The sequence below is a fragment of the Diabrotica undecimpunctata genome, chromosome 8 (assembly GCF_040954645.1).
Source record: "Diabrotica undecimpunctata isolate CICGRU chromosome 8, icDiaUnde3, whole genome shotgun sequence".
Taxonomy (NCBI): Eukaryota; Metazoa; Arthropoda; class Insecta; order Coleoptera; family Chrysomelidae; genus Diabrotica; species Diabrotica undecimpunctata.
The window spans coordinates 65,255,795-65,486,781 of NC_092810.1; the positions used below are offsets into that span (position 1 = coordinate 65,255,795).

At 33.0% G+C, this 230,987-nt stretch overlaps 2 protein-coding genes and 1 long non-coding RNA gene across 5 annotated transcripts in view; 2 read left to right on the forward strand and 1 right to left on the reverse strand.

The window, feature by feature from the left end:
• Window positions 1-28,969: 28,969 nt before the first annotated feature.
• On the forward strand, window positions 28,970-155,704 carry LOC140447645 (sulfhydryl oxidase 2-like). The gene is made up of 4 exons (XM_072540409.1): window positions 28,970-29,061; window positions 29,265-29,310; window positions 29,399-31,375; window positions 155,563-155,704. The coding sequence occupies exons 3-4, from the start codon at window positions 29,602-29,604 to the stop codon at window positions 155,622-155,624; spliced, it is 1,836 nt and encodes a 611-aa protein (XP_072396510.1). The 5' UTR covers window positions 28,970-29,061; window positions 29,265-29,310; window positions 29,399-29,601; the 3' UTR covers window positions 155,625-155,704.
• On the forward strand, window positions 128,662-130,815 carry LOC140448431 (uncharacterized). The gene is made up of 3 exons (XR_011951711.1): window positions 128,662-128,785; window positions 129,054-129,353; window positions 129,407-130,815. It is a non-coding gene; the product is annotated as an uncharacterized lncRNA (long non-coding RNA).
• Window positions 155,705-199,058: 43,354 nt separating the features above from the next.
• The window catches only part of LOC140447649 (pleckstrin homology-like domain family B member 1), a 63,543-nt gene continuing 31,614 nt past the window's right edge, over window positions 199,059-230,987 (reverse strand). For 2 of the 3 annotated variants that reach the window (XM_072540423.1, XM_072540425.1), the window contains exons 2-4: window positions 204,381-204,564; window positions 201,440-201,627; window positions 199,059-199,617 (exon numbers count right to left, since the gene is read on the reverse strand). In XM_072540423.1, the coding sequence (XP_072396524.1) occupies window positions 199,429-199,617; window positions 201,440-201,627; window positions 204,381-204,564 (561 nt within the window). In that variant the 3' untranslated portion in view covers window positions 199,059-199,428. Of the gene's footprint in view, window positions 199,618-201,439; window positions 201,628-204,380; window positions 204,565-210,475; window positions 210,606-230,987 lie in introns of those variants that run through there. The other variant, XM_072540424.1, reaches the window with a different exon arrangement.

Here is a 230,987-nt window from a genome sequence, read left to right on the forward strand (position 1 = left end):
TATATTCATAATTTCACATATGTACACCCTTTTTGTACATATTGTGGTCTATTCGAGTCGGATATAAATCATAATATCATAATCTCTCTCTCACTCTCTATCTCTCTGTCTCACATCTTGATTCTACATAGTTTGGTACACTTTTGAGTCATATGTAAATCCTCATTCTCTCTGTTTTATCTCATGCTATATTGAACATATTTTGATCCAATTAGGTTCAGATAAATCTTATCTCTGCTGTAAATCTCATTAGATTTGGTCCTTCAAAATTATGTATTTCTATATATGTGTATATGTTCTTTGATATATATGTATATACGTATGTATTAATAAATCGATATATTGATAGATCGTTGTTTAATAATTCTTATCTGTGTAAATTCCAATTTTATGATTCTATTGTTAAAGGACGTTAGGAAGTCAGGTAGAATGACCCATTGATAGATACCTGTGACGTAGTAAAAATTCCAGCCCTTTTGTCAACCAAAGATACTCATTATAATCCCAACTAATTGTATTGTTCTCTGACACGTTTCGCCATAGGTACATATCTAGGTAAATAATTTGGGATTTTGTCCTATTGTTCTGAATAATAAATTTTTACAAGAATTAATACCTAGCATAATAATCGCTTTATTCAAATCGCTTGATGACACAAACTAAATTTTTACAATAATATCTGCTCTTAGAAAGTATTTGCATATTAATTGCTTTATTAAATCAATTAAAATTATCTCAGTGTTAGTTTAAATTCAATTCACGATACCAAATATAATTTTCACACAAAAAAACAAGAAACTGATAATCTCATTACACTCTTATATACATATTTTTTCTCTTCTCTTTGTACCCTTTCCAAGGTTCTCTAGGTTTTATTCTCTTTATCATTCATTTCTGTCTGGTACACTCTTATTATACTATATATAACTATAATATACTCCAATTCAAAATGGCAGAAATTGCAGAATATTTTTATGCAATGCACGTTTCACAAAGAAATATCGCCAGAATTGCGAACGTTGTTAGTTCAAATGAACAATGCCTCTCTAATTGTAGAATTAGGGAATATATTACTCAGCTTAGGGCGGCTTATAAATCGTATTTGGATGCTTTGGAAAACCTGGCTGACGATGAAACTATTCTCGAAAGTGAGGAAGTAGATATTACTTATGATAAATATATGGATGCTTTATGTTTCTTAGAAGAAAAACTGGAAGCTAAACAGGTTTTTAAATTTGATACAAAATTTAAGGCGAATACTTCCAGTAAACACATTGTTAAAAGTACTGATTTGAATATAAATGGCCAAAAAGAAGTTAAAAATACATTTTACTCTGACTCCCTCCCCAATCAGTTCAAAGAGATGAAAGAAATAACTATAAGTACTTCGTTTAGTTCTGCAATTGTTCAAGCTCAGACGCAAGAGCTTCAAAAGCCGACTTATAAAAACATTTCTAATAACATTAGTACTCAAGATGTAATAGGCCAGCCTCTCTTAAAAAATGTGTTACCAGCCCAAACAGTCACTTTTCAAACTACTCCAGAACAAAATATGATTACTGAAACTGTAATATCTGCATCTCCCGTGCTTCTTAACATTTCTCCCCCACAAATATTACAAGAATCCAATACCTTGGTTTCAAGTCAAGTTTTACATACACAAAATATTTTAATCTCTGCTCCTATTCTAAAAACTGTCAATTTGTCTCCATTGGTTATTGAAAACTTAACTCAAGTACCGCCTTCTTGCGGTGTGCAAGCGGAATTGGCAAATATACCTCCCCAAACTCGTATACAAATTCAAGATATCTCTCAACATGAAACTTTAAATGCTCTAAATATACGACAGGTTAATAAACTCTCTATTCAAGCTCAGAATATATTCACTCCCACTTTATTACATTTCAATAAAATTCCTACACAAAAATCTATTGATTTATTATTAATTGCAACACCTTGTGAAGGTGCTGTACATGTCAATTTTTTGAAAATTATCCCTTCTCGGAATAAATCCATTGTTCCTCCACTAACACACGAAAATCAAATACTCCTCTCACAGCCTCGTATTGACACGGATGTCATCAAATTTCTCTCAATACAAACTGTTCTTACTCATACCACCTCACAATCTAATTCATTAGATTCAGTAGAACCTGCCTTTTCTTCTGTTACCGTGGCCCTACCATTCGTAGAGGGCCAAGTAACAACAGCTCCTGCAGTGCCCAACCATATTCTGTTACTGGAGGCCCAGTGTGCATTGCCGCCTCCTGATATGGTGAACGTTAATGTAACGTGCCCTACTCCGTTGTTTACTGTCCCTCAGGTTCAAACTTTTGTTAACCAAACCACACACTCAGTAGCCTCTCATACTATAAAAAATTATCCAAATATCGACAATATCGTGACCAGCGCCAATAACTTGGAAAGGTTACACATACTTTATTCTCAACTACGCTCGCTTCTGAACATTCACGGTTTCCAACTGTATAAAATATATTCAAATTCTCGTGCCGTTTCAAATGAGCATAATATGATCTTCACTTCAGAAGTCAATCTTGACTTAGTTAGTAGCTTCTTTAAGGTCCTAGGTATTAACAGGTCACCTTATCAAAACGATTTCTCTTTTAAGTTGCCTATTTGTGAAGAGGCACCTCCCTTAACAAAAAGAAAATTATGTACCTATGTTTCTCGAATGTATAACTCCTTAGGAAAACTCTTATCTTTTAGAGTACACTCTAAATCTTTCTTACAACGTATCTGGTCATTGCCCTTAGACTGGTACAGTGATATACTGGATGACCTATTGATCCCGGATTGGAAATCATTGGATACATTCCAATCAATATCTAAAATTCCATTTCCCAGATGCTTGACGCTTCCACTGCTTGTATCGGATATGCTACTACGACAAAGTAGGATTAAGTGGAACATCGCTACTGATCTTTTAAAGATAGTTGATGTGGTAGTAATCAAAGATAAAGAGACTTCCCCACTCCTCTGGCCTCTGACAAAGGTAATCGAAGTGCTCCCAGGCAAATACTCTCTTGTTCGAACTGTTAGGGTATCCACACCTAATGGCGAATATCTTAGGTCAATAAAGAAAGTAGCTAGGTTACCCTTTAACCAATAGTGGTACTTTCTGCCAAACATGTATATAGTTTCTATAGACTTTAGTTTCTCTAGATTTTAAAAAATAGTTTTTAGTTATCTTAGTTCATTACAACAGTACCCCTAATGTATACTGGTTTACCCTCGTTCTCGAAGTAACTATTTGATACCCTATCCCAGTGGCGTAACTCTTCTCGCCCGCCCCCAGTATGTTCAATTTTTTCACATGCGAAAAATCATGTCATTTTTTCGCTGTATTACTAGCTACCATTCTACCACAATTTTACAATTATTTCCCGTTCTCCAACCCTTCCTACTCACATTTTAACCCCACTACATTAGAAATACAGACAGTTGTAAGATAGCAAAGAAAGTCTCACTCTCTTGCCTGTTGTCTCTCGATGATAACGGACACTCTCTCTGGACTGCTGACTGTTGCTAGAAACAGTCTTCCTCTCTTTCGTCTGCTGAGTCCTACTAGGCAGACGTATAATCTCTCTATCGCTACCTATCGCTTGGTACAGACTTACCAAGCTATTTCTCCACTCTAATTATCTCTCTCGCTTATAGTTACGCGAAAAATACCGCAAGTACTATTTTAAATCGTGTACAGACGCAAATGTGCTCTACATCGTGATCTAAGTGTTAATACGCGAAACACGTGTTCAGAAACCGGTAACCGGACAGTTTCCCCGTATGAAGAACAACCGCGACTGAAAACCTCTAAATACCGCGAGTGTGTGTATATGCAGCAGAAGAATTGGTAAGACTTTATATAAACTTAATTCGCTAAAATCTGTATAACCTTTTACCACACATCCTAATTTATTTGAACCAGCCCTATGTAATACAGTCCTCATTAACTGAAATTATATTCATAATTTCACATATGTACACCCTTTTTGTACAGTATGCATCTATGAACTTTTATCACCATGAGGTGAAAAGCCTTCTTTGCAAAATATTTTATTTGTGATACTCTTTCATTCTATTAATCATTTCTTATTCTTAAACTCATTACTTTCCGAGATATTTTTAGTTTTCTTCAAATTTCGAGAATACCTTCAATTTTTGTAGAAATAACTTAGTCTTGTGTAATAATATAACAAAATTATTTTTATTCAATAAATAACTAATACAAAATAAAAACCATAACAATATGCAATGAGTGTAACAATAATTAATGTGATATTAAGGTAATAAGTCTAAAGTAAATGTTCAAAATGACAAAAATGTTCATTTTTCAGTCATTATAAAAAGCTTCTCTTATTATATTATTCATATCATCTGGCGTTGTTGGAGGATTCTGGTAGACAAGATTTTTTATACAGCTATATATTTCATACACATGAAAAAATCAATTTTTGGCAATTCCGGTGATCGCGGTGGCCAAACAGTTGGTCCTCCTTTGCATATCTACCGCGCAGGAAAGTTATTATTTAAATGATTGTAAATAATAACAGTGTCATGAACTGGAGCACCATCGTGAAACACAACATTCTTTGTCGAATATTTAGTAAAACATTTTGCAGTAGTAATAACAAATAATTATTTAGGAAATCCAGATATACACCATATATATATATATATATATATATATATATATATATATATATATATATATATATATATATATATAATAGATATAATCCATTCACACAGCCGTCAAAAAATGTGGACCAATCACATAGTCCACCTAGATTTATAGACCACCTAGTTTGACTATAAGTGTTAATAAAGTAGGGGTCGGTTGATGTATGGCAATGAAGATTACGCCGATTTTATTTCTATTTTTGTAAAATATAGCCTCATCTCGAAAAAGCACAATCGAAAAAAAATTGGTCGCTATGCACATTCACAAAAAACTAATATGCGATGATAATCATCGACCTTCCAATTCTTGACGTAACTGTATGCGGTAGTGATGCATTTTATGTTTATGGAGAATCTTTGCTGCCGAAGTTTGACTAATGTCATGTTGACGTGAAATTTCACGAGTGCTGATGTGAGCATAGATAAATAATATAGTAGTGAGGATCCTCAGTAGTAGCTAACAGTACATCATATTCCTTTTCTTTACTTTTCACAGTTTTGGTTCTCTCATTTTTTTCATATGCAACTGACCCAGTACGAATAAAACGATTCATTAATTTTTCAAAAGCACTTATGTTTGGCTTCCTCTGTTAAGGATATCGCTGTTGATACATTCTGAATTCCATTAGACAATTTCTCGAACTTTCTCCTAATACTTAGATTATATCTGTTAATTATTCTACATAAAAATTAATAGCAGTTGCAACCATCGAACGAGTTATCAGAAACGGTGGTGCCAATGAGTAATAATATAACTACCTCCGAAAGTTGGCAGTTAATGCAGATCAATAACACTCACAACTTTCTTTGGGGGCCAATTATTAGGCCTCGTCTAGCTCAGTCTCTCAGGTATGAGAACGTCTTATCTTAAAAGTAGATCTGAAAAATGAGTTTGACTGGGACAAATTAACCAAGATTTTAACTAATAATATTTATTGTACAAAAAAAAATAAAATTGAAATTTTAATATTAAATTAAAAAACAAAGCAAATTTTGACTACAGCTTTACAAAAATTTTAAAATGATACTTATGACAAATATTGTTGTCTTCAAGTAGTTGGACAGTATTATACTATGTAGCTATTGCGGTTGCTAGCTCCAGATACTGGTTCAAATTATACTTCATGGGAGTTTTCATAGCACGGCCACCTACTACAGTATATTAGTTCCTATGGTTGACCATTTGGTTTTTGCGGAGGTCCCTCCCGAGCAAATGGACAGGAAAAATATAAATGAGGCCAAAACACTAAAATAATAAACCTTGTGTTAGCACCATCATAACTTCTTAAATATTTCCTTGCTATATGAAGATTACAAATAATTACAATATTAAATAGCAAATAGCAGATTGGCATGTATAAAATGATAAATTATACTAAAGATACTGCACATTGTTTGAAAAGAAGCACATGCGTTGGAGGTAAGATTTGTATAAAAAGTCAAATATGAAATCATAAAAAGGCAGTTATAAAAAAAATTTTATCAACTAGAAATGTACTCACCACATAAAAGATTTAACCGTGTCTTTTTTATAGATGAACGACCACTTTTCTTTCTTCAGAATTAAAGTGACATGGCAGAAGTCAAAGAGTAGCCAACTGATAAATAGACTTTTTTACTGAAGTAGGTATAAAAATTTTATGTTTCACGACATAGAATATAATGGGGTCTGAATAAAGAAATTAGAATATTAAGTGAAAATTAAAATTATATATAGATACACATTACAGAATTAATATTCTGTTTTTCTTTTTAAATATGTCAACTTCTTCATTAGCATTAGTTTATATCTCATATTAAATGAAAAAGTCCTTTCGGGGGTAGCACTAGAAACAGGTATGGTAGCCAATATTTGCAACAGTGTGCAAATATATGGATATAGTTTCTGGTCGCACTTATCTAAGCATTCCAAAACTGCTTTTGGAGTAAGGGAGGTGAGAGTAATAGCCTCTTTCCACGCTTTAAGTTCTGCTTTGACGACATATGTACTTTTTTCGGACAGAACTGCCAAATACATATAAAATGCCTCTTCAACTTTACAACCAGCTGCTAAATCTGACTTCCGACTGCCTTCCGACGACATGTGGCATAAGCAGTATACTACCATTCTTTTCAAGCAACATATTTGCTTCTTTATAGAGATGGAGGTACTTTTCGTCAACTATATGCCTCAAAAGTTGCAAAACAATAATAACATCATTAACGTGGCTGTTTTAATGTCTGTGTTAATTGCATGCAGTTGCTTTGATAGCGACAATGTATAGCTCATAACTTTTTGAATAATCACTAGAACAAAATTCGAAGATCGAAGTGTGTTAAGCATTTAAACGGCGTGTTGCGATGTTTCTTTATTGTGGCTACATTGGAGTTCTTCAAAAGCATGCACAGTCGCTGAATAAATAATCTTTGAATCTTATAACGGTTCATGCTTGTGAACCCACTGTTTTTCGCACACCGCAAGAAGGCTTTTTTGATGATTAGCTGGTAACAGATCCCGAATTTTTCTTTCAGAACAGCAGTGCGTTAAATCGAATGTCTAAAATAGAAACCAACAAACCGCACTATCCCAACGCAATTTCGTACACATCTGCACAGATAAAGAGCAAGATGATATTCTTGACGAATATACGCTTAGACACCGTGCACATACACACTCACAGCTGCAGCCCCATCGTAACCTTGACCAACCACATGAGAATATTCAAGTCTATGCTTTTCAGCGTTGTAACAGTTGTAAAAGCACAACTTGCTCCATACGCGCAATGTCAGTCATCTCGTCAGCCAGAATAAAAAAAAAAAAAAAAATTAAGCATCCTTTACTTCACCGATGATCTTATGTTTAATAATTTTACTACAAGTGTCAATTATTTTATTTTGGATTTGTGAGCTCGTGTAAAGGACATTCTTCTAAGAAGTGACCAAATGCTCAGCAAGATCTTTATCCTCAGATTGGGCTGCGTACCGCAATAATGGTCGAAAATTACCATTATTCTGAAGTGGTTGTTCAGACAAACGTGTAATGTGGATCCGTCCCGAATCAGTTTTACCTCTTAAAGGGATATCCTTGTTTGCCGCAAAAAATTATTTCTTTTACGAAAGCGATTAGTTTCTTTTGGTTTTTCTGTTGCTGTCTCTTTCTTTCAAAAGACAACTGTTCCTCGACTGAAAAAGCATGGGAAGACATTGCTTCTAGGGAGTTACTGCGAGTTCTGAATTTCGTTTGTGATATCCTGATTTTGCATGAGTTTCAAAAATTTCTAGTGCATTTTTTTACTTACAAAAAGGGTCAATTGTAAGCTGGCCAAACTGCTGATTGCTCCATTCACCATCATTAAGCGAGCTCTCATTACGACGCAAATTCTACATAGGCTAGTAAATGACTGTTTATAACCGTTACGACGGATTTGCTTGAAAAGTTGGATATAGGTTCCTCTTACCCTATACTTCACTTTTGGACCTGAGCCCAGGGTTGCTTTTACTTGGGGGGTGAAAGCCACCCCTTTTTGTGGGTGAAAAAAATATTCAAATTATGTACTGAAATGGATAAATTGACTAATTCTAATCAACTTTTGTTCTATAGAGTTTGTTTAACCAAGACAATACTTTTTGAGTTATTTGCGACTGAAAAGGTTCATTTTTCAAAATAAAACCGACGTTTTCAGAGGGTTTTTCACAAATAACTCAAATAGTATTTTATCGAAAAAATTTTTTTAGCAAACATCTAGCTTATATAAAATTTAAAAAAATGCTGTACTTATAAAGTCTGTAGACCAAGTAGAAGCAGAGTTGTAGCTCACGAAAAGAAGGTTTGTATTTGTCAATTTCCAAATCGAATATTTCAACGTAAAATAACCAAAAAAAGAAGGACGTTCGGAGAAAACTCATCAAAACTTTTTGAAATTCTTTAAAAAAAGCTTTTTTTTTGTTTTTTTAAGTTTCATCATCAAAACTAAGCGAGTTATGCTCAAAATAAAGTTGGTTCTTTTTTTTTGTTAAAAACATCATCAAAATCAACCTCTAATTAGCCCCCAAATGAAATTAATCGTTAACGTTTTACAATTTACTTCAATTTCTGTATTGTTTATATAATCTGTAAATTTAACCGGTTCAAAGGGCTTATTTAAAAAAAATTGGTTTTACAGTAAAATTTTTTTTTTAATTTACAGATACACATAATGTGCTATTAAGGCACAGACACACTTTCATCCAGCATTACAAACTAATATCTATTGAAATAAAGTAAATTCATAACATTTTGATTAAAACATTATTGTATTTATAGTTTCAATTAAAAAATACTTAAACTATTCGAATTTCTTTGCAGGGGTGATTTTTATAACGGTAGAAATTATTTGGTAAAAAATTAAAAGAGTAAAAATCTGAATGGTTTTTTTCTAATAGCTATCGTTTTCACCCCTATAAAATAAAAAGTAATCAACAGCACAAGCCAAGTTTAAAAGTGGAAGGTAAGTATAACCTAAATGCAAATTTTCATGCAAATCAGTGGAGACAAGGTATTCAATGACATTGCTTTTATTATAACTAATCTAGGGGTTGAGATTAAGGGGATAAACTGTGATATAATATTAAATTACGTTGTTTAATGTCAATTGACATTTACTTACTTCACATTAAGGATGATTTGAATCAACTACCCACTTTAATTTTACAGATATACGATTTTTTCTAATAAGGGTAGTTTTTTCCCTAAGAAATAAAAAGCAACCAATGGCACAAGTCCAAAAATAAAGTGGAGGGTGAATAAAACCTAAATTCAAATTTTCATGCAATTCGGTGGTGACACGGAAAATTACAGGGTATTTTACGTTCACGTTAATTTACTGGCATAATATATGCTCTACGTGTATATTCAGAATATGGCAACCAGGGGAATCTTTTCATCCATTCCGTTTGAAATAACAAATTTCGTTTTATAGAAATGGGAAACTGATCATCTTTAGGTGAAATCCAAAGCTGTCTTAAAATTTGGGCATGAATGAAACAGATAAACGTCTGTCTCAAAAATCTCGTATAAGACTGTATAGAACACTAATAGTGCCCGGTCTCAAATATGGATCAGAGGCATGAACCCTAATCAAACCAAACGGATTTTTTCTATGATTTTTGCAAAAAAAAAAAACACTACGCAAAATATTCTGAGTTGGTTTGAACCTCCAATTCCCCTGGCTACGCCCGTGATGTATGATATTTTGTCTAACTATTTGTTTAGATATCAAGTTACTCATCGTTACATTTTTGAACATTATCTACGATATTCAATATGATTGTTTGTATGCCTTTTCTTTATGATGACGTCCGGCTATTCTTAGCTTTACAGAAAGGTGCAATTATTTGGCAACGCTGTTAGAGTTGCACATGGCAAATGAAATATGTAAACAAATACAATACCAGTGGCAGAGAAAATGTCTTGCTATTTTTTAATGAATATGAATGAGAATAATTTTAAAAGACATTTTTGTTTTAATTTTAAAGTGTTATTCGTTTCTTTGTCTTTTGCTGTTGGAAATGAACTGTATTAATTTTCATACATTTGATTGTCGGGTTAAATAAACGATCTTGCAACTGGAAATATTTTTCGAATCAAATTAGTGTTATCACTAGAATCAAGTTATCGGAAATAATTACACGATTTGAATGAAAAAGTCTGAGTTTATTTTTATGTTTTGATAAAATAGTCAGTGAAAGTATTAATCTAATTTAATAATATTAGTTCTGATATTTTCCATTATTTATTTTGAGATTGCATTCCACCAGTCTTTACAGTAAACTCTTTATAAACTCTATACAATGTACATCATTTCGTAAACTACCTGTATATAAACTGCCATTATGGAATAATAAATGGAATACAAAATTTAGTGAATGATAAAATGCCATCTAAACAACACTATTGTGTTTTTATTTAGATACGGAGCTACAAAAAAAATATCAGCGGGAAATTAATATTAAAATCCATAAGGAATCTACGTTCCTGTATTTGGCTGTATACCATATATTAAAAAATTTATTAAAATCCTTTGTAAAAGGTATATATTTATAAAGGTTCTAAATATATACCTTTTACAAAGGATTTTAATAAATTTTTTAAATTAATATTACTTATATGGCAGTCGCCGTTGTATGTTGTGATAATTGCATCTCTTACGCCGTTTTTTGACACATAAATTAAATTTTAATATAAATTTACATCATATTGCAAAGAATCCATTTTTTTGCAAACGGTTTTTTTATATTAAATGTACTTACCCCATGGTCTACAGCTCATAGTAGGTTCGAACCGTATCAACTATCTGCTCCAAACAGGTCAATTTTGAGCTGTTGTTGAACATTTTCTGACACCAAGCAATCTTCTTTGACGCTGACAATTAAACGGATATGAAGTCTTCCTCGATGTCTTCTGCCTTCAGAGGTTTCCCGGTAAATTTATTAAACAATCTTTCACGGTTGCCTGCTTATCTTAGCCTGGCTGCCTTGATCTCCGCTACCAGATTAGGTTTTCCATACATCATGGCCACTTCATTCTTACTTCTAATACGGCATACACCAAGCTAATGAATCAATCGAAAATCTTTCTCAAAACCTATCTCTCTCATCCACGCAGTTGATCTAAACTCTTCCTTTTAAGAGTAAAAGTTTCTGCCTTATATTATGGTCTATTTATTTTTAATTTTTATGTGATACTCAGCAGCTGACAATTTAATATTTTATTTTATTGGTCCTAGGAAACACCAGGAAATTCCAGCAATGCAATGCTTACCTTTATTTCTTCTTCAATTGGGCTGTTGTCACATACCCGAGTACTCAACATGGTGATATAAATTTTCGTTACTTTCAGGTAAGTCAGGTACGTTATACTCGTTACTTTCGGTAATTTTAGTGTTCAGTTAGAGTACAATATTCGTGACATTAGTGATTAGTATTTAAAAGGTAATGGTAATAGTTTTTGGTACTTATATTAAATAAAATATATAAAAATAGTTTAAACTTCGTTAACTGACAGTTTATTACATAATAAAAACTACTTTATTTCCACAAAACAAAAATACAAAATGAAATATAATCGAAAAAACGAAAAATTAAAATTGTTTATTTTTATAAATCGTTATTACAATGCAAAAATACTCGCTTTTCTAGATTTTTTGATTTTAATCTGTTTCTTCGTTCGGTAACTATTTGACCGGATTTAGAAAATATGTGATCGCATGGAACAGAAGTGGCACATACGCATAAATACTTTTTGAATAATTTAAATAAGTACGGATATACTCTTTGTACATACACTCGCACCACTAAACGAGAAGATCCTTCCTTCAAGGTTTGGCTCTTCAGAAAACATTTTGATTTGGGCGATAGCGACTGCTGTTGGACTTGCCACATGGACTTATTTGCTGGATACCACTCCAGTAAATGAGCGTCTCGGAGTGTAATGTTCCTCGTCACGACGGGTTTGCTTGAAAATTTTTATTTAGGTTCTTCTTTCCCTTTACTTCACTTTTGAATTTGAGCCCCTTGCTTTTACTTGGAAGATGAAAGCCACCCCTTCTCGAGGGTGAAAAAACATACTTCCAAAATAAAATCTGAAATGGATAAATTGACTAATTCTAAGCATCTTTTGTCAATATTTTTTGAGTTATTTGCGAGTGAAAATTTCATTTTTCAAATAAAAACCACGCTTTCAGACTGGCTTCACAAATAGGTAACTTAAAAAGTAAATATTTATATAAAAAAAAATTTTTAGCAAAAATGTACCTTAAAAAAAACAAAAAAAAATCGTGTAATTATGAAGTACCCAATAGAAGCAGAGTTGTGGTTCCTGAAAAGTAGGTTCTTATTTGACAAATTCCAAATCGAATATTTCAAAGTCAAATAACCAAAAAATGTTTCGTGGAAACCTCATCAGAACTTTTTGAAAGTGTTTATAAAAAGCTTTATTTTTGTTTTTTTTTTAAGTCTCTTTATCAAAACTAAGCGAGATACGCTCAAAATAAAGTTGGTTCCTTTTTTTTTTTAAACATCGTTAATGTCAATTCCTAATTAGGACCCCAACTAAAGTTTATCGTTACTCTTTTACAATTACTTTATTTATGTATTATTTATATGATCTATAAGTTTGAACGGTTCAAAGTGCTTATTTTTGAAATAACTTAACAAGTATTTGTGATACGAAAAATCTTAAAGAATAAAAAAATATAGGTTTTGCTTTTCTGAACATTTGTTTTTGTTTTTCTGTAAACAAATATTAACATATGGCTGTTCAAACTTTGCATATACTCGTGATTAGTGACTCGTTCAAGCCCTTTCAACTACAACCCTTTCAAAAATAAGAGTTAAAAAAATTAATTTAAATGACGTCATTGCTCTTAAAAAAACCTACAAAATAGTTTTTTAATTACTTCATAGCCTAAAACTAACCGAGTTTTAGATACGAGTAAAAAACCAATCAAATTTTTTGCAAGATATCAGATCAGAACGCGTATACTAGATAGAGTATTTTAAGATACACATAATGTGCTTTTATGGCACATACATACTTTCACTCATTCTAAAAAACTAGTAAGGGTTGTTTTTTAAATTGAAATTTGTTGTATTTATAGTTTCAATGAAAACAAAAATACTACAACTATTTGAATTTCTTCGCAAGAGGTGGTTTCTATAAGGGTAGAAATAATGTGGTAAAAAATTGTAAAAAATTAAAACAAGTAAATAATCCAAATTTAATATCACTGTATAATTAAATAAATCCAGATTTCTTGAATTAACAATTATATGATTTTTTTCTAACATTGTTTTAATTATAACTAATCTAGGGAATGAGATTTAGGGGTTAAATTGTGATAACATTTTATATTATGTTATTTAATGTTAATTAACATTCATTCACCTTATTAAAAGATGATTTGAATGAATTACTCGCTTTAAAATACAATTATACGACTTTTTTTTTTCTAATAGTAGTAGTTTTCACCCCTAAAAAAAAGCAAGCAAAGATAGAATTCCAAAAGTAAAGTGGGGGGTAATTAGAATCTATATTAAAATTTCCATGCAATTCGGTAGTGACACGGGAAATTATAGTGTATCGCCGTATTTCACGTTCATTTACTGTTTACTATTTTATGGCAATATTTTAGAACTTTATTTGAAATGCCAAGCTTACTAGTGTTAAAAGGTGATAAAAAGATGAAAAATCTAATAAAAACTTCCAAAAACATTTGAAAATCGGGATTTTCCCATAAGATGAGGTTGCATATATTTCTCTACAGCTGGAAAATACATCATCTCATGCTTTTCAAGAACATTATTTGAAACGTGCCATTTAATAAAGCGTAACGGCAAAAAATTTAGCAAAATCTAGCAAAAACACCCAAAAACAAAACAAACAAACAAAACCGGGGTTTTCGCATATTTTAAGAAATCTTTAGTATATCTGAATATGGGAAATACAACTTCTCATGTTATTTTATAAAAGTTTTGAAAATATGCTGTTTAATGATGTAAAAAAGTATTGTATTTGCTTCTTTGAGGTCTAAAAATATTATTTTTCGTATATTTTTTAAATATAAATTGTAGAAGCATTTATTCAGGTTGTTTCGATCTAAAAAAATATGATTAACCCCGGAAAATCCATTAAAAACCTTGAAAAAACATGAGTTTTTGGGTGTTTAAAGGAGTTTCGCTCAATTTTTGAATATCCTAAGGTAGTTTTTCTAGTTGTTGAAGTGGCACAGCTTATGGAAAAATCTGGAAAGTTAAATATATTTTTTGATGAAATACACAAAAAAAAAAGTTATAGGAACGCCTTTACAAAAAAAAATTAGATTATATATACTCAACCTAAGAGTCTGAAAAAATGGACAATTTTTGTAAAAGTCTTATCTATGCATGTAAACTTTTTGAAATCCTTAAATTGATTAAAACCCACCTGAAAAAAATAATAAAAACGAAAAGTGACGTTTTTGGTGGTAGGTGAAGGGGTGGGACGGAGGGTTACAATTCTTACAATGCTTCTTAATTTTGAATCACATAGAACGTAAAAAAATGGAATTCTGTGAGTGAGGACATGAACTGTGAATGTTTGCCTATCTTAACGGCGGGTACCCTTTGCTCGGCCGATTGAAATTTGAATTTCGTAATGTTGATATCTAGGACGTACACTTCCCGTCATATAAAACTGGTACACTTTTTTTTCCCAATGTAAACCTGTGTTCAGACTGGACACAATGGTCCGTGAATCAATTCGTTGTTGCCATCACAGATAACGGAATTGCACAAAATCTAAATATATAAAAAATAACGTTCAAAAATGTATAAATTTTTTAGATTTTTAGCATTAACAACAAAAAAACGTATCTAATAAATTTAATAACCAGAGATAGGGTTGAGCTAATATCCAAAATGTTTAAAGGATTTTTAAACCTAGGGTATTGGCACAGGGAACATTGGAATGCATATACTGTAATTTTATACTTCAATTACCTACCGAACACGAATTGTATTTTTTGTCAATAAGTTTAGTAACAGTCAAACTACCAAAATTAAATTATTATTTATTACAAGAACAATAAACGTGGAAAACTAACATTATACTTTATCCTACGTATTATAAACTATAAAATATCCGGGACGAAAAAACGCTTTTCAAAACGTGACAGTTATAATCCAATATCTCACTGTAATGTTTTATTATAATAATTTAAAGTTATGTCTAGATTGATTATTTATCATTATTTTTGAATTAAAATATTTTCATAAATTATAATAAAACATAAATCAATGTGTGGATACTTAATTAGGATTATGGAAAATTACAATAGTAATAGGAGAATTTTTTAGGATGCATGTTTAAATAAATGTGACTGACTGATAGAGAATGTTTTAGTTTTTAGTATACTCAAAACTGACGATCTGTCGCACAGCCCTACTTTTAGCTGGTTTCATATAATACACAACTTAAAAAACACGGTTTTTGGTTATAAGAGTTGTACCAGTTTTTTATGACGCGAACGTCTTCAGTGTCGTCGGTGTAGTGGAGATTGTTGACTCCGTTAATTTGGATTCTCATCTCTAGGTTCAGAACTCGTGAAGAGTTGAGTGAAAATTTCCTCAAAGTATATATTAAAAGGGTCTGCGAGGGCACAGGGGCCTGCCTTACTCCTTGTATGATCTTTATCTGGTCGACCAACTTGCCTTCGACTCTGACTTAAGCACGAAGCACTCTGGTTCCAGTACAAATTCATACTCTCTGTAGGGCGGCCATCATCTTCTTGTATTGACAACGGTCAAACGCTTTGGCGTTGAATAAAGCTGAGTATATTGCCTCACTTATTCTTAATCATTTTGATCCTTAATTGGAAGCACTTCTTTCCTGCTATAACACTCCTATAAAAAGGCCTAACGTTTCCACTCTATCCATCTTCTGCCTAATTTTCTAAAAGTAATTTCTTATACAGTAGAAGCTCTTTATTAGCGGCGTATAGGTTCCGAAAATATGCCGCGAATACAGAAACCGTGATTATGGAATGTTAATTTATACGGGGTTATAGGGAATACGTTATAGGTGACGAAATAAAAAAAGCAAATATATAAAAAAATCAGTTTAATTAAAATTTTGACTATATATTGATTAATTACATATCATCTTCAGATTTAGGCAATCGTTTAAAGAATTTTACTAATTTTTTCTTTTTGAATAATTCTTAAAATTAAGACTTTGTTACATAGATTGATCATTTTCATAAAGAAATCACAAAACTCATTTCCCATTCTTAAACCTTCAGTAAGATCTTTCAAATTAATGTTACATATTCAGTGTTTGTTGAAGCTTCTTCTTCAATGGGTTGTGAATTTAACATTTCCTCCAAGTCGGTTTCAGTTAAGGCTTCGTCTTGCGATTTAAGCAACTCTCGAACGTCACTTAATTATATCTATTCGAATTCATCTCGTCCTATTCCACTCGCAATTTCGACAATGTTTGCAGTTAAAGTTTGAATTTGCACAGATCCTTTCTTATTTCCTGCATTTATATCAGGCCCCAGGTTTTTGCAGTATAATTTTAATGTGTACGGCTTCAGCTTCACTTTACTATAAAAAATTTTTTCCAACATTTCATAACATTCATATCAGGATCACATTCCATATTGTAGCGTGATTAAATAAAACGAGCGGTTCGAATTTATATACATATATTTATTTATAACTTTACAGTTCGGTAGTATCTTAACAACTCCACTCACTCCTAACAACGTTACATATATATAATAAAGTTACTTTTCGAGAACATTCTGGCGTTGTCCCACCTCTAATTGTCTCCCGTCCGAAAGACGGGCGCTATTGACATGCCGATTCTTACGTTTTCTAGATTCGTCCTTCTAAGAATTATGACGTATCGGAGATGGGCTATTTCGTTACAATATTATTTAGTATCATTTTGAAGGTTAGTTCATTGTGCATTGTCCAAAACCAGAACTACTTTAAAGTCTAAATTCTTTGATTTCAAATAAGTTTCAACTTCAAAAACAAAATAATTCTGGAACCAGTCACAAAAAATAGGGCATGTAATCCAAACATTCTTATTAGCATGCCAAAACACTGACAAGTCGTCCTTGTTTTGGTTTTTTTAACGCACGAAGGTTTAAAGATCTATACAGCATCAGTGACTTAATAATGCAATCTCCAGATGCATTAGAATAAAGCAGCAGTGTAACTCTATCCTTTACTGCCTTAAATCCAGACGTCTCGCTTTTAGTAATAAATGTTTTATTTGGCATTCTCTTCCAAAGCAGTGCAGTTTCGTCTGCATTAAATACTTAATCAGGTGTATATCCTCCACCAGCTACCAGCTACCAGCGACCAGCTACCAATTTTTGTTTAATGTTGCGCAATGATTGTCGCACCTTAAATTTATTGAACCAACCTTCGGATGCTTGCAATCCTCCATCTGTACATTCACCATCACCGTTACTACCAGCTTCTTTTAAATATGCGTAAGTACGCTTTGCTGCGTTTTCTGACCATTGGACCACTCAGAGGCACCATTTATTTGGTTGAGGTCTTCGATCTATAATCTTCGGATTTTTTTATCGATCGTACAGTTGATTCGTTGACATTAAATGAACGTGATATGGATGCAAACGTCTCTCCAAGGCGTAGACGATCAAGCATTTCCATTTTCACTTTAAGCGGTAACACTTCCGCTTACCGAGTACCGAAAATTCATAAAACGAATATACCACTTAGACCCATTTGTAGTACCATGAATTCTCCTTATAGTGAACTATCAAAATTTTTATTAAATATTCTAAAACAAATTGCAAATAAAAATGACACATTTATAAAAAATACACAACATTTTTTAAACAAATTATCAAATATTGAATTTAATCCAAATAATACTTTAGTAAGTTTTGACATAAATAGTTTATTTACGAATGTGCCATTAGATAAGACTTTAAATATAGTCAAGATAAAATTAGAGAGTGATGATACATTGGCAACTAGAACAAGACTAAATAATATATCAGCTATAATGGAGTTAATTACATTATGTACTGATAATACATATTTTCAACTAAATAATGAATTCTACAAACAAAGTTTTGGTCTAGCAATGGGCTCTAGTTTTTCTCCATATTAGCCGATATATTTATGGAAGATTTTGAAACAAATATTATTTCTAAACAAAATTTAAAACCCTCAGTATGGTGGAGATACGTAGATGATGTATTCTCAATATGGCCTCATGGATCAGAGTTGTTGGACACATTCCTAAACGATATAAACGATAAAGAAGAGACAATATCATTTACCATGGAAAAGGAATATAATAACACATTACCTTTTCTGGATGTTTTAATCTCCAAGAACGATACTGGATACGAAACTCAGGTGTATAGAAAACCAACACACACCAACAGATATTTAAATTTCAAATCAAATCACAACATAAATATTAAAAAGGGAATCATTAAATCCTTATACGATAGAGCTAAAATTACTTGTTCTAACGAAAATTCGTTCTTGGAGGAAAAACATTTGTTAACATCTGTTTTATTAAAAAATGATTATCCTTTATCGTTTATAAATAAGGAATTTTCAACAATCGATCGAATAGAACAAAACAACTTAGAACGAGATCCTACAGCATATACAAGAAATAATACGAGGAAAATAACAATACCATACATAAAAGGATTATCGGAAAAGCTTAAAAGGATAGGAAATAAATTCAACATTTCAACAACATTCAAAACAACAAACACGTTGAGATCTATTTTGTCCAAAACCAAACCTAACAATAAACAAGAAAGGACAAGGAATTGCATTTATAAAATACCTTGTGAATGCGATCAGTTTTATTTAGGTGAAACATCAAGTCCATTAAATGTTAGAATAAGTGAACATCAATCCTATATTAAAAATAGAGTTTGATAGATCTCAAATATGTAAACACGCATGGGATAATGAACATAGGGTTCAATGGAATGATCCAAATATAGTCTCCTAAAAGAAACGGATGGTAAAAAGAGAAAAATCAAAGAAGCGGCTCTAATTATGCTAAATAAGACCAATTGTGTCGCGAATTCCTCGGCAGAATGTAGTAGGATCTGATTACCCATATTGAAAGAGGAAGTTATTAAAAGGAAAATACCAGTATTGGTAAATCACTAACATATAGAGAATGCATCATTTATGTTTTTTAAATAATAAACATATAAAATCGGAATTTGATGTTTATTGAAGGTAAACTAAATGCAAGATCAAATACTTACCATGTCGGGATAGTATTATGAGGTTTTTTCCTGGTTTTTCCCTCATAATTTACTATGGAATCACTAACAGGAGAATTTTACTGTCATCATGGCATGTATTTGTCTTTTTAAAGACGAATTACATGTTATGATCTTTTCTGACGGATATTCTCAAGTTAAAGTTAATTTCATGTAATCGAATGAACTATCTTATAAGTAAAGTCGTCCCAGGAACGCAACTCAACAATATTGACAATATCATTTTAAAGTCGTCTACTTTAAAATGTATAATGTATGTCTGAATTGTCAATATAGATGAGTCAGATAAAATTAAATTATTAGAAGAATTTTTCACTAAGTAAGAAAAAAACAAAATTTGTTTAATTTACTAATGTTTGTATTTTGAGAACGATTTCCGAAGTGGAAATTGAAACGTCAATAAACGTATGTTAACCTTTAATTGTGGCTTATTCCCTATTAAATAGATTTCACACATATTTTTGCATATATTTTTGTTAATATGACGACTAAATTTTTTTTATTTTTTATTCTGATATATCACTTTAAAATAGTAAAAATAAGTCCGAAAAATAATACAACAAATAGAAACCACTTTATTACTAATGAGTTTATTATAATTCAATACAATTCATATTACTGACAACGAGAAAGTATAACCAGATATGCAATTTTAAAAGTATGCTGATTTATTTAATGTAAAAATTAAAATATGTAATCTATATTTCTTAGAAACGTCAATCGCCGTTCAACATCATACTCTTGGATGATTGTAACTATCCGCTTTTTTATTTGTTTGTATTTCAAACGTTGCGGCATTTTTTGTCCACTTTCATATTTCAAATATGTGTGTTGTAAAGTAACTTCTACAAATAGTCCATCAAGAAATTTCCACATTTTGGGATGAGCACATTGAAATAGAGATTGAAGAGAATAGTGAAAGCCTTCTAAGTTTTTGGTAGTCTTAGCCAAACCATCTGCTGCATTTTGATGATGATTCCACAAGTTTGGAGGAAATGCTGGATCTCGCCTACGGTCATTTCTCAATTCACAACCTCTTATACAAGTATTTTCAAAGTACTGCAAAAACTCTTCAATTTTGTCATCAAATTCAGGAAAAATTCCTGCAACTTATAAATATGCATCAGTTGTTTCTTCTATAGGGAGTAGTGATATTGAAGTTAGCATCTTAACGCAAACTGCAAAATGGGTGCAAAATTAAATTCACGTTTTAAACTAATTTCCCCCAACTTTGGGATCACTAATTGATTTAAATGGAAAAAAGATCCTTTTGTTTAAATTCCACGAAATACGGCTGGCAAAATATCGATTAATGGCTTTTCAAAATCAAGTAGGCAAAAATCGGGATTTAAATTTGGTAGTCGGGTTTTTAACATATGTACCTACGTAATAATCTTCGATAATTTTCTTCAGTTTTATCTGGTAGCAACGCAAACATACAGGGAAATGCTATGCCATCAAGTTAAACGTGGATAGTATAAAAAATCGGAAAAATCGGAAAGAAATAAAGTAGTTGGAAAAATATTTCAGGTACAACTTTCAAAGTTCCATCGGCTAACCAATTTTTATGCGGCTGTAACACGTATAACAACTGTTCATGCCCAAATATTAATATTCTATTAGGATCACGAGATTCACTGTCATGTAATAGCAAGTTGTTGTATTTTTCAGGAAGTAGAAAATTCATGTTATTGCTAGTAGCAGGTACAACCTCTGTTCTCGCTGTTTGGCACGCTGAAGTGTTCTTAAAATTGAAGTCTTTTTTGCTAGTAGTAATTTAACGCTTTCTTTGCTTGAAGAAGTTTTGTACTACAGACAATTTTGGATGTTGCTTCGGAATTTTTCATAATTGCTTTCATTTCATTTACCATCTTTCTTGCATCTGCTGCGAAAGGTTCTACAATATGTGAATGTCCGTTATATTTGATGATATCGTCACCTTTTATATGCACAATTACTTTGCACTTGTAATTGTGACTGTTCCGACACTTACCATGCACAATTCCATATCCGGTTACTCGATTTTGAACAAACTCAAAATTTTGGTACATAAGGGTCCATTTTTTACAATTATTATTCATAAAACTCTAGATTTATGTTATCATGTTCGAAGACATGCCTCTTATCAGCTATAACAAATCACAAGGCTTATTATAATAATACGTAATTACACACTTTTCTTTACAAAATGTTCACTTAGAAAGTTGATAATTTTTAAATAGGGTTATAGTCTTAAACCTTTTATATATATAAATTTAAGGAACATTAAAAGAGACAAATTTAAATTGTATTTCCTTTTACAGGTATATTATATTTACTTTAAGACACAATTTTTAAAATATATTTCTCCACGCAATAATTAAATGTGTTAAAAATGTTTATATTGATGCTGGTTCGTGAAATTGGTAAACATAATTTCACAATTTTGACAAAAATAAACAGAATATGTAATGGATTCGACCGTTACTTGATGGAAGTTTATTTTATCAAGCAATAAAACACTCAAAACTTTTGTTTTCAACACTTCCACAAATTTTTATTATAATTAATTATCGTTAGTTATAATAAAAATTTGTGGAAGTGTTGAAAACAAAAGTTTTCAGTATTTTATTGCTTGATAGTATATATCTATACAGTGATGAGTGTCTTACCACCCGGCAAAATAGCGGAAAGGATAGAAGACAGATAAAGTTGTGAGATAGTACGAGATAAGGCTAGTTATTAGACGTGTCTATTTGACTTCAGTCATAATTATACGGATGACCTCGAAAATATTTTATTTTAATAATTTCTGATGTTAGAATAAATGATTAAATATATTAAGATATATTATAGTAAAAAACATTAATTAGTAGCGATTTTAAATTACAAATCTTTAAGTTTATTTAATAATAAAAATAACTTAACTGAAATATTTGACTAAACTAAATAGGTATGTTCAGTCCGAAAACTATTATTGTTGTATGTGGAGTTGGCGTAATAGTTAGAGACGTTGTCTATTGATAAGAAGAATGGGGTTCAATTCACACCAAGGGTAAAATTTTTGTTTTACTCAATCAAAAATAATAGAAAATATGATACATATTAGGTAACAAGTTTTCGAAAAACTCATTATTTACAATTTATTCTTATTCCAATTTTATAAAATAGAAATACAAAATATTTCAAATTCAATTCCAGTTTTACAGTCTTCAGTTGTGAATGGAAAATAATCCATTGAAGACTGTTTAATGTCAAATCCATCACTAAATTCTCAGTGTTAATATCAATTCCTCTGTACAGGTAATGATTTTCAAAACAATTGACGACATTGGAATGGATGCGCGCGAACAGCTACCTGCTTTATAGCTAACCAAATCATCAAGCCTTCAAGTTATCAAATAATAACACATCGAGAAGTGTTTTTTACGGTAAACAGAAACTTTTTATTGAAAAAACAATTCGTGAAAAGGATTTTAACGGTCGAGGAAAAAGTGCAAATTGTTGTCTGGCATGTGAATGGATTATCAGACAACATGATTAGACAACAATTTGTACATATGTTTCCAAATAGGCCGGCTCCAGCACGATCAACGATTCAGTCTATTATACGTAATTTTTTTACTTATGGATCCGTGTTCGAGCCAAGAGGAGTTCGCAGACGAAGGGAGGTAAATCCAGATTTGGAACTAAGGGATACTTTGATTTGTGCAAGTATTGAGCAAAATCCTACCCAATCAACACCTCGTCTCGGAGAACAATGTGGAATTCCAAGATTTAGAGTAGGTGAAATTTTGTAAAGACATCGATACCGTCCCTATAACCTTCATAAATCCAACGAACAATTCCCTGGGGATCAATATAGACGTTTAGAATTTTGTCAAACTGCAATGGAAATGTCACATCAAGATGAACATTTTTTAGAGAACGTTTTGTTCACCGATGAATGTACGTTTTGATTGCATGGCCGTCACAATTCAATCAATGCTAGGTACTGATCTCGAGGAAATCCTCGTCAGATTTATGTCGCTTGTACCCAGCGTCTTCGAAAAGTAAATGTTTGTGGAGACATAATAGGGAATCATGTCATTGGTCCATTTTTTATAGACGGTATGTTGACTGGGCAGAAATACTTGGAACTTCTGCAAGATGAAATTGTCCCAGCCCTTTGTAATTTACCAATACCTTTCGATTCCATATGGTTTCAACACGATGGTTGTCCTGCACATAATTCTCGCATCGTCAGTGAATATCTCAGTGCGACTTTTCCTAATCGATTGATTAGTGGCCACGGATATTTTTTTTATTTTTGTAGAATTTTTACTTATTTAAACATTCTTTAAAAGTTTTTACTTTATTTTCGAAAGTACGACGATACTGTTTTGTCAATAAGATTTTTTATTTTAACTTTAGTTTTTGTTTAGTTTTGTTTAGTGATTCAAAGCAAAATGATCTTTGCATAATTTCAAATTATTAAAGAAAAGCACATGTGGGTTTTGAACTCTAATCGTCTGCGATGTCTGTATCACAATGTCGAATTCTTACCACTAACCTACGAAGGATTTATAATTATTCCGCGACAAGAGTGTATGAAACTCTTCAAATCATAGTAGAAATTATTCTTGGTTAATAATTTAAAACTTTAGATTAAATAATCACTATTAATTAAATTATTTTATTCACATTTTTGCTTTATTGTGATCAATCAGTTTTTACTTTATGCGAAATTAAAAAATGGAAATACGTCACACATTCGACGTTACTCATAATAATTATGACCGAGGTGATTTAGCTCGAATCTAACGTCTAAAGGTGTGAGACTATCGATAGTGGTAATGTAATGTAATATAAATTATAGGTTTTTCCGATTATTTCTCACCTCTACGAGTTTCATCTCTTTTTATTTCACAAGGTAACTGTGTTTTCTATCTCTTACGTTAAAAAGCCGGGTGGTAAGACACTCATCACTGTATATATTGTTATGGTAAGGAAAATTTAATTTTAAATTTTGATATTTGATCAGTAGTTATTCTTTCTGATCTAAAATTCTGATTGGTATTCTCCAATCATTTTGTTATAATATTTTATTATTCTTTTCCTAATAATTTTTGCAAGTATTGTATAGACTACCTCTAATAGTGCTATACCTCTATAGTTTTCGCACTCAGTTTTATCTCCTTTTTATATATAGGACAAATAAGAGCGCTATTCCATTGTTTCGGCATTTCTTCCTTTTGCCAAATTACTAGTGTCAAGTGAAATATCCTTTCCTTCAATCTTTCGCCACCTTCCTTAAAAATCTCAGCTGAGATACCTTTCTCCTGCACTTTTGTTATACTGTTACTAATAATTTTCCATCGCTACAGACCCTGTAGGCCTTTGGCTTTTTGGTGGTCTTATTATTCCATTGCTTCTTTTTTTTTAGTATTATCTTACATTCCTTTCTATTTGCTGATTTCTCTTTCCAACTTTTTACTCCTACTTTTCTTAAGTCGGTTGTTATTACTTCCTCTTCAGTCAAAATGTCTTTTTCTTTATTTTTCTGGACCCCCTAAAAACACCATTTACGATTATATGCCATAGTAATATATTCAACAGTAATGTAGTAGCCTCAAATTATGGATATTAAATTTGGGTATAAAGAAGAGGAATTTCAGGATTCACGCTACATTTCTTCAGGAGCAAGTATGCTCACCTTGCAAACCGGCGCTCAGGTATTTAGAAGAACACAACGGCGAGCTTTGAGAAGTGGATTCATAGATATAGAATCGGATATATTTGGATAAAAATAAATTCATTGAAACGTAGCAATGGAAATAAACAAAATTTGTTATAAAAAGTAAGGGGAAAATAAAGGGGGCTACCTTGTTCTTTTTCAAGAGATAAGGAAAACTCGAAACATGACGTATGAGAAGATTGGTTGAAGAAAGATAAAAAAAATAGCAAATAAATTTGATCTCATTTAAAACCAATATGTATGCATATATAGTCAAAAAAAAACGAATACAATTACCTTATACGTCGCTCTACATTCTTGTTAGAATCATTCTATTATTTTCCAAAAGAAAGGGAGATTATGTGAGAGTAATTAATAAATAATTGCTACTAATTAACAACTTTTATTTCTAATATGATAGAAAGTTCAGCCAAGTAAAAGTTAATACAGAAATCTCAACATATTAACAAAATAGTCACAAACCAAACATGTAAATAGCAAAATCAAAAATGTACATTAAAACAAAACAGGTTTTAAACAAATATTTTTAGAATTATGTGGAATAATTGTACAAAATCATTTTTAACACTTCCACTGAACACTGACAAGTTTTTTTTATTATTATTGTATTAGGGCCACAACTATATCAGCTACCTCTATAATTTATAGATATATTATAATATATAGATTATATTTATATAATATGATAGAAAGTTCAGCCAAGTAAAAGTTAACACAGAAATCTCAACATATTAACAAAATAGTCACAAACCAAACATGTAAATAGCAAAATCAAAAATGTACATTAAAACAAAACAGGTTTTAAACAAATATTTTTAGAATTATGTGGAATAATTGTACAAAATCATTTTTAACACTTCCACTGAACACTGACAAGTTTTTTTTATTATTATTGTATTAGGGCCACAACTATATCAGCTACCTCTATAATTCATTGTAGCATTGAATCATATAAAAATTCAGCATACCGTGAGTAACTTGCTTCAGCAGAAAAATGGAATAATAAATGAGATGGATTACGGTTTGAAGTTATTGTCGTTTTCTATGCTTACCACCAACTTATGCGAAATATACTGATTTTCCTGCTTACAACCAACTTATGCAAAATAGACTGCTTTTCTCTGCTTACCACCAACTTAATACAAAATAGACTGCAGCTGATCTTTATAAACAAAAAAATTCTATTCTATTCTATTATATTTGTCCAATCTATTAAAGTCAATAAAAAAGATAATATTGAGAATCCAAAACTAAATCTCACTTTTGTATTTTATTGCACACTAATAATTCACCAGTATTATCTTTTGTTGCGGGTTTCGCTCGGGTAGCGGCTGGAGTTCCTGTCACGGGGCCATCTGTCACCAGCGACCGGCCGCTCACCACCTTTCTGAAAGCTATCTCAACGAAAAGTCCTTTGTTCGCCAATTTCCCTAAACCGATAACCGATCTCAGTGTCATTAAGGTGTTCTTCTAATGCGTAGTACGAAGCAAAGCCCTACATTTCTTCAAATTTTATTAACAACTCTGCTGATGTTTTTAAATTATCTGTAGTCAGAACAGAGAAAAACCGGATTAAAAACAGAAAGTAAATAGTTCTCTCTTTCGAAAACAACTATCTTCAAAAGTAAACAAAACCTCGTGGTAGTTAAAATTACTATTTTAACAGCAAAAATATAAAAACTATATCAATTTTTGTGACCTACTTTGTGAAAAAGAAAATGCTACAAAATCAAGAAAAAGCAAATAAGCTAGAAATATGGGAGAAAAAAAATTTTGAGACGGATTTACGGCGAAATTAAGGATGAACAAAAATAAGGATATTAAAAATATATATTGAAAATCCGCAATAACACATAAACTTGGAAAGCAAAGAGTTAGATAACCTGAGTAAATAGTAAGAATACTACATAGAGAATTAAAAAAATAAATGTAAGTTGGTAACAATTTTTTAACTTTCAGGTTTTAACTTCACTTTAATTTTTTCTTTTAAGTTTGGTTTGGAATTTTAGCATAAATAGACTTAACGCCTGAACAACGCTTACAAATTGTACAAAGTTTATTTGAAAATTGTGGTTCTGTTCGAAATGCTTATCGCGCACTACGTCCATTTTATGGTCAACATAATGGTCCATCAGAGCAAGTAATTCGATTAACCATGGACCGGTTTTGCACCACGTTTACTCTAAATGATAATATGCATTCACAGACACGTAGTATAGTGCGTACAGAAGAAGTTGTTGTTGCTGTAGAGCGTAGAATACAGGAAGACCCGAATAAGTCTATCTGCCATCGTGCACATCAATTTGATACTTGTCCATCCTCTTTATGGAAGATTTTACATTGCTTTGCGTGCTTACAAAATCTAACTCATTCAAGAATTGAAATTACATCATCACTCAATAACGCATACATTCGTAAATTCGGTGAGTGTGTCCAATACGAGTTTATTCCGATTTTCATAACCGAATTTTGTTTAGCGATGAAGCTCACTTTTGGTTAAATGGCTACGTCAACAAATAAAACTGCTCTATTTTGAGTTAAGATAATCCTCAAATGTATCTTGAGAAACCATTACATCCAGAAAAACTGACTGTTTGGTATGCTTTATGGTCTGGAGGAATCATTGAACCGTACTTCTTTAAAAACGATGCTGGCCAGAATGTTACAGTCAATGATGACCAATATACAGCCATGATTACTACCTTTTTCATTCCCCAATTGAAGAACCATGAAGTGCAGGAGCTGTCGTTTCAATAACACGGCGCAAAATGTCACACAGCTCGTGCCACAATTGATTTATTGAAGAAAACGTTTGGTAACCGCATAGTTTCAAGATTCGGACCGTGAATTGGACTCCAAGATCGTGCGATTTTACACTGCTAGACTATTTTATGTAGAGATATGTGAAGGTGCTAGTCTATGACGATAAGCATAAAACGATTGACTACTTAGAGGACAACATTCGCCGCATTATTGCGGATATATAGCGACAAATATTGGAAAAAGTGATCAAAAATTGGACCCCCAGATTAGACTACGTTAGAGCTAGCAATGAAGATCATATGTCAGAAATCATATTTAAATTATAATGCCAAAAGATTATCTTTCCAAAAAAGTCAATTTTATGTCAATTTATTAAAAGCATCTTTGTTTTATTCCATTTCAAAGTTTTTTTACCTCAAAAAAAACACCCTTTATTTTGCTGATAAAGGGACATTTTTTGATTTTAGGTTCTCCCTCATAGCATTGTTTTACATCGTTTTCCCATTGTTTTATAATTTTTCTCAAATTTCTTTTACTTATCATTTTCCCGCCATGTATTTTGATTTGGTCTCATTTATTTTTATTCAATACTTTTTGACTTTTTATCGAAATTTTGAAATACTTTCTTTAGTTTTTCTCCCGATAGAAGAGAAGTCTTAATACACAACAAAATGACGGGAATAAAATTAAAAGGAACTATTATAGATATCCACAATAACCAAATGCCTATAACAGTTGCAGATTTCCGACAGTGTTTAAAAATCAATCACATAATAGCAAAATATGTTTACAACTAAACTTTGCAGGACTAAGTCTTCATGAAGTGTGACAAAAATATAATAGAATTTATGATCACACTTTTCTGCAATACAATAAATAAACGAAACATTGGAATGAAGTTAACTTTTCAAATTCATTCCAGGATTTTGCCGAAATGATGCGGCAACATTGCGCACTAAAGAAAACATTTCAAACCAATTCATTATTTCATTTAACTTTAATTCAGTAGTGTATGTGGTTGTGTTGTGTTGTGCTTGTTCTGTTTACATTCTGTGTACATAGGTCAAAAATCAACAGGTGCGAAACCGCTTAAAATTGCGCTCATGAAACATTTATTAATTCTTGTGTATATTCTGTAAATAATTTAATGCAATGTTATATTTTTCATTGATGCATTTCAGTTTTAATTTATGCGAATCATAACTACTCAAACAAATACAAATAATATTAAAATAAATAGAGCACAGCACGCATCTAAAATGGTTTTATATTTATTTCAGTGTACAAATTTATTTCCAAGTTTGCCCCTGACTTTCGCTTATGCATGTAAGTAATGACATTCCTGGCTTTTTAGTGCACTAATTCAGAGAAAATTTTAATTTCATGTACCTAATTTTTCATACCTCTTTCAAAGGTCAAATCCAAGAAGGTGTCAAGGTGAACTTCATTTGAAGACAATTATAGAAAACCAACTCTGATAAGTTGTAACTACAATCCACAAGAATATCATAATACATGGAACTCGAAGAATAGCTTAGTCACTGGAATTTTTCAAGCTTAATTCTAAATGGTTAATTATACAGTCAGTTGTAGTTTATACTCTTGAAGTGCAACACCATGAAACTACTTAAATCTACTTTAGATTTATTATTGTTATTGATTTTAATTCATTCTACTTCTTGTGCAGTGCTAAGAAACAGAACCAACAATGAACCTGGTTTATATACATCTGAAGATGATTTATTTATTTTAACAATTGATAATTTCAATACTTCTATTTATAACAGCGATAAAGCTTGGATGGTTGAATTTTATAGTAATTGGTGTGGCTTCTGTAGAAGAGCAGTTCCAAGAGTAAAAGCTTTTGGAACTGATGTTAAAGGATGGAATGACTTAGTTGTAGTAGCAGTATTGGATTGTGCCAATGAAAGAAATGCTCCTGTTTGTGAATATTTCGGAATAACAAGATATCCAACATTCAGATATATTCATGAACATTATATGGAAGGGCCTGAAAACACAGGATTACCAGTGGTAGCTGACTCTCATACCAATTTTTCAGAGCACAGAAAAAATTTAGTTGATATTTTAATTAAAGAACAAAGTGAAGGTAGAGGTAAAATGTTACCAAATTTACAGCCATTTAAAAGTTCGGATATATCAAATATATTTAGTACAAACGGAGGCAATCCAGAGTTAGCATTTTTGATTGTGCAGGAACCAGGTGATGATGCAGGCCCTTCTATTATAATGGATTTTCATAGTGTAAAGGAAGTAGTTATTAGATACACTTATAATAATGAAACTAACGTCACAACTGAAGAACTACCTGCATTGTATTTAATTTATAAAAGTGGTGATTTACAGCATTTGAATATATCTTCACTAAATCGAGAAGGAATTAAATTTAAACTGCGTGAAATTTTATTGTCAAGGAATATTGAAGTTCCACCGGAAGTCTTGAGAAATATTACTATTACAGATGAGGTTACAGAAACTGTAAATGTAACCAAAGAATATTTGGACTTTGAGAAAAGAATAAGAGCAGCTGGTGACACAGTTTTCCAACTAGATCTGGAAAATGCTCTTAGATACTCATTAAAAAGAGAAGTTGGAGGAAATCAAAAAATCTCGGGAGAGAAATTAGACGCTTTAAGAAAGTATATTAATGTTTTGGTAAAATATTTTCCATTTGGGGAGAAAGGAAAACACTTACTACGACACATTCAAGACTATGTCAATTCATCACCAGAAATAGATGGTCACCATATAGCTGAGCATATAAAACAAGCTGATCAACAAGGTCAAAATGTTTTTTCTGGACCTGAACAATGGTTAGGCTGTAGGGGTAGTTCACCAACCCTCCGTGGATATCCATGTGGGCTTTGGAAACTATTTCATTTCTTGGTAACAAACGCAGCATTAGATCCAAGCAATAATCAAGATACAAAACCCACTGTAGTGTTAGAAGCAATGCATGGATATATAAAGAACTATTTTGGTTGTGTAGACTGTAGTGAGCATTTTCAAGATATGGCTAAGAAAAGAAAAATTTTTGAAGTACAATCATGGGAAGAATCTATTCTTTGGTTATGGAGAGCACACAATGAAGTTAATAAGCGATTGTCTGGAGATGCTACTGAGGACCCTCGTAACAAAAAAATACAATTTCCCTCAATTCAAAGATGTCTAAAATGTTATAAACCTGACGGTACATGGCAAGAGGTTGAGGTATTATCGTACCTGAAAGAAATGTACCGTGCTGATAAAATCAACTATATGTATTCAGATCCCCGGATAATACATCAAAAGGTTGTGAACAATAAAACAACAGCTGTCGCCGCTGCTGCTGCAATCTCGACATCCCACGGCAATAGGATAATTAATACAAGTATGTATAAAATATTATAATATATAGGCTATAAAAGATATTAAGATAAAGAATGTACTGAGAACATTTGCATGTTTGATCTTTTAACTGTGCTTTATTGCTTTTTATGTCTGGTTATTTTTAAAATTTTAGATATTGTTTAATAAGTAACTATTTTTAGAAAAGATGTAACTTATAGTTTTTATTGTAAATTTTGACATAATAATAATATTATCTATTAGACCAGTCAATACTAGTGATATTCTCTATTAGACCAATACAAAAAGACTCGCATCTGAAGATTCATAAATTTTTTAATGGAAATATTTTTAAATAAACAATCAAAATGCCAAACTCATCATTGTGCTCATAACTTGTCTATTTAGAGATTTAACGTCAACAGGCAACTTGTTCAGAAAAAAGAGATACACAAAAAGAGATACATGCTTTATTAAAATCAGATGATAAACAAAAAAGTTATTGCAAAATTAACAACATAATCGCTGTTTTTGATTATTTTTTTTTATCAATTATTAAATTTTTTTTTTAAATGTACCTAAACTTAAGGGTTTTATCGTGTTTGAATTGTGTGCAAAAGATGGGCCAGATCGGTTGAATGGCTTTTGCGAAATTTAATATGTTTATAAGATTTTCTGAAAAATGAGCTACTTTCTAAGGCCGGTTCAGATAATTTGACTGAATGTATCTCAATAATACAGTGCTTATTTTCTTTATTAAAACGTATATTAGTAAACTTTATAGTTTAAAGTTTAAAATAATTATATTTATGTACACAAAATGATTTAATAGTAAAATTTAGTTCAAATCAAATGGCAAAAAAATATTCGGAAATCTGATTAAAAAATAGAACTTTTAGAAAAAAAGCGTTCTTACGACCTTTAGGAGCCTACATAGTCCCTTTCTTTAACAAAATCTTTGTTACGTTAATTAACAACATTAAGGGATAAAATTAACCAATCTTTTATAAGAAAAGTCAAAGTTTCTAACAAAACCGTTAGCAAACAAAATTATTGAAAATTGTTTAAACAGGAGTGTTGTAAACAAAGGGGACTTTTCGTTTCGACTAAAGTAAAAGGAGTGGGGCTAGCCGAAAGAAGTCCCAGCTGCGCCATTTAAAAATCCAACACAGTTTCAAGATAGACTGTTCGGAAAATATGACATATCTCGGGTTTGACTGGATTCAATTTGCACTTTATTTTTTTAAACTGGGGTACAACGTTAAAATAATAACATTTATCGTATTTTCTTTGCAATCCAAAACAAAGCAACTAATAACTACGGGATGTACAAACTTTTCTTGAGTCACTTTTCATTGATATTTTTTTATTTATTTATTTAAAATATAATTATATTAAAAAAATTTGCATAAAGAGTATTAAATTGTTATTTATAAATAATTTTCCTAATACTCTTATTAAATTTGAACAAATCAGTTTTTTAATATTAAAAAAATATTTTTAAAACAACAAATCGTATGTATAATTTTTATAAGAAACTCACATATGTAGGCACACAACTGAAAACTACCACAAACAACGAGAGTAAATAGTATTGTTTCAAAAAGGTGACGGAGATTGAGTATCTAGGAGTAACCCTAACAAGTAAAGGGGAAGAAAGCCAAGCAATTCCGAAGCGGATTTCGTGAGGAAAGAAGACGGTCACGGACACAAACTACTAAGCGCAAATAACATCTCAAGAGAGGCAAAATTAAGACTATACCGAACAGTGATCCAATTTACGGTTCTGTACTAAAGCTAAACATGGGTTATGAACAAAAATCAAGAAAATATGCTGAATATCTGGGAACGCAGTGTTTTAAGAAATATCATCTTCTTCTTCTAATGGCGCTACAACCATTTGTGAGTCTTGGCCTGCTTAACAATGTTCTTCCATTCTGCCCTGTCGGATACTTTCCTTCGCCACTGACTGATGTTCATGGTTTTAAGATCCCTCTCTACGTCGTCTATCCATCTTTTACGAGGCATTCCTCTTGTTCTATTTCCTTGGGGCTTCCATCTCTGGACTACTTTTACAGCTCGGTTATCTGGCATTCTTTCCAGGTGACCAAGCCAGTTTAGTCTTTGTGACTTTACAAATCTGACAATATCTGCGCTCTGCATTAGTTCATCCAGCTCGTGGTTCATTTTAATTCTCCACGAACCATCGCTGTATTGAGTTGGTCCAAATATCTTCCTTAGTATTTTGCGCTCAAATATTCTCAGTTGATTTTCATCAGTGGTTGAGAGGGTCCACGTTTCACATCCATATGTGACCACTGGTATAATTGCTGTTTTGTAGATTCTAAGCTTAGACTCACGATTCAGTAACTTACTTTTCATTAAGTCTTTGTATGCACAAAAGCACTTATTACTGCTAAGAATCCGTGCTTGCATTTCTTGACTGATGTTGTTGTTGTCATTTATTATTGAGCCTGGGTAGAGAAAAGTGGAGGCAAGTGGTTTTAAGAAATATATTCGGGGGAATAAAAGATTATGAAGACGTATGGAGGGGACGAACAAATTCAGAGATCGGAAATCTGAACGGGAAACACGAAAATAATCGGATCGTTAGGACAGAGACTTAGATGGTTAGGGACCTTGAGAGAATGGCAGATGGAAGGTGGACAAAGGACTCGCTCCTCAGAGGGGGAGGAAAGAAGAGAAGAGGATGACCACGAAAAAGTGGCTAAAAGCGTGTAAGGAAGACCTACAAATAACCGGAATAATACATTGGAGAACTGTGGCGGTGGACACAATAAAATGGAAGAAAAATTTCAACTATATATATATATATATATGTTCGGATAAGTTTCCGCGGTCAGATGAATGAAAATTACTGAGTTCTCGGGAAGAACCGCGTTGAGAATTTAAAACTCGACGTTTCGGCACCCATTTTGGAGCCATTATCAAGAGGGATACGGTTCGGTTCGAGTTCGGGGTCTCAATCTGCCTACTCCCCTCACTCGAGACGTACCAGTATCGTGTTCTATATTGCAAGAACTGTCTCTCGGCACTGAGGTCTCAATCTGCCTACTCCCCAGTGTCGAGTGACAACCGGTCTTACCCTGTGTGGCTGCTTTTATACTCGCTGTATGCGCGGGAACGGTATGCGCTGACGTGGTCTGAACTGACGTGGCCTGAGCGGTGTGGGCGGGAGGTCGCTGAAGAAGGGGTCGCCATGTTGCCGGCAATCGTTTCGCGTCATCGCGCGTGTTCAAGCTGTGAGGCCGTTTTTCGATTTCGATAGCTTCACGAATGATTCTCGCTTTTAATGAGCGGATGGGAGCGATGGTTTTTGCTTTTTCGAAATCTATTTTGTGGCCTGTCTGAATATGATGTTGGGCTAGGGCTGAAGTGGTATCGGAATGTTTGACTGATAGAGAATGTTCGTAAATACGGTTATGGATTCGTCGGTTTGTCTGTCCTACGTATGTACGTGGGCAACTGGAACAAGCTATCTCGTAGACACCAATGAAGACCATGGTGTCTACGAGATAGCTTGTTCCAGTTGCCCACGTACATACGTAGGACAGACAAACCGACGAATCCATAACCGTATTTACGAACATTCTCTATCAGTCAAACATTCCGATACCACTTCAGCCCTAGCCCAACATCATATTCAGACAGGCCACAAAATAGATTTCGAAAAAGCAAAAACCATCGCTCCCATCCGCTCATTAAAAGCGAGAATCATTCGTGAAGCTATCGAAATCGAAAAACGGCCTCACAGCTTGAACACGCGCGATGACGCGAAACGATTGCCGGCAACATGGCGACCCCTTCTTCAGCGACCTCCCGCCCACACCGCTCAGGCCACGTCAGTTCAGACCACGTCAGCGCATACCGTTCCCGCGCATACAGCGAGTATAAAAGCAGCCACACAGGGTAAGACCGGTTGTCACTCGACACTGGGGAGTAGGCAGATTGAGACCTCAGTGCCGAGAGACAGTTCTTGCAATATAGAACACGATACTGGTACGTCTCGAGTGAGGGGAGTAGGCAGATTGAGACCCCGAACTCGAACCGAACCGTATCCCTCTTGATAATGGCTCCAAAATGGGTGCCGAAACGTCGAGTTTTAAATTCTCAACGCGGTTCTTCCCGAGAACTCAGTAATTTTCATATATATATATATATATATATATATATATATATATATATATATATATATATATATATATATATATATATATATATATATATAGAAAAAATATAGTAATATAGAAGAAATTATAACTTCAAATATCTTATATGTGGTTCCGATATCAACTCTGCCTGGCACGAAATTAACAATACAAAAACAGTGGGTTGCTGTAAAATTAAGTATTAAAAACTCTTCGGGATCTTATAAAATGGAGTTTTAGGTTGGTTTAATTTGAAGATTGCTAAACTTAAAATATTAATTTTTCACTGACTTATCAAACCTTGAAAATAGCTAAAATAGGTTTTTGCTCTTTTTAAGACCATAAATTGTTTATAACTCAAAAAAGATCCATTTAAGTAAAAAGTTGCCAACAACATTTTTTGTTCAAAATGAGTCAATTAACCTAAAAAACTTTAATTTTAGAATATGTTTAAAAAAATGCTTAAACTATTTTGACCATTATTTTTTCTTAGCAACATCCACTTTTCTTATAAGAGAACTATTTCAAGTAAGATAATGAATTTACACTTAAAGAACTTATAATATTATATAAATATACGATTTATTGTTCTAAAAATTTGTTTTTAATACTAAAAAACTTATTGTTCAAATTGAATAAGAGTATTAGGAAAAATTGTTTGTCAATTTATTACTGTTTGTACACAATATTTATTTTTTATAATATTATAAATTAAATTAATACATAAAAAAATAAAAAACGTCTTAAGAAAAGGTTTGTACATCCCGTAGTTATTAGCTACTTTGTTGTGGATAATTTTGCAATTAAAATACGATTAATTTTATTATTTTACCGTTGTACCGCAGTTTAAAAAAGAAAGAGCAAATTTAGTACAGTAGAACTCGAAATTGTCATTTTTTTCCGAACACTCTGTCTTGAAACTGTCTTTGATTTTTTGAAGAGCGCGGCTGGCCTTTTATTCGACTAGCACTACTCCTTTTACTCTAGTCGGAAAGAAAAGTACTCTTTGTTTTTTAAAACACTACTGTTTAAAAAAGTTTTGTTAAAAACTTTTACTTTTCTCATAAAAGATTGTTTAATTTCAGCCCTTAATGTAGTAACAGTAATAACGTAACAGTTTTTTTTAAATGGGGCTATCTTGGTTCCTAAAAGTCGTAGGAACTCTTTTTTTTACTAAAAGTTGTGTTTTTTAACCAGCTTTTCGAATATTTTTTGCCATTTAATGGCAAAAAATAGAAATGGAAATTGATAGAACTAAATTCTACGGGGTTACTGTAAATTTAAGCTTAAAAAAGCTTAAAAAGTGCTATTTCTTAAAAATCGTTTTGTGTAAATAAATGTAATTCTTTTTAAACTTTTTTTCATAGGGTTTACCATTAATATACGTTTTAGCAAAGAAAATAAGCCATGGAGTATTGAGATATATTCAGTAAAATTATCTGGACCGGCCTTAAGCTCACTTTTCCAAAAATCTTACAAACAAATAAATTTTGCAAAAACTATTCAACTGATCTAGCACGTCTTTTGCACAAAATTCAAACAGGATAAGATCCTCAAGTTCAGGTACCTTTAAACAAATTTTAATAAATAATAAAAAAGTTATTAACGATATTCAAAAACAGCAATTTTGCTGTTCATTTTGCAATAACTTTTTTTTATTAACTGATATTTAATTTAATTAAATTTTTCATTTTGTGTATCTTTTTTTTTCCAAAACGTTGTCTGTTGACTTCAAATTTCTAAATATAGAAGTTTTTAAGTTACTAGCAAAATCATGCGTTTGACGTTTTGTTTGTTTATTTAAGTTAGTAAGAATAAAAAAATTTTAATAAAATCCTTTATAAAAAGGTATATAAAAACCCAGTCGGGCTATGTTAAATAGACAAAACGTTTTCGGAATAAATATTCCATCATCAGTGTCAGGTTAATACATGAATGTAGCCACTAAATATGGGGGTAAAAACCCTTTAAAAATTACTAATTGAAATTTAGTTTACATTATTTCTTGTATAAAATTAAGATGGTAAAGTTACCGTTGGATTGGTAACATGGCGACATATGACTCTACATTAAGTTGCAAGTCCTGAGACTTGATGTAGAACTTGATGATGAACTTAATGTAGAGTCATATGTCGCCATGTTACCAATCCAACGGTAACTTTACCATCTTAATTTTATACAAGAAATAATGTAAACTAAATTTCAATTAGTAATTTTTAAAGGGTTTTTACCCCCATATTTAGTGGCTACATCCATGTATTAACCTGACACTGATGATGGAATATTTATTCCGAAAACGTTTTGTCTATTTAACATAGCCCGACTGCGTTTTTATATACCTTTTTATAAAGGATTTTATTAAAAATTTTTTAATATATGGTATACAGCCAACTACAGGAACTTAGTTTCCTTGTGGATTTTAGTAAGAATAGTTACACTAAGAAATTAATGATTCCCTAAATGAGAGTCTTTTTGTAATATCTTATACTACACATTTCAACTGACAAACCCGTCTATTGAGTTGTGTCGATTAAAGTCTTAACTTAATTGGCCTATATTGCGTTGTTTTTAGAATTAAGTCTGTTAAAGTCATATTTAACATTTTCATACACTGAGCGTTGATACGTTATATAAATTATTCATAACTTTTTTAACTATTATTAAATTTTTGCGTTCAGTTTCTCCTTTAGGAAATACATTCGATTGCGCATTTTTTCAACAAAAAATTTTTATATAGGATATATTATTTTTTAACAGTAGCGGATACCAAGTTTCTTACTTTAAATACAAAATTCTGTATATCATTCAATTTTTGGATTCTTCAGAACATTCTAAACATATTTAAGTACAATATCACACACACCTATCTTCAATTGTTTTAAAATATTAAAGAAATATTAAATATTTTTAAGAAAAGGATCGATGGAATGACCAGCACGATCCCCTGATCTGTAGTTATTAGATTTATTCATATAGAGCTATTTTAAAATTATTGTATACAAAAAAATACACATACATATCACCAAACATATTTTTATTGAAAAAAAAAATCGTAACAAAAATACGACTCGACATGTTAAAACGTTTTTTTAACACGTCTTTATTTTATTTGACAAGGAATTTATTCCATTGGGTTGATATATATAGCACAACAGGCTTTTAGGCCTATGGTTTAGAGTTTTTAACTATATATTACTCCTTATTTCTCCATATTACTCCGTCGGTGGCCGCGGTTCCTTAGTCCTGTTTTTTAAGTTTTAAGTCCTTACAAGTTTTAAGTCACTTCTCGTGGTTTCAACTCTTTTTGGTCTATTAATCTAGCTAGTTTCAAGTTTCCTGTACATCTGTTTTCTTTTTGGCTGTTTTTTTTTTCATGATCCAGATTTCACCGTAAAGAGCCTTGGCTTGGATTACCGTTCGGTATAGTCTCCGTTTTCCCCCCTGGAGCTGTTTTTTTGTTTTCAATAATTTGCGCAGTGCTCCAACGGTTCTTCATCCTCCCGAAATTCTCTTTTTAGACAAAGAATTTGGCATAAAGAAGCGTGCTTTTCTGGCTCATTTTTTATACAAAGACGGGCACTTTCGTTATGTCAAAGTGGTTTTAGTTAAATTGACTAAAACTTTGGAAATGTAGCTTTGGTCATGCTGATCAAAAGTTCTGATTGCACAAGACTTAGAAATCAATTGTTTCTGAGTTAGAGGTTCAAAGTTAGAGGTTAGTTAGTTAGAGGTACACAATACATGTATTTATATAATATACAGGCTTTTAGTAAATAAGTGCAATAAACTTCACAGTGACAGTGATTCTGCATGAAAAAATGACAGTTTGCTATATGTATGTCCGCAAGTCCTTCGTTTTCCGAGATACGGGGTGTTAAAATTTTTCTTACATAGTGAAGATTTATTTATTGCTCTTAGAGATTGGTTAAGATATGCAAATAAAATTTAGTGGTTTTAAAGAGGTAGGTATTGCTCGTTATTTGCTATACGATTAAAAATTGTATATTCATCATTTGGCGCTCATACAGTTAATGGTATCAATTTATTTAAAGAAAAAAAATGGTACACCACTAAGATACTTAAAATAAAAACCATGTTTGAATTCTTGGTTTAATTTGTGACAAAAAATCTTTATTTTTTTAATATAAGGCGCCGTTTTTATGCAAAAAAACATAAAACATCTTAAAGCATATTTTTCATTTCTTTAATACATTCTCAAGAAATCTCTAATACAATAACATTAAACCAGAACAATAACAGAAAGTACCACTAATGAAGTTTTTAAAAGACGCAAAGCTACAACATTTTTTCAAAATAACCCCCTGAAACGTGGCACAAGATTTAACTCTTAACCTCATCGGTTGTCGTATTCGCGCAAATATTCCCGGTGTATTTCTTATTAACTTATGTCAAAATGGTTTTAGGTATAAATTGTAATAATTGTAATAAGTTGTAAATAGGTTGAAACTTTGCAAAGACATAGCTTTGGTCATGTTGATCAAAAATTCTCAGTGCCCCAACTTTCAAAAATTAATTTTTCTGAGATATAGAGCTTTAAAGTGCCTGTTTTTAGTTCATTTTCAAAATCATGATATTATAAACGTGCCATCGTGCCAATATGGTATCGGAATGACACCGAAATTCAGATCCCATATTCGTATTTATTTGGATTCCAATACTATATATGGAATGTGTGGTACGGTACGTTTTCAAATTTATGATTTTGAAAAATGAACTAAAAACAGACACTTAAAAGCCCTATAACTCAAAAATAATTAATTTCTGAGCGTTGGCGCAACGGGAATTTTTAATCAGCTTGAGCAAAGCTACCTCTCTGCAAAGCTTTAACCAATTTAACTGAAACGACTTTTACATAAGAAAAGTGCCGGAGTCCTTTAGTAAATAGTGGATCTGAATTTTTTAAAACCTTCTTAAGCCTTAAATATATATATATATATATATATATATATATATATATATATATCTAGCCTGCTTCTTAGGGTTCTGGCGAGTACATCTTAGTTAACATGTGAAAAAGTGACACCACTGTAGTTGATATGATAGGAAATATAATTGATTCCTTGACCTAAATTTTTATCAAGAGATGGCATATCATCGTTATAAGTGCTTCTACTCCAATTTTATAATTTTTTAAAACCATTAATGGCTTGTCTTATTTCTTCTATGATCAGTGCTGCCAATTTTATTTGGTCACCGCCTTACAATATCACCTCTCAGTTTTCCTTTTTATTTTCGTTTGGTTCTTTGTTAAGCAACTCTTTGAAATGCTCTTACTATCTACCTAGTAATCCTCTAGATAATTTTCCTATCATCTAATGATGACCCCCTTAGCTTTTATAGTATTTTTGAATTATTAGGTGGTGTTACTCCTCCTTTTCGCCCATTGGTAAAAATTACTTATATTTTTGTTGATATGATATTCATTGGATCTTTTTATCCACATACTTTCTTTTTATTCCTACACATTTTTTTGCCTTTCTCCTCCTAAGTTTTATTTTTATTTTAATTTATTTTTATTTTATATGCTTGGATTGATCAGACACTTTTGTTTTTATGTTCTAGTTTTGCTTACAATTGGCTCTAAACACTTATTTTCTCTCTATTTTGTTTACATGGCTTTTGTGCTGAGTCTTTTATAGTTTCTTGAATTCCCTTCTTTTAATTTTGAAATCAATAAGAAGTGATCAGAATCAATAACTTTCCACGAACTTGCTCTATACCACAATGGCAACTTTATTTTGGTGCAGTCTTCAGACAACAGTCTTTTTTGCGTTCGTCTAATTTAGGCTATTGATTATGTACTTTAGAAATGAACTACAACGTTAAAGGGATTTTATTTTTTCATATGGTCAATGGACCTCCAAATATGAAAAAACCACTGAGTGCTACCATTTAAAGGAATGCGTTTTTGAGAAAAGGGTGTATTAGTCCCTATGCACTAGGATGCGTGTAGGTAAATTCTATGTACTGATCGTACATATAAATCTAGAGAAAAGTTATTCAAAATTAGATTTCGTATCATAATGTCACCTTTTAAAGTCAAAAATATATGTTTTTGACAAAAATGCATTTAAAAAACAAAGTTTTTCCTTATTTTTCGCAATCATTGTTCTATAACTTTTTTCTATGTAATTTTAGATATAGGCAATGTACATTTAGTGGAACTAAAAATAAATTACCTTTAAAATGGTCGTTTTTATGTCCCAGGACCAATTTTAAGCAAGATCCGGCTCTTCAAAGTTTTCTACTTTTAATGTTTTTGCTAACATTTGCGACTTTTTTTAAAATCTCTCATTATAACTTTTTTCAAAATCTCTCATTATAACTTTTTTCTTGTACATTTGGGTATATGCATTACTAATAGTCTATTGTAAAATATTCTAGAAACAGTAACCAAGATATGGTTCGTTAAAGTGTGATGCTTAAAACGATTTGTAGATACCTAAATGTACAAGGAGAGAAGTTATAATTAGAAATTAAAAAAATATATCCGTACATATATCCATTCTGGCACTATTAAAAAATATATGAAAAGAAAAGAAAATGGCAGGGAACTCTGGAACCTCTGGGAGGTAGGGCAGATCATAACAATACATAAAAAAGGGAGACAAACAAATTTGTGAAAATTATAGAGGAATAACGTTACTAAATACAACATATAAAATATTGACATCAATAATAAAAAGCAGGTTATCAAAGATCACAAACACGACAGTGGGACAGTACCAATGTGGATTCACAGAAGGAAGATCTACAATAGATGCAATACATACAATAAAACAAACAATGGAAAAACCAAACGAATATAAATTAGAATTGGAAATGTTATTCATAGACTTCAAACAGGCATTTGATTCAATTAAAAGGAAAGGGTTAATGATAGCACTTAGAAAATTAAAAATCCCACATAAACTCAGAAAATTAATAGAAATGACAATCAGAACTACAAAAATAAGGATAAAGTCACAAAAAAGAGAGACAGAGGAATTCAGTATAAATAAAGGGATGAAACAAGGAGGTGCCTTATCAACAACGCTATTTAATCTAGCATTAGAATATGTACTACGAAATATAAATAAAGGAAATCTCAGAACAAGACGTGGTCAAATAATTGCATATTCAGACGATATTTCTATTATTGCAAAGAACAAGAAAATAACGAACGAAATTCTAGAAGAAATAAGAGAGAAAGGGGAGATAATGGGACTAAGATTAAATCAAGAAAAGACAAAAATATTAAGATTAGGGAAAAAGCCAATGAAAGAAAAATCAAAATAGGAAGTTCTGAGTTTGAAGAAGTAGAATACTTCAAATACCTAGGAGATACAATAAGCAAAACTGGAGAAAGGAAGTCCGACATAAAAGAAAGAATATTAGCAGCGAATAAAGCTTATTTTGCAGACAAAAGATTACTTAAAAGCAAAAAACTGTCTAAGAAAACTAAGATGGACATTTATAACACCATAATTAGGCCAATATTATTATATTCAGGAGAAACAATGACGATGGTTAAAAAAGATGAAGAAGAATTAAAAATCATATTTTCAGCGACCTTAACATGTACCACATTTAACAACTTTTCTATGCTTGTGTGGTTTTTTCGTATTGTTCTTTTTAGATGAACTGATGATGCTTTCTGATTAAGAAAGCGAAACGTCTTCAATAAATAGATGAAGTAACCATCAACTTTGTCATTTTTCTCCACCTTTTGACCGAAAAAACCCACCACTCTTCTGAGTGATCCTTAATTTATATTTAATTGACGGTCGTACTCCTTTTAATCGTAATCTTTCAAATCGCATTATTTCTCACAAAAATTATTGCAGAATTAAAAAACCATCTTGTGCTTTGGCAGAGCATGTAATCGATAAAGACCATATTATGGATTTTGATAACATTAAAATTTTATGTAGTGAAAGTAATAAATTCAATAAATTCAAAAGGACTTTTTTTGGAAATGGTGTGTATTAGCAAAAGTGATAATAGTTTAAACAAAAGATCAGAAATTCAAAACCTAAGCAAAATTTATAATTATATTATTTCTTTATAATTTATATATAAAACTTGAAAAATATCACATTTTTATTTAATTTTCCATATATCTGTTACATTTTTTCAGACATCTATCAATGGTGAATAAAACTTCTTCTTTTTTGTTACTAAACAAAAAAGAATTTTTAAACAAAATTTTATTTTTGACAATATAATTGTCAAAGGTAAACATTTTAAGTTGGTATTTATGACATTGAGGCTTATTTGTAATTGGTTGCTACTTTAAACTATTTATAAATTCAATTATTTTTTTGTTAAGAAAATGTTTTCAAAATTATTAAAATTTCAGGGAAGAATTTATTAGATAAGGGCATTTTAGTATTAATTCTTTTTGACATGTATTTGCAGCAATTTTTATTAACGAAAATTATTTTATTTGGTGAGTTAACAAAACATGTTTTTCTTTATAGTTCAACTTTGTAAGATATTTTGTCTTTTTTAGCAGCTCTTGATTAGAATTGTAAACACAATTGAAAGGTCGAGATATTAAATAGTTAACCAATAGCCCCCTTTTATTGACTCCAACCCATCAAAAACATTTATATATTTTTTCCAAACGAGTCACAAGTACTTCTTTTTTCTTACTCTTATATATATATACATATCGGTAAAAGTTAGTAAAAATTGTTGCAAGCATCATATTATTTTGGCAAACCATATCTTGGTTAACGTTAGTCCCAGAATATTTTAAAGTAGACTATCTTAAAATACAAAAAATAAACCTTCTTTTTTATTAAGTAATGCATATACCTATATACACAAGAAAAAAATTATAATGAGAAATCAAAAAAAAGTTATAGAACAATGTTTGCGAAAAAATAGGGAAAATGGCCCAAAAATGGTGTGAGTGGCGAACTTTGGACAATCGCTTCTCATATACTATGAATCCTAAAGACTTCTACCAAACGTTATTTTGAATAGAAGAAATAGATAGAAGTTTTTTTTCTGTAAAGCAATGCCTATACCTATACCACCGTGAAAAAAAGTTACGTTTGAAAAAAGAAAAATCGCGTTTTTCGTGTTCTTTGGCTTAAAAAGTATATTTTTGTCAAAAAAAGAAATCAGTTTTGACTTTAAAAGGTGACATTTTAATAGGAAATTTAATTTTGAACAACTTTTCTGTAAAAGTATATGTATGAAACGTACATATAATTCACCCAAATGCACCCTAGTGCAAAAGAGACTAATTCACCCCTTTCTCAAAAACGTAGCCCTTTAAATGATAGCACTCCGCGATTTTTCCATATTTGCGGGTCCATTGACCATATGAAATAATACAACCCCTTTAACGTTGTAGTTCCTTTTATCCCTCATTTTTGAACATAATCAATAGCCTAATTTTGTTATAGCTTTATATTAATCTCTTTTCTGAAAATATTTAAATGATACAAGAGCACTTCGGAGATGAATGTATAAATAAAACACCTAAAAAGAATGATTCATTCAGTTTAAAAATAGCAGCAGACCTGTTGACAGTGACCCGCATTTTGATCGACCTTCCAGTACCGGAAAATATCTAACTTACGAGACTTAGATTGAAGCAGATCCACGTTTGACTGTGTGCGAATTAGAAAAGTGATCTTGAAATTTCAGAAACTTTTATGTTCCGAGAATTCTATTCAAGAATTTGAGAGTGAGTCGTGGGTGGGCCAAATTTAACAGTTTTTACTATAAAAGCTTTCATTCGAGCATGTATATTGATTATTTTTTAGATTATGAAGATCTTCACGACGTTACGCGTTTTTTCGTCACGATAATGCGCCAGCACATTCATTGATCTTTGTGTAACAGTTTGTAACAAAACACAATTCCGACACTCGCTATATAATAACAGCACCTAGCGACTTTTATGTCTATAAAATATAATAACTGTGTTTAAGTCGAATGGGAATTACTTCAAAAAATGCCACGACTTGTACATGTGAAATGTACGACAAACAATAAAACTTAGGAGAGTAAAACTGGAGTTATGAACGAACTTCATATACTTTTTAGATATATCTTGTATGTCTTCGAAATTGTAAATTTATTTTCTTGACATTAAATATAATTTTTTTTTCTATTCTCTCTAGTATCTGTTGTTTTGTAACTCAGTCGAGTTAGACTCGGTTAAATAAGATTTTTAAAATGCTACTGTGTACACACAAAATTCCCGTTTTAAGTGGTTTCTTTATTGAGTGCCCCCTTTTAATTCATGGAAAGCTGGGAATACATATAAGACTATTCCATTTTAACTCTCAGGAAAAAAAATAATTCTGGTAACAGTTTGCTCATTATTCATTCATTATGTCTTTGGTGCTATCGTGAATCTTTTCCATTTCTTCCTGTCCTTGCACTGAACCTTGCAGTCTTTAACATTCATTGTTCTTGTATCATCTTCTATATCATCCATCTTCTTCTAGGCCTTCCTCTACACCTGACCCATAGTGGTGTCTAGTTAGTTATCTTGCTCACCATATCTGAGTGTGGTCGTCTCTGTATATGTCCTATCTATTCTAAGGGAATACATACTTACATAAATGGAGAAAAGCCCTTACTCCGGAGTGTGACTGTGGTGCGCAACGACAGACCGTCCGTCACATTGTTGAAGAATGCCCCCGAAGGCGGTTCCCTGGAGTTTTTGACGAGTTTTGAATGCGACCGAAAATGTTTTAGACTATATTAATGCATTAGATGTTCGTTTGTAATACTCCATGTAATGTTTTATATTGCTTTTTAAATATGTGTTCTTACTGTATGCCATACGATAAATAAATAAATCTAAGGGAAGAGATTTTATGTATCCAACTATATTTTCTTACTTTAATTATTCTTCCTCAATTTCGGCGTTTGTTTTCAGTAGGATATCTTCCTCTTTCTTGTTAATCGTCGTTGTTTCCATCCCATATGTAACAGCAGGTCTTATTAAGGTTTTATATAGGTTCATTTTTGTTTTCATACTTAGTCTTGCCTTTCAGCAGATTTCTATTCATTCCGTATGTTTTTTTTGGCTTTCAGATTTTTTTCTGTTCTCTCGTTTCCGGTTTTCCTTATTTTTACTCCCAAGTTACTAAAGGTGGATTAAGTTTCAAATTTATGGTTTTGTGTTATTAGATATTTCTGAGATGTCGTATCGTTCTTTCCTATCGTCATGTATTTTGTTTTGTGCTAGTTTATCTCTAGCCCTATTCTATAGGCTTCCTTATCTAATTTTTTAATTGCTCTTATAAGTTTCATCTTCGTCTTTGCTATAATGACTAGACCACCTGCTTATGTTATTACTTGAAGTTGATCTGTAATAATATTTTTGTTTACGAAGTTTGTCCTCCTTATTATTGTTTCTAGTACCAGATTGTTTCACTCCTTTGTTTACTTTAATTCCCTTAGAAGTTGTTTACTTGAAACTTATCTTTGATGTGGTATTCTTTAGACTCACTGTTAGCATGTTTAACTAATCTAGGATTCCAAGTTGCTCTAGTTCTTTCATCATTTTCGTCCGATTAATTGTATCAAGAGCGGTTTTGAAATCTATGAATATGATGTGCATTTCTGTCGTATTTTGAAATTATTTCCTCTACTATATGTATGGAATTAATCGTCGATCTCCTAGGTCTAAACCTATCCTAATATTTGTTCAGCGCATAATTTAAGTCTTATGTTTAGTATATTTAGTGTTTTGTATTCTTCCGTGTTTTGTTCTGACGGGTTGTTGATCCATGTTATTTTGGCGGAGTGTTCTTTTTGTTTCGTGGTCTTGATCGTACCTGTCTTTATTTCTTTTTATTGTTTTTTCTTTCCTGTTACTTAAGTTGTTACTTCATTTATTTTGTATTTCAATTCTTGCCATCTTTCGTTTATGTTTGTGGATTGACTCATAAGGTTGGATATATTTTTATTCATCTATTGTTGAATTTTTTTTTCTTATTTCAATCTCTTCTAATGCTTCTAGGTTCCACTTATTAGAGGTTGTTTTAGCTTGGTGTCTTTTTTCCCATGTGACTGCACTCATTTTTATTATTACCAGAAAGTGTTCCGTTTCCGCATTTACCCCTCTGTAAGATCTCGTGTCCAGTGTCTTTTGTACTAACTCTTTGGTTGCTAGGACGTGGTCGATTTGATTTTGACTGCCAGATGGGTGTCTCTAGATTGCCTTATATTTTCTTGAATGCTCAAATTTTATCGATAATAAAATCATATTTAGTGTTGCTTCGAGTTGACACATTCTTGGCCTTTTTATTTTGTTTTGTAGAGTCTCTTTTCTAATTTCGACTAGGTCTTTTAAGTATCGTTCTTTCCCCAGTTACGCGTTTGCGTCTCCCAGTATCAATAGCATGATGGTATCCCTTTTTTGGTATTTCGTCGCATGTTAGGTTTTCATAGAATTCATTTTTTTCTGTTGATTCGGGTGTTTCAGTTGTAGCTTATATGTTTATTAATGTTATATAGTGTTTTTCCATTTTTAGCCTCAGTGTGACGATTTGCTCATTATAAAAAGTATGTTTTACTCTTAAAATAGCAAGAAATCTATAATGTAACTGTCAATACCATTGCCATAATTTGCTTTTACACTATCATGTAAAAAGTTTTCCGTAATATATTATTTCTAGCTGACACATCGAACTTTGTACCGCCCTTAGAATTAATAAATATTCTTTTAAATTATTAGCTGAGTTATATTTACTATTTTATATCAGATCAAATAAATAATAAGTTCAATAAAAGTTCAAAAAGGAGTTAATTTACTTGGCAATTAAGTAACGATTTGTTAAATGATTTGCACTCGTGTCGATTATTTTCATTGACGGATCTTGTGATATACTATATATTTCGTTATATTGCCAGGTGCGAGAATGAACAAAGTGGATGGTGTGCCTATACGTCAGCATTTTCATGGTTCATGACCTACGTTCAATGGACCATGAGAGAACCAATAGTTATTTTCTAGAGTCAGTCCATACATATTCAAGGATTGGCCTTGTAATTTGTTTATTGTCATGGCAAATGTAAGAGGAATCAGATATTAAATTCAAATGGCATATAGGTTGGTATCATCGGAATTCTCGGAATGAGAACTTCCTCACCCTTAAATGTTCCTTTGAATATCGTCGCGTGTATTATATTGCCTATAAGTTTTCACATCACCAAACCCGTCCCGTTACACAGTTTTAGTTGGTTCAGATTTCTAATTATGATGACTGAGCCAATCTTTAGTTGTAAATTGTGCGGTGGTATATCCTTTTTTTTTGGTGTAAAATATCTTCTGACATGTCATCTTTGTACTTGTTCCACAGTTCACGTCGAGCACATTCACGTATAAACAATTGGTTGAGCCATTGTTATGTCCGAATAATTATCGTTTTCAAGCAAATTGAACTGTTCAAATGCTGCCCTAACTTATGGACATAGTTCACCTTTGACAGTTCGAAGTAATTGAAATGATATCGACCCACGAACATTCACTTACCACTTAAAGTGGTTTAAAAAAATACTTCAGCAAAAAATACAAGTAACATTCGCCACTTATCGGATGAATAATGTAAAAGTAATAAAGAGCATTATAGTGCATATCACATTCAGATGACAGTGTACGGATATAGGATAACAGCGTTGCCAATTCTACTGCCATTGCAAATTTTGCTACCGTTGTAAAATAAGCAGGGCCAAACTCAGGGTAGACTAAGATATGTTTAGCTAAGTTAAAATTTTTAAATCTCGAAAGTAGAAATCCCAAGATGTCTAATGACGAAACCAAAATTCAGATTTTTGCTTTAATCTGTGCCTTCTATAAATTTGCAAGGCAAAACAGACGATGCTAAAGATGTAATAGAAATATGGAGCATCTAAAAGTTGTATCCCACAACAGTCCTCCTCATCTAAGCAAAAATCTTTGGACGAATTGGTTTCTTGTACTTATAAAGAGTATACGGAAATAATAGAAAGGACAGTTAAGGTTTGATTTCACGTATATTCCCTCTGTATATTCGCTTATACGTATTTCATCGTAGCAGGAATCATCAGAGCGACTAGTAAAGAAGCCCTAAACGTGAAAACAAATCTTTTCTGTTAAAAGAAGCAACAATAAAATGGCGTCGATTTGGATCTGATAATAAATCTCGAAAGTAGAATTCCAAAGATTTCTAATGACGAAACCAAAATTCAGATTTTTCTTTAATCTGTGCCTTCTATAAATTTGCAAGGCAAAACAGACGATCAAAAAGATGATTCCTGCTAGGACAAAATACGTATAAGCGAATATACAGAGGCACTATACGTGAAATCAAATCTTAACTGTTTGTTCTTTTAAAATTTTTAATAGAATATTCGTGAATGAAATAAATGGTCATAATTCCTAAAATGCTTTTATACATAATAAAGATAATTTGTTGGTTAACCACAGCTATTAAAATATATGAACTACATTAATAATTTTAAGTACATACTTACCTTTAGTGAACATTTATTAATAAGCATTTAAAGTAAGTGGTTCAAGGAAATACTCCAGAAATTTCAAATTTTCAATTATATTTATTTTCATAATTTAGTTAATATTCCGAGTTATTGTTTAATGAAATTGTAATAGGTTTAATGCCATCTTGTATGTTTTCTACTGTTTAAAAATTATTCATTATATGGTTGCGGTAGTTTTCCCAATGTCCATTGTTCTGTACGTTTTCATAAATCAATGTTTTAACGGCGTTTTGTTTGAAACTTCAATTTCTAGAAGACACGTACCTACCGTTTTACTTCACTCCCCATCAGTTCTATTGGGTTCAGTTCTCAGTGATAAGGCGCAAGCCTTGAGATGTAGTATTGGTCGTCACTGTGATTCCTGTATTTTTCAACAATACAATCAATTTGTCATAAATATTTTTAAATGAATAAGCAGTTTCCAGAAGTTCTTTTTTTTGGTAATCCTCTTCAAAATAAAAATTATTTTCATAAATCCACTCATTAATTTGAGACGTTTCAAACAATATTGTTTGGGAAAATTTAGTTTCCTAGATTGCTAAGATGTATTGTCCATGCCAATCATATTCTTTTTATTTTTTGGGAGATTCGATATTAGCATATCTTCAAATCATTGCTTAAATCATCTCTTTATGGTAATCTTCAGCACCTTTCTTGACAAGAAAAGTCATGTCAGCACCTTTAACAAATCGATATTTGTTTCCTGCATGGACTAAAAACAAATATTGTTCCTTTTACGCTCTGAGTTTTTAAACCTGCGGTAAGTCCATTTACGAAAGCTTGTCGTCTATTTTTTATTGTTGTATTTTGCCATACTTGTCCATTGGTAGTTCCAGTATTAACCCACGATTCGTCCATATAAATGATATTGGCTCCTTGATTCCTCAGCTTTTTATTTCTCTGAGAAAGTGACGCCTCCAAGTGACTATTGCCTGTTTTTCTATCAATATTGAATTTCTACTCTGCTTGCCACATATAAAACACATGTCGTGTAATAATCTTCACAATGAACTCTTAGAAAAATTCGGAAGGTTCTCCGCTTCGTTAATTTTTTCTAGTACTACGTAAAGGGTTGGAGGAATGTTGTTCATAAAAAAACTGTGCACTATTTGTCTTATTCTAGAGCGAGTTACTTCATCGTATTTATTATCACGGCTATTCGAATAACCAGTTTTTTATGGAAGTTACGAATGGCCCATTTTTCATTCATAGCAGAAATTTCCCAGTACAATTTTTGCTACGCTTTTATCATTGTTACTGTTTGAAAAATAGAAACATTTCACACTATTTTTTGCATTCGCTATTTAAGAAATTACCGTTTTTGAATTTTATTACACCTACGGCCCTTTTGACATTGACGTCAGACAAACGTCTGACATCAACTGAATATCTTTTTACTGACTCCCTATCTTTTTATCGATCTAAATTCATAATTGCAGACATTAAAGAATAATTTTGAATTTATAATTACATTTTCTTAATTGTAAACTATTTTTTAATGTCTGTAATTGTAAATTCAGGTACAGAAAGTTTTTTGTCATTAAAAGGATATTAAGATCAAAAAGGGACTATACAAATAATTATTTTATTGCTAAGAATTGCAGACAATTTTGAAGAGAAGGTATAAAACCGAAAAGACCAGATTCCCAAAATATAAGTTTCTATTTTTAAAATACCAACAGAATAATTATATAATTAAAAAAAAATCACAAAAGTGCAATATTTTTACAGTTACATTCATAAATATTTCCCAAATTATAATTCTTTTATAGGAGCCGGCCCATAACGTACGAATAAAAACTTTGACAATATTGTAGTTATTTCTGAAATATAGAAAGCACAGACTTATCTCTGTAACGCTTTCTGTAATTTCAGTATAGTAAAAAGTACATCCTGATGATCTGGAACCGCTTCGCCTTCCTTCCTATATTGAAATTTCTCGATATTGATAGTTGCTGCAGTATTACCCACTCCTAAAAAAATACCATTAAGAACCAGTTTAATTTTTTTTCGTAATTAATATTTTATTTTTTCATAATAATGTTTACGATATTTTAATGGTTATTCTGTTATTCAGGGTTGAGCCTAATCCAAAAAATAATCCAAATTATACAGATTTAATAACAGTTTTAATAACTTGGTATACACTAAAATTTATGACTTAAGGTTTATTAAATATGTAGGACTTAAGTATGTAGTATAATATTAGTAATAATAAAGCCCACTTTTAATGTTTTATTGTAAATTTATAATTTAAAAATTTGTTCCTGTTTGTTGAAACCACGGATAATCAATTTTATTAGGTGTTTTACGGGCGTAGGAAATTTCGACACTAATCAGGTAGCGACTAAAATTTAATTGCAATTTTCAACACCAGCCACAAAGGCTCGTTTTTATCTTTATCTTTGTTTCAATAAATAAAGTACCATAATTAATAATTAATTAATTAGTCTATTTATTTTAATGAAAATAATATATAATTTATTTCTTTAGAACGGTAATAATATCTGAATATAACACAACTAGTAATTTTTGTACATTTTACAGTTAATATAAAAGTATACCATGATTTATTTGCTATTAAAGGAATGATACGATATACCTTTTATAAAATCTAACCTACGTATTTGTTGGGATAGTTGTTTATCCACCATTGTCTCCAAAAATTTCAATTTAGCCTTAACGGTAGTATCTTTAATTTTTGCTGATATTTGTAAACTATTTATTTTGACCAAGTGTCCACTTGAAATTTCCAAAAGACGGAGTCTGATTAGACCACATCTGTGGTAGAAATAGAGCGCTACCGATTATGTAATTTTACAGTAAATAATCTGCATATATATATATATATATATATATATATATATATATATATATATATATAGGTCTAAATTAAGTTCTTTTATTATTTGAAGAGGGTTAACGTTATATTAAAAGTCTGCGATATATGCGAGAAGTCTTTATTATATAGAATACACTGTAATGATGTTATTTACATTTACAATACACAAGATTACGGATAATTGTCTGCGACCTGCGAATTAAAATATCGAACACCCCCGTCGTTAATTGGTTCCGTCTTTCGTCTTTTTCGGCGTGCACGATAATTTAAGTCTACTCAGTTCGAGCGACAAAAATCGAATCCCCTGGCTCAGGAGGAATGTGTGTTCTCGTCTACATATCTCCTGTCCCCTTCACCCCTGAATCCCGTCTCCCTTATAGCAACTTAAGCATATTGTTTAAGTGGTTCCTTGCAGTGGCGTAACTAATGAATAAAACTATGCTAAATACTTATAGTAAGAAATATTCCTACATTCGGCCATCCTGCTAGGAATCCGACTTGGATTCTAACTGGTTCTCTACCCATGCCTTCATATATTCAGCGCACGTTGATGTGCTCAGGGGGCCTTCATGATATCCTGACTTTTTCACGTCATATCTATCATTGGGCTTAACATCTACTACCACATATGGTCCAAGATATTTCTTCCTCAGTTTGAGTCCACCACCAAACTGTGTTCTCTTAATTGCCACTAGGTCCCCTTTTCTATACATTCCCGGCTTTTTCCTTCGTAAGTCATACCTGCGCTTATTGTCCTCCTGGACTTTGATTAACTGACGTCTACTCTCGTTTCTTAACATGTCTCTACCTTCATCATATTGTTTGATCATTTCCTGCTCTATTATTTCTTTCATCCTTAGATCCTCTTTATTCTTCATCTTTGTCCCAAAAAGTACTTCGAATGGCGTAGCATCAATGCTTCTTTGATAAGTGGAATTAAAAAACTGTTGCAACTTATAAATATGCTTATACCACTTCTTCGGTTCCTCTATACTCAATTTGGTTAATACTGGGATTAACGTTCTATTGACACGTTCTACTTGCCCATTGCCACTTGGTACACCTGTCGTAATCTTAATGTGCTTAATTTCTTCACTTTGGCAATACTCTTCGAACTCGTTCGCTGTAAATGCGGTACCTCTATCGGATATTATTCGGAGGGGATTTCCGAAATCCTTCTGTTGCCTCTTCATACATTCTATGACTTCTTTTGCCGTCGTTGATTTTGTAGGATAAAACCATGCAAATTTAGAAAAATCGTCGATGATCACCAAAATGTGATTATAGTTCTTGTTGGTTGTAGCTAACGGTCCTAAATGATCAACATGAAATGTTTGTAAAGGTCCATCGATTTTTACTATCGGATGTAACCAACCCTCTTTTTTACCTTCTTTTCTACTTCGAAGTATACACTTTGAATTAACTCCTGTGTTTTTCTTACAGCAAAATGTCCTACGTCGTGTAACAGTTTAATTACTTCTGTTTGTATTCGTTTCGGAATGACTAACAATTCCTTACCTTCGTCATATTTAAATAGAATATTGTTTCTAATCAAAAAGTCCTCGTAAGCTTCCGTAGCAAGTATTTTCTTTATTGCTTGAATGTGGTTAATAAATCTTTGAAACACTGCAGGACTATTACACAATCCGAACGGACACCTTAAAAATTCGTATTGTCCGTCTGGGGTGACGAATCCCGTGTATTTAATGCTATCTTCCTCTATTGGTACATGGAAGAATCCATTCTTGAGGTCTATTGTGCTAAAATATTCTGCTCCTTGTAACCGATCCAATACGTCTTCTATTAAAGGTAATGGAAACCTATCTTTTATTATATTTCGATTAAGTTTTCGGTAATCACCACAAACTCTGATCTGTCCGTCTTTCTTTTTGACGAGTACAATTGGACTTGCAAAATCGGATGTACTAGGTCGAATTATTTTTTTCTCTATCCATTCCTCAATTTGCTTACCTACTTCTTGCTTTTCTGGTATTGATAACCTTCTTGGGTTTTGATGTATCGGTTCTTCGCTACTTAGAATTATTTTCATTTTTATATGTGTAGTCTTGGTCTGTCGCGGTTCATAATTTTCCACTAATTCTTTTATCTCCATCTTAGTATTTGGGTCTTTTATATGTTCCAGTTGTAGATTATCATCATGTGTCGCATCGTCAACTGCAATCCTCATTATCATATTATCTACTTCTTTTTTGCATACAATAATTCCATCATCGGTTATGTTAACCTCTGCTTGTTTTAGTATATTGTTTCCAAGAATAACTTCGACGTCTAATGCTCCTTTTGGGATTACATGAAATAAAATATGGAAATCTTCGCCTTGAATTTCCACTATTATGTTAAAAGAACCTAAAGTCTTAACTTTAATACCTCCTAATCCATTTAACTCTACTATATTCTTCATAAGAATGACGTCATCAAAGTGCTTTTCAAAAATATCTTGTCTCATTGCACTTATGTCACTTCTTGTATCAAACAATGCACGTAACGATATTTTTCCAAATTTTAAGGTCACTGAGTTTTTGTATACTACGTCAATGACATTTACCTGACCAGAAGTCGAAGGTCTATCTTCTTTAGCATTGCATCAAGAAGAAACGTGTCCAAATTGATTGCATTTGAAGCATGTCGTTCCCTTGGCTTTATCAGGACAATCTCTCGATCTGTGCCCTCGATTTCTACAATTATAACATTGTTCTTCTTTCTTAATTCTGTTTTCCGACATTCTTCTGTCATCTCCCCTAGCTTCGTTGTTTCTATAATCTCGTCGTACTTCATTGTTTGTCCACTTTTTTCTATGCGTTTCAGTTATAGAGGATTTGTGTTCCGTCTGTTTTTTAATGAGTTCATACAATTTAATTTTTTCCTTGAAGTCTCTGAAGTTGTTTGCGTCATAAAGTATAACTTTGTTAACAGGGTCGTCTTGAATGCCTTCTATTGTATATTGTATTATGACCTCGTCTTCTATGTTACCTCTGCTACCAATTTCCCTCATCGTCAGTACATACTCCTGTACACTTTCATCATGTTTCTTCTTTCTACGCATCAGCATTTTATGTATTTCAGCACTACTTATTTTATTTTCGAATTCCGAAATAAGTCTTTTCTTCAATAGTTTCCAGCTATTAATTCCTTTTTCTGACTGAATATACAGTTTCGCAATTCCTTTTAGGGATCGTTTTGCAAAAATTAGCATTTGCAAATCATTCCATCCCATTAATCCAGAAATTTCTTCGAAGTCAGTAATCCATTTTCTCACCGGGTAATCGTCTTTTCCGTCGAAGGGTCTTATGCTGTCTTCTACGTCTTTAAAAGTCAAAGCAAAAGAATCGTTTACTTTACCAGCCGTCATTTTACCTGATTTTGTTTTTTTCTTCGTCTTTAAAGCCATCGTTTGCCTACTTTCAGTTTCGTCCTCGTATTCATTATCGTCTTCATTGTCGAAATCGTCTTTATCGTCATAAACGTCTTTATCTTCGTCATAAGCTTCTTTATCGTCGTCCGCGTCGTTGTCGTCATCGTCATCTTCGTCATTCTTGTCATCTACATTTAATTCATTTAAAAACGAACAAATACGTTCAATTACGTCGTCATTTGCACCCGAATAATCCAGATCCAATACGTTACAGACTGCAACTAAGTCTGGCATATCTAATTTCTGTTTTATGTCGTCTATCTTATCAGCATATTCGCTGGCATTTTTATCCCACGCAAAGCCTGAAAAATTTCGCAAGTTCCTTCTTGTTTGTCGCGGCACCCCTTCATCACCATATGCTATAATATGCAACGCCTTAACAGCTTTATATGTCGAATTTTTAATATTATAACTAATTTTTTGAAAATCGGTAAGAGTCGTTTGTTTAGACTGCATTTTAAAAATTGATATCAAAGTTATTTAAAAAAAAATAAAAAATTTAAAAATTTATAGATTATTTTTCTAGGTGTAGTCTAAATTAGTATTACTGTGAACGAGGTTGTGGTCGCTTTTAATTCGCAAATCTTATCTCTTTATATTACAACAATATAATAAGTACAATAATATCTCAGAATAAAGCAAAATATCCTACTAAAAGATTTTAATTTTAACATTCAATTTAAAATATTATTATAGTCAAGCATCAGCTATCATTATTAAAATATAAGTCCTCACATCAACAGAGTAAAGTTAAATCAACAAATAATTACAAATACTTTTGTTTGTTTTAAAAGTTCTTTCCTAATGTTCACAGTTCATGATAAAAAAAAATAATCTTCACACGATCTATTAAAGGAACAAAGTCACCTGATCATTTGTCATCATCCAGTGGGTCCAAACATCCATAAACCATAACTTAATCTTATCGTCGTCTGCAAACAGCCACTTGTAGTCTGCTTCGTCGTCAATCGTCTCTTCACTTCAGCCTCTTATTTACACTTGGCATATTATGTTAAAAAAGTCACTTCGTCGTTGATTCGATTTTCACAAACTGCGTCTTTTATAATCTTGCTTCCATAATTAGCGGCACAAATAAACGTTACTGTCTCTTTCGAAATAATCCCGGTTGAGCTCCCAAAATGTAGGTCTAAATTAAGTTCTTTTATTATTTGAAGAGGGTTAGCGTTATATTAAAAGTCTCCGATATATGCGAGAAGTCTTTATTAAATAGAATACACTGTAATGATGTTATTTACACTTACAGTACATAAGATTACGGATAATTGTCTGCGACCTGCGAATTAAAATATCGAACACCCCCGTCGTTAATTGGTTCCGTCTTTCGTCTTTTTTGGCGTGCACGATAATTTAAGTCTACTCAGTTCGAGCGACAAAAATCGAATCCCCTGGCTCAGGAGTCAGGAGGAATGTGTGTTCTCGTCTACATATCTCCTGTCCCCTTCACTGAGCACCTGAGCACTATCCACACCAATGCTTAAACCCACAGGTTGGCTACGATATGTTGACGATACATTCGTCATTTGGTCACAGTATATTGCTAAAGAATTCTTTATAAAGCAATATACTGTGATTTGCCCCACGACAGGTATACTTTGGTATATTTTCAAGTCTATTTAAATGGTATACATCCTAGAATCCAGTTCACGATGGAGTTGGGAACTGATTCATCCTTACCGTTTCTCGACGTTGTCATAAAGAGTTAATAAACCAAAAACATAAACCAAAACGAGTTTAATTTTAATTCTTGTATTACTATTAATCTTAGTGAATCTATATAGGCATTAAAACTTTGAGTTTGAGTGAAATACAACCTTAAGATTTACCATAATTGCATACAGAAGTGTGAACTAGTAGAACAATCAAGTTACACTCCACTTGTCAATTATCTCCGTTGTTTTATTATTGTTTTTTTCAATTATAAAACAACTCATATATGTTTAAAGTTATTGTGAATATACGAAAATTAAAAAAATAGTTGTTTATTAGAAAATTTTAAATATTTTATTATGAACTATGATTATTAAACTATGAAATAAAATATTTTATTACAAAATTTGAATGGGTGATAAAATTTTAAAATAAATATAATATTTTTTAAATATTAGACAATGCCACACACCCATAAAATGCAAAACGTGATATATCCGACCAGAAGAATTAGATCTACTCGGGTGCTGTTTAATTTATATTAATTTAACAGAATTTAATAAAACTAAAACTAAGCAAATAATGAAATAGATATACAGTACAATAAAAAATATATATTTTACAACGCCGAATTGCAATATTTATCCGAAGCACGAACTAATGAACGTGTGTATTGCGTGATATGTATCAAATAAATGATAAAATTCAGATGGAATCTTTTGATTGTTTGTCGATTTTTACCATATAGACCAGAAAACAATAAACAATATTAGATATGCAGACGATACAGTGATCCAAAGGATAATTGATAACGTTGTAGAAGCATGTAACAAATACAGCCTAAAAGTAAATTGCAAGAAGACAAAAATAATGATCATTAGTAATAACACCAACATAAACGCCCAAATTACAATAGGCGATACACCGTTAGAAAGAGTGGAAAAAATATGCTATTTGGGCTGCAATATAAAGGATACTTGGGATTACAGTTACGAAATAAAAACTCGTATTAAAAAAGCCAGAAGCTCTTTCAACAGCATTAGGAAGATTCTCTGCAACTTATCTTTAATTATCAATATACGCATAAGAATTCTTAGATGATACGTTTTTAGTGTCCTCTATGGAGTAGAAAGCTGGAGCCTTACAGAAGATGCCATAAAACGATTAGAGGCATTTGAAATGTGGTGCTACCGACGTATGTTAAGGGTTTCATATATACATCACACAAGTAACATAACTATTCTCCAAAGGCTAAGAAAAGACAAAAAAATTATTAACACCATAAAAAACAGAAAATTGGCTTATTTCGGCCACATCATGCGTAATGATAAATACCGACTTCTACAGTTGATTCTACAAGGAAAGATTGAGGGTAAGAGAGGCCCTTGACATATATCCTGGCTAGCCAATCTTAAAAAGTGGACTGGTCTAACGTCAACTGATCTATTTCGAGCTGCTGTGAATAGAATAAGATGGGCCAATATGGTCGCCAATATCTCTAGAAGATAGGCACATTTAGAAGAAGAAGACCAGAAAAATTAGCAAATAAAAAGCATTTTTCGGGAGACTCTCTAAAAAAGGTATCTAACCAATGCTATTGATAAATTTGGTGATAACAATATGTAATAGAGAAAATATGCACAAGCTTTAACACTATTTTTTACTTATAAACAATATATAAACAATGTAAGATCGCTTGATTTAATATTAAATACTAAACGTGATACTAAAGACCGATAGCTAATTATATGGAAAAATGACACAATTTTACTGAAAAATCATAGAAAAAATTAAACAAGGATGCAAAATTATTTTTATTAATTTGTTGCTTAATTATTGCAAAAATAGCTTCAAAATTCGATCTTTAATTAAATTATTTTTTTTTTAAATTCACATTCAGCATGTATTCAGCTATGAAAATTTCAAGAAGTTTCACAGTTATTGCAAATTTGAAATTGTTTATCCTAGAAAGCTTTTTATCTACAATGATGGAAATTAATTTTTTTATTCGAAATGTTGACATGTTTATACGAATTTAAAAAAAATACAATGTCCTACGACCCTTAGAACCTGAGTCAACCTTTTTTTTTTTATTTATCGATTTTACTATTTCAAAAACTGAATTCATAAATTTAAATTTATGTTTTTTTTTAATTTGAGTTACCTAGTTCTTTTCATTACAATTTGTTAATGTTACTCACAAGTCCCAATGTGCCCAAGAATTTCTAAATTGTAATATTTATTATAATAGGGTTATCTGTCTTAAATGTTATAAATGATAATTATTTCCACTCATTACCACATATTTTTCATTTTTCTTCTATATTTCTTATCCATACTCACTGTCTTTCTTCTTCGTCTTCTTCATGTGCCGTCTCCATCACTGAAGGTTATCCGTTATGGTGGCAAACATTCCTCTGTATTCAGCTGTACTCATAAGTCCTTCAAAAGACATTTTGAATAGTTGTTTTTCTATATTTAGTATATTTCCTCTCTAATCTATTAAATTAAAGTAGTGATAGATCAACAAAAAAAAAATAAAGTAAACAAACATATAGATATACCTGGGAACAGTAATAAATAACAGAGGAAGCATCGAGGACGATCAGAACAACAGATTAGAGATTACAGAAAAACTATCATCATGATCATCATCAGAGGCTCGACAACCCCTCCTGGCTTGTTCTAGGATTTTCCCCCATTCTGTTCTGTTCCTTGCTTTGTTTTTCCAGCTGATAATCTTAAGTGTTTTCAGATCTTGTTCCACTTGTTCCATGTATCTAAGTTTGGGTCTTCCCTTTGACCTCTCTGCTGGTGTTTGCCTTATTATATGTTTTGGTGTTTCAATCTCCAACATCCGTTCAACATGGCTCATCCAGCGCAGACGTCCGATCTTTATGGATGTTATGACCTCTGGTTCATTGTATGCTGTGTATAGTTCAAAATTATATTTTCTGCACCATATGTCAATTTCTTTCACACCCTTATATATGTGTCTAAGGATTTTTCGTTCAAACGTACCTAATAGGTTCTCATCGCTTTTCGACAGTGTCCATGTCTCTGATCCATATACAAGGACCGGTTTTTTCAGGGTATTCTATATTTTTCATTTTGTTTTTCTTGTGATGTTGTTAGATCTTAGATGTTTAATTAGATCATGATATGTTTTATTACGATACGTATTCTTCTCTTATCTTCTTCACTGACATTTTTATTTGCGGTAAGTAGTGAATCTAGATATGTAAAATTTTTCACGCTTTCGATGTTATAGTCTCCTATTGTCAGATTCTGTAGGATTCTTTGGCCTGTCGATTTGCTGGCTTTCATGTATTTGGTTTTTATTTCGTTAATGTTTAGGCCACTGTTTTGTGCCGCTCTTTCTATCGCATTAAATGCTTCTATCATCTCTCTTTCGCTTCTAGCTATGATATCAACATCATCTGCAAATGCCAATATGTGTACACTTTTTGTTATTATTATTCCCCTTGTGTTGACTTTTGACTCTATGTGATGTTGAATAGAATACAGGATAGGCATCTCTCTGTCGTAGACCCATTCTCACATGGATTGTATCTGTTAGTGCGTTTTGAATTCGAATTTTGCTTTGTACTTTAAGTGTTTCTTTTACTATATCAATGAGTTGAGTTGGAATATTAAACTCTTTCAGTGTACGGATCAGATATTCTCGATGGATGCTATCATAGGCACTCTCAAAATCAATGAAAAGATGATATGTGTCTATATTAAATTCAGAAAAACTATGCCAGACTCCCAACAAATAAATAACAAATAAATATTAAAGAAAATGAAGATGACAATATATGAAACAATATTTAGGCCAACGTTGACATATCGAGAAAAAACTGGATCTTAAACAGAAGACACCAAAGTAAGATACAAGCAGCAAATATGAAATACTTCAGAATAACGATAAGGGTAAGAAGGACAGACAGACTCAAAAATGAAGAAATAAGAATTTAAAATTAAACCGTTAGTTGACACAATAGAGGAGAAAAAATTAGCATGGTTCGGTCATCTAACACGAATGGGCAATAGCAAACAAGTGAAAAGACTGTGAAAAGCTAAACCAATAGGGAAAAACAGAAGAGGCAGGTCAATAATGTAATGGAACAGCGACATAGCAGAGCTATTACAAAATAAGGGCAAATCTTGGCAAGAAGCAACACGATTAGCGAAAAACAGAAAAGAATGGAAAAAATTCACAAAAGTTAGAATCTCCTCGCTAGAAGACGAACGATTATGTGCTTATGTATGTAATGGTAATTAATTTTTGAACAACATTTTTATTTCGTTTATTTATTTTTTAAATAAAATACGCTTTTCATGATGTTTAACCAAGTATTTTTATATCAAATTAAACCTAATTTTTTTAATATGATAATATGAGGTTGTCTGAGAAAAAAAAGTAAAATAGAATTAACACATAACGACACAACGGTTTAGCAAGTGATAATATGCATATTATTAACACTATCTATTGACGCCTGCTTTAAATACAACTGACACTAGCTGTGTCAAACCAGTGGTTTTGTGAGCTAGCTCTCTTAAACTTTTTCTCAGGCAACCTTATATCATCATATTTAAAAAAATTGCTTGAATTTAATATAAAAAACATGCTTATACGTCATGAGCAGCGTATTTTATTTAAAAAATAAATGAAGGACATTTTTGTTCAAAAATTAATTACCATTAGTTGAATTAAAACTATTTGCGGCTACTTTTGGATTGGTAACCTTTTATCAATGTATTCTCTTGTTCTTAAATACATGTGAAAATGTGAGTTTTATTAACTACGTTATGAACGTAGCGATCTTGCAGTGGGATCTTAGACTATAATAATTTAATTTTATCGGACACATTAATATTGACAATTCAGACCTTGCAGTGGGATCTCGTACTATAAGAGGAATTTATTATTATTTATTTATTAATTTAAAATTAATTTGATACAAATTTATTAAGGTTTTGTATTTTAAAAACGATTTCCGAAGTGGAAATCGAAACGTCACAATAAAGTTATTCAGACCTTGCAGTGGGATCTCGTACTATAAGAGGAATTTATTATTATTTATTTATTAATTTAAAATTAATTTGTTACTAATTTATTGTTTTGTATTTTAAAAGCGATTTCCGAAGTGGAAATCGAAACGTCACAATAAAGTTATTTTAAAGTAAAATTGTGGCTTACTCCTAATAAAAATAGTAAATTGTAATCGATTTTCCTCTTAGGATAATCCTTAGGATAATTCCTTTCCTATAGGACAAAATACAATACTAAAGTTAAATAAAATATTAATAATTCATAAGTACTAACTAAATAACACATTTTTCGAGTATTTTACCTTAACATAAAGAAACTACTCAATCACCTAGGTAGATCTCAGCCATCCTAGTAAGCTGCTTTAAACTGCAGTGAAATATATCGCAGTAAGCACTTACGGAATTATAATAGTTGCACATGAGAAATAGAGGAGAATTTAACATAAGATTAGTTCTAGCTTGTGTATTTCTGAACGTAATCGAATTTCTCACTGGATAAGATGGAACGTTAAAATTTATTTGTCGAAGAATATCAAGAATATCATAATGAGATTATGTAGTAGCTTGTACAGGAATTTTAGGGAGGCCTTAATTCGTCTAGATTCTAATGATACTACGTCCAAATCGCTATACAACTCACTATTGCTGATGCCCCTCTTGGGATATATGCCGTTAATTTTGAAAAACAAAAATGTTAAAAATTTACGCTGCACCTGCTCTATAATTTGGATATGTACATCATAAAAAGGTGACCAAATGACAGAGGCATATTCCAGTTTACAGCGTACAAAAGTGTAATAAAATAATTTAATTGCCTTAGTATTAGTGAGATTTCGACTATTTCTAATTATGAATCCATAAGATTTAAGTGCTTCTTTAACCTTTAAATTAACATGTTCAACAAAGGTGAGTTTATAATCAAATGTAACTCCAAGGTCTTTAATTTTATTCAAACGTTCAAGTTCATTGCCGTCGATAATATAAGGATGGTATATATTAGACTGTTTCCTAGAATAACTAACTACTTTGCACTTATTGGCATTAAGATTCAAATGATTTGCATTACACCATTCATGTACACGATTCAGTTCACTCTGCAAAAAAATGACAATCATTAAGGTCGCTTATCAATGAATAAATCTTTAAATCACAGATCGTTAATAAATAACAGGAACAATAATGGACCTAGATTAGAACCTTGTGGAACCCCTGAAGAAGCTAGGTACTTTTCCGATTTGTAACCATTATAAGCAACAAACTGCGTTCTATTTGACAAGTAAGACCTCATAAAAGTCACGGCATCCTCAGAAAGACCAAAGAGACACAATTTAGAAAGTAATACGCCGTGGTGAATTCTGTCGAACGCCTTCATAAAGTCAGTATATATGACGTCAACTTGACTTCTATTATCTAGGGCCGCTGAGATATATTGTGCGACCATTAATAAGTTTGTCACAGTGGACCGTGACATTGAGAAAGCTGATTACGAGTGCGTGAGTAAGACGATTATACAAAACTATTTCAAAAACTTTCGATAGATTGCAGATAATGGAAATTGGTCTGTAGTTTTCTATCTGACCCTTTTCACCAGTTTTGAATATTGGGCACACTTTTGACTCCTTCCAGAGACTCGGATATTCCTTGTTAAGAAGACATAAATTAAAAATTTTTAATAGTGGCACAGTTAAGGCACCTATGCAACCCTTAACCAAAAAGGATGGAATATTATCAGGTCCGCACGTCATTTTGTTTTCAATTTCTTACTAGCCAAAATTATCTCAGACTCTAAAATAGGATAAAAATTTAAGTAATCTGCGTTAACTGAGAAAGAGTTAGCCTTGAAATTAATATCTGATGACAGAAAAACACTCTTGAAAAATTCTGCAAACACATTCACAATATTTTGTGGGTAGGAGGTAGTAATGTCATTATAATTCATCACACCAGGAATTCTTGAACTATTATTTTTCGAATTTACGTACGACCAAAACTTCTTGGGGTTGATGGATAAAGCAATTTGGATATTCTCGACATATACATTGTAGGCCAAACTGATTTTTGATTTGACAAGGTGTCTTAACCGTTGAAACTCAAGCAAATCACACTGATTTTTGAATCGTTTAAACTTTTTTCTAAACTTTGCTTTTAATTTGATGTGAATGATATCAGCATCAAACCAGGGTGGGTATTTATGGCTAAAGTTTTTGTAAACTGGAATATACTTATTAAACACAGAAAAAATCTTATCATAAAAGTTATTTAAAGTTTCATTAACGTCATTAGAAGTATCCAGACAGTTCCAATCCGTTTCATACAGTTCTCGATATAAAGCAGGAAAATTTGCTTTTTTAAAGTTGTAAGTTAATTGCTCCAAACCATACCTAAATTTAGGCTCTTTTACAAATATATCCGTAAATGTTATTAGAAGAGCTGGGTGATGAGAGTCTTCATAGACCAAAGGTGAGTCATCATGCTTCACTTCACAACTGAAATGCGATAAGACCAAATCTAGCAGTCTACCTAAATGATTAACAACATTGTTAAATTGTCTAAGGCCAGTAGAGCCCGCAAAACTTAAAACTACAGAAGTTTTGAAATAAGACATATCATTATCTATAAACCTTGAAACATTGAAATCGCCTAGTACTATGCAGTCATTATTTAAGTAATCAAATTGCCCTATCAATCGAGAAAATATTCAAAGTCTACCAAACTTAACCTATCAGGTAAATAAACAACAACTATATAAAAATATTTGTAACCAATCCGGCACTTGACAATAATAAGATCAATTAGTGGAAATTGTGCGTCGAGAGCCGTAATGTCCAATATTTCAGATGTTATGAAATCTTTTAACACGAGTACTACACCACCACCCTTCACCTTGTCCACCTCATGGAATTTTCGGTCTTTTCTGTATACGACATATTTATTCGGAAAGAGTTCCATACTCGAAACATCACTGCGTAACCACGTTTCACTTAATGCTATGATGTCGAATTCACAATCACTAACGTTAGCATTAAACAATGAAATTTTGCTATTAAGGCCGCGTATATTTTGGTAATAACATGTAATTTCAACGTGTTGGGATTTACTTGATCTGGAATTGCTGGACACATTTAGTTTAAAGAGCTCTCAGTTTTACTGACTATGGTAGGTCTACCCTTTACATACTTAATGATCAGATTTTGTTCTCCATTGTCTGTTCGACGTTTCAGTTCTCTCCGGAGTTCATTTAAGTATTGTCTCTGTCGAGGTGTTTTATCATCAGAAATTGAAATAGCAGAGAAAGTAGATGTGGCTAATTTATTCTTGATACGCAAAATAGACTTAGCCTGCGCGGGTGTTGAAAAGGTCACTTTCATTAGACGGGCCTTATTTGATAGTTTACCAATTCTGTGTACATGTCTTGCAGAAATCGGATTTGCATTACCACCTTGTATTGTAGTTAGAATATCATTTACTTTATTATTATCTTCCATAGCAGAATTAGTTTCTGGGACGTTATACAAAATGATATTGTGCGATCGATTAATACGGTCCATGGCTTCTTCAATTATCTCTTCCTGGTGTTCGGATTGTATTGTAGGATTAATATTAGCTATTTTCCTTTCCAGCTCCTGCATTTTAGTTTCCACAAGATTCGTTAAAAATTGCTTTAATTGAACAAACTTGTCCTCTCCGTTGCTACAAGTATTACATAGTACTTTGATATTTTTACTACGCATTCGTGTAATCCGACTGACATTCTCGCCCTGTAAGCCAATGCATGAAGTATGCAAAGAATTCATACATCCCGAACATTTTATAATTTGAGTGTTTATGGTAGATTGCTTACAGTTTATACACACAGGCATAATTAATTATTTTTCGTCCAATTTACGATTTAAACTAAATTAATTAAATAGCAATTATACTTTGTAGGTAGATAATCGATATTCGACAAATGATAAATTAAACCAATTTTTTTGCCTGTGTGCTGATATGAACGGCAATATAACCAATTATTGCATATATCGGGATTCACAAAGGATGACCAATAAAAATAGGTACTCACGGTTGTGGATCTTGTGATAATAAACACTTTGTGAAAATTTCACTAAAAACTGACTTGTATAACTCAATTAAATTAATGTTTAATGTGAGGCACAAATTTTTTTCAACTTTTATGTATAAATACTTATGATATACTATATTATGATATACGATATTTTATAATATCTTGGTGTGGTGTTATACTGTTAAATTTTTCTTAATCTAGCTCAATTTTTGCCCCAAGAACAACTTTTTTCCTTCTATATATCTTTTCCTCCTCCAGTTTTTTTCCGCATAATTAGCTTCTATTATCACTTTGTCTATTTGAGTAATTGTCTGCCTATCTGGTGATATCCAGGTATCTTTATGAATTTATTTTTTATTAAAGTAAGTACTCAAAATTCGTGTATTATGTTTGAAAGCAAATTCTATTACTCTTCTTTCATTTAGGTTACTGTCATTGTGTTGATTCTTTCTGCCTGTTATTTATGATTTCCGATAGCTCTTGGCTGATTCTTTTTAAGCAGGATTTGATTTTTGGGAATAGGTGGAAGTCGCAGAGTGCTAAATCTGGCGAATGTTGCGGTCATTTCATTACTTTGACATGGTTTTTTCCAAATAGTCGTTGATAGATTGTTTGATGTGAGCTGGCACATTATCGTTATGGAGGATCCTTAACTTATCTTTCCACATTTTGGGTCCCTTTTTGCGAATTTGTTCTGTCTTCAGAAAACCTCTTAATAGTAATATTGATTAACATTCTATATGAACTACAAACTATATTCTATCTACTGAAGAACAATCAGCATCTCCTTTAATTTGGAATTGCCTTTTTGACTCCTTTGACTTTGCCGGTTGGTTTCAAGGTCATATTGAAAAAAAATATGTTTTGTCACAGGTTATGACCCTTTTCTTTCCAGGTTAAGTCACCTTTTAAAGTCACAGCCTGCTCAAAGCGCTCGTAATCTTCAACATCCTCCCACCCTTCCTCAAACGCTTATATCCTTCAAAAATTATCCTCCAAAAACTCGAAATAGGCAGGTTTCACCGTAAACTATCTGCAAGGTTTCATAGCTTTCCGACTTGAAATTCCTGAGTTTTAACAAAAATTTTAAATTCAAACATTTTTGGCAGAGTCATTTTTTTAACTTCGTTATTTAACGATTACAATAGGACGGCTTATTGCATCTGCTTGAAATTTTTACTCAGATTTACTTTATTTATATAATAAAAATCAGATCTTAAATGCCCGACCTCATATTTCTAACAATATTATAATCCCTTTCGTATTCCAATTTATCTTTATTTCAATATCTATTACAAGCAACTAAGAAGCTTATGTTGTTAACCTACAGTTTTACTAACGTATTTACCTTGCGCTCAATATATTAACTGATATACGTATATTCTTATTTTTATGTTAACAGTCGCCATATCTAATTCTACTTCTAGTTCAGCCTTATTATCTCCAGCGCCATGTCTAGTTCCAAAACTGATTACTATATATATATATATATATATATATATACAGTCAAAATCGTTTACAACAACACCGGCTATAACGTACAATCGGATATAACAAACAGAATAGTAGGTCCCATAAAATGACATACAAAAAACGCATTTATATTGCTTATAATGAACAAATCGGTTAGAGCAAACGTATTTCTTGGAACACTAGCATTTAAAATATTGGTTACAGCGTACAATTTCAAGTATGTATTTCTCACAGGTTTTACCGATATTTAGTACCACGAAATGAGAAGTAAGGATTTATTAATTTATGGTTAAAGTACACCCGGGCAGGCATCTACACTTGATTACTTGTCCTTTAGACATTTAGACCTCCCAAGACGGGTCCATTGTATTACAAAATTTTGTTTATATTACACCATTTGGCCCAAGCCAAGAGTTTCTGAATTTGAATTCAGTTGTGTCTAGCCTTCATAGAAAACATGTCACGGAAACAATTTACTATTGAGGAACAGTTTGGAATAATTTGTAGAGTCGATTCCGGTGATTTCGCGAGTTCGATTGCCCGGGAATTTAAAACGTCACGCTCAACAATTGCTGGAATGACGAAACGGCGAGAGAAAATTATTATGCAATTTAATAAGTGTGAAAAAGGAAAACGCGTTCGGTTATCAAATCACAGTGACATTGAAAGTGCTTTGCTTGATTGGTTCAAACAACAACGCGCAAACAATGTACCCGTGAGTGGGCCGATGCGTCAGGTAAAGGCTGACGCTTTCGCTGTGATTTTGAAGAAGGATTTTAAGTGTAATACTTCCTGGGTTAACGTTCCCAAGCTCGCCACAATATTGTCCAGGGAAAAATTTCAGGTGAGTCAGCAGTTGTTGACAGATCAATTACAAATGACTGGGTTGAAAATGTGTGGCCTACATTCAGGTCCGGCTATAGCGATTATGAAATTTTTAATGCTGACCATATGGGGTTATTTTTTAGACTGACACCTGATCACACGTTTAAGTTTAAAGGGGAGAAATGTTCCGGTGGTAAACTCTCAAAAGAGTGAGTTACATTTCTTGTTGCAGCTAACATGTCCGGTTCCATAAAAAGGAAGCTTTTGGTGATAGGAAAAAGTAAAATGTCGCGCTGTTTTAAAAACGTGAAAAATCTCCCGATTGATTACGATTTCAATAAAAAAGCCTGGATGACGTCGGCTATTTTTGAAAAGATTTTAATAAAATGGGAAATTGAACTTTTACAACAAAAGAAACGCATAATTTTAATTGTCGACCCATCGGTTTAACTGTCCGTCCCACCCACCAGTTGACAGGTTAAAACAAATTAAACTCGTTTTTCTGCCTCCAAATTGTAAGTCCGTACTGCAGAGCATGGACCAAGGAGTTATAAGAAGTCTTAAAGCATGTTTTCGGAAAGAATTGTTGTACAAAATCATCGAAAAGAGAGAGAATAACGACGATACGAAAGTCAGTATTTTTAACGCTATACTAATGATATCAAAGGCATGAGAATCTGTGCGGAAGGAAACGCTCATCAACTGTTTTCGTTTTTCCGGCCTAACTAACGACTTACAATCATCAGGATTCGCATACAACGATATTGCACAAACGCATTTGCAGGATGCCGTTTCCCTTCTCAGTTCTGACTGCCCTGCAGATGACTATGTACGAGTGGATGACGAAATAAGTACGAGCGAAGAACTGTCAGATATTGACATCGCGTATTGACAACTAGTGACAAACAAAGTACTGATGAGGCTGATGAAGAATTGGAAGATTTCGGCAAAATCCCTACTGTTGCTGAAGCGTATGCTGCTTGTTCCACCATAAGAGCATTTATTCAGATTGCTGAAACTTGCCAGAGTGTGAAAGAATCATTATCGATTGTTTTCACATCAATTGAAAAAATGTTTTTTTCAGAAGTTCAAAGAAGGCGACTTTTTTTCATTAAATATTCAGGTAAAATGTTGTATTTACATATTTTGTAATACATAAATGTATCTATTTTTCTTTGTCTTCTTAAAAATAAATAGTATATGTATGCACTTTTATAATACAAAGATTTTGAGAAGCCGTTATTTTATGAGTATACTTTATTGACATACTTATTTCAATACATATTATACATATTTTATATGTATGTGCATATTTAGATTTACGTAAGTAAAATAAACACATATGTTAAATGTTATGTATAATATGTTATTATAACATTATAAGTATAGATAAAGTAACACATTTTTGCGTCATAAACCTAGGTACAACGAACTAACTGTTCCTACCAGTGTAATATCGTTTATAGCAACCTGTTCATTATAACCGATAGAACCGCTTACAGAGAACACTGGCTACAACGTACAAAAACCACCAGTCCCCTGAAGTTCGTTCTAAACGATTTTGACTGTATATATATATATATATATATATATATATATATATATATATATATATATATATAAGAATAAGAAAAAAGAAGTACTTGTGACTCGTTTGGAACAAATATATAACTGTTTAGGATGGGTTGGAGTCAATAAAAGGGCTATTGGTTAACTATTTTTTTAATCTCGAGCTTTCAACTGTGTTTATTATCAAGAGCTAAAAAAGACAAAATATCTTACAAGGTTGAACTAAAAAGAAAAAACAATTTTTGTTAACTTACCAAATAAAAATTAGTTTAGTAAGTAAAAATTACTGCTAATACATCTTCAAAATAATTAATATAAAAATGATTTAATCCAATAAATGTTTCTCTGAAATTTTTTTATAATTTTGAAAACATTTTTTTAATACAAAAATAATTGAATTTATAAATAAGTTAAAATAGCAACCAATTACAAATAATCCTCAATGTCATAAATGCCAACATAAAATTTTTATTTTTGACAATAATTATATTGCCAAAAGTAAAATTTCGTTTAAACATTCTTTTTTGTTTAGTAACAAAAAAGAATAAGATTTATTCACCGTTGACAGATGTCTGAAAAAATGTAACAGATATATGGAGAATTAAATATGACATTTTACAAGTTTTATATATAAATCATAAAGAAAGAATATAATTATAAATTTTGCTTAGATTTTGAATTTCTGATCTTTTGTTTAAATTATTATCACTTTTGCTAATACAAACCATTTCCAAAAAAGTCCTTTTAAATTTATTACTTTCACTACATAAAATTTTAATGTTATCAAAATCCATAATATGGTCTTTATCGATTACATGCTCTGCCAAAGCACAAGATGGTTTTTTAATTCTGCAATCACTTTTGTGAGAAATAATGCGATTTGAAAGATTTCTTCCGGTCTCACCAACATATTCAGCCTCACACTGAGTACAACTAATGCTGTATACTAAATTCGTTTTTTCAAATTTGTCTATAGGATATTTAGTTTTAGAATATAAAGATGAAATAGTTTTGATGTTCTTTGTTGCTATTTTTATATTGTCAATAACCTTTAGTGTTTATATTAATTTAGGTGTTAATGATGGTATAAAAGGTAGTGAATGATAATAGATGTTCTGGTTGTTAGATACAATGTTTTGAGATTGAGCAAAAAATGGTGTTAAGTTATTTATATTACCAATATTAGAAAAAAGCATCCTATGTAGCATATCTGAAGGATAAGAGTTTTCAATTAGAATATGTTTTAATAATTGAAGATCTTCTTGTAGATAATCTGGATGAGAAAGTTTTAAAACACGTTCTTTTAATCCTGTTATAAGGTTCATTTTCATCTTATTTGGATGGTGAGAGTAATAGCTTATAAATCTATTACTACATATGGCTACATATGGGTTTTCTGAACCATCTGGTTTTCAACATATTGTCTGTATTTCTTACAATTCTCATGTCAAGGAATGGTAGAGAATTATCTACCTCTTCCTCAACTGTAAATTGTATATGTTGATTATGACTGTTGAAAATGTTAACTGTTTCATGAATTCTGTGTTTAGGAAGTGCCAAAACTAAATCATCTACATATCTTTTAATAAAAGGAATAAAAAAAGTGCAATTACTGATACAATCACTGATAACATCATCCATGACATAGCTACTTAGAATGGGTGAAAGACTAGATCCCATAGTCATAGTTACATTTTTTCAGACATCTGTCAACGGTGAATAAATCTTATTCTTTTTTGTTACTAAACAAAAAATAATGTTGAAACGAAATTTTACTTTTGGCAATATAATTGTCAAAAATAAAAATTTTATGTTGGCATTTATGACATTGAGGCTTATTTGTAATTGGTTGCTATTTTAACTTATTTATAAATTCAATTATTTTTGTATAAAAAAAATGTTTTCAAAATTATAAAAAATTTTCAGAGTAACATTTATTGGATTAAAACATTTTTATATTAATTATTTTGAAGATGTATTAGCAGTAATTTTTACTTACTAAACTAATTTTTATTTGGTAAGTTAACAAAAATTGTTTTTTCTTTTTAGTTTAACCTTGTAAGATATTTTGTCTTTTTTAGCTCTTGATAATAATTGTAAACACAGTTGAAAGCTCGAGATTAAAAAAATAGTTAACCAATAGCCCTTTTATTGACTCCAACCCATCCAAAACAGTTATATATATATATATATATATATATATATATATATATATATATATATATATATATATATAAATATATATATATATATATATAAATATATATATATATACATATATATATATATACATATATATATATATATATATATATATATATATATATATATATATATATATATATATATATATATATTAATATTTAATGCTGACGCAAGCCTGTTAGGCCCATAGCTTGACAATTGTTCTCGTTTCTTTATGGTCCTTAGTTTTCTTCTCCAATTTCTAATACCTTTCTCTTTAAGATCCTTTTCTGCTTCATCTAACCAATTTTTTCTTAAACGATCCACTCTTCTTTTGTCAGCCATCTTATGTCGCTTTCTATCCTCTTTTTTTCTGTATTGGAATATTTCTAAATATATCTTTTATTTGATTATAAAAATGCTATTCTTTCATTCTCTCTCCGTCCACTTGAGAAGAATATTTTTACATATTTTTATACAATTACCTTGCGTGCATAAATACCTGCCAAATAGGATTCAACACTAAATGATGTTGACCGTAAAATCTGCAATTAATTTTACCTACGATACTAAATTCTTTGTTCTGGAGGTAATTCTTGCACTTTTTAGAGTATTTAAAAAATAATAAGTCATGTCTTTATATTCAAATTTTGATAATTGATATTTATATTAAGTAGGAAGTCGCAGTGTTATCTTTTTGTCATTTCCTATTTGGAGAATGTCGTATTGTCAGGTCTTCTTCTATTGACACAGTTTACAACATGATTTAATTTAAATATTGTTTTCATACACGTACATTTTTTTTTGTTCTCATCTTTGCGTAATATTTTACTATTATATCGGATTAAAATATTACGATACTTTCTGATTCCAATCAATTTCTGTGCTCCCAGAGGTTTTATTCTAGTCTATTTAAAAGTCTCTAATCCCTTTATTTATACGTTTCTCCAAGATTATAAATATAATATAATCAATATAATATAATTAATAATATACATATAGTCTGTTACGAAATTTGTATCAGTTTGGATTAATGACTATTTATTTTGGTCGTTTAATTTTATATGTTTAACCAATATTATGTTACCTTATAATTTTTTTCCGGAATTTTTACTATAAAGTAAAATTTTAACGAGAAGTTATAGAGGCGCAAACATAGACTCAGATCATTGCCTAGTAATCTCAACATTGAGGGCTAGAATTTCAAACATCAGTAATGAAAATAAAATAAAAAGAAAAAAATAAAATGTACAAAAGCTGAGAGATGCGATAATTGCAGAATGGTACTCGGAAAACATCACCAACAGGGTAAGGAATTAAAATGTAAATGAAGAAGGCCAGATAGATATAGACTCCTACTGGACCAGAATAAAGGAAGACATTAAAGCAGCAGCGAAAGATGAAATAGGAACAGAAATTTGTTCCTATAAAAATCATTGGTTTACCGATCAATGCAAGAATGCAACAAAAGAAAAAATGAAGCCTACAGAAAGATGCTTACCCGACGAACTAGAACAACTGTAGAGAATGAAGAGGATACACAAAAGAAAACCACTTAAATGAAACGACTTAAATAAGGAACTTAAATATATAAAAAATCTCAACAAAGAGAAAGAATTCAGAATATTCTATAAGAAAGTTAACATCAACAGAAAATAATTATTCAAGGCAACCACAAGACAATGCACAAGTCAGAATAGGCGACATAAAAACAACAAGGAAAGATGTATTGGATAGATGGGTGGAATATTCTAACCAGGCGCTTAATATAGAGGAAGAAGAAGAAAACCTGAAAGACGAAAGATATGAGGTAAGGGAAACAGACGATAGGGAAGAGGAACCACCAAAGATTCTTGAAGTTAAAGATGCAGTAAAAAATTAGCTAGAAACAAATCATCCGAAATAGATAATGTCCCAGTTGAACTATATAAAGAAGGTGGCTACGATACCATAATGGCATTACAGCAGCTTATAAAAGAAATATGGACACAGAAATCCCTCCCCAATGATTGGAATATTGATATACTTTGCACGATACACAAAAAAGGATATATCTTTGAATGCTATAATTACAGATGAATTGCGCTTCTAAATCAGCGTACAAAATACGGATAGTAGGAAAATACCAGGCTGGTTTCAGAGCTGGTAAATTGAAAATTCATCAGATTGCAATCCTGAAACAAATTTTAGAAACAACACTGGAATATGGCATTGATGCTCATCACATATTTATAGACTACAAAGAAAGAGCTAGGAATATCAAATCAGTTGGTAAATTTAACAAAACTAACTTTTGTTGAAAAAGTTGAATGTAGAGTACGAATTCACTGGGAACTGTCTAAACCTTTTAAAACAAATAACTATGCTGATGATATCAATATTGTTGGGAAAACGGAAAACGCTGTACGAAGGACGTACGTAGCATTAAAAGAATCAGCTACAAAAATGGGTTTAATAATAAACACCAACAAAACGAAGTACATGAAAATAAACACGCTACCACAAATACTACAACCACTTGTTTTATAAACACTACTGAAGTATTTAGTAATAGCTCTATTGCTATTTTTCTGTACCAGTTAACAGTTTTACGCCTTCTTCTTCTTCTGGTTCCTATCCGTTTCGGATGTTGAAAATCATATTGGCAATCATGACCTTGGTCGCTGCGGCTCGAAACAGCTCCGTTGAGGTTTTCTTAAACCATGTTCTTAAATTCCGCAGCCATGATATTCTCCTTCAACCGGGTCCTCGCTTACTTTTGACTTTACCTTGCAAGATAGACTGCAGCAGGGAGTAACGGTGCTGATTTCTCATAACGTGTCCCAGATATTGCAATTTTATGCGTTTGATCGTAAACACAATCTCTGGTTCCTTCTTCATTTTTTCTAGAACTTCCTTGTTCGTGATCCTTGCTGTCCATGATATTCTCAGCATTCTTCTATAAAGCTACATCTCAAATGCTTCAAGTTTTTTAATAGTGGTGTCTGTAAGCGTCCATGCCTCCGCCCCGTACAACAACACAGAGAAAACATAGTATCTCAAATGTCCCATTTTTGTATCTAGGGATATGTTGTGACTTTTGAAGATGGCGCTCATTTTGTTAAAGACCGTTCTTGCCTTTCCTATGCGGCACTTTATTTCCTGTACATTGCTCCACTGTTCGTTTATAATAGTTCCCAGGTAGCAATACTGTTTTACTCGCTCTATCTGCGTCCCATTAATGTATAGATGAGCCCCATTTATATTCTCCTTGCTGATAATCATTTGTTTTGTTTTGTGGGTATTAATGTTTAGTCCGTACTGTTGACTGTACTCGTTTATTCTGTCTAACCTCTGAAGTCCCTCTAAACTATCTGCTATCACCATGGTGTCGTCGGCATATCTAACATTGTTTACTCTTTCACCATTTAGAAGGATGCCTTCGTCTATTCCGTAAAGAGCCTCGTTAAAAAATTTCTCTGAGTACATATTAAATATCAACGGCGATAGGATACATCCCTGTCTAACTCCACGTATTATTTTTATGTGATCTGTTTCTTCTTCGTTAATTTTCATGTATGCGGTCTGATTCCAGTGTAGTTCTGAAATTATCCTGAGGTCTTTGTCATCTAGGTCTGCTTATTTTAAAATGTTTATCATCTTTTGATGTTGAACTTTGTCAAATGCCTTTTCATAGTCGATCAAGCACGCGTATACGTCACAGTTTTTTTTTTTTTTTTTTTTTTTTTTTTTTTTTTTTTTTTTTTTTTTTTTTTTTTTTTTTTTTTTTTTTTTTGCTTAGACTTATCGTCATACAGCCAGACACAAAAGGACTAAGACAGTCATCATTATAATTATTTACCTAAATGCCCTATCAAAATAAAAGACTATTACATCTACTAACTAAATAATTTTTAGAGAATTATAATGATAATTTGCTGTCTTTTAAAAATTGAATTAAGGAGTTGTAAATATCTACAGAGCCAAGTGATAATAAATATAGTATATTAACGTCCCTGCATCTTTGAATCAGTACCTGTACTCCGAAAAGTGCCTCTCTGGTACCCACTGCGTTAATGAAGCCGAACTGTCTGTCCGATATTTCTTCCTCGCACTTCTTATAAATTCTTCCATGGATGAATCTAAGAAACAGTTTCAACATGTGGCTCATTAGGCTGATTGTTCGATATTCTTCGCACTTTTTAGCCCCCTGTTATTTAGGTATCGCTATGAATTCTGATTCTAGCCATTTATCAGGTATGATTCCTGTATTGTATATTTTATTGAAGACAGCCGTGATCCAATTTATTCCTTCTTCCTCCAAGAGTTTTAAAAATTCAGCTTCGATATTATCAGGCCCTACAGCTTTCCTGCTTTTCATCCGTTTTATTGCTTCTTCTACCTCGGGTTTAAGTATGTCCGGGCCCGTCATCTTCTCTGAAAATGGATGCCTATAATCATTTCTTTGATCTTGAAAAAGTGTCTCCAAATATATTCTTCATTTGTCTTTTATCTCTTGGGTGTCAATGATTAATTTTCCATTGGTGTCTATGAGTTTCATTTGTGATCGCTTTTAAAAAGTAGCTGTTATTTCTTTTACCTTTTTGTGTACATTAAAATTGTCATGCTTGGCTTGTAGTCTTTCTATTTCTTTACATTTCTCTACAGCTTCTTTTTCTTTAGCTTCTCTTATTTTTCTTCTGATGTAAGCCTGCATTTTTTTATATTCATCTTTATTTCCTTTCATTAACCTTCTGCGTTCCATTAAGTGAAGGATTTCTGGAGTCATCCAAGATTTCTTCTTTGTTTCTTTGTTTGGTTTTAGCAGATCTTGTTTAGTTTTCTTAATTATTTCTTCGAATTGATTGATTTCTCGTTGGATGTTATTTTCTTCTTTTAGTTGTTTAACTTGGTTGTTAATATATTCCCCCCTTGCTTTTTAACTTCCGGATGTTGCAGGGCTGTCATGTCGTAGTTAGGTCTAGACTTTTTCTTTATTGTCTTCAGTCTCACATCCATGACTCCCACTAAAGGTATGTGGTCAGATTGAATGTCCGCTCTTGGATATGTTTTGACAGATTTAAAACTGTTTCTGAATCTTCTATTTACCAATATATAATCTATCTGGTTTCTAATTACGTTATGGGGTTTATCTGCTGGTTCCTTCCATGTATACAATATCCTCGGTGGTAGTTTATAAAATGTGTTTAGAACCACTAGCTTGTTATCTTCTGCGAATATTTCTAGTCTGTCACCTCTTTCGTTTCTTTGTCCTAACATAAAAGGTCCGATTAGAGACGTTTTCCGTTCGGCCCCAAGTTTTGCATTGAAATCCCCCATTATAATGCTGACTTCGTGTTTAGGTATTCGTTCTAATATATCCTCTATGCTTTGGTAGAGAGTCTCTACTTCCTCGTCGTCTTTATCTACAGTGGGAGCGTATATTTGTATTATGTTTACATTCACTGGATTGGCTCTTATTTGCAGTAGTATTACTCTGTTGGACACTGGGACAAAATTTAAAATACATCTACTAATTTTTCTCGTTATTATCACACCAACTCCATGTTCTAGTTTTCCATCTAGTGACCCTGAGTAGAATATTCTGTGATCTTTTTTGTCAATGCTTCCTGTTCCGGGCCATCTCATCTTGCTTATTCCCATTATGTCAATGGTCATTCTTTCCATTTCCTGAATGGCATTGTCTATTTTTCCACTCCTTGCCATAGTTTTCACATTCCATGTGCAAATTTTTAAATATTGTGTTAGTTAGTCAGTTTTACGTAGTGGACTGGAATATGTTGTCATAACATCTGATAAATCAACTCCAGCTTTGCCTGTATTGTAAGCTAAAACCATTTTTGGTTTTACTAAAGATGTTCTTTGTTTTCTTTGTACATTTTCAGTTTCAATCGAATGGCAAGTAGACAACATTAATACATCACGTTTATTCCTTCAATTTAGAAAAGTTCTCTCTCTGCTATTTTGCATAACTGCTACTTCACCTACTTTTAGGTTTTTTGTTAGCTACTTCTTTTGGTATCTATTAATTTTCTGTTTAATCTGATTGTTGCTATAAGATGTGTATTTCTGTCTAGCAGTTTGTTTGTTAACTCTATACTGGTATACCAGTTAACCGTACAAACAGTTCTAATCGCATGTAATATTGCTGTTGCATAACTTCATAATAATGCCTAAAGGGGTAATTTTTTCTTGTTCTAAGGTTTTACCAGCGTATATTGGTAAATTATATAACCATTTTTACAACACAATTTAAAAATTTTAATTCCATACTTATGTCGTTTTTGCTTGTTGTACTGTTTTATCAGTAGCCTGCCTCTAAAAGGAACCATTGAATAGTCCACGCACACAATTTCTCCAGGTACGTAAACAGATGGATAGTTTTTTAAAATTAAGTTTACTAAATTATTTATTTTGTGTAAACTGTCTCTGTGGACCATGTCACCAACGTTATGGTCCTACAGCGCATGACAAAAGAAAAAGAAGTGCTTAATTTAATTAAACAACGCAAGCTTGAGTACCTCGGCCACGTGATGCGGAACGAAGAAAAATATCGAATTCTTCAACTTGTTATGCAGGGTAAAGTATTTGGCAGAAGAGGACCGGGACGCCGTCGTATCTCGTGGTTGAAAAATCTCCGACAATGGTTTGGGATGACCTCAGCGGAGCTGTTTCGCAGAGCAGTCAACAAAACCATGATAGCCTTGATGATCGCCAACATCCGGACCGGATAAGGCACTCAAGAAGAAGAAGAAACTGTCTCTATCTAAATATTCCTCATTATTTGAAATGAGAACCATCCAAGCTATCAAACTAAAAAGCTTTTTTATTTCAACAGTATCTGTGGGATTCCAATTGTGTAGCCTAGAAGATGAAGGGGTGTCGGTGTTAACCAGTGTTTGCGTATCGTATAAGTTTGTCTGATTTGCTATCATTTCAAATATTGAGTCAGTAACGATAGCGAAAAAGAACTCCTCTGGTTTACCCATTGCTAACATACCAGCAACATCACTGTTAACACCAGCTTCAATTGAAAAAGTTGTTAACTGTACTTGATCGCCTTTTGGTTCTGTCCAATCATCATCTATTCTCATTGATATTCCAATATCACATGTTGCTATTTTCTGATGATTCTCATTATCTTGTGTGTTTAGTGCTAAAAATAATAAAGTGTTAAACATGTTCAGCGCATTAATCTTGGAGTACAAATATTATAACAATGGGTACAAAAATATATAATACTTAGTAAATTAACTTACGTTCTTCGAAAGTTTTCAGTTCGTTTCGAGAGTTATCATAGATTTCATCGGAATTAGGTTCATAATTACCATCAATAATTGAATCATCACATATTATTTAGTATTTGTTTAAGTTCATAATCTGATAAACCTGGTATATTTCGTGAACTTATTGTGTAACAGTAAATACTGAACTATTTGAGCGATTTAACATGTATCGACAAGTACTCCAGCTACACTAAATCTCTGCGTGGCGTGCTAAAACAAAACTTCCTACTACTTAAGTTGGACTAATACTAAACTCTCCCTATTACTTAAGTTGGACCGGCGGCGTGACGTGAAGTGACTTTCAAACTCTTTCTACGCCGCGTCAGGCCCATCGGACTGGCAGTCAAATATTGTCATTTTTTCGTTATTAATTATTTTTGAAAAAAATTACAACAATGACGTTAAATATTTAACAGTAATAATTGTCAAAGTTCAGTTGGCGTGTAGACCTAGTTTAACAATATAGCTTGGCAGTTAACTTGTTAATTACATAAAATCTCAGGCCGCTCCTTAACCCGAGATATGAAAAACACCGTGATATGCAGGTCCTGTAGTAAAGTACTAAATTATTGGAGTTCCCCCGCATTTGTACACAAAAACAAATAAACAACGTGCATGTAAGTTAAATAATAATCATATCTAAAGCTCCAAAAAATTGTTCTCTAATTGTTCCACTATTGGTCATTTCTCCAAATCAGGTGAGAAACTAAACAAGCACCTAAATATCTTACTGTAACATAGGATAGATCAACTTTTGACATTAACAGGAATGGATTTTAACACACAGGGTCAAAGTTTAACGTTAAAATTTTACTCTAGAGTATTAACCAACTATAACAAAACTAATTATTTTATTTTTTTAACTGATTCCACACAAATGATTTTTTCCTCCTAGATTCATATTTAATGATAAAAATAACTTTATTCATTTATTCAAAGGCAAAGAGTATGATGCTGTGTTACCAATGAGCACAAAATATATGGAGAGCATATTGATTTAGAATTACAACACATAAATGCACCTTGTTATCTTTGTTAATTAAAATTTAGTCCAAGAGGTCATTTGAGCTTTAATAAAATGCTATAAATTTATCCAAGTTAGTAGGTTTCCGCTCTTGTGTATATACTTTTTAGGCATCCAGGTTGTTTTTCACTGCCATTTAAACATTTTCTACTTCAATCTGCAGTTTTAATTTTGTGCTGCTTTTTTCAGTACAGCTTTTGCACGAAGCACTTTACTAACTTTAAGGATTTTTATTCTCTCCATTTTTCTTATTAGCTCCGTAGAATACAAAAGTTGTAAAGCGTCTATATTCAAATGATAAAATAAAATAAAATTTGTTCATGTGTCTTGGCACACTTATCTATTATTTTTTCAATACACCATCTTCAAGTCTACCTAGATGTGTTTTTTTAACTTACCAAATGGTTATTTTCATTCATTTAATAAAATATTCTTTGAAATGTATTGATATTGAGAAGGTTATTGGTTATTGGTGGAAGGTTACATTGATTTGATCGAGAAGGTTAATTTCTCATGTAAGAATATTTTACCGGATGAGAGCAGAGCGAGAGTGTGTTTGTATTAGATTCTTAAGAATTTTATGCTGTGATATTCATTCAAAGTAAGGTCAACTCTGTTCTTATCTGTGCTACAAGCGTTTATAAAATGCAGCAAATCCTATTGTATGAAATAAATTAAATTTTTACTTAAAGTGAAAGCTAAACCTCATAAAAAATTAACCCAGTTATAGGTTGTTTTCCATTAAATTTCTAATAACAAATCTTACCATGAAATAAACATTCACTTTTGGTGTTCGATACAGAAATAAATTAGTGTTTAATTTTTGGTTTTAATTGGTTGCAATTTATAGACTTGGTAAGAATAATGAACAAAATGCAAGCAGCTTAGTACGTCCGTTTAACGTTTATCACTTTTCGACTGCTATTAAAACCTTGAAAATAATTGTAATTTACTATAAGTGTGTCATACTCAGCAGTTTAAAAAGAAGGCCTAGGAGTGCAATAAAACAGTATATAATATATATATATATATATATATATATATATATATATATATATATATATATATATATATATATATATATATAAATATGTAAGAAAGTTATCACGAGATCCTCCGAATTTGAATTCTTTAACGAATCAAACTAGAAGTCAATACTGAAAACGATACAGAATGAAATATTAAAAGAAAATTAATAGAATATCTTAACTCCATACGCATAACATGAATATATGCTACACAGTAAAACTCGTTTTAAAACAAGGTTTTATCTAACTACCTACTATAATTTTAGTGCCAAACTAGTGTAGGATTTTAAGTGCCAAAACACCAGATTTGCTAGGTTTATCCACCATGTGACCTAAATGACCAATGAGAAGGTCACTTGGTCGATAAACCCAACCCATTAGACGGAGATGCAGGGACTGCGTTGCGTCAGTTTTCTCTGTCGGTTTTTTTCTCTGTCGGAACGCGTTTGTATTGCAGCCGTCAGTATATCTTGTATTATATGTTTATATTTAAAACAATTGGTTTCTTGTAAATTAGTTTAATTGATATAAATTGAATTAAAATAAAATCAGATACGCGGACGACCCGGTGGTATTTGCTGACAGTTATGGAGCCCTCCAGGAGTTAATGAATACGCCAGAAATACGTCAGAAATCTAGACTTTCACTGAAATTAAGAAACCAAAATGTATGATGATCTCTAAGAAGAAAGAGCAAATTGGAAGAATCAGTGTGAATGGTCAACCGATAGAAAGAGTAAAAACATACACCTACCTTGGTACGAACATCAATGAAAATTGGGACCATTTCCTAGAAATCAAATGTAGGAGAGAGAAAGCAAGATCTGCATTTCAAAAAATGGCTAAGCTATTCAAATGCCATGATTTACCTTCTTCTTCTTCTAATGGCGCTACAACCCTTTGTGAGTCTTGGCCTGCTTAACAATGTTCTTCCATTCTGCCCTTTCGGATACTTTCCTTCGCCACTGCCTGATGTGCCATGATTTACCAGTGCCCATAAAAATCAGGTCACTACGATGTTATATCTTTCCTATACTGTTGTACGCGTACAGACGCTACTTGCAAGAAAATTGAGTTCAAGAAAATTGAATTCCTACCAACAAGAAAAAGAGTTGTCCACAATAAAAACAGCCAAAATCGAATACCTTGGTCACATCATGAGGAACAGCGAAAGATATGGGTTTCTGCAATGCTACAAGGAAAAGTAGAAGGAAAACGAGGACCAGAAAGGTGAAGAATTTCCTGGCTGAAAAATCTACGTACGTGATTGAATACAACAACCACAAATATGTTTAGAGCAGCAGTGTGCAAAATACAGATTGCCTTGGTGGTCTCCAACACCCGAAATGGATAGTTACAAGAAGAATAAATTAGCGGAAATGAGTAAAAATGGGCATCAAATATGTTGGTTCAGTGTTGGCCGAACAAAAAAGGAGCCATTCAAGACTATTAACTCCATTATAAGGGGCTTTGTTAATCTGTACAATTCTCTATTCCGCTAATATTTCCGCTTCTGCAAGGGCATTAACTATATTTCTTTCTATTAAAAAATTATTTAAACCAGCCATTGAAAACAAAGTTCAATGTAAAAATAATATGTTAATGTAAATTGTATTGTATTTTTGAATGTAAAACAACGATTAAAACCATCAGCGAAATCTTATCTGACGTACATGGGCCCAGTGACAACTGAAATGACAACAATTACTTTTCCAATTCCAATAGTTCAGACCCATTCGAGTCGCCGGCGCGACTCGAATGGGTCTCGAATATACGAAATAATTCGTACACGCACTATTCGAAAATACAAAAATTTGGATTTCGCCCGAATTTTTTCTAATGTCGTATGCGAAGTGAATGAATTCGAAATGTGTGTGAATGAATTCGAAAATATTACCCCAGATTTCGCGCGATTTTTTTCTAATTTCGTATGCGAAATGAATGAATTCGTTATGTGTGCGAATTGCAATACCATCAAGTAATAGATTGCAATATAAGTGATTTATATCATATATTTTTTGCATGCGACAAGTATGTGATACAAAGAAATATATTCAATATTCAGCTATTGCAATAAAACGTGGATCCCCGTATATTCTTATGAACTTACTAGCTCTGAACAAACTGTAAATTTTTAGTATTCTAGGTTTTGTTAAGTCTTATAAATTGCAACTTTTTCTTAGGTCTAGCTTTAAGTTACCTTTGTCTTTTTCCCAGGTAATAATACTCCTTATCTAGTGGTCTACTTAGTACGTATTTAGTCACCCTGAACGACTCCTAGGCGTGAAAAGTTTTTTCCCTTCCCTATCCTTGGAGAAAAAGGAGAAAAAAAATTACATATTTAATTACCAGAACAACCAGTCACCGCACTATATTTTAAAGCAGAACTATCAAAACCTACAAATTTAAGCGTTTTACTATATTTCATTGATGTTTTAGTGACACTCGTGAACCAAATTTATAGTTCAGGCATATTACCCAAAGAGTGGTTAACATCTATTTTTATTTGTCTCCCTAAAAAGAAAAACTTAAAGTCATCCATAACCGAATATATCACAAACTGGACATAGACGTTAATGATACATAATTTTATTTTCGCAAAGGCCTAGGAACACGTGAAGCTCTTTTTTCACTTAATATATTAATACAAAGATGCCTGGACGTCAATCAAGATATATACGCATGTTTTATTGACTATAATAAAGCATTCGATAAAGTACGACATAAAAAATTAATGAATGTCCTGAAATCAAAGAAGATTGACTACAACGACCTCAGGATCATATCAAATTTATACTATAAACAGCGAGCAAAAGTAGGTGTTAACGAACAACTGTCAGAAGAAATTGAAATTAGATGTGGAGTGAGACAGGGATGCGTATTGTCGCCAATTCTTTTTAATGCCTACTCCGAAGAGGGCCTGAAAAAAGCTCTTGAGGGGAAAACAACTGGAATAAAGGTAAATGGAGTTCCCATTAACAACATTAGATATGCGGACGAGACTGTGATCTTAGCCGAAAACATTGAAGATCTTCAGAGACTGGTGACCAGAATAGCAGAGTATGGAAAAGAGTATGGTCTAACAATGAATGTCAAGAAGACGAAATTTATGAGAATATCGAAAACTCAAAGAAATAACGAGAATCTTCTAATAAACGAAACCAACGTCGAACAAGTGGTCAAATATGCATACCTGGGAACAATGATTAACTCCACAAATGATTACAATCAGGAGACCAAAATAAGAATAGAAAAGGCTAGAGCAAATTTCAACAAAATGAGAAGAGTGCTATGTACCAGGGATTTAAAACTGGAACTAAGAGTTAGGTTGGCGAGGTGCTATTTTTCGACTTTATTTTATGGAATGGAATCTTGGACCTTGAATGCGACATCAATGAAAAAACTGGAATCATTCGAGCTGTGGGTGTACAGAAGAATTCTGAAAATATCATAGACAGAACACATCACAAACAAAGAGGTTCTGGGAAGGATGAACAAAGAAATGGAAATTTAAGTACAATAAAAACAAGAAAATTAGAATATCTCGGACATATTACACGTGGAGAGAAATACACCTTGCTCCAACTAATTATGCAGGGAAAGATCCAAGGAAAGAGAAGCATAGGGAGGCGTAGAATGTCATGGCTGCGCAACCTGAGAGAGTGGTACGGATGTACATCAAATGAACTTTTCAGAGCAGCCGTCACAAAAGTCCGAATAGCTATGATGATTGCCGACCTCCGCCGCGAAGATGGCACTTGATGAAGAGGACTATATTTCAATAGCCGTTTTAAAGTATTTTTAAACTGTTGGTTGTATATACCATATCTGAGCTGTCATTATAATTGAGGGAGTTTTTTGTTCCGAATGTACCGAAACAATTTTAAGGTTTGTATTTTGAAATCGGCTTCCGACCTGGAATTCGAAATTTTAATAAAATTATTTAAAATATCACAATTTTTAATATATGTTTTCTTTTATGTAATTAAAATTCCTAAAAAGCTTTAAAACATATGTTTGATACATTCAAGGTCATTGGCATTTTTTATAAGACGCGTTTAATTTATGTAAGAATTTGATATTGACGCAGAACAGGTGCTATTTGTTATGGTTTTTTGTGATTATGCGTCTAGTAATCATTTATTATGTGTAATTTGTGTCTATTAGTTGTGAAATTTTTGGGTTAAAGGAAATCTGGTTTGGTTTGGATAGAAATTATTCTAATAGAAGATTTTAATAGAAATAATAAAAGAAGTTACCTAATGTTCTTCGGATACATTTTATTAAACATTTAATATAATTATACAGTTAAAAGTAATTAATTTATACTATTTATTCTTAAGCTTTTCGATTGAATACCTTTTCTCCATTCTTATCAATGTTAGTCGTAGCCTGTTACATGTATCGTAGTATCATGATCTCATGAGTTGATACTCATGAGCTACTTCATCAACTATCATGAGATACTCTATTTACCTTTGACCTTTTACTATACGAGTATAGTAAGCTTTTCGAGAACATTCCTTACACATGTGTACCCAAAATAGCTTATTATTCGTTATTTAACATTCTTAGTCTTTTGCTGATGTTTAGTTGTCTTTGAACTCATCTAGGAGCCTTTTATATTTTTTTCTTTTAAGTCCAAAATTCAACACTAAATAAAAAAATGCGAAAAACCTTTGAATTTTTAAATGGCTTTCCCAATTATTCATTTTCCGTATATATTGGAAAAATTGGGACTTCGTATACAGCCTTGTCCCACGCCCTTGGAAGTCTTCTGCATTCATATATTGTAACGTAATATATTCTGCCTACCATAGGGTAAGAATATAAAGGGTAGAAGATTGTTGATAGAAATTACTGGGGGCGAAGATAGGGCAAGCAAAACAAATCGAAACTTATGCGGACGGCACTCAGGGCTTGTTAGGAGAGCTGGGGTCGTAGATAAGTAAATGACAAAGGGTTTGGATTGGGGCAACTACAAAAATATAAAACAAAAGGTCATGAATCTCTTGGGACAAATAAAACAAAACACAGAAAGTAAACAGGAAATACCTCTAGTAATTTAAAAACTATGCCACTTCGAGGTGCCTAATTATAACTATTACAACAACTAGTTGTAACTAGGGAAATAATTATTAGAAATGCAGAACATATCTTTTTCAAATGAAACTAAAAAAAAAAGGTTAGAGAGTTAGTCAAGATAAACAAATAAAATGGTTACAAAAAATTAAAAATTTATTGTGTATCACCACAAACAGTTTCAAAATACAGATAATACATAAAGACAGTCACAAAAGTAAATATAAAAATAACAAAAAAAAATATCTTTTTAAATAATGAAAGCAATTATTATTTAAAAAAAATGTCTATCTTGACTTTTACGGTAAAATTTAACACAAAAAGTTACCTTAAATTTCACTAAATTTCACCCTGCATGTCTGGGGTCGGAAACTGGAATTATACTGGGGGCAGATCCGGGATGACGACCAGGGATAAGAAAATGGGGGCGGAAGCCAGAACCGGCTGGAACACAAACCTTGAAAACTCGCCTAGTTCAAAGACTGGAACAGGCACAGTACAATGGCAACATGAGACTATCCTCAAAAACTGCTGTAAAACTGCTCAATACCAAACACTTAACTGCTACTGCATACTACATTTCCATGACAAGGAACAAAACAGCAAACCAAACAAATTCGAAGAAACATTTTTGACTAACACCAGTGATCTAATAATATTTTAAATTCATTCGCTTAACTTAGCAAAAACAAAACATATAAACTGGAATATTTATTGGAAACGCAGAATATTTAGCGGTTTCGATCAAAGAAAAAAATACCCAAGAAATATAAACAATTCAATTTCAATACATATCCAAAGAATTTAGAAATGCTACAATATTAATAATTTATCTTCAAAACAATATTATCCACTTTCTATCAATTTTTTGAAGTTATACTTCTATACGCGCGCTCCACGTTGGAAATTTGTATGGGAGCGAATCTGTGAAACCATTACATATGTAAGATAATGAGTAAGAGAGAGACAGAAGATATATTTTCTCTCTCTTCCTCTCTCGAATATAAAAATGTTCCTTTTGTATATATAATTTAATATTATACATATTATATAAAGATATATATACATATAATATTATACATATAATAAAATATTTATTAATATTATTATTTATGTGATATGTTTTGTATTATTTATTAAATGTTCATAATTATATTATTCTTTTGTATTTCAAAATAATAATCTCAATAAATCACTGTATGATCCAGTACTGTCAATTTTGAAATAGATTTGTGTTATGTCCTCGGTAGTGTAGTAGTCAGTATCCCCGCCCGTCACGCGGGAGACCAGGGTTCGATTCCCAGTCGGGGAGGACTTTTTTATTAATGTTATTACATTATTGTCATTTTTAAATACTTATGGATATTGCATTTTAATTTGTATTGTATTATTATATATGGAATTATGTTGCACTGTATTGTAGTGTATTTTTTTATGTATATTATTGTCATTTTTAAATACTTATGAATATTGCAGTTTAATTTGTATTGTATTATTATATTAATAATAAAATAAACAATGAATTTTACTGCAGAGTATGTGTAAAAAAATTTTGCATTCAACTCCATTCATACATATATGAAAACAAAAATATACATTTTCATCAAAATATTGATTAAATCCTTCACTGTTAGTAAGTTGTTATTAATTCTGTTTCTCTTTCTGCTATGTCTTTATAAAATTACATATAAAATTACATATGTTATGATTGTGCAGATTGACTCCCAAATAAATTTGTAACGGCGAATGCGTGTATAGAAGTGTAACATCCACCGGCAGTCCCACTGGACTGCCACACCCGTTTTTTATCTTGATCTTCAGTTTGATCTGGTTTTTCTTTCTACCATTGGAATAACTGGCTTTTATATCTTTTAATAATTAATTTTATATCTTTTAATAGCATAAATGCTAATTTACAAATGTGATCAACTAGCTTACCCATATTTCGTTAGACTATATTCAGATCGACGATAATTGACTTCTTTGATTGAGTGAGTTTTTTTAATATTATGGGTATTAGAGTATTTTTTTATGTACACTTGTTTTCTATGTACTCTTAATTTCAGAGATTGTGCATTGGGATTTGGTATAATTCGAAATTAAATCTTTTGCGCCACTGTCCTTGATCGTTTATAGCTAGAAATATTTTACGGAGTATCTTACGCTCGACTATTCCCAGAAGTCGTTCATCCTTCTGCTTTAGAGTCCATGTTTCCGCCTCATATGTGAGGACCAACCTCACTAGTGATTTGTGTATATTAATTTTAATTTTTCTCTGGATTCTTCTTTAGTGGAATTGTTTTTGGAGTCCACAGTATGTCTTATTTGTAAGGTTTATTCGTTTTTTCATTTCTTCGCTTGTTTTATTGGTAGTAGTCACTAGCGATCCAAGGTATGTGAAGCTGTCAACACGTTCAAATATATGACTTTCAAATGCTGTTTTCCGTTCCTCATTTGCTATAGGATCCTTAGTAACCAACATGTACTTGGTTTTGTCTTCGTTGATGACTAGACCGACCTGTTTCGCCGCCATTTCCAATTCTAGGAAATATTGCTTAACATCTCGCTAGCTACGCCCTATTATGTCAATGTCATCAGCGTATGCTAAGATTTGTATCGATCTATTGTAAATAGTACCGCCATTTCTAATTCGTGTGTCTCGGACTGCCTTTTCCAAGGCAATGTTAAATAGGAGGCAAGCCAGGGCATCCCTTGTCTAAGTTCATCCTTTATTTCAAAGGATAGACATTGTCATTCTCGTTAATCGGATAAGTTTTTCTGGTATACCAAACTCACGCATTGATTGGTATAGTACTGTTCTCTTGACACTGTCGTATGCGGCCTTGAGGTCGACGAATAAGTGATGGGTTTCAATGTTAAATTCCAATGTTTTCTCGAGGATCTATGAACGGGGCTCCTATGACACCGTCCAAGTGGGCCGAATAAATACTTCGGCTGGGTACAAGTAATTATAAGGTATAATTACTTCGGATTATTCCTTCGACTTGGTATATTTCCATTAAGCGGTGGTTCTTTTGTTGTATGGATTTAAATAAATTACTCTTACTCAGTAGAAATATATTTCAGTTATAAATAGTATACCTTTAAATTTGTTGATAGACAATACAATAATTACTATTTATTTGCTCGTTGCTTGTATAAGAAATATTAACACTTACAATTATTGTTAACACGTGATCGGATGATTCACCATGCGGCAGTTGAACTTAAGAGCGATGTGTCTTCTTGGACAGTTGAACGTAAAAGAGAAAGAATTGTGTGCAATCTTTCGCAGAGTCAAATTTTGGCCCAAGGGATATTGCAGCAAGGGGTAGGACGAGGGAGCGTTGTTGCCAGTTTGGATTAAATCCGAAAAATCTGTCTTATTAAATGAATCTCGTCAATTGTTGATGTTTCTTGAGTACACCCGGCCTGGTATTTTCCAGCTATGCCCACTGTGTTAACTTGTAGCCTTTCTTAGAGAATATTTGCTAGTATCTTGTAAGCAGTTTTTAAAGGGGTTATACCTCTGTAATTGTCACACTGAAGCTAATTGCCTTTTTTATGTACCAGGCATATTACGCCTTGAGATCATTCACAGGGCATGGTCTGATTTTGCCAGACAAGAAATTAAAGTTTATGCAGTGCTTGCAGCAGGGCGTCGCCTCCATTCTTTTAGAGCTCACTACAAATTTGTTCAGTTCCTGGTGCTTTATTATTTTAAGCTTTTTAACGGCTTGGACAACCTCTTCAGTAGTAGGTGGTTTTTCGTTTGGGTAGAATAGATTTTAATCATTTCGATCTTCTACGGTGTTATCTGCTTCTTCGATATAAGGGCCGTTAAATTTGCGTCGAAAAATTCAACCCATCGGATTAAGATTAAGGTTGTATCACTTAGGATATTTCCTTCTCCATCCTGACATCTCCCTATTCTTGGCTTAAACTCTTTAGTCATTTTGTTTACATTTCTGTAGAAGTTTCGAGTTTCGTTTTGATTTCTTAGCCAACTGCTTTTCTTCAAATTGCCTTTTTTTCTTCTATGTAATCTTTTTCTTCGCTTCTTAGGGTCCGCTATTCCTACTTTGCTCTTCTTGTATATCTAGCTTGATTTGTCTTTAGGTATGCTCTATTTTTGTTATGTGTTACTTCTTAGAACTCCTCGTCAAACCATTCGTTTTGTCTAACTGGTTTGGTTTTCCCAATATTTCCGATGCCTTCTCAGTTATTATGTTTCTACATTTTGTCCACAATTCCTCCACATTTCCCCCGCTTCGAGACTCTCTATTTCCTCGTCCATTTGTCTCCTATAATATCTCGAAACGGTTTCAATGCGCACATTAATTCTGTCTTGTTTAATATGGTTATCCTTCTTTTAGGTTTGATATTCTTCCTCTAATTTTTGCCATTACAAGAAACTGAAACTATCTATGTTTGGACCTCGGTAGCTTCTGACATCCATGAGATCAGAAGAATGCCTTGCATCTATTAGGGCTCAATCTATCAGGTCAATCGGTTTCGTTGTCAGGTAGTTTCCATGTTCGTTTGTGTATTATTTTATGGGGAAATATTGTTCCTCCTACTATCATGTTTTTGGTGCTTGCGAAGTTTATTATTCTTAACCCATTATCATTTGACTCTTCATGCAAGCTCTCATATCCTATAGTTGGCTGAAAAAATTGCTCTTGCATTAAGGTCCCCAGCAATTATTTTCACGTCATGACGTAGACATCGATCATATTCTGTTGTTTATGGGTTTAAAGTTAAGTACTAATTTATTTCCTTTATTACTGACTAGAAAACCTCTGCCAAACTTGTGTCGGGTGTTATGTCTGCTTTAGTATATATTTAGGTTTAGTTTTAGAAGGTTTAGTTTTGCAAAAATCCGAGTTTAAAGTAAAGACACTATTTTCGTAATTTCTCAAAAAGAAAAAGCTGAAAAAGACACAATACTACACAAATGCTACAATACAAAAACTAGATTTTTTTACTCAAGATTTTGTTTTTTTTTTAAATCTCTATACACTATAAAAAAATCATGTGTCTAGTACCATCTTCAATCAATTTCAGCGCACCTCTTTTTAAAACGAAGGGCTTGAAAAAAATTTAGTGTACCCCACTCTGTAGTTTATTTATAGAAATAAAATAAAATATAAAATAGGTTATAGAAATAAAAATAAATCAAAATATTTAGCAAAAAGGCTTTTTGTATTTTAGCGTTTTTTCTATATCTTGTTTAGTTGTTTTTTTTTGAGATATTCCGAAAATAGTGTCTTAACTTTAAACTCGGATTTTTTTAATACTAAACCTTCTAAATCAGTTAAACTTTCACAATATAATGATTGTATATAAAGAAAGTAAATTGTAAATGAACAACGAATGGTTTCGACCAAGGTGATTTTGGCACGGGCGAGTTTGTAACTTTCTGCGTCATAAAAAATATAAGCGGAGTTTATTTTAGTTATAAATTACCTTAATTTTCATGAAAATTACTTTGACCAGTATTCATTTTAAAGTTCTTTTTAAAATATTTAAAAAAGTTTTCTATGAAAAACTTACCGTTTTCGGCTTATTCAACATCGTATGTTTGGATTTTTGTATTTCTACTTTAGAACAGTCTTGTTAATATTAAATTTACGGTAATAATAAAAAAAAACGAATCTCTTTGTTTCATAAGCTTTATTTTATATCTAAACGGTTTTTCCAATTAAATTTAATTTTTGGATATTCACGAAAATCATACATGTTTAAAAACACGCCTATTGACGTGTAATTAGTGAACTATCAGTCCCGAGTTTTAAAATTTACCATTTTAGCGATTACCTTTTAATAAACTTCGCCCCCCCTCCTACTTGGGGTGGTAACCACCCCCAGACAAAAAACACATATTGGCATAGGATATCTGTCATAATTTCAAGCAAATCGATGCATATAAAAAAATTCAGAGGTTTTATACTATTTTTACAGTCATACCCTGGAACAATTGTTTTCTGATAATTTTTAATTTATTTCTCGTAATTTTTAATTAAACTATATAACTACAAGCCCATGGGATATTTAAAAGGTCATTAATTTGACCCAGCATGAATCATATACCATGCGGTCCATATGTATGGAATAAATTCATTTTTAGCGTTATTATGTACTATGTGAAAAAAACCTAAAACAGGTTGATTTTTATTCATAAATTTACAATTTACAGTATGAAAATATTATCCCCTTCCAGCGCCCCCTTTGAATTGTAAGCACCCCCTCGAAAATTTTAAATAACAAAGGGGGTCGTGTGGCACCTTGTTAAAAAGTAATTTCAGTCCTCTGTTCAGTAATATAAAGTTTTTTAAGTTTGTGGAATCATAACTGAGAAAATTAATTTTTACAATTAAATTAAATGTTCAACGTTACCACCATTATTTACTTCTTGACAATAACCGAGGCGATTTTGGAATTCTGGTACAACATTTTGTATGACCTCGGGGGTTATTTTGTTAATTTATTCCCTTATCCTAACTTTTAAATTATCAATATTGCCTGGTCTATTAAAATATACTTTAGAAATAATCAGGTATTTTCGTATCTGTTCTGCTAAACATTAGGGAAAAAACTTTGAAGATAATAAAATATTAGTCAAAAAGCCAAATAACCAATTGATATGAATCTAGTAGGCTGCTGTCAATTAGGTATTTAAAGTTACTAAAAGACGTCAGTATAATATTTGTGCGCGTATTAAATTTAATTATGGCTCATTTGTCCGAGACTCAAAGAATAGATATTTTAATTATGATTGGTTGTAGTAATAAAACAAGAACCCAAAAGGAGGTTTGTGACATGTTTAATAATAAATACCCAGTTAGCAAAACTGAAAAGAAGTTTCGTTATACTGAACATGTAAAAATTTTGAAAAACCAGGTAGAAATGTTAAATTTATTGATTAAAAAAAGTTAGATGTACTTTTAGAGATTGAGAAAAATTAGCATAAGACAACTCGAGAACTTGCCCCAATGATGTAAGTAAATCATAAATTTTGGAGAGTTTTGCATAAAGAAAAATATCACACTTACAAAATTCAGTTGGTTCAGGAGTTTAATGAAGCTGATCCTGATAGAAGGCAAGAATTCTGTGAAATAATGATGGACAGAATGAACGCAGATTTGCAGTTCATAAACAAAATAGTTTTTTCTGATGAAGCGAACGGAACGGTTAACAAACAGAACTGTAGATATTGGAGCAGAGAAAATCCTCATTTTGTGTGTGAGACTCACACGCAATATCCTAAAAAGTTAACGTTTGGGCTGGTATAATTAACAATAAAACTATTGGTCCTTATCTTTTTGAGGGCACAGTTGATGGTGAGGTTTATCTAGATTTTTTGATTAACTTTTTAGTGCCTACATTACGAAGATTTTTTCCTGATGTTAATCATCCAAATAAGATAAATCGATCTCCACCGCATTTTGCATATATAGTTAGAAATTATTTAAACGAGGTTTTTCCCAAGAGGTGGATTGGATTTCGTGGAACGATCGAATGGCTGGCTAGATCCCCCTATTTGACTCCTTTCGATTACTTATTATGGGGTTATTTAAAATCTAAAGTATATTTTAATATATCAAACAGTATTGCTCATTTAAAAGTTAGGATAACGGAAGAAATTAACAAAATAACCCCCGAGGTCGTACAAAATGTTGTACGAGAATTCCAAAATCGCCTCGGTTATTGTCCAAAAGTGAATGGCGGTCATTTTGAAAATTTAATTTAATTGTAAAGTACATTGAAAAATACATTCTAAATATTATGTGACATTATTATCTTCATTCAACCTAAAGTTTTGTGATAGACATTATCAAAATTTTACGTCTTAAAAATCAATTTTCTCAGTTATGATTGTACAAAACTTAAAAAACTTTATATTGCTGAACAGAGGACTAAAATCCCTTTCTAATAAGGTGCCATACGATCTCCTTTGTTGTTTAAAATTTTCGAGTGGGTGCTTATAATTCAAAGGGGGTGCTGGAGGGGTATAATATTTTCATACTGTAAATTGTCAATTTAAGAATAAAAATCAACCTGTTTCAGATTTTTTTCACATAGTACATAATAACGCTAAAAATGAATTTATGGACCGCATGGTATAAAGCAATGGTACTATAATATGTATTAACAACTTTAGAAACTATGTCGTCAATTCTTATCGGTACATGTGAGTGACAGATAAAGTGATCACTCAAAAGGGTAGGTTTTTTTTGGCCAAACATATTTGTACGGCATTTATAACTTAGGTAGGTAATACAAAAATAATGACCTCCGACCTAATGCCGTACAAAAATATTTTTGTACGGCAAATAGGGAAAATTTTTTATTTTCGGCAAACTTTTTCCCAATTTTCAGTAATTTGGCACAGTGCGGGATTCATACACAAAGTTTCGAATCGGTATATAGATTAATTTTTTTGCAACGCCGTGCATTTCGACTGGGACATGGGTGAGAAATCTAAGGCGCAACCCTTAATTTGAACCCCCATGACTTGTGCACCGATAAGAATTGACAGTTTCTAAAGTTATTACATATTGTAGTATTAATTTATTATGTGATTCAGGCTGGGTCAAATGATAAATTAAAAATGTCAATAGTAAATACGAACAACTAGCGGAACAGAATTATTGATTTACTTATACTTGTTTAAGTTGTTGAGAATTTTAAAAAACACAATTATTTAAAAAATAATGCACCCTTTTAGAGAATAATTTAAATACAGGAATATTCACGATTGTCAGATCGTACCAGAAAAGTACCAAAATCAGCATCAAAACTTTACTTGAAATTGATATCCTACTTTAAGTCATGTTGGGCTAATAGCACAAAGCGATATCTGTCCAAAATGTATCGTCACTGTCATCATCATCAATTAGCCTATATTTGTCCACTGCTGAACGTAGGCCTCCCGTAAAATTTTTCACCTATTTCTATCTTGTGCTTCTTGCATACAGTTTATGGTGATGCGCTTGATATCATCCTTCCATCCAGTCGGTGGTCGTTCTCTGCTTCGATATGCCTCTTGCCTTGGTCGCCATTCCAGAATCTTTCTGGTCCATCTATCATCCGTTAATCTGGCAACATGTCCGGCCCAAGCCCATTTAGCCATGGCTATTTTTTCAACTGCATCTGTGACTCCTGTTCTTCTTCTTATTTCTAGGTTTGGTACTTTATCTCTGATGGTATTACCTAATATTGATCTTCCCATAGCGTGTTGTGTAACTCTTATTTTATCTATTGTTCTTTTTGTCAGAGTCAGTGTTTCTGCACCATATGTAAGAAACGGTAAAACGCACTGGTTAAAAACCTTCCTTTTTAAACAAACTGGGATAACAGACTTGAAAATGTTATTCAATCTACCAAAGGCAGCCCATGTGAGACCTATCCTTCTTTGTATTATCTCGGCCTAAGCGAATCTCATGCCCTAGATATTTGTAAGCTATTACTTGATCGATGCTATGGCTCTCAATCAGAATTTTACCGCTGACTACAAGGTTGCTCATAAATTTTGTCTTTGAGGTGTTAATTTTAAGACCAATTGTTTTTGACACTTTATAGAGCGTGTGCAGCATTTTTGTAGCTTTATCAACTCTATCAGATATTAAAACGATGTCATCGGCAAATCTTAGGTGGTTCAGATCTTCCCCATTTATATTAATTCCCATGCTATCTTCTCGTTCCATTTGCTTGAACATATATTCAAGAACAGCTGTAAACAATTTAGGGGAGATAGTATCACCCTGTCTAATTCCACGTTCTATTCGAAACTTCTTGGTATCTTCGTGAAGGCGGACACAAGCTGTACCAGTTTCGTAAATACTTTTAATCAATGCGATATATCGGTAGTCAATGCGGCAGTCAGCCAATGCTCGAAGCATTTTATGATGATCGATAGTATCAAACGCCTTTTCATAATCTACGAATATAAGAAAGATAGGCTTGTTATACTCTGTACACTTTTCTATTAGCGTTTTTATAACTTGTAGATGATCATTTGTTCCGTATCTGGAGCGGAACCCAGCCTGTTTACAAGGTTGGTAACTATCCAGTTTGTTCACAAGCCGTTTTGTTATTATCTTCATGAATAGTTTGTATGTATGGGAGAGCAAACTAATAGGTCTGTAATTCTTTAGGTCTGAAATGTCACTTTTTTTGTGCATTATGGTTATTATTGCATTATGCCAGTGGGAGGGGGTTACGCCTATTGTCAAACAAGTATTGAACATCTTTTTCAACACATTTACTAACGTTTCTCCTCCTTCTTTGATTTGTTCAATGACTATATTATCTTCTCCAGGTGATTTATTGTTTTTCATCTCCGAGAGAGCTGATTTTAATTCCTCTGTTGTGATATCTGGGATGTCTTCTGAGCCTGCATTTTGAACTTTTGGTATTTGATTTTGATCAGGATCTGGAAGTTCTTCTCCTTATACAATTCTGAGTAAAAATCTTGAGCAATTTATAAAATATCTTCTTTATTTGTTGTAGTTTCTCCTTTTTTATTTACAAGCTTACAAATATTTTTTGATTCTTCAGTCATTTGTCGGCGCAGAACTTTTAAACTTTTATTTTTATCAATGGCTTGAGTTATGTAATCAGTGTTGTAATTTCTGACATCTTTTCGAATGGATTTTGTGATATCTTTGTCTAACTGTCTAAGTGTTATAAAATTATCTGTGTATTTGTCTTTCAATTCTCTTCTTTTGTTTATAAGATCTTTAGTAGCTTGAGTGAGTTTATCCATCTTGTTTTTTCCTTTTTACTTATATTTTCTATGAGCGTTTCGAATCGCACTATTTATTCGCATGTTTGTCACCTCTATATCTAATGCATTTTCATTTAGATGTTCTACTTCTTTCAGTTCTGAAGTTATGAGATTCTGATAAGCTACTCTATCTTCTATCGATTTCCATTTATTAGAATGCCTCTCTGTTATCATTGCTGTCCTCTCTCGTCTAATGTTGATCATTATATTTGCTCTAACCAACCGATGGTCACTCCCAACAGTGATTTTATTAATTATTGTAACATCTTGGACAATATTTTTTCTATTTGGGATGATGAAATCAATTTCGTTTTTTGTTATGCCATCTGGATTAGCCCACGTCCACTTACGTTGTTGGTTCTTTTTGAAAAATGTGTTCATCACATAGAGCTGATGATGCAACAAAAAATGTAGTAGCACACCTCCTCTATCATTTCGCTCACCGTATCCAAATGAGCCCATAGCCACTTCTGCGTTATCTTCTTTGAATCCAAGTTTAGCGTTAAAATCGCCCATTAAGATTAGGCGGTGGGTTTTATCTTTTTCTATAGCTCTATTTATATCTTCATAAAAGTTTTCGATTTCTTCATCGGTATGGCTCGTCGTAGGTGCATATACTTGGATAATTTTAATAGAGCGTCTCTTGTTCAGTTTTAATATGAGGTACACAACTCTTGAGCTTACACTCTCTATTTTTATAATTTTATCTAGGTGTTTCTTGTGCACGAGAAAGCCTACACCGCCAACTGCCTTATCGTTTTCTCCAATGGAATGTAGCAGATGTCCTGATTTTGAAACTAATTGGTTTTCTCCTTTTCTTCGTATTTCGGAAAGTCCCAATACATCCCATTTTATGCAGTTAAGTTCTTCCTGTAATTCAATGAGCTTATCTTCAGTTGCAAGCGATCTTACGTTATAAGTGGCAATATGCAATGTTCGTTGTCCATGGTAGCCGTGTCTATCCCGGTGATTCTGTCCTTGGTCCAATCTGGTGGCTACCGTCACCAGGGACCGTTGGGCTGCCGGGGACTAAGGGTCTTTTTCTAGTTTGTGTCATGTCATTTACGGGGAAAATTAGCCATTTCACTACCACGCTGGCCAGTGCGGGTTGGTAGCGGGATATATCGGGATGTGGTAAGAATTGGAAAATGGGTAGGAAGATAGGTTAGGGACCTGGCCTCTCCTAAACACTTAGACATAGTCGAAAGTCAGTAGCTAGCGTACGGCAGGGACGCCACTCCCTGTACCAGCCTGTACTCTACCGGGATCGTAGAGGAGTGCTACCCGCTACATCGTCACTGTAATGACTACTAATTAAGTTTAATTTTGGTCGGCTTATTTTTGAATAACAATGATAACCTCATTTTATTGTAGTACTTGACTAATGCAGAATTCTAAAACCTTAGTATCAAAAATCGCCCAGACAATTAAAAATGTTTCAATAGATTATGTCTAAATATAAGATATATAAAACATACTATTGCCTAGCTCTGTTACTTATGTTGTTAATATGAGTGTTCCAATTGAGTTTGGAGATACTTGTCCTCATTGGTTCCTTCTAGTTCCTTCCCAAATAATTTCAGCCGACTGAGTCCAGTAAGCTTCCTCTTATTAGTAAAGACGACTAGTTGAGTTTTGGAAGGATTCTCAGAGAGGTTCACTCTTCTAAACACGTCAATTCTCTATGTAATGAGATATTACTATTACAATATCGTTTGCGAAACCCTGAACCCAGATTCCTTGGCTGTAAGCTCATGAACCAGGTCATCGATGACTATATTTCATAATGTTGGTGTCAATACACACTCTTAAGAGCAATTCTTACTTTCCTTCAGGTTTATGGCACCTTCATATATCTGTGCAATCTATAAGAACAACTTTTTTCTGGTGTAAATTACTTTCGAGTTCCAATTGTGCATGGCGGCTTCATCTGATTTTCCTGCTTGATTATAACTTAAAGGGTGCATTGACTGGTCATTTGTGTACATGTTAAATAGTGATGGGGCCAAAAGGCTTCTTTGGAATAGGTCTTTTTCTGAATTCGCCATCTACTCTTTTTTCCATTTACCACAACGTAGAAGCATCTATTATATAGCAATGACCTAATGATGGTACAGTATTATAGATCTTAGTTAGCAGGGTTCTGTGGTTTATTGTTTCGTATACCGCCGTGAGATCTACCAAGACTATCCCCACTATCTCTCTCTGCTCAAATCCCTCCTCTATGTACTCTGTTAGGTTCAGTACTAGAGTTGTGCCGGAATTGTGTGGTGTGAAGACTGCTTGTTGTGGATGCGGTTAAAAATAAATCGTTCATATAATTTTTACAGGTAGCGTGTCAGTGATATTGGACTGTAGCTACTCGGTAGTTCGGGGTCTTTTTCGGGTTTCAGAAGGGCGTTTTATTTGCGCAACAATTTTGGAATCTGGTAGGTAAATCGACAGTTGTTAAATAGGTCAAGCACCTGTTGTCTCGCCTCTGGCCCGAAAGGCTTTATCTTTCTTATTAGGATTTTATTTACGTCAGATGATTTTCCATTTTTTATGTCGTCTATGCTCTTTTTGAGCTCTCCGTTGGTTGCGTTTCGCAAAAAGTTTCTTCCTATTCTTGCTTTCTTTTAATTTTTGATGCATTTCCCAAGTTAATATTATTCTAACTTGGTTGTACCGTACTGATAACGACCAAATAGTCAGAAATACGCATTTACAGTTGCCTTTCATTTTATATATGTACAATTTTTTTTCTTTGTTGCTAGTTATGCCCATATATGTATATAAGTTTGTATTTTAAGTTTATATTGGAAAAGGGAAAATTAAAATATAAAGTAGTTTAAATAAAATTGTGGTTTACTCCCATTAAATAGAGTAGTTGGCCTTAGAAAATAGTTTCAAAACCATAACTAGCTTGATTCTATTTAGCTTCTGTATTTAGTTTCAAACCTCTTCGCCCTTATTTTTTTAGTTGTCATTAAATAACTAAACATAACAAAAACCGAAAATATAAACCCACTTACATTCTCATTAAAACTAGTTTATTTTATCTAATGGGCTGTAACAGTTTTTAATCGATATCTTTATATGAGTTTTTAATAACTTTCCGTAATATATTATCTAATGGGTTGTAACATTTTTCAAAGGATATCTATACACGAGTTTTTAACAACTTTCCATAAGAAAATCAAAAGTTAGTATTTAACACCTATATTTATTAATAATGTCGTTAAAAAAATAGCTTTTTGTTCCAATTGATATCTGTTACGTTTCCTGTATGGCGATTAACTTTTAGACCGAATAAAACTCACATATTATATTATCATGAACTGAATACAGTTTACAAATTAACTCAACTTAGCACAGCAATTAGCAATTTAGCAATTAGCAATTAGCAATTAGCTGTGCTAAGTTGAGTTAATTTGTAAACTGTATTCAGTTCAATTAATTGTCTATACATACATAATTTTTAATGTCCAGTATCATAAGCTTCTTTACACATTTTATATCTTTGACTGCTACATATCTTTTTGAGGTAACCAACTTATAATAACTTTTCCATGGATGTTTGGTTTTTCATATTGTTCTTTTTAGATGAACTGATGATACTTCTTGAATAAGAAGCGAAACGTCTTCAATAAATAGATGAAGTAGCCACCTTCTTTGTCTTTTATTTCTCCACTTTGACCGAAAAACCCACCACTCTTCGAGTGTTCCTTAGTTTATATTGGATTGACGGTCGTAATACTCCTTTTCTCGATATATATATATATATATATATATATATATATATATATATATATATATATATATATATATATATATATATATATATATATGTATATATAGTTTTGTAGATGGGCACCAAAAAATAATATTAATTAAGTGCTTCGTACTGTTATTCGCCTAGGTGGTAGTTTCTAAGGATTAAACAAGTTGCAACCAAGGAAATAATGTTTCATAAACAAGGAAAAATTTTTTTCTTGATTTAAATACATAATTTTAAAAATTTAATGCGTAAAAAACTATTTTAAACGTTGTAGTCGTGTTTAGCGGGAATTTTTAGGGATTGGGATAGGGATTTTTAAAATAAAGAAATATCGTTTCATAAACGAGGAATGAACAGCACTACAGGCCTTGTAGGCCCCTGGCTTCTAAAAACTTGGTTATTTTCCTTCATTTTTTTCGGTCCCTTGCTTTCTCTCTCCAATTTCTCACGCCTATTTCTGACAAGTCTTGCTTTACTGCTTCCAACCATTTTTTCTTTGGACGTCCTCTTCTTTTTTTCCCATTTCTCCCTACTTCAGTACTGTTTTAACATTTCGATTCTCTGGCATTCGTATAACGTGACCAAGCCACCCAGCTCTTTGGGCTCGTATTTTTGCCGTAATTGCTGGTTTTCTATACATCCTCATTATTTCTTTATTCGTCCTCTCCAAATATTCTCTGCCGTCTTTATTCCTATAAAGATTTTTCTGAGCACCTTTCTTACCCAGATCTCTACTTTCTTTTCTTCCTGTTGGTTCATAATCCACGTTTCACTGGCATGCATCACTGTGGCTCTGATTACTGTCTCGTAGACTCGCAGTTTAGCTGTTTTTGACACATTTTTTTGCTTTCGGTAATGAATTTAGTGACCCTATCGCTCTGCTTCTGTTCATTAATCTTTTGTCTACCTCTTTTTCTTCTTTTCCCGTGTTCGTTATGGGTACTTCTAAGTATTAGAATTCTGACACTTTTTCAAAACTATAGACAGTCTCTGCTCCGTTCATTTTGATATATTTGTTATTATTTGTTACGTCTCCTCTCATTTCCATATATTGCGTTTTTGCTTGGTTTATTATTAATCCGTATCTTTTCGCTTCTTCTTCAAATTTCTGGAAAACTTTTTTTAAAAGTTTTTTGTTCTCGCTAGTATCACCACATCATCCGCGTACGCTATGCGCTGTTTCCTGCTATTGAAAATAGTCCTGTTTGTGCTTATATTTGATCTTCTTAGGATTTGTTCTAATACTAGGTTGAATAAATTCGTTCATAGCGAATCCCCTTGTTTTAAACCTTTATTTACTGTGAACTGTCTTGAAAAGCTTCCTTCCATTGTTATCCTATTCATCGTGTTTCTAAGCGTCATTCTCCTACCCTTATAAGCTTTTCTGGTATTTCTAATGTTCTCATGGCCTCATAGCATCGTTCGATTTAGCGAGTCATATGCTTATTTAAAATCGAGTTTTGTTGCTAGCTATTATTTTGTATTAATTTTAACATACTCATTTGATCAGTAGTTGTTCTTCCTGATCTAAAACCTCCCTGGTATTCTCCAATCACTTTGTTATCATAGTTTATTAATCTTTTCCTAATAATTTTTGCAAGTATATTATAGACTACTTCTAATAGTGCTATACCTCTATAGTTTTCGCACTCTGTTTTGTCTCCTTTTTTATAGATAGGACAAATAAGAGTAACACTATTCCATTGTTTCGGCATTTCTTCCTTTTGTCAAATTATTAGTGTCAAGTGAAATATTCTTTCCTTCAATCTTTCGCCACCTTCCTTAAAAATCTCAACTGGGATACTACTTTCTCCTGCACTTTTGTTATTTTTTAGGTCTCTTGTTATTTCTTTGACTTCATTCAGAGTTGGTTCCTCGCACGTCCTTTCTTCATATTCTTGCCAATTCTCATTTCCCTCAAGTTCCTCTTGTTAGTCTATATTTAATATATCTTCGAAATATTCCGTCCATCTGTTTAATTTTTCTGTTGTTTCACCTAGAAGTAATCCTTCTTTGTTTCTGCAATAATGTGGATTATTCTTTGTAGTTTCTCTGGATTTCTTAACTTCTTGGTAGAAATTCTTTACCTCTTTATTTATGTAGGCTTTTTCTATGTTTTTCAATTGCTTTTCTATCTATTCCCTTTTCTTTTTTCTGCAAATTATTTTCACTTTCCTTCTTTTTACCATATAGTTTTCGATCGTATTTTGGGTATTTTCTTTATCTCTTTGTAGTTTTGCTCTGTTTCTTCTTTCCAAAATATTCCTACATTCTTTATCGAACCATTCTTGCCATCTTTTTATATGCTCTCCTCCTATACACTTTTCCGCTGCTTCCGACATGGCTGTCTGTATGGTCTGCCACTCTTCATCTGTATCCTGTTTGACTGGATTCTGTAGTTTTTTTATTTGTTTCTTCCTTTAGTCTGTTTACAACCTGCTTCTCTTGAAGGCACTCTAATTGGTAATTTAATCTATCTCTAACAGGTTTCGGTATTATTGGTAGTTTTTGTTTTAGTTTTGCTATTATTAGTGTATGATCACTGTTGGTATCTGCCCCTCTGTAACTACAGCAATCGATTATTGCCTTATCAGGTTTGCTTTTAATTAGGACATGATCTATCTGATTTTTTATTTTTTCATCGGGAGAAGTCCATGTTACCTTATAAATGTCTTTGTGATCATATCTTGTGCTAGCTATCATCATTTTGTTCTCTGTAGCGTAGCAAATTCTATTAACTTTTTCCCGTTTTCATTTAATACCTTATGTAAACTTCGTCCTCCTGTTATTCTTTTATATATTTCCTCTTTTCCGACTTTCGCATTCATGTCACCAGTGATTATCTTTATTATTTCTGTATATTTCCTATTAGGGTGCTTAGCGTTTCGTAGAACTCTGTTTTGGTTGCTAAGTCTTTATCTTCAGTGGGCGCATGTTCATTAATGATACGTATCTTCCTATAGTTTCCTCTTACTCTCAAGTAACATTTTCTGTCTGATATTGGTTCAAAATTTACAACTGCTTTATTTACTTTCTCCGACACCATAAATCCCATTCCAAAATATCTATTGGTCCCCCCACTCTTGAACAGTGTGCTCTTTCCTATTTTTATTATTTTATCTCCCACTTGTTTCGTGTCTTGCAGGGCAAGAATATCTACTGTATATTTTTCCATAATTTAGTCTAAGTTTCTTAAAGCTCCCTGCCCATAAGTACCTCTCACATTCCGAGTTCCAAGTTTTAATATATTTTGCCTTTCTTTTTTGTTTATTTTTCCATTTTCCATGGTCGTATTTCTTTGCCTTGTCGTTTCGGTATCATATCTCTCCGGTTGTTTTTTTTTCAAAAATTGCCAAATCTTTGGTATTTTCTTTTAGTTGTTGTTTTTCTTCATCCCATATCCATTCTTTCCCATTCACGAAAGACTTCTTATAGCCTATTTTTGTCTGTTTTCCCTTACTTTTTTCTTCCTTTGCTGCTATTTTAACTATTTCTTTCTGTATTCCTTTTTCTTTTCTTATTTGCCAAGAAACCAAAAAAACGCGTAGGAATGCCTAAACAGGTCGACCCCTCGGAATTAAAACATTCGCCAAAACCAGTTTTTTAATCTTTCACACAATTATTTATTTACTCAAAACTTGGTCAAATCTCAAATTATAAAAATAGTTCTATCTTACTTGTCTGATGGTATTTCCTTTATTCACTATTATCACTTGTATGCACTTAACATTTATTTTTGAACTCTGTTGAATTTTCTAACTTATAATTCCCCAATTATTTGAAGTTTATTACGAAGCGAAAATCAACTAAACTACTATTGCCACTTGCAGGACCGTCTTTTTAAACTATAAATAGGCTTTTAAGTATTTTTTTGCATAAAAGGATGCTTTCTAGATTTTAAAAACTTAAAATCAATGAAACATCACTGCACAAGCGATGAATATATGGTTATTGATTTTAATTATTCCTTTTTAATAAAAAATCATTTTTTTAACGTTACTTACGTCATAAGCGGTGGTTTCTAAGCGTTGAAAATTTGTAGTAAAGTACAAATTATCATTAAATATGTTTATTTTACTTAATTCAATCAGATTTTAATATATAAAACGCTTAAATACAATCCAAATTTTAAGCTAAATCCATGCAGTCCGACAGAATTGGGAGAGGTAAACTTCCTATATTGTAATACATCATTGCACGTCTACTTCTCGATGTGGAAAATAACCTTACACTATCTAATCTAAAAGTTTATGTTTATTTCTTCTTCCAATCCTTAATCTTACTACATAAACATAAAAAACGTAATTTACTTAAATGTAATTATTAGTTTCGGATTTTATTTCTTATAATTGAAGATGAAGTCATCGTATAAGAATAATATATTGGAAATATTGCTGTTAGAAATGCTACTAATGTACTTTTCCGTTTATTTTATCTTAAGTACAAAAAAATAACAAAAACATGATAATAATGTTAATATTAACGATTCTAAGTTATTTGATTTATTACCATCTTTGTTGTTGATGTATTTATTTAGATTTTAGTACCTGCATGCACATATTCTTACAGGGGAGCTAAAATTTAACGTACTTTCAGTGCTATCCCTGGATAACTCTGGAAGTAAATTAAATTTATTTCCTTCGCTATGTATATATATATATATATATATATATATATATATATATATATATATATATCTCCCTATATTGGAAGATTTCATATACAAATTTTAAACAAAATAAAAACAAACAAGAAAAGAACAGAAAAAAAGAATTTACTTGAAACTTTTAATGAGAAATTTGGTATTGTTTTTTCGATACAAGCTGATCAATGTCAGTTGGAATTGATGAGGTAGCTGCACTCGTTCAAGCCCTTTCGACTACAACCATTTCAAAAAGGGTAAAGAATTAAAAAAAAAATAATTTAAATACTCGTATTGCCCTTAAAAACATATAAAATGGTTTTTTAAGTACTTCATAGCTTAAAAGCTAACCGAGTTATGAGTAAAAAAATAAACACATATTTTAGGAGGTATCAGAACGCGTATACTGGAGCTTCGTAAAATAAAGACATAATAGGCTATTAAGGCACAGACATACTTTTACTCATCCTTAGTAAAAAAATCAGTAAAAAAATCTAAATTTAATGAAACTGAATAATTAGGTAATTCCAAATTGCTTGAATTTACAATTATATGATTTTTTTCTAATAGGGGTAGTTTTCAACCCTAAAAAATAAAAATCAAACATCGGCACAAACTGTGATAAAATCTTAAATAATGTTGTTTAATGTTAATTGACATTCATTTACTTTATTAAAAGCTGATTTAAATCAATTACCCGCTTTAATTTACAATTATACGATTTTTTTCTAAGAGGGGTAGTTTTCACTCCTAAAAAATAAAAAGCAACCAACGGCACAAGTCCAAAAATGGAGTAGGGGTAAATAGAACCTAAATGCAAATTTTTATGCAATTCGGTGGTGACGTAGTTCACGTTCATTTACTGGCCTAGGTCATTTTGGTTAATTTCATGGTTGAAAATAATTGTTCGCAAACATACTTATATACTTCGGAACAGAGACATACTTTTCAACCGGAAATTTCTCAGGGCTCACATAAATTATATAAAAATTTTGGATATTTACTGGAAAAAAAAAATACATTTTTTAAATTGGTATTATTCTACATATCACTTCCACATATATTTGAAAATCCTCGACAACTGTATCTACATCAATATTAAATGGTGAGGAAATCATTCACACGGAAACCGCTGTCTTCTCAGCGTTGAACATTTGGAAACGTAATTGAAATTCGTTGATTAAAATGTCTATTATATTGTGCGTATTTTTGAAAAGTAATAAGTTTTCTTTTTCTAAATGTGGAAAGTGAGACACATTATTGTGCAAAATATGCCACAATTTTAATTTGAGCAAAAAAGCATTGAATTTTATCAGACAAATTGTGAATAAACAGGCCTTTGCCTTGGAGTTCAACATTAAGATCATTGGAATGTTGAGTCATATCGACAAGAAATCCAAAATCGCAGATCCATTCTTTATTACTAAAATGAAGAAAGGCACATACTATCATATCCGAGACGAGAACAAGTATTTGGCTTTTTAAGTTGCCTTTACTGAACCACTTCGTCATATTCGGTTTCTAATTATTTCAGGAATTCTTTAAATTCACGGTGATTTACCACGCAATAAAATTGATTAGTTTAATTATTGGTACTGTGACCTTTGGCAAACACAATGTTTTCGCACACAAATTTTCCTGGTGAATTATGCAATGGTTAACGAATATTTCCTTTCCTGTGACTTTTGTAATGTCTTGAAATAACCTTCTCGATACTCCTACCTCCATGCTTGACAATGCTCTTGATCCATCTGTCGATATACCAATAATCTTTTCTAAGAAAATTGAAAAATTTTCCAACGCAGACTTTAGTTGATCTACAGGTCCTTGCCGGTTGTAGTCCCTTGCATTGGAATCAGTGAATACAATCCTTCTGTAATAATAAATTTGGTGTCAATACTACGTAAAAATATAGCCAGTTGTGCTGTATTGCTAAAATCACAAGAACCAAAGAACAGTATTGGAATTTTGCAATACATTCACGAAGCGTTGTTGCTATGTTTTCTTATAAGTCTTCAATTCTCATTGCAATGGTGAATCTTGAATCTTGAAATAATATTTATTTTATCAGGAAATGCTATTTCTGCAACAGTAGTCAGACATTCTTTTATCATCTCTCCGTCAGTGAAGGCTTTCATTTTTTTTGCCAGTATTTGACTGACAACAAAACTGGAGTTTACTGCTGTATTTGATAAAATACGTTTTGCTCCATCTGATTAAACTTATCTGTCCGGAGTTGTCCTGTTAAATTTTTATATTGTTGTTCATGTTTTATATAGTAATTTATGTCTTTTTAAGTTATGTTCTTTTAATGTCGACACATTGTCTAGCCTAGCATATTAAGCATATAGCTTATCTTTTGACGGAAGTGAAAAAATAATCAAATTCCCACTTTTCTTCGAAGTTGTGAGCTCTGATACCTATATTTCCCTTTCACTGGCCGTCCAAAAAGTGTGTCTATTATAATCAGCCAAGATTAAATTTCTGGACTGCCCAGATGTCATAAAAATATAAATGATAAAAAATTACATAGACAAAAAATAAAACAAACAACTACATTAATTTATTAATTTTTAATATATTATATTATTATATTATATTAATATATAATATTGGTGTACTTATGTGTTTTTATTTTATATTGGGTTGTATTTATATTTTACAAAAATGTATTGATGGCAAACAGCTGATAAAATAAATCCAATTTTAGAAAGGCTTGGCGGGCCAATAAAGATCGGACAAAAGTGACAAAAAAGATAAAGGTGACCTCAGGACTTCGCCAAGGCTGCTACATTGACCTACGCTTTTTAAGATTAATGTGAAGGAAGTTTTAAATGTTTGGGAACCAAAATGGGTTGAATTTTGCAAATTACCAAGCAGTGTTTGCATAAGATCGAGATAATATCCACTACAATTCTAAGACAAATAGATAAAGAATATACTAAGTGGGGTTTATCAATTAATCAATTAAAAACAGATTATTTAGTGATAGAATGTTAAGTAAGGTGCATAGAACTAGAAGCCACTCAAATCAAAAATACTAATAGTTACAAATATCTCGGTGTAAGCATTACAAGTAATCGTCGTAAAAGAAGAAAATAGCAACTAGAATAGACAACGTAATACAGCAATACGTCAACTGAATAATATATCAAAAGTATCATAGAAAGTATCTACATATGCTTTAGAGCTTTGGATAATAAATAAAAAATACGTATCCAAAATAAAAGCAACAGAAATGAATTGTTGACGCAAATGTTACCAAAACTGCCAAGTAACTAAAAAGGTAGAGTAAAGAATACTGAAATCAGATAGCGTATGGGCATAGACATCGACATCCTACAAACTATAGAATGCAAAACGCTGAAATAGCATGATCTATGATAGAGGTCTACAAGCAGACGGCTGGAAAGATCGCAAGCATTGGAAGCTGGGATGCCAGAAATGGCGACAGCTGTAATAAACTCGTTGTTATGTAGGTTGAAATTTAAATTCCATAATGGTCTGTTTACATCTTCCACCATATGGTAGTCTAAAAACTACTTATGTCCGATTTGTTTGAAAAGTGTTCGAATAAGGATCAACAAATTGTGCAAGGTAGTGATCATTCTTCTCATTGCGCCGTCTCCTTTCGAAGGTTGGCGATCCAAATGGCAATTGTAGTTTTGGAAACTGCTGCGCGAAAGATCTCTGCGGATGAGCGGTCGAACCATCTCCTCAGGTCTTTCAGCCACGAGTTCTGGCGTCTTTCTACTGATCTTTTGCCCTGTACTTTTCCTTCCAGTATAACTTGAAGTAATTCATATCTTTCGCCTCTCAACACATGACCCAAGTATTGCATTTTCCTCTCTTTGATTATTCTTAGTAATTCTTTTTGTTTACACATGCGACGAAGTACTTCAACATTAGTACCTCTTTGTACCCATGGAATCCTCAACATTCATCTGTATATATACATATCAAAGGCATCTATTCTTTTTTCTATTTCAGAGTCCATTGTCCAACTTTCACAGCCATACAGTAAGACAGAAAAAACGTAACATCTGATCATTCGGATTCTAAGCTGTATATTAAGGTCTGATCTTGTAAAAAATGTTTTTATGCTCATGAATGTTTTTCTTGCTTGTTCGATTCTTGATAGGATTTCTTTTTTTGGATTCCACTGATTATTGATATTTGTTCCCAAATATTTTATGGAATTTACCTGTTCTATTATTTGACCCTTGGCATACACCTGTACGTTTATTGGTGTCTTTGAAAATACTAAAGTTTTAGTTTTGGAAACGTTTAGATGTAAAAGTAGTGATCATACAACAATTTATATCCTGTATTAGATACTTCTCATATCAGATGACAGATTTTTTCTAACAATTTTATATATACACTAATATCTTTTAAGTATCATTAAAAATATTTTATGTTAAACGTTTTATTTTCACCTCGGAAATCTTTCCCAAAGTAAAAATTAAATAAATCATTTTGTTTTGTATTCATTACATACATTCAACCGGTTTTATAGCATTATACGCCCTTCCGTTCCCAATCGCCACTCCTTTCTATTGTGGCAGTATTCATCTCTTAAATTTCTTTCCAACATCGCCTTGGAGATGCCCTTCATCCGTGTGGTTGCTGATCTTCCTCGTTTTCGTTTTTTGTGGGGGTCCATTTTAACACTTTTTGGCGATTCTTTTTTCCTTCATTTGTCTTACAAGCCCGTACCATACCAGCTGTTGTATTTCGATGTCATCTATGATTTATTCTTTCTATTTTCATTTGTTACCTAATGTCGTCGTTTCTTATGTTTTCTAGCCTAGATTCTATCTAGTCCTATCTTGCTGACCTCCTTGAAAAATCCATCTCAGTGGAAAATAATTTAGCGTTGTACTCTTTGGTTAATTGCCAGACTTCAGCCCCACAGGCTAATACTGGTTTTAATATTGTGTTGTAAATTCGTTTTTTATTTTCGATTCTTATATTTTTTTGCCGAAAATCGAAAGACGAAAATCTGGGACCGAGAGGACATGCCATGGAGAGAGACAATAGTATGCCCCATTCATACGAGGTTAAAGAGGTAAAGCAGTGTGTAAAAACTACAGGGGTATCACTCTTTTGGATGCAACATATAAGGTACTATAGAAAATGTCACACCGAGAGTGCAGTACGGCAACAACATGAGTGACATAATTGCGCCAATTTTGCTCTTTGACGCGTGCGAAACCGTCGTCGATCAACTGGCGTACCTCGTCGTTTTTAAAAGTGGTATTATGGGTACCTACATATCGCTTAACTTGGTTTCACACCATTTCTATAGGATTCAATTCGCAGTGATATGAAGGAAGCCTTAAAATATAAACATTATGTTGTGAAGCATACTCATCAAGATGATACTTATCGTATTGATCTTTAAAAGCACGCGCTGCTTCTAATAGCTCGGATTTCAAATAACACTCCTCGAAAAAAATGTCTTTTTCCACTAGCCATTCCTTGATTGCAGCTTTATTCCAGGAATTGTTAGGGAATCTCTCTTTACGGGAGTGGTACGATGCATTGTCTATTACAATGACATTCCTGCGACCATTATTTGGTAAATTTGATATTAATGTCTCCTTGAACCACGACTCAAAATATGCGGCATCCATTTCATCGTGATAGTCGCCATCATTTTTCTTTGCCAGAAAAACACGCTGTGTATAAATTACGCATTCGTAATTTATAGATTGCCCAACATTAACCCACGATTCGTCCAAATATATGATATTGCAATGGTCTTTTCGCAAACGTCGTATAGTTCTCAAAGAATTATGGCGCCAATGAATAATATCCTCTCGCTCCACCATGATGCTTCTTCGGCCACGTTTCTTATAAACAAATCCAATATCTTTCAGAAGTCTGTATAAAGTAGAAAGAGACAACGGCTGTATATTCTCATTACCTTGTATGAAGTTATGTATATGCTTTAAGAATGGCGGCAAATTTTTCATGAAAAATTCACAATGAACAATTCTCCGTAGAATACTTCTTACACCCTCGTCATATGTGAATATTCTAGAATTTGATTGACACACTCGTTTTTTACGTTTTTTTGGCGATTTCAACGTTCTACTCTGTTCTTTTTCTTTTTTGAAATTGTAAATGCTTCTTTCGCTAACACCAGTCATCAACGAAGTACGTCTTACAACAGCACTTACATTAAGTTGTTCCGTATTTTGTAAAAAACACAACACATTTAACACTACGAGTTTAGCGCAACCGTTGAATAATTCACCGGATTTAAACTTATGGGACTCCATGCTCTCTGTTGAAACTCGGACTAAATTTTGAAGTGTAGTTTCGTTTTCCAAAAGCTCTTTCACCCTAAGGATGGGTAGGGGGTGAAATAGGGAAAGCTTGGAGTTTATCAAATACTAATTATGACAAACAAGTTTATGGCCATATTTAGGTGATTATGTTAATGATGGTAATTTGTAGCAGAAGTTTTACAAAAGAAATGAAGACCTGTTTATAGAAACAACATAACTGTATTTTTAATATTTTACATACAATAGAAAAAATCTAATTTCTATGAAAGAATTGGAAATTTGAATATTATATATAATATCTATAAATAATATCATTTCCAAGTTTCCAAATTCTTTCCTAGAAATTATGTAGGTTTTTTCTATTTTATGTAAAACATTAAAACTACAGTTACTGTATGTTGTTCTTGTAAAGAGGTGTTCAAATGTTACTCTTATGAATATGATTCAATTGTATATCTCATGTTGACGTTTTATATGCAAAATTCATAGTTTTCGTTGTCAATAACGCATCAATGCCTTTTTATTCTACTGTATACGTATACATGATATAAAATATTTTACTCGTACTGCCGGCAGATGCATTTTATCCAAGCCGGTCCTGTGAGACAATTAGCAATCAACAGCTAAAGAAAACCGACAACCCTGCGCGTTTATTCTCCATAAGAAAAGCATTGCGGTATCTTACCCGTACTGCACTCTCAGTGTGACATTTTCTATAGCCAGTGCCATAAGAAGTAGACTAAAAAGTAGACTAAATATATATATATATATATATATATATATATATATATATATACATATATATATATATATATACATATATATACACATATATATATATATATATATATATATATATATATATATATATATATATATATTATATATATAATAAAACGAAGTTTGAGTTAGAGTCAATAAAAAGAAGAGAAAAAACCGATTACAAAAGCCATTCTACTATATATAAAGGGCACAAAAGAGGAAATAGGGAGTGTGCTAAGAAAACACAAAATAGAAACGATATTTAATACCGACAGAAAAATCTCAACCATTTTACCATCCGCCAAAACAAAAATATCGTTAGAAAATCAAGGAGTATACTAGATTCCATGTGGGGACTGTGACAAATTATACATCGGACAGACCAACCGAAAAATTAATGTTAGACGAGAAAAACATCGAATTGCCATTGAAAGGAGATAACAAACGTCGTCCCTTGCCCAACATGTCTCAAACACAGGACATACAATAAACCTGAACCAAACTACGATGCTAGCTAACATTGAAATTAAAAGAAAACGCGAAATCAGAGAATCAATAGAAATAGAAAAAAATCCCAACAGTCTAAACCAAAGATATGATGCTCAAAGGCTTCCAACCACATGGAAAACGGTATTAAAGAAAAAGTCGAAAATACATCAGACCACAAGACCGATTAGTAGGACCCTGCCTACTTACACACGGATAGGACCAATCACAAGAAGCTTTGCGGTTAAGTGACTAGGAAACCTTTTGATATTCTATTTAAAATTTTAATTTTAGATGTCGAGTTTCTATACAGTTTATTCAGGGCTTGAATGATCGATTGTTTTGTTACTTACAAATTTTAACATTAGCAACTTTTCAAGTTACATGAAAATTTTAAAATTTACCACGGAGAAGAACAACTCATTACCATTTCTGAATATTTTAATTTTAACGGGTATGAAACAAAAGTACACAGAATACCAACACACTCAAATAGATATTTAAAAAATATTGTTTTAAATAAGGAACGCACCAATTCTCGAAAACGGCTTGTATGTACGATTTATTTAAATTTTGATCAATGACGGTGATAATATATAGTAATATGACAGATCTTATGGCATTATTTATATTGTAAGTTATTTTCAATGGATCACGCTGTATTTTTTTTCTTTTTGACATTCTTAAAACTACTGAATATTTTTCATGTAATATTTCCTATACCTTAGTGCCATAATTTTGGGAGGTATAGCTAAATTGATATTATATCCGTCCAAGTTACAATAATACATTAAGATGATTAAGAATGATTGAATAAAGATTTTAAAGATGAAGGTCACCTCCGCTTTTGGGTTCAGATTTGAGAATGATTTTACAATGTATGTACAAATCATGTAAATGTTTTTTAGATTTTTTAAAAACAAAATAATAAACATTGACGAGACTGGACGTTTTTTTGCATCATTAAGAACAGAACCTAGTTGGAAATTTTCGCTGTATGTAATTAAAAATTATATGAACTCAAAGATGCGTTGACTCTTTTTCCTTGATTTCTTAGAAACTTACTATTTACATCAAAATATACAGATACAATTATCTTAACTACTTATTTACTGCATAAATTTGCAACAAGGAGGAAGTTATACAGACACTACGTTTTAAATTCGCGATGTTTATAGAGATTTTCTTACATTTTTTAATTGGAGCTGTGTTTTTCTAGAAATTGAATAAAATTAAACTTTTTGGTATTGTCAAGCTTCATTTTATATATTTTAAAAGACTAGTTTATTAGTCCTCCATAGTAAGTGATTGTCTTGTTAAAGTATTGTATTATTTATTAACTTACACACTACATTATAATATACTCAGTTATTTTCTAAACTTTTAGTCAAATGGAAGTTGAGCGTTTTTCACTATCTAAATTTTTATATTAAATATTTTTAAAAGGCATGTTTTTGTATTATTTTTTATCTCTTGTAATATATTAGTTTAGTATTTGGAAACTGATGATTTTTTTTTAATGGTAGTGTCTTATAATCTATTTTTGTGCAATGCCTTACATTCGTTTCCTAATATCCTTTTATTGTATTCTTCTTCTGGTTTGTATTTATATTGCTTACGTGTAAATTGTATAACTCAAACGGCTAATTTTTTCTATGTTCAGTATTATCTTTTGCTGTTACAACTGTCTGTTGCGGTACCTTTAACTTTTAGTCTACAGTCAGATGTCAGGAATTTCAACAAAAATTTTTTGGACAAATAAAATTTTTTTTTATCTATTTGAAAAAAGTTATTCTTTATAAAATATTCTGCCTGGCCTTAAACCTAAAATATAACCGTATAAAATAAAAAAAATTCAGTCGATACGAAAGACGTGTGAAAGTCTATTTATTTACAGTGCGCAACAGGCCTTGTAGACCTCTAAAAAAATTACATTTGATTCACTTTATTCTATTTCCTTATTACGTAAGATCATATTTGGCATTCTTCACGCCCGCATTCTCGGGTATGTCCCAACCACCTTATTCGTTATTCCTTGACATATGTCGTAATTTTAGGCGTTTTATACTGCTGATATACTTCGTGGTTTGTTCTTCTTGTCTATCCTTTCTTACTCTTTATCTCCTTCTCACTTTATTAGGCACCTGGGCCCTAGCTTTCTTCATGTAGATTCTTAGCACCCACTGACCGTCCAATGTCTGCCGAGGACTAGGGGCTAAATATGTGATTTTACTTTGCATAGTCATTGTTCTTAGAATATCCTTACGGATTTTTAATGTGATAATCTGTTCCAAATAGTTTCTCCTACTTCTACGTATCCTTCAGGTAAATTTCTTCATCCTAGCACAAAAAGGTAGCATACCAGTTACCAATTTCTCCACCTATACCTGTTGACTAGTTTATACCATAACTCACAACCATGTTATTAAAAAAATCCTTTATAAAAGGTATATTTATATAAAAGACCCTTTCGGGCTACATCGCAGAACATTTTCGGACTAACAAGTCCATCATCAGTGCTTTTACTAGACATCCATGTCTAAAACCACTAAATATACGGGTAAAAACCCTTTAAATGTTGTTAAATGAGTTTTATGTTACATTGGTGCTGATAATGTTATAGGATGTTTAAGTTGTTATAACAAACTGGGGTTGTTCTCTCTGAGAGGTAGTCTATATAAGGATCTAAAGGTAGCAACTGCAGGTTGCTGCCTACAGGTAGTAACTGTAGGTTGTTGCCTACAGGTAGCACTAATTTCTTTGATTTGATCTAGATTTGACGTTATCCACGGTCCTAAGTATTTATAGATATCCACACTCTCAATTACAGTATGTTATATTACAGTATGTGTATCAATTGGATGTTTGCATCTGATTGTTTAGTCATAATCATGCATTTAGTTTTCTTCAAATTCATCTTTAGCCAGTATTTATGACAGCATGACAGGCATTGCATTACATTCTGTTAATCCCTGTTGTTTCCCTGTCTCCTAGTATTTGCCCTGAAATTTATCATTATTCCCATATAATATATTTTATACTTCTGTTACTATTTTAAGTTTCATATAAGTATTTATTTAGTTTATTCAACACGCAGATTATTGTTGTTAGATATCGCCCCATCAATTAATTTTGAATGTCTATGTTAGTTTATTAACTAGAATGCAATCTGATCTAGTATATGTCACTGGTTATTCTGTGGGCATAGTACAGTCCAAGTAAAGTGTCATGACATAATGATAACAAGGGAGGCGTTTGAATTGGAGAAGTCCCAGTTTGTTAGCTATCCCTTGATGTAGGACCTTTCCTAATAGTCATGCCGTTTTTATATTCAGTTATAGCAAATTCCTGGAGTCTCCAGGGATCTTTGGCAAAATATTTTAGGTAATTTTTAATTGAGATAATCTGATCCAGAATGGCGACTAGGGAACTTTTGGTTTTTTTCTTCATTAAAAAAATGATTTTTGCATATTTCTGTTCCCCCAGTTTAAGCGAATATCTTAGCCTCCTCCTGAAAACAAGTTCTAAAATTAGCAATCTCTTTTTTAATTGCTCACATATAATGCATAAGTCCTCTTTTTCCCATATACCGTGGTAATGACGTTTTTGTACTCCACTGCGAGGACTTTTCGTCCTTTCTTCATTGGCAAGACTTCTAAATAAGTATATAAGAGACGAAGTGCTAAAAGATAATCCTCTAAGCAATCGTCAATATGCGTACCAACCTGGTAAATCTACGGACTCACAGTTGGTTGATCTGAATCGGCTTATCTAGAAGTCAATAGAGGACAAAGATATAGCAATGGCTACTTTTTTAGATATTGAAGGGGCATTTAATAATGCACCACTAACTCTTTGGTTAAAGCAATGTGTAGACGAGGCACACCTGCGGTAATATGCGGATGAATGAAGGCATCCCTAGAGAATAGGATAGTAATATCCACTCTGGGTAAAACAACCATAAAAGCAAGAGCCGGTGGGGGCTGTTTACAAGGAGGAGTTCTGTCATTTCTACTTTTGGCAACCTTGGTAGATGATCTTCTTAAAAATATCTCCACGAAAGACTTTAACTGTATAGGATATGCTGACGATATTACAATGGTCAACAGGGCAAATATGCCCAGGTTGTATCTTAGAGAATATAAGTAGCCCTAAACATTCTGACAGTCAATACACAAATCATCAACTGCACAAAAAAGACTATATTACAAGATCTATAACCACTCGCTAGTGCTGGGAGAAACAGAGATTCTATTTGTTAAAGAAACAAAATACCTAGGGGTATATTTTGATCATAAGCTCAACCTAAAACTGACCCTATGGTTATACACAAGGGTTATTACACAAATGTAACCTATGGGCTAAGGAAGATATTTGGACCTATTAACAAAAACAGAGTATGGAGATCCAGGTACAACGACGAACTCTACCAACTACAAAGAGGCACAGGCCAAGAGGACAAAGGCACAAAGGCTAGCATGCCTGAGTATTACGGGGGTCATAAAAACAACTCCCACAGTGACGTTGGAAGTCCCTCTGACTCTTCCACTACTTTACATCTTTATACAAGGCGAAGTCAGATCAGTAATGTACGGATTAATAAATAGTCAGCAACACATAAATCAGGCGCACAGTGCTGACAATAGAAAACTAATCAAGGAGCTATAAGCAAATATTGTAATGGGGCAACCCATCGATACAATGGCTACGAAATATAGCTTTAACAAGAAATTCACAATTAAGTGGAGAAAATAACCGCAATCCATTACTGCGTGGAAGAAATTGCCATTTTCACAGATAGTCAGGCAGCAGCATAAGCCACTAAATTCTGTAGAGGTCTATTCTAAGTTAGTATGGGATTGTGTGGGTGCCCAAAATAAACTAGGAGACCGTAGCAAGGTTATGGTAGCCTGGTTACCAGGGCACGAGGGTTATAAGAGTAATGAAAAAGCAGATGACATGGCCAAACGAGGCTCATTAATGACATTTATTGTGCCGGAACCCTTCAGCGGCCTTGTAAAGTCAGTAACAAGAACTGCTACAAGAAATTGGGTAGAGAATGTAATCTAGGATTAGAGGACCACACTAGATCTGAAAAAGTTGCAGTGGAATAGAGCAAAAGCCACCTCAAAGGATATATCTATCTATCTATCTAGTCCACTGCGAGGAGGATGTTTTTTGTGTGCCTTTGTGAGAAGTATTTGTACTTTTCGCTGAAGATTTTTTATGTCCTTTTTAGTCCACTTAACAATACCAAATAAATAGCTATGCGCCAAGCTCAGCTATTTTTGTTATTATAATTGACTTATTTTCAAAAAAATATAGTACTTAAAATTTTCGATACACTTAATTAGATTAAATAAAACATAATTTTTAAAAAGCGTAACGTTAAAAAGAGAAAAGTAAAATACAACTACTTAAGTTTTTAAAATATAATTAATAAAAATCAATCTTAAATAAATGTATTTTTTTTTGCTAAAGGTTGTGGAAGTAGCTAGCCATATTTTGATAAAATTCCTTCCTTGAGAGATGTACTTTTTAACCTTGTTTTCATGTTAAGATTATTTAACACTAAGTGGTCGTTACCGTCTTTATCACTTCTCTGAAACTTTTTATAAGTCATATTATTAAGAAGTGTTGTTTATGTTTAATTATTCCTAAAAAAATTCCTCGTAGTTTATTCTCAGATGTGCACTTATCTTGTTCCAAAAAGATTATTATTTATCAACTAATTTTAACGTATGCATCATTTTAATATATAACAAAAACGACTCGACAGAAATTTTTTACTCTTTAGTTATTTTGTTAATTTATTATCCTGTAAAACCAGGAAAAAACTTATGATACTATCCTATCATTATCATCGTTCAGCCTCTTGCAATCAATGCCGAACATAAGCCCCATAGGCGTTTAGAAATTTCTATTTTGTGCACGTTGTACCTGATTGGTGTTCTACCTAAGCTTCTGCTATTTTTGCGGGCTTTCTATTATAATAGCCTTTTAATCAATTCATACTCTTTGGTACTTTGGTTAATGAACACATGTGTTTAACAATTTAAAAGCATGTATTGATTGGATACATTCCTATTAAAGTGCTCAGGGATTTCACTATTAATATGTCCTTTAGTTTGTCGTATGCAACTCAACTACAAACTAATTTTTCTCTAAGGGTCATGTTAGAAAATTTGTTTTACTTTTGGTAATATGAGTTCTTTGGTTGTCGATAATATGGATAATATCGTCGGCAAATTGAAGAATGTTAAACCTTTTTCTGTTGATATTTATTCTTTTACCCCCGTCTCTTACCCCTCTTATTTTTTCGGGGATACTTATCTCTGAATGTTTTTAAGCAAATTAGACGAGTGTATAAAGTGTAAATACGACCATAGGTTACAGACTTGACTATCCCGGCAGTACATACGTAAACAAGCACTAGTGGTTGGTGTTATTCTATGGTTGTTTATCGTTAGAAGATGGTCCTTGATGTCAAAACCAACGTATATTTGTTTGTTCATCATTCGGATTCTTCCTGGGTTTAATAGACTTTCTGACCAGCAATTCGTCTCTTGTTATTTTTACTACTCTGCTGTCACACGATTTATACATTGATTCCACTTTCTATCCCTGACCCATTTATTAATTTCGTCGGTTTTGAACATGTGTTTTAAATCTTCATTCCGTGCTCGCTCCCTTAATATTTTGTTTATTGTTGATTACTCTCATTTCAGCTGTTTCTAATAACTTGTGTGTAACGTTTACGTCCCGTCTGGTCCTAGCAATGTAGGACATTATCGGCCGTTTTATATAGGTATAGTTGTTTACTTCTATTAATAAATATTTATTTCTTCAAATAGAGTCATTTAGGCAGCCAGATATTATTTTCTTTATATTTATTTGGTAATTTGCTTAGTATTCTATTTAGCCCTTTCTCGATCATTTTATTCTCAGATAGCCAACCTCTGGTAACTTATTCAATTGTTTTGTTTTCAATTGCTAATTTGGATCGGCTAGGCTCGGCTCTTTTGAGATTAGCTAAATTTTTGTTTTTTAATTTAAATTACCGTATGATACTGTAAGAGGCATAGAATTGTAACCACATTCTCTGGAGATCATCTATATTATTTCTATATAACAAATTATTTTCAATTCGGTTGTCTCCTAAATTAATGTTCAATTATATATATATATATATATATATATATATATATATATATATATATATATATATATATATACACCTGTATTTAGGCGCCTCGCCCTTCCGGTAGGGAGCTATGGAGGAGTATCACTGAGCCGCAAGCCCTTATCTCTTCCCGTACTGCTCCACCATAGGCCGATCAGACACCGACATATTATAGTCTAAGCCGCAGATATTTAGAATTTTCAATTGCTGCGTTAGCCTTTTTGTTTTCTGTACACTGAGCTGGGGATCGAACTCACATCCACTCGCAGTGAAGCGAATGAGAACCGGCCGCCCAGCCCGCTTGGCTATCTGACCGACTAATGTTCAATTATGCTTTTCTCAAATGGAATTGGTTTTATTATTTCCACAATTCACCTGTGCAAGATAGGCCTGTTATGAACTTCTAAGGCTTGTTAGTTTCCGAGGTTGATTGTTGGTTTCAAAGTAGTGTATAGTAAATTTATTTGTCGGATCGACAAATATTAGAAAAAAACTGGGAATTCAACCAAGATGTACACCACAATTTTGTAGATTTTCAGCAAGTTTATGATTCGATAAAAAGAAGCAGACTATTGCTAGCAATACTAAAAATAGAAATACCAAGAAAATTAGTAGGGCTATCAAATGACCGTGACAGACTCATATGCATAGGTAAATATAGAGAACAGAACATCGATGACATTTAGTATAACATCGGGACTTAGAAAAGGAGACCCATTATCACCGCTGCTATTTAATTTGGCCTTAGAATATGCAATAAATAAAATATCGTCTGAGCTGACAGGAGGATTTGCGAATCGAGGACCAAGGCTATTGTTGGCCTTTGCTGATGATCTATATGCAGTCGCTCTTTCCACAACAGACGTGAGAGAAGTGTTTTCACAACTCGAGGAGGAAACAGGTAGTCTTGGTCTTCGAATAAATTAAGAGAAGGCAAAATACAGTAATGACCACAACATCAAAGTAGTAAAAGAGTTTAAATATCATGGGGCGGTAATCACAGATAATAATCACATAAAAAACGAGGTGTCAGCAAGGATAGTTGTGAGAGTTGAGCATTATACTCCCTATCATCGACATTAAGATACAAGCTGCTAAAAAGACAATGTGAATTAAGATTGTACATGTGTAACAACATTTTACACATGGAAGTGAAACATGGACTTTACATATGCGGGAAATAAATAAGCTGCTAGTATTTGAAAGGAAGGTTCTCAGAATGATATTTGGTCATCATAGAGATAGATTGACAGGAGAGTGAAGAAGGTGCCGCAATGCTAAATTGGTGGCTCTGTATGGTACTGAAAACATCGTTAGATATTTAAAAGCTAACCGGATAAGATAAGCAGTCCATGTGGTAAAATCAGAGGAGGACATAGTGCTAAATACAGTATTTTTTGAGAGACCAGACGGTAGATGATCAGTAGGCTGTCACAGAAATAGATGAAAGAATGATGTGGAAGCCGATTTATCTACAATTGGGGTACAACAGTGGGAAATGGCAGCGTGAGATAGTAGAAGATGGACGGCTATAGTAGATGCGGCAAAGACTCACTCTGAGTTGTAAAGCAAGCCAAGAAGAAAAAGTAGTATAGTAAATTTATTGCTCTTTATTAACAGAAATTATATTTTATGTAGTGATTTTCAAAGTTCAAGTTCAAGTTGAGAATCTTATCGTGCAGCCTTCTTTTTTATATAGTACTTTTACAATTTCTTTCTGCAGATTCCCTGTTTGTAGTTTTAACTTTAGTTTTTGCTAAGACTCTCACTTCCAACATTTGATCACTTGATCAACATTTGTTATAGTTAAATTTCTCGCACATTGTTTTTAAATTATGTTTCTTGTAGCATTTTGCAAAAACTGCTATATTTTTTGGGAATAAGCCACAATTATAGTTATAAATATTTTGTTGTTGAGCTTTCGATTTCCAATTCAGAAATTGTTCTTAAAATATTTACTTTTTATTTTTAATCGTGTATCGTGTGCAGTGAGTATTGTCATGTACAAAATTCACAGAAGGGTTTCGATTTACATTAAATGCGTTTGTTTTCTTCCTGCACTAAGTGTATGTGCGATTCTCGAATTCAAAAAAATAACTTTTTGTCTATGGCATATTTTTTCATCAGGGAAATGTTCAATTGGCAAAAATGTAACATGAGGACAGTTTTTGCAATCTGTGTTTAACTTATTGTTGTTCTATTGTATGATATCGGCTGTTTGTGTTCGATTGCTTTGTCTGTTATAGAACCCCTCATCTTTTTGAAGTTGTAGTAGTTGTATTCATAGCTTGCTTAAATAAAGTAAAATAAGTAATTTGGAAGTAAATAAAAGACAGTCGAAACGTAGAGTGATATCTCCAGAAGAGCAGCGTTTAGTTCTGAAAGTGGAAAGTTATTTTAATGTGGAAAAAAATAGCATAGGTCCATTGACATCTATTAAAACAGTTCAGAAACGCACATTATGATGCTTGCGGTATCTCAGAGAGGACATTCCAGAGAATTAACATCATTCGACATCCAAACACTTCGATTAATATGATATGTATAAAGCTAATCAATAATATGTAACAAAACCTACTGTGTTGCAAAAAATAAGGGCGCAAGGAACTGTGTGATATTAGTTTAACCAGTTTGTCGAGAGTACTGAAACGATTAGGTTTACGATACAAAAAGACAAATAATAGACAAGTATTGTGTGACCTCTCTAATGTTGTATCAAAACGATGGCATTTTTTAAAGTAAATAAAATACATCAACAATAAAACCTGTAATAATCCAAGACAAGTTGTATTTTTAGATGAAACTTAGATTTTCGCTAAAGGAAATATGTCAAAATCATCCTGGCAATAATGCACCACAAAATGCTATTCCTCTAGTAGTTCCTGTCATGGTAAACGATTCTTTATACTTATGCCGGAAATAGTAAGGGCTTTATTCCCGACGCAAGTTTAAAAAAATTAGAAGGACCATTCATTTTAGTGCTGGATAATGCATCCCATTATTCAAAAATAGAAAAGAGATTTCCTTCACGCAGCTGTACAAAAGAAGAACTAAAGGCGTGGTTAACAGAAAAAAAGAATTGATTACAGTGACATATTTTTAAAAGTCAATTCACTGCAAATGTGTAAAGCCAATAAAATTCAAAAGAAATTTGCCATCGACCAAATGGCTTTTAAATATGGCCATAAAGTTCTTCGCCACTACAAATCAATTCAGTTGGTTTGGGGTATAGAAAAAAATTACTATGATAAGCATGCATCTAAAACAACAGGTGATGCTCTGAGTTCTTAAGTTTAGTTTAATAAAATAATCTCTAAAACAGAAAAAGGCAAATCAATGGCAAAATTTTATTAAACACACGGAATATCATATCGTTCAATCCTATAAAAATGGGCAAGTTGAGGACCTCTAATTATTCGAATTCATAATTCAACTAATGACGGCTCTGAAACTGAAGTATCAGATATTGAATACAAGCATTTTGATTGGGTGACGTTATAAGCTAAATAATAGATATTATTATGCATTTTACACCAATGTGCAAACGCAAACATCACCAGAAATATAATTAAATTAAATAAAACTGATTAAATTATGTTTAAGCTTAAGTATTTAATTTTTAGTTTATTTGGTAATTTTAATCATCAAGGGGGATCATTACTACCTGATAACTCCTCCTACTCAATTCCTATCCTCACCTCCAAGAAGAGAGGCTTTATCAAACGGGCGAACCCCGACAAACCTAAGGACGAAGAAGGGAAAAGTAGTCTCTTAAAAAAGTGGAGTTTAAAGAAAATGATAAATAATCCATGGAGAAGTAAAGTTCAAAATATATAAAACTATCATACGACCAAAAGCAACATATGGCTCAGAAACATGGATTATGTTACAAAAAAAAACAATAAACCATATTACTTCTTTTGAAAGAAAGTTATTGAGAAGAATATTAAGACTCGTCTACAACAATGGTATGTGAATAATAAGGTTCAAGCACGACCCATATCAATATTACAAAGAATTCTTTATAGCAAATTATGTAAAAATACAAAGATTGCACTGGGCAGACCACTTTATAAGAATGGATAATAACAGAATACCTAGTAGAACGATTAGTGGAACTATGGTGGGACAGTAGAAAAACCAAGGAAGCGGTGGAAAGAAGTAGTAAGAACTGGTACTACAGAGGTAATGAGGGTGGATAACTGGAGGAGAGTATGCAAGGAATGCTGGGAGAAGCCAGGGCCTGACGTGGGCTCTAGTGCCATAGGAGAGAGATTATGTTACATAGAGAGTTACAGTATGGTAAACTAAATGGTTACTATATTTAAAATGTCATTATTAAAATTAATTTTTTTTGCGTGTAATAAATTATATATAAATATATCTCATATTCAGTTTATTTGCTTTTAACAGAACAAAATCCAACATTCTTATTGAACATAAAATATACGAAATTAAAAAATTTGAAGGAATTAAATTTGAAATTTTAAAAAATTGTTCGAGGCTCATTGATTATTGCCTACCGGTCTTCTTATATGGCTTTTACTTTACACTAAAATTGAGCTGATTTGATTGCTGACTAATCAGGCATTATAACGATATGTCACTTTTTAAAATCTAACCAAAATTGATGTATATATGAGATAAAGACTTTGTGTCCCTTAGACACTATCAAAAGTAGCTTTAACTTTTAACTATCAAAAGACGAAAACTTGAGTACTTAGAACATGTGATGAGAGGGCAAAAATACACATTATTACAACTTATGCAAGGCAAAATCCGAGGTAAGCGAAATGTGGGAAGACGAAGAATATCCTGGCTTAAGAACTTAAGGGAATGGTTTGAATGCAGTAGTGCAGAACTTTTTAGAGCGGCAATCAACAGAGTCCGCATAGCCATGATGATTTCCAACCTTCGATAGAAGATGGAACTTAAAGAAGAAGTCCCTTAGACATTTTTGATGTGTTATAAATATGACATGAATTACATAATTTGAAAGCTTTTTTGCATCGCAATACGTTAACAGAAAGAAGAAAAAGCTATTATTTTATTCTTAGATAAGGAAAGAGAGGGGACGCGTAATCGTATGGAATTGACTGAAGCCTAAACCGGCATCAGAAAGATTGCCAGGTCCAGTTCATATTTAATTTTTTCTGTAGATTGAGGATACTGGATATACATAATATCAATAAATAGATTTTGTTCAAAATTTATAATTGGACACTGATATAATGATCACTTTTTGAACATGATTTTATCATTACATATTTTTTAGTAGATCGATATAGTGTTTCAGTAAATCAGTAAATTGAAGTTAAAATCAGTAGATCTACTGAAAAATCAGTAGACCTGATAACACTACTAGAGGTAGTAGAATGGGCAACGTACAGGCACCAAAATATTACGGCCACATCGAGACTGGCTCCACTTTGCGAAGGTTTATTAAATGAGCGTTTATTTTCCTTGTCTAAGATTTTAATCGGTGTCAATTCATTTAAGTTTTACTTGCCAAATGATCCATTTAAAATTATCTTCCAAAATGAGCTGGCGTGTGATGTGGAAGCCATAGAAACAAAAGAAGAAGAAGATCTTCCCAAATCACACCCATCACCCATTTTTAATGAATACGTCCTTTTGTGACAAGGAAAATTCCAGTTAAAATATTACCGTAGTAGCTTATGTATTAAAAAATAACTACTATTTGCCGACTTTATCTTAGATCTTAATTGTAAGCTAATCATCGTTTGGAAAGAAAAATACTTAGGTTCTTTTAATAAACAAAGCACTTATTTATCTAGTTAACATTAATTTATACATAATTTTAATACTTGATTGGTAAGAAACCTAGTTACTAACAGTAGGTAAATAATGCTAATTAGCTATTCTAAATTACCAAGTTTATGTTACTTACGAGGGTGGGACTATTGTTACAAATAAGATAAGACATTAATTTCAAATGTACACCACAAACGTGCTTTAAAAATGTTCTTTGGGTTAGCTCTTTTTTTTATAGAAATCTGTCCCAAATGTATTCGACCTTTATTCATAACTCCGCAATGCTTCAATTTTCATCATCCAGCTCATTGCATCATTCGAAGTAATATTGATATCAAACTTTAGTTAATTTCATACTTTATAAAAAATTGTTTGTCTCAATATGTTTAGGTAGTTTTTTTCTTATGTAATAACCTGACAATATTGGTATTTTATTTTTAAAAACTTTTTCTGTCAAAATTTTTCAATACACTTCAAATGAATTCATCCGAACCGCTCCTCTCAGACATTATCTGAATACATGAGGTTGATAGATTAAATTATAGCTCCCTTAATTACATTTCTTCGCAAGTTTCTCTCTAGGATCATACCACTATCAAACCCCTTTACCAACATGTACTTTTCTAGTCCTTCCTGGAACTTGCAAATCAGCAAGTATTGAGTTCTTTATGTTCTTTCATTTTCGAGTTGGTGCCACCCTTAGACTTCCTTTAATATAACTATTCTACATCATAGCTGGTCTTATGGTAGTTCTATAGAATTTTTCTTTCAGTTTCATTGAAATCTATCTGCCACATAACGCACCATTCGCCTCCCTGAATTATTTTCTGCTTTTGTTCAGTTTCTGATCAAATTTTGTTGCATCTGTTGGCTTACTTAGTTCTTGTAATTATTGAAGTTCTTTGTTCATATTTTCCCTCTTCTTTCTGCAGTGGATTTTATTTTCTTCTTTACGTAGCAAATGCTAGAATCAAAATCTAGAATTTACTGTAGCAAATTTCGTAAAATAGATGATTCTATTTTGTTTGCTGTTAACTTCTTTATTACATTTGAAAACAATAACATAATTAAATAAAGATCAAAGACGCATTTTTACTGATGTGTCACAAGCTCCAGCTTCCTATTTAAAAAATTACAGATAGCAACCCTCACTGTGAAAGTATTAAAATTAGGGATGAAATCTTTCCTCAATTATAAGTAATTTAAAAAATCTTAGATTAACCTACTTCAGAATTTTTTAAGTACTCACTATTACTGAAATAATGAATTTATTCCATCTGGTTGTTTTACACTGTAGAGGAGATCCTTGTACTTTGAGACCGCTTGTACTTTGAAACGTTCGGACTTTTACAGCATACTATCTGTTCAGGTGGTGCATCAACTAGTTATATAACGTTCCTATGAGCTCACAGAGGGCAGACCACGTAATATGAAGCAGATCGGTCTAAAAACTCGACAGTTAAATTTGTTTGTTTGTGGCGTGACCATTGTTGTATTTTAGTATCCTCTGCCATCGAATAAAATATCTGTAAGTATATTAATATTCTTATATTTTGTCTATGTTTACACAAATATAGAAGTTTTAAGCAAAATATTTTTTTAGTTTTTGCAGAGAATTGTGTTTATTTTGAGTAATAAAAGCGAATATTTTAAACATGTGATTATTGTGTACTTTGAAACGTCGTCTGAATTGTACTTTGGACCATGTTCCAAAGTACACGGACGTGGTCCAAAGTACAAGTTGTATGGACTGTAGACGGTTATAAAAATTTAAACGCTTATTTTTTGGCTTACAGGTGCCGAGAATCAAAACACTTCTTTAAAGTATCTAAAGCAACCTTATGCAGCCATCTCAAGAAACACAGAGAATCTGGACAAGAACATTTTGTATATAGTGCATCACAAGATGTTAAGTTAGTATTTACGAAACAGCAAGAGGAAGAGCTACTAAAGTATGTTACCATTTGTGCCAAGATGCATTACGGCCTCTCAACTATCGAATTAAGAAAGTTAGCATATAATTACGCACGTGTAAATAATATTGATTGTCCCTCTTCCTAGAATACAAACCAAAAAACAGGAAAGGAGTGGTACAGGTGAAAAAAGTTTTGCATTTTTTAGGTCATAAGGGTAAATATTTTTTTTACAGGTTCTATCTGCGAAGACGTCCGTCTGTATCATTACGTAAAGCACAAGCAACAAGTCTAGCCAGATCGACAGCATTTAATAAAACAAATTTATTTTTTGATAAACTGGAGGTACTTATGGTAAAATACACATTTAGTCCGGATATAATTTATAATTTAGACGAAACCGGACTAACCACGGTGCATACTTCGGTTCGTGTTATTGCAACGAAAGGAGTTAAACAAGTCGGCAGCATCACATCGGCTGAAAGAGGTGTAAATGTGACTCTAATTTGTTGTATCAATGCTATTGGTAATTGTGTACCTCCTTTATTCGTATTTCCGCGTGTGTTTTTTAAGGAATACATGTTGAAAGGGTCTCCAATAGGTACTGTTGGGAGCCCGAATCCTAGTGGATGGTCTAACTCTACGATTTTTGTTGAGTATTTAAACCACTATATAAAACATACAAATTCAAGTACTGACAACAAATCACAACAGAAACATTTTCGAAGGGCACGAATTTCTCAGTTTATATGTTACGGATAGACTACCAGTTGCCGAAGAGTCAAGAAATAATCAAAACACCTCCGAAACAAATAGTTCCTCGAATATTTCTGTAGAGGGTCTAGGAATGCCTTCAGGAACAACTAGTATGTTTAATGATCCTAGTTCTTCCTTAGTATCCAATGAATTCAATCAACATAAAAGCCCCGAACAAATTCGCTCGTTTCCCAAGACAGCTGCGAGGAAATTTACGAAGAAAGGAGGTAAGAAACTAAGGCGCTGTAGAATAGTTACAGATACGCCAGAGAAGAACGAGATTGAAATGAGCTCCTTAAAACCACGAAGAATTTTGTTTCAAAAAAACAAAAAGCAACCAAAAAGGTTCTTTATAATAGTTCTGATGAAGATAAAAGCGAAATAACGTGCGACAACTCACTAGATGACGTGGATTTTGCCAATGCAGAAGAGAGAGGAGGATACAGATTTTCTTGACTCTGGCAACAAGCCCTTCGTGGGAGATTTTATTTTAGCACAAATTGCAACAAAAAAGACAAAACGATATTTTGTTGCTAATGTCGTTGGAGTGAATGATGATGGGTTTAAAGTTAGATACCTAAAAAAAGTAACTTTGCCGCCAAATTTTTTTTTCGAAAATGACACTGTCTATGACTTGCCTGACCAAGATATGATGATGAAACTAGGAGCCTCTTCATTAGCGGGGGGCACTGCCAGAAGAAATGCTGAGATGACATTTTCTATCGATTTATCTGCATTTAACGTCCAATAAATAAGCGTTTCAAAGTACAAATACTTATGTTCCAAAGTACCAACCTCGGTGTGTACTTTGAGACCTTTAGGATATGGTGAATTTTTCATAAGCATAGAATTGCTATTAGAATTAATATTTAATTTTTTATTTGTTTACTTAAAGATACTCTATTTCAAAAAAAAATCTCAGTTTGAAATAAAATTTAAAAACTACTGAAACCTGCTTTTATTTAAAAACCGTTCCAAAGTACAAGGATCTCCCCTATATTTTATGATTGGTTTTAACAATATTTGTCTAGTGGGACTTTACATTCATACTAATACCGCACCTGTAGTTATATAATTGAAATCTTTTGTATTGTACCGTGTTTTTCTAACTTTTATTATTTAACATATTGTTAGCAAGAGTTTTGATGGATTCGCCGAATAATTAATTGGATATGCAATTTTAAAAATACCCTGCTGCCATCGCTATTTTGAGAAAGATGGAGTACCTTGAAAAATCAACGTAACCAATTAGTAAATGTTAGTTATTATGTAAGCAGGTTTTTTACTTAATGTAAATAAACAATTATTACGGATACACTTTTACCGTCTGAATCCAGTCATTTTATACTAGGTGTCTCATATTTAATTTGATATTAGATACTGGTCTTAATAATTTTAATTGTTTTAATATGTTTATATATATATATATATATATATATATATATATATATATATATATATATTTATATCTTCAGGAGTCTTACAGCGTCTTACAGAGTCTTACAAAGTTGTTTGGATTCTATTGTATCTACGGTATTCTCCGTATGTTAATAAAATAATATAAATCCTTTATGTTCGTACTATAAGCCTCATGAGTCATCTCCTAAAATTGTTCCTAAAGATAATTCATAGGAGAATCTACAAGCTCTGTGAAAGTCAAATTTCCCCCAACCAGTTCGGGTTCACAAATGCTGTTGGTACTAGAGAAGCTTTGTTCTCAGTACAAGTCTTATTCCAGAGATGCAGAGACGTCAACTGCGACGTATACGCATGTCTGATTGATTACGAGAAAGCGTTTGATCGAGTACAGCACGCCAAGATGATGCAAATACTGAAAGAAACAGGAATTAACAACCAAGATCTGAAAATAATTAGAAGTCTCTACTGGAATCAGACAGCAAATCTCAGAGTTGAAGGTGAACACAATGACTATGTGAAAATCATGCGTGGAGTGAGGCAAAGCTGTATTTTGTCTCCTCTAATCTTCAATCTGTACTCTGAAAGAATATTTATCGAAGCTTTGCACGAAACTGCAAAAGGTATTCTACTAAATGGTTACCGGCTAAACAACATCAGATATGCAGATGACACCATAGTATTTGCGGACAACTTAGAAGACCTACAAGTTCTTATGAACAAAATCACGTATTACAGTCAACAATATGGACTCAATATAAACGTTAAGAAGACAAAGCTTATGATAATTAGTAAGAAAAGAATAACAGAAGGTCAACTCTACGTCAACCAATCCCCTGTAGAAAGAGTGACGCACTACAACTACCTCGGCACCATAATAAATGAAGAATGGACCAACAACCTTCAATCGGATGGGGGTCTTCTTCAAGAGTCAGAACCTCTTTCTTGATATAAAAGTAAGAATGCTGCGATGCTACGTCCTCTCTGTCCTTTTTTATGGTGTTGAATCGTGAACCTTGAACGAAGATATGTGCAGAAAACTGGAAGCATTTCAGATGTGGCTATATCGGAGAATGCTTAAGATCCCGTGGACTGACCGAGTCACAAATGAGGAGGTCCTCAGAATTGAATCCAGATATGCTCTCCTTCAAGCCATCCTGCAAGGAAAAATATTTGGAAAACGAGGTCCAGGAAGAATAAGAACATCTTGGTTAAAGAACCTTAGAATCTGGTTCAATACAACATCTGTGCAGCTTTTCCGTGCTGCTGCAGATAAGATAAAGATTGCCATGATGATCGCCAGCATTCGTAACGGATAGGTACATCAAGAAGAAGATGCTCTTCTTCTCATTTCTTTGTTTGGGATGTGATCAATTCTGGATATACGACTCGCTCTTCTTAGATAGTCCATTTCTACCATTTCCAGTGCTTTCTTCTATATTTCTAATGGACCGTCTTTTATTCTAAGATATTCCGTTTTATTAATGTTGATGGCGAGTCCCCAATGTTCGTATTCTTCGGTTAACTTTCGATAATCCAAGTCAACAAGACGACGTCGTCACGGGTAGATATCGGTTCTTGACATCGTTTTACTACTCTCAATTAATTCGTTTCTAGTCATCATATATTTACTCTAGGCAGATAGTAGATAGATATTAAATGACAAGTAAAAAATTTAAAGAATATCTGTCACTAAAAGATCCGATTCGTAACGATTATCAAAATTTAATACAAGTCAGAAATGTCGTCCGATTAATAACAACACTGAATCATCTGTTTAAATTTTTATAATAATTATCGTTTTAAAATAATTTCATATAAATACAATTATTATTTTTAAACATATTATTTAATTTATATAATAATTAAATTTACTATCAAATGATATTTATTTATATTTTATTATTCATATTTGGTCTGAATTTGATAAGTTTGTCATAAGTGAACAACGTATGCTTTGTTAATACGTTAACAGGTGGCGTTAGGAGCAAACATAATAATTTATTGGATTTGTTTAAAATATGAAAAATAGATAAATAACAAAATTACTTTATTTCATTTTAAATATCTATTATTTAAATTTTAAAAATATTTTTTAATATAACTTGTTATTTTTAAACATCTTATTTAGTTCATATAATAATCAAATTTACGATGAAATGATATTTATTTATATTTTCATAATTTCACCTAAATATAATTTTATATAAATACAATGTTGAGTTTTTGCAATTATCAGTTCGACTATTGTATTAAAGTGTGATAAAAAGAGTTATTAAAGACAATAGAAACCATCGAAATAAAAACTGGAATCAGACAGGAAGACTAGACCCATGAAAGATGAAAATTAAGTAAGAAGAAAAAGAATCAGACAGAGATTCATGCCATTAATATAACTTTATATTGAGTGACATGATGGCGGAGAAGGAAAATGACTTAAAGAAAATGCTACAAGATTTCCAAAGTCTATCTAATCTAAAAAAGCTAAAGAATTCAATGTGAAAATATCGTCACAAAAACAAAGAGGCTAGTAATATAAAATGAGCGAATGAATCCTTAGAAGAATAACAGGAAAGACACCGATGGATTTATTTATCTATAACACACAATTTAACTACAACAACCAAACGTATATGGAATCGTCTGATATTTCGTATTATTTAAAGCGGATTAAAAAAAAACAACCTACGAAGTCAAAGAATATTTATTTTAAAGCAATTTAATCACCAATACATAAAAATTAAAGAAACTCATTAATTCTTAAATCATAAAATCGAATTTCAATGTACAAGGAATCATATTTAAATTGTTTTTATTATTTATGTTTTTTTCAGTAGTCGGTGTTACTAACATTAGGCCTTATGTAAGCTCCAATTCGCGTGGGCCTCCAATTGTCAATATTTTATTCTGGTAGAGTGTTTCATTTCTTTAAGGGCAGCTTGTACTAGCTATATGATGTTTTGTGGATTATCCCGGCGAGGTCTATTTCTTTTTTAAACATATCCCACCAATGCTCTATAGGGCTAAGGTCGAGTGAGCAGGCAGGCCACTACAGAATAGTGATATATTCTGCTGCAAGGAAGTCTGTAGTGACTCTGCTTTAATTAAATTAAAAGAGTTTTTCACCGACCATATTACTTCCCCAGAACAGTACACTTCCTCAATTACGTCTGTTTTCGTTCTTACTGATCTTTCTCCTCTAAGTTCACGAATTCATCGGTCATATGATTATACACAAATCTTGGTTTCGTCTGAAAATAGCACATTTTGCCAATTTCCAATGTTCCAGTTTTGGTAGTGAAGACACCAATGTAGGCGATCAATCTGGTGCTGCCTGGTTAACTCGGGAACCCGTAACTATCTACTACTGTAGACTCTTTGTGCACAAAGTCTTCTTATTGTTTTAACTGAAACACTTACACATTTTCCTTCCAAAAGCTGCTTTTGAAGTTGCGTGTGAGAAATTGTTGGGTCTATTCTAGCTATTTGGACAAAAAAACAATGTTGGTAAACCGTTGTTACTTTTTGGTGACTTTATCTTGGTCTATTCTTAAGCGTTCCTAACTCCTGATACTTAGCATAGATTTTTGTCACAACGCTCTGTGTTATGCCTACCACTGCAGCTATGTCCCTCTGAGACATTCCTTGCTCCACAAGACCAATAATCTTCCCCTTTGAATATCCATTAACCCCACATAAGGCATATTTTCGTTTTTGAAAGCGAAAGTTAGTTTATTTATTTTCTTTCAATTTAGAACTAAAACAAATAATCTATAAGGTGCCGGGCTGTTCTATCTGATTTTTTATTGGTTTGTTTATTTTCAATAAAAATACTTTATTCTTCACAACAATAAAAAGTTTTTTTCAAAAGAAATAAATATAGGTATGAAATACATAGTAATTCCATATAAGTTTGGTTGTGTGTAGATCACCTTTGTAAATAGAGACACAGTGGTGACAATATATTAACAAAGTTATCAGCTGATAAATGAAGGAAAACATAGAGGAACGAGCTTTAGTAGAATTTTTAAGAGAACGTATATAAAATGATGATATATCGACACCTCCTATATAGAATATCGTAAGTGCGTTCGGTCAACTTTACAGTACAGCTGTTTAAAGGTTCGCTCATTGTTTATTGATGATTGTTAAGTGAGGGAACAACCAATATATTTGAAAACTTGCATATTAATTAAGAAATAGGTGGGTAATAATCCTGTGTAGTACTTGAATTAACAATGTTTCTTGTTTTCGAGAAAAATCACTTGCGATATTTTACGTTGACAAACATAAAAAGTAAATCATAGTATGTAACACTTACTACGAATTACGTTGGACACTATACAAAACTATTTGTCGTATGTCATAGATACCATATTCTTCTTTGTAAAAAATGGTAAAGAATTGTTGTAAGTAGTAGATAATACATTCTACTCCATTAAAACTTTAAATAATAATGTCGTAAGTTTATTAACCTCATTGTAATAAAAATATTCATTAGTATTTTTAGTAAAATGGGCAATGAAAAAGCATGAAACATTATTGATAGAATCACACTACCATATTTTATTGATAGAATTATCGTTATTTGTTATACAAATTCAAAAAGTAGTACCTTATGATAATTATTTTAAGGTACCGTAGTCTAAATAAATCATGCAATAACTTTTAATAACCCTTATTCGAAAAACGTCAAATAACTGTCAAAGTGTATAGACGCATTTCAAAGTTTCTCCTTAAAATTTAAATATTTAAATGATTATTCTTAAAGTCTGAACGAGTAAATAGTGAATAGTGGTAAAATCAAAATCCTATTCCATTCAAATTTAAGCAGCCGACGAGTAAAGACCGATATGTGACAATTTCACCGAAACATTTTAACTTTAATGGTTCAAAAGTGCATTGGTAAATTTGACTTTCCAGTGGCGTAAAAAAAATTAAGGTAACTGTTATTTTTAATCCTTTTATTCACAGAGTCCCACTAGGACATCTGTTGCATTGATAATAAAAATTTATGTGTAGTGGTTTTGGTATCCAGAACCGCTCACTAAAATGACCTCAACTACTACTCAAATGACCTCACAAAATAACACAATCAATAATACCAAGTCTTATGTTGCTGCCACTTTATCTAAACCTCCACCTCCTACGTTTCCTCATAAAAATCAAGCCATTATCTTACATGCCCTTCCTAATGTCGTTCTATTTGAGTACATAAAAGCTATAGGAGACATCGTTACCCCAAAAAATATCATCTTTGCGTCTCGAATCTCAAATAACCGCATTTGTATTTATTTAAACTCTGTTAAACTAATCGACGATCTTCTCAGTGCCCACCAAAGTATCATTATTAACTCAACAGTTGTTCCTATCCGAAGACTTATAACACCTGCTAAGCGTATTCTTATATCAAATGTATCTCCCACGATACCTCACAGCACTATCGAAGAAGCTTTAAAAGATATCGGTTTACAGATAGTCTCTCCTGTATCATTCGTGAAATATGGCTCGCTAGGTGATGAATATGCACATATAATGAGCTTCCGAAGAGTGGCGTACGTTATTCCGGATAAAGAAAACTTTTCAGTCCAGACCTCTCTTTTAATAACTCATGACTACACATCATATCGAATATTTGTGTCTACTGACAAATTACAATGTTTTTTATGTAAACAAGATGGTCATACTGCTGAAACTTGTACCAATGAACCAATTTCTGTAGCCCAATCCGAACTTCCCTCTCCCACTACCTCCGTATCCATACCCACAAATACAACGATACCCGAATGCACTCCCAATCAAATCAATGCACCATCCACATCTTACCCCGCAACTACAACTAATGTGGCAAAAAGCATCCCCTTAGTTATACAGTTAGCATCACCTCCCGTACAGAGACAGAAACGGGCTATATCCAGTGACAGTAATGCTGGCACCCCTTCTCAACTTTCTCCAGTTCCTACTTCAGAACCAACTATCAATCAAATGCCCCTTATCTGTAAAATCTACCACTAATTCTTTTAGCCAGCTGCAAAAGAAAAAAAGTAAAACAATTGAAACAAAAGAACATAAATTGACACCCATTTCTTATAATGCAGTCCGAGCCATTTATAAAAATAATTTATCCGAACTAACTCTTACTGAAAACCAATTTATAGCTTTCCTAGAAATTACCTACGGCATACCGGACCCACTTAGAGAAGCTCTCAATTTCACTTCCAATATCCAGGGATTGCTTAATGATTTATCTCTTCTTCATTCGCAATCAAAAGAGAGATCCTTTAAAAACCGAATAACAAGATTGCAAAAAAAATTAAAAGACAGCTTAATCCTGAAGACTCCGACAATTTAAGTGCATCATCCGATTACCTATCTGACGATGAAACTAACGCTCCTATTTCTCAATGCTCTCAACAATCCTTACAGTAGTCCCACACTTATCACATTTACATTCAAAATAATTCAATGGAATTGCGATGGTTTCTTTCCTCGCATAGAAAGAATCCAGCAATTAACTACCTTAGAACAACCTGAAATCATATGCTTACAAGAAACTAACTCAAAAATTACTAAATTTCCTAAACTAAACAATTTTGAAGGATATCATTATATTCGAGCTGACTGCAACAGAGCCAGTGGTGGAACTTCAATTTTTATTTTCAGTGAACTATTTTCCTCGCACTTTCCTCTCACCACCGAACTTGAGGCTATCGCCATAACCACTTGGTGTCCTAATAAGATTACTATTTGTAGCGTATACATTCCACCCAATCACTCTCTAAAGGAAATAGAACTTCTTGACCTCATTTATCAGCTCCCTTCTCCCTACATTCTTGTAGGCGATTTCAACGCTCACAACCCTATGTGGGGTTCAAATAGCACGTCAAACAAAGGTAAAACTGTTGAAAACGTAATTAATTGTACAGATTCCTGTCTACTAAATACAGGCTCTAGTACACATTTGAATTTCTCATCAGGCACATTTTCTTCTATAGATCTTAGCTTTAGTGATCCAAAATCCGCACCTTTACTAAATTGGAAAGTCGCTGATGATCTTTACGATAGCAATCATTACCCCATATTTATATCCACTGATATCCCCAACTCTAAACAAACTATATCCAGAAGCTACTGGCAACTCAAAAATGCCGACTGGCTAAGCTACACTACCAAAACAGATACCACCTTACCTTTTCTCACACTGTCTAACAATATTGACTACAATTTATCATTAGTCACAAACACGATACTCTCAGCTGCCAATTTGCATATTGGCAAACATTCTGTTTCACACAAACATAAAAGGGTTCCGTGGTGGAATAATTCTTGCAAAATCTCCGTAGAACAACATAAGGAGGCACTTAGAGATTATCGGAAAAATAAAACACCAGAAAATCTCACAGAATTAAAAAAAGCTAGAGCCAGGTCGCGATTTATTATAAAACAAAGTAAAGAATCGTCATGGAGAAACTATGTATCTTCTATCAATGAAAATACCAGTCCTACTAATCTCTGGAAAAAAATACGACAAATTCAAGGAATCAATACAAATACTAAATATCTAGTCTAATTTTAAATGATAATGTAATTAGTGACAATCAAGAAATTGGTGAGACCCTAGCCAGTCACTTCGACAAAAAATTTAAAAGCAAAATAAATTGCTCTCAAATCGAGCCAGTAGTCGATGCTTCCTTTCCAAGTTCTTCAGCAACTGTAAAAGATATCGATTACTTAAATTCCTAATTCTCTTACATAGAACTTACTTCGGTTATTAAAACTCTTAAGAACACTGCTTCCGGCCCCGACGATATTCCTTACATTTTTATAAAAAAACTATCTAGATTAGGTCATCTTAAACTTCTTGAAATGTTTAACTTAATCTGGTCATCTAACAAGTTTCCTAATCAGTGGCAAACCTCAATTGTAATACCCATTAAAAAGCCTAACATATCACGATCATCACCCAGCGCTTATCGACCAATATCTCTAACATGTACCATCTGTAAAATCTTTGAAAAAATGATCAATAAACGTCTTACGTGGTTTTTTAACAAATATAATATAATTCCAAAAGAACAGTCAGGGTTTCGACGTAATCGCTCTACTCAAGACAATCTAATACTTCTCCAAAGTCATATTTCCGATGCCTTTAACAGGAGACAAGAAGTCATTGCAGCAGTGTTTGATATTGAAGGTGCATTTGATACAATTAGCAGGCAATCTATACTGAAGAAACTTTCTCATTATAACATTAAGGGTAACATATTTAATTTTATACAAAATTTCTTAACTTCACGAACATTTAGAGTCTCTGTCAATGGCATTTTTTCATCAGTACACCATCAAACTGACGGCGTACCACAAGGTTCAATATTAAGCCCCACTCTGTTTAACCTAGCAATAAGCGACTTGTGCTCTGATATAATATCCCCTATTAGGCATGTCCTATACGCAGATGACCTGATAATTTACTGCCACGGACGATCTATCTCTACAACTTCGAAGCTTATTCAATCCGCAGTAGATACACTAGTTAAAAAAACAAGCTCCATAGGCCTGTCTTTATCATATACAAAATCAAAAATAATAAAATTTAGTAGACTATCACCCTTCCAATCCCCTAATATTATGATTGAGAGAGCGAATCTTCCAGTAGTCAAGGAATGCAAAATTCTCGGTGTAACGTTTGATTCACGACTCACCTGGAAACAACATATTCTAGAAATAAGAGGTGAAGCAAACAAGAGGCTTAACATTATCAAAACTCTTTCAAACTATCATTGGGGCGCAGATGAGAACTCCCTGCTTAAGATATATAGGTCTATCATTCGTTCCAAACTAGATTATGGTTGTTACATATATATCTCTGCCTCTAAAACACACATTAACCTTTTAAATTCGATACATCACACAGCCTTACGAATTTGTTTAGGAGCCTTTCGATCTAGCCCCGTAGAAAGTCTATATTGCGAAGCCAATGAGCCCCCACTTTGGATTAGACGTGAACAATTATTACTTTCCTATGCTGCCTCCGTTTCATCCAATACCTCCAATCCAGTTTATCTTCGTCTTACTTCATCAACTAACAACCAGCATTACTATTCTAAATCACCACCAAATAAAACCCATTCCAATAATTTTAACACAATTACTTAATAACATCTCTTAATAATCTCTCTATCACAAACAATCCCACAACCCCTACCTCCATATCCTCCTTGGTCTATAATCACCCCTCAGTTTAACACATCTCTTACAAGATTCGATAAACTTACAACACCCAGGGAACTCATTAAAAAGTCTTTTAAAGAAATTATATTTACAAATAAATACGACATAGTACTTTACACTGATGCCTCAAAGAATGATACAGGAGTAGGCTGTTCTGTTACCACGTCAGATAACCTTATCACATCATCTTGTATCCCCTCGTTTTGTAGCGTTTTCACTGGCGAACTATTTAGCATATTTCAGGCTTTCAAATCCATTTCTTCACCTGATAAACAAGTTGCAATATGCACAGACTCACTAGCCTCAATACAATCTATCCAAAATATATTCACTGATCATCCTATTGTCCAAAAGATCCTTGATTGTTACCAACTAATCGCTTCCCAAAAAATAACAGTTACATTAATCTGGCTACCATCCCATATTGGTATCACAGGCAACGAACTTGCAGACAGCCATGCAAAACTTGCCTCAACATCATCTGATAATACGGTTAATATACAAATTAGTAAAGATTTAAAATCTCACATTAAGAAACGAGCAAGAACCCGATGGCAACAACACTGGGACACCAATAACTCAGCATTACATCATATCCAACAGTTAGTCGATAGCCCCCTTGATTTGATCTCTGCCAGTATTTCCAGACGAGATGCTATTGTAACACGAAGACTTCGAATAGGACATACAAGATTAACACACGGATACCTGATGTCATCCAGCAACCGACCCACTTGTGAGACCTGTCAATCACATATTACCTAACAGTTAACCATATTCTCACCGAATGTCATCAATATTCAGCAAAAAGACTTTTATTGCCTTAAAAGTGATTTAAAAGACATACTCAATAACTTGGATCAAATAACCTCAAGTCTAAAATTCCTCAGAGACGTTCAGTTATATTATAAAATATAATTTTGATTGTATTCTAACTATATGTACTCTATGACATATTCTTGTAATTTATTGTAACAGTTTTACATTTTTACATTTGTAGCCGTTTTCGTGTAAGTGGCCTTTGTTGCCGAGCACGTTAATTTTCAATAAAAAAAAATAACCCTTATTCTAAGATCCATCAACATAACGTAAATTTTAATAAAACATAAAAACCTTCTAGTAACAAAAAAATTAAAATACAATATAACTGACTATCACCCTCACTCTGAGTGTGCCCAACCTCTAAAAAGCAGTGACGAATAGATACACTAAAGTGGATGCAACATACAAATATGGCTATGCGATTGAGGTTTTGGCTCACATAATTATCCGACCGAAATCTAAATTCATTTTTGCCTAAGTTCTTTTGTTTTAAAATAAATTTCATCTAACACATAGAAACCTCATTAGCGCCCCGTTTGCCCTGCCCTTCCTGCCACATGAAGCTAGTACCTTCTTTATTCACACATTGAAAAGAGTGAAGTTGAATATTGATAGTTTACGTTTTAAATAGAGATAATTACCGTGTGGAAGTATTTTCTGAAAATCGAATGTAGCTGTTAATATTTTTTCCTTAGAGGTTTTAGCTTAGTTTTTATCAAAGCACTTTCTTTCACGCGTAAGATTTTTACTATGCAGATGTGATTCATAAATTTGTGTTTCAAGCAATGTTGGTTTAGATTTGTTTTTTTAAATGTGTAATTTATCACATTGGTCCTTTTTGGGAACGTTAAAACTCAATTTAAAATGTTTGTTAACAATATCACGATATTTCAGTATTAGCTATAGACGAGTATACCTGTTCGTCAAACCATTCCTTGTATAAATCGAATAAGCGATGGAAATTCAAATCGCTATTCAAATAAAGATTATCACTTCTACTTCGTGTATAATGACATTTTATGGGTTGAATGGACTTGATGTGATCACAAACATATTTGACAACGTCTTCGGTTATCGCCTTACGATGATTGTGATGACATCTCTAATCTATTTATATCAAACCGCTAGTAACGTCTAGTTTTTCCAAAGCAGTGTAGACAAACTGTTCACTTATAGAGAAAGTATTTAAAAACGCCTATATACAAACAGATATAAATTCGTCTTTATCACCTCTCTTCACTTTCAGTCTATAAATGAGACTAAAATTGCACCTTGATACTGTATCAGTAAAAACCCTTTGTTTTTTTTTTTGTTTTAGTACTAAGTAAGCTACAAAATCCCATCGCTTTTCCCTTTTATTTAAATTCCAAAATTACATGACAATGGAAATCCTTTCGTATAGCATTTTCATACCAAGGAAAAAGTAGTTATGACAATCGTATAAAAGTAGTTATGTCTGAATGGTTTTTAGCATACTTTGGGGATGAAATGTGTGTGTTATCTTCCTCTGACTGGTTCTCTGTTGATTCTAAAAATAATTCAATGTTAAGTTATCATTGTGTACCTATAAATAATATTTTTAATATTTTTTATTTATAAATATTTACCAGAAAACGGGGACGGGGAAACGGTATGAAATTAGTTAAATGTAAAGATTTTTTGATACGTATAATGTTGTAACTTAAAAAAACTAAACGAAGTAATCTATGGCAAGTAGTAGATACGATAAAAAAACAATATGAAACGCCAACGTAAAACATCGTATCATATATATATATATATATATATATATATATATATATATATATATATATATATATACGACATAATTTTTACGGTGTAATTATAAGCATAATTATGGCATATTTATTTTACGGTGTAAAATATCTTATTTAACACACAAGATATTTTTTTGATAGCGAAAACAACGTAAAATATAGTAAATATAACTTACGATATTTTTCGTCGGTCAAGAAAAAAATTATTACGTTTATAATAACATATATACACATATAACATTTTACTACAAAATATCAATAGATAATAATACATACCTTTATTTATTTCACTTTCTTCAATCAAATCTTCGTCCCCCGTATAATATCGGTAGTAGAACATACGATTGTATACTTGTGTAAAAGTAAACGTACAACATTTTACATTCTAATTTTAGAGGCCTTCTATTAGAAATATTTAAATTTTAATTATTGCAGACGTTAGTTTATGTGCAAAAATTAATAAAAATTATATGATTTTTCTTGAAATATGCGTTTGATAACTGATCCCTTTTCTTAATTTCCACGCCAATGGTCGGCATTGGCATCAAAGAATCTCAAAAGCCGACGCTTGGCAAATTGACGATGGAAAAAGTATACTGTATAGGATACATAGCACGACAGGAAAAAGAGAGATAGACAAGTAATATCGTTCATTCGAAACCACAAATTCAAGAACAAAACGTAGAATAGAAAGACCACAAAAACGATTGATGATGGCATTAAAGCAATAGTGGACGTTGGCACGAATTAACAGAAAACACAAAAGTGGAAGGCTTACGGAATATCTACATCACGGAGTGGATAGAAAGAAGCGTATTACTATTATAAATGTTTAAATATATTTCTATCAAGCGACGAGATGTTCTGTTTTTGTTGTTATTTCATATATATATATATATATATATATATATATATATATATATATATATATATATATATGTATATATATATATATATATATATATATATATATATATATATATGCTGTCACTATTTTTCCGGGTTTGACTCCGCGTTGTAAAATGCTGGTTTTCTTGAAAACCATTGTTTTGGCGACGTTTCGGCAAGGTCTCACTTGCCATTCTCAAGCCTGGTGGAACTACTTCTCGTCGTTACTCGATTAGTACTGGTCGACTGGGCATTTCGGCGCTCGTTTAAATACTCTCTCGGCGGCGCGCGGGCTCTTGTGGTTGGTCCTGCCTGTGTGCGAGTGGGCGGGGCCTTGTCTGGCGGTTTCGCTGTTTGTTTTTTCTGTGCGTTAACTGAAGTTGAATTTTTTTGGACGGTTCTTTGCAGAGCTGGTTTCCATGTTGTTGGAAGTCTTTGGGCATCATCTCGAGTGTTTAGGTTATTTGGATATTTTTCTATTTCTATGGCTTCCCTGATTATTCGCTTGGTTTTGTGTTCGATGTTCGCTAGCATTGTTGTCTGTTCTAGATCGATTGTGTGTCCTGTTGTTAGGGCATGTTGTGCAAGGGAAGATGTCTTTTCTTGCTTTGCAATAGCGTTTCGATGTTCTTCTCGTCTTACTTGAATTCTTCGATTAGTCTGTCCGATGTAGGATTTGTCGCAGTCTCCACAGGGAATCTTGTACACTCCTTGGTTTTCTAGTGGGATTTTGGTTTTTGCGGAGTTAAGCATATTAGCAATTTTCTTATCCGTGTTGAATGTTGTCTCTATTTTATGTTTTCTTAGGACTCTACTGATTTTTTCCGTAGTGCCCTTCACGTACGGTAAAATCGTCTTAGCAATAGGTTTTTCTTTTTCTTCTGTTGATTCTTTTCTTTTTCCTCCTTGTGCCTTTTCAATTGTGTACGTGGTGAAGCCATTTTTTCTTAATGCTGTTTTGACCGTTTTCATTTCTTTGTTCCTGTGTTCTTCATCTGTTAATCTTTCTGATCTTATAGTCAGGGTTTTGATGACTGACTGCAGTTGTGCAGGATGGTGGTGTGAGTCAGCGTGTAGATATCTGTCGGTGTGTGTTGGTTTTCTGTATACCGTGTATCCTAAAGTTCCATCTGTTTTCTTTATTATTAAAACATCCAAAAACGGTAGCTGTTGGTCTTTCTCTAGTTCCATAGTAAACTGAATTTTGGGGTGGATGGTATTAATGTGATTTAGGAATGTATTTAGTTTTTCTTCCCCATGTGTCCAGATAATGAAGGTGTCGTCCACGTATCTCAACCATAGTTTCGGTTTATACTCTGCCGTTGTTATTGCTCGTATTTCTATTTCTTGCATAAACAGATTTGCTATCACCGGTGACAGTGGTGAACCCATGGGTGCTCCCTCGACTTGTTTGTACCTTTGGTCTTTGTATATGAAATATGTGTTGTTCAGGCAGTGTCTCGTTAGGTTTACTGTATCCGGTGGTATTGGGTATTTTTTTCTTATAATCTCTAACGATTCTTCTACTGGGACGTTAGTAAAAAGTGACACCACGTCAAAACTCACTAGCAAATGTCCCGGGTCAAGAGTCACGTCCTTTATACGCTCGATGAAGTGGCCTGCGTTCTTGACGTAAGAATCCGCTTCCTCTGCGTACGGTTGTAACTGATTGGCTAAGAACTTTGCGAGCGGCTGTGTGGGTGATCCGATTGAACTAACTATTGGTCGTAGTGGCATCCCAACTTTATGAACTTTTGGCAAACCGTAGAGCTTAGGGCACCTAGATGATTTTTCGCGTGGAATCAGCTTGGGCTGATCCTCCTTTTTTATGTTTGAAACTTTGATCTTGGCCTTCGTTGTTTTTTCTAGATACGTTGTTGGATCTGTGGCAATTTTTTCGTATGCTGTGTCGTTTAGAAGATCTGTTAATTTTTTGTCGTAGTCATCTATATTCATTACTACCGTGGCGTTACCTTTGTCCGCTGGAAGGACGATTATTTCTTTGTTTTTCTGCAAATCTCGCAACGCCTCTTTTTCCTCACGTGTTAAATTTCTTTTCGGTGGTTTGGCTGTCCGTAATATCTGCGATACGTCTTGGCGTATGATCTCAGCTGTTTCCGGAGGTATATTGGTAATGGAACTTTCTACTTCGCTGATAATGTTTTCAACAGGGATTCGTGCGGGTGCTACGGCGAAATTAAATCCTTTTGACAGAACACTCGTTGTGGCCTCATTTAATTCGAGATTCGAAAAATTGTAAACCAATTTGTGTGTTTCCGTCGGTGGTGTTTCCTTTTTTCTCGGTCTTTGTTCGGCTGTTAGACTATTGAACTTTTTCAGTTGTTTTATTTTTGTTAAGTCGGCGTTTGTCTCTGCTCGGAAGTTGGATAGTGTTTCCAGTGTATTCCATAGTATTGGATGTAAACTATTACTTAGAACTAGGTGTAGCTCTAGTAATTCTGAATTGACTTTGTCGATATCCCGCCTCGTGTCATGGATAGCTTCCCTAATAAGTGCAAAACTGGCCCTTCTTAAGATGTTTTTAGTTTTATAAGTCTTTTTATGAAACGTAAGCTTCATGCTTTTAGGAATTATGTCCTCGTCGCGGCAGCGTTCTAAAAAAGTGAGATTACACAAAAGTGTGCTTCGTTTGGATCGTAGTTTTTCGTATCGTCTGATGTCTGGTAGAAATTCCTTCCCGTAAAGGTTAATTATGTTTGTTTTGAGGTTTCCGCGGGAGCTATATGTGCTGTCACTATTTTTCCGGGTTTGACTCCGCGTTGTAAAATGCTGGTTTTCTTGAAAACCATTGTTTTGGCGACGTTTCGGCAAGGTCTCACTTGCCATTCTCAAGCCTGGTGGAACTACTTCTCGTCGTTACTCGATTAGTACTGGTCGACTGGGCATTTCGGCGCTCGTTTAAATACTCTCTCGGCGGCGCGCGGGCTCTTGTGGTTGCTCCGGAAACAGCTGAGATCATACGCCAAGACGTATCGCAGATATTACGGACAGCCAAACCACCGAAAAGAAATTTAACACGTGAGGAAAAAGAGGCGTTGCGAGATTTGCAGAAAAACAAAGAAATAATCGTCCTTCCAGCGGACAAAGGTAACGCCACGGTAGTAATGAATATAGATGACTACGACAAAAAATTAACAGATCTTCTAAACGACACAGCATACGAAAAAATTGCCACAGATCCAACAACGTATCTAGAAAAAACAACGAAGGCCAAGATCAAAGTTTCAAACATAAAAAAGGAGGATCAGCCCAAGCTGATTCCACGCGAAAAATCATCTAGGTGCCCTAAGCTCTACGGTTTGCCAAAAGTTCATAAAGTTGGGATGCCACTACGACCAATAGTTAGTTCAATCGGATCACCCACACAGCCGCTCGCAAAGTTCTTAGCCAATCAGTTACAACCGTACGCAGAGGAAGCGGATTCTTACGTCAAGAACGCAGGCCACTTCATCGAGCGTATAAAGGACGTGACTCTTGACCCGGGACATTTGCTAGTGAGTTTTGACGTGGTGTCACTTTTTACTAACGTCCCAGTAGAAGAATCGTTAGAGATTATAAGAAAAAAATACCCAATACCACCGGATACAGTAAACCTAACGAGACACTGCCTGAACAACACATATTTCATATACAAAGACCAAAGGTACAAACAAGTCGAGGGAGCACCCATGGGTTCACCACTGTCACCGGTGATAGCAAATCTGTTTATGCAAGAAATAGAAATACGAGCAATAACAACGGCAGAGTATAAACCGAAACTATGGTTGAGATACGTGGACGACACCTTCATTATCTGGACACATGGGGAAGAAAAACTAAATACATTCCTAAATCACATTAATACCATCCACCCCAAAATTCAGTTTACTATGGAACTAGAGAAAGACCAACAGCTACCGTTTTTGGATGTTTTAATAATAAAGAAAACAGATGGAACTTTAGGATACACGGTATACAGAAAACCAACACACACCGACAGATATCTACACGCTGACTCACACCACCATCCTGCACAACTGCAGTCAGTCATCAAAACCCTGACTATAAGATCAGAAAGATTAACAGATGAAGAACACAGGAACAAAGAAATGAAAACGGTCAAAACAGCATTAAGAAAAAATGGCTTCACCACGTACACAATTGAAAAGGCACAAGGAGGAAAAAGAAAAGAATCAACAGAAGAAAAAGAAAAACCTATTGCTAAGACGATTTTACCGTACGTGAAGGGCACTACGGAAAAAATCAGTAGAGTCCTAAGAAAACATAAAATAGAGACAATATTCAACACGGATAAGAAAATTGCTAATATGCTTAACTCCGCAAAAACCAAAATCCCACTAGAAAACCAAGGAGTGTACAAGATTCCCTGTGGAGACTGCGACAAATCCTACATCGGACAGACTAATCGAAGAATTCAAGTAAGACGAGAAGAACATCGAAACGCTATTGCAAAGCAAGAAAAGACATCTTCCCTTGCACAACATGCCCTAACAACAGGACACACAATCGATCTAGAACAGACAACAATGCTAGCGAACATCGAACACAAAACCAAGCGAATAATCAGGGAAGCCATAGAAATAGAAAAATATCCAAATAACCTAAACACTCGAGATGATGCCCAAAGACTTCCAACAACATGGAAACCAGCTCTGCAAAGAACCGTCCAAAAAAATTCAACTTCAGTTAACGCACAGAAAAAACAAACAGCGAAACCGCCAGACAAGGCCCCGCCCACTCGCACACAGGCAGGACCAACCACAAGAGCCCGCGCGCCGCCGAGAGAGTATTTAAACGAGCGCCGAAATGCCCAGTCGACCAGTACTAATCGAGTAACGACGAGAAGTAGTTCCACCAGGCTTGAGAATGGCAAGTGAGACCTTGCCGAAACGTCGCCAAAACAATGGTTTTCAAGAAAACCAGCATTTTACAACGCGGAGTCAAACCCGGAAAAATAGTGACAGCACATATAGCTCCCGCGGAAACCTCAAAACAAACATATATATATATATATATATATATATATATATATATATATATATATATATATATATATATATATATATATATATATATATATATATATATATATATATATATATATATATATATATATATATATATATATATATATATATATATATATATATATATATATATATATATATATATATATATATATATATATATATATATATATATATATATATATATATATATATATATATATATATATATATATATATATATATATATATATATATATATATATATATATATATATATATATATATATATATATATATATATATATATATATATATATATATATATATATATATATATATATATATATATATATATATATATATATATATATATATATATATATATATATATATATATATATATATATATATATATATATATATATATATATATATATATATATATATATATATATATACATATATATATATATATATATATATATATATATATATATATATATATATATATATATATATATATATATATATATATATATATATATATATATATATATATATATATATATATATATATATATATATATATATATATATATATATATATATATATATATATATATATATATATATATATATATATATATATATATATATATATATATATATATATATATATATATATATATATATATATATATATATATATATATATATATATATATATATATATATATATATATATATATATATATATATATATATATATATATATATATATATATATATATATATATATATTATATATATATATATATATATATATATATATATATATATATATATATATATATATATATATATATATATATATATATATATATATATATATATATTAATAAACACAAAGTCATTACACATTTAATTGATTCACTTTTTTCTTGCGTTACGAAAACCATAATAATTATTCTTAATTTATTAAATTTTCTTAAATGAACCGTGGAAACTAAAGCTACCGCAATACTTTCGGTTAGTGTTGAGAAATGAAAGAACTTTCTATCATTTCTACTGCGTTTGACATTATAAATTTAAAGAGATAGATATACATAATATATAGTCATTAAAAACAAATTTGCGTCTTTCCTTCGACAATTTTTATATACAAATTACGAACGTCGATGATTGATCATTCGCTGATCGGGTCTAACCCACAACGTCTATTTAATACGTTAGTAATTAAAAATTTAATTTTCTATTGAAATGAAAACTAACCGCACCCTAATCAGTACACAAATTATTATTCAATAGAGTTACATAACTTTAATTATTAAAACCAGTTAACTTGAATATTTATGTCTTATACTATAATAACATGCGGAATACAGTAACGAGAATGTTGCATTTAGATACCAACGATACGCTAGCATTTCTTTACTAGATTTTTTCATTCGGTTTTTTTCCAGGATGGTTTCGTTGGTTTTCTTATAATTACAACGTTTTACGTTCTTTGTATATGACTAATTGTTTGCTTCTGAAATTATAAATTTTTAATTTTGAAATTATTTAGAATACATCCTCAATAAACTTTTTCTTCTGCCTTATATTTTCCAACCAGTCTGTATCCTGGGCAATTTCTCGATTTAGTGTCTTATTTTCCCTTATGTAGGAGCCAAGGTATTTAAGTTCTCCTGCTCGTTCTAGTTTTTCCTCAAGCAAATTCTATGTCCGTAACCATTCCTCTACCTCTTAACCACATATACTTCGTTTTCGACATGCTAATCTTAAGTCCTTCTTTTTCAATAGCTCTTCTCCAACCCTGCAACTTCTCCTCCAACATATATTTGCTCTCTTCTACTAACACGATATCACCAACAAAAAGCATTGACCGAGGACTCCCTCCCTTACTTTATCTGTCAGTACATCTATAACAGGATTAAACAGGTAGAGATTCAGTGAAGAGCCTTGATGCAAACCAACCGTCACTGGGAAACTTTCGGTCAATCGGACACAAGTCCTTACTTTGGTGTACGCTCCCTCTTATTTCTCCCTCCTGGGAACCCATTTCTCTCTCATACATCTCCATAACTCTTGTCAAGGGACTGTGGCGTACGCCTTCTCAAAATCTCTAAATACCAAATCTGTAAATATCAAATGTAGCTTTCTTTTCTACTCGTCCTATTTCTCTACAAACTGTCTCAAAGAAAACAAAGCATCCATTGTCCTTCCTAACATAAATCCAAAGTGTTCTTTTCCTATCGATGACACTCTCCTTAACCTACGCTCTACGGTTATCTCCCAAATTTTTATTGTGTGCGACATTAACTTTATCCCTCTATAGTTTTTATGGTCCCCTTTATCTTTATACAATGATACCATCACACTCTGTTTCTCATCACTCACATCACTCACTCTCATCTCTCACACTCGATAACCTCATCTCTCGCTATCCCCGGTATTAAATTCTCATTTGAGATCTCGCATCCTCTGTCTCTCCTCTGGTGTTCTTCATTTAGCCACTTTCTAAAGTGCTGATACTATCTTTGCTATATTTCAACATCAGTTCTTAACACTCTTCCATCCGCACTATTAATCTGCCGTACGTGAGTCAAGTCTTTTGCTTTGCAATGCTTAATAACCTATTTATCCCCTCAGGTGTTTCCAACTCTTTATACAGCTGTGCAAACGATCTTGTCTTAACAGTAGCTACAGCGCGCTTTATTTCCTCTTTGCTACTTTGTATATATCCTTATCTTCCTCTCTTTTAGCCCTGTCATACCTCTTTCTTCTCTCTAACCTTCTGTTGCACTTGATCGTTCCACCACCAAGTTTCTTTCTCCCTAGCAGGCCCTTTATCAGATATTTTTCCTAGCACTTCATCTTTATATCAGTATCTATTCTCACCGGTCGGTGTTGACTAGCTACATACTCATCATTTATCACTCTACAGTTAGTATTTAACATCTTTTAGCTGACGTCTTCTACATAGCACAAAATTTATCTGCCATGTAGTGTCTATGGGGTCCAAATGACACTACACATTTTAAACTTTTATGAATTAGTATAAATCCATTTATTCCAGAAAATTAATGAGTCTACCGCCACTTTCACCATCCAAGTCTTGTATATCCCACCTTATAAATATACTTTTAGATACTAGATATCCTCAGAAATATCTGTTTCTACGTTTAGATTAGATTGACCAATTAATTTCACTGTTTGTTTAATTAGTTAATTGTTTGAGTATTTTCCCTCTTATTTCTGTAATTTTTCGTTTAATACTTCGTTCCTCGAGTTTAGGATGTTAACATTTTAATAAGTCCGGATATATTTGTAGTATATTCTAGAGCTATTGCAAACTGGAGAATTTATGTGGCAGTGATAATTAATGTTATGGAAGTGACGAAAACAAACAATAAATCCTGACACATACACACACAACAAAGTAAATCCTAGTTCAAAGGGACATAAGATTCCCGGTGTAAGATGTCCTCATGTCCGAAGATCAAAGAGAACACGCCTCCTATAGAGGGTACATCCCTGACCTGGTATTAACTTGCCTCGCCAAACGATAATTTGGACGGTCCGTCAATAATTCCGTACCTAGCGGCGCATAACGTCAATGCTCATGAATCGTGATTGCTATATCTGGACTACCTGTGGAAAAAAATGCTGTTTATCTATATAATAACCTAAAACTTAGAAAAAAGACTAAACGGTTTGAAGTAGTAATACGTAACTTGTGTGTGAGACATATATGTATGTGTTTTTCTAATTCCCTAAACCTTCCCAACCTATTTTAAACTAATCTATTTTTAACTAACCTATTCTAACTTTCACTTGTCAGGTTCGTTCAGTGTAATGCAACCCGTTGAATTCCGTTTCCTATTATGTGACTTCCTTTTTATGTTTCTATCTTCACTCTTCTAATTGATAACCTACTAATAATTGATGTCTAGCTCTTTTGTGCCTTTGCCGGTCTATTTTCATCGTACATCGCCAAGTTCCTTAGTCTTTCATTTGGATTGTTTCTTAGTTCGTTGAAGATTACATACGATTTTTCATTCAGTTTATCTAGGATCCTTATTATTTATTTTGTCTATTATTCCTTTCTCTCTACTGTACAAGATAGCATGATCTCTCAATTTGAGTTTTCATCCTCCTTTTTTTTTCAATTTCCTGACCGGAATGAGTGGCTGGAACGAGAACTGCACTGAACGGGCTTACCTGATTCACAGATGGGTTCAGAATGGACGAGCGGAGACTTTGCGATCCTGATATGTGCTCAGGAGGTAATAGATAGGGCTTTCTAGGATAAGCAGCGCGAAGACTTTGGAAGCGGCCAAAGTCAGGTTTAACCTGATTCTTGGGTGTAAGGGAGCACTGGCTCATGTGGCGCTGACCAACAGGGTTAACTTGATGAGTACCGAAACACACAGATATGAAAGGGAACAAACGGCCTGGAGCTCTGGCCAGACGGTACTCATACACTCTGACTGTGGGACCCGAACCAGTGATTGGAGTGCCCTTCAGTACTGGTTGGGACAATCTCAAGGAGCTTCTATTGCGGAGGTTACAGGACTCCTGCGCCAGTTTTAGAAGTATAAGATAGGTTGGGCTCCACATATTGGAGCCATCCAAAAGTCTTACAACCCAACTTCTTCTTCAACATCATAGAAGATGCTCTTTGCTAGTTAGTATGCTTACCGGCCCCTGCAGACTCAGACTGCAAGTACATCTGCTTGGATTGGAGGATGGCCCACTGTGTCATCTATGTGATGAGGAGGAGGAAACCTCCGCACATGTCCTCCGGAAGTGCCCGATACTGGCCTAATAGAGGTGGCTGATCCTGAGTTAAGCTTTTATGAAACCGAGTCAAATGAAGGAGTTGCTTCTTAAGAGAACTGTGCCTTTCTGTGAGTCCACAAGGTTGCTAAAGGATTAGACGTTTGGAACGACAGGAAGAGCTTATATTTGGAGATTCTGCTGATTCTAGCAGATATAGGAGTCCGAAGTAACTTGGATTTCAGAAACGCCGAAGACCAGGTCCTTATGCGTCTAGTTCATATGATATGGGTAATACAATGGACCCGCCTTAGGAAGTTTGTGTCTAAAGGGCTCAAAAATTTGCGTGAAAAAAATATAACGACAGATAGGCAATTACACCCGTAAACACTCTGTAAAATTTCCTAGCTTTCCTTACAAAAACTTTAAATTGACTCTTTGTTCAATTTTTTTATCCGTTTTTTGCAGCTTCTTCAAGTTGTTACCTGAGTTTAAGGAATATCTATAGATCTAAACCACGTCCCTTTCACTCTTCTCCCTAGTGTTCATGAAAAAATCAGTTTCGGAACTTAATTGCAAGATCTCGTATTTCTTTAGGACCTATTTAGTCATAATTTTTTCGAAAACTTGATTTTGTTTTGCTGTTTTTCATAAATTAGTTTACTTTTTAATCTTTGATATGAAGCACCACTGTCTCTCTGGCCTTTTCATTGCTTTTCGCATGGTCGTAAAAGTACTTATATTTCCTTCTTTTCGCATGGTCGTAAAAGTACTTATATTTCCTTCTGAAGTGAATACAAGGCACTGTGTTTACGATAATTATTTAGTAATACGCTCTTGGTCTTGAAGAAACATTTATTGATACAGTAATTGTAACAATTATTACAATCTAAGAAGTTGACGACCTTCAAACTAATTAAAACACTAAGAAGCAACATACCAGTTTTATAATTTTTATAGTGCAATAAGTTTAATTTAATGAATATTCTAAAAGTGCATTAGAAAAGTGTGAGGAAAATTTGTATGTTTAGTTTATATTTCTAATAATTCTAGTTTCATTAAAATAAGAGCCATTAAATTATATATAGCTGATAGAAGTTGTAAATGACTATAGAGTATAGATAGAAAGTAAACAATAATATATGTTTAATGGATCATTAAATATCAGAGCTAATGTTAACACTTTCGACTGTTATCCCGACAGACTTGATGTTCGTTGTATTTGATTACATCCTTTTTTTAAGCTTTAGTGCTCACTTTGATACACGTATTTAGAAACAAAGACTAATTTTTGTTAATGAGAAGTTAATTCATCACTTAATGCTTTACTCGTGACAACTATAATAAAACTATCAATTTTGAACGATAATACTTTAAATAACTACTTTCCTTTCTACCGTATCCATAATATTTGTTGTACTACATACCTACTAGCACATTTTCTTACAAGTAATCACATGAAATTGTAAATTTTTAAAATATATGTGGCAAATGACTTGTAGTCAAACCAAAAACTAGAACGCACACACGCACAGCTATCATAATTTGTCTAAGCTACAGCTCTTATATGTGTCTTAACTACTAAACTAAACACTTTTATTGTAAAATGTACTTTTAAATTGTAATTTTTATTTGTGATTCTTTTATATGTCTAGATTTACTAACTCTAAATTATTTTTTTTTTTTCAGATCATGGTTTATTACTAGGAGGACTGATTTTGACGATACATTTCAGTTCCAGATCGAAATAAATTTATTGTAGCTGGGAGAAGCTAAAAATTGTAATATAAATTTTACCATGTTAAGCCAATAAATGTGACATACATACAAACATTTGTAATTTTTTATTCTTTTCTTACGTCTTAGTACTCCAGTCGTCGAGACGAAAATGTCACTGAATCTCTAAAATCATACAAACGAGCTGAATTTTACTAAGAATGTTCATTTTGGGACCCTCAAAACATGTTTGCCACTCCTATCCCCGGGCTTCCCCCAAAAACCCGGGCGTCGTAAGGGAGAAAAGAAAAGCTTCTATTTACCAAGAATCTGTACGTAGAAAAAAATGTTCCATACAAGAAATGAAGCTGAGATAATTTTGAACAAAAATATTTTTAGCACTTTTTGTGTAGAATGAACCTTTCTCTCAGAAACAACACTTGACGCGACCGGCGATTTAGAATGTCAGTTACGCGCGTGAAATCAATTTTTTAAATAAAATTTGTATCAACTCGACGGTAAAAAATCGATATCTCTTGATCAGACTGCTCTATCCAAAAAAATCAAAATACGTTTTAAAGGTTAAGAGTGCAGCTTACATACAAAATAAAAAAAACTTATTCACTTATAATAAGAAAATGTATGAAACCTAAAACCTAAACATATTTAAAAAAATTAACAACATTACGTGGTTTGTGCATGACTAAATCATACAACTTAATATACTCAAAAACTAAAGATAGTACTCTCAATAACAATACTGAATATAAAATTTATATTCTAATAGATAGTCCAAAAAATAGTCAATAAACATTACAGACCGATGACATTCGTAAACAGGGCCATCGGCCTAGAGAATAACAGATGTCGAAAGGACAGGTACATACCCGGTTGGAATCTCTTTTCTAGTAAACCAAATGAAGTGGTCAGAAAATCAGGTGATAAAATAGTGCTTAGAGGCATTAAAAGTTAATTGCTGGTGGAACGTCGGTGATAAAAAGGGCCTGCATTAAAGCTCTATGCACGAAACAAGGATATCTTAATATTGTAATTTATTAAAAAAGCAAATGATCAATTTACCACATAATATGTAAGTTCTCGATCACAACTAAACTTTAAGCAACGAAAATATTATTATCTTCTGAATGCATCTTCGATAGGAGACTCAAAAACTGACTGAGTGAAGAAAAGTTGTATTATTTCTTTTTATATTTCGTCCCAAGCTAATTGAAAAAGGGGTGGTTCTGTTCCCATGAAAATATCTTACCATTTTACTTTAATCATGTGATTATATAAGTTAAACACTTGAATGAAATAGTTTAAGAAAAAAACGTGCTCGTTTATGGTAACTTCTATGGTGACTATTATGACCCAAAAATAATTTACTAAGAAAAGGGGGAACTTTTAAGTACAAACTTGACTAATTCGAAGCGATAAAAATAATCTTTAGACAGAGCGTTAACGTGAAAATACAGTCTCGTCAAAGGTTTTAAGAGGATTTAAATTTAAAGAAATTGAAACATTACACTACCCCCGACACGATTTAAACCTGGTGAAACGCCAGTGTTAACAATCGGAAAATGCTATAAAATATTAAAAGCAAACATCAACCATCAAGCAGTAGTCTAGCATAGTTGAAACAAATCTAAGCTTGCTACACATCAACTGGTTGTTAAAATACTTAGACTCTATCATAAGTCCTAAGTAACACCAAAATAGAAAAGTTTATCTCTAAAATAATCTAAGTGCAGATCAAATGGAAAAGCACATCAAATGGAAATTATCAGTACGGGTCTGGACAAAATAAAAGAAACACGAGTAAAATCTTAAGTGCCAAAATGTCGCCAAGATAACCAATCACGACACAGATTGTTATTTTGGCCCGCCAATAACAGCGCTCGTTATTAACTACGCTCTCATCGGCCTCTCGGCGGAAGATTGCTGCAAATTCTCAAACACGATGTGTATAAAAGAGCAGCACATCTTCCGATCGGTATCCAGTGTAGTTCGACTCCAGTAGCCGAACACAGCAGACGTGCCGAAGAGCGACTAGCGACACCGCCGAGGAGCTGCAGCGACCAAGTCCGAGCCGAACTTATCAGTTCGTGCCGTGTATGTAAGCACGGTAGCGGAGACTTGGCGTTAACAGCGCCTAGGCCTGAAAAAGAGAGGCAAAATCCTACGTCACAACTAGGTTAGCCGGGGAGATTTGTTTTTTAAATCAGATCTTCACGGAGGCCAAAATTGAGGCGTAGGAAAGCGAAAAAGCATACGGGCTTGCCCGTCGGGATATTCTCTGTGCCTCCGTTGGGATGACACCGTGGGATATAGTTGTTTAGAACTCTATATCTGGCAGACACGGCCCCAGGGTCAGAGAATTGAGAAACTCAAGAGGATCCCCGCTTTAGTTCTGTCTAAAGCGTGAACTACCGCGAAAGAGGTCACTGGGTGGCACCCAGAAACCGTGCTGGCAACGGGCCAGACGGATGACAAAAAAGCCCTCATTCACATTAAGATATCCGTCCCCCAAAATGGATCGCTCTCGATCCCCGCCTGACAGAAAGGCACCCCCCAGTCCCACCCCATATGGTTACAGTGAGAGGAAACTCCACTGTAACATCTACGACGCACTACCCCCCATGGATGATGACAGCGCAAACTATGAAATATTCAAGGAACTGCCGATAGAAGACGGAATACAAGAAAACGAAGGGGAATTCAAACGTCCCAAAAACAAGAAGAAGAGGACAAAAGACAGAGCGGAGGGAAACCGCGAAGAACCACAAACTACCGACGACGATACGCCAAAAAGGCTAACGCAAAAAAGGACAAGACAGAGAAGTAGCGAGGACGACAAGTCCGAACTACTTGCATTAAGGACATTATTAAAAGAAAAAGATGCAGAAATTGCATCTTTAAGGAAAAAGATACAAGAGCTCCAAGACACAATGGTAGCCTCTCAAAAGTCCATCATCGAACACATGGACAAGAAGTTTAACCAACTAAACTCAAAAAACCCCGAGGAAAACCTGGCAAACCAGGCACAGAAAAAACAAGAAGACAACCTGAAAAATCAGGCAAAACCGGAGGAAAACCCTAAAAATCAGGGCAAAAAGAAACAAAAAACCACAGGAGCAATTCCAAAGAATACTCAAGCCGAAGCCACGGGAACAATCCCAAAAAACTCACAAAAAGAAGAAAAAACAACGAAAGGAAGAAAAGAAGATTTCCCACCCCTCACCCCTCCGAAACAACATCAGGAAGGTGAAGCTAAAGCCGATCGGCGTCCTCCGTCTCCGTTACAGATGGACATTGAAGTTGCTCCCAAGAAAACTTGGGCAAAACCACCTGTAATCAAATTACAGAGTGTGAGATATACAGGTGCAATACTAAGTATTGCACAGAAACAACAAATCATCACAGCGAACAAGCTGTCGAGAAGTGGAAGAGAAACACTCATCCAAGCAAAGAACCCCGAGGACTATCGCAAAATGGTGAAAATCATTGAAAAATTCAATGAAGAAAATCCAATTCAATGGATTGCATTCCCATTAGAAGAAGACATCAAACCAAGGATGGTTTTGAGAGGGTTACCTCCAACCACGAACACGACTGAGATGTTCGAGGCCATCAGAGATGAGTATGACATAGAAGTCGTGTCGATTAAGAACATGACTTCAAGAAAAAGCGATAGAAGACACTTACCAATGTTTGTCATGACGGTGGAGAGGGAGGACATCGAAAAGCTAAAAGGCATCACTAACCTGATGCACATGAAAATTAAAATAGAGGATCTACGCAAAGCAACAGGGCCCACACAGTGCTTCAACTGCCAGGGCTACCATCACGCGCAGAGAGCGTGCTTTAAAGCACCCCGCTGCGTAAAGTGCGGAGAGGAACACTCCAGCAAAAGCTGCCAATTGCCCAAAGACCAAAAGGCAAAATGTGCAAATTGCCAAGGACAGCACCCAGCAAACTTCAGGGGATGCCCAAGATGCCCAACATGGGGACGTCAACAGCAGCCCCAACAAAGACAGAACGCAACGGCGCAAAGAAGGCCACAAATCACTCCCGGCGGCCCATCATACGCCCAGGCAGCAACAACAAAAACACAAGATAAGGAAAACACCATCCTTATCTCAAGACAACACCAAGACGGCCTAGTTAACTCTGTGAAAGAGTTACTAACTAGAGTAGTCAACGAGGCGATAGCGGATATAAAGCTAGCACTGAACTAGTGCAAGCAAATAGGGGATACTTGAGGATAGGCTCCTGGAATCCAGGAGGCATAAGGACCAACCAGAATATACTGGACGAACTGGTCAATAGATACGAAATGGATGTCGTAGCAATACAAGAAACAAAACTTACAAACAACATAAGTATAAAATTCCCAGGATACGACATATATAGGAACGACAACACAGCAAGATCAGGTGGCACAGCAATCTTAGTGAAAAAAGGCATAGAACACATCAGAATAATAACACCGCAACTAAATACTATGCAAGCAACAACAGTAAGAATACAAATGAGGCAAGGAGAAGTCAACATTACCTCCGCCTACGTAAGACCACAAGATCTACTGATCGACGACGACCTGAACACGTTCTTAAATAACGAACCCTCAATAATAATAGGAGACCTAAACGCAAGATCCCCTAATTGGAACGACAGAGCTACGAACAGAAATGGAAGACTATTAAATACCTACATCGAAAATAATGAAGACATTATGGCAATGGGCCCAACAGACCCTACTCACTATCCAGGAAACGGACTTCCCACACACATAGATATAGTAGTAGCAAAAAACCTAGGACTACAAACAGAGTTACAAACATTAAACGAAGGCACAACCGACCACAATCCCATCCTATTAGAACTAGGTACGTGGGAGGAAGAAAGCTCAATCAGAAGAATTAAAAAGAAAACAAAATGGACAAACTTTAAGAGACTCGTGAGCACTGGAATAAATATAGTTCCAGTGATAGAAACCCCACGAGAAATAGAAGACAAAGTCCTAGAGTTGGAAAACATCATCCAACAAGCGCTCAGAAACAGCACCACAGAAGAGGAAGTAGAAATGCATTCTGGAAGATTTAAGGATATACCACAAGCAATAAAAGACTTGATAAGGGAAAAGAACAGAGCAAAGCAAACAGCAAGAAGGACAAGGAATCAGGCAGACAAAAACAGATCAAACAGACTAAACAGAGAGGTCAAAACAGCACTACAACAACACCGTAGTGAAAGCTGGGATAATCACATAAGAGATATGGAAGAACAAGGACCACACATGCAAAACCTCTGGAGACTCCAGAGGATTTTGAGAACCGACAGAAAACCAATCCCCCCACTACACGGGGAAAATGGAATCGTATACACCATAGAGGAAAAAGCAGAGGTAATGAGGAGTACTCTCGAGAGAGAGTGTACATTAAATTACCACCCAGACGAAGACATCGACTTCATAGAAGAAGTCGAAAGACAAAGAGAAAGACCTGATAATCCAAACGAAATTATCCCTCATACAACACCAGAGGAGATAAACGAACTGATCAAAAACAGCTCGCCGAAAAAAGCACCCGGACCTGACCAAATCACCAATAGGGCACTAAAATACCTACCAGCGAGAGCTATAGTATACTTAACTAACATCATTAATGCAATGCTAAGATTCAAGAAATTCCCGAACAGATGGAAAGAGGCCCATGTCATAATGTTACCAAAGCCCGGAAAAGACAGCACATTCCCGCAAAATTACAGGCCAATAAGCTTACTACCTGCAATCAGTAAGATTGTAGAGAGAATCATACTCAGCAGATTACAAGCGGAAACAGATAGACTAGAAATAATACCTGAAGCCCAATTCGGCTTCAGATCAGAACACTCCAGTGAGCTACAAGTGCTCAGACTAACAGAGTACATAGCAGCTGGATTCAACGATAAACAATACACAGGAGCAGCCTTCCTTGACGTAAGCAAAGCATTCGACAGAGTCTGGCATAAAGGACTAATATACAAAATGAGAAGATACGGGTACAGTGGAGCAATGACAAGGCTGATCTCGTCGTACTTGAGCAACCGACGTTTCAGAGTCCGGATAGGACAAGTCCTATCCGAACTCGGGAACCCGGAGGCTGGAGTGCCACAGGGAGCGGTACTGTCACCCCTACTGTACTCAATATACACAGCAGACATACCTAGAACACCAGGAACACTATTAAGCCTATATGCCGACGACACAGCGATAGCGGCCAAACATAGAAACATAGACACTGCGGTGAATAACCTCCAAACAGCACTAGACGACATAGAAGAATGGAGTTTAAAATGGAAAATAGCAATAAACTCCGATAAAACACAGGCTGTACTTTTCAAAAAGCGGCATCAGCAACCAGAAGAACAGGTAACTGTGCAAGACAATCCCATTGAGTGGAAAAGCGAAGCCAAATACCTCGGAGTAATTATGGATAAAGGACTAACATTCAACAAACACGTAGAAGCCACAGTACAAAAGGCAAACATGGCAAGAGCTTCTGTAAGAGGACTAACAGGGAGGAAAAGTAAACTCAGACTAAAAACTAAGATAAGACTAATAAACAGCATAATACTGCCCATACTGACATATGCATCCCTCGCCTGGGGACATGTATGCAAAACATCTAAAAAGAAAATACAAGCGGCTCACAACAACAGCCTTAGAGAAGCAGTCAACGTACCAAGATACGTTGCAGAAAGATTTCTCTTCAGAGAATTGCAACAAATCAGAGTGACAGACACGATGAAAGAAAAAGCCAGGACAAAGTTTGCAGATATAGAGAACCACCCCAACTACATACTTAGAGAGATGATGAGGTATGACGCTTTCCACAGATGGAAGCACAAAAGACCAAAACAACAAATAGTAGAATAAAATAAAAAAGTACTAGAGAGAAAATAATACCAGAGAGAAAAAATAAAATACTAGAGAGAAAACAAAAACACCAGAGAGAAAACACCTCAAAAATAACAACAACGCACACAGAAGACAGTTCGTAGCTCAAAACACCAAAGACTATCGCAAAGCACAGAGTGGGCCCAGTTGCCTATAGACGATAAAGTCTATATTGTTATATTGTTTATATATACATATTTTCAATGTTATAGTATGGACTTTACACTAATTCTGATTTTTTGTTTCAGGGCCACCTACAAAAAAAACCATAAAAAACACAAAAAACCGGCTTCGGCCACCAAAAAAAATTATAAAAATACTAACAAAAACCGGCGTAAGCCACCAAAAAAATTAACAAAAAACCCCAAAACCCGGGCACGTAGGGCCCAACCCCTTGAGCACCAAGTCGCCGAACTGAGCCTAGGCTCAGAGCGGAGACTTGAGGCCCAAGTAAGCAATTTTAGTTCGCGGATAAGCCACATCATGATAACAGGATCATAGCGACAATTCGCTGTCCTGAGTTTTGCAATCGGTTAGGAAACCATGTTGGGGTTCTATTACCCAGGACCTCCACATGAAGAGCATTTGGCTGATAGTTGTGCCCCTATCGCGCATCAGAGTGCTATAGGGGGGAAAGGGATGGTCTAGAGCATTGGAGCGCGGTGGGGTGACTCCTGTATATACTCGAGTTAACACACCTCGCTCCAATGAATTGTTACACCCGAACGTAATTCTTAGGGGTGAACATGTCTCATAGGCTGGGTTTAATCAAATTGCTTGCTTGCTTGCTTGCGATCGGTATCCAGTCGTCATACACTACTAGCCCCGCTAGACCTTGTTGGTCTGGTGTGCTACCACGCTACTTTGGGTTTTATTATTTAACCAATATCCTGCTATCGTCGAACCAAGAATATTTTATCCAATTTAGAAGTTAAATTATCAAGAGTACGAGAACCGGCGTGTCGACTACAAAACGCTTCCTGGCAATAGAACACGATGTTATGAGATAAAAAAGACATTGGTCTTAGAACTATTTAAAATTGTGTCGAACTGACCACAGCGTTATTTGGGCCTGTCACGTTAAAGAGCAAATGAAAGCCCCGACAGGGACTTGTAATTGCTTTTTCGATCAGGTCGAGCTGCAATAACACTTCGTCGCCAGAAACCTTGTGCAAATAGTAACTATAGGTAATACTGTTAGCGAAAGGTAGCAACACGAAGCGACAGGCAGCAGGAAGAGTCGACATTGCCGGTATTCTTGTGCCTCCCTCGAGGAGAGGGAACGCGGCTACGCGAAGTGAGAAGGCCGGCATCTCTGTGGAATTTGAAATATACACCACGCATCAGAATTCTAACACAAATATTAAGTCATTCTAATAATATTGTCTGTAAGAAAGCTCGAACTGTTAGAGAATTCTGATTGCCGGTGTCTGATTGCCGGTGTCCCCTCACCTACCACAGAGGCTCGGCGAAGCTTCTCACACGTAGAGGCCGGAATCCCAATTTAACTCCTCGAAACGAAGATGGACTCTCGAAACTTGAGATCCTCTTCGACAGCGGCGGTCGTAGATCGTCCAGAAACCCCTGAAAACCAGGAGGAGACTACGGCCGTACGACAAAAATACAATTATTATCTCCTTTATTGTAGCGAAAAATAAACTTGAACTTTTCCAGTTCGACGCAAATAAAAAAATAAAAGAATGAATAGACTAGGTACGTAAGTTCTTAATGTCGTCTTTTCGGGGATAAATAAGGGTCTAAAACCCTTAAAAACCACGAAAAACGCTCTGTTTAATGTTACCCCGTCTTTAAAAAGACAAGGTATTATGTCTATAACCACTACTAGGGTTGAAATAAAGCAATAGGTACAGTAGAACGAAACTCAGCCATAGAGTCTAAGAAAACAGTAAGCAGAGCCCCTAGAGCGCTATGCTCTAGGGGAGCCTGAGAAGGACTGATCTGGCTGGCTTGAAAATCACCGATATTTATAAGAGTTTAACTATTTATATGGTATTTTCAGGTTAACCTTCTTCTTCTTCTTCTTAAGGTGCCATGCATTTCTGCGTAGGCGTCCACCGTACATCGTCTTGTCAGGTGAGATGTTAAATATTCTGGATTAAATAATTCTGTTTTTAGCAGCATTGCGAAGCATTTCATAGCTGTGGATTCCTGTCCATTGTCGAATATTGCGCAGCCATGACATTTTTTTACGTCCGAGACCTCTCCTACCCTCTATTTTCCCTTCGAGTATCAGTTGCTGAAAAGTGTATCGTTCTCCTCGTATAATGTACCCCAAGTATGCAGTCTTCTTACTTTTTACATAATTAAAAAGTTCCCTATCCTGTAAGCCCGCTCTTCTGAGTACTTCCTCATTTCTGACCCTGTCCGTCCATGATATTCTGAGCATTCGACGCAGGCACCACATTTCGAACACTTCAAGTTTGTTAATGGAACTGGCCTTTAACGTCCATGCTTCCATTCCGTACAGGAGAACAGGCCACACGTAACACTTAAGCATCTTGTATCGGAGGTTGAAGTCCAATTTGCGATCAGTCAGAAACTTACGAAGCCTCAAAAAAGCATTTCTGGCTTGTTCAACTCTGCTCTTTATTTCATTCTCGGGGTCCCAACCCTCATTCAGCAAACATCCCAAGTATTTGAATTGCCTGACTTGTTCGATTTCTTCTCCAGAGACATATATCTTTGCGTTGGGGTAATCATTTCTACTTATAATCATTGATTTTGTCTTCTTGATATTTATTTTCAAACCCCAAGCTTCACTTGCAAGAGTTAGATCATTCAAAAGGCATTGAAGATCTTCGATGTTATCTGCCACTATGGCTGTATCATCGGCATACCTGATGTTATTAATAAATATGCCGTTAACTTTAATACCCTTATTAGAGTCTTCCACTGCTTCTGCGAAGGCTTTTTCTACGTATAAATTGAACAGCATTGGAGACAGTATTAGTAGAATTTTGAAGACGTACTGTTGCTGTCTGATTCCAATACAGATTGGCAATGATTCTTATATCCTTTGCATCCAATCCCAACTCTTGTAGGTATTTTATCATCAATTCATGTTTTACATTATCGAATGCTTTCTCGTAATCGATGAAACAGATAAAAACATCCTTTCTTTGATCTAAACAATTCTATATCAATGTTTGCATACTAAAGATCGCTTCTCTCGTGCCAAGTCCATTTTTGAAACCAAACTGACTCCATCCACTGACCTCTTCACATTTCTTAAACAATCTAGTGTGAAGTATTCTCAGGAAAAGTTTCAAAAAGTGACTCATTAGGCTTATTAGTCGGTGGTCCTTGCAGAAGTTCGCACGTGGTGTTTTTGGTAGGGCGATAAATGTAGATCGAAGCCAATCTTTTGGAATCTGGCCCGTATCGTAGATGTCGTTAAAGAGCTTGACAATAATGTCTAGGTTTTCTTCATTAGCATCTTCATTAGGTTAACCAGCCAATAAGAAAATTCGAGGCGAGGCGATGCGCATCGAAGTGTGTAGTAGTTCTCAGACTATGGCATTCGATGACATTAACAAATGTATTTGTTGCTCATAGAATGAAATATGCAACCAGAGAAAAGAGTATTTTAATATTTTTCGAAATGTACATATCATTAAAACAGGTGATAACTACGTGTATCATACTCCTGGAAAAACAGGGACAAAATCGGTCAAGTCAAAATCAAGTCGAAAAATCAAAGTCGAATAAAGCAAAAATTGGTAAAGATTTAGGTCTAATTAGATTTGTCAAATAATCGTAAAAAGGTTTCACCCTAAAGAAGTGAAATTTTTGACGACAATAGGGTTAATACTCTGAGATGACCACGAAAATGGAGCTACCCTTTAAGTATAATACCTATCATTCCGGCGAGTCAACTGCCTTACCAATCATTCCTAGCCTTCCTCTAGCCTAGTACTTAGCAAGAAATTTCACTTCATAACAAACCATTGCAAAGTATCAATTCACTATCATAATTGACGGTAAAATTTTAGACTATCAACCTAAATAGAACAAAAATTATTACTCGGGAGGGTTTTTCTTAAAACAAATAAAAAGTCTGAAAAAGGAAAAAGGAAATATAAACAAAAAAATATAAAGTCATTCTAGCTCTAGATTAGAAAACTCGTTGTCCTGAATAAAATGCTAAGGTTCTTATGAGCCAGGTTGCTTCATAAAAACTAAATAGTCTTAATAAAATCTTAAAAAAAATAAATGTCTACAAACCTGCTGTTCGTGACATGAACGAAAATAGAAACGTAAAAATTATACTCTTAAAGCATCATCAAATCAAAATCAGAGAACCCTTGATCTAAATCATCTTAAAAATACAAACGATATCTACACGAAGAAAAAGGGTTTTAGACCTTTAATGTGTCAATATCAACAGTACAAGAACAAAAGTATTTCTAACTTAATAAACTGAACGTAATTTCGCAAACTGAAAAATATATTTTGAGACAGATGCGCCAACATCCGGTCTTAAAAAGACATTTCTACTTTGTTGATTCCGATTTCATCGATTCGTCTCAACTTAATTTCGCGTTTCTAGTTGCTTGTCAGTTTGACTTGCTCGTATATATTTTTTTGACTTGCGCCATTTCGAGTTCTACGACCTTTGGAGGTATTTCCAAGTTCTAATTGGTAGCATTTTTAAGAATCAAAATTCAACTGAAACTTTACGTAATTAGTGTTTTTGTATAACCATGTATAACACGGGTTAGACTATCAAAATTTAATAAAAATCGATAATAAATTAAACTTTTAATATAAGGCGTGATTGCGATGAATTAACTGCGCTCCTTATGAACTCTTGTTTAAAAAACCCTTCTCAAAAATTTGATGAAGATCGAATGGACAAAGCAATAAGAACTCAATGAAAACAGTGATGTATTGCAAGGTACAAAAAAACTCCCCCTAATGTTTGATCGAAATTTATCTCAATAATTATAGGAATATCCTCACCACTGTGAAATTGAACAAAAGTAGATTGTTTGAACAATAAAGCATGTTTATGTAAAGTAGGTACTGATTTTTTAAAATAAAAAATACGTCTTTTAGGTTTTTTATTAAGATCATAACTAGCTTCATTACCTCCATCTCTTGACTCCATAAGTTAAAGAAAAAAGCACTTCAAATATTAAACAGATAGGTAACAAAACACTTGAAGTAGATATGTATACTTATTTCCCTTAATTAAGTCCCTAAATTCCCTTCTGTACTTTCCTATTTATAGCCTTGAAAGTAATCTGCCACCAAATTTGAGACTGTACCTTCCGCATTTATTATGCTCAGTTCATCATCATCATAGTCATTAACATTTTAGTAGATCTGGTATGGCTCATCACTGAGCTTCAGCAGCTAAGATAGTTGGAATAACATGTACTGCCTTTACAAGTATACTATTTGTTGGAAAGCTGTTTCGTAATGTGTACCATCGCAGTGGAGACTCTAAGATCTTCCTTGGACCACCAACCATTTATTTAGTCATTCTGATATTATAGCAGTTCTTCAGAAATCTCAACTAGGGAATAATGACGTGAACTTATATACAAATTTGAAGAAGATGTTGATGTAAAAAAAATGTTAATTCTTAACACTATTATGAAAATTGTTTGTTTACTTTTGTAGAAAAATTAGTTTAACAGTTTATTTTAATTCTAAGAGTATATTGTTTTATTTCTAATACTTAATCTTCACAAACTTAATACTCAATTTGGTGTGTTATAAAAATTTACTTAATTGAGTTAATATTACTTTAATTTGCATTTTCCGTTGTCCCAAAATTAACAGTTTAAAATATGCTTGTCTTATGTCCAAATAACGTTTGTACAATAGTACATAATATGCAATTTGTGTATTATTTCTTCAAAATTATTAAGATTTTGTGCAGTGGTCAATTTTATCTTCCATGATCAATTAATTACACCTAGACATATTCTCTGTTGAAATTTTGAACTAGTGAGAATATTCAGTTTTGGATCAAGTTGACCAATGTGTATGGTGTCTATGTGTAGATACAATATGACGGATGCCATCAAGTCGCATTAAATTGATCAGCTCTGTTTTATTTTTGTTTTGTCATTACTGAACACTGTTTTAATAATCTTTTAATAAAAATTTGTGAAAGATATGCAGTGAATACTCATAATTATTTTTGTATACAAATCTACATTTGTAACATTTAAAATTTTACGTACAAAATCAAAAATAAAATTATCAGTTTAGCCCCAAACTACGGCACCTATATATTAAGCAAAACATTTATCAGATATTACTTGTATAATTGAAAGTTCTGAGAAAAACTTATTTCCCTGGGCTAAAACTATAACCTAAATTAATTGGCTCGTATATTAAATTATTACATCGTGTAAAACATAAAATATTTCTGAACGTATTCTTGTATTATTGAATCGGGCTAGCTTTAATCTTTTTTTATTCACTTTTGTATGTTGAACGCTCGTAAGTCAGCATCACTTGTTTGCGAGAAAATATATAATTTACATTCTGAAACTTATCAACACTTCACACATCCTTTTGTCATAAAACGATCCATTTTTATACGAAGAACCTTGTTCTTATAGTACAAACAGATGTCATGATACATGATTTTTTGTTTCGCCTTTCGTCTCTTATGGAAATTGTTAATAATGTATAATATGTACTTGAAATGTATTATTAAACGTAATTACTATCGTATAGATAGAGGATGACATAAAATTCTGGTCTTAAGTTCTATGAAACAGTAAAAGTTGTAGGTTTTTATATAACTCATAATAAATAATTATCTTCTTGGCTTATTCAAAATATTTCAGTAAGCGTATTCACAAATCGCATCAAGAACGGGAGAATTAAAAGAATCCTAAAAACAAGGAATTATCTTTAGCAGAAGCAATTACAAATACTTAGGAAGAAGCGACCCTTCGTCGAACAGAAACTTCAGAAATATACACACATCGACAGAAACTATAGACGTGGAAGAGGAAATAACACATACGAGTAGTGTATAATAGGGAAAATAAAATACGAAAATGCCACTTGGTTACCCCTACTACTTGTGTAGTCTCTAGTACTTGTATACCCCCAACACTTATGTACGACCCCCTACTGCTTATGTACACTCCATCACTTGTGTACCCCCTACTACTTGTGTACCACCACCACTATTGGTGAATGAACAACAGAACTTAATTGATTGGCTATCTTTGCATAAAGGGTACAGCAATCTGTGCTTCAGTGATAATTATCGGTAAATTTCGGGCCGAAACTAATTTCATTTGACGGCAAATTCAAAACGTAGATTCTAAATTTTAGGCGGCAAATTCAAAAAATAGGCTCTGAATTTTAGGCGGCAAAATTCAAAAAGTATGCTTTTAATGGAAGATAAATAGTCATAAAATATGTAAGAAATAAAAATTTATTATAAAATATGTAAGAAATAAAAATTTATTTTATACCAAAAAATATATTCTCTCTGTACAAAAATGTAGTATACACTCACGCATTTTTATATATAAATGTTCCGAAACAAAATAAAACACAGATATCCTGATACTTGTTTATTTGTATAATTTTCTTTGGTAAAGTATTGGCAACAAATTTCCTCTTTCTTCCCATTCCTTAAGCCCTTAGACCTACTCCTGTGTCGAGTGACGGCCGATCTTACCCTGTGTAGTGTCATCGATGTCGTACGGCCGTAGCGTCCTCCTGGTTTTCAGGGGTTTCTGGACGATTTACGACCGCCGCTCTCGAAGAGGATCTCAAGTTTCGAGAGTCCATCTTCGTTATAAGGAGTTAAATTGAGATACCGGCCTCTACGGGCAAGAAGTTCCGCCGAGCCTTTGTGGTAGGTGAGGGGACACCGGCCATCAGAATTCTCTAACAGTTCGAGCTTTCTTACAGACAAAATATTCTTACAATGACTTAATATGTGTTAGAATTTTGATGCGTGGTGTATACCTCAAGTTCCACAGAGATGTCGGCCTTTTCACCTCGTGTAGCCGCGTTCCTTCTCCTCGAGAGAGGTACAAGAATGCCGGCAATGTCGACTCTTCCTGCTGCCAGTCGCTTCGTAGCTACCTTTTGTTAACAGTAATTCTTATAGTTACTATTTGCAGAAGGTTTTGGAGACGAAGTGTTATTGCAGCTCAACCTGATCGGAAAAGCAATTACAAGTCCCCGTCGGGACTTTTATTAGCTCTTTACCGTGACAGGCCCAAATAACGCTGTGGTCAGTTCGACACGATTTGAAATAGTTCTAAGACCAATGTCTTTTCTATCTCAGAAAGTCGTGTTCTACTATCAGGAAGCGTTTGTAGTCGACACGCCGGTTCTTGTACTTGATGATTTAACTTCTAAATTGGATAATCATTATTGGATAACTATTCTTCAATTTGACGTCTTAGACGATAGCAGGATATTGGTTAATTAATAAAACTCAAAGGTAGCTTGGTAGCACGCCGAACCAACAAGGTCTTACGGGGCTAGGAGTGTATGACGACTGGAGACTGGATCCCGATCGAAAGATGTGCTGCTCTTTTATACACATTGTGTTTGAGAATTTTCAGGCTGGTTAACCTGAAAATACCATATAAATAGTACTTATACTAAAACACTTATAAATATCAGTGATTTTCAAGCCAGCGAGGTCAGTCCTTCTCGGGCTCCCTTAGAGCATAGCGCTCTAGGGGCTCTACTTACTGTTTTCTTAGACTCTGTGGCTGAGTTTCGTTCTACTGTACATATTGTTTTATTTCAACCCTAGTAGTGGTTATATACATAATACCTTGTCTTTTTAAAATCAGGGTAACATTAAACAGAGCGTTTTTCGTGGTTTTTAAGGGTTTTAGACCCGTATTTATCCCCGAAAAGACGACAGGAGCTGCTTTTATACTGTCAGTATGGGCGGTAACCGTATGTGCGGAAATGGCCTGAGCGGGATCGGTTGGGGCGGGGGGTCGTTGAAGCAGCGGTCGTCATGGCATTACGAGTGAGTGGATTAGGTAGATTGGAACCCCGAACTCGACCGGAACAATATCCCTCTTGATAATGGCTCCAAAATGGGTGTCGAAACGTCAAGTATTAAATCATAATGTAGCCACCGTGGTTACGTTCCTGGATTATGCAATGTGTGACGACATATATAGAGATTATATATTTTAGTGTATAATTATTTTCAGAGCTTTTTGTTTTTGTAGTTGTTACCATACTTAGAAATTGTACGTTACTAATAAATAAATTTTGTTACGAAATTCATCTTTTAAAAATCCGTTTTCGGCTTTGACATTTGTAACTGGCGCCGTCAGTAGGATTTTTCGAAATTTTAAGTGTTCGTGTTAACCTTGTCGAATTTCGTGTTAAATTTTTCTTTTTAAAGATTAACGAAAAAAAATCAACATTTCGGGTACGGTAACACCCAAACCTCCAGGGCTAGGAACAAACATTCTAAAGTCTATAGAAAATGTAAATATTCATGTAAATGTTACCTATATTACCAAAATCCATATTTTACCTCTATATTGTATATTTTATAATTCAATGTGGAGATCATTTTAGATCATTTAGTAAATTTAACTTTTAACGAAATGACTCCACCTTATTTTCAATTAATTTAGTATCAACAGATAATATTCCTACTTTTGATGCCAATCCAAAACAATTGCATAGATTTATTAAATCATGTGAAATTTTTTTGAATAATCATAGCGATAGAGATGCAAATAATCCTATAAATGTTTGTCTTTTCAATACTGTTTTAATTAAATTCACTGACAGAGCAGCAGACCTTATTGCATCAAGAACAGAACTTGATTCTTGGGCAAAAGTTAAAGATTCTCGTATAGTAGAGATAGTTCAAACACTCCTGACCATGAAGCTGCGCGAAGGCGGAGTCAAATTCACGTAAAGGCAGAAAGGTTCTATTGTAAGTGGAATTATACAGTGCATAGTACAATGCGTTTCGCATGGAAGTGGGGACTAAACCAAATTTCGTCTACTGCGCCGTGGTCAGGAGTGCTTGCACTATCTCTAACAATTTCTGACCAGAGATCAATTGATTGTTTAATAAAAGATATAATTTAAATGAAATCAGAAAAAAACGAAAATGCACAAAATTTTGGTTTAAGAATTCAGTATGCTAAAACCATTATTTGATGTGACCAAAAATAAATATGTCTAATGACGAATTAAATGTAAAGATATTAAAAATTTAAAAATATGAAGATCTTTGTCTTGAAACTTTTATAAATGGTCTTAATTATCACATGAAGTTAGTAGTTAGATTAAAGAATCCTGATACTAAGAGCTATTAATTACTTATTATTAGGTATGTCTACATGGAAGATATATGCATATACATAGACTCAAAAGATTACATATGTAAAGCAGTAATAAACTAACGATAACCGAAGAAGCCCCTTGTGCAGTCCAATTAATAAATTTTAAGAAAAAGGCATTGTCATGTGAACATTTCAAAGTAAAGATAAAGAAGATAGAATCTACAAGAATCAGTGACGGAAAATGGATAGTTAAAGTTCCAGAAGAAGAATAAGCAATTATCGAGTGCCCAAACTGAAAAAAAAAATTACAACAATGCTACGTTTTAGAATCAGTTTCCGAATATACCATGAAAATCAAGAATGAAGTCTTCCAAACAAAAAAAAATTAGTAAAAGTCACTTTGCTCATATAAATCTTCTAAAAGCTTCTATTAATATTTTTCAAAATGAAAGTTCAAATTTTTCACCAATAAATCTTAATACAATTAACTTTAGAAAGACTAAAAAAATTTTAGAAAAGTTAGAAACACAAAAATATAATTTAAAAGACAATGATTCAATTTATTTTAAAAGAACATTTTTTTGGGCAATCTGTATATATACAATAATTTTCATTTTAATTTCATATTATTTATGAAAAGAAAACAAGAAGAAAGAAGAAAAGAAGAAACACAAGGATTTATTGTGTAAAGAAGCATACCCTAAGGATATGCTTCTTTCTAAGGGAGGAGGAGTTACGTCCCTTGATTATCCAGTGTGTGACGACATATAGGGAGACTATATATACTAGTGTATAATTATTTTCAGAGCTTTTTGTTTTTGTAGTTGTTGCCATACTTAGAAAACTCCGTGAAGAGAAGTATTTAAAAAATTATTTACTTTTTCACTTAGCAACCACCATTTTATAATGACCAACTTAAGCTTTGGATGTTTGGTCGTAATTAGTACGTACAAAAATTTAGCTTGTGATTTAGAAACACAGACACTAAAATTGCTCTACTTGTAATACTAATTTATTTTCAGTATATAAAAAAGGATATAAAGCTATATAATTCATGAGACAAATTAATAGACATCAGTACGATTACACACAGCATTTGGAGTATATGCTTATAGTCGCGATAAAATGACATAACATATATTTAAATCTGAACACGTTATACAGTTTAATTAGAATTTCATAGTGTACCTATTTTTAAAACATCTGCTACATAAAATTGGGCACATTAAATAATAAAAGTAATGTGAAAAAACCCGCCATTACATGAACAATGTAAACTACAGTGATATACGCTGCTCGACAAATAGAAAGTCTATTTCTCTGTATTTTTATTAAAAAACCTTATAAAACGATAAACATTTCTACTAAATTATAAGATTTATTAATCATTTCAGATAAAATATTGAATTACTGATTATTTTACACTATTGAAACAGAAGAAGTAGGTACTTAAAGTTTGTTCGAAAATTTAATGTCCTAATTTTGTTATTCTCAATTAAGGGGGCGTTCAAGTATAACATAATGCAATTTTTGAAGATTTTTGACCCTCCTACTTCCATGTAACCTCCATTTCCCCCCTCACCCTACCGAAACGTTACGTAACACCAAAGAAATTACCAGTTTTACCTAAAAGTAACAATTGTGTTGCGAAAAGAAAAGTACCGAAAAGTTGGTAAAATAACTTTGTTATTGTTTTAATCACATTTGCGGTAATAATAAATAAAACCAGAGATTTCTAACTCGCAATAATAAACTTTTACTGCTAAATATTACAATTTTTAACATTTTTCTTACTTGCTCCCTATCGTTACATATATTTTTGACTTCATCTCTAATTGTTCCTTTCATACATTCTTTTATTTTAAACTATTTTGATAATAAACTAACATATTTATTTCTACATTTTTTCAATACAATAATTAGAAACGGAAACATAACGGAAATAAAACATTTTATTGAAAATAAAATCGTATTTTTAACAAAAATTAAAAATAAAATCACGAGGTAGGTATCTTTTTGTTTTGGTGACATATTAGGTCTTATAACGTTGGCTATTACATTGGCGAATTGTTCAAGCTCTTCAGCTAATCGAAACACTTGTTTGGCACTGGGTTTCATCTAGGGCTAATAAATAATGCGAAAAAAATTTTTATCACAATTTTCACATCTTGGTTCTTATTTGTTGGAGAATACGTAGCTATTAGTTAATCGCGTATGACCCAGTCGGAGTCGCGTTAATATTACCTGGTCTCTCCGACTTGTTGGTAATGTGGGCCAGGATTTTATCGATTTTTTAACATCGCGTAGCTTGGCCGATGACACTTTCCACTTTTCTTCCCACATATATCGCACTTTAAATTTAACCGCCACTTTCACGTCCGCACTCGTAAATGTTTTAGTACACTCCGCACTATCACTACTTGCAGCTTCTTTTGCAGCATTGTCTGCCTCTTCATTTCCTGGAATTCCAATATGGGATGGTATCCAGAATAATAAAATATTTTTTCCATTCAGTTGAGCGGTATTGATTTCTTGTTTTATCTTGATGACTAAAGGATTAGTTGGGTTTGGATTGGATTGACTGTACGGAACTTAAGAGAGTCTGTGAGTATAATATAATTGGTATTATTGGACTAACTAACGACGCAGTAATGAAACGTTTACAAAAAGAACCCGAAGTCTTGAAATCCATTAAAGAAAGAAAGTTAGCATACTTCGGACATATAGTGAGAAATGAAAATAAATACAGAATCCTACTATTGATATTAGAAGGGAAAATAGAAGGAAATAGAGAACCAGGACGCCGCCGAATATCCTGGCTTAAGAATTTGAGACAGTGGACAGGTATGACCACCACAAACCTATTTCGAACAGCTGCTAATAAAATACGATGGACCATTGTGGTAGCCAAAATCCATAGAGGATAGGCACTAGCAGAAGAAGAATTATTGGATGCGTTGACAGCAAGGGTGGCCTGGTATAGAGCATATAGTTCAGCAGAGTAAATGGAGTACTCTGAAGGGAGTTTGTATTTATTTGTCGATGTTGGGGTTATGATTGCAGCACCAGTACCTCGTTGAAGGCGGATTTGATAAACTGTGGGTTTGTTACAATTTGATCTGTAGGCCACATTTATTGTATCAACTTTAACATTGTTTCCTTTTATGTTTCGCCTCCATCCATTAGGAATTCAGCAGTAATACCATTTTCGCAAGGCGGTTTATTATCCTTTATCGTTTTATAATATAAAATGTGTTCTTCCTCTTTCTGATTGTTTGTATATCCTTTTTGTTCCAGCTGTGTTCCAGATGTTGCTCGTCTGCATTTTTACACTATTTCAAAATATCTGGTCTACATTTTTAGTTTTTCGTCTATTGTCTATTATAGCTCTACCAATAACCACCTGTCTTTATGGTATGTTGTGCTAACTTTATATTGAATTCTTTCACTTTTTACATTTCAGTAGATATTTTTATTATGTTTATCAACAATTTTTTTATATTATTCAGTTTTTGTTTTATAAAATATTATTCTTTAGCTCTAAATTTTTTTCCTTTCTGTTATCGTTACGTTAAGTTTTTTAATCGATATTATTTATCTTTAACCAATTCCTTTATACTTTGACTTATTCCCCCAAACTGATTGATTTTTGAACTATCTGGCCAAATTTTTTTTTTTGAGGATTTTTCCCAGGATTTTTCTTTGTATCAAGAAAAATATATACAGACGGAAAAACAACCACATGAGTACAGTAAGGATCTGTTGGGTCCTTCATAAAAAATTAAGATATCGAAATTATGGGTAACGTAAATATATGAAATAAATCTTACAACATACTTGTAATATGGATTTCATAAAAAAATATATTACTTGGTATTACGAAACATGAAGAGGATATGTATGTATTATAAATATCTTTTTAAAAATCTAAATATAAGGTGCATGGAGATAAACGCTATATTTAAATAAAACATTCATCGAAGTACATGTTTACATTTGTTGGGAAATTTTAAACTTGACCATTTTATATGCAAAACAGCTTATTAAAATAAAAACTGTGTTTGGTCATCGCACATATAGTTTGAAGGACTTTTATCCCCAGGAATGGGATTTTTGCATATTAATACATTCATTGTTATTACATTTAGAATTAAAACATGCAAATGTATGTGTAAATTTAATGAATACTGCTGTAGGTAAGCTGAATATTAATATTATTTTAGTTCCAAAAACAATTATTAACACTGACTGTAACTACATTAACTGTTTAACGTGAAAAAATAACAATTAAACCAGAGATAATTTTATTTATGTATCTTCTTAGAGGCCATATTGTGCTCTCACATTTTTGCAGAAAGAATTTAGTGGTATACCCAGAAACGATAAATAAAAAATTACAAATTCTGACGGTCATTTTTCTTGATTTCTGAGAACAAAAGAGATACCAATATACGAGAAAACTTTTATGAACACCTTCAGAGAGTAATAAACGAAACTCCACAATACTTCATTATAATTATTATGGGTGATTTTAACTCCCGTGGTGGCAATTATATAGTACCAAGAATAAAACAACGATACAATGATAATACCAGAAATAAAAACGGACACTTTCTGACGAACATCTGCAGCATAAAAGAAATACGTATTAATAATACATTCTTTTTTCACAAATAAGAATACAAAGACTCTTTTGAAAACACTAGAGGACAAAGACCTATGATAGACTATATTTTGTCGAATAGAGAGTTTATACCCTTCTCAGGTCTTATATGTAAGGGTACTGACATCATCAGAAATAGAAAACGATCATAAAGTGGTACTACGTAAAAATCCAAACGAAAACAGACACACAAATGCATACACACACAAATATATATATATATATATACATATATATATATATACATATATATATATATATATATATATATATACATATATATATATATACATATATATATACATATATATATGTATATACATATATATATATATATATATATATATATATATATATATATATTCCCAAGTTAACATGCTCCATTTTCTAACTTGGCTGCACCGTACTGAAGACGACCAATAGTCAGAAATACGTATGTACGGTTGCCTTCCATCGATATACCTTTTTTGGTTTTCTGTTTTGCGAGACATGCCATTACATTTTACTTACACATATATATATATATATATATATATATATATATATATATATATATATATATATATATATATATATATATATCTATATATCTATATATATATATATATATATATCTATATATATATATATATATATATATATATATATATATATATATATATATATATATATATATACTGAAAAAGCGATAAACGCTTGTAATCAACGTTGATCAGTTAGACTACAAACACAACTATTTGGGTATGCAGCGGAAGGTAGGACAAAGAAATACTCTTTCTACAAAGCTTTCGCAAATCTTTATTTGCCTCATCAGGGTGCTACAATAAACAAAATTAGTACAAATTACAGAATGAAAATTATTTTGTATCTTACACTAATTGAGGTTAGTTGTCATGGTGTTTATAAAATGAAATGGGCAACTCATCTGACTCCTACAAATGATGGCGAAAACTACCCAAAAAATTTTGTTTTAAAACGTTCTTTTATAAAACACATATTTAAAAATATTTAAAAACACATATGCATAAAGATTTAGATAAAATTATATTACAAAACAATTACAGAACATGTAGTCATAATATAAAATTTAGGTTATAACTATTCTTATCAGAAACAAAAGAATTGGTTGTGAATTAATTACTACCAACTTAAAACGACAGAAAGTTAGATCCTAAATGATAACAATGTAAAGGTAATAGTACACCTAATAGACGCTAAATTTTTTGAAAAATAAGAGGCAAAAAGACTTATTTTGAAGTAGAAGAGATATTATATATCTCATATTTAATGAAACTTATATTGTTGACGATGAATTGCCTTTATTGGTAGGTTTGTGGTTATCTAAAGTTAACAATAATGAGTATAAGTTGCTTGAATTGTTGGTAAGGTAAATGTACGTAATATCGACAGTGTCCTGAATATCGACAGTTTCGTAGCTGTGATTTGATAAATTTAATAAAGTAAGACTTGTATATATGACAGCAAACTGATTTAAATTTTGACGAAAACTGTACATTTCAGTGGTCTATTTTAATATTTTTATTTGCTGTGGTGGTCAAACTGGCATTTTCGGTGTCTTGTCAAAGTCCCATCATTTCAAGTTCAACCGGCGTGGATGTAAGTTACTGTTGTGATCGCTTAGAATACAGGTAAAGTATAACTACTTATATTCAGAGAATTAAAAAAAAACATATGTTATACTTGTTTGTTTATGTTTGTACATGTTTATATTTTAATCTTTATAATTGAAAATTGTCTTTAGTAATGTGTTTATTGCTAAAAATGTTATTTTTGGTAGTGTCGGTATTAGGTACATCCATTTTTTACGTTGTACCGAGAATCGACATTACTGTCGGTATAGGGGACAAACATTAAAATTATTCACCTTTCCCTCACATTAATATAAATGACATAAGACTATCCTTTTTTGTATACGACATTAGAGAATTGATTAAATATCACTGTGAGGTTGTATCGACACCAACTTTTAATGAGCCCTGACATGCTAACAACCTTTTAAAACTGGTGTCGGTCCTATATAAGCCACAATTAAAGGTTAAAATACGTTTATTGACGTTTCAATTTCCACTTCGGAAATCGTTCTCAAAATACAAACAATACAAACATTGTTTGTATTTTGAGAACGATTTCCGAAGTGGAAATTGAAACGTCAATAAACGTATTTTAACCTTTAATTGTGGCTTATTCCCATTTAAATAGTAATTAATTTAAAATGCCACAAGAAAATAGCTTCAGAACAATAGTGTCGATAATAGGTACAATGATATTTCTTCTTTTTAGATTAGAATTAAAGGCAACGATTATCAAAATGAATCCAAAAAGCAGGCTTCTTTATTCAGAAGAGGTAATGGATAATGCTATACAAGCCGTAAGAAACGGAATGTCGCCATTTAAAGCACATAAAACTTTTAATGTTCCACGAACAACATTATTGGACAAGTTACATGATAGATCACCTCAAGGAAGAAAAATTGGAGCTGAAACTATTTTAACAGGCGAAGAAGAAAATATATTAGTGAAATGGATGATGACCATAGCCGAACAAGCTACGATGACGATAGCGTACAAATTTTAATCAAAAACCTGAAAAGAGAAAATCCTTTCAAAGATGGAACACCAGGAAGATATTGGTTTGAGGGTTTTATGAGACGCCATCCTGAATTAACCAGAAGGATTTCTCAAAATTTAACAAATGCTCGTGCTGTCACAGAAGAAAAAATAAGAAAATGGTTTATGGAGATCAACAGCTACCTTTTGAAAAATAATTTTTTACATGTCACTAACTTACATGTCACATTCTTTCTTAGCCCTAAAAACGACAAAGTTTTGGTAAAAAAGAGTGAAAGAACCGTATATTCATTTATCAATAATGATGAGAACGAATGCTTAACGACACTTCTCACCTGTAATGCAGTAGGCCAATTCGGCCCCTCCAATGATTGTTTACAGTTATCAAAGAGTGCCAAGAAACATAGTTGAAAAAGTTCCTGCAGGTTGGGGTATAGGAAGATCTGACAATGGTTGGATGACAGGGGAAACTTTTTTTGAGTACATAGCAAATGTTTTTCACCCCTGGCTTATGAAAGAAGAAGTGCCATTACCAGTTATTTTATTTTTTAAAGGCCATTCTTCACATCTCACATTAGCTGTAAGTGAATTCGCTTCCAAGAATGGAATCATTTTAATTTGCCTTTTAGCAAATTCGACGCATATCTTACAGCCTTTAGATGTTTCTGTATTTCGCCCCATGAAAGCTGAATGGAAAAAAGTAATTTATCAGTGGCGGATAGAACATCAGGGAGACAGATTAAGCCGAGAACATTTTGCTTCTTTGTTGGAAAAAACGATATCTCGAATGACAAATATTCCAGATGCAATAAAAAGTGGCTTTAGAACTTGTGGATTGGTTCCATTTAATCCAAATAATATTAATTATGCCAAATATTTCAAAACTGTCCAAACACCCGCAAAACATCAATCATCAGGCGATGAAGAAACCAAAGGATTTTTAAGATTTTTGGAACGTGAAACTGATAACAAATTGAACACATTCATGTCATCTGGAGAAACCTGGAGTGGTCTTAAAGAAGATACCAGCCTTTTTAACCTGTGGAAAACTTTGAAACGGCGCTGTAGTAATCCTGAAACGAACCATTTAATTTAAGTTGTTACGGCTAATAATCAAAGCGAGATTGACATAACTGGATTAATTGATATGTCGACTCTTAATACAGATGGAGTAACTGAAGTGGGTGTTGTTCCTGAAAATTCTATTTTAGACAGTAGTAATGATAATCCCTCTGTGATAGTCGTTGCTAATCATGAAGCAATTCCTGACTTAGGTATTACAGAAACAACGACTAAAATCGATAACTATTAAATGTCGACTCTTAATACGGATGGAGTAACTGAAGTGGATGTTGTTTCTGAAAATTCTATTTTAGACAGTAATGATAATCCTTCTGTGATAGTCGTTGCTAATCATGAATCAATTCCTGACAGCACAGTGCTTGAAGCAATCATCCATAGAGATGAAAGTTTAACCACTTCTGAGAGCGAAAAAAACAATGATGAACCTACCATGAAGTCTGTTGGAGTTGGGGAAGTTTGCTGGGGATGAAGTCCATCCCCAGCAAACGTAATTATAGAAAATTCAGATCAAAATGCACCGATTTGGAAATCAAAAGAAATCCAAGGATCTACATCACCAATGAAGGAAAACAAGTCAATGTCGGACCCAACAATACCTTCTCCTTTCAAGAACTCTCTATTTTGGCCAGAAACTACAAAGAAACCGATTGTTGGAAGATTTCGAGAGAAAGTGCCGTCTGTTGCATCATCAATCGAATGGCAGGAATATTACAAACGCAAAGAAGAAAAGAAAAATATGGAGATACTTCGAAAAGAGCAATTAAAAACAGAACGTAAACGTAAACAACTAGAAAAAGAACAATCAATTGCACAAAAGAGAAAAAAACATTGTAAAAAGCCGATAGATGAAAAGAAGGACAATTCAGACAATGATCGAGATACTTTGCAGGTAACCGAACAGGGTTCTTCACAAGAAGAACAGTATATTATTGACGATTACGTTATTGTCAATTACAATGACCAACTTTTACCTGGTAAGGTAATAGGTAAGGAAACCGAAGAAGGTGTAAAATATGAGGTTAATCATATGGAAAGGAGAGGATTAAATTGGATCTGGCCCGAAAGAAAAGATATCTTATGGTATGAACAATCGGAAGTCGTAAAAAGAATTAAGGCACCTGAAACAAAAAACAAAAGGGGATTATATTCTATCAAGGATTTATCTGAATTTTTAAATTAATACTTTTAGGTATCTCATAAGTACTATTAGAATGTTTGTTTAGTTATATGTACACTTATTCAATATATTTTTACTTACTTAAGTACTTAATAGCTGTTTTATTATTGCTTACCTACCTGTCGACAATAGGGTCATATTTATGTCGATAATACGGACAGATGATTTTAAAAACTGTCGATATAAGGGACAGTCGGGGTTTTCTCAATAAAAATATTTTAATAAAATACATGGTTGTTTATAATAAAAAAATTGTATATCTACTAAATTTAAAAAACTTAAATAGACCCATTACCACTCGAATAATTGCTTTTCTGTTAAAATTGTAATATTGGTGAGCGATGACAGATAGTTTCTTAAGGTGTCGGTATAAGGTACATTTACCTTATCTGTCTTTTTCTTATAGTTTCATTTTCTTGAAAAATTAAAGCAATCTCAAGAAACAATCTTTTTAAATAATTGCTCTTCGTGGATAGGATTTTCACATTTGGAAAATCGAAAAAGTGCCCTGTTGTGTTAGCATTTGTGGCTAGGGAACATCATCAGGGTGTAACCTAATGTCACTCTTGTGAAGAGTCAAGCGGCTGGAAACTTTTTGGGAGGTGTGACCTATATAAGAACCTTAACAACTAAGTTTGTATACAACATCACTTTTATCTGAGTTAGGTACTTTGTCTTTCAATGACTTTTATAAAGATCCCACAACTAGAGTGCTTTTATAAGCAATTTTTACATTTCTCTGGTGAACATTGTGTCCAGAAAAGGAACAGAATGGTTTTGAACATCTTTTTCAAGAGTAAATTGAATGTGGGGGTCATAGCTTTTGAAAATGTCTAGGAGCTCAGTCTCTAAACCTAGTGGACACGACATAGTAATGTCATCAACATACTTTTTAATAATAAATTTCCCTTAATAAAGAGAACGTTAAAAGGAACAACTTGGAGAACAATATCCAACAGATCGTCCACTACATATGTAGCCAGAATTGGAGAGATACTGGCTCCCATAGTAGTGCCAAAAATTTGTTTATAATATTTGTTCTTAAAATAAAAACAAGTGGAATTAAACAAGAACTCTATCATCTCAACAAACATATCATAATCAATGCTACATACTGCAGAAATTTTATTCCAGTGTTTATGAATAGATCGAAAAACGGCATTTAAGTAAACATTACTGAAGAGGGAGACTACATCTAGACTGACGAGAACAGTCATTTTGTGGTAAGACAGTTCTGTAAAACAACTCGACAAGGGTTTATGGATTTTAGGGAGGGTGTAGAATTTAGCAACAACACTTTTATAGGATGAGAGTCTCTTTTTTGTGTTCAAATCAATTTGTTTCTTTTGCCAAAGGCGTTTTATTAGGGCATTAGATTTATTTTGAATATTGCTAGTTGGATCACTAGGGAAGGTTATGTAGGATGAATCGTGATTAAGTTTCTATCGTTAGGTCCTAAGTTTAGCATTAAACCACGGTTAGGTATTGATTCTCCTATTAAACCGCTTTTATCAGATATTGATTTTATATCATCATTTATTCCGGATCCTGAGTGTAGAAATATTGCAATTGCCAGATCGACTAACATAATCACTAATAGCTCGTTTAAACGTAGGAGTTTCCCTTCACTCCTCCAAAGTCTCTTTGAAGAAACTAAACGTTTCCTCAAATCCCACCCTGAGTTAGTAGTGACTAAGTCTGATAAAGGTAATATTACCGTAGTAATGTTGAAAGATGACTACTTTAAACTTTCTCAAGAGATTCTTGAGCTTCTTGTTTTTGCGAGATAGTGTGATCAATCGTAAATGGCAGAGTCCAGATAGAACAAGAACAGTGTCACAAGTTATCCTCCCAAGGACATATGTAAAGTACGTGCTTGCAAATTTCCACGATAGCCATCCCGGAAGGCATTTTGGTATCAGTTGGACTCTAGCAAGAGTCCGTGAGTGGTATTACTGGGTTAATTGTTGGCAAGATGTGGAAGAATTCTGCAAACGATGTGATCTGCGTGTATCCAAAATGATACCCAAAACGAGACTTAGGGGGAAACTCAAATAATATATCACCGGACAATCAAGAAGCAATCACAGTTGGTAAGGCTCTGCTTGGGAATGTCGTTTCCCGACACGGTGTGTCAATTCCACTCCGTTCCGACCAGGAGCGCAACTTCCAATTCATTCCGACCACAAGCGCAACTTCCTATGGGAAGTTTGGAAGGCCATGATAGCTTTGCTGTGAATTAAGGAGACCAGAACGACACCGTCTCATCCTCAGTCGGACAACATGGTGGAAAGACATAAGCGGACTATCAACAACTAACTGTCCCAGTTTGTACATGAAAACTGGGACAAACTGGTGCCCCTGTGTCTGCTAGCCTACCGAAGCTCCCAACATAAAGCAATGAATACTCCAAGTAAAAAGTGCTTCCACCTTTTTAGAATTGTTTGACAATTTCTCGTTTGGTATTATTAGTTAGAACGATTTTTAAACGTTACAAACAAACGTTATGTTACAAAAATTTGAATTACCTTAAAGAAAAAAACTCTAAAATTTACATTTTTATGATAAATTGTTATATTTTAAAAATAAAATATAGGGCGGAAAAACATTTTTAACCAATGGAATAAATTAACAGAAATCGATGAATGTGTATAGAATAGAATAGAATAGAATATTCTTTAATAATCCCATCAGATCACATTGTGATATAGGACACGTCATATAGTACATAAAGCATGATCAACAAGTTATATAGGACAATTACATAAAACAAAATCAATAAGATATAAAAAAAAAGATATGCGATATAGAGCGTCTCTGAACCCGTCGGTCCTCATTCCCTGTAGTCTTTTATTAAGTCAAAATAATCATTTAGGTTGTAAACGCATAATTGGATCAAGCATGCTTTTAATTTATTTTTGAATTTTTAAATATTATTTTCATTTCTTATATTAAGCGGCAAACAATTGTAAAATTTAGATCCTGCAAAATCAGGGCTAGTTTCAAAGAGAGTTGTGAGTGTTTACCCACGCTTATCAACCTCCCGTGTCTTATCGGGTAATTATGAAAGTCAGAGTTGAGGGTAAAATTTTGAAATTTAGTTTTGACGTGGATAATACACTTATAAATATATAAAGCATGAAATGTTAACAGTCTATGTTCAATAAAATATTTACGACATGATTGTCTATTATCAATATTGAATATCAATCTAAGAATTCTCTTTTGAGTTATAAAAACTCTAAAAGAGTTTCTAGAGTTTCCCCACAAGACAACATTATAGGCCATATATGAATAAACCAATGCATAATACACACTTATCAATTGATTGGTGTTAAATAGAGTTTTCAACTGAAGGATCGCATAGTAACCCTTATTCATTGTTTTGCAGACTTTAGTGACATTTTCATCCCATGTCATATTACTTTCTAGAATGCTACCAAGAAATAGTGTTGTATCACTAAAGGGTATTTCCTCAGAACTGACTGTGATTTTATAACCATGGGATGGCTTACAGCGCAAGTAGAACTGCATACAAATAGTTTTCTTTGCATTTACCATTAAAGAGTTACTTTTACACCAGGTTGTAAATTCCTGTACTACTAAGTTCATTTTTGAAATGAGTTCGACTTCAGTTGACTCGTCAACTAAAATTGTTGAATCATCTGCATAAAGAACTGTATGGTCTGCAGTTAAAAAATTTATCAAATCATTGACATATAAAAGAAATATTAAGGGTCCCAATACGGAGCCTTGCGGTACACCTTGATCAAGATTAAAAATAGATGACTTCTTATTATCCACTTTTACTAGGAATTTACGATGTTGTAAGCATGACCTTAACCAGTTCAAGAAATGACTCCGAAAACCAAGGGCTTCTAATTTATGCAGTATAATTTCAATGTCAATAGAGTCAAAAGCCTTAGTTAAGTCAAAAAAGAGTGCACCCACATACCTTTTTCGATCCAAAGCAGAGTGGATATAATTAAATAATGAAATAGAAGCACTCTCTGTAGATTTATTAGGAAGAAACCCATGCTGGCATTTATTTAAGATATCATATTTATTCAGAAAATTTAACATTTTACTGTAAATACACTTTTTGATAATCTTAGAGAGTACACTTCTTGTTACGGTGATTGGCCTGTAATTATCAACCAAACATGGATCTCCCTTTTTGAAAATTGGACTAACTACTCCCGTTTTAAGGTCACTTGGAAACTTGCCATCCTTGACAGATAGGTTGATGATGTGAGACAGAACAGGAGATATATATGAAGAAATGTATTTAATTATTTTAGTGGGGATTTGATCAATACCTACTGAGCTGGTATAGTTTAAGGAAAATATATCATTTTCAATATCAAATGGTGAGACCTCAGAAAAAAGAATGTGTTGTTAATTGTCATAGTTGTGAAATCGTTAAAAGTATAGTTATTGAAATGTTTTAATAATGTGCGTTTGACCGATGTACAAAAATACTCACCAAATTTGTTTGCTATGTGTTCTGGATGTATCAATAATTTATTATTGTCAGTAATGCTCCACTCAAAATTGTTTTTATTTTTACCAGTTTGATGATTCACAGTTTTCCATATCTCCTTCCTTCTTTTATTATTATTTTGATTATGTAGATAACTTTGATATGAGGCTTTTTTTATATCCTTTACCTTACGGATAAAGTTGGCCTTTTGTATTTTATAGTTATACATTAAATCTGGATTACCACTAACATTTGCCAGCCAAAATAAATCCTTCAGCTTTTTACTAAGCTGAAGAATTTCAGTATTGATCCATTTTCCGTTGGTATTAGTAGTTATGCGTTTTGATATTAAAGGACATGTTGTATAATATGATAGGAGACAGTGTTCAAAAAAGCTCTATATGCATCATCTACATCATTTGAATATGTATAAACATTTTCGAAATTCTCAGAATCAAGACTCAACAAAAGATTAGATAAACAATTCTTTGATAAGTTTCTATAAGTAGCTATCTGGGATGTAGCAGTATTGTTACTCTCAGATATGTTTAAACTAAAATGAAGTCCTAGATGATCACCTAAATTGTAGTTCACGACAGCCTCATTGTATAATTGAGGAATGTTGGTAAGAAAATAATCTAGTTTCGGTCGTGAAATTACACCGTTTTTGTTTGTAAATATTCTAGTTGGTTCAGTATTTTTGCAGTTAAGTCCAAAACTAATCATGAAATCCATCAATATAGATTTTTCCCTTGACTCTTTAAGATAATCGATGTTAAGATCACCACAAAGAATAACACAATCATATTTAACGTAACAAATATTAAATACATGATATAATTTATGTATAAAAATATCAATATCCCCATTAGGGGAGCGATACACATTGAGTAAACAAATTTTTTTTGAGTCACATCTAAAACTAATACAACAACACTCAAAGTTAAAATCTTGACAGATGTTCGTGAGAAAACTTGGAATATTAAATTTAAAATTAACCTTTACAAATATAAGTACACCACCATGTATATGATCACTTCGATTATAGTACGAACCTATGAGATAATTAGGAAGATAAAGGGAATTTATATTGTTGTCATTACAGCATGACTCAGATATACACAGCAAATCCGGACTTTCAGTTTCAAGCAATAATTCGATAAGACTTATTTTGTTTATAATAGATTGAGAATTTATACATACGATCTCTAGTTGATTGGTTCTGCCTCCAAACTTATTTGTAGCATCTGGATTGCTCAATTCCGGATTTGTAACAATCATTTCTGGTTTTGTTGGGGACCGCGGCTGGTAAAATTCTTGTATTTGAAGTTAAAACGGCAGACCATCGAACCCTCAGGCCAGATGCTGGGGTTGAAGACTTCATCTTTGTAATCTAATGGATATGAAAGTTTGAAACTAGCCTGGTACTCGGTAACCTTTATCTTCTTGCAGTAGAAACTGACATTTGCAGCATTTACCTTTAGATAATTAGTCAAGTCTTCGGTTGTTGTTTCAGGATGCAGTTGATAAACATTTAAAAATCCAAGTTTTGGAACTGTCTTCACTTCTGTAGATGAATTAGAGTTAGAAGCTGTTCCAGTAATGGGTTTGTTATACATCTTCGCTGCTTCAACTACATCTCGCACTTGTTCATTAGCTCCTGGTCGTTCCGACCAGGAGCGCAACTTCCCATGGGAAGTTTGGAAGGCCATGATAGCTTTGCTGTGAATTAAGGAGACCAGAACGACACCGTCTCATCCTCAGTCGGACAACATGGTGGAAAGACATAAGCGGACTATCAACAACTAACTGTCCCAGTTTGTACATGAAAACTGGGACAAACTGGTGCCCCTGTGTCTGCTAGCCTACCGAAGCTCCCAACATAAAGCAATGAATACTCCAAGTAAAAAGTGCTTCCACCTTTTTAGAATTGTTTGACAATTTCTCGTTTGGTATTATTAGTTAGAACGATTTTTAAACGTTACAAACAAACGTTATGTTACAAAAATTTGAATTACCTTAAAGAAAGAAACTCTAAAATTTACATTTTTTATGATAAATTGTTATATTTTAAAAATAAAATATAGGGAGGAAAAACATTTTTAACCAATGGAATAAATTAACAGAAATCGATGAATGTCTATATTACCTTTACTACTGGATATGACCAGCATCCTTGAAATATTGAATGTTTTATAATATACAAAAAAAAACCTAAGGAAATCAAAAGAGGAAATAACGTTATTCATAAAAAGAAACTGCAACCACGTCGAATAGTCGTAGAGAATGTACAAACACATGATGTCTTCCATACTCACGACCCTGGATTATCCAACGTGTGACGACATATGTAGAAAGACTATATACCAGTGTTTAATTACATGAAGAGCTTTTTGTTTTTGTAGTTGTTACTATACTTAGAAATTGTACGTTCTCAATAAAAAAAAATTATTACCGAATTCATTATTTAAAACCCGTTTTCGACTTTGATTTTCGTAATTCCATAAATTGTTAACAAAGGAAGGAATCAACTTTCAGAATACACTTGTTAGTAATAATGCTATAAAAATAAATGTAACAGATGGTGACCACTACAGGAAGGCAACCAAACTAATGAATGAAAATGGTTTCTAGTGGTATTTTTATGAGAACAAAAAAAACACGTGCCAACCAGAAAATATTGTTAGTGATCTTCAGGTAAGGGGATGGAAAGCCATTGGAGCTGTAAGCAAACTAATATAGAAAATCAAGGAGCCATTAAACATGTTTCTTCTAACATTCGAGCATACAGAAGATATAAGCAAAGTGTTCAAAATAAAAACTACTTTGGGAAGTACAGTAGAAATAGAGCTGATCAAAAAGTCAAAACTAGTTCCACAGAGTAAGCGGAGTCAGGCTTTTAGACATACTCAAGCCTACTTTGCGAGAAAACCACAGAGTGTCAAATGTATGGGTAAGCATTTTATTTATTTATGTAAAAAACTAAAAGATACTGAACCAAAATGAAACTGCGGCAAAAGCCATCCTACCAATTCCATTGTTGTATAGTTTCTAAAGAAATGCAGGAGCTAAAAATAAAAGATATGTTGAAAAAACCTAGTTTATCTAAACAACTCAAAAGAACAGAGCAACAGATCATTCAACATTTGAGAAAAGATACACCTTATAAATCATAGAGCCACGCAGCGACAGCCAGTACCTACAAATAAAGCCGTAAGCTAGCAGGAAATCAAGTAATGAAACAACCACTGAGCAAACCCTAGAGCGTATTCTTGATAAACTGAATAAGACGGAGGAGCGACTCAATAAACGAGAATATGGTAGCAAAGGAGCCATTCTAAAGCATAAAAATACAATGGCTAAACAACAATTACAAGCAATCCTAGATATAGAAAAAGTCGATATATGTTTAACACCTGCTCAATAAGGAATCGTTCATTAAATTAAGGGGATATGCATATACCGTACAATCCACCCCAATAACGCAGCGAGGGGAGGAAGTGCGATTATAATTAACGACAACATATAACATCATCGAGAAATGGAATATTATAATGAAAAAATGCAAGCTACAGTTACTGTTAAGACAAAAAATTGCAAAATTCTATTAACAGCAGTATACTGTTCTCGAAAATATGCTTTAAAGAAAAATCAGTATGTAGACTTTCTAAATAGTCAAGGGCAGAGATTTGTCATTGGAGGCGATTTCAACGCTAAAAACGTCCATATGAGCTTTATTGCACCAAATTTCTAAATACGTGTAGAGAATTAAAATATGATGGCCAACTAATCCTAACAAAATACCAGATCTACTAGACTTTTTCATAACTAGAAATATTCATATAAATTACATACATGAATATAAATTACATAGAAATTAAGGATATGAGCTCAGATCATTCACTTATCATTCTGACATTAAGTGATATGATAATACAAAAAAAAATCCATCAAGACTAATCAAAAAAGAATTCAGATTTGAGCTCAATAATTTTATTAATCTGTCAGTCCCATTACGAATAAAGACAACAGTTAGATACTAGGAAGTCGAGATACTAACTGAAAACATACAAACCGCTACTTAATAATGAATAATGAATAATACACCGGTAATACCAATCAGAACAAAAAGTTAACAACTATCCTAAAGTAATTAGAAAATTCATTTCGAAAAAAAAAAGAAATTTTAGACGTATATGGCAACAGACTATTGCTCCTGCAGATAAAACTTTATTGAACAACGGCAGTCAACAATTAAACCAGAGATACAACGAATAAAAAATGAGACAATCGCTAATTAACAGCACTGTCTATTCTTTATGGAAAGCCACAAGACGTCTTAAACGACCGATAATACAGAATCCACCTATCAGAAAAGGTGCCCAGCCCGCAATAATAAGCAGAAAGCAGACAGATTTGCTAAGCATCTAGAAAGTACTTTTCAACCAAATGAAGGTAATCCTTTATCTGATAGGATAGAATAGAATAGATATTGAAATTAAATTTACTAATTATTCGAAAGAGATTGCAACAGAAATAAGAAAAAATATAAATCCTAAGAAAGCCCCCAGGTTTGACCTGATATCGGGAGAAATATTAAAGCAATTGCCAAAAAAGGACATAATTAAATTTACACAGATGTTTAATGCTACATTTAGGTTAAAATATGTATCTAAGATGTGGAAAGCAGCAGAAATGATTATGATTCTAAAGCTAGGCAACCGGCCACATGAAGTCACATCTTATAGACATATCTTTTTATTACCAATTATTTCAAAATTGTATGAGAAGATACTATTTAAAAGAATAAAACCATAAAGGAAAGGAAATTGATGCCATCTCACCAATTTGGATCTAGAGAAAAGAACTCAACTATCAATCAGGTCCATCTAATAACTGATCTAATAGAAAAAGCAATATAAGAGAAAAATGTATGCTGTACCATCTTCCTGGATGTAGCACAAGCGTTTGACAGGGTATGGTATGAAGGGCTTGTGCACAAATTGAAATTAACACTACCAAAACAATTATCACTGTTATTAGAATTATATGTTAAAGAAAGAGTATTTAGAATAAAACAAGAAGATGCATATTCAAACCTCAAAGAAATCACAGCAGGAGTGTCACAAAGAAGTGTACTCGGTCCGGTACTGTATCTCCTATACACAAGCCGTATTTGCAATAAGATTTTTGGTTTCTGTTAATGCTAACTGGAATATGTCGTCCCCTTTGTTAGTAAAATTAACATGTACTGACTCTTTTTGGTTTCCGAAGGACTTCCCACTAAAACTGAAGATCTACGAAAAATCCTCCTAGAATTTAGCGATCCCTATAGAATTGGTGCAACTAAAGTGGAAGCTAATCTTGCTGCTTTTAGGTCATTTCTCACTTCGAAAAGAATTATTCACCTGCAAAAATCAAGGGAAAGTCACCGAACCTACGCTGTCTCTCCCAAATGAAATTTTTAAATAATACGACGTGTTCTGTGGGACTAGAAACCTCAAATTATTTTAGTGATGACAACGTTAGCATGGTTCTGGTTAATATTCGTTCTATAAGATAAAAAACAGACGAGTTATTTTTGTTTCTATATGAATTAGAATTTCCCCTGATAGTTGCGGTTACCGAGCACTAGCATGAAGTCAACGAGCCTTTTTTGTAGAAAAATATACCACAATTACTAGGTATGATCGTCCACGTTCACCTCATAGTGACAACCTAATTCTGTCTACAAATAATGATTTCTCTCCTATGACAAAATATGACTTTCTGTTAAATAAAGCCTTTTTTGAGTTTTCATTGGTTTATAACAAGAATCTTAATCTATACATTCTTTGAATTTATAGATCACCTGATTCTTCCACGGAACTATTTTTTCAGAACCTGCTAAATTTGTTAGACGACCTGCCCAAATAAAAGCAGAAAAATTCTATAAGGTGACTTGAATATTACTTATGGTTTCATAATGCATGTTAACTCTCCTATAAGAATTACTAAAACCACATCTACCATAATTATTAATTATGTTCTCAGATTTCTCACCACTCAGTGAACATGTACAGAGTAGATGTTTTGGCACTGCAGGAAATGCGATGGACGGGAACAGGCATTCTTGATAAGAGAACCCACTCCATATATTACAGCTGCAATGAAAACCAACACATAGATGGAGTGGGATTTATAGTAAACCAAAGAACAAAAGGCCTAGTTATTGATTTTAAAGCCTACAGTCAAAGAATGTGCTATTTACGCTTAAAAGGTAAATTCTTTAATTACAGTTTAATTAATGCACATGCCCCGACCGACGACAAACTAGAAGACATTAAAGAACAGTTTTTCGAAGACCTAGAACAAGCCTACAGAAGATGCCCCAGAAATGACATTAAAATAGTGCTAGGTGACATGAATGCAAGAATAGGACGAGAGCATGTTTTTATGCCGACTATAGGAAGGCATAGCCTACACAACATCAGTAGCGATAATGGATTACGACTGATAAACTTAGCAGCAGCACTGAACATGACCGTCGCTAGCACCTATTTTGAACACAAGAATATACACAAGGTAACCTGGACCTCCCCTGATTTAAGAACAACTAGTCAGATTGATCACATCTTAATAGATTCAAGACACGGAACGGACAAAAGAAATAAATAGAAAGAAATGGAATGTACAGAAGCTGAGAGATGCAACTGTTGCAGTACTGGGAAAATGTTACCAATAGGTTAAGGAATCAAAGTCTAGGCGAAGAAGACCAGAGAGATATAGACTCATTCTGGAACAGGATAAGGGAAGATATTGAGTCAGCAGCACAAGATGAAATAGGAACAGAAACTTGTACCCGAAAAAATCACTGGTTTGACGATGAATGCAAAGACGCAACACAGAAAAAAAATGAAGCCTATGCAAAAATGCTTACCCGCCGAACTAGAACAAGTATAGAGAATTACCAGACAAAGAGAAGAGAAGAAAAGAAAATACACAGAATGAAGAAACGAAACCACTTAAAAAAGGAACTTCAATATATAGAAAACCTCAACAGAGAGAAAGAATTCAGAACATTCTATAAGAAAGTTAACATCAACAGAAAAGAATTTAAGGTAAACACAAATCAATGTAGAAGTTTAAATGGCGATCTCTTAACAACAAGAACAGACGTACTAAACCGATGGACGGAATATTTTAACCAGATACTTAATATAGAGGAAGAAGAAGAAAACCCGGAAGACGAAAGCTGCGAGGTAAGCGGAGCAGACGAGAGGGAGGAGGATCCACCAACGATCCTGGAAGTTAAAGACGCTGTAAACAAACTAGCCAGAAACAAATCACCCGGAATAGATAATCTCCCAGCGGAATTATATAAAGAAGGTGGCCACGATATCATAATAGCGCTACAGCAGCTTATAAAAGAAATATGGATACAGAAGTCCCTTCCCAATGATTGGAATATTGGAATACTTTGCACCATACACAAAAAGGGAGATATCTTTGAATGCTCTAACTATCGAGGAATTACGCTCCTAAATGCAGCGTATAAAATATTCTCCAATATACTATGCCATCGTATGGCACCATATGCAGAGCGAATAATAGGACAATACCAGGCTGGTTTCAGAGGTGGTAAATCAACAATTCATCAGATTTCAACCCTAAGACAAATTCTAGAAAAAACACTGGAATACGGTGTAGACACGCACCACATATTTATAGACTACAAGGCAGCCTACGACTCTGTAAATAGAAGAGAATTGTTTAGAGCAATGATAGACCTAGGAGTACCAAATCAGTTGGTAAGTTTAACCAAACTAACCCTTGAAAAAGTTGAATGCAAAGTACGAATCCAAGGGGAACTCTCTGAACCTTTTAAAACAAATAACGGGCTACGTCAGGGAGACCCACTCTCCTGTATACTATTCAATCTAGCTCTGGAAAAAGTAATACGTACGTCACAAATCACAACTACCGGTTCAATATATAACAAATCTTAGCATATGCTGATGATATCAATATTGTTGGGAGAACGGAAAACGCAGCACGAGAGGCGTACGTAGCATTAAAGGAAGCAGCTACAAAAATGGGTTTAATAATAAACACCAATAAAACAAAATACATGAAAATAGGTACGCAACCACAAACACTACGGCCACTTGTTATAGAAAATGACGTCATCGAAGCAGTTAACGAATTTGTATACCTGGGAACGCTCGTCAATACTGAAAATGACACTACCGCAGAGATAAACCGCAGAATTTGCACGGCTAATAGATGCTATTTTGGGCTTAATCTCCTTTTTAAATCTACAGTTATATCAAGAAATACAAAAGTAAAACTCTACAAAACAATAATACGCCCAGTCCTAACATATGGTTCAGAAACCTGGACTTTAACAAAAAGCAATGAAAACATGTTAGGATGTTTCGAAAGAAAAATACTAAGGCGCATCTATGGAGCGGTAAATGAAAATGGTGTCTTGAGAAGACGATACAACTTCGAACTCTATAGGATATACCAGGAACCAGATATCGTAAAACACATAAAGATAGGACGTCTGAGGTGGGTAGGCCATGTAATGCGGATGGAGCAAACCGACCCAGCTAGAAAAACGCTCCTTGATAGACCTATTGGTCAAAGAAGAAGAGGAAGACCCAGAACAAGATTCCTAGATAACATCGATGAAGACATGAGAAATATGGAAATACGTGCTTGGCGGAGGAAAGCGATGGATAGGGACGACTGGAGAAAAATTCTTGGGGAGGCTAGGACCCACACAGGGTTGTAAAGCCAAAATGATGATGATGATGATTTCTCACCTCTTGATGTACACTCTACAATTATTAATTCAGGACTATCTGATCATGAAGCAGTATATACCAAGTTTAACACTCTTAACTTCTGACTGCTAAAATGTATGTTGTAACGATGTGCGTCGCGTCCGTCCCATCAACGTACCGTACACACTTCCATCGAGCCGCTATAAGAGAGAGGGTATTTATATCAGAGTATTGACCTGGTAACAACTCCACTGGTCCTACAGTGTTGACTGAATGCCAACCACTTCTGTTAGAGTATTGATCTAGTGGCAGTTTCTTTTCCGGTCTTGAAGTGTTGATCTCTGTTTCTTTCCGTACCGAATTGTTGATTAGTCACTTCCCGATCCTTGCCGGACCGAGTGTTGATCAATCCGTTCATGTCTACTCCTCTAACCCGTCCTTCCTTTCTTCGCCGCGTGTGTATTAACACATCGTAATTGTCTTTTCAGTTTTATGACATTATTAGTATTTTATTTTTCGCAAGTATTCCCTTTGACTATGGGAACCACATATTTACGTAATTTCGTTAGTGCACGAGATGAGCGAGAAACGTATATATGTATAAACAAAATATAATGTCATCAGATGTTTTCTAATTCATTGGAAGGGCGTGAACCGCCTACTTAAAGTGCCTCGAGCGGGATGAGTAGGTAGGAGGGAGTAACTGAGGTGTTTAGTGTTTAGTTGTTTAGTATTGCGAATACGTTATAATTGGTTTCAAATGAGTGTAGAGTAATAAATCATGAAGTGTCATAAAATTTGCCTGAATTTCGGTGTCGTCATGGGCGTAGGCAAATGGACGGATGTCAACTTCGTCGTCAAAAATTGATGTACCTCAAAATATCATATTTTGGATATTTTGTGATAACCAATTTTATTTAATTTTTCGATTAACTTATTCTTCAAACTCGTATTCCATTATATGGTCATTAAAGCTAATTACATTTTTATTTATAAAAACAAATTCACTTCCTTACTGAACGAATAAAAGCAGTAGAAGAAACTGATAAGGGTATGACGCACCTCCTAATATTACTAAGAACTAAAATAAATCAACATGAAGACTAATAACGCGTAATGAGGTTTTACTTACACTTTCATTATAATCCCTCTTTTATTTTATTATTATCATTCGACATTCGAGTTAGTAATTGTTACTACACCAATTAAACGTACAGTAATATTGTGATATAGAAATAGTGAAAAAGTTATAAAATGGCGACATTTACTCCAAAGAAAAGAGGTGTAAAAAATTCTCCGCTATCTGTTAGTGAAAAAGTTATAATTTTAAATGTATATGATTGCATAAAACACGATCACCCTAGTTTGTCTGTGCAAGAAAGTGTTGAGCGATGTGCCCGAATGACTGGAATTGGACAGTCCACGATTTTTAAATTATTGCGAGAAAGAAAGATATCAGGCCAGTTAAGTCCATGCAAGAGAAAATCAGGAAGACCAATAAAAATCTTAGGTGAAGACACCAAACGTGACATTCGAAGAAAAGTTCATTCGTTTTATTTTAAAAAGGAAATACCCACCCTTGACAAAATACTAATGGAGATAAGCCAAGATAACGATATTCCTTTGATATCCAGAAAACTTTTATGGAAAACTTTAAAAAGTATGAATTTTTCCTGGGAAAAGCACAATCGAAAGGCACTATTACTGGAAAGTGATGAAATCATTTGCTGGAGACGAAAATATTTAAGAACTATAAAACAGTACCGCAGAGAGCACAAGAAAATTTTTTATCTTGATGAGACGTGGATAAACGAAGGTTATATAGTCCAAAAAATGTGGCAAGATAAAAATGTAACAAGTGCTCGCCAAGCTTTCATAGAAGGCCTTTCGACGGGTATTAAAGTGCCTTCGGGAAAAGGGAAGAGGCTTATAATTGCTCACATTGGAAGCGAAGAAGGATTTTTAAAAGAAGGTTTGTTAAGCTTTGAGTCGTGTCGGACGGGAGATTATCATGAGGACATGAATTCGGATGTCTTCGAAGACTACTTCGGGGAAATGTTAAAATTTCTTCCAGCTGATTCGGTCGTGGTTATGGATAATGCAAGCTACCATTCAAGGCGCATAGAGAAGGTACCAACTTCAGCTTGGAGAAAGCAAGAAATTATTAACTGGCTGTCAAATAAAGGTATTCAGTTTGAGACGAATTCAATAAAGAAGGAACTACTAGCCGTAGTAAAACAACATAAATCTCGCTTCATAAAATATGCCGTAGAAGATGTAGCAGAAAAGTATAAAGTAACTGTGCTACGCCTACCGCCATATCATTGCGAATTAAATCCCATAGAACTTATATGGGCACAAGTTAAAGGATATGTTGCAAGGCACAATACCACATTTAAAATGAAAGATGTCAAGGTATTGTTTGATCAAGCCATTATGGAAATCACATCAGAAAACTGGCAAAAAGCAATCCAGCATGTTTTAAAAGAGGAAGATAAAATGTGGGAACTGGACAACTTGGTCGATCAGGTGGTTGACCCTATAATTATAACACCAGGGGATGATGACAGTTCTTCGGATGAAGACTATAGTGATGTAGAATTGTAATAACGTATCCAGTAAAGTTTTTGTAGTTTTTGTGAATAAATTGATTTAAACTCCCCACAAGTGTTTCAATATGTAAAGTTCATTCGTGTGTGTTTGTGAGTATTTCCCGATTTCGGTTCGTATATATTTTATTGTTACATTTTATATTTTTTTAATAACACTGTTCTGCTGTATTACATTTTTATTTCCTTTAATATGATTTTTAAGAATGCATATTCTTTTGTCAATTAACCCACTAGCGCGCCTCTGGCTCAGTGTTTATCTGTCGATAACAATGGACTAATCCCTTAAAACAGGGTGATACCTACCTGCTCTTTATGAAACGACAGAATTTTGCAATGCGGACGGAATTTATTGACGGATTATTGACGGATTACCCTGTAGCGCTTTTGAATACTTCATGAGATTTTATTACTCTACACTCATTAGAAATAGATTATAGTACCGTAAAGTGAATATTGTCGCTTAGAAGATTACGTTTGATAGTTCACTTAGTTATATGCAAATCGACTCAGTTCTTAATTCTTTAAATTTTTCTGTTTATGTGACATTATTTACTCTAGTTTTATCAACTGATGCTCTAGACTGCTACCAATTTCATCTCATTTTTCCTTTTTGTTTTATCATTTCCCTGATTTCTTTCGGGTAGTTATTTCCTTTTATTCTTACGACATATTCCGTAATGTTGTTCCATGCAGCTCGTTCTACGTTTTTGATAAATAATTATACTTCTGCATCTTTAAGGTATATATGAAAACTTTTTAAGTCAGTATATTTCTTAAGAAGGCTAGGGTCTCTCTTTCAACAGGTCTGCGGGATCAATCATTCCAGTTAATCTTGGAAAATTAAAAAAAAAAACAATAAAAGTTACATATATATTTGTATACGTTAATACAGTTTACAGTCTTAGTAGTATAAAACACATTATAAAAGTCTTAACATGTAAAAATAGTTACTTTTGAAAGGGCACTTTAGTTTAGAATTTAGTTGGAACAATTTTAAGTAGTATAATCCTTGGTAACCATTAGCAAAAATATATGAACTGTAATGCAATTCGACTTCTATCACATACTATTTATGTACAAAAGTATTATATAAAAGTAAATACTTCTTTATAAAATCAATTCGATAAGATCTATATACTGTTATTAAATATTTACCTCCATTAGATAAAATATTTAATAGAGATTAAAATTTCCGCCTAAAAATAGGCCATGTTTTAGAACTAAATTTAAGTCTCAACTTCAAACTCCCTGTAACCTTCAGCACCAGTAAAAATGACATCTACCCAAATTCTCATAGCTTCCGGGGAAGGTGCCATTAAGTAGTATAATCGTTCATGAGTTTTTACTATGAATGTAAGATGTGGGTTTGGAGATTTCACGCTATTTAAGTGATCCAAATATACTTCCTCGATCGCCTAAAAAATAAAAATAAAATATTGAAGATTATCTAATGTCAAACAATGTAAAATATATAATGTTAATACTAATTTAATTAAATTTTTTATAGGTGCTGTAATAATAAAAATTGCATAAAATATATAAAAAAAAACATCAGGAAATAATGGTAAAAATATAGGACTAATCTCAAACTTATATTTCCAACAAAAAGCAACAGTGTGATTCGAAAATGAACTGTCTGCGATCTTTACAGTCGGAAAATGAGTTCAACAGGGTTGCATACTGCCACCAGCACTATTCAACATAATACTCTGAAAACATGTTTAGAGAAGCACTGGAATGATAAATAATGTTGTAGAAACATGTTACAAATACTAAAAGTAAATTGCAAGAAGACAAAAATAATGAGCATTAGTAAGAACACCAACATAAACGCTCACATTACAATAAACAATACACCGTTAGAAAGAGTGCAGAAAATATGCTACCGAGTCTGCAATATTAAGGATACCTGAGAAAACACATGGATCCAAAGAAACACATGGACGACAACAAGCCACATGTCCAAGATCCGAGCTGATCCAAAACAATCGAAAAGATTAGTGTGGTTTGACCCTCGAAAGAGCTTAAGCCAACGTTCAAATGAAGCCATCGGTTAAAATTAAATGAACTAATGTTCTTACAGTTTTACTTGTATTTTTTGTTTCGTTTCTCTCGTTTAGTTTTTAATCTTTAATGTTAAGTTATCGTAGAGTTTTTATAACATCTATAAAAAAAAAAACCCTACAAATTGTTTTTGTAAGTATGAACCCTGTTGGTTTGTTTACTTATATTCTAAAATCTTTTTTATTTGTAGTTAACTGATGATGCTTTTAAAAATAAAAGCGAAACGTATTCGAATAAATCAATAAAGTAGTTGACGACTTTTATTTGCCAATTATTGACCGATAAAACCTCTGCTATTCAACCATTGAATATATTCCAAATATATATATATATATATATATATATATATATATATATATATATATATATATATATATATATATATATATATAGCATATAGGAATCATATAGGATTGTTCTGTTGCTGGTGGGAGCAAACCATTAAAAGCTCTTTTTTTCAGAACGACTTCCGGAGTGGAAATCGAAACGCCAAATATTATTTAATTAAAAATGTGATTTTCATCACAATCACAACCAATAATTGTTACTTAATCCCATAAAAACATAATATTTAACTTAAAAATGCCGCAAGAAAGTAGTTTCAGAACCTTGTTAAAATAATGTATTTTTATTTTTTTAAATCAATACCTACTTTAAATGAAATTGTTTTATTGTTCAAATATTCTCCTTTTTTATTTTTAGGAAGAGTGATATCCAAATGAAATATGAGATAAATTTCGAACACTAGATGGAGTTGTTGTGTATTATGCAGAACATCACTGTTATTGAGTTAAGTTATTGTTAAGTGAGTGTTTTGAGAAGGGTTTTTCAAAACTAAATTATAAACCAGAGTAAAAAGGGTCGCAGTTAGTTCATCGCAATCACGTCGATTTTTGGTAAGTTTTGATAGACTAACACGTTATAATATATACATGTTTATATAGAAACACTACGATAAAATATACGAGCAAGTTAAACTGACGAGCAACCCTTATAAAATTACATATACGAAATGGAATCCACGAACTCAATATACCTACTAAAACCGTTGACATATGGACGAAAAGATGACTGGCGCCATACCTATTGAAACATTATGGCTTGTAGTAGCTTTACTTAAATGATAACAATTCGAACATCCCAAGTTATTTATAGATACTTTAATATACATACTTGAAAATAAGCTCCACCTCTAGGCTTCTTTTCGCTTTTGTCCATGTAGTAAGCAAACGTGTGCTTATGCCTGTCAAATACAAACCATCTTCTAGACCACCCATTTAATTTCGAACCTCTTTTGTGGAGATAACCTCTGCAAACACTGGAGTTTATAATAACATGGGGACACAATACCACTTGGTGACCTAAAATAATATCCACTATTAAAAAATCTCAAACAGTTAATTAAGGTTGCTATTTACATAGTTAAAATAGTAAACATATCATAATCTATTCTCTAATTGATTGAACAAATCACTAATTTTGCGGACAAATATCTAGTGTATACTATATGTGGTATAATAAAACTAAATGATTGGCATGGAAAATAAATATGCCACATGTTTATGAAAGCCGGCGACAATAACGCCAAATATATTCACTGGGGATCACGACTAATTACACTAAAAAGTAGACAATATATAGGGGCATAATGGATAGAAATTTTAAGTACTATTCAACACTAGTACCGAATTAGATCTATTGACAAAAATAATAGTCTACAAGCCCATGAGAGATTTTTAATGGGTTATTTAACCCAGCATGAATCACATATAAAACCATACTACAATATGTAATAACAACTTAAGAAACTGTGCCGTCAATGCTTATCCTTACATGTAAGTCACAGGTAAGATAAACTTTCCACTCAAGGGGGTAAGTTTTTTTGGCTAAATATTTTTATACGGCATTTATAAGTTAGGTAGAATACAAAAATAATGACTTGCGACAATACCTACTGACTTGCGACAATGACTTAATGCCATACAACAATATTGGTACCAGGAGCAGAAAAAATTTTTTATTTTCGCAAAACATTTTTCCATTTTTGGTAACTTGACACAGTATGGCATTCATACACAAAGTTTCGAATCGGTATAGTGTTTAATTTTTTTGCAACGGCATATATTTTCGATGTGGCCGGAGTGACAAATCTAAGGCTCAACCCTTAATTTGAACCCCCATGCTTTGTGTACCGAAAAGAATTGGGGGCACAGTTTCTAAAATTGTTGTTACATATTGTAGTATTGATTTATATGTGATTCATGCTGGGTCAAACGACCCTCTAAAATGTCCAATGAGCTTGTAGTCTATAAAGTTGTTGATCTCGTCAACTTTGGCTTTACTAAAGCTGTAGCCTAAAGTGTCTTAAATACAAAATTTTGATTCGATGTTTTCTCGATTTCGTTTTCAGTACGAACATACTGGAAAATGGGAAACTGTTTAATCCAACATTAAATCCACTAACTTATGGCAGACTACAACCTACAGACTAAGATGAGATACCAAGCTTAGCTCCGGAAGATAGAAGAATGCTTAAATAAGATGTAAAAGAACTGAAAAGTCGCCTAAATCAAAATAAAAATATTAGAAGTTTTCCATTCAGAAAATTGAATGAAAAAAATTAAAATATAGTACATACTCCAAAAGCTGAATCGACCTTAAGCATTTAATTCATCTTGTCGTACAGCAGATGGACATTGGTAACTTAAACGAAGCAGCTGAATTCAGTACACCAACATATAAAAATGAGAAATTATCCATCACAAGATAAACAAAAATTTTCAAAACTGAGATTGAAAAAATATTTTTTAACACCAAACTTCTTCATTTTTGCAATTTATCACATTCTAACGTGAATGGCGTCACTTAACTTTACCGAAACCGAAGAAGTGTAAACAAACGCAGTCCGCTGGGAAAGTCATGGCAACCGTCTTTTGAGACAGGAAGAGCCTATTGTTAATTTTGGATTAATCGACTTTTTGCCTCATGGAACAACAGTTAACTCCGATAGATATTGCGAGACAATAAAAAGACTGAGAGGTGCGATCCAGAACCACCGGCGAGGATGATTGTTTAATGGTGTGAGGCTTCTCCATGACAACGCTCGACCTGATGTCTCACATCAAAGTGAACAATTGCTAAGAGATTTTACAGTTCCTATTTATTCAAATTTCGTATCCTAGATACTTCTACTTATCGACTTTTTCAACGATTTTTTCTCTAGAACTACAGTTTCCATATATTGTTTAATTTTTTCCCATCTATGCTGATACCTTTACTACCCCAATCTGGGTTCTTAAAAGGTATAATGTATAATTGCTATTTTAGATTAAAATATCGGAATATGTGTCTTTTGCTAATGTCGACCGGAATGAAGAAGAGGACAACGAGTCCAATAGTAATTAATTTAGTCCTTGATATAACAAGTCTTTGATAAGGTCTCTCTCAGAGATAAATTTTCTTAAATCGGAAGTAAAAGACTTACGTAAAATGAACCAAACATTTAATAAAACACGCAAAAAAAATTGACTTGCAATCTTAAATTTAAGCCCAGTATACACTATTACTGTAAAAAAAATTACCTCACACCTTAGGGTATATATATATATATATATATATATATATATATATATATATATATATATATACAGTATTACTGCAGCCAATTGGTTTATTCTACATTTTGTATATTGTAGTGTATGTTACCAAGTAAATTCTTCATCATCTTACATCCGAACAACTGTGGTACCTCGAGTGACATCCAGTAGTTTAGTTACCGAACAACGCTGTTGGGTGTCGGTGGTTTAGTTGAGTGGTACAGAAATTTAGTACCTTACTCGTTTGGGTATATTAACTTTAGTCAAGCTGACTGGAAAAGACGAGAAGACTTGAGAAAACTATAATAATTTACTCGACTTGTGTGAACAATAGACTCACACGACTAAATTTCTTTACTAAATTATTCACTTGAAGAAACTCGCATTGGTTATTTTTTTCATACATGACCAAATTGTGATCAAACCATTTGTTGTCGAATTGTTTTTATTAAAATTGCAAATAACGTGCGATTAAAAAAATTCAATTAGTATTGGAATTATTTCGAGAATAAACGTACCTGCTGATTCTATGTGGTGTCTTAAATCCAGATCTGTTCCTCTTATAGGAAGATATCTTGTGAGCGGCCTTTGCTTATCACTTATCGGTTTTCTTTTTCTATTTAAAGTACCAACTTCTAGACTCATTTCACTAGTTTCAGACAGAGGTCTTGGAGATTCGGCATGTTCAGATTCATCTCGAGACTACAAAAAGAAAATATGGATTTCAGCCAAGTATAACAGAAGTTGAAGACATAAACATAAATAAAAAAATTACATAAATTAATCAAATCGACTTGATCATATAAAATTTATTCAAGAGTATAGAAATATCGTCAACATACTCAAATAATATTGCTGTGATAATATTTTAAACATATTTTATGTTTTATGATTTGATTTTAAACATTTAAATCTTTCATTATAGTTTGTTTATTACAAGTGTCAATAATAATGTGGCTATAACAAAGCCGGATATATTATTCGCCAATAAACAATTTACAAAATATATAAAATTCCTACACAATCGCATATAATTCAAAATAGAAATGGAGCATAATATTTTCTACATTTAACAGTCAAAAATAAAACAAATGACTTTTCTGTATATATCAGATCCGCACACCCACAGCTAATACAACATAAATTAGCAGATTATCGTACAACTGATAATGTTTCAGAGATTAACACAAATCCCAATGTCAAAAAATATCGACATAACATTGATAATAAATAAACACGTTTATACAGACAAATAATAGACAAAATATTATAACAAAAATAATTAAAAGAACTTCAAAAATTGGTCTCATTAATATGGACCACGTACAATTAGAAATTACATTAAAAAGGTTCTCAAACTGTTTTCTTGCGACATGTCTAAATTAAATATTATGTTTATATGGATTAAACCACAATTGGCAATAAGGAAAATTACATTTTATAATTGTTATTTGACGTTTCGATTTCCACTTCGGAAATTGTTTTAAAATAGTGAATTGTTATTAAAAACAATTTTTTTGGCGGTTATTGTTGTCCAAATTGACGGCTGACTTACTTGGCCATGATCGTGTAGACAAGTAGCCACGTTTTTAGTTGAAAATTCTGAGGGTGGTGTTTGTACCCTCAGGATGATATCACATTCTGATTTTTTTGTGACTTGTATATTATGTATTATGAATAACTGTAGATGATGTGTCTCCGACTTTCTATTAATCCGCTAATGTTGGTATATTCTTGTTGCCAGAGTCTGCTTATGGATTTGCTACACATTTTTCTTCATTGAGAAAGATGAGAGCTGCTTGTTTGATTTTTCGCTTTTTCATGTCTGTTTCTTTCCTGATTATTAATGTATATTTTCATTGTACTCTGTGCACATTGTCCCAGGTATGTGCTCATGGTGCATAAACATGACAAACAACCCACAGTGTAGTGGAGATATGTAGATTATGTGTTCTTCATTTGGCCTCACGAACCTGAAGCATTGAATTTTCTGATGGACATCAACAGTAAAGAATCAATAAAATTCACCATTGAAAAAGAAAACAAAAACTCACTTTCTTTTCTGGAAATGTTAATCACAAAAGAGGATACATGATATGCAACTAAAGCAGAAAACCAACCCATACCAACAGATATTCAAATTAATTACTATTTAAATGGGAATAAGCCACAATTAAAGGTTAAAATACGTTTATTGACGTTTCAATTTCCACTTCGGAAATTGTTCTCAAAATACAAACATTATCAATTTACTAATGTTTGTATTTTGAGAACGATTTCCGAAGTAGAAATTGAAACGTCAATAAACGTATTTTAACCTTTAATTGTGGCTTATTCCCATTTAAATAGTAATTAATTTAAAATGCCACAAGAAAATAACTTCAGAACAATATTAAGATATTCAAATTACCTCTCAACCTCTCCTAATTACCTCTATAACATAAACATCATAAAGGGAATAATTATCAAATCATTATATTTTATGATAGAGCACAACATGAAAATTTTGGGCTCTATCCATATTATTACCCATGGCCATTTCTAAACATGACCCATGTCAAATTATTACCCATGGTCATTTATAAACAAAGAATTTTACAATATTGAAGAAAGGAAACAACAAAACACCATAAGCAATCCAGAAACGCTCACAAGAAGTGATTTAAGGATGACAACAAAACCATAAGTAAAAGGCTTATCAGAAAAATTAAAAAGGATAGAAAATGAGTATAACATCACAACATTCAAAACAACCAATACACTGAGATCTATTCTGTCACAGACACGCCATCTACAACTATACATAATAAATACACAACACACAATATATAAACAAATATTACAACATAACTGTTGCAGTTTCGCAACTTGATATAGGTATTGATTATATATTAAATAACAATTATTTGAATGTCGTGGGGTGTAAAGCTAGTTCGTGTCCGAACTAGGATACTGCACGTGCACCCTGGATAATATAAATAAACTATTACAAGAGACGCCAGACAATCTTTGACAAGATATCCTGACAGAAAGAAATCATAGTTTTCAAAGTTAATAAATATTACACTGCCAACAAATGGACCTTTTAAGGACCAATTGACAAAAGTACTCGGACCCAGTGTATCAGTATATATATAAAAATCTCAGGCGATGATCTACCTACTTGATGCTACCTACGATAGAGCCTACGGCGTAACAACTTATGTACGCACAAACATAGAGGTACAAACGACATCCAAGAGGTAACTGAAAATCGGCGATATTGCAATAGCTAATATTTATATATTGTATTTTATTATATTGTCCTCTTTGTTTATACACAAAACGTAACTGCGATGTAGCCATACGCTAAATAAATAAATAAATTTCAATATCGTACCGACAACCCTGTCTAACTGAGGGTAGTATGAAGCAAACTAGTAGAGCTCACCACTTACAAAAGTATTCATTAATGTGCTTCCAGCTACGACATCGGAGCTGATAATCGCCCCCACTGATAGTTCCGGAATACAGCCGCCTCGTAAGGAAGATACAGCTTATTTCAAATCGAGTGGAGAGCCCTTCCATCGCCTTAATCGCGCAGACGATAGAATATCTATAGAATAGAATGATCAGACCCATGCAGTGGCGTTGCAATATTAAACAAATTAAATTATTTGAAATCACACTAATTACAAAATTATTACTCACTTAAATTATAAATGGAGTTTAATTGTACACAGATTGTTTTATATATACCAAACTTTTTGTTTGTTATAATATCATCTTTAATAATTAATACTCTATAAAGTTTGGTAAAAGTTAATCTCTAACTTAGTATCAGTTACCTTAAAACCGTAATTATAAAGTCATTATGAATGACTTCTTAACGACTCATTAAGGACAAACAAAGAACTGATAAGAATTATTTCCGAGAATTTCTAGTCACTGGATTTCAAACGAGTTCGTAATTTAGTCTCATTATGATGTCGAGTCTCAACAAGAAAGGTGCTACCACGCGTATTAGAACTATTTTGTAGATTGGAGATGGTTAAGGGTAGTACGAGTAAACAGATCAGATTGACACCAGAATCCAAAGGAATAGTTTACAATGCATTTAAATATATGCAAATACTATTTCCTGAAGATAAACAACGTGTGAGTGAAGCTACAGGAGTATCTTTACGTACATTAGAAAGGATCATTCAACAAGCGAGTATGTTAACAAACGCAGAGTCAAATAATACACTAAAATTTCCAGCTACAACACTCCCTAAAAGGAAAGCAACAGTGACAGACTTGAGGGAGTATGACAAACAGTTCAGTAGAAATACCATTCATCGTTTTCGTGAGACTGAACGTTGTCGTGTATCATTGAAGCTTTTGCAGAAAAGGCTTGAAGAGTTGTACGAGTGGATTGGAAGTGTGAGTTCCCTCTACAGAATTGTGAAAGATTTGGGATTTAAATGGAAGGAAACAAAATATAATCGACGTTTTTTACAGCAGTCATACTCATTTGTATTAATGAATAAAATAGAAATATATATAGATTAAAATTTTCTAGCAAAAAGTTTAGCTTTGACAATAGAAGTTTAAGGAAGCTAAGTGCTATACAAAACAATAATATAAAAAATTAAAATAAAAGATAATACATTCTGTGGAATCTATTGTACTTATATATAGGCAGTGCCTTTCTCAAGTTGCACTTGAGACAACTGTAGTGATAAAATATTATAATAAATTTTGTGGAAGTTTTGAAAACGAAGTTTTCAGTGTTTTTGTCGATATATACATATATATATATATATATATATATATATATATATATATATATTATATATATATATATATATATATATATATATATATATATATATATATATATACCTATAAGTACATATTTCAGCAAATCGAGCTTTTTCAATAAATTTTCAATAAATCCTAAAGTTTTTTTTTGCCCATATATTTTGTTTAAATCATAGCCAAACGTAGTATAAAATTTTTTCCAACTGAAAATAACGAATAAGACCAGTAAAAAATTTTTAGTTCCAAATTCCAAGCAGCTACAATTTCCGTGTTCAGTTCTATACTATATGGAAGTGCTAAATGCAAGGTTTAAGTTTTTTATTATCATTTAAAATGTGTCGCAGTGGTCTATTTTGAATCATTTGTGATTTTTGATAAAAGGGTAGTGAGCTAAACGATAAACTTAACAACTTTTCTATCACCCAATCAAACGAGGCCGTTGTAGAAGCCATACTTAAATAAATTAGGGGATTTATAAAGCTCGAATACGATTAGTTAAAGTGACACTAAGTAATACAGTCAATAAAGTCATGGTAGAAGGAAGTCTTTCAAATCCGTTTAACGACAATAGAGGATTAAAACAGTGAGATCCCGTGTCAACAGACTGATTTAACCTAGTATGTACTAGAAGAGATAATTAGAAGAGCCAAGATCCAGACAAGCGGCACGATTCTTAACAAAAGACAACAACGCATAGGTTTCGCAGATGACTTGGTATTTCTGACACGTTCAAGAATAGAACTTCGATAGATAACCGGTTGTTGAAAGACAGCAAAGCAGTAACATCATTAAACGCACTGTTGAAGGCAAAAAACGTATCCAGGACAGCCAAGATTCGAACTTATGAAACAATAGTGAGACCGACAGTATTGTATGCATGTGAAACTTCATTAATTTGTTCAAAGATTCATTCTATTTGTTAAATATGTTATATATCGCTATTAAATATCGCTAACATATGAGTGGAAAATTTTTATTTTTTAGTGAGTATACGTTTTTAAGTTTATGTTCCAAGGAATAAATTTATTATAATGATTGAGTACTCAGTTAAAAGTAGTTATATTAATAAAAATAATGAATAATATATCTAAACGATCAATTAATGGCTATTTGTCAATACTAAAAATGACAATCCTTTTCCATCTCCATCTACCTGTTAAATTCACTGAACTTTGACCATACTAAGGATTAGTCAGATACAATGATCACCAGTAGGATACATCATTTAGACCGATAATTATCGCTCACTTGCAAGTAGATAATATAAGTTTGTACACAGTTTATAATATCAATAAAAGTGTAGTTTAATGTAAAAAGTGTTTATATAGATTTTGACGTTTTCGCTTCTACCTCGTAATTATCTATTTGAAGGATCATTTTCAGCAGTGTAAATCTAATTTCTAAAATAACTTTTGTCTATCAGTACTTATGAATAATAATGCATTTGTAATATCAGTTTAGATCCACTGATTCATTGTTAATATAAAAATATTAGATATTATACTAAGTGACAGACATCCAAACACCCATTATAAATAATTATTATATTTTGTAGAATTATGCAGGGTACCAAAATAAACAAACGATCAAAATTTCAATATGATTGAAACAACTTTAGGGGCAAACCAATTAATATGTTGATACACCTCGCTGGGCTACACACTCTTGGATACACCGGGGAGCACTTCTAATTAGGTCGTCAATATCAATATCTAAACTGATATGGTTGAAATTCTAATATTTATTGTTGTTGTTAAGATAAGCCTGTATACCAACTTTTATTAAAATAAAATAATGTATAACCAGCTATGTCACTTGGTACATTTACCTTTTGCTCTACTTGTTGATGTTCTTCCACTTGTATTTCCATTTTACAGATATATTCCTTTTGACTTTACTATTCAGTTCACCTGTTTTCTCGTTTGATTTTAATGATACGAGTATAACTGAACTATTGTTATCATAAAAGCGACTGACATTTCCGTATGTTTACATTGAACTTATTAAAAACTTCTCTTATTCCTACAAGCTTATCTTATCTGTGTCATTCAAACGATTACTTTCTCTATCACTGATGGATTATTTAGTGAATTCTCCGAAAAACAAAAAATTAAAAATGGTTGATATTTGCGATTTTAAATGAAAAGTGTGCATTTTAGGACCAGAAAATAACCAGGAAAATTAATACTCTCTCAAAAGAACGAGATTTGTTTTTTAGTTTTACATATAGCCGCCTAGAGGGCACCGCCAAAAAAACCTTCCAACACAAACGTAACCTCAATCTTGTGTTGACATAAATCGAGAGTTTTATTCTGATACAAGTCGTGCAGATACAGTAATTTTTGAAATTAGCAAGTCGGTCGAAAAATGGATCTTAGCCGAGAATATTTTTTTACAATTTTCGGAGAGGATTATCCCAAAAACAATATCTCGTTAAATTGGTTTCTGTGTTTGGGAATGAAGTATTGTACGAGTCAACTATTTCACGCAGGTATTGCGAATTTCAACGTTGTCGCTCCAGTTTCAGCGACGAATCCAGGCCAGGTCCCCTCAAAACAGCAGTCACACAGCAAAACATTAATGCGGTTCGTCAGCTTATTAAGGATCACCGCCGTGTAGCATACCTGGAGATAGAGGCATCTTTGGGCATTTCAAAGACCTCGATCCAAAAGATCTTACATGAAGTACTGGACGTTATGTAGTTGGTTTCCCGTTGGATCCTTCATTTGCTGACAGAAGAGCAAAAAGCGGTTTGCGTTAATTAGTATCGAAAAACATTGAAACGATTTAACAAAGGAAGCTCAAAAAACGTTTATAGTATTGTTAGTGGCGATGAATCTTGGATTTACTCCTACGAACCGGAAAATAAACGCCAATCCACTGTGTGGGTGTTTCACGATGAGGAAAAACCAACAAAAGTGATCCGTTCTCGAAGTGTGTCGAAGAAAATGGTCGTAACTTGTGTTTCAAAATCTGGTCATGTGGCAACAATTGTTTTAGGAGATTAAAGAAAGGTTACTTCTGATTAGTATAACCGTTTGTTGATCAGAAGTTGTCGCGAAACTCCGACAAAACAACACAACGGCGAATCATCCTACATTAGAACAATGCAAGTGCTCACACTGACCAAAAGACAATAGAGTTTTTGGAGCTTCAAAACAACGGGTTGTTTAACCATCCACCGTATGTATATTCCCGACCTAAGTCCAAACGATTTCTTCACGTCCTCAAAGATCAAGAATTCAATGCGTGGGCAGCGATTCCAGTCGTTAGAAGAAGCCACCGATGCCTTTAAAGCAGCGATTTTCCAAGATATATTTTGAAAAGCAATAAAGTAGTGCAAGTCTATATATTTTTTATTTTTATGGTTATAAATATGCAAAACTAAAAAGACAACCCTCGTATGACACTACTGTTAAAGAATCAATGCACTCTCTTCCATATAAAAAGGGTACGCATTTACTTAATAGAGGCCAACAAAACTTAAAAAGTTTATAAAAACATTTACAACTTAGTCTCGTTGTCTTCTTTCCTCTTATCTTTCTTGTCTGATGCACTATGGAGACTTTGCTACCATATGCGACCGGCATTTCCTTATGTAAAAGTGGTTTCAGTTAAATTGGCCGAAACTTTGCAAAGAGGTAGCTTTGGCCACGCTGATTAAAAGTTCTCATTGCCCCAATACTCAGAAATCAATTGTTTCTGAGTTTAAAGAGGTTCAAAGTATCGGATTTTAGTCCGATGTACGCGGGAGGTCGTGTCCGCACTTCGTTCCGCATTCTGTCCCGCGAGATGGGACAGTGATTTTTGCTGAGGTACAATATATCGATTTTTCTGCGGTACGACACACGGGACGGGACTGAAGCTTTGTCCCGCGGGACGTCCCGCAAAGAATGTACTTTTATTATTATCGGAATGATTTTTTAATTAAAGTTATACAAATATCTACTTTATGTCTGTAACGTTAAAAAAATATTTCTAGAAATTAAAAGGTTTTCTTTTTTAATGATTCATATTGATGACACATAATTAATACATCTAGAATAAGAGAAATTTTTAAATATTTTCGACAATTCTTCTTTATTTATTGGTATGCAAAAAATATTTTGGTTTAGATTCTTCTAATAAACCGTCGCTCGACATTATTGAGACACCACCAGATGATAAAACGTTTGAATCTAACTGTGAACGTTATAAACAAAAATAACTCCTTTTCCCTTACATTCTTCTGTGTCAGTAATTCAAAATTAATACCATTCAGAATCAAAGAAGCAGAATAAGATTTACTAAAACCAATAAAAGGTTTCTTAAAAACTGCATCAAATCATCATGTCATCAAAAATAAGCAAACAAAGACCTCCGCCCCCCTATAGTGCTTACGTAATTCTTTAACAGCCCCCAATTGAATTGTTTAGTGAGTGTTCTGAAACCATTTAAACGGGAGAAACTCAAAACAAATACAAATTTTTACACAATACATTGAATTTTACTGAACATTACTGAAGTAATTATTAAATTGGTCTAATAATATAATTTTAACGTTTAATTGTTAAGAAAATTTGTAAAAACAAGATATAAATATTAAATTTGTCTTTATACCATTATTAAAAAAATATATTTACTTATTTAGAAAATTTAATTTAAGTTAGCTTTGCGGGACATTGGAACGTCCCGCGGGACACGTGACGTTATAGCGAAAATAACTGCGGAACGGGACAAGAGTTTGTCCCATGTGAAACCCTAATTTTGATATATAAATGTATGCCTCGTGCCAAATGCTTCGTTTTCCGAAATACGGGCTGTTGAAATTTTTCTTACAAACTGACGAATTTTTTATTGCTCTGAAACCGGTTGCTACGTTACTGAAATTAGCATGTGTGAATAGGTATTGCTCATTTTTTCCATACAATTAAGAATTTTATATTCATCATTGGCGCGCATACGCCTCGGCATAGTAATCGCGCCTCAATTTTTTTAAGAAAAAAATGTTATGCCTCTCAGATCTTTCAAATTATAATCATTTTTGAATTATACGTTATTTTGGGACAAAAAATATTTCTTCTTTTTTTTTTTATTAAAAAAAAAATAATAAAACATCTTAATGCGTATTTTGCATTTCTCTAATACATTCTCAAGAACTATTTAATACAATAACCCACAAGGAAACTAAATTCCTGTAGCTGGCTGTATACCATGTATCACAAAAAAATTTATTAAAATCCTTTATAAAAGGTATATAATAATTATATACCTTTTATAAATGATTTTAATAAATTTTTTTGTAATACAATAACATTAAACCATAACAATACCAGAAAGTATACAGAAAGTACCACAAATAAAATTTTAAATAGGGGTAAAGCTATAAAAAATGTTCAAATGATCTCCATAAAACGTGAATAAGATTCAACTCTTAGTCGCGTAGGTTCTCGTAATCATTCAAATATTTCTGGTGTATTTATTCTCTTATGTAAAAGTGGTTTTAGTTAAATTGACTGAAACTTTGCAAAGAGGTAGCTTTGGTCATGCTGATCAAAAGTTCTCAGTGCCCTAAGACTCAGAAATCCATTGTTTCTGAAATATACTGCTTCAGAGTGTCGGTTTTTGGTAATTTTTTTAAAATCATGAATTTGGAAACTTACCGTCCCACGCATTCAATGTATGGCATCTAAATCTCAATAAACACGAATATGGGATCTGAATAAAGTATTAAGAAATTTAATTTCTAAGATTTTTGTACGTCCTTATGACACAGTTTACTAGCAGAACGTATTGAAATCTTAAGCAAAAACTCCAACACATGCATGCATTGCTCATGCATTTGGTGAACTATTATAAATACATATTACCAAAGTTAAAAAGATATTAAAGTAATATTGAAAATTTTCGAAGATACAGAATTTTAAATAAAAAAGAATTTTAAATAAAAAAATATTTTTATATTGTTAAATTAGATAAAAGCGTGAACTGCTGAAATAAAATTACTTAATTGCTTAATTGATAATTAAATATTATGTTCTTGTTCTGTCAGTTCCTCCCTCACCTTTAATTTTTCTTTAAATGAATAGTTGATAAATACTTTCATTTATTTAGTTTTCCCGAGACTCATTCTTAATGCGCATGGACTGCATATTTTCCCGCAAATATCTTAAGTTAGATAGGTTTCATTACCATACTCATCTCTTTACCATACTTGACATCTTCTCGTCTAGGAGTTTAGTAAAAAATGTCTCGTGAAGTCTACTCGTTGATCCATAATTGATATAGATATCCCCGTTTTACATCGCGAAATATTTCAATAATAATGATGTATGCTTGATGATTCTGACTACGGACCCGGCAATGATTATGGATATGAAAAGAGCACTAGAAAATAAAAGAACAAAAAACAAAAATGAAGTAAACCTAATTAATATGACCACTTGGAATCTTAGGGGGATCTATGAAGCGGGAGCAATGAAATTTTTAATTAGAGAACTAAATAGATATAAAATAGATATTATCGCTGTACAAGAAACCCATCTGGTCGGAAATAGGACAACAAACATAGAAAACTATAATTTATTTAAAAGTGGAAGTCAAAGTAGGAGATTTGGAGTGGGATGTTTGGTTAACAACTATGGCTAAGACATAATAGACATATGTACATTGTAAATATGCACGCACCCATAAAGGAAAAGGAGGAAGAAACGAAAGGTGCTTTCTACGAGGAAATAGAAACCGTTTTGGTCAATGTCCTTGGACGAGACATACTAATAATTGTTGGAGATGCAACTGCAAAGGTGGAAAGAGAAGAAATGTACAAGAAAATCACAGGAGGCGAAAGTAAGCACCCTAAAAATCAATGATAATGAACAAAGGTTAACTCACTAGCCACAGAAATGGAAATGAAGATAATGAGTACTCGTTTTAAGCGAAAAGACATTTATAAGGGCACATGGATAATACCTTCCACCGGGGAAATGAACCAAATTGATCATGTGGTAATTCAGGATAAATTTTCAGAACTTGTAACTAACTTACAGAGGAGCTGACGTTGATTCAGACATATATGGTCCGAGTTAGGTTAAAGTATGAGTATTCAGAAAAAATAAAACCCAGAAGAAGGCAAAACATAAGATATAACAACGACGAATTGAAAACAGAGGCAGTAGCCAACAAGTATAGGCAATATCTAGAAAATATTTATTACTGCGACGTAACAGTTCAATTAAGTGGGATAGAAGAAAACTGGCAAATACTGAAAATAGTATAAAACAGCTATGAATAGAAATATAACAAAGAGTAAAAGGAAAAAGAAGAAAGAATGTTTCGACACAGAATGTGAAAAAGATGTTAAAAACAAAAAATGATAATGATTAAGAAAGATATAATGGGCAAATGAAATTAGTAAGGAAGAAAAATACCAAAGGAAGGATATAAAATATTTTTACAAAGATGTTAAAGAAATAAGCAGAGGTTACAATTCAAAAACAACATACATTAAAGACAAAGAAGATAATCTGATAGGAAATGAACAACAATTTGAGAGACGGAAACAATATTTCGAAGAACACCTGAACGGTGAAATAGAGGAGGAAAACGACAATGAACGAGAATCAATACGAATGGATGGAATAGATTTGCAAGACCAACTAAGGATGAGGTAAAGCAAGTTTTAACTGCGATGAAAAACAATAAAAGCCCTGGAGAAAACAGGATAGCAGCAAAAAACTTAAAATATGGAGAAGACTACCTGATATAAAAATCTACAAACTAATATGTCATATCTGGGAAGAGGAAATAATACCTAAAGAGTGGTGCAAGTCTATAATATACCCAATACATAAAAAGGGAGACCTGTCAAGTTGTGATAACTATAGATGAATAGCACTCCTGGACGTCACATACAGGGTACTGACAACCATACTAAAAAGAAAAATAGAAGTGTACACAGAAAATATATTAAGCGACTATCAAGCTGGTTTTAGAAAAAATCGATCAACTAACCTAATCTAACCTAACTAGTGAGCATGTATTTATGCTGAAGCAAGTTCTCTCTGGTGCATATGAATAGGACATATGACCCACCTTCTCTTTGTGGATTTTAAGGGTGCTTATGACAATGGTAGATCAAATTGGTAGATCAAAATGGACGAAGGCACTACAGGAGTTCAAAATCCCATCTAAGATAATTAGACTGGTACATATGACGCTTCAGAATACTACAAGCGCAGTTAAGATTAATAAAAAGAAGAGCCAATACTGTAGAGTTCAGAAAGGTGTAAGACGAGGGGATCCTCTACCCACCACGCTGTTTAATTTGGCCCTTGAAAAGATAATAAGAGACATCAATATGAATAGAGCGGGAACAATATTTAATAAGAGTCACCAGTATCTAGCTTGTGCTGATGATGTACTTTTGGCTAGAAGTAGAAAACAATTAGAAAAAATAGCTAAGAATCTTCTAGAGGCCGTAGGAAATATGGGATTACAGATAAATATAAATAAAACAAAATAGATGGAGCTGAAGAATAAGCAAAAGAGAAAAGCAGAAAACTAAATATGGAAATTGCATTAGGGAGAGAAATTCTGGAAATTGAAGCGATGGAGGATTACATATATCTGGGAGTTCTTGTGACAAATAAATGCGAAGAAGAAAAGGAAATAGATCTACGAATAGCAAAATGAAACAGGTGTGCAGGCAGTTTGCAAAGAATAATAAAATCGAAAGAGGTATCGAGAAATAAAAAAATAAGGCTGTATAAAACTGTCCTGCGACGTACTCTAACGTATGAGTGCCAGACATGGGTGTTAACAAAGAAACTACGACAGAAAATTGAAATATGGGAACGAAGAATATTAAGAAGAATTTTTGGAGGAAACTTAACAGAAATAGGGTGGGAGCGAAGAACAAATGCTGAAATTTATGAAATGTTCGGCGAGGGGAGAATAAGCGATTTTGCCAAAGCTAGAAGATTGCAGTGGCTAGGTCATCTTGTTATAATGGAGGACAGTAGAGAGGTATAGAATATAGCATGGAGAACACTGGAATATAAGAGGAAAAGTGGCAGACCGAGAAGATAGAGGGAAGCAGTTGCGGAAGACCTACAATAAAAGAAGATAAAAAATTGGAGGAAAGAAGCTAGAGACAAAAGGAGATGGAAGAGAATTACTAAGCTATGGGCATGAAACGGCCTGCTACAAGCTTTTTTATATAATGATATATGCAGATATTAGTTACAATATCTAGTGAAAATTGAACGTCGGTGAAAGTATTGACGTAAAAAAATGTTTACCGATTTATTTGGTCTAATAGATATTTTTTTAGTTTCTAAAAACGGTATTCAAAATATTTTCCTTGCATGTCTTTCCTGGTGGTTTATTAGTTTTCATTAAAACTGAAACACATATTTCCGTAATAAATTCCCACATTCTTGACTGTGTATTGCAATTAAAATGGTTTCCTTTTATTGCCATACCTTTTTGGTTTTAGAACGTAGTCATCAAAAATATGTTTTAATCGAAACGAATTTTACTGCTAATCGTATTCAGAAAGGAATGGTCCATTTAAGAATTTATTGGTAATAAAGTAAAACGCATACTTTTTACTGTTGCAATAACACAATTATAACAAAGGTTATGAAAACACGTACCTACATAAAATTTTAATGTAAACAATAAAATTTGGAATGCTCGTGATTCTCAACTACATCTAAATTGAAATTCATTCAAGGAACTGCATTTTTCATACCTACATTCTATACATTATAGATCTGATACTACGCATAAATTCTTATCCGAACACGTGCAGTTAAAAATACGATAATTCTACGAAATTCTACGATAAAAAATATGCACAGAAAAATGCTCTTCTGATTTCTTTCGAATCTTGGACAGTGTAATTCAGTGTAATGCAGACATCTGATGTCTTGATGATGATGATGATGATACATTTTAAGAACCTTTCATGCCAAGTCAGAAATTGAGCGAAGAAAGTCAAATCCAGTTGCCAGATATAATATCAGAACTCTCGTTTATGTATCTTCATTACTTGTGACCCATTCATTTGCCCAATCTTTGACAATTTCATTCCTAATTTATTTTCAGGCCTACATATTACTTTCAAGATCAACTTCCCTGTTACTTAATTTCGCTTTGATTTGCATGTGCTTTTATACCTATATATCGTCTAAAAAGCGATATCGTCTCTGTTCCTCGGGCCTTTAATTACTATTGCTTCCGATTTTAAATACCTAAAATTAGCTTATTCTCTATCCTCAAGTATTCTAGTGCTTCGTAGCCTTCTTCCATGAAGTGGTATTTGGAACTGTTTTCTACGTATATTATAACGTTATCTTCAAAACAATGGTTTTGTAATTTCTTCCAAAGTCTAAATTCATGATTTCGTCGTAGAGTATGTTCCAGAGTCGGTCCCAATACCGACCTCTGTGGTACTCGTATTGTTACTTCTGTCTCGATATTTTTTTCTATAGGAATTTTATTCAGGTATTCAATTATTTTATTCGTTACGGAGTTAGACATATCTACTATTTTTATCTTCTATATGACCATTTTCCATAATAATGTATTGAAAGTATTAATTAAGTTATATTAGGGCTACATCTTTTGTTTTTGTTGCTTTTACTTTATTGCTAATCCACTTAATCAAATGTATTAGGGGTTTCACTTTTTTCTTCTAAAACCATATAGATGTTGTAAGATAATTAGGGTTTTTCGTGTTTTTTCCAGTCTGTCTTTTAGACGATTTTCACATAACTTCGCAACGCTGTTTAATAAGCAGATAGGTCTATCAGATTCTGCTTCGTCTGCTGATTTTTTGTTTTTTACATAATCAGTACACTTTGTATTTTTTGCAGCCTTCACATAAATGTTGATTAAGTGCGTTTAGAATTATCTCTGACTTGACGTTTACTATTATTTTCAGTATTTCATTTGACACCCGATCTGGTCCAGGTATTTTCTTTTCTTTCACGCCCTCTTTTGCTATATTTAGCATATAATACGAATGTTTTTGTATTTACGACGATATTTTGTTCTTCTCTGAGAGGTTTTCTTGGGTGTAATTATGTGAAATCTTATGACTAACTACCTGATACTCCATATTATATCTTCGTTGAGTCAGGGTGATTCTTGTACAGATGTTTCCAGGTTTCTTTGTATCTTTCTATAATTTCTACTATGCATTTTTGCCTGGTTCCAATATCATTAGAACACCAATATGGTCATGAGTATGGAGATCCCCTTGTGTTTCCTTGGTATTGTTTTTTTATTCTTTAAAGACATGAGCATTACAATTCACGGCGATTCAAACATTAACGATGTATTATTTTCACAATTTTTACTAATATTCGTTATTTTATAGAAATTGCCTTATCTATACTCCAGTGACACTAATGAATCTAAAACGACACGTTTGTATACGAAATCGATAAACTTAGAAAGTTTTTGTAGATTACCACGATTCAACTAATTGCAAAAAAGCAAAATATTTGCTGTAATGAACAGAAATATGTATGTAAATATTATTCTTCTACTTGTTATCATTTCATATCGAGCGAATCGTATGATTTTCTGAATGCGTCTTCAGAATATTGTCAAAATTTCATAGTATTTTTTCTGTTTTTCGTCACGTTGGAGAACGATTAATTTTTACTATATTCGTTAAAAAAATGGAACCATATAATATATGCGATACGATACATCTAGAAGCTGCATAGTGGAAGATGTCGGAAAATAAAAAAAAGGAACTTTTCCATTTTCTGACATTCGCAAAAGAGACAGATACCTAAGAAACTATTCCTTACAAAATCAAAGGTTATTACAAACTTCTGTTCGCTACGTAAAACTACTCTATGAGCTTCATAAAACTATCTTCCATATGTTGCAATTTTGCAACTTAAAATATTTGAAATATTTCTAATTCGTACTAGCAACCTGATCTAATGCATACTAGATGCCGTAGTACTACCCAAATGAGAGGAAACCACCACCAAGTTCAACAAGTAAGCGACATTGGCGCTAGTAGGATCCACCCATTTTCACTGTCGTGAAAAGTCCACCGCTAAAAAGAATCTCCCTCTTGATTTTTGACCGTCAACGGAGATGGTCGACTGTTACTCAGCTCTATGCGGCACAGACACCACGTGATGATTCCACGTTTGCTTATATATTATATATATATATATATATATATATATATATATATATATATATATATATATATATACAGTAGACTCCCTTTATAACGAGAACTGAAATGGCAGACTAATTACCTCGTTATAAGCGGATCTCGTTATATCCAACAACAATAATATTGTGCATACATATGAATATGTAGTTTTCTAAAACATTAACTTTCTATAGTGGAGCCATTCGGAGCAATATAAGATGCTAATAAATATTGTTTGAATGGCATTTTTAAAACAAAGTTGTTTACTTTTATTGTCAATGAAATGCATTAAAACAAAAAAGAGTTGTTTACTTTTACTGTCAATGATATATGTTAAAACAAAAAATCTGTATCCTGTAAATATGTATAAAGCGTATAAAGTTATTTTGTCATTTTTGACTGCTTTAAATTGTCCAGTATTCTATCTATCATATTTTCTAAAGATGTGAAACAGTTTTATGCTTCTTCATTTGCGTTTTGTCCTTGGATAAAGTTTCTGACAACCTTTAAAACACTTTCTACATCTTGTCTATTAGGACCATTATTATTAGGTGTAAATGGTCAACCCAATACAATGACACTTGTGAATCATAAATTTTACATTTCCGACTAAGAATCATAAATTGTAAGAAGTTTATTGCGGACGGCCAGCAGTTAAAAAGGGTATTTATTTATAGCTACAGCCGGACCAAAACGTAAAAAACACGTTTTGCAATCTTATTTTCTCTCGTTATAAGCAAATTTACCTCGCTATAAAGTGATATAGTTCAATAGAAATTTCACGGGACATCTAATGTGGGGTATTAACAAACAAATGTACTATTACGAATTAATAGTACAGACATAAATTAACAGAACTATTCCTTCGATAACTCTGGCGAGAAAAATGGACTTTTCATCATTGATGCAAATAATTATTAAAATTTAAATGGTTGCAATAAACAATCGAAAACAATTTATAGGTTTAGGTAAAACTAGGTAAAAACTTACCGCTGGGTCTAATTACCAGGGTTTGCACTACAAAACAACGAACGAAATCAATTCAATATGCGTGCATGGGTTCACGTGCCGGGTTGCGTCTTTTCTTTTCAACGACTGGTGCTCTTCTCCCGGCGATATGTATTTCCGAGCCCTCAGCGGTACTATTAGGATCGGATGAATACAGGGGAGGAAAAATGTAATGATTAATTTATACAACCATATTTGAATTTAAACATTCTCCCCCCTTTAAAGGCCATAAGGTCTTTAAAAAACAAAACGAATTCTAAAATTTTAAATACTATCATTACTTAAACAACTAAAACGATAATTAATACAAACAATTCCTATACAAATCTTAAACAAATATTCAAAACTTAAACTACAATAAAAAAATTAAAATGGTGGTTTCGTCGCGGTTATATTGACAAAAGCCGAACAAAACAAAATTAATAAAAACGTTGTAAAGCGGCCAAAAAAGCTTCCGAGGTCAAATCACTAGCTACTTCAAGATTTAAAGCCTTTGTAGCGCAACATACAAATAGACACAAATAGGCCTTTTGAGTTCTAACTCCCCTGTAACGAGACATGGTTATCGAAAACGGTCCACCATAATCTAACCCACAAATCGAAAAGGGTTTAATGACACCGAGACGAAATTTAGGCAAATTACCCATAGGGGGTTGTAAGTTTTTAAGAGATTGTTTCCAACATCTAATACATTGGACAATACCGAATTAACGGCTTGTTTAGAAGACATTATCCAAAACCTTTGACTAACCAAAAACTGAGTACTCTTAAATCCAGCATGTAAATACTTCTCATGATAATGACGAACTAGAAGAGTAGTAAGACGAGATTTTTTTGGTAACAAAAACGGGTGTTTTGCTTCATACGATAACGAAGACTGAGATAGACGACCACCTACTCTTAAACACTGAGTACTATCATCTAAAAATACTCCCAACTTACGAAATGGTTTTGGAAAAGAATTTGATTGAAGATGTTCTTCAAAATACTTTTCTTGTGTAAATCTGACAAGAATAATCAACGAGTCTTCTAATTCTACGAAAGTCAAGGGTCCTGACCGTTTAGACCTTTTATAACGAGAGTTGTGCGCGAATCGCAACATAAAAGCCAAAATTCTTTGGATCGAGGTAAAAGACGATTTATTTTTCAGCAAACAAGACAGAAAATGTTCCTCACGAGTGGAAACAAACACTAAAGCTTTCTTTATCTCTTCCAAAGAGAATTTTTCTTGCAATGAGGGAGGAACCTCTGGAAAAATTAATGGAATATTATACAAAAACGAAGGACCTGTTAACCAGTCTAATTTTGATAGAAAAGCGGCCGGTAGCATGCCTCGCGAAGGCGCATCGGCTGCATTATTTCGAGATTCGATATAATGCCAAGAATAATTTTGACTATGGGACTGGATATACGAAATGCGATTTGCGACGAAAGTTTTGAATCTCGAGTGGGAGCTTTTAATCCAGTGCAATACGATTTGAGAATCTAACCAAGCATACACATTTTGAAATATTATATGCTTCCACGACTCTAACACAAACGACATAAGTTTTACCAAATGAACAGCAGCTAACAATTCTAATCGAGGTATAGTAATCTGTTTTATAGGAGCTACTTTCGATTTGGCACACAGTAAATTAACTTGAACTAGGTTACGAGTATCAATACTACGAATATAAACGACACAAGCATATCCCTTTTCACTAGCATCGGCAAATCCATGAAGCTCTAAGATGGGACATGAGGAAATATTCAAAAAACGAGGAATTTTGAACTGTGAAATAAGAGATAGTTCGCTCTTATATTGTTCCCATACCCGAATTATTTCCGAAGGAGGACGATCATCCCATTTAAGACTGGTTGCCCAAAGTTGTTGGATTAAATGTTTAATAAAAAAGGTAATAGGTGTTAAGTAACCACAAGGATCATAAATTCGAGCTAATTCGGACAAAAACGATCTTTTAGTACAAGGGACGTCTTGCAATTTGACTGAAAATTGAAAGACGTCGGACTGGGCAATCCACTTCAAACCAAGGATTTTTAATGAAGGACCATTTGCTTCTGGATCAAAATTAATGGAGTGAGGATTAATATGGGATTCAGGAAATTGCGACAACAATTTGGATTCATTCGAACACCATTTCCGTAATTCAAAGCCTCCTAACTTTAACAAAGCGACTAATTCGTCAACTAAAGTTTGTGCTTCTTCGAGAGTCGAAGCACCAAAAACAAAATCATCAATATACGAAGCGTGACGAATAAGCGAGACGGCGTTAGGAAAACGAGAGCCTTCGTCTAATGCTAATTGTTGGAGAGTTCTTAAAGCGAGATACGGCGAAGATACTATTCCAAAAGTAACAGTTAATAAACGATATTCCTGAATTTCCTCAGCGCTAGAAAATCTCCATAACACGCGTTGATAATCCGTGTGTTCAGGAGCGACTAAAATATTACGATACATCTGACGAATGTCCGCACACAGCGCAAAACGATTAAGTCTAAAATTCAACAACAGCGAGACTATGTTCTGTTGCAGCTTAGGACCGACCAGTAAATAGTCGTTTAAAGATTTACCGCGACTGGGACTTTTCTGAGACGCATTATATACAACTCGAATTTTACTTGAAACACTATCTGGTTTCACAACGCAATGATGTGGAATATAATACTTTCCCCTTTTCTTTTCGGCATTAGAGACTAACTGCATATGACCTAAATCAAGATACTCCTGCATATGAAAAGAATATTCTTTTTTCAAACTTGGTTGACGAGATAAGCGTCGTTCTAATGATAGCAATCTATTTAAAGCAATATCATAGCTATCTTGCAAACAAGGCGGCGATTCACGAAAAGGCAAAGATACAACATATTTACCCGAGACGTCCCGATTATGCGTTTCCAGATAAATGTTCTCACACAGAACGTCTTCTGGTTCTGAAACTGGCTTTTCCGGTACGTTTTCCAGTTCCCAAAATTTCGTTAACGAAGAATTTAGTGGGTCTTCAATATTTGAAAGACAAACAAGCGAAGTCGACGAAAGGTTAGGTGTGCTAGTAGGTCCTAACAAAATATAACCAAAAACGGTATTTAGGGCATCTGGTTGTCCCGCTTTACCTTCAATTTTACCTTCTAACAACACCTTCGAAAATATGCTACAACCAATTAACAAATCTATAGATTGACTACAGTTAAATTCGGGATCGGCTAACTTCAAATTTTTAATATAATTCCACGTCGATATGTCAATTTTGGTGCTCGGCAAATCCGAGCAAACCCGATCTGTAATAATAGCCTCCAAGTGAAACACCGGTGACTCCTGATGACGAGGTTGGATAGAAAAACTTATTTGACCTTGATTCAGTTTCGTTTGCATCGAATTGAGTCCGTTAACTTCAAATGAACAAGGAGTTTTAGGCCAACCTAATCTACTGGCAGCTTTACGACTAATGAACGAACTCATTGAATCTGAATCTAGCAGACATCTCAAGGGCTGTTTACACCCCTTACTATCAATCGCGTGAAATAAAACGGTACCGAGCAAAATTTCCTTTTTTGTCTCGTGTTTCTTCCCTATAAAACTAGCAGCACAATGTGATATTTCAGGCGAATTTTGTTCGACTCCCGATGCCCCTGGATTATTAGTATTTTCTATGGACGACTGACTATTGGAACGATTTCTATCAAAGTGCAACAAACTATTATGAAGGTGACTATTACATTTACTACATTTAAAGGCCTTTGGACACGACTTGACAGAATGATTAGCCTGATTAAGACACCTAAAACACGAGGAAGATTCTTTACAAAATTGGTATCTTTCTTTTGGAGATTTTTTCAAAAACAACGAGCAATGGTTAAGAAAATGACTTTGTTTACATAAAGCACAACATATTGACGACAAATTTGTAACAAAGGATGAACTACTATTATGCCTTGACTCATTGGAATGTTTATAATTACACTTTGGCTCCGTATAAGTTGGAGCCCTCGACGATTTCTTAGATTCACTTAAGCTACTATTCAAATTATCGTAAGCAATGTACTGAGTTTCAATAAACTCTACCAATTTTTGAAATGACGGGATTTTATTCGATTTATTTTCTAACTCAAATAACTTTACTGAATCCGCGTCTAATTTCGACAAAAGTAAATTAAACATAATAAAATCCCAATGTTCTGTCGGAAGACCTAATGTTTTCAATGCGGCTAAATTTTCTAAAAACGTATCTACTAATTTAGCCAGATTTTTCGAATTAACTACCGATATTTTCTGTACGGCCAAGATCGCATCCCAATGCGCGGTCGCACAACGACGAACATTTGTGTAGCGTTTAACAATTAGATCGTAAGCAATTTGATAATTATCGCTATTTATTGACAAATTACGAATCAAACTAAGTGGAGTCCCTTCTAAACATCCTTTCAAATACTTAAACTTTTCTACGTCTGCTAGGCCTGCGTTATTATGTACAACCGAATTATATAAATCTAAAAATGAACTAAACTCCTTAAAATCACCCTTAAATTTAGGCAGCTCTATTTTAGGCAAGCGAATATTTGATTGTGGAACTACTACCGATCTAAATGGTTCTGGAGTTTCAAATTGTGGCTCAAATAATTCCGCACTAAATAGTTTTATTTTATAAAATTGTTCCAAAAATAATTCCCGAACATTTTCTTCAACCCTCGTATCCGCGTCTGGTACAGAAAGAATATTACTAATAATATTAGTGTGATGTTTTAAGAACTCTTCGCGAATCGAATCTAAATCCTCTAGTCTAATTTTAAATAAAGGGCGAATAGAAACGTCTGAAAGGGACTTAAAACCTAAATCGAAAATTAACTGAATATCATTTAACGCAGTTTTTCTTAAAAATTTGAGTTTCCTATTCTTTTCTTCAAGTTTTTCCATTTTAAATTTTTAACAAGTTTCAATAATATTATACAAACGAAAATATATAAAATGTGGTCTAAAACCCCGAAATTACCGATTTGTAATTCGATACTTTATTAAAACGACGATAATTCCCTTCTAAAAAGTCCCATATGGTCGACTTTACAAAAAGGTCATAAATTATTCTCGAGCCACGACAAGAGACGCAAACTTAAGATAAGAACCCTCAAAACGATAAAAAATACGACATGCGACGAAACCAACCATTCAAATTTAAATAAAACAAAATATTTTTTCAACAAATGAGTTTAAATCCGGCTAGATAGGCCAATGTGGGGTATTAACAAACAAATGTACTATTACGAATTAATAGTACAGACATAAATTAACAGAACTATTCCTTCGATAACTCTGGCGAGAAAAATGGACTTTTCATCATTGATGCAAATAATTATTAAAATTTAAATGGTTGCAATAAACAATCGAAAACAATTTATAGGTTTAGGTAAAACTAGGTAAAAACTTACCGCTGGGTCTAATTACCAGGGTTTGCACTACAAAACAACGAACGAAATCAATTCAATATGCGTGCATGGGTTCACGTGCCGGGTTGCGTCTTTTCTTTTCAACGACTGGTGCTCTTCTCCCGGCGATATGTATTTCCGAGCCCTCAGCGGTACTATTAGGATCGGATGAATACAGGGGAGGAAAAATGTAATGATTAATTTATACAACCATATTTGAATTTAAACATCTAATGTACCTCGTTATAAGCGAAACCTCGTAATAACCGTGTTCGTTATAAAGGTAGTATACTGTATATATATATATATATATATATATATATATATATATATATATATATATATATATATATATATATATATATATATGAAAGTAAAAGATTGCATTTCATTTCAATAGGAACTCCACCATTGCTCTACACGTGTTTCGAGTTATTCAACTCATCATCAGGAACACTTGTGGAATAGCCAAGTTATAATATGGTTTGCTTCTACATGGACAAGTAACCCTGTTTACTTGTGTATAGTTACTATTTATTTGGAAGATATAACGACAACTATTCGTTGTTACTGGTTTAATATTGTGTGTTGTTTTGAACATTTAACAGTTTGAGAAACATTTTACGTTTGTATAGAAATTATAAACTTATACCTATACTGCAACAAACAGACAACGCAGCTTTGCGACAAAATTAAACTCCAGTAGTTAATCAATGACTAACTAGTAAAGGAAGTTATAGATAAAATCATATATCTATTTTTCTAGACAAAGATTATTTAACAACACTATGTTTTATAATAAATTTTTTTTTATTTCTATTATATCTAAACAATTACATTTCGACATCCTTTTCTATAAAAATAATACCCAAATAATATTGTCACCGTTAACTTCAAGATATATTTCAGCTAAGTCGTTTTTCTTGAATATATGCCAAAAGAAATGACTCCGAAATAGCATTCGTGCCTTTCTCTGTTTGTCTCCATTATTTAATGATTTATATGTTTTATAAAGTTTTCTTTGAAATATTTTGTTTTGAACCTTAGACTATTAGATATTGTATTTTTAATATCCGATTTAATGTAGCATTTGTATCAGAGAAGTAGTTTTTAATATAAATATTTTTATTAATTACATTGAAACATAAGTAATCCGGACCACAGAAGAGAAAACAATTATTGTTATTTGTTCTGTGTTTTACACAGAATCCTATATTTGACATAAATTTTATTGATTACCTTTATATTGTAACGTAAAAATCTAATCTAGTAACGCGAAATCGTGTCTCTGTCAGAACATTGCTTAAGGAACACGAGATTCTGTTTTATTCAGGTTTGGCTATGTTTTATATTGAAAATAATAACAATAACCGCAATAGCAACTATATCTTTTATAAGATATTGAGTACCATATTAAAGCCTGCTGGGAGAATAGCAAGCCGTTCGATTATTGACCAGATCTTCACTTTACGCAAGTTTTTCGAAAAGTGACGATCAAATTGATGGTAACGATTTTGACGATTTAGAAAATGTTGAAACTTTATTAGCAAAGATAAACTGGCTAAATGGAACAAACATCCGCTAAAAAACACATTTAGTAAACGCTAAAAACCTTGTGAAAATCTCTCCCTGTGCCAAACAACACGCAAAATATTCAAAATGAAGTAGATGCTTTTATAAGAATAACCACAGATGAATGTTAAAAGTACGATGAATATTACTGAATGGACGAATCTATACATTTCGAATGTTTGGCTACAATTTATGAGAGAATGTGATGCTAAAGACGTATCAAAAACAAAAATGCAATTATTCATAGGTTTGCTCTTATTATCTGGATATAAGAAGATTCGATGATAAAACTAGCAGGAATCAAAGAAAAAACAAATAGTTGCAACAAGATGGGTCATAGATACATTCGTACATAATTGCAAGAGTAACTACTCCGTGGGCGAATTTTAATCAATTCAAGAAATGTTGATACATTTCCCAATAAACCGATGAAGTATGGACTGAAACTTTATATATTATATGATGCAAAAACATTTTGTGTTTTTAATTGCACGTTGTTTGCACAAACATGTTTATTTCGGTAAGCAACCCGAATGGTCCGATGCAGAAGTCAGAATGGCGACCTATTAACAACAAGGAAAGATGTATTGAATAGATGCGTGCAATACTTTAAACAGGCACTTAATACAGAGGAAGAAGAAGAAAACCTGGAAGACGAAAGAGATGAGCTAAAGGAAATAAATATTAGCCAGAAACAAATCACCCGGAATAGATAATCTCGCAGCTGAACTATATAAAGAAGGTTGCCATGATACCATAACGGCATTACAGCAACTTAGAAAAGAAATATGGACACAGAAATCCCTCCCCAATGATTGGAATATTGGAATACTTTGTACCATACACAAAAAAAGGCATATCTCTGAATGCTCGAACCACAGAGGAATTACGTTTCTAAATGCAGCGTATAAAATATTTTACACAGTACTATGTCACCGTATGGCACCATATGCAGAACGGATAGTAGGAAAATACCAGGCTAGTTTCAGATATGGTAAATCGACGATTCATCAGAAACAAATTTTGGAAAAACACTGGAATATGGCATTGATACTCATCACATATTTATGGACTAGAAAGCAGCCTATGATTCTGTGAACAGAAAAGAAATGTTCAAAGCAATGAAAGAGCCAGGAATACCAAATCAGTTGGTAAATTTAACAAAACTAATTCTTGAAAAAGTTGAATGTGGAGTACGAATTCAGGGGGAACTGTCTGAACCTTTTAAAGCTGTCCGCTTTGGCGGAGAAAGGCGATGGATAGGGACGACTGGAGGTGACCCGAAGGGTTTGCTAGAAGTAGCTACGCTAGAATCCAGAAAACAAGTAGTTAAAAGTTAAATAATTCAAGATTGCTGATTTCAAATCCGAAATTATTTTTTAAGCTACCGAGTTTTTATAAATTACAATTTCCATTTTTCTACACGTTTTTCAATTTTGCAACATGAATATTTTACATAAAAAGATTACATTTTGTAAATAAATTTTTATTTCTTTGCTTAGCAAATTTTGCAAGTTTTGAAGGGTTAAAATTTAAAATAAAGATTACATTTCATAAATATTGAATTATGGAACCCCCAAATTTACTTCTAGTGAGTAAAAATCCTATGCTACTAAGAACTTTTGCCTGTAACTCTTGAGTTTTTATGCTTTAACCAGACAATATGTCATACAATCTTGGTGAAAGCGTTCTCCCTGCTCATCACCGACATCCACAAATTTCTCAAGATACATATTTATCAAGCTGATTATTCTGGAAATGAACCTTAATACTTATATTCTTTGTTACTGAGGAAATTTTGTATAACCTCTATAAAAGAGGTAGGATAACATAAATTCCCAATAGCACTAATGACAAGACCATACGAAACCATTATGTTTAAAGCAATTTCTTAATTTAATTTTCTTAATAAAAGTTTGGGGCGTGAGACAAGGCTGCATCCCCTCCCCATTGCTGTTTAACATTTATGTAGAAAAAATCTTTCAACTTGCACATCAAGGTATCAAAATAAATGGAATTCCTATAAATAATTGATACAGCTATCATAGCAGACGACATAGAAGAATTAAAAGATACATTAAATAGTATTAATACAGTCGGAGAGGAATACATCACAAAAACGAAATCAATGATAATCAGCAAACAATTCCATATGTAAGCACAGTTGAAA

Coding starts and splice junctions, on each gene's coding strand:
- LOC140447645 (XM_072540409.1), top strand. CDS start 29,602: ATGAAACTACTTAAATCTACTTTAGATTTATTATTGTTATTGATTTTA. Junction 31,376..155,562: donor CAATAGGATAATTAATACAA/GTATGTATAAAA, acceptor TTTTTTTTTCAG/ATCATGGTTTATTACTAGGA.